We start from the raw sequence: 285,450 nt of genomic DNA, 5'->3' as shown, positions 1-285,450 counted from the left end.
AGGAACTTCACTAAAAGGAGAGGAAGCAGTGCAGGCCCAGGAAAGCCAGATGGGCCTGTGCTTGGCCCTCGAGCCTACCATTCAGCTGGCAATGGGTCCTAAAATGCCAAGTCTCCAAAAGAAAGGCCATTATGTGAGTTACAAGGCAGACGGAATCCTCTGGCCCTTCCTAAAAGAGGATGATGCCAGATTGGGAGTAATGAAAACAAAGTCTGGCCCAGAGGATCATCGGGTCCTGAGAATGGGCTGATGTCATTAGAAAAGAAACACAAAGCTGAACTGGTGTCACTTGCCTGGGATCCCAGCATTTGGGAAGTGGAGGTAGGGAAAAGAGTTCAAAACCATTCTTGGCCACACGGAAGATTCGAGGCCAATCTGGGCTACCTGTGATCCTGACAGAGAGTGAGAGGAAGGAGGAGACAATAGTTGTCTGAGCTCCAGGGGGAAAGTAGGATTTCTTGGGGCCCAAGAACAGGCAGGTTAGAGGTGAAGAACTGTAACCAGCCTTTGGCAGCTGACCTGCATCTGGGGACCAGGGTGATATCTTGATGTGTCCCAGCATCTGTAACATTTGAGCCAGGAATGAGGACAGGAGAGGAGCCTCCTCCTCCTCCTCACCATCCTGCCCCCAGACTACCCTGACTCATGGCGTGATGCCCATTTTAACATCTGCCCCGCCCCACCAACAGCCTCTACCCTCAGAGGCTTCAGGCAGGAAACTTGGAATGTAGGTGTATCACTGACATAAGGATCTCCAAAGGAATAGGAGAGACAGGAGAGGGCCAGGGCCTGGAGCCTGGGAGTTAACTCTGGCCCCCAGAAATACTGTACATCTTAAGCTCCAAATACTGTTTTCCTTTTTTATGAACTCCATGTCTCTGATCCCCAGGTTAGGAAGACCAAACCAAGAGTGTCCCTCCACAACACACAGGTCTGCCTTGCCACTCCCAGGAAGCCAAGGCTGGATCCTCAGGGCCTTGATATCTGGGGCCAGTCTCCACCCAGAGTAACCAGCTCCCTGAAAGTGTAAGCAGAGATGTAGGTGACAGACCTGCCAGGCAGGATCTGCCCTCCTCTCCTATTTCCCCTAGAGGTCTGACAACACCCTCTATTCACCCAGTCTGCCCGGCCCTGCTCTGCCCTGCCCCCAGGCACTGGCGCAGGCTGACACAGCCCGGGCAGGCTGACTCCCAGCCTGGGCTAGGTGGTGAGCTGGTGCCCAGGCACAGTGCCTGCAGCCCGGCTAGGACCTGAGAGATTCTTTCACTACACAGCTGAGCTGAGAACCTAATGCAGCTGGGGGAGGGGCAGTGCTTGACCCTTTTCCAATATACTCCTGAAACCTAAGGGCCGGGGTTCCATCCGCTCCGCTAAATAACTCAGCAAGGCTGGGGTGCAGCCCAGTGGAAGAATGTAGGGCTGGAGAGAGGTCTCCGTGGTTAAGAGCACTGGATGCTCTTCTTAGGGACCAGGTTTTGATTTAGGGACCAGCACTCACATGGTTACTCACAACTAACTTACAGTTCTGGGGGATCCACCACCCTCTTTTTGGCTTCTTTGGGCACCAGGCACACACATGGCACACAAACATACATGCAGGCAAAACACCCATACACTTAAGAAAAATTAAATCTTAACAACAACAAAACCCCAAAACCTTGCCTAGCATAAGGCCCAAAGTTCAATCTTTAGTAAAACTAAGGGACAAGAAGAAGAAAAAAAAAAAAAAAAAAAAAGAAAGAAAAAGAAAAAGAAAAAAACCAACTACACTATCCTTTCCCATCCTTAAGGAGTTTGTTCCTCCCAAGCTATGGAGATAGACAGGAAATAGCCTGTGCACCATGTTTAAGACATTGAAAACTTAAGCCTCTGTTTTGTTCACAAACAACATGGTTATATATTTGAACACGGGTTTTCTCATAACATTTGGACACACAACACAGAGATCAGTACCTGTATACATAATATACAATCCATGAAGGATGCATACAAGCTTTGGAAGCATGTCCCTTTGCCTGTGGCCCTCTCAAATGCCTAGGAGCTAAGGGGGTCAAGACATCCTGCCCATTAAAGGACCTATACCAATATCATTGAAAAGAGAACCCATGGATGTAGGGAGGGTTTGCCACAGGGGCCCAGCTCTCTAGGTCCCCAACCTGGAAAACCTGCCTATTGCCTTCCAGCCTCTTAGGGTGTAAAGAAGGAGGCCTCTAAAAGTTGGCCCTTTAAGTGCGGTTGCCATGCAGTTGTGCGGCTCATTGAGTTGGAACACTCACCTTCCAAAAAGAAGCCACAGAGTGCTTCCTCTAACCCCCACCTAACCTCTGACCAATAGCAACTGCTAGAGCGGCCGGCATCTTCCACACTTCCCCGAATTTACAGCTCTTAAAGGAGTGATGGTCCCAGAGCAGACCTCCAGATTCTCTGGTTGGGTCCTTTCCTGTTCACCACACAGCAGGAGTCCTGGCAAATAGGCAAGACTGGCCTGATGTCCATCTTGCCCTGGGTCCCCTCATGGTAAGTGCTCTATCCTATGCACTTTGCAGTTACCCAAAGACTACTCAAGTCTCGACACAACGAGCTAAAATTGCTGTGGCAGATGCAAATAGGAATCCACCTAGCCAGCCCTTCCTGAAGAGCCCCAGACACTCCAATAAGTAACTAACCATGATGTGTGCCTCAAGCCAGTGGAGCTGGCCAGTCAGAAGTCCAGAATAGGAGGGCTAGCTCGCTCTGTCTGCTCCCTTTTCTCCTGACAGACTTCTGGGCATTTCCATTGAAGAAACAGCACGCAGCCACAGGAACTGAGCATGTTTCCATCCTCAGTGTAATGAATCACAGTCTCTAACTAATGGCTGCTGTCCTCATAAAGGGCGTCACCACCTCAGAGGGCCTCCTGTGGCCACCAAGATAATGAGTGGGTTGAACCGTGTTCCTTTCCACTTCAGATGTGAAGCAACCCTTGGCTAAATCGAGCAGTAATCAAGGAAGGACTTTTCTCCATAAACAGAAGTGTGCCTGGGGCTGGAGTTCTCCTGTCCCCAGACCTCAGCACTGTCAGCCAGAGAATGAAGCTAATCCCCAGATAACTTTCTGATGCCCTGTCGGGGTGGTTTGCAGAGGGCTCCTGTGAGCCAGACTCGGGGTCCTATGGCTCAAATGAAGTGGGTTGTCTTCTTCGCTGCTCCAAGGGCTCGGTGGGCTAGCATCACTTGTTCACTTGTGAGAAATAAAGGACAGGTAAGCCAGGCAGGATGGCCACATGCCTATCACCTCAGCATTCGGAAGGTAGAGACAGAAGGATCAGAAGATCAAGGCCAGCCTCTGCTACACACCAAGTTCCAGTCTGAGGCCAGCCAGGGCTATATGAGGCCCTATCTCAAAAAATAAAGGGAATGAAGAACCAGGTTGGGCTGCCGCGATGTGAAAGAGCACTCACCTAAGCGGGTGTATAAAGCTCTAGGTCCAATCTCTATTGCTGCAAAAAAGGAAACAAAGATTCCCAGGCCTTTCCCCAGATGGCTGAGTGAGATTCTATCCTAACAAGGCTACAGGCGATTGGGATTCACACTATAGTTAAGTTTATGGTGCCCTGAAGACCTCTCCTCAACCTGGAGCTAACTCATTATACTGAGGGGCAGGGACAAGGCAGGTCACAGTCACACAGTTAGCAGCTGGGCTGGAAGGAGTCATACCATCCAAACCGGTCCAAAAGATTTTGACTTTCACTTCATGTCGCCATCTCTTCTTCCTGCACACTTACAGATTGCCCTACAAGCCCTACCTTATGACGGGGTTCAGAAATGTGTGCTAACTCCAGGGCACTCCCCCAAGGTCAAGAGAAGGAAGCTGAGCAGAGATTGCTGGCTGGTAACCAGGTCTGGTCTGGTGGAGGGCCTTAGGGAACAGTCCAGTACCACCCTTGTCTCCCAGAGGCCGGTCCCCGACTCCTGCAGCAGCCCCAGACACACTGGCTTCTACAGCCGGGTTACTCCCGCCTGTCAAGGAAAGGACAGAGAGGTCTGGCCAGAGTCACCAGCCTGTGCTCACCTGGAAAGGCCTCTTTCAGGAAGAACAGCCGTTGCCAGCAGAGGTGGAGGATAAAACTTATCAGGAAGGAGGGGATGGGCCACCTCGAGTTCTCCATCCATACACAGCGGGTAGCCAAGCATAATGGCACATGCTGTAACCCCAGCACTTAGACAAAGGAAGGAGGACCTCAAGTTCCAGGCCAGCCTGGGCTACCCAGTGAGATACCATCTCAAAAATAAACAACAAAAACCAGACAGTGGAACCGAGGCGGTTTCACTGTCCTTTCTGCCCTGAGAGGGAAACCAGGCTATGTGGCTCCCATCCTGTGTGCTATCTGGGTGGGAGTATACCCTGGTGCAGGAGACTTGACCCTCCCCTTTCCTCTCTCCTCCAGATTACTGAGTGACTGGCCTGGGCAGAGGCCCGACCCTTCTAACCTTGTAGTAAACATTGTTTAATTCTGTCCATCCCACCAAGGTAGAGTCCAGCCTGCCCCAGTGACTGGTATGCCCAGTTCTAGGTACATGGTGGTTTGTGGTAAACAGCTATTGCTGGATTATAACACTTGCCTTTCCACAGAGATAACCTCAAGCCACGAGGCCTTTGGCTCCAAGATACCCCAAGCTCCCACTTTGGGAGCAACTTTGGCTCCTCTGACTCCCCCACTCACAGGGGTACTGACTGGGCTCTGTCGCAGCATGGGTGTGTGGATTCTTTTGGAACATGAATGAAAACTCTGAGGCACTTTAAGAGTGAATCTAGTCTTTCCTGACTGCAGGGGGATCTGGCTTTTCAGGACTGAAACGCTTTCCCTTCTCTCCGGGCATTTTTATTTTCCTCTGTATTTACAGTTTAGCTAGTTGATTTCCATATGTTCAAAACAACCTCAATGAAGCTCCCAAAAATACAATGCCAAGTGCAAATTCCTCGATTCATCAGGTTCCACAGTTTTCCAGTTTCCTGAACCAGGTTTTGCATAGGCTTGTGTCCTTGCGAGACTCTCAAACAAGATTCACAGAGGGCAACAAGAGAAACAAAAGGTGTCTGCTAAACAAAAGATGGATTAAGGCTAGGTGCTAGCTAGCACTCCGGAGCCAGAGCAGGTGTAGCCCAGCGGGAATTCTCCCACAGGGCTCCAGCTGCTTCTCTGCTACCAGAGCTCTGCCTGCACCCAGGCAGGAAGAACACCACAGGCCGCGTTTCTCTTCAGAGTTTGCGGCTCATCCCCACTCCCGTACTTACAGTGGATCCCTCCTACCCACTGTCTGTCTTCTCTGAACTCTATGGACAAAACATGTTTACAACTCTTTCCTGGGAGCTCTCCGTGTCGAGACAAAGGCCATAAAGAGATGCAGGCAGCCAGGACCCCTCACACCCCTCCCCTGGTGGGATAGTACTCCTGCAGGGCCTCAAGGTTCCATGAGCAGAGCTCTGTTCCAGCAAGGCTGACCATTCTGAAGGACTCACTGAAGGCAACCTTGGGTGAAGAGCAGATGCAAGGGGCCCTTACCTCTCCTACCCAGAGGGCCTTGTATCCACCCTTCTGCCCAGAGAAGAGTGTCTTGCCCATGTACCCACACAGTGACTCACTGGCAGAGCTGGGCCTCTTCGAGTCTATAAACACTGCCAGGATCACATTTCTTAGCAGTTGACTTCCTGGTGGAGAGGCACCTGGGCAAATTCGACAGACAAGGGACGCACCAGACAGATACCTTCAAAATCCCAAGTACAGTAGAAGAACCCCAAGCCCTTATGATGTGTGTCAGAGAGTGTGGGACACTCTTAGAAGGTAAGACTGGAAGGATCGCTCTTGACTCGGCCTGCGGGCATGCGCAGCAAGGCCTAAACACCCCGAGAAGGCCCGACACCCTCAGAGGGCTTCTGCTTTCTGTTCAAGATTGGCCAGAGAGCAGGATGGCTGCACTGGTAAAGATGCTTGCTACCAAGCCAGACAACCTGAGGTTGACACACACACACACACACACACACACATACATCCACACACACACATCCACATACACACACACATCCACACACACACATCCACACACACATTCACACACACATCCACATACACACACACATCCACACACACACATCCACACACACATTCACACACACATCCACATACACACATACACACACATACACACACACACATACACACACACATACACACACACATACACACACACACATCCACATCCACACACACAAATCCACACACACATCCACATCCACACACACACACACACACACACACACACACACCAAACACCCCCTCAGTTTCATTCCTGGGACCCACATAGTGGAAGCAGAGAACTGACTCCTGCAAGTTGTCCTCTGACCTCACACGCATGAATAAAAGTCATAGTATTTTTTCAAAGATTCCCTCAGTGTCAGGGGACTGAATTCATAAACGGAAAGAGGAAGGGCGTAGACAATGGCTTCTACCTGAAGCGCTTGGACAAGCCCACTCGTCTATTCTAACTCAGGATGCGCTAACTGGGCCCGGAGAATACGGAGCCAGGTCTAGGGGAACTCAGTGCCAGCTTTCCGCCTGGAGTCCACACTTGTTTTCACTCCAGGCCAGTTTCCTGTCTCTACCAGTATCCATGACAAGGGCTCCCACCAGGTCCCACCACCTCCTGAGTTATCCTGGATCTCCTAGGTATGTGCCCTGACCCACATGTCAGACACCCCTGGTCCATTGCATCATGCTGCTGCTTCTCCATGTGCTGGGAAGCCCACGCTGAGAGGCCCACGCTGAGGCTGAGAGGCATATCCTTGGCAGCTGGAAAGGTTTCAAGCATTTAGGCTCTGCCCAGCTCTGTCAATGAGTTTCTGTGTGACTCTAGGTGAGTCCTCCTCCTCTTCCCTGGACCTAAGGCTGAGTCTTAATAGGAACTTTGGAGACCAAACTGAAAATCTGTGAGTAGTTCCTGGTCTGACAGGATATAGACCCTGGAAGACATCTGTGATGAACTGGGTCTTGGCTGTTGCCAAACTCTCAGGAAAACAAACAAACAAACAAACAAACAAAAAAAAAAAAAAAAAAAAAAAAAAAACCTTTAAGATGTAGAACTGAGGCTGGGCATGGTGTCACATGCCTTTAATCCCAGCACTCAGGAGGCAGAGGCAGGCAGATCTCTGAGTTTGAGGCCAGCCTGATCTACAGAGTCAGTTCCAAAACAGCCAGGGCTACCCAGAAAAACCCTGTCTTGGAAAGAAAAAATGCAGACTGGTGTGGTTGGGGTGCGGCTGAGTCCCCAGGGCAGATCTCTGCTCTCAGTGGCTCCTCCTTCAATGCTGTTGCTCAGCTATCCAGCAGCCAGCAGGATGGGACATGGCCATCCTTCCTACAAATAGTCCCTGAATCCCCCTCAGCCGATGCTGGTCCAACTAGGCTGGGCGTCAAGGCTGGAGCAAAGGAAGCTAGAGTTCTGCAGGATGGGTTAGCTGATAACTAAAGAATGATAGGACAGGACAGGAAGGAGCTCCCTGGGCCTCCAGTGGGCTGGGAAAAACCAGGGCACACCCCCCTCCCTCCTCACGCTTGACTAAGAAAGAGGGAAATCCACCCGTGTGAGTCACTGGGGCTTGGAGGTGTGGGAGATGATGTCAGGAAGGAGGCATGTTCTCAGCCGCCAGCTGCAATGACGGCAGCACACACGAGCCCATGCACGCATCCTCACAGGACTGCCACACGCTTCAGTGCGCATGCGTGTGCAGAGTCTTCCCGGTACTGCTGGAGACATGAAAACCACAGCCTACACATGCACTGTCTTGAGAACAGATGACATATCCCTGCAGATGTCCAGGGTCACTTGTTCTGAGCAAGGTGCAGTGTTAAACACAATACAGCAGTGAATGGGCTTATGACAAACCCAGTTGCCACGCATGCCGCTTCCTACCTGGGCAAACAGCTTTTCGCCAGTTATCCTAGCACGTTGGGAGGTAGAGGCAAAGAATTTAAAGCCATCCGTGGCTGCATAGTTAGCGTGAGGCTTGCCTGGGCTATATGTGACCTTGTATCAATAAAATGAAATAAAGACAAGCAGAGAAAATAACCCCTTGCAAGTTGGGCCTCTCGATTCATCCCTTTAATGCCACCATGTTTAGAAAGTTGAAGCAAGGGAAATGGGAGCCCAAAGCCAGCCTGTGCTACACAAACGTAGCCACAGTTTATACTGTAGTTACTTCCCAACTGGCTGCCCTCTTACAGTGTATCAATTTATAACTAGTCTTCCATTTCTGGTCAAAAAAATAACATTTAACACAACAAAGTTGGGTATGGTGGTTCTAGTCTGTAAATAGCACTTGGGAGACTGAAGCAGGATTATCATGAGTTTGAGACCAGCCTGGGCTACATAGTGAATTCCAGACCAGCTTGGGCTGCAGAGAGAGACCTTGACTCAAAAAAATAAATAAATAAAATTAAAGCCTGGTGTCGTGGCTCACGTCCTTAATCACTCAGGAGGCAGAGGCAGGCAGACCTCTGAGTTCAAGCCCAGCCTGGGCTACATAGCCATAGCCAGTTCCAGGACAGCCCAGGCTACATTGAGAGACCCTGTATCAAAATCAAAATAAAAATTAAAAAAAAAAAGAAAAGAAAAAGGAAAGGAAGGAAGGAAGGAAGGAAGGAAGGAAGGAAGGAAGGAAAAAGAAAAAGGGAAAATAAATAAGATGAAGTGATGTCTGTGGGCTGTGTTGTCATTGAAGGCCCATATGGCCATGGTCTGTGCCACTGCCTAAGGCCATGTTGATATCCGTGGCCGGGCGACTGCCAGAGACCATATCGGTGTCCATGGCCCATGTTGATGTCCTTGGCCTGTGCTGCGGCAGGGGGCTGCACAGCGGTCCATAATCTTTACTGACACCAGAGACCATGCTGAGGTCCGTGGCACATGCTGAGAACCGGAGACCATGTGGACGTCCGTGGTCACCAGGAACCACATGGAAGTCCATCATCCATGCTCCTGCTGACTGCAAAGAGCAAGGAAGGTACTTCCGTCGTGGGATCTATGACTGCAGACTCACAGTTGAGAAAGAGGGACATAGAAGAAGGCTCCTGTGACAGCCCTCACCCCCACCCTACCCCCCAGCCTAGACAGCCTAGACAGAAAACCACCCAAGAGAACTCTTAAAAATTGTGATGGGGATGCTGAAGTGTAGCTCTCCACAGCTTTTGGCTTCTGGTGGGGTGGGAAAGGACTCAGTTTCTTTCTTTTTCTTTCTTTCTTTCTTTTTCTTTTTTTCTTTTCTTTTTTTTTTTTTTTTTTTTTTTTTTTTGTTTTTTCGAGACAGGGTTTCTCTGTGTAGCTTTGTGCCTTTCCTGGAACTCAGTTGGTAGACCAGGCTGGCCTCGAACTCACAGAGATCTGCCTGGCTCTGCCTCCCAGGTGCTGGGATTAAAGGCGTGTGCCGCCGCCGCCGCCGCCGCCGCCGCCGCCGCCGCCGCCACCACCACCACCGCCCGGCTAGGACTCAGTTTCTTTAAGGGGCTGGCCACTAGGAGTTTGACCACGCTCCAGTGAGTATATGGGCAACACAAAGTGGACTTTTTTTCTTCTTTTTTGGGTGTGTGTGGGGGGGGAGGTCACAAGGGTGGGGAGGGCAGAGCTGGGAAGTGAGTGTGATGGGGTGCATTATGTGAAATTCCCAAATAATAAAAATAATATGTTGGAAAAAAATTTAAAAGTAAATGAAGATAAGCAATCAATATAAACCTTTGCATAGAAGTGTTTGTGGATAAGATTATAAAATGTATGGAGTTTGCTGGAAAGCAAAGGGTATGGGGAAAGTTAAGACTGGCCTGCTGTTGATCATTATGAAGCGGAGGGATGGTCTCATAGAACCTGCTAGACAAGCTTCTCTATTTTTGTACATGTTTGAAATTGTCCATAATATAAAAAGCTAAATACTATAATTACAAGTGGTAATAAGTGAGTTTTGGTTTTTCGGGGGTTTTGTTTTTGTTTTTTTTCTTTTTCTTTTTTGTTGGTTTTTTGAGACAGGGTTTCTCTGTGTAGCTATGAGTTGGAACTCTCTCTGTGGCCCAGGCTGTCCTCCGAACTCACAGACCCACCTGCCTCTGCCTCCCGAGTGTTTGGATTCAAAGCACCACTGCCCATGAGATAAATTTTTAAAGGCGTGATAAGGGGACAGAAACACTAGGAAGTCTCCTTAGAGTGGATGGCCAAGGAAGGCTTCTCTGAGGAGGTAGCATTTAACCATGCTGATGCACATCTGTAGCCATGATGGTGCACATCTGTAATCCCAGCATTTAGGAGGTGGAGACAGAAGGGTCAGGAGTTCAAGGCCAGCCTTGGTTGTACAGTGAGCTCTATACCAGCTTAGGCTACATGAGACCCCTATCTATAAATGAAACAACGAAAGTGAATTAACAAGTGCAAATCACATACACACATATATATCTTGGGGAAGACCATTCCAGACATGGAAAGCAAATACAGCAAATACAAAGGCCATAAGACGCTAGCAAACTTGGAAGAGGGAACCACAAGATGACTGGTGAATCTGGAGTTGCAAGGATGAAGGGAGGGGACCCAAGGTGAGGTCAGAGGGGACCTGACAGGGAAGCTACCGTCTGTCTGGAGCATGGAGAGACGTGGTTTGAGGTGGACCATGAGTGCAAAGGTCACTCTGGCTCCTGTTAGAGTTGGCAGAGTACCGCATCCCTCCAGGCAAGCCGGTGATGGGGTAGTGAAGAGTGTCAGTGTGGGATTTCTTTTGAGGCTTTGCTCATGGCTGTGGTGTGAAGTATGACGGCAAGAACAGAGCTAAGGACCGTTCCATCTAGACCTGAGCTCCAAGGGAAGACATCGCCTCTTCTAGGCTGGGAAACAAGGAGCTTGGTGGCTATGGATGACAAAGGTCACTAATTCACCATCAGGACATGTGTGCACGGACACAGACCACACATCTGCACACACGTACTCCGAGCGTCTGGAGTCGGCCTTCCTTGCCTCGCTTTTCCCCATGGGTGACTTCCAGAGTCACTTGCTGTCTCTCTAGCTTAGCCCCAGCCCTCACGAGACCGTTTCTCCCTGGCCCTGCCAGCTCTCACTGTCCCTGTATCGTCTCCTGGAGAAAAACTTTTCACAATTACTCTTGTTTGGTTTTTGTTTTGTAGAGACAGGCCGTTGCCACAGAGCCCAGGCTGGTGGCCTGGAACTCACTTATTCAAACTCATAACGATCCTTCTGCCTTAGCCTTCGGTGTACGCTCTGCCTGGGAAATGCCTTTGCCTCCCAGGCTTCACCTGGCTCTGACAGTTCTTGATGGAGTCCTGCCCCCACCTCCAGTTCATCTCCCCTGGCCTCTTCTATCCCCGGACAGACCTCTCTCCCGCACTCCAGCCTGAGGCCCTGTAGAAAACGGTCAACAAATATTTGTCCGGTGCCGTCTGTGTGTCAAGGTCTCTGCCCTTCCACCTGCTGACATGAAGGCAGGGCCTCGGCACACAGTCCAGGGTGCGCAGGGCGGTTACATGCCTCACACAAGGTGACTCAGTGCCCCTAAGCCACTGTCTGCTGGAGCATGTCAGCAGTGTCTAGGTAACTCAGCAGGATTTAGCCTACGGCACACAGCAAGCATAGCACATAGTAATACTACAAAACAAGCCGCTGGTATGCACTCAGGCCTGCCCCAGCTGGCTGGCTGAAACATAGCACACCTGGGATAGTAATAGTAATAGCCCACATTTCTGACTTTGTGGCCCTTATAATCATAGCCGTTGTTGGACTAATGCAGGGGTGGGGGGAGAGCCGAAACTAAGAGGCGACCTTGTGTGTGGTTATCCCATGAATCCATCCATGAAAGACCTAGATATAAGTGAGTCTCCTAACTCCTGGGGAATGTTGTACTCTATGTTCTGATGTACGTGACAGCCAGTGGCCTCCAAGACCCTCCCACCCAGACTGATGGGTTCCATGGTGTTCAGAAACTGCTCACTACAGAGACAATGTAACAACAAGAGTCAGAACCCAAGGCCTGGGGTTGGTGGGAGACTTGGCCACTAGTCCAGCCATGCTATCTACGGCGGCGTGTAGCCCCTACACGGCATGTAGCTGGCCCATTTTTGTCTTCCCACCTAGGAAGCAGGATGCCAGAATTCTTGGCACTGCCCCTCTCCGGGGCTTCTTCGGCTCCACCCAAGGCCACTAATCTCAGCCACTCCTCAAAGAAGGTCTGCTGTGCAGGCTCTGCCCAGCAGATAGGCTGGCTTGTGGGACTCTCCCAGCAGCTACTGCAACTCCATGGCATGGAGGAGCATGGAAAGCCTGGAGCAACCAAGAACATCAGTGCAGCGAGTACACCTGGGTAGGACCTGTACGGCTCATCAGCTCCATAGGCCTGCCCCTGGCGGTAGAGGAAGAGGAGACAGAGCCTGTGGCCACCTGCGGGGCAGCAGGACTGCACGGTGAAGTCTCATATTGCTTCCACTCGGAGCACTTCTGACAAGAAACAGCATAGTGGCTGGGGTCCCTCTGCATCCCAGCGAGCCCCCAGCTACTACCCCAGGCATTGGCCACTTACCTCTTAGCACAGGTGACCCAACTAGCCCCAGTTAGGTCCCATCTCCCTCAGGTCCTGGCTACTCCAGCACTTCCCCTTTCCTCCTCTGTAAAATCATGGTGATCACCATGTAGCTGTGAAATAATGACCTTCCAGTGCTGCACTGGGCAAGGGTAGAGGCCTCGGGGAGGTTGAGATTCAAGGGACTGGGACTTACAGCCCTTTCTCAGGTAGAACACCGAGGAAGTTGCCTGGAGTGTCTCCAGAGCGTTCGGTGCCGTGGAATGATGACCACGAGCTACAAAAGGGGCCACAGGCCACAGGAGGAACCTTTGCTACCTCCTGACACAGGGCAACAGAGCAAGAGACAGGACCAAACCCACGGAGCCTGGGTTGAGGGGACAGGTGGCAGGAGGCACGGGGGAGGACGGGAGCACCCAGTGCCATGGGGCCAGCTGCAAGCGCAATGCCAGGGTCAGCTCTACAGCAAACAACCAACCGCATTGGCATCCAGGGCAGGGGGAAAGAAAAGAGCAACAAGAGGAGGAAAAAAAGATGAAAACAGCTGGGCGATGCTGACGCACACCTTTAATCCCAGCACTCGGGAGGCAGAGGCAGGAGGATCTCTGTGAGTTCCAGGCCAGCCTGGGCTACAAAGCAAGATCCAGGAAAGATGCAAAGCTACACAGAGAAACCGTCTCGGAAAAAAAAAAAAAAAAAAAATCAAAGTGAGTGGATTTGTAAATTAAATCTCTACAGGTGGAAACACTGTCAAATAGTAAACCTAACCCTTTAATGTGCAACAAATTTGAACAGTGGGATTCCCTGCCTTTGAAAGCCAGTCGGCCAGTGGCCTGCCAAAGGTCTTCGAATGTGTCAACCCCAAAACTTATATACAACCCCTGCAAAAGGAGGCTTCCCTCAAGCTACCTGTGATTATTTTTCTACCACGTGGGAGAACAGAGAGAAATCCAAAGCAGGCCAAGTCAGATGCGGTGGTTCACGATTGTAAACCCAACATTCAGAAGGCTGAGAAAGGAGGGGGGCTTGGGTTCGAGGCCAGTTTGAGCTACAGTTTAAGATCCTGTCTCAAGACAAAAACATGAGGTTAGCTTCCTCACGGAGGACTCCCATCTGTAAACAACCCAAGGCACGAAGATGTCACCATGTCTTTAGATTTTTATGGGTGGAGGGTGGGGGAGGGTAAAGAGAGACCACTGGGCCTCCCCACCCACCCTCAGACCCCTCTCGCTTTTCACCAAACCTCCTGTTCCAACCACGTGAAGCAGAGGTCTGTTCCCTGCTTTCTTTAGACCTCGGTGAATTCATCAGCACAACTTCAAGGAATGGAGCCAGAGCTGGGTTCAAGATCAGCCCTGCCTGGGCAAATCCATCTTCCTTCTGGCCAAGTCTCAGCCTCCGGAATGAAACGGATGCTGAGCAGGACAGGGGGTGGACCATGGAGGCCACAGCTATGTGTCAGACACTGCTTTTTAAACAGCCTGGACTGCATCGGGGTTTCACTAACAAAACAACCGAGAGAAAGGAGTTTATGTTGAACGATGCAGATCCCCAGGGCTGGGTTTTGCAATCGGCCTCGGAGCCTTAGCTAGGGGTGATAAGTTTTGACCTACCCCCATAGTCCTCTTGCCAGGACTAATAGTCTCCTCCTGTCCCAGTGGTAGAGAGGGAGCAGGAGGGCAGTGGTAAGGAAGCAGGTTGGGGTGGGTGAGGGAGCAGTCTGTCAGGCTTGGCTCCCAGAGGTCTGAGTCAGCGGGGCAGGCAGGGCGGGCCCAGTCCACACATGCTATGGGAAGACGGACCGGGCACAGGAATGTTCCTCCCGTCCAGGCGAGGGCCCTGCCCACCGCATCCTGGCCCCTTCTCCCTTCTGCCTTAGATGCTGCTGCAACTCAGCTGCACACAGGGGATGCTCCAAAGCCTGGAGCTGTGGCTGGTGGGTTCTGCCAGGGGCCTTCAGAACACCCTGGTCCTCAGGACTGGCTCAGGGTGAACAAGACCTGGCCAGCCTGGCCGGGGCTGGGCTCTGGCCCCAGAGCACCCCCTGCCCTGCTGGGTGAGGCGGCCAGGTACCATCTTCACTGGGACTCAGGGTCACTCTTCTGAACAGTAAGTTGAACTTGGTAGTGTGGGTCCACTCTGCCGAGACACCCAGACCCCTAGAGCACATGCCTGCATGTAGCACCAAAAACTTGCTCTGCATCTGATCTGGGGCACAAACCACTGGATTGCCTGTCCCACAAAGTTCTCTTGAATCTCTAATGAATCTAATGAATCTTCAAGGGACCCACGAAGTGACACTGACATGGTACAAGTGGCATCGGGACACTTTTGTTTCATACTCATGTGATTCTGGCTGTTTAAGGCTGTTACTGTGTGCCGAGGACTTGTTGTGATGAGACATATCTGAACAGATGGAAGCACACATGTGGTCATAGCTGGGAATACGTGACAGAGTATGTGAGTAGCTCACGTGGCCACATGCAGCCTCTGGACAAGTATGTGGCTGTGCCTTTGTGTCTGTGGCAGTACATCTGCCAGCAAGGGACTGTGTCTGAGGCTGCCTTGCCACAGCTACGGCACAGAAGCTCACAGATCTCCTGCATCCTAGCAGAGACAGGATGCAGAATCTCAGGTCTCTCCATCCCCCATCTCTACATAAGCACAAAGCAGACTCCTTTTCCAGGGCTGGGCCAAGACTGGGAACCCAGGGGTCCCAACCCCCATCCCAGGTTCTGGTAGCTGCCCAGGACAGAAAAAGAGGCCTTGTTTTCCAACCCCCTCAGAGCAAAGTGGGGGAGGAAACTAGAGGCAGCTGGGCCCAGCTCCGTCTGGAACATCTGCCCAGCATGGGACTAAGGTCAACAAGCCCTGTCACCACAGCATGCCCCCCCATACTCCCCCAGTCTCCTGCTGGGGGACACTTGGCCCAGCTCAGAACGATCACAAATCCCTCCAGTGCATACAGATAGAAAGAAACCAGAGACAGGGATTGTGACAGCCACATTCTCCACACACCCACTACTAGCCAGAGACCTCAGTGTCACCTGAAGCAGGACTGGTCTATCTCTAGCCTTCACTCTATCTTTTTTTTCTTTCTTCTTTTTCTTGTTGAGACACCAGTTCACTGTGTAGACCAGGCTGGCCTCGAACTCACAGAGATCCACCTGCATCTGCTGGGATTAAAGGACCTGCATCTGCTGGGATTAAAGGTGTGTGCCACTACACCTGGCTTCTAGTTCTCACTTTCTGATTCTTCTCCGAGGCCCACCTAGGGAGAACCCACCATCGTGATTATAGGAATGGGAGGTGGTTCCTTCTCAGCAAAGGGACACAGGAGGGCAATGCTATCCCTTGGGGCAGGAAGTGTCAGCAGGGGGGCTTTCCAGGCACCATGGGTGAAGAGGAACATTCCGGAGGGCCTCGGGAAGGAGCCCTACCCCCACCCATGCTCAGAGTCTTCTCTACAGAAAACCACACGGAGGTCAAAGCTCAGAAGAGGCTGAAAACAAGAAGTTGGTTCCTTTAACAGTAGGAAAATAAAGGCAAGCAGGGAGGGGAGAATTCCTCAGAAAGTCCCAAATCTGACCTAATTTTGACCCAGAGCCAAGGGGCTCCATTCCAAAAGTTCCTGTAAGGACACTATGGCCTAAATGAGGCCCATTCCTCACCCCCTGCCATGGGCTCCTCAGACTCTGACCTGACCCAAACCCTCCCTGGTGAAGCTGACCCTGGAAAATCCCACTGTCTCTGAAAGAGGACCAGCTCCTCAGTGTTCTTTCCATATGTGGAAGAATTATTCCAGGTCACCAGGGCACACCCAAGGGCATGGAGACAGGTCTTCTTTAAGTTCTAAAATGGGAGCCACTGCAGGGGTGGGCACCCAAGACTGACCAAGTGTCTGCCTCCCCTGTGCTGGGCTGGAGCTTTCTACAGACAGCTCGCTAGGACAGGCATCAGCTGGCACAGTCTCATACTCTTCTACAACCTCAGCATAAGACTGTGACACCTGGAACCGATGCACAGGACTTCACCCATTTTGAAGACAGAGGAGGGGCTGGCAATATGGCTCAGTCAGTAAAGTGCTTGTAGCATAAGCGTGAGGACCTGAGTTCAAATCCGAACCATCGACACATGCAAAAAGCCAGAACTTAGGCGTGACCACACATGTCTTTAATCATAGTACTGGAAAGCAAAGGCAGGTGAATCTCTGTGACTTCCAGGCCAGCCAAGACTACATACACACCGATTATCTGTAATCCCAGCTCTAGGGAGGCAGAGACAGAAGGATCCCTAGAGTTCGCTGGCCAGCCAGCCTAGCCCAATTAGTAAATTTCAGACCCACGAGAAGCTCAAAAATAAGGTAGTAAGGCTGAAGACAACCCAGTGTTGATCTCTGGCTTCCTAGAGCACCTCCCTCCAAATACACACACACACACACACACACACACACACACACACACACACACACACACACTGCTGATCTCTGGCCTCCTGGAGCACCTCCCTCCAAATACATACAGACACAGATACACACACACACACACACACACACACACACACACATACACACACACACACACACACTGCTGATCTCTGGCCCCCAGGAGCACCTCCCTCCAAATACACACAGACACAGATACACACACACATATAATGATATAATGTTGATCTCTGGCTTCCTAGAGCACCTCCTCCCAAATACACACAGACACAGACACACAGACACACAGACACACACACACACACACACACACGCACGCACGCACGCACGCACGCACGCACGCACCGAAGCACAGGCAAACAATGAGGAGACCCAGGTCTGAGGAGGCCATGGAGCCAGCTGGGGGGGTGGGGCCTTCTGCTGCCTCTGACCAGCATAGCCTTGCTTGTTCTGAAGTTATGAATTAACTTTAACCCCACCAACATCACTGACTCCAGTCCAGAGGGGCAGTTTGGGTTCCGTTCTTCCCCCAACTCTCCCTGCTCCCGGGATTCCAAAAGAAAAGACCGTGCTTCTGCTACAGTAACTGTAAAAGGTTTATCAAGAGGAAAGAGTGAAGCAGCGGGACCCAGGAGCAGACAGACCATGGCTTCCAGGAAGGCGGCGGCGGGGACAGGGTCACTTCCCAACAACATGCTGCTGGGCCGCATCCTGGCCTGAAGGGTAAGGGAGGGGGCAGTAACTCCTGGAGGATGTAAACATAGGTGGGTGGTAGCACAACCTGTGAGTGAACCTGGCCAGGAGCAGGGGGTCTAAAGTTCCCAGTTTCTTTCTCTCAGACGTCCCACCGTGCAATGAGAAGGGTTTGAGAAGACCAGGCCACAGAAGCAAAGGTGCCTGGGAACTTGGGACCTGGACCTGCTAGATGGGGAGTTCCTGCTGGTCACTTTGGAGAGTTCCTCCCGAAAGGCACCATCAGGGCTCTGTGCTTCCTGGCTTGAGCATCTTGAGCCCAGAGAAGGGAACGTTGCTGCATAGTCCCCTCAATAAGGAAAAATAGAGGGGGGTCCCCCAACCAAAGTAGAGGGGAGTCCAAGACCTCTAGGAGGGAGTTGGCCTGCAGTCTCCCCCTGCAGAAGTGGTACGGCGGGGAAATCCAGGGACCACGGAGCAAGGATGATCCCTCCCTCTGTCAGACTGACCAGAACCCATAGAGAGGATACCAAACTTGTTTGGAAAAGGTGAAGAAGAGGAGAGACAGCATTGGTCCTCTCCCCATGTCCTTCACCCATTTCCTGTCTTGTAGGTCCTTGCAATTCTTCAAGACATTCTGGAATGTCACCTCCTCCATGGAGCGTCCCCCGCCCAGCAGAGTTCTGTGGTCTTTCAAGGAGTTTCCAGGAATCCTTAAATGTCACTGTCACACTGCAGCGTCTGATATCCATCTTGAAAGGTGGCTCTTCTGGGACAGGCACGTTCCAGGCTTGGTCACTAGGGTCTCAGCCATGGCCACAGCAGTCAACGGAGTCCAGGGAATAAACAGGGTGTGGTGGCCAGGTGAGCGTGAACTACAGGCTACAGAGACTCCTGCTCTCTAGGGACTGACCAGCAGCCCAGGCTTTGGCTCAGAGGACTCTGTCTCCATTCACCCATCTCTAAAGTGAGGGAAGACTTCTCCAGGGGTACCAGGACGTCTCCTAAGTCCCTTCTCTCCTAACAGGCCACTCGCCTCTCCCACTCCTGAGCACCTGAGCCACTGCTAGGGGCAGGGAGCCTTGGAGTGGGGTGGGCTGCAGGGACTAGGTCCAGCTGGGAAGGGGACCTGCACGTGTGGTCAGTCAGTCTGTCAGAGATGGTCGTACATGCGCAGGGTCTTCTCCAGCTGCTGGCCCACCCGCTGGTAGAAAAGGATCTGCTGGCGCAGGTAGCTTTGCATCATATGCTTGAAGTCAAGTTCACGGCGCTGGTGGAAGTGGTTCATCTCAGCCTGCAGGGCGAAGCCTACCACACGGCAGCGCCTGCGGATGCCGTCTGCCTCTTCCTGAGCCATGCGGCCCTCGTCACTCATGCGCTGGCTCTCCTTCACCTTGGCAAAGGCACCTGGCGGGAGAGCACAGGACAGGCAGGTCAGGGCTTGGACCTCCCCTACTCACTCACTCCCTGTACATCCCTCTAGTCTCACAAAGGCGAATGACGCCTCAGATGTCTCCACCCAGACTTCCTCCTGAACCCACCTGACGGTCTCGATCAAGACATCACAGGCCTCACTGTCTCCTATTTTAGCTTTGGCCTCTCTCTTCCAAGAAAGCCTTCCGTGTGCCCTATGATCCCTGAGGCTTCCCAACATCTTGCATCTTAGCTATTGCACTCTGGCTGGTTGGCTTCCCCTTCGGAGTTCGGGGGCTGTCGTGTTCCCCAGGTCCCACAAGGTCTGGCCCACACAGATGTGGACACATCTGCTGAACTGACTCTTCTCACCCCCGGGCTGCTAAGACAGGGACATCCCCCTGATTTGAGAGTCTATCTCATAGTACCCAAAGATGTTCCCTAAGCCGGATGCCGAGCTGGCTCTTCATTGCCTGCAGAGGACAGTCCACACCCATTGCCCTGCCCAGGAGGCCTCGGGGAGTTGGCTCTTGCACAGGTGACTTCCACAGTGTCACCGTGTCCATGCAACCCTCCCAGTTCTTTCCTATCTTACCCCTGCCTGCTGGCTCTCTATCCATAATTCAAGGCCTAGATCAGGTTTGACTTCTACAACGAACTCTCCCCAGGGCCCCAGGCAGAATGCCTCCCGATGCACCTGTCCCCAGCCTGCTTTCGCACAGCTGATTCTAACACTGCGATTCAAAGGCCACCTGGTATGGCTCCCTTACATACAAGCCCCGCCCACTCCTCACCCCTGTCCCCATAGAACCAGAGGAGACTGTACTGATAAACAGGTGACAGATGGTAATAGAAAGGGATAAACCTGGGCAGGGGCCTTAATCAGGAAGAACTGGGCTGAATCAACAAACAATTAGTTAATGAGTTCAGTTTTGAAGAAAAGGCAGGTGACTATCTTCACCTTTAAGCCGGTTGTGGAGAAGAGGAGGGCGTGTGTCCGTGGGCACTCACTCTCAAAGGACGAAAGGGAGTCCCCAGGGCAAGGGGGGCCTCACCCCACTTTTCCTCTTGTTGACTGTTTTGTTCTTTTAAGATTTATTTCCTTTTTAATTATTTGTATTTAGGGAGGAGAGTACATGCATGGGAGTGTCAGCGGAGGCCAGAGACTCAGATCCCTCCAGAGAACACACACCCCCCTCCCCGCCCACGCTTGCCCTGGAGTCACCAGTGGTGGTGAGCCACCTGTCGTGGGTGCTGGGAACTGAACTTGGGTCCTCTGGAAGAGCAGCACATGCTTTTAACCACCGAGCCACTTCTCCAGCCCTTCCTTCCTTTTATTAAAATGCATTTTATTATCTTATGTGTATGAATGTTTGCCTAGATGTATGCCTGTGGATCACGTGCATGCCTGGCACTGTGAGAGGCTAGAAGAGGGCGTCAGATGCCCTGGAACTGGAGTTATAGATGGTTGTGAGCCTCTCTGCAGGGGCTGGGAGTTGCACCTGAATCCTCTGGGAGAGCAGCCGGTCCTCTGAACTTCTGAGCGATCTCGCCAGCCCTTCTGTTTTGTTTGCTGTTGTTTTTGCTTGATTTGGAGACAGGGTCTCATGTAGACCAACCTGATCTCAAACACACGTGTTACTATACTCGGTTTATGAAGACTGATCCCAGGGTCTCGTGTATGCCCAGCAAGCACTCCACCAAATAAGACACATTCCCCAGTCCATGCCGCTTCTTCTACATGGTACTCTTTTAATTCTCCCTGAAGTTGTCAGAAGTATTCAAAATGCACTTACTAGGCACTTCCTATATGCCAGGGCTTTACAGACTGGATGGGACTCCAGATACCCTTATCAGAGACAGCATCTCTATCAGAGAGCAAGAGCAGGGTTAAATGGTGACTAGTGGCCTTTCACACAATGCCTCAAGTTTGGAGAGAGATGCTTCCATAGTACCCAAAAGAAATCTGGAGCTCCCAGCTTTCAGCTCACTCAGGCCTTCCGACACCTTCCCTCGATTATCACCTGCCTCCTGCTCCATCCTGATAGTCCAGCACAGTCTTGAGCACAAGAGGAAACACGGTAAGAGAGTTCAGAGCTGAAGAGACTCTTAAGGGCAGCTGTTTGATCCCACCACAACCACTGAAAGAAAAACTAAGATCTTGAGGAGACTGGCCGCAGGGCTCCCAACCCCCTTCCTGTAAGTGGAGGGTGCCTGGCCCTCCACATCTAGGGGATGGACACCATCGCTACTACAAAAACCCTATGTAAGGCCTCCAGACAGTGGGCACAAGTATCCAAGAAGGTCACAGTGGGTAGGAGGGACCCTACGAAGAAATAAGAGATCAAGACAGAGAAAGTTGAAGTTAAGCTTCAACAAATGGAGTCTACCTGAAGCAGAGACCCAGGAGAAGCCTGAACTCCAGTGGCCTGCCTGCTTGAGTCTGGGAGCACTGCTGGCAGATCAACACTCAGAGGAAGGTCTTCTTGGGACCAGAGAGACAGTTCAGCGGTTAAGAACACTTGCCTGCTCTTCCAGAGGATCTGAGTTTGATTCCCAGCACCCACATGGCAGCTCATAACTGTATGTAATTCCAGCCCCAAAGGATTGAATACCCTCTTCTGACCTCCACAGGTACCAGGCATGTATGTGGTACACAGACATACATGCAGGCAAAACACCCATACACATAAAATAAATTAAAACGATTTTTAAAATAAAGATACATATATACATCTCACATAATTAAAAACAAAGCTAGAGGAGGAGGGCAGCAGCAGTCGCTGCTTGGGTGAAGGAAGGATTCCATAAGGCTGGACCTATCTGTCTCCTAGTCAAGAGCTTGCACCCACAGGAACTACCTACCCTCCTCAGGATGCTCTGTAGTCCCAGACCTGCCTTGGGTACACAAAGCCCACAAACTGAGGAGCGCTGGAGTATGAAGCCCAAGCCTCGTTCCTTCCTCCTTTCCCTTCTGCACCATCGACCTCAACTGTCCAGTCCTTGGGAAGTCCCTGCCTCCATCTGCCTGATACAGTAGATTCCAACATACTTGGCCCCATACCTGCTCCGCTATCAAATCACCTCAGGGCTGCTTATCTGTGAAGCTGAAGGGACCATACCAGCTACTTAGCGTGACCGGCTTAAGACTGACCTCTGACCTTGCTGGCTCTCAGGGTCCTGGCTTGCTCTTGGCAGTCAACTGTGGCAGGATAGCTATTACTAGGTTTTTCTTCCCCCAAATGACCAAGTGGGCAGAACAGACCTGGAGAGCTCAGCTTAGCTCCAGATTCCATGTCAAATTAACATGGAGACGGGGGGGGGGGGGGGGGGGGGGGGGGGGGAGAAAATTCTCCAAGGTCACCCTATAGGTCAGGTCACCCTATAGGTCAGGTCCCTCCAAGCCCTGTTTCCTGACTCCCCACCCTCCCCCAACTGTTCCCTCACATGCTCACCGTTTGTTCAAATGTCTAGATGGGACAGACTGAATCATGTGACCCAGAACCAAATGTCCCTGTTACTGTCTCCGAGGAAAGCCTCTATCTACAAGGCTAGTACAGGATGTTCTCCTCCAGCAGCAGGCTCCACTGCCTGCCCAGTTCTGTCTTAGATCAACTCCAATTCCTCCTCTCACACTCACTCTAGACTCAGGCCAGACAGAACTCAGAACCTGGAGTGAGCAGGGCTGGCACTGCAGGAGGCAGACACAGGCAGCATCTGCTTCAGGCTGCAGGGTCCCCCCAGAAGGCAGAAGCCCCTGACTCGAAGAGACGTCTCAAGTGGAGACTGAGACAAGGCCTCTCCTACACGCCTGCCTATCTGAGGTAGAAAGGACAATATAGCTTTCTCCCCCCCCCCCTTCTTCTTCTTCTTCTTCTTCTTCTTCTTCTTCTTCTTCTTCTTCTTCTTCTTCTTCTTCTTCTTCTTCTTCGATGACACACTGGGTGTGCGGACACGTGATTGCCCTCTTGCCCCAACTCTGCTCTAAGTGAGAGTTTCCAGCCACTGCGTCGGGGTAGCTGTTTAATCATTGTGCCCAGCCTCTTGCTGCCCACACAAAAAACATGCCATCCAAGGAGCTGGTTGAACCAGCTTTCCCAGGCCCAGCACGGTGTGTGGCTCCACTTCCTCACAGGAAGGCACCTGCCCCTGCCAGGCTGGGCCCCTGCTCTGAGCGCAAAGCCAGATCTACGGGAGCAGTCAAAGGTCCAGGGCAGGCCTTCCCCAGAAGTCTCTCCCTCAAAGGCCTAAGACACTAAGGCCCAAGAAGGCAAAGGCCCTTCCCACCCAGGGACACAAGGCAAGCTGGGTGCAAAGTCAGGCTAGAACTCAGGCTTTGAATCCCTGGGGCTGAAGGGAGGAGAAAAGTGGGTGGAGATGTGAGGGTTCGGCAAACAAAAGAGGTAAAGGAAAAGGTGAAGGGGGAAGGTGCCTGGCAGGTAGAGTTCTGACAGCCACCTTCGTAATTAGGACAGGGGCCTGAGGGCAGGGGTATCGTGTTTGCTGTTCCCCACACTCAAACCAGAGGGCCACCCAGAATAAAACTCCTTGACCTCAGCCTAGGGCCCGGGGAGCCAGCCCCACACCCTGAATATATTCTTCCTGAGTTACCGCCCCAGGGAGGACCACACCTCTCTAGTGACATCTGCCTTCTCTAAGTCCCCAGACTCAGTCACCTGCTAGGCCAGCCCCTGACTCAACTCTTCCGTAAGAGAAGCCCAACTTAGGAACAGAGCCCTTGTGAACAGAGCCCTGGACCCCAGGTTCTGTTCCCCACTGCCCAGCTTAGTGCCCCATGTGACCCAGGATGAGTCACTTCACTGGCAGTTCCTCAACAGGCAGGGGCTCATCCGGTCCCTCCCCCACACAGGGGGCCATGAGAACTGAAAACATGATGGACCTGGGAGGCGGCCAATATAGATATGTCCTTGGGGAGCTGGAAGGAGGAAGGGGTAGTCCCAGCTGATCCACAACCACTCTGCTGTGGACACAGACTTCATCTGCAAAACAGAGATCCTCCTGCACAGACAGGGGCTAGCAGACAGGGCGGAGGGGGGGTCTGGGCTCAAATGCTTCAAAGGTAGAAAGAAGCTGAGCCTATGAGACGGTAAGACAGCCTGCAGTGTGCCCTTGCCTGTGTCTGTCTGGGTCCTCCTTCAACCCATGGGTTCATACAAGGCAGAATCTGGGATCTGCTTATCTCTGTGTTCCCAGAATCTTAGGGCTCCATGTGTGATAGGGTCAATGAAACACAGAAAAAGCAGATCGGACAGGAGGGTATACACAGAGCTCAGTGAGAACAGAGACCAAACCTGTCCACACTCCCTAGGCCTACAGCAGCACTCTCTAGAAAATCATCTCAGTACATTTGTTGAGCCAGCGATGGAGACCGAGACAGGAAAATGTGATGAGCTGTTCACTGTAGTACAGGCTGTCCTCATATTCCCAGGGACCAGTAGAACGCCACACTCAGGAAGGGCTTACCTTTTTGCAGGTGGATAATGTCAGGGAAGTTGGAGAGCAGGCCCTGGTAGAGAGACAGTGTGTCAAGCATCTGGAAGAGGTCATTTTTGGGCTGTTCAGCAAACATCTCACCAACGGTTTCATAGGTCCGGCCGGTGTGAGAAATGGCATTGTTGAGGGCCTCGGAGCTAAAGGGAGGATCCATCTGGAAGGCATGGCTAATGGCCTGGAAGGCACTTCCCAGCTTCTGGAATTCCTTGCGGAAGCCCCCCACATGCTTCCGCACCAGCTCCGATGCCACGGTGCTCAGCTGCAGGACACTGTCGTCCATCTTCTTACTGAAGGCCTTGAATGTGTCCACGCGGTCCTCTACGTCCTGCAGGTCCTGGTGCTCTGTGGGGATCTGGAAGGTGAGCAGAAAGCTGGCACCCACCATCTCATCCTTCTCTGCCCGGCGTTTACCCATCTTCCACTGTTTGTCATCGAGGCAGCTGAGGAAATGCTGGAAGCCCTCGTACTGCGAGAGCACGGGGTGGCTAGTCATGTGGTCCATCCAGAGGATGAGCCGTCGCTTACGCTTCTCAATGAAGTCCTCCTCGAAGCGGCCAGTGGCCTGCTTCTCAGGCAGGTGGGGCACAGAGATGACAGTGAACTTGTGGAGAAGGCGGTTGTACAGCCAATCGAAGTGTTTGTAGCGCCGGTAAACAGGTGAGCCGGCGTGGGTGGGTGTAAGCTTGTAGGAGATGTAACTCTTGATGCCTTTGAACTTGGTCTGTTTGGTGGGGTCCTCTACGGAGCAGGCAAATGGGTGGGGGTTGGCCTTCCACTGAGGGCCACGGGGGCCCATCTCGATGGAGTAGGTCTCAGCAATCTTGGCCATCATGGGCACATCACCAAGGATAAAGGCCTCCACTCCGGAGCGCACGAAACATGAGAAGCGATTGAGGTTCCGTCCCACCACACTGCCCCGCTTGGCGGACGCTAGACTGTCCTGCCTTTCCAAGGGTGCCTTGGGGCGGAAAGCCATATGCTGGCTGGGATAGGCACCCGGGTAGGAAAGGTTGAGTGGAGGGTGCCCATTGGTACCTAGGCCACCAGCCCTTGGCTCTTCTACCACTGTGCATCCATCATCCCAGTCATCCCAGTCATCGTCATCATCATCCTCAAAGCTTCCTTGGTTTGAGAGAAAGCCGCTGCCCCCACCACTCCTGGCTTGGCTGGCCACACTAGGGCTGTTATACAAACTCACTTGGGTGCCCAGGGAGCCTGCAGGGCTGCTGGGGTAGTCCACGTGGTTGGTGTTGATGCCAGGACGGACGATCTCAACGTAAGAAGCAGGGAAGAGCCCTGTCTCCCCACGGCTGTTCTGCCCCTGCAGCCATCCATCCAGTGAAGTCTCACTGAAGATAACCAGGTCTTCATCCTGCTGGATGTTGATTTCCTCCTTGTTCTCACTGTGGAAATCATAGAGGGCTCGGCCTTTCAGTGCCATGGCTAGGCTACCAGGCAGGTCAATATTGGCAGGAAAATACCTTGCCCGGACTCAGGATGCTCAGCAGGGTGTCCAAAAATGTACTTGCAGCTCCAAGTCTAGTATACCTTACTCAGACCCTCAGGCAGGGGTCTCGGCATGCACAAGATGCGGTCTAGCTGCCTTCTCTTCAAAGAAACGTCCATGGTCCAGAAACAGCCTTATCCAGCCTTGGGGTATCTGCCTGTAAACAGGGAGGGGTTGGTCATGACCACAGTCTTTCTTCCCTCCCTTGGCAGCCCATGAGAGGGAGGGAGTCACTCCCTCCTCTCACACCAAGTAGAAAAGTCAAATGACCTGGAGAAACAAGCTCTGCTAGAACAAGAATGCGACAGACACTTTCCACTAGAACAACGTTGTACAACAGAAAAGAATCCGCTGCGGACCACGGTCCCAGGAACGCAGGCAAGGTTCTGCCTCCCCGGCTCCCAGCTCCTTTGGGAGGCTCTCACATTCCTCTGAAGAGCTGTTCCTTCCTCCTTCCTCTCTCGTCCCTGGCCACCGCGTCTTCAAGAATCCAGAAAATCCAAGAGGGGCGAGGAGAATAACAGCAGAGTCCTGAACCAATTCCAAGGGTGGATGTGTCCGGCCTCCAAACGAGCCAGGCCGGGAAAACAAGGGCCAAAGCTTGCACAACCGGAGGATAACTACACGACCTAGGGGGTGCGACCCTGCCTAGCCCGCTCTGGTGCCCTCTTCCCGCCCTGCAACTGGCTAGCCCCCCACCCCCAGAGAACAAGGGGGCGCGACAAACCGCGCAGAAGACTTCTGCTCTCTCTCTCTCTCTTTCTCTCTCTCTCTCTCTCTCTCTCTCTCTCTCTCTCTCTCTCTCTCTTCTCTCTGCCTCTTTTGTTTGCCTAATTCCTCAGCAGTTTCGGAGTACTAAGCTGACCCTGATCCGAGTCCCAGGACCCCTGTCCAGAGGTAACACTAGTAGAAACTATCACCATCACCACCCCCACCACTGGTGTGCCAGCAAACACTTAACAGTAGTTGGTAGATGGAGTTCCTTCGAATAGATGACGCGGCCGGCTGTTTGTCCGGCCGTCCGGAGGTTCGTTCTCCGCGATGTCCCGGGGGGGGGGGGGGGATGCTGCCCGAGAGGGATGAGCTGAGCCCCAGCCTCCTGCCTCCTTCCCCCACACTTGCAGCCCCTCAGCGCTGCCAGCGGGAAGCCAGATCCAAAACAAAACAAAAATCCAAAAAAAAGAAGGAAAAGAAGTCCAGGAGGTGGCGTCCCGAGGAAGGAGGGGACAGCAGTAGGGGAGGTGAGGGGTGGAGAGAGAGAGAGGGAGGGAGGTATGAGGGAGGGAAAGCAGGCTAGGGAATTGAGCAAACTCCACAGCACTTCTGCGCGTCCAGGCGGAGCAGGGACCGCAAGGCTCCGCCCTCCCGAGGCCAGGGTGCCACCGCCGGCTTTCCGTCCTCTTTCCTTCTGGCGGGCGCCCCCCAAGCCCGGTTCAGTCCGGGTGGCGGGGATCCGGGAAGTGGACTCGGGAGTCGGGGAGCTGCAAGCTCTCAGCCGCCTTGTAGCCGGTGCCGAGAGCCACCTCTCACCCGGGTTGGAGCGCCGCGCGGGGGAGCTCGCCAGCCGCCGCGGGGCCTCGCCTCCTGGACTCGATCACCCGCCTGCCTTTTCCGTGACGCAAGGGCAGGAAAACTCCGAAAAGTTTGCCGAGCGCCGAGTGGCAAGGAGGGAGCTAAGGACTCGGAGAACCGCGCCGGCTGCCAGGGAGCAGCGCTGCGGTGCCGCCTACCCTTTCCCAGCTTCCTCACCCGTCTCTTGCTCCGATCAGTCTAGGAACTAACAGATACCGGATTGTTCTCGGAGGGGGAGGCAGCAAACTGTGCGACCCTGGTGTCCCGCATGGGCTACCCGATGCTGCGGGCCTGATAGGGCCGGGAGCACCCCAGCTTTGGGCAGCTTCCATCGGTGTGTGTGGGGGTGGGAGGCAAGACTATACTTCTGCAGTGGCAAGGAACAAGCTTAGGCACAGGCGGGTTCTGGGTTGCTTTGTCCTTTCGCGGAAACTGGATCTTCCTTTCCGGCCAGCAACACCAAGGAGAGGGCGTAATCTGGTAGATAGCCTCTAGGCTTCCAGGATTTGATCCTCCAGTTTATGCAAAACGCGGTGAACTGATTAGGACAAGAATTGTGCTGAACTCTGGAGCAAATAGCACGACGGTTGGATTCCTGCCGTGCCCCTCCGGTCTTTAATTCAAACAATCTGTCCCATTAAGTTATGTATTCTAAACAACAAATTAACCGAGTACCGATAATTTGCCAACCCCCCGGAAAGACAACAAAGTAAGAAACTTTACAGATAGGCAAAATGCCTAGTGTGGCCAGTGCCGTGGCAAATTCATGGGAGGCACTACCTCAGCTTGAGTGGAACACATATCAGGGACCTTCTCTTTTTCTAGGAGATGTCTGAAGTAACACAAAGACTTTAGCCCAGACCCCTTTCCATGCTGAGCCCTGGAGCATTGTTTACCACCTCCTACCCATTCCACCCCCCCCACTCCCCCACTAGAGCTTCCCATTCCTAGTCTTGCTGGTTGCAAATTTACTGGTATAAATTAGTGCTGCTAAAGATTGGGACCTTTAGCTGTCTTGAGGGACATGAGTCTCAGACCTCTTGATTCCGAAACTCATTTTCATTGGTACTATCTGGATTTGCCTCCCTATAAATATGCACACATTGCTGGTTGGGGCGACACTCTTGGGAGGCTGAAGCAGGAGGGTCCTAAGTTTGTACAGGCCATCATAGTGAGTGCCAGGCCAGCCTGGGCCACAATGCAAGACCTTACCAAAAGTTAAAAACACACTGGGGAGCGGCTGAAACAGAACTACCATGAGTTAGAGGCTGGACTACAGTGTGAAACCCTTTCTGAAACAAAACAACAATTAAAAAAAAAAAAAAAAAAAAAAAAACTAGCCGGGTGTGGTGGTGGACACATTTAATCCCAGAACTTGGGAGACAGAGGCAGGGGGGTGGGGCCCATGCTTCAGAAAGCCTATCAACTGTATTAAGTAAGCTCCTGCAGGGAAGGAGTGTCTACAACAGCACCTAGTACCTAGCAAACACTAAAGAAATGGTTGTTATTGTTAGCCTCAACTAGCAGAAAGGTCTGTGAACAGAGATTATAGGAACAAGAAGAGGCTCTCAAGCAGGTGGGGGAAGGAAGGTCTCCAGCAGAGGTGGTAAGATTTCTACAAGTTTGAGGCCAGCCTGGTCTATCTAGGAGGTTCTAGGAAGGTCCAGCTAGGGCTATATACATGGCTGGACCTTTTCAAAACCAGCTAAAGAAAGCAGCTGAGCGGAAATACAACTGAGCCTTTAAGGTCAAGGCTGTCCATGTAGCAGGGGACAAGGAAGGAGGTGTCAGGCTCGTGGGCTAACCTGGTCACTGGGCTTCCCAAGGAGCAACCCCAGCTCTTAACCTACTGATGTGAAAATTCAGTTTTGCTTCACAGCTGTTTTTACCGGAGTAAAATAACCCAGATTCTAAGTTTTGTGCACTCTTCTTTCCCTCCCTCCCTTCCTCCCTCTCTCCCTCCCTCCTTTCTTCCTTCGTTTCTTTTTGAGGCAAGGTCTCCCTATGAGACAAACTGAGCTAGAACTCGAAATGTTCCCCTGCCTTTCTTTCCAAGTGCTTGGGATACAGGACTGTACCATAACACCCAGTTTTGTGACAGGTTCTCAAGTGGTCCAGTCTGACCCTCCAACTTGCACAAAATAAAGGCTCTGTAACCCAGGCACACCTTTTTGTAGTCCTCCTGCTTCAGTCTCCTGAGCAGCTATAACAGGCTTGCTTCCTGTATTGTCTTTGCATCCAAACAATTTGGACACACACAGCCATGTTGGATTTATATATATGCTCTAGGTATGCTTTTTCTAACTCTTTTTTTTTTTTTAATTTTATTTATGTATTATGTATACAGTCAGTGTTCAGCCTGCAGGCCAGAAGAGGGCACCAGATCTCATTACAGATGGTTGTGAGCCACCATGTGGTTACTGGGAATTGAACTCAGGACCTCTGGAAGAACAGCCAGTGCTCTTAACCTCTGAGCCATCTCTCCAGCCCGCTTTTTCTAACTCTTAAGGGCTACCCTCATTTCCAAATTCCTAGGAAAAACAACAAGTATTTCGGCCTACAGAGATTTCCAGAGCCTCATTAAATTCCAGGGATCCTCTTCAGGTCTATGGGTAACAAGCTATAGACCAGGCTGGCCTCAAACTCAGAGCTCTGTCTGCCTCTATCTCCCAAGTGCTGGGATTAAGGGCATACACCACTATGCTGGGTCCTTTCTTCTCTTTAATTGAACATGTTCTCTTTCCTACTAGGGCCCTATTCATATATAGGAAACAACACCTATCTCTTCTTACCCAGGTGTGAGATGGATTGTCATTGTTGTGGAATGAGCAAGAGCCAGGCAGTGGTGGCACATGACTTTAATCCCAGCACTCCTGAGGCAGTGACAGGCGGTTCTCTGTGAGTTCAAGACCAATCTGGTCTAAAGATCGAGTTCCAGGACAGCCAGGACTACACAAAGAAATCCTGTCTCCAAAATAAATCATCATCAACAACAACAAAAAAAAAAAAAAAGAAAAAAGAAAAAAGAAAGAAAGAAAGAAAAAAAGAAAAAGAGTGAGCAAGGAAGCCTAAGTGGCAGTATAGAATGTGCACTGTTTCTGTTACTTTGTAACATATGAAGCAGTGATAAGGATCTGTAGTGGGACAAAGGCTGGGGTGAAATAAGCCCGGGAGGCCTTTTGGAGGCAGGCTAGGCTAGAATGGTAATCGCATATTTGAAACTATTTTCCCAGAAGCCGGGCATGGTGGTGAATGCCTGCAATCCCAGCATCTGGGAGGCCGAGGCAGCAGTATCAATAGAGTTAAAACGACCAGGCTGGATGGCATGTGCCTTTATTCCCAGCACTCTGGAGGCAGAGGCAGGCAGATCTCTGTGAGTTCGAGGCCAGCCTGATCTGCAGAGTGAGTTTAAGGCCAGCCAGGACTATGGAATGAGAGTCTGTCTACAAACAAACAAGCAGACAGGAGTTAAAAATGACAGAAACTAGCAGGAGGCATGGGGAGGGAAGAGCAGGTCAGCCCAGTGGCCCGACTGCCTCCTCTTAGTTTCAGTCACATACTCAGTCACATGGCAACAGTCCCTACAACCTTTAGGTAGAGGTGCCACTTAGAAGATAGCAAAAATAAAAAGGAGAACTCTTCTGACGTCTGTGGCCTCCAATGAGGACATTCTCTGAACTGCTTGCTGCCTTGGGCTCTTGCCCTACTGAGAACATTTTATCTGCTCTCTCACCTTTTCTGCCTTTGAAGAAGCAACCCTAAGATCATTTAGGATCAGACCAGGGATCAGAGCCCACCAACACTGTTGACATTTCTTTGGCCTCCAGTCAGGACATTTTGGGTTCATGACTGAGGACGTGGATTGAGGTCCTATCTCTAAACTTCCTGCCCCATTTTTATCTCCTAGCCTCATCATTCCTGCCAGAAAAATTAACTCTGAATGCCATTTAGGAAACTGGGGTGGTTTTTATTATGTTTATTTGGTGTGTGTGTGTGTGTGTGTGTGTGTGTGTGTGTGTGTGTGTGTAGGCTAGAGAACAACTTGTGGGAGTCTGTTCTCTCATTCCAACATGGGGTTCCAGAGATGGATGGAACTTAGGTGGTCAGGCTTAGCACCTTTACCAACCAACTTACCTCTTAATTCTGCCAATCCCCCTAGGACCTTAAAAAACAAAACCAAAAACAGTCTCACTATGTAGCCCCAGCTAACCTGCAACTCACTATGTAGACCAGGTTAGCCCCAAACTCAGAGAGATCCACCTGCTTTTGATTACCAAGTATTGGAATTAAAGGTGTAAACCCTCACTACTTAAAGAAACCCAAGCCAGGCAGTAGTGGCACAAGCCTTTAATCCAGTCTGGTCTACAGAGTGAGATCCAGAACAGGCACCAAAACTACACTGAGAAACCCTGTCTCGAAAAAACAAAAAACAAAACAAAAAACAAAACCAAAAAGAAACACACACACACACACAATACAAATCAACAACAAACAAATGAAAAGCCCTGGCTGTCCTGGAACTCCATATACATCAAGCTGGTCTTGAACTCACAGAGATCCACCTGCCCTTGCCTCTCCAGTGCTGGAATTAAAGGCATTCAGCACTATCTGGACTTTTAATGGATGTCTCCAACCTGCCATCTACAAACTGGAATTTCCGATCTTGCTATCCCCAGATCTGTTCTCTACTTGTATCTTCTTTCTCCATCTCAGGTGATGATGTATATATACATAGCTAAGCTGTTGGGATGTAAAAAAATCATCCTCGATTCTTCTCATCGTTGGTCATTCTCCTTTTACAAACATCTCAGTACTGATTTTCTGCCCTCAGGTACCTTCTTTCTGATCTGACCTGGATGCTACAGTAGCCTCCTTATGGTTTCTGCACACACACACACACACACACACACACACACACACACACACACACCACTGTTCCAATACAGCAATCAAGATGATCCTTGGATTTTTATAGACTAAAGTTTTTGTATTACTTTTATTAATTTTGTGTGTGCTGTAGTGCATGTTTTGGAGGTTGGAGGACAACTTGTGAGACTCAGTTTTCTCCTTTCACCATGTACGTCCTAGGGACAAACCTCAGATCATCAGACTTGGCCAGTTTTTGTTGTTGTTTTCCTGGAACAGGATTTCTCTTGTAGCTCTGGCTGTCCTGGATCTCACTCTGTAGACCAGGTTGGCCTGGAACTCACAGAGATCTGCCTACCTCTGCCTCCTGAGTGCTGGGATTAAAGGCAAAGGCCTGCACCACCACTGCCCAGAGTAAGTGGTGTTTTTAACTGCTAAGCCATCTTGCCTCAGCTCCCTTTAGAGTCTATAACAAGCTTGAAGTGTATTTCCTTGTAGCGCTGGGATGACCTTAGATGGAGACAGCTCAGCAGTTAAGAGTGTATGCTGGCTTGGTGTACATGTATGTCTGTACCACATCTGTGCAGTGCTCTTTATTCCAGACCCCGAGGACGACAAAAAGGGAAGGGGGCAGTGAGTGTCTCTCTGGCTACAAGAACAGGGATCTGTGCTATCACTGGAACTTCCTTGCATGGGTCACCTAGACAGACATCAAATGGAGTCCATCCATTGACTGTTTAGATGGCAGCCATAGCAAGTTCAGGGGTTTGGAGAGAGAGGAGAGGAGGGGCAGAGAGAAGAGGAGAGGAGAGAGACCTGGGAAGGGCACCACAGCCCCAATGAAACCCCTTTGAGGTTTCAGTATCAAAGATGTTAGATCTGAGCAGACCTGGAAACAAGAGCACAGCTCTTCTGACCTCAACAGAAGCAGACTGTCCTTAGATAACGACAATGAGGGACAACAACCTCGCCTTGGAAATGAGGACTGTGTGCCAAGCACCAGGAGCTTGAGGTTTGGCCGGGGTTTAAAGGGGGAAGGGCCTATCTGAGTGGAGATTCAATAGAATTTTTTTTATTTAAACCTTAGTTCTGTTTCTATGATTTCAGACAAGAACTATGCTGGAAGGTATTCTTGAGCTTGGGGGATTTCTGGGCAAGAGTTTGCCAAACAAGATATTTTCACCTTTTTCAGACGAAAGGGCTAGGACTTGTATTTATGCTCTGAGTTCCTCATATTCGGTGGGTATCAACTACTGGAGTTTGCGGAAACACAAAACCTCTGGACCGACCTGAGTAACATAGAATTGCTTCTAAAATAGGACCTGACAGTAATGAAGCAAGCCCTTAATTCCAGCATTTGGGAGGCAGAAGTGGGTGGATCTCTGGGTTCAAGGCCAGCTTGGTCTACATAAACAGTACCAGGATCGGCAGGGCTACATAGAGAGGCCCCGTGTCTCAATAAAGTAAAATAAAATAAAATAGGCCGGGCAGTGGTGGCGCACGCCTTTAATCCCAGCACTCGGGAGGCAGAGCCAGGCGGATCTCTGCAAGATCGAGGCCAGCCTGGTCTACAGAGCGAGATTCAGGACAGGCACCAAAACTACACAGAGAAACCCTGTTTTAAAAATAAATAAATAAATAAATAAATAAATAAATAAAAATAAACAAACAAATTAATTAAGTAAAATAAATAAGATGACCGTACTAGCTCATGTTCGGAATCTCAGCATTCTGGAAGACTGAGGCCGGTTGGATTACGGCGAATTCATGGCTGGCTAGGGAGACACAGTCTTAAAAGAGTAAAAGCCAGATGTCAGGCTGCTTCCCACCCTGATTACGTACGTCTAGGAAACGTCCAGGAAACCAGTATGCCAGAGGCTTGGTGCTGCTCAGTACTACTTGGCAAGGAGAATCCCTTTCTCAGCCCAGTGATGGACCGACCTGTTGCAGGCTGAGGGACCACTCTAGGGACCACTGGAGCGAGAAGTTCGAACAGTTCTAACCACATCATCTTTTAGCAGAGTAAATACCCTCAAAAGCAGTCACTCCTCTCCCGAAAGTAACGTCTGCAGCTCTTGAGGGCAGACTCTCTTCAAGGTCACCAAAGACAGAAATCTGAGACAAAATTATTGAGTACTAGATTCGATGACTCCCGGCAGCTAAGAAGCTCACTTTGCAGGATACGCCTCTCCGACCTCCCGCTGGTCTCCCTCCCGCCCCACAACAGGAAGTTCCTAAGTTGGACCAATGAAAAACGGGGGCGTGGTCTTCCGCCTTCTTCTTATTGGCCCAGAAGTGTGGACGGCGGGGTCTTCCCGCGCCGAGGCGGAAGTTGTGCCGCGTTGTCAACGTGCTCTCAGCTTTCTCTGGCGTTCTCCAACATGGTGCGGAAGCTTAAGTTCCACGAGCAGAAGCTGCTGAAGCAGGTGGACTTCCTAAACTGGGAGGTCACCGACCACAACCTTCACGAGCTGCGCGTGCTGCGGCGGTACGGGCTCCAGCGGCGCGAGGAGTACACGCGCTACAACCAGCTGAGCCGCGCCGTGCGCGAGCTGGCGCGGCGCCTGCGCGACCTCCCCGAACGCGACCCGTTTCGCGTGCGCGCCTCGGCGGCGCTGTTGGACAAGCTATACGCTCTCGGCCTGGTGCCCACGCGTGGCTCGCTAGAACTCTGCGACTTCGTCTCAGCCTCGTCCTTCTGCCGCCGCCGCCTGCCTACTTTGCTCCTCAAGCTACGCATGGCGCAGCACCTCCAGGCTGCTGTGGCCTTTGTGGAGCAGGGTCACGTCCGCGTGGGCCCAGACGTGGTCACCGATCCTGCCTTTCTCGTCACTCGCAGCATGGAGGACTTTGTCACTTGGGTGGACTCGTCCAAGATCAAGCGGCACGTGCTGGAGTACAATGAGGAGCGCGATGACTTTGATCTGGATGCCTAACGAGTCTTCTCCCCTTGGCTTCTCAACTACAGGTCACTGAGCCGGGGATGGGGAGAATCGCCCCTTTGTTCCGGGAAATTTTTGTTAGAATTTGGACTGATAATTAAATGACTGTTTTGGGAGTCAGTCGGAATCAGTTTTGTTGGACTGCACTGGGGATTGTTAGCTTCTTGCGCCTTAAACTTTATGGTGTAGAAGCAGGGACGTTACCTCTGTCCTCCTTTGCTCTTGTCATCTTGAAATAGGACTGTACAGATGGAGACTTTGGGTTAGGTTTTTGTTGTTTTTGTTTTATATATAAAACGGTGCAACTTGAATGTTAAAGTGTTCACTCCCCGTTTAAAGAAATCTTTTCCTTATGCCAATAAATGTCCCCACCACCTTGTTAAGTGCAAAATTTTTTCTTCTTACTTAGGCTTCTATCCATCCATATCTGTTGACCTTGCGAGCTCATGAACCCTGAGAATTGGAATAGGATTGCAGGCGTAAGGTCTGCCGCAGGATGTTGTACAAGCTGGACAGATTTATCACTTGACCAGTCCTTTTCTCGGAATGCATGTTTTGGCAGAGCTTTTATCCACAAGGCTTCCTGTTGATATTCCAGCCCCAGGAAATACCATATTAAAGGCCTGGAGTGTTTGCTTGCCTAAGGAAATGATCACCCTGTAGCTTGGCCAGCTAGTGGTTAGAAGTGACCCAGGAGATTCCTGAAAACAGATGTTCTTTGGAGTGGTAAAATGTGTGTTTAGTCTTATGTGCAAAGCCGTGGGTTCAGTGTTAAGTACCACTACTCCAAAAACGAAGCAAAAAGAAAAAAAAAAGTGATAGAAATGGTAAAGAGAGCATCAAGTTTTAGCCCAGACAAAATAGAATACAGAGCCCAGCGTGTTAGGTTCTTTTTTTGGGGAGGTGGTGGTTATTTTTGATTTTTTAATTTTTATTTTATGCACATTTTTTTTTATATTTTGTCTGTGTGAAGGAGTTGGATCCCCTGAAACTAGAGGTATAGGCAGTTATGAGCTGCCATGTGGGTGCTGGGAATTGAACCCAGGTCCTCTGGAAGAATAGCCAGTGCTCTTAACCACTGAGCCATCTCTCCAGCCCGATTTTTTTTTTTTTTTTTGACAGATTTTTGATACATAGCTCAGGCTAGTCTGGAACTTCAAGTGATCCTCTTGTCTTAGCCTCTCCAGTGCTGAGATTACAGTGTGCACTGGTGAAGTTTAGGATATTTGTTTTGTTGTTTTTTGAGACAGGGTTTCACTGTGTATCCCTGGCTGGGATTAAAGGCATGCGTCACCACCACCACCAGGCCAGGCTTAGGTTTTATGTGCTTTCTCCACTTCACTAGGTGGAGGCATTAATGTGCCAGACCAGATTCGAAATGGGGAAGGAGGCACTGGCTGCTCAGCCTGACAACCTGAGTTCAGACCTGCAACTCACACCGTGGTAGGAGAGAGCTGACTCCTCCACATGCATGTAATGTCGTGTGCATTCACACAAGCAAAATAAGTAAAAGTAAAACATGCAAACATAAAGCAGGGAAGGTACTATGAGATGCTTTCAAATATTAGACCCAGTTTTAAGTAGGTAATATGTATTAACCTATTTAACCCTCCCAACAAGCCCATTTAAATATGTAGACTAGTTGCTCTCCACTTTTCAGATGAGAGTGGAAGATGGGTCAGATTGCATGATAAATGGATTAGCATACTCTCTTTTAAGAGACTGCCAATGTCAGCATAGTCAGCCCTTCAGAGTGTGTCAGAGTCTCAGCTTGAATTTCCAAGCCAGTAGCAATACCAGGCAATGATTGGTCTCAGCAAGGTGCTGTATAAAAACTTAGGCGGAGCTAGTGTGATGTACACTAAGTGTTGGGGAGGTAATGACAGGAGGACCTCTGAAAGTTTGGGGTCAGCCAAGGCTACTCAGCTAGAATGTCTCAAAAAGCAAAACAAAAGACTGAAGAGATGACTCAGCAGTCAAGAGTACTAGCTGTTCTTCCAGAAACTACAGTTCCAAGGGATCTAATGTCCTCCAGGCATGCACATAGTGCATAGACATACGTGCAAGCAAAACATACCCCCCCCAAAAAACACACACAGTTGGTGTGAAGGTGCATGCCTGTTCATATATACCTGTGAAGTGGAGACTGAAGGATCAGAAATTTGAGCCCAGACTGGGTTACATGAGACCATTTCAAAACAAAGTGGTAGAGAGAGGTGGTACACATCTGATCCCAGCACTAGAGAGGCAGAGGCAGATCAAGTGTCAAAAAGAGATGAGCCTCTTTTTGAAAGTGGTATAACAAGGTGACACTCAAGGTAAGTGGTGGTAAGAAACAGAACTGGAGCTGTGCAGTGGAGGCTCACACCTTTAATCCCAGCACTCGGGAGGCACAGGCAGGCAGAACTCTGAGTTTGGGGCCAGCCTGGTCTACAGAGTGAGTTCCAGGACAGCCAAGGTTACACAGAGAAACCCTGCTTTAACTCTCCCTGCTCCCACCCCAAAAATTTAAAAAGTAAAACAACCACTGAAAGTGAGGCCAGAGAAACGGCCCAGATACTGGGAGCCTCTTAAAGAGGATCCCAGTTTGTCAGACTTACAGCTGCCTATAACTCTAGCTCCTGGGGCATGAAATACCTCTAGCCTCTTCAGGCATCTGCGCTTATAAGTATATCACCCACCCCCCACATACAATTAATACTTTTTTTTTTTTTTTAAAAGATTTATTTATTATGTATACAGTGTTCTGCATGTATGCCTGCAGGCCAGAAGAGGGCACCAGATCTCATTACAGATGGTTGTGAGCCACCATGTGGTTTCTGGGAATTGAACTCAGGACCTCTGGAAGAGCAGTCAGTGCTCTTAACCTCTGAGCCATCTCTCCAGCCCCACAATTAATACTTTTTAAAGAATACAGAAGAATGACCTAGAGAGATGGTTCAGCTAGGATGTTTGGTTATGAATAACTTGGGTATTCACTAGAGAAGACTGCTCAGACATAGAAAGTATTATCCCACAGATGACTACACTAAGTGTTTGGGATCCCAATGTAGCCTCCTGCCTCTCTCGGTGAGCTTTAAGCACAAAAACCATGTCCTGAGTTGACATACTTAAGTTAACAAGAACAGTTACAGAAGCAGAACTACAGAAGCCAAAATGCAAGATTAGCACATTTAGAGACTTTCCCAGACTATGGACTGTGTGGATTAGGTCTCTGTTTTCATTTCGGCTGGTGGCGCTATGTGCTGCTTTATAGTATGAATGGCACTTCCGCCATGGAGTCAGTTGTGCTAAGGTCTGGCAGCCTGCTAAGGTCTGTGACCCTGTTACATAACTATGGCATAGGGCTAGAGAGAGCTCAGCAGTTCAGAGCACTTGCTTTTCTTGCAGAGAACCAAGGTTTGGTTCCTAGCACCTATACTGTAGCTTATAACCATCTATAACTCCAGTTCCAAGGATCCATTTCCTGCTTCTGACCTCTGTGGGCATCAGCCATGCAGATGGTATACATACATACATTCAGGAAAACACTCATACACATAAAATGAGAATAGCTTTAAAAAAAAAAATAGCTCTGGCAACTTGGCCTAGAGGGGTTTATGGCATCTCCTAGCAGCAATCATTAATTTATTTATATCTTTTTTTATGCATACTATACAAACACTGTGCCACTAAGCTATAGCCTAGTCCTTTTACTTTTGTGTTTATTCGTTTGTTTGTTTTTTGAGACAGGGTTTCTCTGTGTAACAGCCCTGAGTGTCCTGGAACTCACTCTGTAGCCCAGGCTGGCCTCAAACTCACAGAGATCCACCTGTCTCTGACCGAGGTGGTCGTGGTGGCGGTGGCAGCGGCGGCGGCGGCGGCGGCGGCGGCGGCGGCGGCGGCGGCGGCGCACGCCTTTCTTGAATCCAGCACCTGGGAGGCAGAGGCAGGCGAATCTCTGTGAGTTCAAGGCCAGCCTTGTCTACAGAGTGAGTTCCAGGACAGGCACCAAAACTACAAGGAGAAACCCTGTCTCGAAAAACCAAAAAGAAAAAAGAAAAAAAGAAAGAAAGAAAGAAAAGAAGACATGATCTTACTGTTTAGCTCTTCTTTTATCTCTCTTGGAACTTACCAGGCTGGCCTTGAACTCAGAGCTCTGCCTGCCTCTGCCTCCCAAGTACTGAGGTTAAAGGCGTGTGCCACTATCCCTGGCTGACATTTTCTTTCCTTTGGTTACTAATCACTGTCCCAATTCTAAAATCTAAGGCTTGGGTTCATGAGAGGGGTTTTTTTCTTTTTCTTTTTTGGTTTTTGAGACAGGGTTTCTCTGTGTAGCTTTGGAGCCTGTCCTAGAACTCACTCTGTAGCCCAGGCTGGCCTCGAACTCATAGAGATCTGCCTGCCTCTGCCTCCCGAGTGCTGGGATTAAAGGCGTGTGTCACCACCCCCTGGCTTTTTTTTTTTTTAACTTTATTATGTATACAATGTTCTGCCTGCATGTATGCCTGCACACCAGAATAGGGCACCAGATCTCATTACAGATGGTTGTCAGCCACCATGTGGTTGCTGGGAATTGAACTCAGGACCTCAGGAAGAGCAGCCATTGCTCTTAACCTGTGAGCCATCTCTCCAGCCCCAAGTGGGGATTTTTTAAAGAAGGAATTCCGGGTCTACCTCAGAGGTCCTAAGGTAGATTCAAGTGCAGATGTCTGAACTCTGAAAGAGCCTCACATAGGACTTTGACAAGCTGCCAGATGGAAATCATTGACTTAGTTTCTTTGGGGTGGTGGGTGAGGAGGGGGCCATTTGTTGAGTCATCTCAGACAGGCAGGTGATTTTAACTACCTTTAGTCTTCCTTTGCTTCCTTATCCACCAGTGCAAGACCAGGTAGGTCAGGCTCACTTGAAATGCAAAGTATAGAACAGGGAAGGGATCTGACTGTTGTGGTAGGCTCTAAGCTACATATTGTAGATTATCTTCCCATCTTATATATGTCTACAGCAGGCCCTCAGTCTTAGTAAGCCCCAAGACCTTAGCACAACTGCCTCCATGATGGAAGTACCATTCAGGCTATAAACTCAGCACACAGATGGCACTGCCTGCCAAAAGGAAGACAAAGGCTTAACCCATTAGAGTTCATCATTCTGGGAAAGTCTCTAAATGTGCTAACCTTGCTTTTGCCTTTTCTCTTCTGTAGTTCTGCTTCTGGCTAACTGTATGTCAACCCAGAACATGTTTTTTTTTTTTTGTGTGTGTGTGTGTGTGTGTGTGTGTGTGTGTTTAAAAGCTCACCCTGAGAAAGGCTCAGGGCTACACTGAGATTCCCAAACACCTGATGTAGTTGCTGGTGGGCTGATATATACTTTCTATTGGCTTAAACCCATATCCTCAAAGTCCTCTCTGATGAATCCCCACAACAGTGTCAACGTTGAAGCTGAGGCTAGGTGTGGTGGCACATACCTGCAACCCCAGCTTGTGGGTTGTGGAGGCAGGAGAATTTGAGGCCAGCTTGGGCCACACAGGCAATTTTGAGGTCAGTTTAGGCTGCAGAACCAGACCCTATCTCAAAATTAAAACAAAAAGGCTAAGCCTAGTTCCAAGCACTTTGGGTTAGAATTTTTCTTTGTTAGTTTGTTTTGAGACAGGCTCTCATGTGGCCCAGGTTGATCTCAAATTTGCCAAAGAGCCAAGGTTTCCTTGAACTTCTAATCCTCCTGCCTCCACCTCCCAAGTGCTGGGGTTACAGCCAAGGGTCACCACAACTTGGTTCTTGGTTATTTTTATATTTTATACATACATATTTTGTCACTTTGTTTGTTTTGAAACAGGGTTTCTCTGTGTAACCCTGGCTTGTCTTAGAACTAGCTCTGTAGACCAGGCTGACCTCGAACTCTGAAATCCATCTGTCTCTGCTCCCAAATGCTGGGATTAAAGGTGTGTGCCACCATCACCTAGCTGTAATTTGTCACTTCTTTTTTGAGGACAGGGGCCAAGTTCATGTTTTAAACTCTGTAAGTTTCTAATATTGAATGCAGGAGTTTAATATTTATTCATCAAATGTGGAAATTTTTTTTAAAAAACAGGGTCTCAGTGCAATCCTGTGTGCCCAGAGCTCCCATGGGAATGGATGGTATTATATACCTAAGAGACAGGCATCTTGGCATTGCTCCACTCCCCCCACCCCTAATTTTATGAGCACTTTGCCAGCAGTGTGAGCTGCCTTGTAGGTGCTGGGAATTAAACCGAGTCTTTTCTGCAAGAGCAGCAAGTGCTCTTAATAGATGAGTCATCTCTCCAGTCCTCATTTTGAATGATTCCTCTAGACTCAACGTGTACCAACTTTTGATAGCTTGTTTCTACTGTATAGTTATGATAGTAATGGGCAACTTAGTTCTGTGCAGGTCAGACATTCAGCAAATCCAAACTTGATTCAAGAACTGTGTGATTTGGGCCAAGTTACTTTTAAACACTGGACTTCCTGTTTTTTTTTTTTTTTTTTTTTGTTTTTGGAGACAGGGTTTCTCTGTGTAGCTTTGCGCCTTTCCTGGATCTCGCTCTGTAGACCAGGCTGGCCTCGAACTCACAGAGATCCACCTGGCTCTGCCTCCCGAGAGCTGGGATTAAAGGCGTGCGCCACCACCGCCCAGCTTCCTTTTTTTTTTTTTTTTTTTTTTTTAAAGAGTGGGGCTTACTAGGTGTGGTGGCACATGCTTTTAATCCCAGCACTTGGGAGCAAGAGGCAGGTGGATCTCTTGAGTTTGAGGCCAGCCTGGTCTACATAGTAAGTTCTAGGACAGCCAGGACTGTTACACAAAGAAACCCTGTCTTGAAAAACAAAACGAAACGAAAACCCCAAACCAAACAAACAAGAGAGTGGGTCTCATGTAGCCCAGGCTGGCCTCTAGATTGCTGTGTAGTGGAGGATGAACCTAAACTTCTGATTGTCCTGCTTCCACCTCCTGAAGCTGGGATTACAGGGAGGAGCCACTACAAGTTTATGTGGTTTTGGGGGTAGAATGTAGGAGTTAGTGCATGCTAGGAAAACACCCTACTGAGCTGCGTAGCATCCCCAGGCTCCGACTCCTGTTCACTGACGAGTAAATAAAGTAAGTAAAGCGGCTCGTTGTAAGCATTTAGTAAGTAGCAAATCGTGTTTTTTACATCCTAGCAATCTTATGCTGCAAACTCAGTTTATGGGTTTGATTAGGATCTCTCTGAACGTCAACTACCAAGAATCGAGCCGGGTCCCTTTCCGCGCAGTGTTAGAAGGGAGAATGGGGAAAGAACGTTTATTAGTTCGAAACTTGAAAGCTATTCAGAAAACCGCGCAGGCGAGACAAAGCAAGCTGTCGGCGCCGTTCTAGAGCTTGGGCAGACCCGGGGAGGTGACGGCTCGGAAGTCACGGTTTTGTTGGTGAAAGGACCCGGAATAATTTTGTGCTCAGGAATGAGGCCTCTGCATAGCTAACCATCTAGCCAGAGTCCAGAACAAACACTAAGCCAAATCTGAAAGCCCTCCCTGGCAGATGTAATCCAAGCCCCACGCCGGCTCAGGGCGGAAGTAATGGCCTGCCGCGACCCAACTCCCGCGATGCACCGCGGTGGGCGGGGCCGGAAGTTTCGTTGGCGATCCTGAGTGGGGGCGGGCCTAGCTCCACCAGGGCAGCTAATTGGTCAGTGCGTGGAGGCGGCGGCGGCGTGCGCGACTGGCACCTTGGTACGGTAAGTCTTGAGTTGGGCTCTGGCTACCTCTTCCGACATAGCCGTGACTTCTTCCGACGGACCAGGACTCTGGCTTTTCCAGTCGCTACCTGGAGAGGACAACCAGTCTAGGGTGTCGGGTTTGGCCATGTTTCTACCGTTGTACGGCCGCCTGGAGGGAAGAGGCTCCGGTGGGGCTGACACTTGGGAGTTCGTTGCCTTTCTCAGCCTTGCTGCCATTGCCGGCGTGTGCCACCCTCTAGTGTACCGTTAGGGACGGGTTCAGTGGCATACCATTGGGACACGTTGCGAGGGGAGCTCAATAATCATCCTAATACTCCTGGCTGTATTACAAATACCTTAATACACACCGAAAATTCACACTGGTAGAATGTCACTTAACACATTTTCTAAAAAAAATAAAAGCACCCTTAATGTCTTAAGGGTATAGAGATACAGCTTTCTCTCTCTCTCTCTCTCTCTCTCTCTCTCTCTCTCTCTCTCTCTCTCTCTCTCTCTCTCTCTCTCTCTCCCTCCCTCCCTCCCTCCTCCCTCCCTCCCTCCCTCCCTCTCTCTCTCTTTGGTTTTTCTGAGACAGAATTTCTCTGTGTAGCTTTGCGCCTTTCCTGGATCTCGCTCAGTAGACCAAGCTGGCCTCGAACTCACAGAGATCTGCCTGGCTCTACCTCCCAGTGCTGGGATTAAAGGCGTGCGCCACCACCGCCCGGCTCTTTCTCTCTCTCTCTCTCTCTTTCCTCTCCTCTCTCTCTTTCTTTCTTTCTTTTTCTTCTTTTTTCTCCTGGATTTCAAACACAAGGCCTGTGCAGATATGGTGCATGTTAGGTAAATACCAGTTGAGGTATAGTCTCATTCTTTTTTTTTTTGATTTTTATTTATTTATTATGTATACAATGTTCTGCCTGCATGTATGACTGCAGGCCAGAAGAGGGCACCAGATCTCATTACAGATGGCTGTGAGCCACCATGTGGTTGCTGGGAATTGAACTCAGGACCTCTGGAGGAGCAGTCAGTGCTCTTAACCTCTAAGCCATCTCTCCAGCCCCCCCTTTTTTTTTAATGTGTTGTGTATGCACATTTAAAAAGAAGAAAACGTGTATAGATGTTTTGCCTGCATGTCTGTGTACCACATGGGTGCAGTGCTGAGGGGAAAGAGGGCTCCAGTTTTGTGGAACTGCCACCATGTGGAACCCAGGACCTCTGGAAGAGCAGCCAGAACTCCAACCTAAGAGCTGAGCCATGTCTGCAGTACCCTCCCACCCTACATCCTGTCTCCCCCTCCTCTCTTTTAATGAGATAGTTTCATTCTGTAGCTCAGGCTGATTGGAACTTGATGAAATCCTCCTGTCTCAACCTTTCAGGTTTTGGATAACATGGGCATACTTACCACAGCCAGCTAGAAAGTTAATTCCCCCTGCAGAACTGTATACTGAAATGGTTAAAATGGTGAATCCATGTTTATTAACCTTACTCCACTCTCTCTGCCGATCAAAACCAAACACTGATGCGGAGCTACAAAGCCAGCTGCTTAGCCTACATTGATTGACTGGATTGAAGGACTGGGAATTGAACCAGGAGCATTTCACATGCAATGGAAACACTTCTCTATTGAGCTATAATTCCAGCTACCCCCCTTTTAAAAATATTTATGTGTTATTTATGTGACTAACCATATGTATGTGCACCATGTGCTTGTCTGGAGAGGCCAGAAGAGGGCGTCAGATTCATTGTGAGCCACTATATTGGTGCTAGGAATTGAACCCGGTTTCTCAGCAGGAATGGCAAGTGCTCCTAACCCTTGAGCCATCTCTACAGCCTGTTTGTTTTTTTGAGGCAGGGTCTCAATAGGCCATACTTGTCTAGAATTCCCTATGTATTTGAGGCTGGCTTTGAACTACTGATCCTCCTTTCCTGCCTTCATCCTTTAGTGCTGGGATTTTAGGCGTTAGTCAGCCTGGTTCTACCTGGTTTTCTCTTCTTTTCTTTCCTCTCCTTTCTTTTTCCTAAGATAGGGTCTTACCAGGTTACCCAGGCTGGTTATGAGCTTATTCTGTAGCCCAGCCAGGCCTTTAACTTGTCATTCTCCTCCCTTACCCTGTGGAGTAGCTGAAATTATGAGATTACAGGCCTGACTCATCACTGTTTTGTTTTTGTTTTGGAACAGGGCCTCCTTAATGTATTCCTAGCTGGCTTGGAACTCACTGTATAGACTTGCGGTGATCCTCCTGGGTGCTGTGGTTATAGGTGTGCACTTCTGCACCTGGCTACCACCGTTTTATCATTTGCGTATTGATTTACTTGTTATGAACAAAGAACTAGGTGTCATTGTGACATACTCAGACAAAATCTGTCTTTATTGTTTCTCTTCCCTCCCATCTCACCCGTTTTATCTTTCTCCCAGCCTTTTTTCTGCATTCACGTCATATATGTTCTTTTTTTGTCCTCTCCCCCTTTAAAAAGACTAATTTTTATTTTTATTTTTCCGAGGCAGGGTTTCTCTGTGTAGCTTTGCACCCCTCCTGGACTCACTCTGTAGACCAAGCTGGCCTCGAACTCACAGAGATCTGCCTACCTCTGCCTCCCAAGTGCTGGGATTAAAGGCGTGTGCCACCACCTCCTGGCTTGTATGAGTGTTTTGCTTGTATATATCTATGTTTGTTTTTTGAGACAGGGCCTGTCTCTCTTAAAACTCACCTTGTAGACCAGGCTGTCCTTGAACTCTGCCTGCTAAGTGCTGGGATCAAAGGTATGCATCACCATGCTCCACATGCAGCCAGTGCTCTTAACTGCTGAGCCATCTTTGTAGCCTCCCCCAATACCTTTTTCAACGCATCTTGCTTCCCTCTTGTGAGCTCTTATCTAGTTCAATTACCTATACCCACCTTCATACCCTTTTATTTACTTATATACAAACATTGAAAGTTAGGATCCACATATGAGAGAAAACATGCAATTTTTATCTTTCTAAGTCTTCATTGCCTCACTTAAAATTATGCTTTATAGATCCATCCATTTTCCTTCAGTTTTCAACCTTTATAGCTGAATATGTATGAACATGTATGCCTTCTCTCCTCACCTCTCCTCTCCTCTCCTCTCCTCTCTTCCCCTCCCCTCTCCTCCCCTCCCCTCCCCTTCCCTCTCCTCTCCTCTCCTTTCCTCGTTCTTCCCTCCCCATCTCCTTCCCTTTTGAGATAGGGTCTCATGTTAGCCCTGGCTGGACTGGAACTCACAGAGATCTGTCTGTCCTGTTTCCCAAGTGATGGGATTAAAGATGTGCCACACCTGGCTATTCTATGCAATATTTTCATTATCTCTTCTGTTGACTATCTAAGCTGGTTCCATTTCCTTACTCTTGTGACTAATGCAGCAATAAACATGGATGTGCATGTTTCTCTATGGTAGGACATAGAGACCTTTGAATATATACCCAGAAATTGTGTCTTAGTTAGCGTTTTCTTTCTTTCTTTTTTTTTTTTTTTAAGTTTTACTTATTTATTATGCATACAATGTTCTGCCCACATGTATGCCAGCAGAGGGCACCAGATTTCATTATAGATGCTTGTGAGCCACCATGTGGTTGCTAGGAATTGAACTCAGGACCTCTGGAAGAACAGCCAATGAATGCTCTTAACCTCTGAGCCATCTCTCCAGCCCCTAGCTTTTTATTTCTATGATAAAACATTACGACCAAAAGCAACTTAAGGAGAAAAGAGTTTACAATTCCAGGTAATAGTCCATCACTGAGGAAGTCAGGGCAAGAACTCAAGCAGGGCAGGAGGCAGAAACTGATGCCTCCAGGCCATGGAGGAAGTTTCCTTACTGGCTTGCTTTTCATGGCTTACTCAGCTTGCTTTCTTATAGCACCCAGGACCACCTGCCCAGGGGTGGCACTGCCCACAGTGAACTAGGTCTTCCCATATCAATCATCAATCAAGAAAATGTACCACAAGCTGTTTACAGGCCAGTCTGGTGTGGGAATTTTCTTTTCCTTTTTTTGAGATGGTCTCTATGTAGCCCTAGCTGTTCTGGAACTCTCTGTGTAGACTAGGCTGGCCTCCAACTCACAGAGATCTGTAACCAACCAGAGGCTTTTCTCTGTCCTGCCCCATCCCACAGCCATTTCCAAATAATCACTCAGAGGCTTATATTAACTATAAATGTTTGACTGATGGCTCAGGCTTATTACTAGGTAGCTTGTACATTTAAATTACCCCATTTCTATTAATCTATGCATCACCATGTGGGTTGTGGCTACTGGTTCTCTAACATCTTGTTCCTTGGAAGACTGGATTGTATCTGTCCCAACTCCACCCTACTTCATCTCCATTTTCAAAGTACCACCTAAACTTATTCTGCCTCACCATTGGCCAAACAGTTTTATTTATCAACCAGTGAGAGCAACACATATTCACAGCATGCAGAAAGACATCCCACTGCAGAGATCCACCTGCTTCTGCCTCCCAAGTGCTGGAATTAAAGCCATGTGTGTCACCACACCTGGCTTTGGAGGGCATTTTTTCTTTCTTTTTTAAATTTTTATTTATTTACATTTTAAATATTTATATTTGGGGGGGTATGTGTGCCTAAATGTATACTTGTATACCAATTGAGTGCAGGAGCCCTTGGAAGTCATAATGCATCAAACCCTGCAACTGGAGTTACAAGCTGTTGTGAGCTGCCATGTGGGCGCCGGAAATTGAATCCAGGTCCTCTGGAAGAATAGCCAGTGCTCTTAACTGCTGAGCCATCTCTCCAGCTCCATGGGACATTTTCTTAATTGAGGTTCTTTTTTCTAAAATTACTGTAGCTTTTATCATAGTTGACATAAAATTAGGCAGTACAAGTGGTATTGCTAGGTCATATTGTAGTTCTATTTTTAACTTTTTTAGAAACAACCCTATTAATTTCCATAATAGCTGAACTAGTCTATACTCCCACCAGCAGTAAATATAAGTTCATATTTCCCCACATCCTGTCCAGCATTTATTTGTTTTCTTTATGATAGCCATTCTGACTGTGGTGAGATAAAATAGCAATGTTTTTTAAATTAATTTTGTTTAATTTGTATGAGCATTTGCCTGCATGCATTAATGTGCACCACTGAACCTGGGTCCTCTGCAAGAGCAAATGCTCTTAACTGCTGAGCCATATCTCCAGCACCTCAAATGGTTTTAATCTGCACTTCCCTGATGACTATGGATGTTGAACATTTTTTTTAAGTGTAAGTTCCATTTTATTTTTCCAAGGTGTTTTTTCTTCTGTCTTTATGAAGCCACCTCTTCACATGGGCTTTGGTGGAGGTCATGGTGCAGCACCAGCAGGTCTAAATCGTGGTGTGGAAGTTCAGTCCTTGCGGGCTTCACAGGATCGATTCCTGACTACCTTACTATGAATAGCACAGCTCATGCAGTAATGCAGCTTGACATAGAGTTTGGGAAGCACATAAGCGTCGAAGACACTTGCTTCTGATATGTCCCTGACAGCAGCAGCCTCTACAGTGTTCCGAATGACGAACTTCTTAATGGCCTGTCTTTGGGCACGCACCAGGTGCAGTTCGTGCAGCGAATCGGCTGTACATGGCCGAGGCCCTTTTTGGCATGAGTCATCTTGGAGCCAAGACCCGAAAGAGCGATGTTGAACATTTTTTAAAAATTACACGTATTTATTTATTGTGTGTGTGCGTGCATGCCACAATGTGTGTGTGAAGGTAAGAGGACAACGTTTGGGAATTGGTTCTCTCCTTTCACTATGTGGATCCTAGGGATCAGACTCGGGTCCTTAGGCTTGGCAGCAAATGCCTTTACCTTTTGGGCTATCTCACTGGTCCCCATTGAACACTGGAAAAAATACTAATTGGCCATCTGTGTTTCTCCTTTTGAGTACTATCCATTTCATCAACCCATGTATTGATTTGGAGAGGTTTGTCTTTTTGGATTTGGTGGTTATTTTTTTTTTTTTTTTCCGAGACAGGGTTTCTCTGTGTAGTTTTGCGCCTTTCCTGGAACTCACTTGGTAGACCAGGTTGGCCTCGAACTCACAGAGATCCTCCTGCCTCTGCCTCCCGAGTGCTGGGATTAAAGGCGTGCGCCACCACCGCCCTGGTGGTTAATTTTTTTAGTTCTTTTTTGTTTGTTTATTTTTTGAGACAGGGTTTCCTCAGTGTAGCCCTGGCTGTCCTGGAATTTGCTGTGTAGACTAGGCTGACTTCAAACTCAAAGATCCGCCTGTCTCTGCCTCAAATGCTGGGATTAGAGGCGTGGACCATGCCTGGCCTTGGTTTTGTTTCTGAAGCAGGATCTCATGTAGCAGAGGCTGGCTGTAAGCTTCCTCTGTAGCTGAGAATGGCTGAGTCCGAATGCCTGCTTCACCTTCCCAAGCATTGGGGTTATAGGAGTGAGCTATCATTCCTAACTCCCAGGGCATGTCTTCTCCTTTCTTTCTTTTTACTTTTTTTTTAGACTATGTCTTTAATCCCAGGACCTGGGGGCAGAGGTGGGCACAAGGGGTCTTATGTGAATTTGAAGCTAGCCAGGGTTACATGGTGAAAAATAGAACAAACAAACAAACAAACAAACATGTCCTCAGAGTTATATTTGTTATTGAGTGATGGCTTTTTTGAACTATTTAGGAAAAAAGTTAAGATGCTCAGTAATATCACTGGATGTCAGGGATAGCTCACTGTGATGAAAAACAAAAAAGTCAATCAAAGAGTGACTTTATTTAATGATTGGTATTTCTAGGTTTATTCCTTCAGCTATTAAACTTACCATTATTGAAGTGCTGTTAGAAAGTAACATTATTATTAATATATAACTCATTTATCTTTTTGTCTCCTTCCACAGAAATAACTAATTGTGGTTAAGTGAGTTTTTTTTTAATTATATCATAACTGCCTTATTATCATGAGATGAACTACATTAATGAACCATTTCCTTTATGTTTTCCTTTATAGGGAAGATGGAAGAACTGAGTCAAGCCCTAGCTGGTAGCTTTTCTGTGTCTCAAGAACTGAATAGCACAGCTGCCCCACACCCTCGCCTATCCCAATACAAGTCCAAGTACAGTTCCTTGGAGCAAAGTGAACGGCGCCGTCAGTTGCTGGAGCTACAGAAATCGTAAGGGTGCTTTAACTCCTTGGCTGCTTTACGCTGGGAGCTGTGAATCCTCGCAGACGACTAAATTTGTCTCTATAGAACCCCTTCACAGAAGAAGGTTCTTTCCTGTCCACAAGGTTGGGTGGGTAAATTCTGTCACAGGTCATTGATCCATACATTTCAGAAAAATTAAAAAGGAAGGAAAAACTGAACTTTTGAAGCAAAAGCTCAGTTATTTGGTTAAATTATTCTATTTTTCCTGGCAACACTACTGAATTTTGCAGTTTAGACTTCTCCTCCCCACATCCCTGGATTGCTCATGTGTGGCTTCTTACTCACTGCGATGATGGTCTTGGTATGGTCTTCTCATCTACCTTCAGCCCAAATGTTTCTGTAGTGCCCTTGGAAATTCAAGGTAATTCTACAGAGAATCAGTGGAAATGTTTTCTATACACTCAATTCTAAACGCCAAGATGAACAAACAGGAAAGGAGCAGGATAGGTGTGTTTTAGGCTGCCTTCTCTGAAGGCAAGGCCTATCCTTTTGTTCTCGGTGCGTCTTTGGCCTCTTTGGAGTCAGAAATTAAGGAACGGGAATTAGAAGAAACTAACCACAGCTGTAGCACTTGCATAGAGTCTGTATTTTGACAGTACTATGTTAGTAGATGAATAACAGACAGTTCCTGATTGGTTCTGAGTTGTTTGCTGATTATAACCCATTCACTCTTTTCTTTCCCTGTTTTCTTTTTTTGATTTCTCAAGACAGGGTTTCTCTGTGTAGCCTGGCTGTCCTGGAACTCTCTCTGTAGACCAGGCTGGCCTGAATCTCACAGGGATCTACTGCCTCTGCCTCCCGAGTGCTGGAATCAAAGGTGTGTGCCAACACCGCCTGGCTCCTTTCCAGTTTTCAGTTGTGATTTATTATTTTCTTTTCTTTTTTTCTTCATTTTACATACCAAGCACAGTCCCCCTCCCTCCCTTCCTCCTGTTTCCCCTCCAGTAATTTATTATTTTTAAGTAAGTAACACATTCATGTGGCACAACATACATGGATATAGTGGGGTGAAAGAAAGTGGCCCCCAAAGGAAGTGGCACTATTAGGAGGTGTGGCCTTGTGGGAGTGGGTGTGGTCTTGTTGGAGGAAGTCTGTCACTGTGGAGGCATGCTGTGAGGTCTCATATATGCTCAAGCCATGCTCAGTGAGACAGATTACTTTCTGTTGCCTGCACAAGATAAAGAACTCTTAGCTAGCTCTCCAGCACCATGTCAGCCTGTACAGGGTCATGTCATGCCCTGATGATAATGGACTAAACCTCTTAACTGTAAGCTACCTAATTAAATGTTTTCCTTTGTAAGAGTTGCTATAGTCATGGTGTCTCTTCACAGCAATAGAAATACTATCAAAGATGTGTATTACTACACCAGCAGACACCAAGTTTTAGGCCAGGTAGTTTCTTTTGAAAGTCAAACAAGAAAAGCCTGAGTTTTGGGGTGTTTGTTTGATCAGCATGACATCTGAAGTGGAAAGCCCCAGAAGATTCTCTTGTTTTGGACTTCTCACTGCATTTAATGTGTTTCGTCCTTCCCATCTCTGGGGCTTTTGATGAGTCTGCCAGGCAGGAAATGTTATTTCTCATATGGAATGTAATGGGGTAATGTAGGTTCATCTTATTCAGCTAGTGAGTCTTGGAAATTCCTTTAAGAATAAATTTTTTGCTGTGAACTTTTTCTTACTAATGTTTTTATTTTTTTATTTTATGTGCACTCGTGCCCTGTCTGCATGTATGTCTGTGTGAGGGTGTCAGCTGTTGGAGTTACAGACAGCTGTGAGCTGCCATGTGGGCTCTGGGGATTGAACCCGGGTCCTCTGGAATAGCAGTCTCACTCCCAACCACTGAACCATTTCTCTAGCCCCTACTTTGAACATTCTTAAGAAACCAAGGGGCCGGGCGTTGGTGGCGCATGCCTTTAATCCCAGCACTTGGGAGGCAGAGCCAGGCGGATCTCTGTGAGTTCAAGGCCAGCCTGGGCTACCAAGTGAGCTCCAGGAAAGGCGCAAAGCTACACAGAGAAACCCTGTCTCGAAAAACCAAAAAAAAAAAAAAGAAAGAAACCAAGGAACCAAGGAAAGCTGAATGTGTACAGAGTGAGTTCCCTGATTAGGAGCTATGAAGAGACAGTCACTAGTTTAACCTTGTAAAGGAAATTTCATTATTTTTTGCCCTTACCAGAATCCCTTAGTTGCTTCCAAATTTGTCATCCTTGAATTGAATGACATCTGTACATTGTGGGATATCTTTGTATAGATGTGTAGACCTGACCTTATCTTTTTCTCCTCCAGCAAGCGGTTGGATTATGTGAACCATGCCAGAAGACTGGCTGAAGATGACTGGACAGGGATGGAGGGTGGGGAAGAAGATAAGAAAGATGAAGAGGAAATGGACATTGACCCTGGCAAGAAGTTACCAAAACGCTATGCTAATCAAGTAAGTGGTCTAGAGTTTTGCACCCTCCACATGCAGCCAAAACCCACCAAAATAAATGAAATGCTGCTATAAAAAGAGGATGGGTAAAGCTAGTTGCTGTGTATTTGTAGAGAGAATGATGGTAGCAGAGCTGGCTTAGAGCTCTGCTGACTGATTGGAAGCCCTGATGAAGCTGGATGTGGTGGTACACGCCTTTAGTCCAGCACTTGGGAGGTAGAGGCACGTGGATTTCTATGAGTTCGAGGCCAGCCTGATCTACATAGTGAGTTCTAGGATAGCCAGGCTATATAGAAAGACTGTCTCAAAACAAAATCAAAACCAAAACCACCGATGAAGCCTGTGGATAGTGATTTAGAGTTACTAGTCCATCTAGCCCATGCCATTAACCAGAGGCTGCCAGCTCATACAGAAAGCTCCTGAGCTACTACTCTAGTAACAGATCCCACATCTTCATCATCCTCATTCTTCTGGCAGGGACTATAACCCAGGGCTTTGTATATGCTAGGCAAATGTTCTGTCATTATTGAACTAGAACCCCAGCCTCCTTGTTTTTTGTTTTTTTGTTTCGTTTCGTTTTGAGATAAGGCCTTTCTTTGTAGCCCTGGTTAGCCTGGAATTACTATGTAGACCAGGCTGGCCTTGAACTTACAGCAAGTAGTCCCTTCCTTTGCTGTAATTATAGGCATGCTCTATCATTCCTGGCCTTCCTTTTTTTTGAACAGTCATGCACAGTTGGTTTGGATGGCCCTGCTCACACTCCCAGCGTCCTCCTCCCTTCCTCGGTTGGTGGTCTTTCCCAGCTAGAGTGGTAGGAGGCCAGTCTTGGCGGTCTTGGCATTGTACACTGGGGTGACAAAAGGCAGGAGGAAGTACATCGGTCCTTAAATAAAGAGATCCTGTGCAGGACATCCAGTTGACCAAGGTAATGTTGAACAATGAAACAACCAGTCACTTTGTCACACTCAATTAAATGCTGGCAGTGCTACAGGAGTAATGGGAAAGAGGCAGTCCTGTGTTCCAGAAGAAGAAAGGTTGTAGGTCTGAGTTAAAGCCGGGGTCTTCCCCGCTATAATATACTACTTTATAGAATCCTCTTGCCTTTAGGATACACTTCTTGGGAATACCCATCTATCTGTTTCTCCCGGCCAAATATAGTACAGATAATACCTTCTGTGACAATGTATACTTCAGTTTTTGTTTATTTTCGACAAGGTTTGTCTATGTAGCTCAAGTTGGCCTTGAGCCCATGATTCTTCTGCCTCATACAATTTAGTTCTGTTCAAGAAAAATGAAAAACTTGTTATATGTAATCAGGCTTTGCTGTGTGATAGACATGGATCATAAATAGCCCCTATACTGTTATTTTTTATTTTTATTTTTTTTGTTTTTCATAAATAACTCCTGTACTCTTATTTTTTATTTTTATCTTTTTGTTTTTAGAGATAAGGTTGCTCTGTGTAGCCCTAGCTATTCTGGAACTTGCTCTGTAAACCAGGCTTTCCTCAAACTGAGAGATCCACCTACCTCTGTCTCCCAAGCCGCAGGATTAAAGGCATGTAACACCCTTGCCTTGAAAATTCTTTGTATGTTTATTTTTGAAACAGGGTTTTTCTGTGTAGCCTTGGCTGTCTTGGAGCTCAGTATGTAGACCAGGCTGACTTCGAACTCAGAGATCCACTTGCCTCTGTCTCCTGAGTGCTGGGATTAAAGGTGTGTGCCACCATGCCTGGCAACCTCTTTTAGTCTTAATCAGAGAAGCCTCTTTTTGAAGAGAATGATGGTTGGCTGTTTAAGGTGCTGAGAATAAGTGACAGCTGAATGTTCAGTCCTAAAATTGACATTTATACCTTCCCCTCTAAGGCTTAGGGAACATTTTAGAAGAGAAAACAGAAAGAATGGAAGAACAGAAGCGATGGAGAAGGGCTATGTATGAAATGCTGTCTTCCTCATTTTATGGGCATGATATAACCATTACAGTCATGAACTCATGGCAGCTGCAGTTTCTTGCACTGGGCCTATAAAAGACTGGCCTACCCCTCCTTGCTGAAATAGAGGCTGTGGGTAGACTCTGGGAGGAGGGAGTCAGTGTCTCCAGTACATACCCACTAGTGAGCCCTTCGGGCTCAGACGCATAGTCCAAATCTAGACCCTGGTTAAAGGCAGCGGGTCACAAAACAAAAAGACATAAATGTGGAGAAAGGATTTGTAGGGAGGGGAGGAGTTGAAGGGGTGGGAGAGGTATAAGAAAGGGTGGAGGGGAACCGGGCAGTGGTGGCGTACGCCTTTAATCCCAGCACTTGGGAGGCAGAGCCAGGTGGATCTCTGAGTTCGAGGCCAGCCTGGTCTATAGAGTGAGATCCAAAGCTACACAGAGAAATCCCGTCTCAAAACAACAACAACAACAACAAAAATAACTAAATAAGTAAGTAAATAAAAATAAAAACACTTTGCTGGGCGGTGGTGGCACATGCCTTTAATCCCAGCACTCGGGAAGCAGAGCCAGGCAGATCTCTGTGAGTTCAAGGCTAGGCTGGTTTACAGAGTAAGGTCCAAGACAGGCACCAAAACAACACAGAGAAACCCCGTCTTGAAAAAAACAAAATAAAATAAAAAGAATAGTAAGTCCCTTCCCTAGAGCCTATGACTTCTGCAGCCGTTGGTCTTTGACTGAGGTTCACATTTCATATATAGTCTCCCTCCTGTAGACCACACTTCCCATCAGGTTGGTCACTCCCAACAGTCATGCTGCTATTGCACAAAAGGGCAGGTCTCCCTGGCAGGTTGGTATTGCAGGTGTTTGGAAGAAATGAAGAACAGCAGGTTTGGTAGAAGAAGCTGAGACCCTTCAGAAATGAGCTTTATTAGAAAAGAGAGACTGGAGACTCTGGGGGCCATGACTAGACCTTGAGGTTGGAAAGCATCAAAAGGACAGTCTGTCATATCAGAGGCAGCATGACGAGTCCTTACAGGGAAAGAGAGGCTTCCCTTTAAAACCTGGAAAGGAAACAGATATGTAGTACACTCATTTGATCCCAGTATTTGGGAAGCAGAGATGCCAGTGTAGTTTTCATATCTAGTTATAGACCAGCCAGGTTTGCAGAGTGAAACTCTGTCTCAAACAAACAACAAAAAAACTAAATGAACAAAAATCCAAACCTGGAAAGAAAATTCATTAACCAATTAGCTTTAAGTAGAAGAGTAAGATAGATTAGCCATCATGGACAATATGATGGGGATCTGAAGGAGAGAGTTCCTTTAGAAGAGAAATCCCCAAAACAAATAGAATATTTGGGCTTTTATAAATTTTAGAGGGGCGGGGGGATTCCACCCTGTATGATTGAGTTTGGTTTACTCTAGACGACTCCTTGCATGTACTGGGCAGGGCCATAAATTTCTCTTGCACAGCTTGGTGAGACCACTGATGTCTCTTCTCTCCCAGCACTCTGTAAAGCTAGCCAAAAGGGAGGAAGCTTTCAGTTGAGTTCCAAGTTGACTTTTCTATTATCTTACAACCAAGACTGTGTTGTCTTTAGAAGTAGTGTCTCTCTTTTTAAGATTTATTATTTATTTATTTGCATTTGTGTGTCTGTGTGCTTGTACATGCATGCATGCATGCATGTATGTATACATATGGGGAGTGACCACAGATGCCAAAAGAGGGCGTCTGATCATCTGAAGCTGGAGTTACAGGTTGTTGTGAGCTGTTGGGACCTGGACTCTCTTTCTGTGGAAGAGCAACAAGCATTCTTAACTACCAAGCCATCTCTCTAGTCCCAGCAATAAGTTCTTACTATTTTGTTCTGGTAGATCACTTTTTATTTCAGTAGCTCAGGCTGGCCTTTAAGTTGCTGTGTAGCCAAGGATGAGCTTGCATTCCAGATCCTTCAAAACTTCCACTTCCAAGTGTAGAATTACAAGTGTGCATTATCACTTCTAGCTAATTCTAGAACATTTTCTTCATCACACACACACACACACACACACACACACACACACACACACACACACACCTCATATTCTGCCCACCTAGGGCAGCTTTTAATCTGCTTACTAAACATTTATCTATACTCTTTAGAAAAATGTTCTGTCCTTTACCATTTATTTTCTTTCTGCTAAAGAATATTTCATTTATTGTATGTGTGTTTTGTGTGTGTACCTGTGTGTGTGTGTGTGTGTGTATGAGTGTGCATGTGGAGGTGAGAGAACAACTTTTAGAGGCCTTTTCTCCACAGACTTGCACAGCAAGCACTTTATCCCCCCCCCATTTTCCTACCCTTCCCCTTGTCCGTCCTCCCTTCTCCTTCCTGTTTTTTCTATCTTTCTTTTGCAACGTTGAGAATTGAACACAATGCCATGAACATTCACAAGGCAAGCATTCTCCACTATTCTGTACCGCAGCCCCACTCTCTCTGGGGTTTTTTCTTGAGATTTGGGGATGGACCCCGTCAGTGGTGGTGCAGAGAGCTAGATATGGTGCTCCCTGCTGCTGCCCCTGCAGCAGCCTTTTCAGAGCGTCACTCTGGTAAAGCCAGATCATTGACTTTGCCTCCAAAAGGAATTTCAGGATGAGTCAGTATGAAGCAGCATTTTAGTTTTATTTTTTTTAACATTTTATTTATTTATTTGAATGTGTACATGTTTATGCTGGCTAGTTTTTACATCAACTTGACAGAAGCTAGGTCATTTGGGAAGAAAGACTCCTCATTGAGAAAAATGCTTCCATAGGATTGGCCTGTAGGTGAGTCTGTACAGTATTGATGATTGATGTGGGTGATGTGACTCCTGGGCAGGTGGTCTAGGACAGCCAGGGCTGTAACACAGAGAAACCCTGTCTCAGAAAAATAACTAAAAGAAAGCAGCTGAACAAGCTGTGCAGAGCAAGCCAGTAGTCACCGTTCCTCCATGGCTTCTGCATCAGTTCCTGCTCCAGGTTCCTGCTGTGCTTTGGGTTCCTGCCCTGACTTAATGGAATTGCAAGTGAAATAACCCCTTTTCTCCCCAAGTCGCTTTTGGTCACAGTGTTTTATCACAGCAATAGAAACCTTAGATAAGGTGTGTAAGGATGCATCTGCCATGGGATGTGTGTGAAGGTCATGTGATTCCCAGATACTAAACTTGGGTTATCAGCCTTGGTGGCAATTGCCTTTACCCACTGAGTTATCTTGCTAACCCAGAGTGGGCTTTTTATATATATTCATTAGCGCGCACACGTGTGTGTGTGTGTGTGTGTGTGTGTGTGTGTGTGTGTGTGTGTATTTTTATAAAGTTACCAGATTTTTGTTTGTTTGTTTGTTTGTTTGTTTTTCGAGACAAGGTTCTCTGTGTAGTCCTGGATCTCGTTCTGTAGACCAGGCTGGCCTCGAACTCACAGAGATCTGCCTGGCTCTGCCTAAGTGCTGAGATTAAAGGTGTGCACCACCACTGCCTGGCATAAGTTACCAGATTTTTTTACTATTTTATTATTGTTTTGTGTGCATGAGTATTTTGCCAACATGAATGTATGTGTACCACATGCATGTCTGGTGCCTGTGGAGGTCAAAAGAGGGTATCAGATTCCCTGAAACTGGAGTTGGGGATGGTTATGAGCCACTATGTGGGTGCTGGAATCTGAACCTAGGTCCTTTACAAGAGCAACAAGTGTTCTTAACTGCTGAGCCATATCTGTAGCTCTTATAAAAGATATTTTTAACATGGACTTCCTTGTGGGAGTTAACAGAAAGAGAGGAACTAAAGGAAAGAGTGTGGCACACCAAGATCTAGATGTGGACTTCTCAAAGCAGAATTGCCCTTTATTTCCTTTATGATAGCCATACATAGGATTTTGATGTCTTTAAAAAAAATTGCTAAGAGGAACTGGAGAGAATGCTCAGCAGTTAAGAGTACTAGCTCTTCCAGAGAACCTGAATTCAGTTTCTAGCACACACATGATGGTTCACAAGTTTGTAACTCCAGTCTGAAGGATCTGATACTCTTTTCTGGCCTCCTTGAGCACTAGACATGCATGTGGAGCACAAAGATACATGCAAATAAATACCCATACACCTAAATAGAGTAAAAAAAAAAAAAAAAAGTTGCTAGGAAATTTAAGGCATATGGAACAGGATTACACTTACTTTGTAAACAGAACTGTAGATCACATGGATACAGGAAGTTAGGATATTGTCACTGTAAATAAAGCCTAATAGTCTTGTTTATGAGAGTCCTAGAATATATTCAGAAAAAGAATAAGGTCATATCTAAGGTATACACTTAGGTAGTAGCCTGATTTATTGTTAATGTTCTTATGTGAAAACACTTATTTTTTTCCAAAACAGGGTTTCTCTGTGTATATTTCTGGCTGTCCTAGAACTTACTCTGTAGACCAGGCTTGCCTCAAACTCAGAGATCCTCCTGCCTCTGGCTCCCCAGTGCTGGGATTAAAGGCATGCACCACCATACCTGGCTTTTTTTTTTAAGATTTATTCATTTAATGTATGTCTGTGTGAGGGTGTTAGATCCTCTGGAACTGGAGTTACAGACAGTTGTGAACTGCCATGTGGGTGCTGGGTCTTCTGGAAGAGCAGCCAGTGCTCATAACCTCTGTGCTATCTCTCCAGCCCCATACCTGGCTTTTAAAGTGTTTTCAATAGCTCTTACAGCAAATATTGACAATCATGCTCAAATTATTTTTTTAAATGTGACTATGTGTATGCCTATAATGAGTTTCTGTGTACCATATGTGTGTAATGTGCTGGAATTCTCCCTTGTCCCCCAGACTAGGTTTCTCTGTAGCCCTGAATGTCTTGAAACTAGCTCTATAGACCAGAGATCTACTTGCCTCTGCCTCTCAAGTGCTGGGATTAAAGGTGTGAGCCACTGCTGACAGCTCAGGCATGCAGTTTTAACGTTCAGGAGGTAGAATTAGAGGCTCATAAGTTCAGGGTCATTTTCACCTACAGAGTGAGTTAAGGCCAGCTTTAAAAACTTGAAACAGCGTCTCATTAAGTTGTCCAGACAAGCTGTGAACTTGGCAGTCCTCTCATCCGAGCCTCCCAAGTAGCTGAGATTATATGCCTATACCACCAGGCTTGCCTCCTAAAATCTTTTATCATAATGTGCGGCGTATCCATTTGGGAAATGATGATCAAGTCTGAGCATGACTCAGGGTGAGTATTCATTCCTGAGGTGTAAACCCAGAATATGATAGTTATGCTGGTAGGCAGTAGGCAAATAAGGAAAGGAAAAAAAGCCTCTTTAGGCCTTGAGGTAGAGGAGTAAGTAGGATACAGATAGTGATAATAAGGGCAGATGCCAAGTCACCAGTGAATGCCTGTCATCTTTGGTTATGCTGGAGACCAGCTTCTTTCCTTAGAGCACCTGGGGTGGAAGTACCTCTGCCCTCAACTTTTAGCTATATTTGTATTATATATGTGGGGTGTTAATGCTTTGTTCTTGTAACGTTTGAATGATAAACTCCTGCTGATTTTTTTAACACCATTTTTATATTCCCAGTTGATGCTTTCTGAGTGGTTAATTGACGTCCCTTCAGATTTGGGGCAAGAATGGATTGTGGTTGTGTGTCCTGTTGGGAAAAGAGCCCTTATCGTGGCCTCCAGGGTGAGTAACTGCTTCTTGCCTCTGACACCAGCAAGCCTAGTATGTGATAAAAGGGATGTTAGCCTCCATTTTCATCCGCCACACAGCTGTGCCTGGAGCTGGCCTCGAAGTGTTTTCCTGCTGCAAGAGTCTTTGGCTCCTCTCTTTGGGCTAATGACAGCCCTGTAAGATGCAGAAGCAAGAGGCAAGGATGCCTCTGAATGCCTAATGAGAATGGTAGCTCTCTCCTACAGGGCTCAACCAGTGCCTACACCAAGAGCGGCTACTGCGTCAATAGGTTTTCTTCCCTTCTGCCAGGAGGCAACAGGAGAAACTCAACAACAGCCAAAGGTACCTACATATGATATCTATTTACTGTGTTTTTTCGTCTTCCTTCCCCACTATCCCTTCAGTGCTGGGGCTCAATCACAAAGGATCTCTGAGGCTTCAGGGGCCGGCCAGCCAATTCAGTAGGTAAAAGTGCTTTTTGTGAAGTCCTCATGACCTACATTTGAACCCACAGTGAAAGTTAGAGAGTGGTTAACTCTAAGAGTTGTCCTCTGATCTCCACATGTGTACCATAGCACATGCCCATGTGCATGTAACATACATAATAATAAAACTTTAAGTTAAAATGAAACACCATGTCTAAAAGCAAGTTCGAGAGAAAGGGCTTTTTTGCCTTATGCTTCTGCATTGTAGTTCATCATTTATGGAAGCCAGGACAGGAACTCAAACAGGGCAGGAACTTGGAGGCAGGAGCTGATGTAGGGGCCATGGAGGGTGCTGCTTACTGGCTTGCTCAACCTGCTTTCTAATAGAATCTAGGACCTCCAGCCCAGGGGTGGCACCACCTACAGTGGGCTGAGCTCTCTTTGCCAATCAGTAACTAAGAAAATGCTCTAAAGGCTTGCCTATAGCCCAATCTTATGGAAGCATTCTCTCTCTCTCTCTCTCTCTCTCTCTCTCTCTCTCTCTCTCTCTCTCTCTCTCTCTTTCTCTCTCTCTCTCTCTCTCTCTCTCTTATTTTGTATTTTTTGAGACAGTGTTTCCTTGTGTATCCCTGGTTGTCCTGGAACTTCCTCTGTAGACCTGCTGGCCTTGAAGAAATCCACTTACTTCTATCCCCAAGAGCTGGGATTAAAGTGCACCACCACCTCCTGGCAGGAAGCATTTTCTTAATTGAGGTTCCCTCCTCAAAGATAACTCTAGCTTATGTCAAGTTGACATAAAACTGTCCAGCATACCATGTAACCCAGGCTGGCCCGAACCTCCTGATTTTCCTACCTTAGCCTCCCCGTTGCTAGGACTGCAAACTGAGATAATAAGCATGTACCATTATGCCTAGTTATTTACTAAGTTTTTGTCATTTAAGGAAAATAAAAAGTAAGGTCTTATATAGCCAGGCTATCTTCAAACTTGCCATGTAGTCAAGACTTGAAACCATTTGATCTACTTCCCAAGTAGTAGAATTATAAGTATGAGCCATTATGTATGGTTCATTTGCAATTTTTTTTACTAGTACAAGATGGTGCCTTGCTTGGCTAAGAATTTGGGGGGGGGGGTATTTGTTTTTTACGTTTAAATTTTTCTTTATATTTTATTATTTTGTGTGTATGAATATTTTGCCTGCATGTATTTCTGTGTACCTCTTGCATGCAGTGGCCCTGGAAGCCAAAGGGGTTCTTCAGACCGCCCAGCACTAAAGTTATAAACTACTGTGAGTTGCTATGTGAATGCTGGGCATTGAGGGTTCTCTGAAAGATCATTCACTGCTCTTAACTTCTGGGCTATTGCTACAGCACCATGGTTTTGTTTATGAGACAGTCTCATGTTGCACAGGCTGGCCTTCAAATTGTTCTGTGGCTAAGGATGATATTGCTTTATTGAACATTGAATATTGTTGAGTATCGAACCCATGACTTTATGCTTTCCAGACAAGTACTTTAACAATGGAATTACATCCCTTGACTCCATGTTTTACAGTTGTTTGTTTTTAACATCAAGTCTGTTCAATAGGTTCTGGGATAGAACAAAGTTCAAAACTTTGCAAATATTCTCCATAGGAAAAAGCAGAAAGTAAACCAGACGTAGTAATTAGCATTTCAGTTGATGATGGGAAGAGTGGAATATTTCTGATGCTTCAGTGTAGGGGCCTTGAGTGTTGAATGAACCCAGGGAAGTTGGGGGTGGACTTCTAACATGTTTGGGTGGATTCCCAGGTCTACTGGATGCACCCTTGGAGCCTAGAGATGGATTGTAGGAGCAGGTGTGTGCATTTCCAGGGTATGGAGGTCAGGCAATGAAATGAGTGAATGCCTGGGGATGGTAGGTGGATACATGAATCAGGAAATTGGACACCCAGTGTTAAGGTGGGACCCTAGGGGCCAATCAAGCTTGTTGGAGAGGTGGGGGGCATGGGGTTAGAGGTGGACCAAGCAAAGTGAGAGCCAGGGCTGATTCACACTCACTGAGTCTTGTGGAGACATTGGATGGGGCTGGGTGCTCCAGAATCTAATGTGAAATTGGAGTAAAAACTGGTTGTTTTTCAGTTCTAGTGGATCCAAAAACTTGTCTTTGGCCTTGTTAGTCTCTCTGCTCAGCACCTAGAAGATAATGGTCTGTAGGGCTTGACCCATAAGCAGTTACACTGTACTGGTCTAGGGCCTCAATGCTCTAGTTCTAGGCAGAGAGAAAATAGTGGAAGGACATGCTGGCCCTGGTAATCTCCAGGTTGTCCATCTAGAACAGGAGGCTCTGCTGGCCCATCTCTGTGCACCTCTGTTACTTTGTATCCCAGGCTGCAGATAGTCACAAACTTCTTCCTTTTCACCTTAACTCTTTTCTGGAAGTTAACAGGACAGGGCCTCTTTAGCATCATGGATGCTCCCTGTGTCAAGTTGTCTGATGCTTTATTCTTAGATGTAGGCGAGGTAGCTCCCCTTCTTATTGTATGGAATCAGAATCAGGCAGAGTTTACATTTGTAAAAATCCTAGGTGATTTTCTATAAAATATGAACTTTTTTTTTTTTCTTTCAATATTCAAGACAGAGTTTTTCTGTGTCAATTTGGCTGTCCTAGAACTCAATCTGCTGACCAGGTTGTCCTTGAACTCACAGAGATCTGCCTGCCTCTGCCTCCTGAGTGCTGGGATTAAAAGCATGCGCCACCATGTCCCAGCTGTCATTGATTCTGATAGTCTCACGGCCAGCTGCTGCTGGTTTTGTTCTTGTTGATCCCTGTTACTCTCCAAGGACAAGGCCACATCCCCATTCCTAGTCTTGCACCCTGGTTAACGCTAGAAATCCATAGGGGAAGGACTTGGGCTTTAGGAGATAGGGAGCAACGTTCTCCTGAGGCTTCTCCATCAGAGCAACGCCACAGCTTGACTGTGTGCATGTGCAAAACAGACCCTTGGTTAGTTGTTTTAATGACCCACTTTGAAAGCATTCTCCCTCAGGGTCAGGTCTCCTCAGCTGCATGATACATGCATCCTGTGAGGCCCACCAGATAGTACATTTCTGAATGAAATCATCATGCCCTTTATTAGAAAACGACATGCACCATTTTTTCCATAAAGATCCCTGACAGAATGTCAAGTGTAACAACACAGTGAGCTGTTTCTGGGGTTTCCCAGTCCAGTTCCCTTTCTCCTTTGTCATTTTCTGACCTTAGCTTCTTCCTACCTGGCTTCAGTAAATGGATTAGGTTATAAGGATTAAATAATGTATTGTTTTGAGAAGAACTGGCAAGGCTGAGGCCCATACCCTGCTCCTCTGGTCTCGCCTTGCTCAGGCTAATTGACGATTTCTTCTGTGGTTTTTTTTTTTTTTTTTTTTTTTTTGGTTTGTTTGTTTGTTTGTTTTTTGAGACAGGGTTTCTCTGTGTAGCTTTGCATCTTTTCCTGGAACTCACTTGGTAGCCCAGGCTGGCCTCGAATTCACAGAGATCTGCCTGCCTCTGCCTCCCGAGTGCTGGGATTAAAGGCGTGCGCCACCACCTCCTGGCTCTTCTGTGTTTTGTAGTAAGGCTAGCTTTCTCTGTTGGGTTGGTTTTTTGTTTTTTTTTTTTCAGACTGATTCATGTAGGGATCAGGTTGGTCATGTTCTAAGGATGACTTTAAATTCCTGATCCTCACCAGGTGTGGTGGTGCACACCTTAAATCCCAGCAGTCAGGAGGCAGAGGCAGGCAGATCCCTGAGTTGGAGACCAGCTTGATCTACAAAGTGAGTTCCAGGACAGCCAGGGCTACACAGAGAAACCCTGTCTCAAACACTCAAACACACACACACACACACACACACCAAAACAAGAACATCAACAAAACAAACAAACAAAAAATCCAGAAAGAAAGAAAGATTCCTGATTCTCTTGCCTCAGCCTACCAAGTTCAGAGAATACAGGCAAGGGGCACTGTAGCCTGCTCCCTTTACTCCAGTTTTCTTCTAGAACTCCTGTTGTTCATAGTTGATGTTGTGTGACATACATAAACTCTTCCTATGATCATCTTATATCTATTTCCTTGAAGCAAGTGACAAGTTATACTTGATATTCCTCACATGGCACAGCACTTACAGTAAGAACGTAACAGGTAATTTAAAGCCAGATTCGACTGTGTCCAGTCCCGCAGAAGGCTAATGCAAGCTTGGGTAACAGAGCAAAACCTTTCACATACACATAAAATAAAAATAGCCTAGGGATGGTGGCAGGTGCTCATGATCCCAGCATTCAGGAAGTCAAGGACAGTAGGACTGCCCTAAGTTTGAGGCCAGTCTGGGTTACAAAGTCAAGTCCTGTCTTAAAACGATAAAATATTGGTTTGATGGTACCTGCATATAATCTTAGCACTTGGGAGATGGAAGCAAGAAGATAAGGAGTTCAAAGTCATCTTTGAGTCCATAGTGAATTCCAGGCTAGCTTGTCTTAAAAAAACAAAGCAAAACTAAAACCTGAGCTTCTCTAAAAGTAAATAAATGTCCCAACTTGTTTAGAATTCCTACTTGCTAAAGTATGATCTCTCATACTGTCTTACTTCATAACATCCTTCAGCTATGCCAAGTAACTAGAAAGGGCTATGCAGAACTCTCTCCTTGATGAATCCATCATCTTTAGCACTGGCAATTGCCATAAGCCCTACGGATTCTTTGACTTGAGCCTCTTAAGATGAGGCTCCTTTCATCATGGTGGATGGAACTCTGGCTGGAAGTTGAGTTCTGTGTTGACTTTCTTCCTTGTATCTGTAGACTACACCATTCTGGATTGCATTTACAGTGAGGTGAACCAGACCTACTATGTTTTGGATGTGATGTGCTGGAGGGGACACCCTTTTTATGACTGTCAGGTAAGGATTGATAATCTCCTCATGTCTTTACTGTCTTCTTTCCTCCCGGGAAGGTGGTTCAGCATGTGGGTTTGGTACGTGACCAACTTCTTGGTAGATACAGGATGTGGTAATCAAGAACATTATCTAATGCTCCCTGCATCTTTGAGGGTGTTTGAATTAGCTTAGTTTTAAAAATAAGTCTGAGGAACTAAGGGAAATACAGCAGTTCTTAAGGAAGAAGACACAGCAGAGGTGCAGCTGGGGCCACCCCCTCGCATCGCTCCAGAGAATGAGAGGATTGTGGTAGGAATGATTGAAAGGTTAGTGTGCCATCTTATGCAGACAACACCATCAAATAAACTCCTGTACCTTCCCTCCTTCACCCACCACATCCTGACCCCAAAAATGCCAGGTCATCCTTGATATGATACAAAGCCTCAAATCTCAAAGCTTGCTCTAGGAAGAGATTACAAGGCATGAACATTAATGCCTAGCTCCAGATTGACTGACTGTCTGTCTGTCTGTCTCTCTATCTCTGTCTCTTCATCTCTCTGTCTGTCTGTCTCTCTCTTTTGAGACAAGGTCTCACTGTGTAGCCCTGGCTGGCCTGAAACTCAGAGATGTTCCTGCCTCTGCCTCCAGAGTGCTGGGATCAAAAGCATGCATCACCACACTGGGATAGCCTGCTAGACTGTTTCTTTATATCTATTACCTTATGGTGGATTTCAGGAAATGCCAGCTAGTGGTGGTTCATTTTGTTTGATATAGAATCTTTCTATCTAGCCCTGGGTGGCCTGGAGCTCTTTAAGTAGCCTTCACCTAACTTTGTTTTTGAGACAAGAAGTCATTATGTAGCCTAGGCTACCCACAAACCTATGATCCTCCTCCTGACTCAGTCTCCCCAAGAGGTTGGGATTACAGGCTTTTATCATCATTCCTGGTTCATGTTTCCCTTTAGTTTATCTATCTATCTATCTATCTATCTATCTATCTATCTATCTATCTATCTATCTATCTATCTATTTTTGTTGTTTGTTTGTTTGCTTTAGGTTTTTCAAGACAAGATTTCTTTGTGTTGCCCTGGCTGTCCTGGAACTAGCTCTCTAGACCAGGCTGGCTTCAAACTCACAGAGATCCACCTGCCTCTGCCTCCCAAATGTTGGGATTAAAGGCGTGTGCCACTACCGACCAGCCCTCCCTTTAGTTTTGTTAAAGGATACTCACCACATATATTTACAGCTTACAGATTTGGTAATTAAAACCACATATATATTTATTTATGCTATAAGAAAAAGACAAGTTCAGCATGGTAGCTCATGCCTATGGTCCCTTTAGTACAAACTGAAGCAGGAAGAATGTCATGAATTCCAAGCCCAGCCTGAGCTGCATAGCAAGACCATTCCTGTGTCAACAAAACAACAAATCAAGGGGCTGAGGATGCAGCTCAGTTGGTAGAATGCTTACCTACCATACACAGAACTCTCGGCTCAGTCCCCGCCACCTCATACTGGTCCATGCCTATAGCCTTCACAGAGGATCAGAAGTTCAAGGCCATCCTTTGATAGATACCAAGTTTGAGGCCAGCCTGAGCTGTATGATACCCTGTCTCAACAAAAACACAGAAGAAAAAGAAAATTACTTTTATCGTTTCAAATTTCCAGAAGCAAAGTAAAAGAACAAGGAGTGTCTCATAGAAGGATGCACATTAATAATTCAGAGAATCAAGTACTTAGGAAAAGATTCAGCATTGTAGTGTTTTTTAAGAGCCAGATTAAAATGAAGCAAGGGAGTTAGTATTAATGTGCTTTGGAATGAAGGAATCTAGGTCTCACAATACTTTCTTTGTTCAACCAGGCAAGTGACTTCACCTTTCTGATTCTCAGAGTCCGTAACATGTAAAATAGCAATAATGATAATATAGTTCCTAGAGCGTGGGTGAAGTTATTTATTTATTCATACATTCATCTATTTATTTGTTTGTTTTTCCAGACAGGGTTTCTCTGTGTAGCTCTGGTTTGTCCTGGAACTTGCTCTGTAACACCAGGTGTATGACACCATGGCCCATCTATTTATGTATTTTTTTTGTTTGTTTGTTTGTTTAAAGATAGTCTCATTCTGTAGCTGAAGCCGGCTTAGAACTATGTAGCCCAGATTGGCCTAAATTTTGTGGGCAATCTTGCTGTAGCTTTCCAAATGCTGGGGTTACAGTCATGGCCCACTATATCTGAGTGAAGATTGTGGTGTTGTTATTGTTTGACAAGCTACCTCACCCTATGTAAGAGGCTGAAGATTGCTGGATAGTGGGGGTGCACACCTTTGATCCCAGCACTGTGGAGGCAGAAGTAGAATTTCTGAATTTGAGGTTAGCCTGCTCTACAGAGCAAGTTTCAGGATAGTCTTGAAAAATCAAACCAAGGGCTAGAGAGATGGCTCAGCCACTGGCTGCTTTTCCAGAGGTCCTAAGTTCAATTCCTAGCAACCACATGGTGGCTCACAACCATCTATAATAAGATCTGGTGCCCTCTTCTGACATGAAGGTATATATGTAGAGCACTCATACATAAAATATAAATAAGTGAAGACACAAACAAAAATAATTAGATTACAGGTATTGGCTAGGCCTGGTGGCACATGCCTTTGATTCCAGCACCCAGGGAGGCAAGCAGGTCTCTGTGAGTTTATAGAGGCAAGTAAGCAGATCTCTGTTAGGTTGAGGTTAGCCTGGTCTACACAGAAAATCCCAAGACATTTGGATATGTAAATATATATATTGAGAGAGAGACAGAGAGAGATCCTGTTTCAAAGACAAATAAACAAACAAAAACCCCCACCAAACCTAAATAAATAAGTAAATATAAGAACTTGCTATATACTCCAGGATGGCCTCCAACTTGTGGTTCTTCTGTTCAGACTTCTGATTGCTCAGATTGCAGGTGTGAGCCACCATGCCCAGCCACCCTACTTTTGAAGTAGAGTGGAGTCAAGACAGGCCTTACGTATTGTAGGCTGATTTCACTATGTAGCCAAGGATGACCTGCCTCTGTCTCCTAAATGCTGGGATTTATGCAGGTTTGAGCCATTATGACTGGCAGCTTTCCTAAATTTTAAAAGAAAAAAATCTTTACAACATACACTTGTATGAAAATGCTTTTATGTAATATAATACTTTGTATAATATAAACAATGGAAATATATTTTAGAATTGTGTTAATCATTATTGTCTGTCTGTGATGTGTTTGAGTGAAGGCAAGTAAGTTCATGGGCATCAAAGGATATCTCTTGGGTGAAGGTTTTCATCTTCCAAGTATGGGTTATAAAGATCAAATTCAGGTTACAGGTTTGCATGGCAGGCACTCTTAGCCATTGATGCATCTTGTCTGAAACATACTCCACATGCAGTTAAAATCTTGAAAATTTTGATAACTTAATGGTTGAAAATGGAAATGGGAATAGCAACAGCAGGGCTTAGGTCTTTATAAGCCACATGGCTATTAGAATGAGATGTTTCATTCATATAAGAGTTTGAGACGAACAATATTTTATCTTTTTACTCAACCTTCTCTGTGGCAGACTGATTTCCGATTCTACTGGATGCACTCAAAGTTACCAGAAGAAGAAGGACTTGGAGAAAAAACCAAGATTAATCCTGTAAGGCTGTTGTTAAGATTACAGAGTTCTTTCTTCTATTATTGTTTGGTTTTGAGACAAGGTTTCATATGGCCCAAGCTGGCCTTGAATTGGTTATTCAAGTCTAAGCTATGGCCTTAGACTCCTGATCTTCCTGCCTCAGCTTCCCACTTACTAGGATTACAAGCATGAGCCACAATTCCCTTCTCTCTCTCTCTCTCTCTCTCTCTCTCTCTCTCTCTCTCTCTCTCTCTCTCTAATATATATATATATATATATCCCTCCCTCCCTCCTTCCCTCCTTCCCTCCCTCCCTCCCTCCCTCCCTCCCTCCTTCCCTCCCATTTCTTTCTTTCTCCCAGTCCTTTCTTTCTCCCCCTCTCCTCTCTTTTCTTTTTAAACAAGGTTTCTGTACATAGTCCTGGCTGTCTTATAGACCAGGCTGGTCTCAAACTCAGAGATTTGCCTGCTTCTGACTCCTGAGTTCTGGGACTAAAGGTGTGTGCCACCATGCATGGCCTAAAATTATTTTGTAATTTTATGTATATATGTGTTTGCCTACCTATATGTCTACATTGCCTGGCACCCACAGAGACCAGAAGAAGGCATCGGATCTCCTCGAAGTGGTTGGGAACCACCATGTGGCTGCTAGAAATCAAAGCCAGGTCTTTTAGAAGAGCAGCCAGTGCTCTTAACCACTGAGCCATCCCTCCAGCCCCAGAGCTACCACTCTTGATTAATGAGTTTATCTTTCAAGGCAGCATATTATAATAGTACAATGGGAAGACTATGAGTTTAATAGACATTCAGATCTGAATTCTGTTTGTGAGTTTAATAATTACTAGTGTAAGGACTGGAGGTGTGACTCAGTTTACAGAACTTGTTTAGAATGTGTAAAGACCTAGGTTCAATCCCTAGCATCATTAAAAATAATAATGGTAATTAGTAGGATAATAGCCTCACTTGCTTTAGTTTCTTTATCTGCAAATGGCACTAATGAGCCAGGAGAGGTAGTACATACTTGTAATCCTAACACACAGGAGGCCAAGGGAGGAGGAACTCAATTTTGACATTAGCCTGGACAATATACTTATAGACTGAGATCCCATCTCTAAAAATAAAGGATACTATCAAGAGTTATTGTAAGAACCAAATTATACACACACACACACACACACACACACACACACACACAGAGAGAGAGAGAGATGCAGCCCCTCATAGCTTAATCCTTATGTGATGATGTGGGTATAAAATGATGCTTAGTATAAAGTGCTTTGTGTGTGTGTTCAGTTACCCTGGGCCTTATGCATTCTCAGCAAGTATTCTACCACTGAGCTGTACCTAGGTTGTGTGGCAAAACTTTTCTTGGGGAGACACAACACACATTTAGTCACCCCAGATAGAGAACCCACAATAGAACAAAGTACAATACTCCCCTAAAGTCCAACATGGTAAACCAATGAGTTCTTTTGGGGTTAGTTATAGGAATACAGGTAAGGGGTTACTTATAGGAACAGAAAAGATTCAAAGATGACTGTATCACCAAAGCCCACCCCAGCATGGGTGACAGCTCACAAAAGCTGGGAAATCAGCACCCGCAGGCAGCTCAACAGATTGGAGAGTGTCCTATCCAAGTGACTCTTTTCTAAGCCCCTTCCAGGCATCTCAGCTGGTTTCTGCTTCATCAGGCCGCTGTCTGGTCTCAGAGCCTTCTTTGCAGAGTATTTGCACCTTGTTCTGAGGAGATGCTCAGCTTTTATTGTTTACTCTGACAGGGTGATATGGCCTAGTGAATCTGGTCAACTTCAGAGACTTCCTGAAGCTATGTTGTTCCCCTGCTTAAGGAACGTCCCTGCGGGATAGAATGTTTCAATCTTGAGAAAACTATTATCCAACAACCTATTAGCATTTGTGGAGACAGGATCTCATTGTATAGCCCAGGCTGGCCTAGATCCTGCTATGTAAACCAGACTAGCTTAGATCTCTTTGAGTAGTACCTGGGACTTGGTGAAACATATACTTCTAGACAGTTCTTAGAGTGCTGGAAGTGGGGTCTAAGCATTTGAATTTCTTTCTATTTCCTCTCCCAACCCTGCCCCCTTTTTAAAGACAGGGTTGATAGCTTAGGTTGACCATGAACTCCACACTTACCGTGATTTTCCTGCCTCAGTTTCCTGAGTGCTGGGAAGAAAACCTTATTGGATAAAGCTCTTCAATCACTAGAGCCAGTATCATCTGAAACACATACTAACTCTTTGTTCTCATTTATATTTCAGTTTAAATTTGTGGGGCTAAAGAATTTCCCGTGTACTCCTGAGAGCTTGTGTAAGGTGCTGTCTATGGATTTTCCTTTTGAGGTAATGAAACCATTGTCTGTTGCTCTGACATGATTATAGGCTACAAGGAGACTGGGGTACATGAAATCTTAAGAGATCCTCTGATTTTGCTGTGTCTAAGCATCAAAACAGGGCTGAAAATTAATTCTAAGGAAATAATGTACTTGCTGCCCTCCAGAGCCTCAACTTCACCTCTCCTAAAGTCAGAACACCAGAATTCAGTAGTCCCCCATCACCCCCGGGAAACAGGCCTAGAGAAGAGCCGAGGATTCTTCCATCCTAGATCACCATTGTGTGCCTTGTTTGACTGCCATGGCAGGTTGTAAAGTAAAGACACACAGCATATGTGGTTGACTGACCCCAACAGATGCTTGAACCTCTGATCCCTTTTTGGTCAAAGCACAGATGGTTCCTGGGATAACAATGTTTACTAACCAGTGAGTGGCATGGTGGCATGGTAGTAGAGCCCACTCATTTACTTTGTCCAGACTTGCCATGTGTTAGCACTGAAAATCTCCTGTGTCCAGGAACTCCTGAGTCTGGGATAGTCTTTTACCATCTTCAGAACCTACAGTTACTCTCTCTTTTCTCTCTCTTTCTCTCTCTCTCTCTCTCTCTCTCTCTCTCTCTCTCTCTCTTTAGGTTTTTCGAGACAGGGTTTCTCTGTGTAGCTTTGCACCTTTTCCTGGAACTCACTTGGTAGCCCAGGCTGGCCTCGAACTCACAGAGATCCGCCTAGCTCTGCCTCCCAAGTGCTGGGATTGAAGGTGTGCACCACCACTGCCTGGCCACTCTCTCTTCTCTTAAGCAAAGTTTTCTTTGCCCCTGATCCCTTTTAAAATTCTGCCTAGTCAGGTCAAGTTTTGCTTGAAGTGTATTTAATTGTGTAAAGGATCACAGCTTCCTGGATAAGGAAATGACAAAGACTAAGTTGCTTCATTTCTGGGAGTCAATTAAGAAGGTGGTAAGAACACTATCTTTATTTATAACTCTTATATCCCAGTGGCAAGAAATGCTTTTTAAGGGGTGAGTCACTGAATCACAGAAGAGAAAGTATGGGGCTGTAGGAGGTTTTCCCGTTTAGAAAAACCGAGTTTCCCAGAATATGGCTCCAAACAGTCTAGGGGGAGGTTTAGGACTGTTCCTGTGCTCAGTCTGGTTCCTTAGTAGGGCTACCCAGATCTCTTTTTTTTCATCCCATATGAGGAGCTCAGCTTTGCTATTGAGACTTTGTGGTGGTAGAAAGTGCCTAGGATCCGGGGATAGAAGACATAGACTCAGGTTGAATTCCTGCTTCATACTTCGCATCTTTACAGAGGTGCCTAGAACTTTCTATGTTAAAAAAAACCCCATCTCTCAAATACCCTCTGTGTGGGTAAGAAAGTAAAACAATAGGTAGAAAGCATTCTGTAAATGAAACAGTGGGGGTTTTTGTTTTTTTGTTTGTTTTTTTCTTTTTATTATTCTTAGATCTCTCTCTCTTCCTCTTCATTTGGACAAGGTTTCACAATATAGCTCAGTCTGGTTAATCTTGAGATCTTCCCTCTTTCAACCTGCAGAATCTTGGGGTTATAGGTGTATACTACCATCTCTAGCCCCAGCCCTTTCTTTAAGAAACTTCATATGAGAAGCAAGGAATTTTTTCTACTGGCAGGGGCTTAGAATAAAAAAAGAAAAATTGGCTAGGCGTGGTTGCACACTCCTTTAATACCATCACTTAGAAGGCAGAGGCTGATGGATCTCTCTGAGTACAAGGCCAGCCTGGTCTACATAGCAGGATAGATGTGCTACATAATAGAGAGACCTTGTCCCACCCACACCCCCAAAGAAACAACCCACAAGAACTGCCTCTGTATAGCTGTTTTGGAAATATGTGGCCCACAGTCATGGTGATTCCTGGTTTTCCTCCTTTAGGTAGATGGACTTCTCTTCTACCACAGACAGACCCACTATAGCCCTGGGAGTACTCCCTTGGTGGGCTGGCTGCGCCCCTACATGGTGTCAGATATTCTCGGTGTAGCCGTGCCAGCTGGCCCTCTGACCACCAAGCCAGAATATGCCGGGCACCAGCTCCAACAGATTATTGAGCACAAGAAGAGCCAGGAGGACATGAAGGATAAACTCACACACAAGGCTGCTGAGAATGGGCACTATGAGCTGGAGCACCTATCTACTCCGAAGTTGAAGAGTCCTCCCTGCAGCCCCGAGAACCTCATGGACAACTAAAGAGGACAGCCCACAAAAGACTGGGGAAGAGGACAGTGATGATAGCAAGAGGTGACCTTATTTCAGAGTGCACTTTCCAAACCCACCCTACTGGAAACAGCTCGACACCCCTGTCTGGAATGTTGGCTCAGACTTTTGGGGGGTGGGTCCCTATTGGGTGGAGTTGGAATCCAGGTAGATTCGAATATCTCTTTACTGTGTGCATATATCCCAGGTCCACAATGTAAATATATGCGATTCTTAAGAAAAGTTGCTTATGATTATTAAGATTTAGATATCTCTTCCACCTTCCCCTTACTCCCTTACTTATGGCATGGCTGTTCAAATCTTGGCCCAATCACCCCTTTTAGCACTTGAACGTTCTGCTGAGTTTCCAGTTGCTGTTGGTAATGCCATTTTCTGAAAGGTCTTACCAGGAACTGCAGTTCTTGGTATTTGAATATGTTCCTTCTTCTGAGAAAACAAGTGTGATTTTTCTACGGTTTAGACCTTCCCAGAGATAAAATGCTAATGGGTTCATTTACTTCAAGAAATGTTAGAGCCCCTATCAGGAGATAAACCTCATGCTGTGCCTCTGAGATGTGGGTTATAGAAGTAGACAAGACCTTGAGGGTTGTGTTACCCAGTGAGAAATAAACCCCATAGTGTGTAGAGCATGGTGAAATGATTGGTTTAGTGCAGAAAGGTACCTAGAGTTTAGGGGCAAAGGAAGAGCAGATTTCACAGAGGAGGGTGGAGCTGGGCTATGGCAGACCAGGAAGAAAGCAGGCCCTCAGAGTTAGATGTTACTTAGCAGCATTCCCCTAGAGCAGGGTGGGACTTGATTGAGAATCAAGTAGGTTCAGCATGGCTCAAGTACAAAATAGAAGTGGAGAGTTAGGGAGAGGAGGCTGGAAGACAGAGGGAGCTTAGATTGTGTCCTAGTCAGGGAGTTAAGGAAAAGCCCTGGTGTACGATTCCTTCAGAAGCAAAGCTCCTCATCAGCTATGAAGTAGAAGATGGTGTTTAGAATTAAACAGTTAGTTTTCACTCCGTTCAGAAAGTATATTCCAGGTCCTGTGGCTTCAATCTGCAGCCCACTCTGCTTTCCGCTTTGTTAGGACCTCTCTTATTGGACAAACTGACCTTGCTATTCTCTTCAACAAAAAGTCTCCTCATGGAAAAACTTTCAAAGGGATCTAGGTCTGATCTTGAGTGAACTCCCTTTGAGTTCCTTAGTTCTGAGAACAGAGCTGGTGGTTCTGTTCAAAAGTAGTGGTTAAGCAGAGCCTGCTTACACAGGTCAGCACATCCAGAGGAGCTCGTCGAAGCATCTGCTCTTTTGGGTGTGAGCAGCTTTCTGATCAGACAGGAAGAAACTCTGCTTTGACTCTCACCCGGTGAGAGAGCCCACTGACTACATACAGGTTTAGGCATTTGCCTATCTAAGCTCTTTCCTGTATTTAGGTCAGATTTGCTATATAAATACAGTGGTGTTCCTTATGTTAAGGAACTTTTCTGCAGGCTGACCTTGAACTACCTTTTCTGCCCAGGCAAAGCCTTGAATTTTCAATCAAGTCTCAGCCTCCCAAGTCTCTGTGATTATATGCCTTGGCTCCCATCCCTAGCCTGTTTGAGAGTCTTGAATTCTGCAGTTTTCTTTCAGCAGCCAGCTTTATCAGTCTGGGGACTGTGCATGTCAGTGTCCTAGCAATTTGGCCAGACTTGGCTTAGTAATAAGCCTAGGCTTTGGGTATGGTGGCTTATGCCCAACACTTTTAGGAAGCAGAGACAGGAGAATTGCTATGAGTTTGAGGTCAACCTGGGCTATATTCTGAACACTATCTCAAAAAATAAGTAAATAAGTAAGTAAACCCCAAAATAAACCTGGAAGGATTACTTCCTCAAATCACCCATTCGGGAAACAGATGCATGTATAAGTCAAAACATGTTTCAACTAAAGTTAACAAGTACAATTTGATATGTTTAAAATAAATATTTCCTAATATCTTTAAGTGAGGAGCTGGTTTGATTGATCATACATAATAGTATGTCTCCTGGTCATATTTCTTTGGAAATTATAAAGCCACTTCTTACATTTATTTAGAAATGATTTTATGGGTGGTTGAACATGCTATAGATTTTAAGAACAAGTATTCTATTTAGTCCTGTGAATTTGATTAAAGAGAGCCATAGACTATGGTAGAATGCATACCTGTTATCCCAGCATTTGGAAAGTTAAGGCAGGAAAATTAGGGATTGACAGTCAGCCTGGACTGCCTGAGACCCTGTATCACAAAACAAGAGAATCAGGATATCCTGAGGGGGTGGTAGTGGAGAGAGAGCTCAGTGGTTAAGAGCATTTGCTGTTCTGAAGAGTACCAGATTTGACTCCTAGCACTCACATGATAGCTCGTAAGCTCCTGCAACTCCAGTTCTGGAGATTTCAGACTCTCTTTTGACCTCCACAGACATCTGCATGGATATGGTGGACATACCGACATACAGTCACGCATACACATAAAGTTTTAAAAAGTTAGTTGCTAAAGAGATGGTTTGGCAGCTAAGAGTATATTGCTCTTACAGAGGATAGGACTAGCACTCATACTGGGAACCACCTGTAACTCCAGGTGATCCAATGCCCTCTTTTGGACTCCATGAGCATGTATACTCACATGTACTATCCCCAAAGAGACATACATATATGCACATAATTAAAAAAATAAGAGGCCGGGCGGTGGTGGCGCACGTCTTTAATCCCAGCACTCGGGAGGCAGAGCCAGGCGGATCTCTGTGAGTTCGAGGCCAGCCTGGGCTACCAAGTGAGTTCCAGGAAAGGCGCAAAGCTACACAGAGAAACCCTGTCTCGAAAAACCAAAAAAAAAAAAAAAAAAAAAGAACATCTTTAAAACTATAAATAAACCCCCACATATTTTGGAAAGAAACAATTTTCCTATCTACAAATTTCTTTATTAATAAAGTAATGAATCAAGAGCTGATGAGATGGCTCAGTGGCTTAAGGCAATCGCTGCCAAAGTCTGAGGACCTGAGTTCGATCCCCAGAACTCACATGGTAGCAGAGAAACAGCTCCCATAAAGTGTTCTCTGATTTCCACATATGTGCCATTGGCACACATACCCCCCCAATAAATAAGTAATATATATGTAATAAAAGTATGTATGTAATAAAAATATTTAATGAATTGAAGTGCTAGATTTTTTTTAACTTTATTTATCTTTATGTACATTGGTATTTTGCCCCCATGTATGTCAGTGTGAAGGTGCCAGATTCACTGGAATTGTAGTTGCAGACAGTTGTGAGCTGTCATGTTGGTGCTGGGAATTGAACCCCGGTCCTCAGAAAGAGCAGCCAGTGCTCTCAACTGCTGAGCCATCTTTCTGGCCCAAAATGCTAGAATTTTTAAAGCAGATACAATTTTTTTGTTATTGTTTCTTTGGGACAGGATCTCTCTATGTAGCTCTGGCTGTCCTGGAACTCACTATATAGACCACATTGGCCTTGAACTTGCAGAGGTCTGCCTGCCTCTGCTGGGATTGAAGGCTATTGAGACTATACCAGCCTCAACTCTGCTTCAAGGTTTCATGCAGTGCTGGGGATCAAAATCTAACTCTGGGCCACTGTGCATGCTAGGCAAGCACCCTACCCACTGAGGTACACACTTAGCTTTCCTTCCCTACCCTCCTTTTTTGCTGGGGGAATGAGAATCAAACTTGGGTTTATCTTAATTGGGTCTACAGATGTGCACCAATATGTTTGGCACTGGTGACTTTGTGTGTATGTGAAGGTATGCATGCATCTGGAGGCCAAAGGTCAGTGTTGGGTATCTTCCTTAATGGATATCCATCTCATGTTTTAGATACGAGGGCTATATTAGTAATATGGGTCTTGTGTGTGTTTGAGTGTGTGTGTGTGTGTGTGTGTGTGTGTGTGTAGCTATATTGTGTGTATATACACACATAACCATATATATCTTTTGTAAAATGAAATTTATGATTTTCCTTTCTTTTATTATGGTGAGGTCAAATGAATAAATTATTTACTTATTTTAGTTTTTTAGGTTTTTGTGTTTTGAGACAGGGTCTCTTTATGTAGCCCTGGCTGACCTACAACTCACTATGTAGACCAGACTGGCCTTGAACTCACAAAATTCTGCCTGCCTCTGCTTTCTGAAAGCTGATCCCAATGGTATGCTACCACAGCCAGCTGAAAACAACTTAGAACAGTGTCTAAGGGAAATACGGTAAGGACACAACCAATGTCAACTTATTCCAGTGTATGTACGGTATGATTTATCACTAAGTCCATTGAGGGTCATTATGTTGTGCCCAGTCTTTTGCTCTTTAACCTATTCTATACTCTAAGATCTGTCTGAGCAGGATAGCTGTACCATGCTTGATTTTGTTAGTTCAAGATTGTAGTTTGGGCCAGGTTTGGTGACACACACCTTTGATCCTAACACTTCTGAGTCATAGGCATGTGGATCTCTGTGAGCTCAAGGCCCAGCCTGGTCTACATAGAGATTTCTAGACTAGCTAGAGCTACATAGTGAGACCCTACCTCAAAAAAGATGCTAGTTTGGGGCCGGTAGGATGGGTGGCTGCCATCAAACATAGCCACCCGAGTGCCATCCCTAGCACCCACATGTCGCATTAAGCAAACTGACTCCTGAAATTGTTCTCCCACGTGCATGCTATACACAGGCATGTGTGACACACACACACACATTAAATAAATAAATGTAATTTAAAAACCTAAAACTAACCAACCAAAAACAGATTGTAGTTAACTAGGTATGGCAACACATTCATAAACACATATAGTCCCAGCACTGGAGAGGTCAAGCTTGAGAATCAGGAGTTCAAGGTCATCCTCAGCTAAATAGGGAGTTCTGAACTACAGGAGGCCCATCTCAAAAGGACAACAATTAAAAAAAAAAAAAGACTATAAAAGATTATAGTTCAAGGCAATCCTAGTAGTATATGGCGGCCTATGCTTAGAATCCTAGCACTTGGGTAGTTAAGACAGAAGATCTGCCTTGAATTCCAGCCAGCATGGGCTACAGAGTGAGACCCTGGGACAATTACCACCACCCCCAAAATAGGAAAACAAATGAATAAATAAACCCAAGCTAAATGTTGGCATTTGTACTCTGGTTCCAAGATTTTTCTCTAAGAGCAAAGATGGTCACTGAAGCACTTGGGGCTTGGCTTTTGTGTCTCATTCATTTTCGAACACTGACCTGTTGAGCTTGTGATAGGTAATAATTCTAGCAAACTTCCTTTTATTTAACTGCATTGCCCTTGCCTGTGCACACATTTGCACCTCTGAACACCCCCAAGCTTTTTTCATTCAGTTACGTTGCATCCTTTATTACTTTCTTTACCACATCAGTAGATTTAGTTATAAAGCCTGGGTTCAGGTTTCACCTCAGTAGAAACTGTGTGGCAGGCTGAATCACTGACTGCAGGTACCCTAGGATCACTGGGCTAAAGAAGTGCAAAATTGGGGGCTGGAGAGATGGCTCAGAGGTTAAGAGCACTGGCTGCTCTTCCAGAGGTCCTGAGTTCAGTTCCCAGCAACCACCCAGTGGCTCACAACCATCTACAATGAGATCTGGTTCCCTCTTCTGGCCTGCAGGCATACATGCAGGCAGAATACTATATACATAATAAATCTTAAAAAAAAAAAAAGTGCAAAATTAATGTCAGTAGTCAGTGGAGACAGGCTATCTTTCTGTTTCCAGTCGTTTGTAATAAATAGGGCATTTCCATTTCCTTTTTCTTCATTGGTTTATGCAGTGTTACTGAAAAAAATTACTTAGCAGGGCTACTGGTTGATCACTCATCCACTGACAACTTGCCTCATTTATTCACTGCTATTAAATGTCAGGCAGACTGTTTTATAGACCTGTGCACTCTCTGGCACTAAAAGGTCATCTGAGTTTGACTTACATCACAATGGACATATTTATGGATAGAAGAACCTCAGAATGCCAGATGTGGTGGATCATGCCTGTAATCCAGTATTTGGGCAACCAGAAGTTTAAAGATAGTTTTGCATCTTTGGCTACAAAGTAAGTCGAAGGCCGGTCTGGGCTGTTTGAGACCCCCATCTCAAAAAAATCAAAACCAAAAGAAGCTAGGTGTGTTGTCAGATACTTTTCATCTCAGCACCGAGGAGGCAGAGGCAGAAAGATGACTCCAAGTTTGTTGGTGGGAGTTCCAGGTCAGCCAAGACTACAGAGGGAGGCTGTTAAAAATGAAAGCAAAACAAGAAAAAGAATTTCAGATCCCAGCATGGTGGCGCACACCTTTAATCCCAGCACTCAGGAAGCAGAGGCAAGCAGACCTCTTGAGTTTGGGGCCAGCCTGGTCTACAGAGTTTCAGGTAGCCAGGGCTACACAGAGAAACCCTGTCTCAAAAACAAACAAGCTGGGTGGTGGTGGCACACGCTTTTAATCCCAGCACTCGGGAGGCAGAGGCAGGCAGATCTCTGTGAGTTCGAGGCCAGCCTGGTCTCCAAACGAGTTCCAGGAAAGGCGCAAAGCTACACAGAGAAACCCTGTCTGGAAAAACAAACAAACAAACAAACAAAACAAAAACAAAAACAAACAAAAAAACTTTAGAAATAGTTAAAGCAGGAAACTATTATGACTCAATATTGATATAAATGCTACCATTATTGTTAATATTTAGATGATAAATTCTTAGGTTGTTTAAAGAGCAATCTATAGGATAATGAATCAAAAAAAAAAAAAAAAAGTACCACCTTGATTGGGACTGTCATTAGATTCCCATAGTGGCTTGCCAATGAAACATGTCGTCCCCAGTTAGACCTGCAGAACATTGGGCTGGAGGGTCAAAGGACCAAATCATTAAATTTTGTGTTTAATCTGTCTCAGTACCATAGTCTGCTATTTGCCTGACTCCTCACTGTGGCAAAGTGAGCTTAAAGTCCCGGCCACGCACCCTGGCAGCAGCGAAGGATCATCTCTTTATGTTACATTGGCACCCAAGAGCAGGGGCCTCCATCAGTCTGTGGTCTTGGTTGTCTCTCTGTGTCCTGTAGTTTCTTACTCTGCTTTGTTCTGTTGTCTCCTCCTATCTCAGCTTAGTTCTAGAGCATTTCCCTTATTAGGGAGAAAACATGCATTTGTTTAAATGGCTGTTTTATTTATGTATGTATTTATTTTTGGAGACAGGGTTTCACTATGTAACCCTGGCTGGCCTGAGTTGTATAGGCCTGGTTGGACACAAAATCACAGAGGTCCACCTGCCTTTTTCTTCCTCCTGACTGTCCCTCCTAAATGACTGTTTAAACATACACAAGTAAAGCTATACTGTTAGAGCCAAGACAGCGGTTACCTTTTTAAAGCAGAAGTGACTGGAAGGGAACAAAATAGGACTGCATTTTTGGGAAAAGTCTATGTTTTTTAAAAGATTTTATTTATTTAGTTAGTTTCTTTGAGACAGGGCTTCTCTGTATAACCCTGGCTGTCCTGGAGCTCTGTAGACCTGATTGGCCAAGAACTCAGAGATCTGCCTGCCTCTGCCTCCCTAGTGCTGGGATTAAAGATGTGCGCTACCATAGCTACTGCCTAATTTAAGATTTATTTTTATTGTTTTTATTTATGTGTATGTCTGCATACACATATTCACAGGTACCTGAAGAGGCCAGAAGGTGTTGGATACCCTGGAGCTGGAATTAGAGATAGTTGTGAGCTGCCTGATGTGGGTGCTGGGAACCAAAAGCACCTCCTCTGAAGAGCAGCAAATGCGCTCAACTGCTGAACCATCCTCTCTAGCTCCAAGTTCTCAGTCTTTTTTTCGTTTTTTGTAACAAAGTTTCTCTGTGTAGCCCTTGACTGTCCTAGAATTCCCTCTGTAGACCAGGCTAGCCTCAAACTCAGAGATCTGTCTGCCTCTGCTTCCAGAAGGCTGTGATTAAAGGCGTGGGCCACCACTGCTGGGCCCCAAGTTCTATTTCTTGATTTGTTGGTTTTATGAGTATTCAGTTTATAAAAACTCAGATGGCTGTATATTTACATTTTTTATTTTTCTCTTTGTACATTATACATTAAGAAAAAAGTAAGCACAATGCATCCTCCTTTCAGTTCTGCTTCCTAGGTTCCCTGAAGAGAAAACCAGTTACTTTCCTTGTGTATTCTTCCAAAGCTTTCCTGTGGATAAATGAGCTTACAAATATGTTTTTTTTTTATATAAACGAAAGCATGTTATGCATACTAATTGAAGTCTTGCATTTTTTTTTTTTTCCTTTTCCAGACAGGGTTTCTCTGTATAGCATTAGAGCCTGTCCTGGAACTCACTCTGTAGAACTTACAGAGATCTGCTTGCCTCTGCCTCCCAAGCACTGGGATCAAAGGTGTGCACCACCACCTCTTGGTTTTGTTTTATCTTTGTTTTTTATATGTGTGGCTGTTTTTTCCCTGCATGTGTGTCTATTCATCACATGCTCCCTTAGAGGCCAGAAGAAGGTGTTGGATCCCTTGGGACTGGAATAACCTAAAATTATGAGCTACCATGTGAGTACTAGATTGAACCTAGGTCCTAAGGTCAGCCCAGTATTATTCTTTTTTTATTTCTTTGAGACAGGTTTTCTTTGTGTAGCCTTGGCTGTCCAGGAACTAGCTGTGTAGACCAGGGTTACCTTGAACTCACAGAGATCTGCTGGCTTCTGCCTCCCAAATGCTGGATTAAAAGCATTAAGCCAGGCAGTGATGGCACACGCCTTTAATCCCAGCACTCGGGAGGCAGAGGCAGGCGGATCTCTGTGAGTTCCAGGCCAGCCTGGACTACCAAGTGAGTTCCAGGAAAAGGCGCAAAGCTACACAGAGAAACCCTGTCTCCAAAAAACAAAAAAAAACAAAAAACAAAAAAAGCATGCATCACTACCAGCGGGCATCAGCAGCTTCTCAAGCTCTGACCCACCTCTCCAGCCCCTGAGTGTTTCATTTTTTACTTCCTGTTACATCTTCCATAATCTTATAATGTCTTATTTTAACTCCAGTGCATACAGCATACACACAGTGCCTAGTGTACCAGGCCTTTTCTTTTAGGCCACCAACCAGCTCCCAAATTATGACAAAGAGACTTATTAGTTTTGGATGCTCAGCCTAGCTTAGGCTCCTTTCTGGCTAGCTCTTTTACCTTAAATGAACCTGTTTCTCTTTACCCACCTTTTGCTCGGGGCTCACTACCTCTCCTCTGTATGTCTTGCTTCCATGTTTCTCTATGCCTCATTCTTCTCCTTGTTCTTTCTGAGCATAGATTTCTCCTCTGTATCCTCTCTGCCTGCCAGCCTTGCTTATCCTTTCTGTGCCTAGCTATTGGCTGTTCAGCTCTTTCTTAGACCAATCAGGTACCTTAGGCAGGCAAGGTGAAACAGATGCAACACATCTTTAAATAATTAAATGCATATCCTTACAATGCTAAACAATGCAGCATAAACTAAAGTAATACACCTTTACACAGTCTAAGTCATATTCTGCAGCATAAACAAATGCAACACATTTTTGCCCAGTTAAATTAATCCTCCACAACAGCCTGGTGTGTAAATATACTTGTTACACAGCTTGTCTTCTAGTTTCCTATACTGAAACCAGCTCTTGGGTGGGTCCCTGAGTTCAATCTAGAGTCCATCTCACTGATGGCAAAAGACACACCTAGTTGAGGGGGCCAGGAGGGATGGTCATGCTTTTTAATCCCTTTTAAGATGCAGATCTTTTGTGAGTTCAAGGCCAGCCTGATCTACATAGCCAGTCCCAGGACAGCCAGAACTACAATACAGCCAGGGCTATAGAGAGACCATTTCTCAGCCCCACCCCCACCCCCCAGAAAAACCAACCAAACACCCACCTTAGCTCAAGCTCCTACTGCACCGGAGCAAAAATGAGGTGAAGCCTATATTATAAGAAGAAAATTATTTTCAATTAAATATTTAAGGTTAGGTTTGCTGGTGCACAGGAAGGTGGATCTCTGCAAGTATGAATCCAGTCTGGTCGAGTTCTACATTCTATGACAGCTGGCGGGCGGTACATAGAGAAACCCTGTCTTAAAACACACACACACACACACACACACAATTTCTTAAAATCGATGAGGTTGGGCATTACTTTTCAAGTCCTAAAGTCGTTGCAGGGCATGCGCGGGAGTCCCAGTTTCCTAGATCACTTGAACCCAATAGATCAAAACCAGCCAGAGCAAAGAGGGAGGCCAGACTCCACCCTGTTTTTAAAAAGTCCTCCAAGATGAGCACCAAAACCGACTGCATTTTCTCTTCTGAAGACTCTTCCCCTGGTTTATTCTGGGTTAGAGTAAAATAAAGCACTTGCAAAGGCTGTGGGGTTCCTGAATGAATTCTGACATCGGATGTCCTCTTCTTGTACGCGATTAAAATTAGCTACAATGATGCTGGAATACAGGATACATTGAGCAAAGAAATGTGGCCCTTGCTTATCTGTCAGATCCCTGGCATCTGAACTTCTTGGATCTCGCAGGCAACCTTTAAGACCCAAAGATGTGGGTTCCTCACGAATAGAGGTGGTAGCCGCCTGTGAATGCCGGGAAGGGTGCCCGTCATCCCCTAATTTTGGATTCTTTTAAACTCACAATCCGGCCTTCCTCTCCCTCCCCTAGGGGAGTCGCCTCCAGTCCTCCGCAGCCCCTCCCCCGCCACTCCGCGCGGCCTCCCCTCCTCCCAGCTCCTCTCTGTCTCCCCCTCTCGGACAGCGTCCGCCTTCGGCCCGGCCCTCCCCGGCGCCTGTTTGTGAATGAGATGCTCAGTTTCTCAATGGAGCCGCGGGGGGCTCGGGCGGACGCGGCGCAGGCCGCAGCGCTGGCCCTGAGCCGGGAGGGGGACGCCTTTTCCTCGCTCGCTCGCGCCCGCCCTCCCTCTCGCCGCCGCGGCTTTTGAGGAACTGGGCCGCGAGGCCGCCGCGCAGGTCGCAGGGCCCGCATCCCGGAGGACGCCCGGGCTGGGCGGTCCCCCGGCGCCGGCGCTTTCTGGGCCAGCGAGCTTCGCACGGTGCTGAAGACGCTCCGGAGGCCGGCGGCCCTCTGGAAATTAACGCCAGGAGCCTTCGCGGGGGGCTTGGATCAAAGTTGTCGATTTCATTATTTCCTTTAAAAAAAAAAAAAAAAAGCAACCTCCAAAACCCGAACTGCTGTTCGTTCCTCGCCTGCACTTTTTCCCTCCTCTGGAAAGGAGGGGTGGTGTGAGGAAAGGAGTGAAGAAAATAGGAGGCATTTCCTCCCCGGGGGGAGCGACAGCCGAGTCTCCGCAGCCAGCAGGAGCGGCGTTGGCAGCCGCCGCGGGCGTCGGGCCGCCCGGGTCCCACCATGCATGAGCCGGCCGAGAGCTGCTGAGGCGCCGGGCCGCAGAAGCGGAGTTCGAGTGCAGCGGGCTCCGGCGCTCGCGGACCAGTCCTGTCCCCCCGGCGGCGGAGGCGGCGGGATGGAGCCGGCGACCGCGCCCCGGCCGGACATGGCGCCCGAGCTGACCCCCGAGGAGGAGCAGGTAAGCGCGGCCGCTGCGGTGGGTGTGTCCGAGCTTCCGAGGCCTAGGCCGGCCTCGGCTCGCCAGGCTGCGCTCCTCGCCCCGGGCCCTCCGCGCTCCTGCTCACGTTTCAGGCCTGCAGGCTGGCCTCCCCGGCCGGAGACCGCGCCCCAGGCCGCCGCCTGCCCATCCCGGGAGCCGCGGGACCCCTGGCTCTGAGATTCTTATGCCCCGAGGCTTCCGCCTCCCCACCCCCACCCGGCCGCTCTGTTCCAGTGAATATTAAAGTTCCCCGAACTGGGGTAGGCTCCCCACGGGATGATCGCAGAACACCTTGCCCCCCGGCCCTTCTCTCTTACAAAGGTTTTGTTTCTTTCCTTGAGGGTCAGTTGTTTCTCAAGGGCAAGAAAAGCCATTTGGGGGAGGATTCTTAGGTGGTCATCTCCGTTCCCAAGAAGGGGGGAGGTAGCGCTGGTAAATAGGTGCCCTAGTTTCTCAAAGGAGCCCCTTCATGCTTTCCAGACTGCTGTGACGGGCCTGCTTGGACAGATCCTGAAAGATCTGCCTTTTCTATAGCTCCACAATTCCCTGGCCTTGACCTCCGTAGTCTGCTTTCCCAGGCTAGGCTCTTCCCCTCATCCTCACTTCCCTGCCCCCACCCCATCTGACTGTCTCCATCTTTCTGGAGTTCCATTGTCCCTTTTTAAAGCTTATGACCTTAAGTTTCCAGAAAGGAGTGGTTTGCATTATCATTTTGAGGGGATTCGGTAAGAGAGAAGCCTAGCGCTCTTGTAACTTTCCACCCCATTTTTCTGCTGTGGAAACACCAGACTGCTTCTGAGGAAGGTAGGAAAGTCAGCTAGATGAGATCGGAACCCCACCGGCTGGCTTCTTGCTTCTCTCTCCATGGAACTGCTCATTCCCAAACATAGCTGTGCTCAAATATGGCCATAGTCTGGTAGTACCTTAAAAAAAAAAAGTAAGGAAAAGAAAAAAAGAGGAAAAGGTGAGGCATGCTGGAAACCCATTTCACAATCTCTAGCCTTTGTTCACAAGGACCATATTTGCTAGCAGTCTGTAGAGGGGAGACTGTCTCTTTTGATAAACTAATATTGGTTTAATGGGCTTTATTTAAGACCTGATTTTTTTTGGTGGGGGTGGTTAGACAGGGTTCTATGTGTAGCCTTGGCTGTCCTGGAACTTGCTCTGTAGACCAGGCTGGCCTTCAACTCACAGAGATCCGTCTGCCTCTGCCTCCCGAGTGCTGGGATTAAAGTTGTGCACCACCGCGCCCGGCTGACACAGCTGGGTGTTTTCAAAACGCTAAGTGAGACACTGGAGCAAGCCGGTGGCCAAGGAGCCCCCTCTCCCAGAGGGGGGATATGCCTCAGTACTAATGCATTAGGTTGATCTATTTATGTGTTAGGTTGATTTCTTTTTCTTTTTATTTTTTTACTTCCCGAGTGACTTTTTTCCCCCGGTACTTTCGTTGTTTTTCTTTCATTCCCAAAATGGTCTTAAGATGAGTATGTTTCTATCATATGACAGATCCCACTTTAAGTAGTACCCTGCCATCTTCTCTTCAGTTCTGAGGATTGAATCCAGGGCCATATCCCTGCATTCAGAGCAGTTTTTATTTACCATTCTCCTTCACTTACAAGATTGTAGGCTCACTGAGGGTAGGCCCGTGTCTTTCATCTCTCTGACTACCTGTTTATGTATACGGTAGTGAGGGCTAAATATATTGTGTTAGTCACACAGTATACTCAGGATTTTCAAAAGTTGAAAATCCAATACCCATTTTTGTTATTATCTTTCCATTCTTATTTTATTTTATGTGCATTAGTGTTTTGCCATGGGTTTTAGGTCCCCGGGAACTGGCGTTACAGTTTTAAACTGCCGTGTGGGTGCTGGGAACTGAACTCAGGTCCTCTGGAAGAGTAGTCAATGCTCTTAACCACTGAGCCATCTCTCCAGCCCCTATCTTTCCATTCTTGATTAAAAAAAAAAAAATCCTGTTGACCATAGAAGTCTTTTTAAAACTGGATATTGATTATGTCTAAGACATCCAGAGACAACTATTTTTTCCTTTTTAGTTTTTAATTGGCTTTATTATTGATTTTAGAATCAGAAAGTGTTCATTCATAGAATAAAATAAATGTTGCTATGGGCTGAGGAGAGTTTGGTTTTGTAGATAAAGTGGAAGAGAGCAGAAATGAGACCTAGCAGTGGGTTGGCCTTATCAAAGTTAACTTCTTTTAGCTTTTTAAGACAAGTTCTCACTCTGTGTGACCTACAAACTTCTGTCTTCCTATTAGATTTTTTTTTTATTTGATTAGTTTTAGAGGAACAGCTTTTTTTTTTATTTCCTTTGGGGTACATCACATTTGAAGTTTCAAGGCCTCAGTAAGGTGTGGTGGTGTGCACAGAGACCTGTAACCCCAGCACTTGGCCAGAGGAGGCAAGATCAGACGCCCAAGGTCATTCCCAGCTTATTTAGTGATTTGTTTTTAATATTTTATTTTTATATGTATACATGTACGTGTGAGTGCAGTTGCTTACCAAGTTCAGAAGAGGACAGCGGATTCCCCTGGAAATGGAGTTAGAGGAAGTAGTGAGCTGCCTGATGTAGTAGGTGCTGGGAACTGAACTTGGGTCCTCTGAAGAGCAGTATATACTCTAATGCACTGAGCCATCCTCTATGCTTTAGGTAGTGATTTTGAGGCCAGCCTGGTCCTTAGGAGACTCTGCTGGGCTTGGTTGCACATGTATTTAAGCCAGAACTGAGGAGGTCGGCAAGCAGATCTCTGTGCATTTGAGGCCAGCCTGGTCTATATGGTGAGCTCCAGGTTAGCCAAGGCTACATAGTGACACCCTGTCTCCAAAAAAAAAAAAGGCATCAGTGTCATTGGAAAGAAAATTAAAAATATAAAACTAAGAAAAGTAGATACTTAAAGGATTGAATAAGAGCATTCAACTCACAGAATTAGTATTGTAACTAGAGGTTCTTTTCTCTACTTCACAAGAGAAAAAAATAATGAAATTGAGTAACTTGACCTAGAAGAAAACCCCAAACAAAACAAAAACAAACAATTGTGCCTGATTCCCAATGACAAATTTTCTAGTCATTCCAAAATGTTGAAATACAAATGTTTCTTTTTTTTTGGTTTTTCTAGACAGGGTTTCTCTGTATAGCCCTAGCTGTCCTGGAACTCACTCTGTAGACCAGGTTGAATTCAGGGATCCGCTTGCCTCGGCTTCCTAAGTGTTAAGATTAAAGGCATTCGCCACCAACACCCGGCCTAGTCTTTTATTTTATTTCAATAAAACATGAAGTTTTAAAATTAATTAGCTAATTAATTAATTAATTTTGAGGCAAGGTCTCCCTATGTAGCCCTGCCTGGTGTGGACTTGCTGTGTAGAGCAAGCTGGCTTTAATCTCACAGAGATCCATCCACCTGTTTATGCCTCCTATGTGCTGGGATTAAAGATGTGTACTGTCATGCCTAGCCACATCCTACTTTTCTAGAGTGTTGGGATTATAGGCTTGTGCCATTAGCATAAAAGGAAATCTTTTTTGGTTTTTTTGGAGACAGGGTTTCTCTGTGTAGCCCTCTCCTGGAACATGCTCTTTAGACCATATTGACCTTGAACTCGTTTCTCCTGCCTCTGCCTCTTGAGTAATGGGATTGAAAGCATGCACCAGTCGTGGTAAAAAATCGACATTGGGGAGGCATAGACAGAGGCTCTCCTTGAGTTTGAGGCCAGCTTGTTTTTCATAATGACTTCCAGGCCAGCCAGGGCTGCATAGTAAGACCATGTTCTAAAAAATAAAAAGGGATTTTAAAAAAGAAAAAGAAAATTGTTGGGGTTAGTTGGTTCTTATTTTTTATTTCTATTTGTTTTCTTAACTTTTTTTGTGGAAAGGGTAATAGAACCCAGAGCCTTGTGATGAGCTATACTCTGTCATGAAACCCTGTTCTGTAAGGAAATAGATTACACTGGCTTAGCATATACTCAGGGGTGGGTGGGTGGGAGGGAGGGAGGGGGTGGGGGTGGGGTGGGGTGGGGTGGGGTGGGGAGTGTTCATCTTTTTGAAACGTTTCAACTGCTTCCCAGCTACTTGAGGACTACTGCCTCCTGGGTATGTCTTTCTGTAGTCATGCCAGTCGGAATCTTGGACACTTTGTTGCTCTTATCCCTGTATAAAAGGTATCATTGGTTTTCTTTAGTATCTCTTGAATTTATCAGCTTCAATCTGTCACCATCACTGTGATCAAACCCACCTAGTCTAAATTATAGTCGTATCCTAATAAGAGTTTATTTAAAATTTAACATTTATTTTCCTCTTGGATCCATCTATATTTGAGAAGCCAAAGTCAAATTGTAAGTCTGATCGCATTTTCCCCTGCCTGCCTCCCAGATAAGCACTGAAGGGAGTATTTTGTTTTGTTTTGATGGTTCTGGTGATTGAATCCAGGGCCTTGCATGGGAAAAGCATGTTCTATAGCCTTTTAAGAGTTTTTCATTTTTCTTCAGATTTTGGACAGCCTTAGCTACTTCTCACACGTTACTTCTTTTACTTTTTAAAGATGTATTGTTATTTATATGTATGTTTGTATCGTTTGCGCATGCACTCTGGGAGGTTAGAAGAGGGAGTTAGATACCCTGGAGCTGGAGTTTTGCGTGGTTATGAGCTGGACAGTGCAGATGCTGAGAACCGAACTCAGGTCCTTTTCTGCAAGAGCAGAAAGCACTGTTACACGCTGAGCATCTCTCTGGCCCTTCATGCTGTCTGCCTCAGAAATACCAGCCACAGGGCTCTCCATTCTTGCTGTGCTTCCTCCTGCTACCGAGTCCATACACACTGCTTTCCACTTCTGGAAACCGCTCTCATTTGACCTCAGTCCTGGTCATTTACCTTTCAGTTTTTACCTTCCTGTGGTGGATAGTCTTAGCTCTCAATTAGGTTAGACCCCTTAACTTCTCTTACTTACCTCCCTGCCCTTGATGTCGTTTATCATGCATTTGTACTTCCCTGATCTCATGACTATGAACTTCACAAGAGTTGAAACATTTTGCTTTTGTTCACCATCATAACAAATTGCCTAGCAAGGCTAAAAGTTAATGGTCAGGAAATACTTGTGGAAAGAAAGAAAAGTAGCAGTCCTCTTAGACTCTTTGTCCATCAGGGCTGGTGGTTCAGGCCTGCAGTCCCAGCACTGTGGAGTCGGAGGCAGGAAGACTGATTGGAGGCAAGCCTGGGCTAGGTAGTGAAACCCTGTCTCAAAAAACAAACAAGACAATACATTTTTAAAAAGCATTTGATAAAACTTTGTTTTTATAAACTTAAACCTGTTGTGATGGCACATGCCTTTAATTGTAGCACTTGGGAGGCAGAGGCAGGTGGATCCCTGTAAGTTTGAAGCCAGTCTGGTCTACAAAGGGAGTTCCAAGCCAGCCCCCCCCCCATTTCTTTGTTTTTGTTTTTTTTGAGTAAGGGTTTTTCTGTGTAGCCCTGGCTGTCCTGGAATTCTCAGAGATCCGCCTGCCTCTGCCTCCTGAACATTGGGATTAAAAGCTAGAAGCTAGCTAGGGTGTGGTGACTAATGCCTTTAATTCCATCACTTGGGGAACAGAGGTAGGTGGATTTTGAGTTTAAGGCCAGCACTAGAACGGTCATGGCTATGTAGAGAGATCCTATCTCAAAAAAAAAAAAAAAAAATTACTGAGAAAATGCATGTGTGTGTGTGTGTGTGTGTGTGTGTGTGTGTGTGTGTACGTGTACAAGGCCCAAGGATGACCTCTGATGTTATCTTTAGGAATGCCATCTGTCTTACTTGCTGTGACAAAACATTATGACAAAGCAATTCATAAAAGAGTGTTGACGGACAGTGGTAGCACACGCCTTTAATCCCAGCACTTGGGAAGCAGAGGCAGGTGGATCTTTGAGTTTGGTGGAAGCCAGCCTGGTCTGCAGAGTGAGTTCCAGGACAGCCAGGGCTACACAGAGAAACCCTGTCTCGAAAACAAAAACAAAAAACAGTTTAGCTGGGCGGTGGTGGTGGTGGTGGTGGCAGTGGCGGAAAGGAAACAACAACAAAAAAGTGTTTAATTTGTCTTAATGGTTTTAGAGGTCAGAGTGCATGAAGGCAGAGCAGAAGAATGGAGGCCGCAGCATGCGAGCTAGCATCCTGATCCAAAGTGAGGTTCAACAGAAAGCGTTGGAAATTGCAGAACTCTTTTAAAATCTCAGCCCACTCCCATGTCACACTTTCTCTATCAAGGCCACACCTCCTAATTCTTCCCAAACAGTGCCACCAGCTGGGGACCTAATATTCAAATATATGCACCTTTGTGGGCCATTATCATTCAAACCACCACACCATCCTTATTCTTTGAGACAGGTCTCTTGCTGGCATGGAGCTCACCAATTAGACTCACTAGTTGGCCAGTGAGTCCCTAGGGTCTTCTTGTCCCTGCTTTCCTAGCACATGGATTGTAAGTGTGTGCTCCAGGGCCTGGGAGTTTTACATAGGTTCCGAAGATGAAACTGAGGTCCTGTGCTTGCAAGGCAGGCATTGACCAACTGACCCATCTTCCTAGTCCCCTCCCCCTACTTTCTTTTGATTTTGATATTTTTGAAATCAAGTTTCAAGTGGCCTTGTCTGGCCTCTCTGTGAATGCCCTGAGTTTCTGATCTTCCGGCTTGCCTCCACTTACTCAGTGTTGGGATTGCAGTTGTGAGTCACCATGTAGGATTTTATATGTTATGATGCTGGTGATCAAACCCAGGGCTTATGCATGCTAGACAAATACTACTAACTGAGCTACATCCCCTGACCATTAATTGTATTTACTTATTTATATATTCTCTTAAAGATTTATTTTTTAAAGATTTTAAAATATTTTTATTAGATTTACTCATTTTATTTTGTGTGTGGGTTTTTTATCTGCCTGTATGTATGTGCACCATGTGTATGCTTGGTGTCTGCAGAGGTCAGAGGAGGGCATCGGATCCCTTGGAACTGGAGTTACAGACAATTATTAGACACCATATGGGTCCTGGGAATCGAACCTAGGTCCTCTGGAAGAGTAGCCAGTGCTTTTAACCTCCAAGCTACCTCTCCTACCCCCTACTTTTATTTGTGTGTGTGTTTGTGCAGATACTGGAAGAGAACGGAAGCATCAGATCCCCTTAGAGCTGGAGTAACAGGGTTGTGAGCTGTTAAAGTGGGTTTTGGGATCTGAACCTTGGCTAGAAAAATACCTGCTTTTAATTACCAAGCCATTTCTTCAGCCCTGTCATTTTCAGTTTTTAAAATTTTGATAAACTTTTTGATAATAATCATTACAGTTGGGTGTGGTACACAGGCCTGTAATTTCAGCATTTGGGAAACAGGCAGATGGATCAGGAGTTCAACTTTAACCCTAACTATATCTCAAATTTGAGGCTAGCCTGGATAACATGAGACTCTGTGTCAAAAAGCAAAAAAGAAAGCTATTAATATTTTATAGTAGCCGGGTGGTGGTGGCGGCGGCGGCGGCGGCGGCGGCGCACGCCTTTAATCCCAGCACTCGGGAGGCAGAGGCAGGCGGATCTCTGTGAGTTCGAGGCCAGCCTGGGCTACCAAGTGAGCTCCAGGAAAGGCACAAAGCTACACAGAGAAACCCTGTCTCGAAAAATCAAAAAAAAAAAAAAAATTTATAGTTCTATTATCCTTTATAGTCATGTGTTGACTGGATATAAATCCTCATTTGTAATTATGGTATTTTTTTTGCCTTCATTTTATTTTGTTACTTATTTAAAATTTTATTTTGTAGCTGGGCAGTGGTGGTGCACACCTTTAATCCCAGCACTTGGGAGGCAGAGGCAGGAGAATCTCTGAGTTTGAGGCCAGCCTGGTCTACAAAGTGAGTTCCAGGATAGCAGAATGGTTACATAGAGAAACCCTGTCTAGAAAAATTTCATTCTGTGTGTATTTTGTATTGTGTATATTTAGTGTGTGTGTAAGGGCATGCATGTACCGTGGGGTATGTGCCATGGCTTATCTGGAGGCCAGAGACAACCTCAGGTCATCATTCCTCACTCTTTCCCAGTGTGTTTGAGACAGGACTTTTGGCAGCCAACTGCATAGGCCAGGCTGACTGGCCTCCGAACTCCCAAGAGTCTCCTGCCTGCCTTCCATCTTCCCTTTATTGTGCAGCCATTACAGCTTCATCCGCTGCCGTGTCTGGCTTTCATGTGAGTCTGGGAATTTGTACTTAGGTCATCAGGCTCACAGTGAGTGGCTTCCCCTGGCATGCATGCTTCTCCTCAGCACTTTGTGTTTGCTGCCCGCAGGTGGAATTCAGGCCTGTTCCTGAGCTGCTTCCTCCCCTGCCTCTATTTCTTGCTTTCATTTTTCCCGTTCCTCAGTACTGAGCCTACAGCGAGGTTATAAGGAAAACACATCTTTAAGGAGCTTATGTGAAAAACAGCAGAATAATAAGAGTAACTCTTCCTGAGCTTCTGCTCTGGGTCAGACTCTGCTGACTATTTCTCTGTTGATCTTAGCTAGATGGCAGAAAAGCTATGTGTGTTAGGCGTTCCTCATATAGTTAATCCTCCCAGTGGAAACTGGAATTAAATCTTGTCATTTTGCAAACAAAATTCAGACTGAAAGAGGAAAATTGCCCAAGATCAGTTAACTAGCAAATGATGAACTGTAATTTCTACTCATGTCTGTTATTTTGTCTCCACTACCAGTGTTTATTCTGTTTAATTTCATTATTTCTTATGAAGCAAGTGGCTAGTTTATTCAGATACCGCAGTGGGCAACATAGAAAACAGCTATTTTGGGAGTTTATGTATTTATTGATACACTTGTTTGGTTTTGATAATGTGTGTGTGTGTGTGTGTGTGTGTGTGTGTGAGTGTGTGTGATATGTGTTATTTATTATGCGGAGCTGTTTACCATGGGAGAAAAGCCACGAGGTACAACAGAACCCACTATAAGAATTTATTAAGGGAAGGGAACAGAAGGGCCTATTGAAAGATCGTGCAGGAAGAGAGGGGAGGGATAGATGGAACCTGCTTTTTATAGGTTCCCCCTGCACATGCCCATATGAGCTTACGTAGCTATGCCATGCATACGCATACCCTGTGTGTATCATGCTGTGCACAAATTACGTGATCATGCAGCATGTGGATTACTTAGGACTAAGGCCCTGGGATGACTAAGTCTCTTGCTTGACTACTGGATAGTGCATGTGCGGTCATGTAGCTGGGGGAGTGACCAGGAATTCCAATAGTATGTACATATGTGTATGCATGTACATGCTTGAATGCACACATGGGGAAGCTAGAGCATCCTGCTCTATCACTCCTCGTGTTTTCCTTTGAGACAGGATCTCTTCTCGCATCTGGACCTGGTCTGGTATCCAGTAATCCCCAGTGATCCTTATGGCTTCATGCTCCTCCACTTTTCTTTCTTTCTTTCTTTCTTTTTTTTTAAAAGATTTATTTATTTGTATACAGTGTTCTGCCTGTACATACCCCTGCAGGCCAGAAGAGGGCACCAGATCTCATTACAGATGGTTGTGAGCCACCATGTGGTTGCTGGGAATTGAACTCAGGACCTTTGGAAGAACAAGCAGTGTTCTTAACCTCTGAGCCATCTCTCCAGCCCCCTCCTCCACTTTTCATAGTGCCAAGGTTAGAGCCATCTGTGTAGCCATGACCAGAGTTTTATGTGTTAGGATCCAAACTCAGGTTCTCAGGCTTGAGTAACAAGTGTTACTACTCAATTCAGTCATTTCCCATTAATAATGCTTCTTAAGATATGGTCTTATTGCTGGGCGGTGGTGGCACATGCCTTTAATTTCAGCACCCGGGAATCAGGAGGCAGGAGGATCTCTGTGAGTTCAAACCAGCCTGATCTATATAGCAAGCTCCAGGACATCCAGGACTACATAGAGAGACCCTGTCTGGTTTTATTGCAGGCTGTGGTTCTGCATACATTTAATCCCAGTGTTGGAGAAGTAAAACTGGCAGATCTCTGTAAGATAAGGCCAGGTTGGTATACATAGAGTTTTAGGACAGCTAAGGTTATATAGTGAGACCTTGTCTACCAACCCTTCCCCCCCCCCCCCCCCGACAAAAAAATAAAGAAAATTAAGTTTTATAAAATTGATCACAGTAGCACCTGCCTGTGATCTCAGAACTTGGGAGACTGAGGTAGGAGGTCCTGCTATGAGTTCAAGGCCAGCTTAGGCTATATAATAAGACCTTGTTTTAAAACAAAGTTTATAAAGTTTAGACGTTGAACTGGGTATTGTGGTTAATACCTATACCCCTAGTACATGATAGGCTAAGGTAGAAAGATTGCTTGAGACCATCTTGGGCAACATGATGGGAAACTATTTCAAAACAAGAAAAAAAAAGGGAGAGGGGGCTGGAGATATGGCTCAGCAGTTAGGAGCACTGTCTGCCTTTCCAGAGGACCCAGGTTTGATTCCCAGCACCCACATGGCGTCTCACAACTGTCTGCAGCTCCACTTCCAGGGGACCAATGCCCTCCTGGCCTCCTCAGGCACCAGGCTCACTAGGGATATATAGACATACATGCAGGCAAAACACCCATACACATAGATAAATAAAACCTGAAGAAAGACAGAGAGAGAGATGAGAGAGAGAGAGAGAGAGAGAGAGAGAGAGAGAGAGAGAGAGAGAGAGAGAGAGCGCTGTGCATTGCAGCAGAAGCCTGTGCTTGATACTGTTACTTTTTTTTTTTTGTTTTTTTGAGACAGGGTTTCTCTGCGTAGCTTTGCGCCTTTCCTGGAACTCACTTGGTAGCCCAGGCTGGGCTCGAACTCACAGAGATCCACCTGGCTCTGCCTCCAGAGTGCTGGGATTAAAGACGTGCGCCACCACCGCCCGGCTATACTGTTACTCTTGGACAAGCTTGGTCCTTAGGGTGGAGTTGGCGCTCTGTGTGTCAGGTGTGGCCTTGATCACAGCCATGTTTTGTTTTCTTTAACACAATAGAAATAGCTGTTCTTTGAGCCTAATGTAATGAATATTACCTCTTCAAATTAAAAGTCAAGGTGTGTTTTTGTGTTAATAGCCATCTTTTGGATATGCTTATGTATAAATGTATAAGGCTTAATTAATAGGCTTGTAATGTGTTGGTGTGAAAGGATAATTTCTTTTTTCCCTTTTGCTTATTAAAATTATTTATTTATTTTTATTTTATGTGCATTGGGGTATATCTGTGTGAGGATGTTGGCTCCCTTGGGACTAGAGTTATAGACAGGTGTGAACTGCTGTGTGAGCACTGGCAATTGAACCGAGGTCCTTTGGAAGAACAGCTCGTTTTCTTAACCACTGAGCCATCTCTCCAGTGCCCCCCCCCCCCCCCCCCCCCCGCTTCTTTTGAAAGAGGGTCTCACTGACCACCCTAGAGCTTCCTATATCGACCAGGCTGGCTTGGCCAAAGGGTGTCAGATCTGCTGGGACTAGAGTTACAGTCAGCTGTGGTGTAGATGCTAGGAACCTGGGTCCTCTGGAAGAGCAGCCAGTGCTCTTAACTGCTGAGTCATCTCTCCACCACCCTAAATGCTAATTTCTGTACATCTCTGTTAACCTTTATTCTCATTTTGTATAACTGACAGAAGTTAAGTGGCCTTTGTTTAGTTATACTTTTTGTCTGTAAGGACAGTTGTGAGACTGTCTCTGAAATACACTGTGAAAGTCATGGTGGCCCACGAACGAGTTTGAGTCCAACCTGGACTAAATAGTGAGATTCTGTCTCACAAAAAAGGGCTAGGGTTGGGGAGGAAGCTCATTTAGTAAAGTGTTTACCTTGTCAGCATGAGGGCCTGATTTGATCTCCAGAACTCACAAAGAACTGTGAGCTACCATGTCCAGCATGTGATTTAGTTTATTCATTTCATTATTGATTTTAGTGCTAGAGATTGAACCTAGGATCCAGTGGATGCTAAACATGTAATCTAATGTTAATCTACACCTTTTCAAGACAGGGTTTCTCTGTGTAGTCCTGGCTGTCACTCTGTAGCCCAGGCTGGCCTGGAATCAGAGATTCATCCGCCTGCCTCTACCTCCCGAGTGCTGGATTAAAGGCGTGAGCCACCCCAGTTCAGCTCTAGTCTTAGATTTTTGTTGTTTTTTTTTTTTTTTTAATTTTAATTAATTACAGATCTTTAAAAATGAGCCAGTATTCTCCAGTGTTCTCAGTGTGTAGACCATCTTGGCCTAGAACTTGCTGAGTAGATCACACTGGCCTCAAACTCATATTTTTCTGTCTGGGCTTTCCGAGTGCTGGTATTAAAGGTTTGTGCAACCATGCTTATTTTTTGAGACATCTCATTTTGTGGCCCAGATTGGCCTTGAAAAGTCACTGCCACAATTTACCTATTAGTATTTATTTGCAAAGCTTGTAAAGGAAGTCCTTATTTTTGATATCATAGCATTGTAAGGACCAAAAAAGGACTCAACTGGAGCACTTAGTGTGATGCTTGTATAGTAAATAGTCAATCAAGTTAGCCACTGATACATTCATTTGGGGGATTTTGTTATGTAAACCAATCCTAAGGAGGAATAACTGTTTGTATTCACCCTGGGACTTAATATATTTACTGGGTTTTTAAAAAATGTTTAGTTAGTTAAGTTAGTATTTTGAGACAGGGTCTCACTGTGTAGTCTTGGCTAGACCAAGCTGGTCTTCAACCCAAAGATCATTCCTGGTATGTATATATATATATATATCATGTGCATTTGTGTGTGTGTGTGTGTGTATGAGAGAGAGAGAGAGAGAGAGAGGGAGAGGGAGAGGGAGAGGGAGGGTTTGTGTATGTGAGTGGAATGCCCAAAGAGTCCAAAAGAGGATATCAGATCCCCTAGAGCTGGAGTTACAGGCAGTTGTGAATCATCATGAGGTATTGGAATTGGACTCTGCTCCTCTAGAAGAACAGCACTCACTCTTTTTTTTCTTCTTTATTAGCACTCACTCTTAACTGCTGAGCCATCTCTCCAACTCTTTAGTGTTTTGTCTTGTTTTTAACTTGTTTTATGTGTGATGCTATGGATTGAACACCATTATCACAGTTATTAAAACCAATGATTAATAAACCTGAAAAGTTTCTGCACAGCAAAGGACATCATCATTCAGACAAAGCAGCAGTATACAGAATGGAAAAATATTTTTTATGACCTACATATCAGATAAAGGGCTCATATCCAAAATATATGTTACTCAAAAGACTGGATATCTACAAAACTAATAACTTAATTTTTAAGAACAGATACAGATCTAAACAGAATTTTCAATAGAACTTAGATTTGTGTATTCTGGACAGTTTCTCTACCTCTGAAGTACACCCCTAGCCCTAGTGTGGTTTTTTAAAAAAATTATTTATTTATTTTTATTTTATGTGCATTGGTGTTCTGTCTGTATGCATGTGTGTGTGAGGGTGTCAGATCTTGTAGTTACAGAGAGTTTTGGTTGTTAGCTGCCATGTGGGTGCTGGGAATTGAACTCATGACCTCTGGAAGTGCTCTTAACCGCTGAGCCATCTCTCTAGTCCCTAGTGTGGGCTTTTATGAATGTCAGACAGTGGGTACTTTGAATCTTTATAGTTTAGCTTTCAAAAAGCAATTCTAATTTTAAAACTTTGGTTTTTATCTTTATAACAGAATCTTTTAAAATTAAATATTATTATTATTATTGGTTTTTCAAGACAGGGTTTCTTTGTGTAGCCCTGGCTGTCTTGGACCTCATGCTGGCCTCAAACTCGAGAGATCTGCCTGCCTTTGCCTCCTAAATACTGTAATAAAAGGCATGCTCCACTACCAGCCAGCTAAAGTTAAATATTTAACTGCTGTTAAAAGGACTTCAAAGATTTTTGGCCCTTTTCCCAAGGGCAGGGGCTTGTCCTTTCTTGTAGCTAAGAACTTTCCTTTCCCACAGTGTTATATGTCCTCAGCTAAATGTCATATGTCCCTCTGGAAGGAAACAGACTTCAAGGACCAAATGATTCATGATGTTAAGTTGAGGCTTTCCCGAGAAATCTACTATGTAGACCAGAGGAAGGAGAGAAATGGAAGAAATGGAAGAAATGGAAGAAAAGGTGAAAAATTATCAGTGTCATTACTGCAGTTAGTAAATATGTAATTAACAATTAGGTGAGATGGTATTTGCGTATAAGAATAAGAATTTTACTCTTAAATTTCAAAGTGTAAGTTTTGGAATTAGTAGTTTTGTAAATATGAAGTATCCACAGGTTTTTCTCCCAGAATGTGACCTATTATTTACTAATTCCTAGAACTTCAGTAACGTGTGAGCTTCCACACCCGGCGGGACTAGTATATTGGAGTAAACTTTTCTAACTCTGGCTTTATTTTCTTGGAAAAGACATAGGCCTCATTTTATATAAGAAAGGCTGGCTCATTATGGTCTCAGTACTCTGAGCCCTAACTCTGATATTTTATCAGAAATTTACATTTTCTATTTTGACCACCTTGCTCTGAAATTTCATATGATAGCATATTTTATTTTTCTGGATTAGTTAATATATTTTCCCACTGCACACATCCACATAAGAACTCTTCAGAAAAGAATAGGAGGTAGTTCAGTGTGGCAGAGCAATTGCCTTGTGTGAGAAAGGCTGTGTTTGAGGCTCTTGTTTTAAAAAAAAAAAAAAAACATAAGGGACAGGAGGTCCTGGCATACACCTTTAATCCCAGCATTCAGGAGGCAGAGTTTAGAGGCAGGCGTATCTTTGTGAGTTTGAGGCCAGTCTGGTCTACAAAGTAAATTCCAGGACAGCCAGGGCTACACAGAGAAACCCAGTCCCAAAAAACCAAAAACCAACCAACTAAACAAACAAAACCACCTCCTTGGTTGTATCTGTCCTTGTATCCCAGCCTATCTACCCCACACTGGATAATTGCTGGTTTCTGTTCCTGCTCCTTTGAAACGGGGAGACATTCCTGTAATACGTAATTTAGCTTGCATTTTTCAGAGCTGAGGGCTGGGAATCAGCTATTTCTGTTACCTGATACTTGGTAGGTTGGAGATGTAGCTGCAGTGCTGGAGCTGGAGGTCTCCCCATCATAGGCTGTGTCCTAAATTCTATCCCAGCACCAAAATAGAAACCGGAAGTTAGTGTTGGATTTATTTTATTTGAGGGGAGTCTCACAGTGTAGTCCAAGCTATCCTGGAGCTTGCTCGCCTTGAAATCCTGCCACTCCTTTTGTTTGACTTGGCCTTAGGAGTGCTGGGATTACAGGTATGAGCTGCTACACCCCGATGGTCTAGAATTCTTGATTCCCATCCTTCAGCCTCTGAAGTGCTGGGGAGCCTTAGGCACCATGGCTGGCCTTTTAATTTTATTTCTGTTTGTTTAAAAAATAAAACATTTTAGCTGGACAGTGGTGGTGCATGCCTTTAATCCTAGCACTCAAGAGGCAGAGGCAGGCGGATCTTGAGTTCAAGGCTAGCATGGGCTACAGAGCAAGTTCCAGGACAGCTAGCACTACACAGAGAAACCCTGTCTTGAAAAACAAAAACAAATTTTAAAAAATTTTTATGAATGGGTGCTTTGCCGGCCTGTAAGTCTGTTGTACCCCTTACATGTCTAGTGCCCGTGGGAACCAGAAGAGGGTGTTGGAGCTCCTGGACTGAGGTTATAAATGGTTGTGAGCCCGTCTTCTGTAAGAACAGTAAGTGCCCTTCATCACTGAGCTGTCTCTTCACTCCTACTTTACATTTTGTTCTTGTGTGTGCGTATGATAAGTGTGTGAGCATGGGTGGGTATATGTGTGCCATGGCATGTATGTGGAGGTCAGAGGACCACTTTTCAGGCATTTGGTTCTCTGCTGTCACTGTGGGTTCCAGGATTGAACGAGGTCATCAGACTCTTCTGACGAGCTCTTTTACCGCTGAGCCTTCTCTGGCCCTTAATTATTATTATTTTGCAGTGACCATAAGTTTCTCTGAAGAATTGAAAATATTTGATAAAAAGTACTGTGTACTGTATATATGCTTAGAATAGTACTAAATACACTGATCTCAGGATGTAAGACTAGTCCAACTGGACATGGTGATAGGAGCCTATATTTTCAGCACTTGTCAGATGGAGGCAGGCAGGAAGATCAGAAGTTCCGAGTTTTCCTGGGCTACATAGTGAGTTGAAGGCTAGCTTGGGCTGGAGACCCTGTCTTCTTCCTGCCCCACCACCCCTCAAAAGATTCTAACAGTCACTGTGCGGGGGGGGGGGGGGCCTCTAGCTCAGTAGTAGAGTACCTACCTGCCATGAGTGTGGTCCTGGGTTCTTTCTCTAGAACCATGGGAAAGAAATATTTCCATAACGTACCATACATTAGTGATACATATGTAGAAGATGGTCGTGATAGAGGGTCTGCTTGTACCTTGTGTTCTACTCAGTACATTTTCTACTGTCTTATGCTGGCTTTGTACAGTCTTCATACTGGCTTATTTCTTTATTGATTGCCTAGGTATGGTTTTGGTGGCTAATGGTGGTCTCTGCAGTTTATTAGATACAACTGATTTTGACTCAGTCACCGTCTCAGTCCTGGGGATTGAACCCAGGGTTGTTGCACATGATGGGACATGTTTTGCTACTGAGCCCTACCCCCCCACCCCCGCTCATATAAACTTTACAAAGGTCATCTGCTGGCATAAAATTATTCAAATCATATAATTAATGGCAGTTTGTATGCTCTTTCATAGATAATTGAAATAGACTTTGTGAAAATTTTTTATTCCATTTTCTTAGTTATTCCCAACTTGGGTGACTTAACTTTTCAAGCTCTGTTTGTCACTATCTAGAGGTGTTTGATTGTCAGAACTTGAGGGTACTGTTGGCACCTAGTGGGCAGAGGCTTCGACTGTTGCTAAATTACATCATCTTTTGCACAGCCCAGATCCCTCCACAAAGAATTCTGGCTGAAAATGTTAGTAGTCTAATAAACAGTCATGATTTATGACTGAAGAATTTTGTAGTTAGCAACAGTTGTCATTTCTGAATTTAAGCCAAATATAAGTCTTTGCTTAACAGGTTTAGCATTTATTCAGGTAAGTTGCCTCAGCGTTGGCTCTGGCCCTAACATGATCCATTACTCCCAGTTTACTTATCATGGTCTTTAAAAAAAGGCCCCTTGGTGACCATGTTTGTAATTATAGTACTCAAAGTAGACACAGGAGGATCAGAGGAGTTCAGGGTCGTCCTCAGGTACATCTCACGTTCAAAGACAGCCTGGGCAACATGAGACCCTGACCCTGCCTGTAAAAAAATTATTTCTGCTCACATGAACTTGAAAGACTGATTATCACTTCCTTCAGTGGAAGAGCCACTTCATGGCAGCACTCAGGCATCTGAGAGAAGTTCAGTGTGGGCTTGTGCTCAGAATGCTAGCTTTCCGGAGCTTGAGGCAAGGATTGCCTTGAATTTGAGACAGACCTACCTCTATACTGTTACCATGCCAATTTTGGAATCTGAGTCACGAAGATCTATATTCTCAGCAAGGTCTGGTGGCTTGTACATACTTGTAATTCCAACCCTAGAGATATTGAGGGAGGAGCAGCTTGGGCTCCTTAGAAAGTTCTAGGCCATCAGGGGTACATACTGAAACCCTGTCTTAGAAATCCAAAGAAAAGCGGTAAAGACATCCCTTTCTTATTTTTAGTTGTACTTTTTTAGATTCTGTGTGTGTATCTGTCTGTCTGTCTGTGTGTCTGTGTAGGTTAGGAATGTGCACATGAGTGCAGGTGTCTGCAGAGAACAGAGGATTTGGATTTTCCTGGAGCTGGAGTTTTAGATGGTTGTGAGTCACCTGATGTGGGTGCTGGGATTGAACTCAGGTCCTCTGGAGGAGCAGTGTGGGCTCTCCACCACTGAGCCATCTCTCCAGCCCTATTTCTTGTTCTGAGATTTTATTTTTATTTTATGTCTCTGTTTGCTGGAATGTATGTCTGTGTACCATGTGCTTGCATTGTCTATGGACGTCAGAAGAGGACATCAGGTCCCCTGCTACTGGAGGTATAGACTGTTGTGAGCCATTGTGAAAGTGCTGGGAAGCAAGCTTGGGTCTTCTGGAAGAGCAGCTACTAAAGACTGTTGGGGGTCTAGCCTCTAATAGTCTTTTTCCCAGGGTTCCAGAAGGGATGCTACCAGCGTCAAGAATTAATCTGAGGGAATGAATCTAAGTACACTGAGCTCTTTAGTCCATATGCTTTATTCTTCGGAGTAAGTTCTCTCTGTGCACAGCTTCTTTTCTGCTCTCATGCCTAGCTCCTTTCTTGCCGGATTCTCTCTACATTTTTCTGCTGTTCCCTCTAAGTGCTGTGTTAATTCCTTCATCTAGTTCCGCCCCATCTTGGTTCTCATCCATCTAGTTCTTCCCCATTTTAGTTCCTCTTTGTCTTTAGTTCCCCTCTTTATTCTTCTAAGTTCTCTCTCTTGTTCTTCCCCATCTCCTTAGTTCTTCCTATCTTACTCTTTCCCATCTAGTCCTCCTCCATCTGGTTCTTCCTCCTCTAGTCCTTCCCCATCTTCCATCTTTTTCTAGTTCTCAATCTAGTCCTCGTAAGATCTCAGAGGTTTACAGTTATATACCCATACAGACCATCAATTCTCTGGCCAAAGCAAGGTCACACAGTTTGAATTTGTACAGGGCCATAAAAGCAGATAAGCGTTTTTTTCCCTCAGGCAGTGACTGTCAGGCTTTCTTTTACAACCCAAAAGGGGAGTGGTTAAAGGAGGTGGGGTGAACTAAGAGCTAAAATCGGTTAATATATCAGAAAAAGGGAATTTGTGTGCTCAGACTACGTTCCTAGAAGTGGTTAGGTAAAACGTTAGGAGTCTACAATGCTAATATAAATCATGAGTAAAATAAAACTGTCTACTTTTCTTTAGGGTTTTAACTGTCTCAGTATAACTCGGCTGTGCTGTTTTCTGGCAGGGCAGGGGTAGCTAGGCAGCCTGTGTCACAGCTTGATGTACCTGGTGTGTAAAAAGCCCTTTTGTTCCAAGAAGGGTTAAAGCTTAATTTGTACAAGAAACAAAGCTATATACCTAATGTCTACCTGGCCTACGTGGTGTCTCCGTATGGATAGTTACCTTAATTCAGGAGACTACCAGGTGGTCTAGAATGCTTATTCTGTCTGCCATTTGTCCATGGGTTTTTGAGAGGAATTTCAGATTAAAATGCTTTTGTCCTGAGCTGGCCCTGGCCTTGGATGCTAGCTAAAGGAGATATCTGAGTCTAATGCTAAAAAAGAGAAACAAAAATCCTGGAAGAAGGAAGTCTTGCCTGTGTGACTGTTACCCAAATATCTTAATTGTATAGGGGAATACTATGCCCAAAGAATGATCAATCCACACTGTTGATTCTTAGGAAAGAGAATCAATTGGGGAAGCTATAATAGCACACCCAAAGTTCATTGCAGGAGACAGCTGATATATTCAAAAGCCAGTAGCACCAATCCTTTCTTGAATCTTGGCTTCCTTTGGAAAAGCCCTCGACTCCTCCAGGTAAGTGCTCTATCATAATCCGCAGAATTCCTGCTTCATATTTCTGTGGCTCATAGCAAGCAAGCAGTGCTCTTAACTGCTGGGCCATCTCTCCAGCCCCTCAGCCCTATTTAAAAAATAATTGAAAATTGTGTGTGGATATGTGCACACAAGCGCAGATGCACAAGAGGTCAGAGGCATCAGGTCCCCCTGGAGCTGTAGTTTATAAGTGATAGTCAGTTGCCCAATATGGATAACTGGAAACAAATTTGGGTTCTCTGCAAGAGCCCTTTGACCTTAATTTACCATAAGATGGTAAATTCCCTAAAAGAATTCTCTCTGTGTACTCCTTCCCCTTTATCTTTTGATTTCCTTTTTGCTTTAGAGAGAGGGTTTCATATACTCCAGGCTGTTCTCAAACTAGAATTTACTGTATAACAGAAAATGACTTTGGACTCTGGTTTATTTTCTTAAACTTTTTTTTTTTTTTTTGGTTTTTCGAGACAGGGTTTCTCTGTGTAGCTTTGCGCCTTTCCTGGAACTCACTTGGTAGCCCAGGCTGGCCTAGAACTCACAGCGATCCGCCTGCCTCTGCCTCCCAAGTGCTGGGATTAAAGGCGTGCGCCACCACCGCCCGGCTAATTTTCTTAAACTTTTAAAGTATTATACTTATTATGGTGGTGTATGTGTGTTCCTGTTCTTTTTTTCCACGTTATGGTCAGGATTGGTTGCTTCCAGCTTCTTGACCTCTAATCTAAATACTTGAACATACTGGCAAGGAAACTATCCAGAGCAGAGTAATAGAAAATATACGAGTACAGTGCAAGAAAGCAGCAGGGCACATGAGTAGAAAAGTACTTGTCACCGTAATAACTTAAAATTAACTCCAGCTCAATCTCTATAATATTCTTGTGGCCCACAAGAAGCGAGAGAGGTATATGTTTAGTCCCATGCATGTGGATGTCCAAGGGAGTTCTGAGGTTGCTAGGTGTATTGAAGAGGGGCATGTATGCACAGCACAGTCAGACACAGGAACTAGACTGCCAAATGCATTGTTACGGGAGGGAGCGGGAGTTTGCATAACCTAAACCAAAGAGGATCCCACGGCCAAGAGACCATCATCATTTACATGTTACTTATTAGAATAGTGTACACAGACATATATGCAAGCAAAACCTCACATACATGAAATAAGGTAATTTTAAAAATTTAGCCGGGCAGTGGTGGCACATACCTTTGATCCCAGAACCGGGGAGGCAGAGGCAGGTGGATCTCTGAGTTTGTGGTCATCCTGGTCTACAGAGTGAGTTCCAGGACAGCCAGGACTGTTACATAGAGAAAATTGCTACTAAAGGCTCGTCTTACCTCATAGTCTAGCTTTGAGGCTTTTTCTCCTATGAAAATACTTTTGAGGTTTCCTTTGGCTGTGTGGTTCACTCCACCAGCAACAATGTATAGCAGTAGGAAGCCGTCTACAAGTGTTTTCCTTATGTGAAGTGACCAGTGGACTTTGCTCTTGCTGAATGGTCAGGAGCTTCTGTTCTTCAAATGTTTGTTTCTATTCTGTTTCCCTTCTGTATTATAGTTTTTGGCCTCATAACCTCTTGACATGAATTTTCTCTTAAGACAATTGAAAGTTTTTGTTGTTGAATTATTTTTTCTGTTATCTCTTGGAGTTTTTTATTATGCACTTTGACAACCTTTGTTGGAGGGTTTTTTTTTTTCCCCTTATGCTAGGCTAGGGCCTTGTGCCTTCTAGGCAAGCCCTCTGCCTATGGGCTTTCAGCTCCACCACACCACCACTCCCCATCCTGTTTATTTTACTTAAATTTTTTGGAGGCAAGACATTCTCTTAAGTTGCCCAGGTTGGCCTTCCAAGTCCGAGCCTCCTCCTGCCCTAGCCTTCTGAGATCAGGCCTGAGTGAGAGAGCAGTTTAAAGTCTGACAGGAAGGGATGCCACTTGTGTTTAGTAAACATTAGCAAATCCCTCTAGAAGGAAAGTGAGTGTGGCACATGTACAAGCTTCCTGCCTAAGACTAAAGGTTCAAGGTCTTTTGACCTTGCCGCGAAGACCGTCAACTTAGAAAAGGAACAAGAACAAGCTAGGTGTGGTTTCATGTATATCCCAAAGTACTCTAGAGGATCACTTGCACCAAGGTTTTGGAGGCCAGAGAGAAATAAAGGTACAGGAGGAAGGAAGACAGGACTCCTTTGTCTTTAGGTCTCCCAGTCACCAGTTCTCCTCTGACATAACAAATGTTACCAATTTCTTGTGTATGCTTTCAGAGTAACTATGTGCTGAGCCAGACCCCAATATCTACTTACTGATGGATACTGTAGGTCTTGCACTTCTCAAGACTGCTCTATATAGTGGAAAGACTATTATAAAATTTGAAAACATTTGGATTCAAACTTAACCATTTATTAGTTAAGTGACCTTGGACACTTGACCTAGTTCTGTGATTTTTTTTTTCTTCCTCTTTTCCTCCTGTTGTTTTTCTGTTGTTCTGCTAAGGATCAAACCTAGGGCCTGGTATAAGCTAGGGAAGAAGTCTTATCCCTGAGCCTTCATAGTAATACCCAGGTTACCATTCTGTTGAGTGTGCTGCACGTACAGCTCTATGTCTGATGCATAAGCGCTTCACAAATGGTTACTAAAACAGTCCTTGTATATCTTCTTCCTAAGTGCTGGGTTACAGTCTCAAGTCACCATTCCTGGCTTCAAATTGTCTTACTATAATATGTGACCTGAGGCCCACCTTGAACCAAGTCACACAGTCTAGGGGTCTTGATTGAGTTAGTTGTTTTTTGTTTTTTTTTTTTTTTCTAGTTAAATAATTAAAAGGCAGTAAAAATGTAAACTTAAATAGCCTCTGAGTCCTGAAGAGGGGGCAGGACCTGCAGAGGGGAGGAGGACCTGCAGAGGGGAGGAGGACCTGCAGAGGGGAGGAGGACCTGCAGAGGGGAGGAGTACCTGCAGAGGGAGGAGGACCTGCAGAGGGAGGAGGACCTGCAGAGGGAGGAGGACCTGCAGAGGGAGGAGGACCTGTAAAGGGGGAGGATCTGCAGAGGGGAGGAGGACCTGAAGAGGGAGGAGGACCTGCAGAGGGGAGGAGGACCTGCAGAGGGGAGGAGTACCTGCAGAGGGAGGAGGACCTGCAGAGGGAGGAGGACCTGCAGAGGGAGGAGGACCTGCAGAGGGAGGAGGACCTGCAGAGGGAGGAGGACCTGTAAAGGGGGAGGATCTGCAGAGGGGAGGAGGACCTGAAGAGGGAGGAGGACCTGCAGAGGGGAGGAGGACCTGAAGAGGAGACCTGCAGAGGGAGGAGGACCTGCAGAGGGGAGGAGACCTGCAGAGGGAGGAGGACCTGCAGAGGGAGGAGGACCTGTAAAGGGGGAGGACTGCAGGGAGGAGGACCTGAAGAGCGGAGGAGGACCTGCAGAGGGGAGGAGGAGAAGAGGGAGGAGGACTGAGAGGGAGGAGGACTGGAGGGAGGAGGACCTGTAGAGGGAGGAGGACCTGTAGAGGGAGGAGGACCTGCAGAGGGAGGAGGACCTGCAGAGGGAGGAGGACCTGTAGAGGGAGGAGGACCTGCGGAGGGAGGAGGACCTGTAGAGGGAGGAGGACCTGCAGAGGGAGGAGGACCTGCAGAGGGAGGAGGACCTGCAGAGGGGAGGAGGACCTGAAGAGGGAGGAGGATCTGCAGAGGGAGGAGGACCTCCAGAGGGAGCAGGACCTCCGTATATCTTTCAGACAGCAGCCTAAACAAAGAGAGGATTGGTTGTTCTGTTGTCTGCTCCCCTTGATCTCATGTCCATTATTTTTTTATTTTTTTATTTGTTTTGTTTTTATTTTTTTGCATTTCTCATTTTTTATTCGACAGAAAAGTTGCTTTTGCTGTACAGATTTTAAAAAACCAAAAAAAATGCCCTAAGAAACATGAAAGTTGGGGGGAGGGATGTCACAACCTCATGAAAGGGTGTAGAGCAACTCCTTCAAATCAACTTCCTCACCAAGTCCCAAAACATCAATCACCCCCCAGGATGTTTTGTTTTTCAAGACAAAGTTTCGTTGTATATTCCGGACTGTCCTGGAATGCACTCTGTAGCCCAGGCTGGCTTCCTACTCAGAGACCCACCTGCCTCTGCCTCCAGAGTGCTGGGATCAAAGGCGTGCGCCACCACTGCCCAGCCCATTTAAAAAAATGTTCTTAAGCTGTAAACATATTTTTTCAGATAGGAAGCAAGCATGTTAACCACTCTTGATTTTTTTAATTTAAAGAATATTGTCTAAATTAGGAGTCTTTTTACAATTTACCGTATGCAAATTGGGCTTCGAGTCCCTGTGATCTGGGGTAGAAAACAGTCCAAGTGACACTTGAAGGCACTCAGAAGTTCATACTAGGTTATTCATTCTGTTAGCTCTCATTACTCCAGCTGAAAGGCTCAAAGTGAAAGCAGAACATTAAGGAAAAGAAGCCATCTCGGAGGCCTGGTGGTGTTGCCTCCGTAGTTTAATGTGACGCTACTCAGAGGGTCCGGTACAGCAGGACTGAGAAGCTTTATGGTGCCACCATCCTTATTTTGTGTCACATAGTTACACCTTAACCAAGATGGTGGCCAAGTAACATGATGGCCTCCATCTTGAGGAAGTCACCAGCAAAGACAGTGGTAAGCTACATGGTTCCTTTTTCTCAGGGGAGCTCAGCTCCCATCAGGCAGGAGTCCCTGTGGACCCACCCACCTATCCCACAGATGAAATATGGACTTCTGTGCCCCTTCGTTCAAACAGACGCCTTAATTAGTTAGCATGGATAAAGGAGGGAGGCAGCAGTTAGCAAAATAAAGAATCAGGGGAAGCAAGGTTGGAGAGATGGCCCAGTGCTTAAGAGCACTGGCTGCTCTTCCAGAGGACCCAGGTTCAGTTCCCAGCACCCAAAGGGTGTAACTGCCTGTAACTCCATTCCAGGGGATCCAACATCCTCACATCAGTGCACATAAAATAGAATAGATTATTTTTTAAAACAGAAGAAATCAGAGGAAAGAATTTCATAGTTTCAGCTCAGAGTAACTATAATCAGTTTGAAGTCTCTCAGATAGCTTTTAGGGAGGGAGAGAAGAAATTCACCATCATCTAATTTTAGTTTGAAATGGTAATTGGGCTGTCTCACCCTTCTTATCTCCCAAGAGACAGCGGAAGAGATACAAGCACTTTGAAAAATCCAAAGGTCTGTCTGTCTCCAGGTCAAGAGTAACTTCTAAAATTTCCCTAAAAATGTCTTTGTTTCAAACTGGGATCAGGTTACCTCAATAGCGGGCGGCAGCCCCATCAGACCTGGTGCAGTTTAGTGCGTGTTTACAGATTTCTAGTCACCAAATTTTCCTTCCTTCCTTCCTTCCTTCCTTCCTTCCTTCCTTCCTTCCTTCCTTCCTTCCTTCCTTCCTTCCTTCCTTCCTCCTTTCTTTTCTTTCTTCCTCTTTCTTCCTCCCTCCCCCCTCTCTCTTTTCTTTTTTTTCTTTTTTTCTTTTTGAGACAGAGTTTCTCTGAGTAGTCCTGGCTGTTCAGGCTGGCTTCTTACTCAGAGATCCGCCTGCCTCTGCTTCCTGAGTGCTGGGATCAAAGGTGTGCATCATCACTGCCCGGCTCTCACCAAGCATTTCATCTGACTTCTTAGAGTACACAGACAGTAGAGTTCGGTCTGTCTGAGTGGACCTTCTAATTAGAAGGGTGGGGGAGGGTGCCAGCATCTTAGGGGACACACCTTCCTATCATTTTAGAGTTTGGCCTGATTTCTTACCTTGATGAGTCTGCAGTCCTCAAAAGAAATCCCAGATGAACCCCCAAAATGATGTAGTCTAGGGGTCTGGATTGCGTTTGTTTTGTTTGGCTTGGGTTTTTTTGGCTTTTTCGAGGCAGGGTTTCTCTGTGTAGCCCTGGCTATCCTGGAACTGGCTTTGTAGACTACGCTGGCCTCATACTCAGAGACCTGCCTTCCTCTGCCTCCCAAGTGCTGGAATTAAAGGTACGCACTGCCCAGCAGAATCAGGTTCATTTTCTTTGCCAGTTAAAGAATTCAAAGGCAGGAAAATCTGAACTGCAACAGGTTACAGCAGAGAAATCTCAAGCAGTTCTGATGGAGGGCGTTTATAGAGGGTGAGGAAACACTTACGTGTTTCAGAGACACACAGAGAAAAAGACCCTCTGCAAAGCAGAAGGACTTGACAAGCCAAGAAATCCAGTGTCTTCCCTAGGGCTGGGGTTTAAAGCCTCTGAAGAGCTCCCCCACCCTACTTTAGGGTTGGTCAGTTTGAAGAGGGGTGGTTGATTGGTCAGCAGCTCTTGTGTGACCATCCTGAGCAGGCTTTGAACTTGTGGAGCCAGTCCATCAGTCAGGAGAGTGAGGAGGATGCTGGCAGTCCTGGAAACTGACCACCTTTATTACCTGCCAAGGCCCTCTGGCCCCTCTCTGTCTGCCTACCAGGGAGTCTGTCTAGCCCGCCTCTCATAAAGAAGACAAGCCATTTTTGTGTGTTTTGGGGTAGGATAGGTTGGGTAGGGATGAGTGGGATTGGAAAGTAAATCTAGGACTCTGCACATGCCACAGGGCGTCTACCACTGATCTACATCCCCAGCCCAAGTTTAGTGTTTCTAAGGGAATAAAACCTTTTCTGTTTGTCAGTTGTTGGAGAATCACTGGGCCTTGAACACGTGGCTGTTGGAGTGTGATAAGCCTTACTCCTTTCCCTCCACTGGAAGGAAGTCATTGACACTAGAGAGCGTTTCATGTTTAATAGCCTAATTAACTATTAAATTAACTTCCCCTGGAGTCTGGAGCTTTGGAGAGCTTTACTTGTTCAGCCTTGGTTTCCTATTGTTCAGTTCTCAGTGTGATGTAAATCTTTTAATTGTGCTTAGCTTTCTTCCCTTTGGTTCTTGTATAGTGTTGATGTAATAGATGGGAGAGTACTGAGTTTCAGAACCATTCCATTTATTTTCTTTGAGAGGGTGGATGGATATTAAGTTTTTCTTCATAGTTATTTGGCTTTAAGATTTGTAGGGCTTTGAGTTTAAAGTTAATTACTTTTAGTGGGCAGAAGAAAGATCTTTCTATCATACAATCCGTTGATATCAGAATAGAATCTCTGTTAAGTAAGTTACTGCTGTCTTTTTTGTTTGTTTTTATATAGCACAGTATGGCCTTCATTAACTTACTATGTAGCTCAGACTGGCCTTAACTACCTGATCATCCATGTACCTCTACAGGCTGACATCTTCTAAAGAAAGGGAAAAAAAAAGTTTTTGTTTTTGTTTTTTTGGTACTAGGAATTAAACCCAGGGACTCCTGCTAGGCAAAGGAAAAAAAAAAGTAAATACTATGTAAGATTCTGTGCCAGGCGGTGGTGGCGCATGCCTGTAATCCCAGCACTCGGGAGGCAGAGGCAGGTGGATCTCTGTGAGTTCGAGGCTAGCCTGGTCTACAGAGCTCCAGGACAGGCTCCAAAGCTACAGAGAAACCCTGTCTCACCACCCCCCCAAAAAAAAATTCTGTGTGCTAGATGTTTTTATTTATTTATTATGTTTGTGCGTGCGTGCGTGCGTGCGTGAGTGTATCTGTGACTGTGTTGAGTGCAGAGAAATGTGCCATTGTGCCTGTGTGGAAGTCAGAAGAACCCTGATCTCTCCTTCCACCTTGTATCTGAGGCAGATACCTTTTGTTTCTGTAGCTTGTACTTCAAGCTATCTGGCCTCAAGTTACTGGGCAAGTTACTTTGCTTCCCACCTTAGGAGTACTGGGTTTGCTCCCTGTTGCATCTGATTTTTGACATGGGATCCAGGGATTGAACTCGGGTCCTATCAGGCTTGTGAAAGTAAGGCTGTAACTCACCAAGACCTACATGTTGTTTTAAGCAATTGATTCTGAGTTCTAGAAATGTTATTGTCTAGATTGCTGAGAGTAGTCTCATTAATTATTTATAAACCAATTATATTTACCATATCCTTTCTGACAGGACTTGCTGTTTGAACATAGAAGACTTAACTGAAAAGAATATATCCTGTTTGGATAGATGAAATTGTGATAAATTATATGTCCTGCTTTATTTACTATGAATTGTGAAGCATAAAATTTCTTGTAGCTAAGTCCTGCACAAGGCATCATTTAAAAAATAGACACATTGAAATATTGCAGTTTCTCTGCTTTTGAAGAAGAGCATCAGAAATAAAAAAACAACTGAAACTGACTTTTAAAATAGTTTGGTCACCTGTAGAGTACTTGAGAGATCTAGACAAGAGGATGGAACATTCAAAGCCAGCATGAGCTACATAGTTAGACTGATTGAAACAATAACAGCTAAAATAAAAAAACAGTTTGGTCCATGAAAAGAGAGCAAATAAATACCTTGAAGGAAAAGTCTATAGAAATCAGACTATATATTTTCTAAAAAATAGTGTGCCTGCTGTATCTGTTTATATTTTTAAAAATATAATATTTTGTTAATTCTTTGACAATTTTTGTTTGTTTGTTTTTTGAGACAAGGTTTCTCTGTGTAATTTTGGTGCCTGTCCTGGAACTCACTCTGTAGACCAGGCTGGCCTCCAACTCAGAGATCCGCCTAACTCTGCCTCCCGAGTGCTGGGATTAAAGACGTGCGCCACCACCGCCCAGCTAATTTTTTGACAATTTAATACATGTAAACAATGTATTTTGATCATTTCTACCCCTCAGTTCATCCCCTCCTATTTCCTTGGAACCCTCACCATGCCCTGCTTCATATCTTGTCTTTCCTCTGTAACCACCGTGGTCCTGTGCGTGCTGTGCTGCCGTGTGATGCTGACTGATGCTGCCGCAGGTCATGTAGCTGCCGTGAGTTCCAGAGTGCAGTCTCCCTGTCATGCCAGAAGACAGCATTTCACAAAAATCCCCACCATCTTCCAGGATGTTCCCTGGGCCTTTATGGCGTTGATCGAGCCCCATTTAGGGCTCAGCATTCTCTTGCTGACATGCTGCTCAGTTTGGCCTGTTTGCACTAACTGTTGCTGTGGAGAAAAGCGTCTCTGGTCAGGATCGAGGGCAGCACTATGGTTGGAACCACAAATATTCAGGTGCCAGTTTGTCAACACACCTAGTAGATGAGGTAGTAGTAGTAAATTCTCTCTTAGGGTCTAAGACCTCCAGAATAAGGAGTTTTTGATCAGGTAGGTTTGCAGTACCAGGCATGAATTCCCTCTTTGGAAAAGGTCTCAAATCCAATCCAAAAGCAATTTGGTGCCACCATAACCTTTGGGCCACTCTTTTACTACTGGGCACATCTTAACCTTGTAGGTTGCTATTGTAACATTCAGGGTTCACAAGCTGAATAAAAGAAAGAAAAAAAAAGGAAAAAAAAGGACATGAGGGCTCTTAGATATGGAGGAGGAGAAGGTTTATTATAGATATGAGGGGGAGTGTAGCCAGAGCATCTGGAAAGATCCACACTGAACCTGGCCAGCAGACTGAAATGGGCCATGAGAAGATAAAGGGAGAGAGAGTGTGAGAAGAAGAGAAAGGAGAGGGACCCAGGAGCCAAAGAGGTCAGCAGTGAGCCAGGAGACCAAGAGGGCAAGAGAGCCAAAAGACAAGAGGCCATAGAGCCAAAAGGGCAGCGGAAGTTATCTAGGGATCAGAGAAGCTGGGGGTGGGGTATGGAGGTTTAGGGTAGGGGTGGGGTTTGCCAGCCAGGATGACTTAGTAATGGGTACTTGTGATTCTGAGAGCTGCTGGGAGAACCTGGTGGCCAGTATCTGCTTTGATATGTTACAAAAGCACCTCAGTTAGCCATTTGTCCTGAGTTTGAGACCTAACACCGATATCTAATACCACTGATACATTTTCTCCCCCAGCAGGCTCATAGCATCTTCCAGTGTTAGGAGAGCTAGCTCTAGCAAGGAGAAAGTTTTCATGTCAGTTCCAGCTTGGTTTCTCAATGTCCTGTGACAAAGTGTATTGTATCTTCAGCCATAGGGTCTTACCATCTAGTTCTGGTAGGCAGCTGTATTAGTTACTTTTCTGTTGCTGTGGTAAAATACTATGACCAAAAGCAACTTAAGGAAGAGTTTAACTTTCTGTTCTAGAGAGCTAGATGTCCATAATGGCAGGAAGGCATGGTGGCAGGAGCAGGAAGCTGCGAGGTCACATGTCACCCAAACACACAGGATGGTGGGAAGCAGAGAAAGAGAACTGGGTGTGTGGTGCTGCTATTAAACCTTTAAAGCTGGTCCCCAGGGACGTTTCCTCAGCAAGGCTGCACCTCCTGAAGGTTCCTTAGCTCCCCAAGGGGACCAAGTGTTCAAATCCATGAGCCTATGCAGACATTTCTCACTCATTCAACCACATTAGACTGTTGTGGTGGTGTACGCCTTTAATCCCAGCACCCCAGAGGTAGAGGCAGGGGGAATCTCTGCGAGTTTGAGGTCAGCCTGGCCTACAAAGTGAATTATAAGCCATCCAGGGCTACATTGTGAGATCCTGTTTTAAACAAACAAAACAACTCAAAGCAAAACAAAAAACAGGAAGAACAACAAATACCACAGCAACCAAGAACAATGACAATAGTGCGTGTTTGTGGGCCTCTGTCCTCCCTGACCAAGAACTGAAATGGCAGTGTCTTAGTTTTATATCACTGTGATAAAGACCCATGACCAAAAACAACCTGGAGAGGAAAGGGTTTATTTCAGTATATACAGTTGTATTCTGTCATGAAGGGAAGTCAGGATAGGAACTCATGGCAGGAACCTGGAGGCAGGACCTGAAGCAGAGGCCATAGAGGAAGACTGCTTACTGACCTGTTCCTCATTAGCTTGCTCAGCTTGCTTTCTTATGTCACCCAGGACCACCCACAGTGCACTGGGTCCTCATATCAATCATTAACCAAGAAAATGCCCTACAGACTTGGCCTACAGGCAATCTGATGGAGGCATTTTTCTCATTTGAGGGTCCTCTTTCTAGATGTCTAGGTTTGTGTCAGGTTGACAAAAACCAACCAGAACAGGAGATAGCCTGTGTGTGGCACTGAGAGTATTCATTTAATAACCCATATCTTCTGGAAGAAGTGTTGTCCATCCACTGGGTTCAAATTACTTTTTTTTTTAAATTACATTACTCGACTGATAAGTTTTTGCACCCTTAAGGCCTCTCCACTGATGCAGCAGACCGAATCAGACAGAATGGGAAAAGCCCAGGTTTAATGGGTAAAGCATTCCTCAGAGAGGAGGCGGGGCCGAGAGACTGGAAGATGCAGCTTATGTACCCTGTGGGAGTGGTCTTGAGCCTCTCTGGGGGAGGAGCTGGGTTTGGAAGGCTTTGAAGGAGCGCATTTGGGGAAAGACATGGGGGAGGGAGGTTGAGGTAGATCTTCCATCAGAACATTCCAGACTCTTCGGGTATAGGGATGCCAGGGTGCCAGGGGTTGAGGTGGAGCTCCCACCCAAACATTGAGTAGCTTACAAAGTGGTGGGTTCTTATGTAGGTTTTACTTTTATATATATATATCTCCTTATTTTTGGCTAACTCTTCCCATCCTCTGTTCTTGCGTATCCCCCTGATAACCCCAAGTATTTCTCGCATTTGTGTTTTTTAAAGATTTATTTACTTATTATGTATACAGTGTTCTGTTTGCATGTATCCCTGCAGGCCAGAAGAGGGAGCCAGATCTCATTTTAGATGGTTGTGAGCCACCATATGGGTGCTGGGAATTGAACTCAGGACCCCTGGAAGAACAGCCAGTGTTCTTAACCTCTGAGCCATCTTTCCAGCTCCAGCTCTCTGTTTGTGTTTTTAAGCTGCTGTAAGAATCATCCAGTAAGAATTTATACTGTATCAAGCTGATAATAGAAAAATAAATAAATTAATTTTAAAAAAGGACAAATACTATAGAATTGTATTACATGAAATATATAGAATATACAAATTCATAGAGACAGAAAGATTAGATGTTATCTCAAGATGGAAAAGAAAGGAATAGAGAGCAATGATTTTGTAAGTACAGAGTTTCTGTTTTGTGTGATGGAAAAGCCCCACAAATGGACAGTAGTATCAGGACATAATATCATGAATGTAATAAATTGATACAATTAATATAATTAATGAATATCATAAATATAGCTATTGAATGAATACTGCAAATGTAATTAATATCATGAGTGTAATTAAAAAAAATAAAAGCCGAGCGGTGGTGGTGCACACCTTTAATCCCAGCACTTGGGATGCAGAGGCAGGTGGATCTCTGAGTTCGAGGCCAGCCTGGGCGACAGAGTGAGTTCCAGGAAAGGCGCAAAGCTACACAGAGAAACCCTGTCTCGAAAAACCAAAAAAAAAAAAATAAATAAATAAATAAATAAAATAAAATAAAATAAAAATAAAGGGTAGTGGTGAAGATGGAAAAAAAAAAAAGAATTATCTAGGAACTGACCACAGTTGAAGGTAGAGTAGGAATACAGATGATAAATCACTGAAATGTTAACTTTTATTTTCTTGTTTCAAAGAATGTCTTGTTATATAGCCCAACCTGCCTACAGCTCTAAGGCAAGCCTTCTGTTGTCCTTCCTGCTCAACCTCCCAGTTTTGTTATACCACATCTGGCTGCAACAGTATTTTTACCTGGCTAATAAGTCATCAGGTATTTTCTCTCTCTGTCTCTCTCCTTCCTTCCTTCCTTCCTTCCTTCCTTCCTTCCTTCCTTCCTTCCTTCCCTCCCTCCCTCCCTCCCTCCCTCCCTCCCTCCCTCCCTCCCTCCCTTCTTTTCTTCCTTCCTTTCATTTTCTAAGTTTTTGAGACTAAGTTTCTTTATTTAGCCCTGGCTAATCTAGACTTAAGATCCTTGGGATCTGGTGGTTGGCAGTGGCGCACACTTTTGATCCCAGCACTCGGGAGGCAGAGCCAGGTGGATCTCTGTGATTTCGAGGACAGCCTGATCTACAGAGCGAGATCTAGGACAGGAACCAAAACTACATGGAGAAACTCTGTTTCAAAAAACAAAGATCCTTGGGATCCTCCTGCCTCTGCTTCCCAAGTGTTGGGATTTATAGGCATGCATCTGGTGCATGAAAAGTATTATGAAAAAAATTGTTGTTTAAAATCTTTTTGTTGTTTTGGTTTTTCAAGACAGAGTTTCTCTGTGTAACCTTGGCTGTCCTGGAACTCACTCTGTAGACCAGGCTGGCCTCAAACTTACAGACATCTGCTTGCCTCTGCCTCAATATTTATTGGCCTCCTGAAATTCATTTAGCCCCCCCTTTGAAGATACCTTAAAATTCATGAGCCTGAACGTAGCCATTATAAGATCATTAGTTATGCTCCTTGTGAGCTGCCTGTTTTTTCTTTATGGTTCTTAGTTGTTCTTTTGCAGAGCTGCCAGCTTAAGTCGTGCTGAGATCAAGAAAAACAGGCCTTGGTGGTTCATGTTCCTGGAGTTGTATCTATGCTAGTGGATGCCTACACACTCCAGACGAGAATTTGACATTGCTGCTGCTGTTGTTGCTGTCATAGCAGTGGTGGTCACTGCTGCTACTGTTTCTGGGATTACCATTTCATAATTGGTTACTATAGCTAGCACAGTGGAGACCCTGGCAGCAAAAGTAGCTACCACAGTTAATCTTTCATTCTATTGGGCATGATAAATTTAATTCAGTAGTTATATACATTTCGATTGGCTTTGAAAATTATAAATTTATAAACTCAAGTTCCATTTGCTTTTGGGATACCATCTTACAAGGACTCCAATTTGCAGTAAGGCTTGTTAAGGAAGGGTGCCTTTAGCCTACTGACTATGAGTGGGATAGGACCTCTGTTGGTCTTTTCTGTGTCCAACACCCAGATTGCAAGCCCAGCACCATTTTGAGATCTTTGGCAGCAGTTAACTCTGCAGCTCACACACGATTGAGCCTGTCTGATAATGAGTATTCAGAGACTGGTAATGCCTGGGGGGTGCTCACCAACCTAAGACAGAGCACCTGTGTGGCCTGGCCAGGCATCTTCATGACGGGTAAGGTGATGTGCTGACATCCCATGCAACCTAACTCAGAAGCTCATTTATTAATAAAAGGGGGACCTGTAGGGCCCTGGCTCCCATTTTGGGTAACTGTTGCCTTGCTTGCTGACCTTGACCTTAATATCCTCCCTATGCTAATTCCCTGTCGGGTTCCACCCTCCTGAATGCTTAAGGAAAGATCCTTGTCTGTGTATCCTGCATAATGGGTGTTAACAGCTTAGATGCAAGATTGTAAAACATCAGTAGCGAACTTCTGCCCTCCAGTGTTCTCCGATTGTGCTGTAAGCCTGTATTTAAGACCTCCTCCCTCCTTCAATAAATGGCATTGAGGGGTGGGGGAGGAGAAACACCAAAAAACTTTAATTGACTGAATTTGGTGGTACATGGCTCCCAACCTATAATCATAGTTCCTGAGATGTGAAGTCCACAGTGTCAGCCTGGTCTACATAGAGAGATCTTTTCTCAAACAAACAAACAAGTAAGTAAATAACAAACTAAAACAAATGAAAATCCAGAAGCCTGGACCTCCAAAACTTAGTAGGAAGAGGCAATCACTGACCAGGGAGGGGTTCAGGTATTTTGTGGAGTACATTGTGAGATCCAGGATAGCCTGGGTTATGATGCCATCATTTTTCTTAAAAATCCAAAAAAAGAGAAAGAAAAGAAAAGAGGCTGGAGGGATGGCTTAGGGATTCAGAACACTGGCTGATCCTCTAGAGGACCTGGGTTCAATTCCCAGCAACCACATACCAGCTCTCCTAGCTGCCTGTAACTCCAGCTCCAGGGATCCATGGCACCAGGCATGCATGTGGTACACATATCTATGCATGCAAGCAAAATACTCAATCACATAAAGTAATTTAAAAAAATCTAAAAAAAAAAAAAAAAAAAACCCAAACAAGTATAAACCAAAACCAATCCAGAACAAAACCATGCAAAATTTTGATGAAATACTGTTTATTATTATTATTATTTTTTGACACAGGTTTTCTCTATGTAGTTTTGGTGCCTGTCCTGGATCTTGCTCTGTAGACCAGGCTGGCCTCGAACTCACAGAAATCTGCCTGGCTCCGCCTCCCAAGTGCTGGGATGACAGCATGCACCACCGCTGCCCGGCTGGTTTTTTTTTTTCCTTTTACTGACTATGCCATACCCAAGAAGTCACTTTCAAATGCAAATCTGTTTTCATACCTAAGAGATCACTTTTATTTCTGTGTGTGTGTGTGTGTGTGTATGTGTGTGTGTGTGTGTGTTTGTGTGTGTGTTTGTCCACTGGACTATATCCCTGGCCCTGTTTATTCTTGTTTTTTTTTTCTTCCAGACAGGGTTTCTATTTGTAGCCCTGGGTGTCCTGGAACTTGCTCTGTAGAGCAGGGAGGCTTGGAAAGCGGAGATCTGCCTGCCTCTGCATCCTGAGTGCTGGGATTCCCGTGTGCTACCACTGCCTGGTTTCTTGTTGTTTTTGTTTGTTTTTGAGACAGATACTCATGTAGACAAGACTGGCCACAAAATCCATATGAGCTTCTGATCATTCAGCTTTCACCTCTTAAATGCTAGGAATATAGTTCTGTGTTACCATACCCAGCTTGGTACAATGTTAATGGAAAAATGTAGTTTTAGTTTAGAAATTCATTAAACACATTGCTTCAGTGTTCCAAACTTGTGTGTGTTTGTTTAGATCCTGTTTCTTCTGTTCCCTCAAGGATTGATGTGGATTGATGATTAATAGATATAAAAAGGACAATAATTCACACTGAAGGGAAGATGGGGAAACAGGCACAAAGTGAAAGTAGTTTACTACAAGCACGTCACAGGATAACGGGAAGTAGAATGTCACTTGAAATACGAGGTATTGGCTACGTTAGGGTTTTACTGCTGTGAAGAGACCCCATGACCATGGCAACTCTTATAAAGGAAAGCATTTAATTGGGGCTGGCTTACAGTTTCAGAGGTTTTAGTCTTTTATTGTCATGGTGAGAAGCATGGCAGCATGCAGGCAGCCATGGTGCTGGAGAAGGAGCTGAGAGTTCTACATCTTGATCCGCAGGCAGCATAAAGCGACTGCTACACTAGGCCTAGCCTGAACACACGATACTTCAAAGCCCGCCTCCACAGTGACACACTTCCTCCAACAAGGCCACACCTTCTCCAGCAAGGCCTCACCCCCTGGTAGTGCCACTACATATGGGCCAAGCATGTCAACACATGAGTCTCTGGAGGCCATTCCTATTCAAACCACCACAGGTAGCTTACATACATTCAGACATTGAGTTTTGCTGATGTAGGTGTTTAGTCTAAGGTGTCCAGCTACATTTCCCCCCATGTATGTCCTAGATGAAGTAGTTCTTTATTATTATAACAAGTAGACTCTCGGTTGGTGCAGTGTTGTTAAGGTGAACTTGTGCTCAGAAGCTAGTTGTCTAGTCACTGTTCTACTGCTGTGTGGAGACACTATGTCCAAGGCAGCTCTTAGAAAGGAAGCATTTGATTGAGGGCTGGCTTAGTCATTGTCATATTGCTGTGAAGAGACATGGCCGAGACAAATCTTACAAAAGGTAGCATTTGATGCCAGGTGGTGGTGACACACCTTTAACCTCAGCACTCAGAAGGCAGAGGCAGACAGATCTCTCTGAGTTCGAGGACAGCCTGCTCTACAGAGTGAGTTTCAGGACAGCCAGGGCTGTTACAGAGAAACCTTGTCTTGAAAAACCAAAAAAAAAAGAAGAAAAGAAAAGAAAAAAGAAAAAAATAAAGGAAGCATTTAATTGGAGGGTGGTTTACATTTCAGAGGCTTATTCCATTATCATCATGGCAGGGACCATGGTGCCTAGTGGCACACAGACAGGTATTGGAGCAGTAGCCGAGACCTTTACATCCTGATCTGAAGGCAGAGAGAGAACCTGGGCCTGGTATGAGCTTTTGGAATCCCAAAGCCCACCCCCAGTGACATCCTTCCTTCAAAAAGGCCCGGCCTCTTGTTCCTTCTAATCCTGTCAAGAGCTCCTCTCCCTGGCCTAAGGGCGCCATTCTTACTCAAACCACCACTCCAGGCCTGGGCTCCAGCCCCGTAATCTCGGCTTTAGGGAGACCAAGGTAGAAGAACCACAGTTCAGTGCCTGCCTGGGCTACAGAGTGAGTTCAAGGCCAATGTGGGCAGCGTAGAGGGGTTTGTATCTCAAAATAGAAGTAAGAAGTCGCAGCTGGGAATGTAGGCGAAAACAATCTGTGCTCATGATGGCAGTGTTAGTCTTGGTTCTACCACAATAGTCTGGAAGCAGAGAGAAAGGACTTCGGGAAGGAGTAGATGTAAGAATACTATTCTGTGTGGTCACAGAGCCCCAGAGAAGGGATTGCCCTCTTGTAGGCTCCTCCTCCTTCTCCTCTTCCTCCTCCTCCTCCTCCTTTCTTCAGATGAGTACATACTGTAGGTTTCTAATTTGAAGCTGTGCTGTTGGGTAAAATGGATTAGAAAGGTTGAACTGATGTAGGCTGAAGGCACATAACAGGAAACCCAGTTCTAAAGAACTCTGTCTCTATTGAAAGAAATTTTTGTGTGAAACAACTGGATTAAAGAAGAAAGAAGGGGGTTGGGGATTTAGCTCAGTGGTAGAGCACTTGCCTAGCAAGCGCAAGGCCCTGGGTTCGGTCCTCAGCTCTGGAAAAAAAAAAAAAAAAGAGAAAAAAAAAAAAGAAGAAGAAGAAAGAAACAGGCTGGGCGGTGGCATTACACGCCTTTAATCCCAGCACTTGGAGGCAGAGCCAGGCGGATCTCTGTGAGTTCGAGGCCAGCCTTGGCTACACAGCGAGATCCAGGACAGGCAGCAAAACTATACAGAGAAACCCTGTCTCGAAAAACAAACAAACAAACAAAAAAAAAAAAAAAAGAAAGAAAGAAAGAAAGAAAAATAGGAAAGAAAAGAAAAGAAAAAGTAAAAAGACACAATCATGTATTCAGAGATTACCGTGTGCTAGGTATGGCTGTAGGTGCTTTCTCATCCATTGTTCCGTTTAGCCTTATATTTTCAGAGGAGAAAATTGAGACTCAGAGAGTCAATGACTTACTTGTTCAAGTAACACATTGAGTGAATGAGAGAGGATGGACTCTTTACTCCCAAACCCACTCCACATTTGTTCCTTGATGATTATATGGCAGGTGTCGCAACAGACAGGTTGTTGTTGTTGTTGTTACTGTTTTGTATGTTTGTGTATGTGCACTCCTGTAGAGGTCTTCCATCTAGTGTCTCCCGCAGTCACTATCTATCTTCCTTGTTTGAACAGGATCTCTCACTAAACCTGGAGCTTACCAGTTAGCTAGGCTGGCAGTGGTGAGCCCAGTGATCCTCCTGTCTGCACTCCATCCCAAGCTCTGGAATTATGGGCACACATGGTGATACGTGGCTCAGTTTGGGTGTTGAAGTTGCATATTGTGCAGCAGAAATCAATAGCCGTAGAGCTGTCTCCCCAGTTCTGTGGGCTTTAAGATAGAGAGGGTCTCCCACAGGGACTTGGAACTTGCTGTTTAGGGCAGGCTGGCTGCAAGCCTCCCATCTTTGCCTTTCCGGTGGCTTTCTAAGTGGCTGTTTGAGGATCAAACTCAGGTCCTCCTGCTCCATTGCCCCAGACCTAGAAGCAGCTATTGTTCTTTTTATATATTTTATTTTTATGTGTATATGGTTGAGTGCCTAAGGTGGCCAGAAAAGAATGTTGGATCCCTTGGAGCTGGAGTTGTGAGCTGCCTGATGTGGTTTCTAGGAACCAAACTTGGTTCCTCTGCAAGAGCAATAGCACTCTTAATCTCAGTCATCTCTCCAGCCTCTGGTAGCAGCTTTCTTATATGTCTGTTCTTTACTCTTCCAAGTTACTGAGAAATGTGGAAGTCAGGGTATTACCCGTGGAACTGAGAGTACAAACATACTTTTCTTGACTTATTATACCTAGTCTCTTGTCCAAAATCATTTCTAAGTAGCAGCTCTTGGGAGTTTGGTATAATGCGGAGACTTATGTTTTTATGTTTTGCTATCTATCTGTCTGTCTGTCCGTCCGTCCGTCCGTCCGTCCGTCCGTGCATCCATCCATCCATCCATCCATCCATCCATCCATCCATCCATCCATCTATCTATCTAGCCAGCTGTCTATCTATCTATCTAGAGACAAGGCCTTACTGTTTAGTCCTGGCTGTTCTGGAACTCACTATGTAGACCAGGCTGACCATGGAATTCACACAGATCCTTCTGCCTCTGCCTCCCATTCTTCTGACATTAAAGGCATGCACCACCATGCCTAGCTATTTCTTAAAGAAGTATTTAGTTAAAGATTACTAGATAATTAGGGATGTCCAAACGTTGTTAACACCCTGTCCCTTCCCAGAATGTATAAATGGGATACCTACAAGTTGGCAGAATCCTCACATTGGTTTCTCAAACTACATAATAAAGGCTATTATGGTTGGAAAGGACAAAAATGGAAGCCATTGGAGTTGCCTTTACTAGGGAAAACAGTGAGCCTAAAATAGTATCACATCCCTAACACAGTTTTAGAGAAATTAATGCCATTGTTAAAAGCTTTAAAGGCAAGGGTGATGATCCTCACCATATCTCCCTTTAATTCTGTTTGGCCTATGCAGACGATAGATGGATCTTGGAGAATGAATTGACTATCACAGAGTGAACCATGTAGTAACTCCAATCAAATCTGCTGTGCCTGATGTAGTTTCTTTATTTGAGCCGATTAATACATCTCCTTATATCTGGTATACAGCTATTGATCTGACAAGTGCGTTTCTTCTCTATACTTGTTCATAAGGACCACCAGAAATAATTTGCTTTCTTCTGTCAAGACCAGCAGTAGTCCTTGACAGTTTTACCTCAAGGGCATGTTAATTCTCCAGCCCTGTGTCATAACTTGGTTTGAAGGAGTCTTGATTGTCTACCTCTTCTACTGGTCCACTAAATTGAACACATTATGCTAATTGTACCAAATAAGCAGAAGGTAGTGACCAATCTGGACTTGTTGGCAACACGTATACACATTTATTTATTAAAGTGAGAAACAACTCCCAACTCTAGGAGGGGTTGGGTTCCACAGGAGGAATTTTTAGCATTACACCTTTAAAGAATTTTATTATGGGGCTGGAGGGATGGCTCAGCAGTTAAGAGCACGGGCTGCTCTTCCAGAGGACCAGGATTCAATTCTTGGCACCTCATATCAGGTCATAACCGTCTGTAACTGTAGTTTCAGGGGATCTGACATGCTCTTCTCACCTTGAGTACTGCACACATGTGATGAATAGACATGCATGCAGGCAAAACACCTATATACATAAAATAAAAATAGATCTGAAAAATAGTTTTACTTATTTGTTTATGAAACAGGGAGGGCCTCATGTATCATAGTTGGCCTGGAATTCTGTGTTCCTTCAGTCTTCTGAGTGGTAGAATTTTAGGCATGTACTCCCATGTACAACTAGGGGTTGAACCAAGGGCTTTGTGTACTTTAGGCAATCACTCTGCCAACTGAGCTTCCTCGACAGCCTTATTTATGAGATAGGGCCTCACACAGCTTGGGCTGGCTTTGAAATCACTATCCTCCGACTTACCTTGAACTAATGGTAATCCTCCTGCCTTAGCCTCCTGAGTGCTGGGATTATTGGTGTGTGCCACTAAGATTGGATGTTAGTTGGTTTTCTTCTTTCTGATACTATTATTTCGACATCAGTCAATAACGTCCAGAATGTCATCTGCTTAATTTCCAGATTTCATTGCTGTTTTATGGCAGGTTCTCAAATATCTTTGGCCTTGTTGTTATAGTCAGGAACTTTCTTGTTGTTGCTTTTTAATCTAAACATGATTGTGGCCTTTAATACCAGTCCTTGGAAAGAAGAGGCAGGGGGATCTCTAAGAGTTCAAGACCAGCCTGATCTACATAGGTGTTGTAGGACAGTTAGGACTACTCAGTGAAACCCCCAAACAAACAAAAAAACCCACCTCAAAATAAGTCCCAAAACTCAAATAAACATGATTAACTTGATTTTGGAAGTGTAATTATACTCTCAATCTTTTGATTGTACTGGAACAAATCTTACTTTTACTGGAAGAGTCAGCTGAAGGGGATTCTAAGTAATAGTGCTAGTTTTTTGGTACATTAATTCGGATCTTTTCCCAAAGGAATACCAATGCTGTTTGAACTGTGACTCCTTGCAGCTACTTAGAACCCTAGCTATATTCCAGTATTGACCTTGAGCTGAAGTAGTTTCTAAGCTGTGACTCATCTTTTGGCTTTTTTTTTTTTAAAACAGGAAATGCACAGAGTATTAATTTGAAGAATTTCAGTTATCCCTCGTAAACAGTATGTTGCTTGTTAGAGTTGCTAGGACATGCTTTTCTGGTAATCAGCAGGCTACCATTGAGTGTATATGTGCTCATTGGTTGAGCATAATTCACTTGTGAGAAGATATATAAATCTGTCTAAGAAGACTGTGAAGATAAGACCATCCTTTCTGACTTCTTTCAGGGGTTCCATCTATTTCACCAGAGGGATGGAGATGCAGGAGGCTGAGGCTGAACAGAACAGGTGGTGTGTGTGTGTTTGTATCTGTAAATATCACCTCACTGTTTACAGTACATTGGTCTCTCTTCATGCAGGGCCTTGTATAAGCCAAACCAGGAGGAATTGTTCCCGTGCTTAAAGCCAAAAACAACATCCTGACCAGCAGAGGGACAGAGGTCAGCTCAAGGCAAGAGCTATTGGGAGGGAGCTGCAGGACATTAAGAACTTTGGAGGATGTTACAGAGAGAAGCCCTGTCTCAAAAATCCAGGGGGCGGGAGAAAAGAACTTTGGAGGAACTGAGTTGTTTCAAAAGAAGACAAAGTGTAGAAAAGAACACTTGGTCTTAGCCAAAAGGCTGAGAAGTGATTCGAGAAGGGCCAGCACTACATCATGTGTTTCTGGGATTTAAGATATTCACAATCATAGAAGCAGAGAGTAGATGGGGTGGGCACCAGAACCGGGATGTGAAGAGAACAGAGAGATGATGGTAGTCAAAATGTGTGAAGTTTCAGTTACATCTCTGCATAGGGTAGTAATTAGAAATAATAGTAAGGTGTTGTATACTTTTAAATTGCTAAGAACATATTTCAAATGTTTACATCAGGAAAAATAATTATTTCAGTTAATTTATAGGTAATTTGCTTGATTTAATCATTCTATACTGTATGAGTATATGTTTATATGTAGGTATAAAAACATCATGTTGTTCCCCATAAACATATCATTTGTCAGTACACATGAAAACAATACAAATTAAAAACATGAAACATTGTCTATGCAGTGAGTTAAAAAACAAACAAAAACTACACCCTGGGTGTGGCGACCCATGCCTTTAATCTCAGCACTGGGGAGGGTGGGGAGTGAGGGGGAATGGGGCTAGAGGCAGGTGGATCTATATGGATTTAAAGCCAGCCTGGTCTATAAAGAGTTCTAAGCCATAGTGAGATCATGTCTCAAAAAGAAAGGAAGAAAGGTAAGATGTCCTTTGAAGGAAGTATATGAAACCTGTGTGAAACTGACACTCTGGCTGGCCTGTCACTTGTTATGTAGACCAGGCTGCCTTAGAACTTGTGGAGATTCTTCTGCTTCTACCTCTTGAGCACTAGTATTATAGATTTGAGACATTACATCTGGCTTTGTTTTGTAGCAGTTGCCTGGGAGTTCAAACATTTCATTCTAGAGCAGCAGTTCTCAACCTGTGGGTCACAATTCCTTTAGGGTAGCATATCAGATATCCTGCATATCAGATATTACATTACAATTCATAACAGCAAAATTATAGCTATGAAATAGCAAAAATAATTTTGTAGTTGGGGCTTACTGTAACATAAGAAATTGTATTAAAGAATTGCAGCATGGGGCTGGAGAGATGGCTCAGAGGTTAAGAGCACTGACTGCTCTTCCAAAGGACCCAGGTTCAATTCCCAGCTTCCAGATGGCAGCTCACAACTGACTGTAACTCCACTTCCAGGTGATCTGAAACCCTCACACAAAACACCATGTAGGCAAAACACCAATGCACATAAAATAAAAATAAATGTAAAAAAAAAAAAGAAAAAGAAAAAAAATTGCATCATTAGGATGGTTGAGAACAACTGTTCTAGAGGGAGGTTCCTTAAAGCTCAGGAAGTTCCAAGTACTAAATTGAAACATTTCTTCCAGGAAGGAGAAGAGGCTCATGTTACTTAGGAAGTAGACAACTTGCAAGTCTCAAGAAGTTCCTGAAGTTAACAAAATACACAGGACTCACACCACACCCACACCTCCCACACCCATTTCCTCACAGAAGTAGAAACAATTGTTAGAGGTAGGAGAGCAGGCACAGTTGTCTCGAAGGGTCTTTCTGACTCACATGCTGCCTGCAAGTTGTGCAGACAGCTCTAGGAATCCAGCTTTGCAGTGTCATCACTCAGGTTGTGGGTGATGCAGTTGCCTTTGAATTAAGTGTCCTTGCTCCTGTGACTAATCTCAATAAACTCATTGGTTTTCCAAACTGAAGTTTGTGCGATTGTTGTTCTCATCTGTAGTTAGATACTTATCTGGGATGAGTAGACATTTGGTTTTCATCTCCACAGTAAGTTTCTCCTAACAGGCTCCTAGGGCATCATGGCTTATCACAGTGAAGGGTCATCTTAACAACTGGATATGTGTTGAACATACCCCTTCTGATCATTTATATTTCCCCTTTCTACCTATACAATGTTTGATATATGTTCCCACAGCTAAGCAATGAAAAAGGTGTGTTCTCTTACTCTAGTGTTTTATTTACAAACAACATCGGAAATCCATTACAAAAGTGGATTTAAATAGATTTGTTAAAGTAGGCATGGTTGCACACTCCTTTAATCCAGCATTTGGGATACAGACTACGATCTCTGTGAGTTCCATGCCAGTCTGGTCTACATAGTGAGTTCCAGGCCTGCCAGAGCTACACAGTGAAACCCTTTCAAGAAAAGCATAAAAAGTGATATGTTCACCAAAAGCATACCCCATTTGGGTCCTTCCTGACCGACTGGGGCTTTGTTTGTTTGGGCATCTTTGCCTGCGTTTCTTCTTTCTTTCCTTGTTCTGATGTTGGCCGCTCACTCTACGGATGGAACACAAATAGATTTCTTGGGGAGCATTCTAAATTTGTTCTGATGTCTTCTCTGAGACGCAGTTCTGTGGTCTGGCTTCATTTGTGGGACAGTGTGATCTTCTGAAAGTTTTTCTTCATGATCTGTTTAACTCTTTGATGCCCTGTACTGGGTTGTTTTTCTGCTTTTCTCTTCATTGTGGTATAAGTTATAGTACCTCAGTTGCAAGGTCTAAAGCTCACCTGTGCTCCAGGCCTTGGACTTTCCCCTGGTTTATAAAGGTCCTTTGTGCTTTCCTAGAAAATCCGGGATGAATCAGGAGCTATGTTGTAAGGTATGCTGATCCTTCTGGGATTCTCGTTTGATAGTTGTTTAAACAGTGTGTAGCAATTTGGATTGGGTTTGCAAGGGAGGATTGTTGCCAAGTCTCTGAAGTAGGCCATTGCCCTTAGCCTTTATCCCTTCTTTTCTTTTTGTTTGTTTGACAGGGTCTCATATGTCCCAGGCTTGACTTCTGTGGAGCAGAGGATGGCTTCAAACTCCTGATCTTCCTGTCTGCCCTCCCCCAATGCTGTGATATAGATATGTGCCTATAAACCCAAGTCTCCTTTTCTTTCCTTTCTTTCCCCTTTCTCTACCCTATTTCTCTGTGGAGCCCTGAGGCTAGCTGTGTAGACCAGAGTGGCCTAGAACTTTGGGCCAATTCTTCTGACTTTTTTTGCTTCTTGAGTGCTGAAATTACAGGCATGTATAACCCTTATCTTTCTTTCTGTTACACACACACACACACACACACACACACACACACACACACCTTGAGGAAAGGTCTCGATTATATAATATAGTCCTGGCTATACAGAACATTCTATCTTCAAACTCCCAGAGATCTGCCTGTCTCTATGCTGGGTACATTTAAAGGCATGTGCCACCATGCCTAGCCTCTCCCCCCTCCCCCTTATTTTTCAACAGAAAAATTAGTGAAGAGAGATTTCCTTAGTCAGTAGTCACATAGTAGGTTGAGTCTCCTGCCATTGAAGTAGCTACAGTTTAGTATTTTTCCTTGATATTGGTGGTAGCTTAAGAAAGAAGTATGGCTTAGTATGAGTAGATATAATTTTTTTGTATTGTTTTGTTTTGTTTTTTTGAGACAAGGTCTCACTAAACAGCTGTGGTTGTCCTGGAACTAACTTTGTAGACCATGCTGGCCTTGAACTCACAGAGATCCTCCTGCCTCTGCCTCCTGAGTGCTGGGATCAAAGATGTGTGATACTATGCCCAGATGAGTAGATACATCTAACTCTGAGTTGATTGATTGATAATATGCTTGTAGTTAAAGTTCAGAAATTTCATCATTTTCTGAACTAATAGGCAAGAAAAGTTTCTAGATGGATAAAACAGAACCACAATGCAGTAATCTTTTAGCCAGTCAAAATATATATGCACAAAAATCTCAATTTAAATAATTCTAAAATGAAGAAATAGCTGTTTTGGCTAAAGACAGGGGTACTGGCAGAGTGCTCTAATTCCCAGCTCTTAGGAGGAGTTATTTCTCAGTTTTTCTTCATGTATCCCAGACCTGTTTCCTCTCTCTGAACCTACTCTACTTTCTGGCCTAAGATGTAAAGAATAAAATTACACAAATTTTAACCCTTTTAAAATATTTTTCAATTAAAATTTGAAATTCCTGTTATTTGTTTATCTGTGTGTGTGCACATCTGTGCAGTGGAGGTCAGGGCAGTTGCAGGAGTCTGTTCCCTTCCTCCCGCCGTGTGGACCTGACAGTGAACTAGGGACACGTGCCTTTCCCTGCTGAGCCGCCTTTTAGCTGCCCACTCCTCTTGGTTTTGAGACAGGGTCTCATGTGGCCCAGACTGTCCAAAACTTGCTATGTACCCAAGTCTTGTTTGGGGAACAAATAATAATTTTTGCCTGCTTGTTTTTTTTTTTGTTTCCAAAATATGTTCTCTTTTTCCTAATTATTCTCACTTTGTTTGTTAAACAGGCTACTAAGCAGTTTCTTGAGGAGATCAACAAGTGGACAGTTCAGTACAATGTTTCTCCACTCTCTTGGAACGTGGCTGTCAAGTTCCTCATGGCCAGAAAGTTTGATGTGCTCCGGGCCATAGAGCTGTTTCACTCCTACAGAGTAAGTAAACCGGGCAGACAGACTGTAACGGTTGAGCTCAGTATTGCTGTTCTTTCTGCTGTACTTCATACACATTGATTTTTCTAGTTCTCTCCATACCTGTTAAAAATGGATCAATGCCCACCAGCCCTGAGAGCTGAGGTTGGACTGGCCAGTTCCTGGAAACACTGCTTATGCACCCAGAGCTTGCTTGTAGACCAGCATGCTACATGGTCGAGGCCACGGAAGTACTCAGATGGCATCCTGTGACAACTCCTTCTTGGAGTTTGAGGCCTTGCTCTCTTCTCTGCCTTCTGGCTACCCTATTTGGTACACTTCACAGGTATTTAAGGTCCTTTGAAGTTTTAAAAAGCTGCCATTCTGATGAATGTTGAGCTTAGCCATTCAGGAAAGGGGGCGGGGTGAGCACGGAAAAGAAGAACAGCTGCATTAGCTAGGCCCTGTTCTTAGAAGTATCATTTTGTTTGTTTGTTTTGTCTTTTGAGACAAGGTTTCTCTATGCCCTAGAACTCAATTTGTAGGCCAGGCTGGCCTCAAACTCAGAGATTTTCCTACCTTTGCCTCCTTAGTGCCGGGATTCAAGGCGTGTGCCACCACTTCCCAGCCTTAGGAGTGTTTCTGTGCAAACATAGCTATATCAACCTTTTGCAATTTTTAAAAATGTACTTTGTTGTGTAATATGTATGAGTATGTATGTGCACCATGTGCATACCTGGTGCCCATGGAGGTCAGAAGAGAGCACTGGATTCCCAAGTACTAGAGTTACAGAAAATTGTGAGTTGACATTTGGGTTGCTGGAGATGGAGACATGGTCATCTGTCTACAAGAGCATGGGTGCTTTTAACTGCTGAGCCAGCTGTCCAGCCTCTTGATGATTTTTGTGTTTTTGTTTTTTGTTTTTGAGACAGGGTTTCTCTGTGTAGCTTTGTGCCTTTCCTGGAACTTACTTTGTAGACCAGGCTGGCCTAGAACTCACAGAGATCCACCTGCCTCTGCCTCCCGAGTGCTGGGATTAAAGGCATGCGCTGCTGCCGCCACCACCTGGCTTGTTTTTTTTTTTTTTTCCAAGACAGGGTTTCTCTGCATAGCCTTGGCTGTCCTGGAACTCTGTCTGTAGACCAGGCTGGTCTCATAGAGAGCTGCCTGAATCTACCTCCTGAATGCTGAGATTAAAGGCCTGCGCCACCACTGGCTCTAATTTTTTTAAAGATTGATTTTTGTGGTATGTTTGCTTTCTTTGTAGCATCTTGGATAGAAATGCTGTGTTATGCTACTTTGTCATTAGAAAATTCCTTTGAAGAAATATACTTTTTTTGGGGTGGGGCCGGTTTTAAGACAGCCCCAGTTGTCTTGGAATTTGTTGGGTTGGCTTGAAACTCACAGAGATCCGCCTTCCTCTGCCTCCCAAGTGCTGGAACTAGAGACATGCATCACCATGCCTGGCTACATCGCTACAATATTAGCTGTGCCATGATTGCTACTTAGAGAGTAGACAATTACAGACATGTTCTGATAAGATAGTAGTACTAGGGAAGAACATTTCATTAAGCAAAGAAAGCATTTCTAAAGAAGTAACTTCTAGCTGGACATAGTGGCTTAGTCCTTTAATCCTAGCATTCAGGAGGCAGAAGCAGTTGATTCTGTGAGTTCCAGGTCAAGCCTGTTCTATGTAGTGAGGTCTAGGCCAGCCAGGACTACATGGTGGCACTCTGTTTCAAAACAAACAACCACAACCCCTAAGGGATGTGTGGGAATCAAGGACTGGTCAAGTATGGTAAAGAAGGCAGAAAGTATGGGCTGGAGTGCAGCTCAGCTGTTAAAGGTTTACAGCCAAAATACAAGGCACAGTACGTTCAAATGCCCGGTGCTGGAAAGTAAAATTTAGCTGAAGCGGAAGGTTTAGTGGGAGTCAGGGCATGGTAAGAGACTGAGTAAGAGATTGAGAGCACAGATCAATAAAGCCAGATCACTAAGGCCTCAGAAATCCATTCATGATACAAGCAACGTGATAGATTTTCCCATATTTCCTATTCCAGAAAGATTTTGACACAGTAGGTTTTGGAGAGTGTATCTCAACTATTATCCTTGAGCCAGAAGAATCAGTTTGAAGACTGTTATACTTACAGGGAGAGATAATGGCAGTATTGTTAAGCACATAATGTCAGGGGAGATGGAGAAAAGTGAACAAATTCTAGAATTCAAATGGGTAGGAGCTGCTTAAACTGGTGTGTGATGAAAAGGAGTCAGGTATTCTGGGTTGGGACTATCGAGTCAATATCAGTTGCTGGCATTCATTAATTTAGGAGACATTGAAGTGGGGTGGGTTCATGTAGAAAGAAAAACATAATTTTAGTTTGTCTGTGCCTTTGGAATATCCAAATAGATATGTCCTGTAAGCAGCTAGAATCTGGATGTGGGTTAAAGAGAAGAAATCTGCACTAAACTAGAGATTTCTGAATGACCAAACTAAAGCTGACTTTTGGACGCATCAAAACAGATGATCCTGTTAAGGTAGCTTTAGACAGGAATTTTGGTAACAGTAAGCTGCCCTGGAATGTATAAGGCATATTGCTAAGGCAAAGGAATTCACAGTTCATTTAGTTGACTTCTGATGTCGCTTAGCTCTGAGATTTGATGGCTCCATAAAGTTGTTCTGGGAATATTGTATTTTCATATTAATTATCTCTATTGTTTCCGTTTTAGGAAACAAGAAGAAAGGAAGGCATCGTGAAGCTGAAACCTCACGAGGAACCTCTCCGTTCTGAGATCCTCAGTGGGAAATTCACCATCTTGGTGAGTCTTTAGAGCCTGTCTCGGCTTTGTTACTTCCTGTTGTAGTTGTACTATTTGGGTTTTTGTGCATAGGTTCCTATCAATACATTTTGCTACTAAATTATTCTAACAATAATTGAATTATTACTAATTAAAAATTGTTAGTTATTAATAATAGTTGATTTATTGAGTTATGGAGCAGTGGACTTAAAATTTTTCTCCATTGGTACTTTAAAGTTGTTGGTCAGCATCTGGGAAGGGTTAATAATATGTGAGAACATATTCTTACTTAATGGAAACTCTCCATTTATAGAGATCTCTTGGCCTCTCAAATAAATATGTAATAATATGTTTATGGTAGCACGGAAACCATTATCTTGATCTGTTTCTCTCTATCCTGCTGGGAAATTAGTTACAAATCCAGCGCAGAATTATTTTTAGATTGCTCTGCCTCTGCAGTTGTAAAAAAAATGTGATTTTTTTTTTTTTAAGCCACAAGAATATGGTTCAAGGGAATATTAAGAGAGTCAGACATGGGTAATGATAACATTTCTCCCTTTATGGAAGATAGATCCAGATCGAAGAAGTTCTTTTAGTAGCTGCTCTCTTTATTTATCAAGTCTTATCCAGCATAATAAGTCTAAATGCTGTTGTGATTTTTTTATTTTGATTCTAAATATTTCTTGTTTCTTTGCTTTAGAATGTTCGAGACCCAACTGGAGCCTCCATTGCCCTTTTCACTGCCAGGTTACATCATCCTCACAAGTCCGTCCAACATGTGGTACTTCAGGCCTTGTTTTATTTGCTAGACAGAGCTGTGGACAGGTGAGCACTGAGATTGTCTGGTAGGTATCTGCATCATTACCGAAGTGACAGTTTTTTTTTTTAAAAATATTTATTTGTTATGTATACAGAGATCTCATTACAGATGGTTATGAGCCACCATGTGGTTGCTGGGAATTGAACTCAGGACCTCTGGAAGAGCAGTTGGTGCTCTTAACCTCTGAGCCATCTCTCCAGCCCGGAAGTGACAGTTTTAAGGGATGAAATTCACAAGTGCTTTCACCATGTCCCTAGGATCCAGCCTGACAGTCTAGAAGGAGAACACATGCTCTTGGTTTCCATCCCCTTGCCTATTTTTGGATTAACAGAAGCTGGGAAAGACAGTTCATAACAGTTGTTTGTACATTGAGAATGGTTTATTTGAAGAAAGTGAGGAGGAAAGGAACTGTGTTGATTGCTTTTGTGTGTGTTTTAATATAGGGCATTCATATGCTAAGTCATGAGCTCTATCATTAGGTTATATCCTAATCCCTCTTTTTTTTTTATTTTTTATTTTTTGTTATTAACCTTTAACTTTGTGATACGGTCTGACTTGTTGCCCAGGGTGGGCTTGAAATCATTCTATAGCTCAGTCCATGTAATGAATTTACTATCCTCCTACTTCAGCATCTCAAATAGCAAAGATTATAGACCTGTATTACCTGGCCCAGGTCATCTGTTTGTTGGTTTTGTTCATATTAAAACCCTCTTGGGGCTGGAGAAATGGCTCAGAAGTTAAGAACACTGGATGCTCTTTTAGAGGACCCAGGTTCGATTCCCAGCACCCACATGGTGGCTAATAACCATCCATAACTCCAATCCCATACATCAATGGCTTCTTCTACCTTCTGTGACCATCAGGCATGCCTGCAGGCAAAACACTCATACACATAAAATAAAAATAATAATTAAAAAACCACAACCCTCTGGGATAACCTGGCGATATATAAGGTTAGCTACTTGCCTAGCATGTGGAAGACGCCAGGTTCTGTCTCTAGTATGGAAAAACAAAGATAAAATAAGCCAGGCCCTGGTAGATCTCTGATTTCGAGGCCAGCCTGGTCAAAGAGCTAGTTCAAGGACAGCCAGGCTATACAGAGAAACTCTGTCTTGGAAAAAACCAACCAACTAGTCAAACAAACAAAAAACCAAGTGGTACCTGCAGTCTTAGCACTCTGGAATCAGAGGCAGGAGGATCACCACAAATTTGAGGTTTGCCAGGTCTACATAGTAAGTTCCAGCCTAGCCAAGGCTACGTAGAGAAAATCTGTCTTAGTAAAAACTAAACCAAACCAAATAAATCAACCTGGGAGTTGGTGTTATTTGGCTCAATGGTGGAGTGCTTGCCTAGCTTGCCTTGCTTGCCTGCTACCCTGGGTTCCCAGTGCTACAAAAATAAAGAAATAGCCAGGTGTGTTGGTGCACACCTTTAATTCCAGCATTCTGGAGGTAGAGGCTGGTAGGGCTTTGAGTTTGAGGCCAGCTTGGTCTACATAGTGAGATCTAGGCTATCCAGAACTATACGGTGGTTCCTTGCCTGAAAAAAAGAGGGTGGGGAGGTTGGGGTGCTGTGAGATGGCTCAGCAGTTATGAGTGCTGGCTAATCATTCAGAGGACTGGGTTTCTGTTCCCAACACCCACATGGTGGCTCACAACCACTGGTAGCTACAAGTCTAGGAGAAACCGACACCATCTCTGACCTCTGTGGTTACCAGACATGGAGTGCACAGACATACATGGAGGCAAAACACTCATACATATAATGGAAATTAAAAATAACCATTGGCTTGTTGGCCCATTATACCTGTAAGCACTTAGAAAGTGGGGGAAGATTCTACTATGTTGAGGCCAGCTTAGGCTGTGAGAAGAGACTCTGTCTCAAAAAAGGAACAAAAACCAAACAACACAAAATAAAAAAGCCCTGACCACAGCCTGTGGGGATCAGACATGGTAGTACCTTAAAGACTGAGGTGGTAGCAGTGTGAGTTTGTTTTGTTTTTTAAGACAGGAATTCTCTGTATATAGCCTTGGCTGTCCTGGAACTCAGATTTTTTCTTCCTGCCTCGACCTCTCGAGTGCCGGGGGTTAAAGATGCACCAGCCTGTCTTCTTTGTTGTTATTGTTGTTGTTTGTTAGCTTGCTTTTCTTTTTTTGAGACAGGGTTTCTCTGTGTAGTCCTGGCTGTCCTGGAACTCACTCTGTAGCCCAGGCTGACCTCAAACTCAGCGATCCACCTGCCTCTGCCTCCCAAGTGCTGGGATTAAAGGCCTGTGCCCCAGGCCCCAGTGCCAGTGCTTTGTTTTGAGACAGTTTCATACAGCTTTACCTGGCCTAGATTAGGAATTTACAAATTGAGAATAGCCAAGAGACTGTCTGAGGTGGGGCTCTCTGAAGAGTTAACTAGTTGCTGTCTTGTTGGTTACTTTTAAAGCTTTTAGCTTCTGCTCTTGATACTTAGTGGGAGATAACATGCAAAGTCTACACAAGCTGTTATTCTGAAAAGGAGAAGTAGCTGAGGAATGAGGACCAGTAACTTCAATAGACTTGTACTCCCTAAGTAGCAGTTTGGAATTTCTCAGCCCTCAGCCTTTAGGGATACTTTCCAGACTGTGGAGACTTTTGAAATGCTCCGTGAGTTTAGGAGAATGAAGGAAAGCCGCCTTTCTCAGAAAATCTAGTATTGACCTCCTAAGTAGAAAGATAATGCTGCCATGGATATTCACTTACCTATTCTCTGTCTTCCTCAGAGGGGCCCATAACCTGTCTTACTGCTTTGGTTGTCCTTCATGTACTCTATTTCTTTGACACAAATGCCATGGACTATGTTTTAAACTTTTGTATCTCCTGTTGTATGTAGCTCAAGTGTCAAACTTAGGGAAACAGTAGGCTATCATTGTGACCCCTCCTAATGTATACCAAGAAAGCACATTATGTTCTGTATCATTCCACGTGTGTTCACTGGATGAGAAATTTCATACAGACTATAGAACCTGGATCATTATGCCCTGTGGTTTCTTCATATTTCATTTATTTCCCATCACTGACTTGTTTTAGGCCCCTATCTTGAGAAGAAAATCTGTAATTCTTTTAAATGGCCCTAGTTGAGCTTGTGGAGAAATGGAAATTCTCTAGACCTGGATGATCTACTTGGTAATTATGCCTCATTTGACAGCATCTGTGATCTGCTGAATGATAGTCTCTGTGGACTTATAAAAAAGGAATCAAGATTAATATTAATGTAATAGGGGCCAGTAGAAATAAATTCTTCCAGAAAAACTTCCATGCATTTTAGAATGATAAGTGTTTTTTCTTTTTTCTTTTTCTTTTTTTTTTTTTTTGAGCTGAGGACTGAACCCAGGGCCTTGCGCTTGCTAGGCAAGTGCTCTACCACTGAGCTAAATCCCCAACCCTTTTTTTCTTTTTATAAAGTTAATTCATTAATAATGAGGTATATTAGATACACAACAAACTTTAAATTTACATACAGGAACTGAATTTTGAAGTATTTTTATACACACATCATTGGCAGGACTTGAGATTTTTAAATGTTAGCTTTCAGTCAGTAGGTCCTTCTTAGATTTTGTAGAAGTATGATGCAAAGATGCAGTCACAAAAGAATAACCTTGAGGTCGCTCATATCTGCAGCCCTACCAATAAGGAGAGTGAATCAAGAGGATTGCTTTGACTTGGAGGCAAGCGTGAGTTACATAGCGAGTTCAAAGCTGCAAGAAACCGTATAAATGTAAAATTTTGCTATCTAGAAATAGTATGATCAAATAATTTATTTCTGGACTGGCAAGATGGCTTAGTATCTCAAAGCTCTTTCCATACAAACCTGAGGACCTTAGTTTAATCCCTGGATCTCATGGTGGAGGGAAAGGAGGGAGTCAACTCTTGAAAGTTGTCTTCTGACCCCCACACTTACTGCGGCACTCCCCCCCCCATGGATGATGTTAAAAAACATGTAAGGATCTAGTTTAACTTTGAATGAAACATTTGTATTGAATTAAATGTTTGTTTAATTATTGGTTTACAGCTTTGAAACTCAAAGGAATGGATTGGTGTTTATCTATGACATGTGTGGTTCTAATTATGCCAACTTCGAGCTAGATCTTGGCAAGAAAGTCCTAAACCTGCTGAAGGTAAGGTTGTAAAGAGGGAATCCTTAAGTCTCCTTTTCTCTTTTTATTCTTTGGGGAAATATTTAGGGAAAATATAAACTTCAGACACTATGTTCAGTTTTAAAGATCACCTATATATGATAATTAGAACAAGAAGTGGTCTTAAAAGTCAATTTGAAAGATTTGAGATGGCCTAGTGGCTCATCCCAGTAATCCAAGCCCTTGGGAAGCCAACGGCAAGAGTAATGCCGTGGGTTTGAGCTAGCCTGGGCTATACAGTGAATTCTCCTTCAGCCTTGGCTACAAAGTACGATTCAGACCAGCCTGAGCTACATAAGGAGTGAGATCCTTACGTGCGCACATGCACACACACGCACGCGCACGCACACGCGCGCGCGCACACACACACGTACTCTGTCTCTCAAACCAAAACAACAAAAACAAATAAAAAACTAAGATGGAAATAATGAAAATGGAAAATCACAAGCAAATCCTTAGCTACAAAGGTGTGCCTTTTCCAGAATTTTGTGGAATAGGCCTACCTACGGCAACTGAAAAATGCCATCTAGTGACTTTCTAGACATGTGTTGGCTGAATTCAGGATGAAATGTGTTAGGCATTTCACTTTAGTGCATGTAAGTTCATTTGGTCTGTTTATATTCATGTAGAATTATCCACATATAAAGATGTGTAAAAGTCCTATACACCTAGCTTCATAGTTTCTTATCCCTAAATCTTAGGCCTAGTGGCTTGTTTCATAAATATATGTATACATGTATGCGTTTGTGTGTGTACAGGTGCACTTGTGTGCTTGTGTGTATGGTAGAGAGCAGACAACGTTAGGTGTCATCCTCAGTCATCTACTTTTGAGACAAAGTCTGTCTTGGCCTGCAGTTCACCAGTTAAGCTAGACTGGCTCGCTCACATACCCCAGGGGACCTCCTGTTTCTGCTTCACACTTAGCAATTTGGCATTAGTTCTAGAAAATGAATTCAAATCCTTGTGCTTGTGGGGCAAGCACATTACCAACTTAGCTATCTTCCCCAGCCATAAAGGTATTTTTCACTCTTTGTATTTCAAAGATAATGAGGTAAGGCTTAGGATGTAGTTCAGCTGGTAGCATTCAGGAGGCCTTGTATTTGATCCCAAGTACTTAGTATCAGGAGGTGGAAGCAGGAGGATTAGAAGCCCAAGGTCATCCGTGGCTACACAGCAAGTTCTATGCCACCACAGGTTGTTTTTCTATTGCTGTGACAAAACACCATGACCAAAGCATGTATGAAAGGAAGCATTTAATTAGAGTCCATGGTGGTGGAGCAAAGGTATGGTAGTAGTAACAATTGAGAACTCACATCTTGATCCAACAACAGCTGGAGGGAGAGCACACTGGAAATTGTACCAGTGTTTTGAAACTTCAAAGCTTGCTCTCAGCAATACACCTTCTCTAACAAGGCCACACTTCCTCATCCTTCCCACACAGTTCTACCAACATGGGATCAAGTATTCAAATATATGAGCCTATGGGGGCCACTTTCATTTGAACTACTAGAATGGACTACATGAGACCATGTCCCAGACAACAATAACAACCCCCTACTCCCTAATACACAAAACTTTGTTATGATGTAAAACTACTTAATATGACTAGGGAAGATTGAATGACATAAAAATAGCTATGATGCCACATGCCTATAATCTCAGCACTCATGATAGGATGACTACATAACCAGACTACATAACCAGATCCTTTGTCTCAGAAAACAAAAATATGCAAGTGAAATAACATAAATGTTGAGGAGCTAGGAGTGTAGCTCAGCTGGAGACTATGCACTTGGCCGTTGTGAGGTGTGTGGTCATGGGGTTATCATCCTAGCACTTGGGAAGCTAAGGTGGAAAGACTGCCAAAAGTCTCGTGCCAGATTGGGCTCCATATGCATACCAGCCCAGCCCAGGCTGCCTATAGACAAGACCCTGGCTTCACCTAAGGGAAAACAAAACAAAAGAAAAAATATTTGGGTCAGCTTGTCCTAGAACGGGAGAATAGCAGAGGGAGGTGGATCTCTGTGAGTTTAAGGTCAGCCTGCACTACACAGCAAGTTCCAAGGCAGTCAAGACCACATAGTGAGACCCTTTCTAGGGGAAAACAAAAAAGAGCATTTGTGTTTGTAGGATAGTGTTTCAGAAACTGAACTGACTAAAAGGGTGTATGTATAGTTCAAAGTATGTAATGGGGTGCTGGAGACATGACTCAGTGGTTAAGAGCACTGGCTGCTTTTCCAGCACCCACCTGGCAGCTCACAGCTGTCTGTAGATCCCGTTCCTGGGGATGCAACATCCTCACATCCTCACAGCAATGCACATGACATAAATTTTTTTTTGTTTTGTTTCGTTTTTTTTTTTGTTTGTTTTTTCAAGACAGGGTTTCTCTGTGTAGTTTTAGTGCCTGTTCTGGATCTTTCTCTGTAGACCAGGCTGGCCTTGAACTCACAGAGATCCACCTGTCTCTGCCTCCGGAGTGCTGGGATTAAAGGCGTGCGCCACCACCGCCCGGCATAACATAAAATTTTTAAAAATAAAAAAATAATATGTAGTGCTTGCTTCGGCAGCACATATACTAAAATTGGAACGATACAGAGAAGATTAGCATGGCCCCTGCGCAAGGATAACACGCAAAGACACGCAAATTCGTGAAGCGTTCCATATTTAAAAAAAAATAATATGTAATGGAAGATGCGTCCTACAGACACCATCAGTGAACAGGTCTACCAAGACTTTATGAGGTAGCTTCTTTTCTCTGTTTGGTCCTATTGTGACATAGGTCCCTACATAGTATAGGCTTTCCTAGCACTTGCCGTGTGGACCAGGCTCTACACCGCCCAAGTGCTGGTACGGTACAGTTATTTAAGTGGGCTATGCCTGTTCTCTTATCTTTTTGCCCTGATGAAGATGATGTAGTGTAATGGTTTGTGCTATCCATCATTTTATTGAAATCAATGTATTTCTCCAAATTGATTAGGCACTTAAAGGGGCTTTGGGATTTAGGTCCTGAAATAAATTCTTGTGTCCTTGAAGGAAGGGATTTTTTAAGTCTGAATGAAGAAGCCTTTGGAGAACTTTGCTGTGGGTGTTGTGTAGTCTGTGTAAGAAGTGTTTGTAAATTCCTCAAATTTAATAAAACCAAGACTAACTGGAGCTGGAGGTGGTGGTGCCGGCGGTGCATGTCTTTAATCCTAGTACTTGGAAGGCAGAGACAGGTGTATCTCTGTAACTTCAAAGCTAGACTGGTCTTCAGAGAAAGCTCCAGGAAAGCTGGCATTACACTAAGACAGAGAAACCCTGTCTCTAAACAAACAAACAAACAAACAAACGCTAACTGGAAAGACAGAGAGTAACAAGTGAAATTGAGATTGGTTTATTCAAAACGTAAGAAAAATTAGGGTAGAAGATTTTTAAAGCTACAGTTGCCTTTTTAAAAGCCAATTACTAGGATTTATTTATTTATTTATCTATTTATCTATTTATCTGTTTACGTACTTAATTTTCATGTGTGCATTAATGTGTGTATATGTGAAGGTCAGGGATCAACCTTAGATGATATCCCTAGGACTTGTATACCTTGTTCTTTTGAGATCATGTCTTTTCCAGGGACTTGGGGCTCACTGATTATTAGGCTAGGCTGCTGGCCGGTGAGCCTCAGGGATCCATCTTTTCTTTTCACTTGTGCTGGTATTACACACCTGGGTTTTATGTGGGTCCTGGAGATGGAGTTGAGGTCCTCCACACTTGTGTGGTTTGTACTTCCCTGACTGAGCCATCCTGCCAGCCCCCTGGTTCCTTACTACATGGGAACCTTGCTCCCAAGAAAGGCTGGAGTGTGAAAAAGTGTCATGAAACCAAGCACTGCCACTTAGCAGTGATATGCCATCTTTATGTCTTGTATACATGGGATTCTCTTTTTTTCCTCTAAGAGTAGTTCAGGCTGTTTTCTTTTTTGAGACCTCATTTGTACTTGTACACCCTAGATCATATTTATTTATTTATATATTTATTTTGTGGTGTTGGGTATCAAACCTAGGTCATATGTATGCTAAGCACACACTATCACTGAGTTATGCCTCCAACCTAGATTGTATGTATTGGTTTAATAAACAAATGGAGAAAGGATTAAAATTAGAAATATTGTATACACACACAGATATTGAACTAAATGAAGATTATATAAGTAATATGTTTATTTTATCTTCAGTTTATTAAAAACCTATTTTTTTTTAATGGTTTTTCAAGACAGGGTTTCTCTGTGTAGTTTTGGTGCCTTTTCTGGAACTCACAGAGAGATCTGCCTGTCTCTGCCTCCAGAGTGCTGGGATTAAAGCGTGCACCACCACGGCCCAGCTAACAAAACTTAAGTTTTAAGAAGCCGAACTTTTGTAGGATGTGTATTTATATGCTTGTATGTGATATGTGTGTTTTGAAAAGTCAGGGCTGTGAGATGGCTGAGTGGGTAAAGGCACTTGCTGTGAAAGCCTGGTGACCTGTGTTTAATACCTAGAATCCATACAAAGTTGAAAGCAGGGAACTCATCTCCATATGGACATTATGGCACCCATGCACCCACTCACCAGTAATACAAAATAAAATAATAGTTCTTGATCCATAAAGTTTATGGCTAACATAAATGTAACATCATTTAAAGGTAGATCAGCTTCTAATTTCTTCATTTCTTTTAATCACTTTCAACCTACCTATTTGTCCGAATTAAGCTGTCAGGTTACTCTGTTCACTGGGAAGGAAGAAGAGTGAAAAGAAGCCATACTTTGGGCCATACAGTATCCTTGGGTTTTAACTCTTTCTGTTTTCAACACAGGGAGCATTTCCAGCTCGTTTGAACTTTGGGCCATACAGTATCCTTGGGTTTTAACTCTTTCTGTTTTCAACACAGGGAGCATTTCCAGCTCGTTTGAAGAAGGTGCTGATTGTAGGAGCACCCATATGGTTCCGAGTGCCCTATTCTATCATCAGCCTGCTCTTGAAGGACAAAGTCCGGGAGAGGGTAAGGCAGCCTTTTCTTATTGGAGGTAGATAAATAGATTGTATTATCTGCCCGTTAGGCATGTGCTTTCAAAGAATCCTTCTAGCTTATCTCCCAGAATGTTTTTTTTTCTCTTTAAAGATTTATTTATTATGTATACAGTGTTCTTCTTGTATGCCAGAAGAGGGCATCAGATCTCATTACTGATGGCTGTGAGCTACCATGTAGTTGCTGGGAATTGAACTCAGGACCTCTGGAAGAACAGCCAGTGCTCTTAACTGCTGAGCCATCTCTCCAGTCCCTCCCAGAATGTTTTCTGCTCCTGTTGTTGTATTCACTCACATTCTTCATTCAGTCATTAGCTTGGGACAGAACACCTCCTTCACTGTCCACAAATTTGTTTTGAGTTGGAAAATCCAGTTTATCTGACTCTTTCTTCACACCACCTTGAATATAACAGTATTAGAGGGGCTGGAGAGATGGCTCAGTGTTTAAGAGCACTGACTGCTCTTCCAAAGGTCATGAGTTCAGTTCCCAGCAACCACATGGTGGCTCACACGCACCTGTAATGATATCTGGTGCCCTCTCCTGGCCTGCAGGGACACCTGCAGGCAGAATGCTGCATACATAATAAATCTTAAAAACAAAAAACAAAAAAAGAATATTTAAAAAAAAAAACAGTATTGGACCAATGTGTCCCAGGAGTATTTTATTTTTATTTATTCATTTTTCAATAATTTATTTAACTTTATTTTATGTACATTGGTGTGAAGGTATCAGAAACCCTGGAACTAGAGCTACAGATAGTTGTGAGTTGCCATGTGGATGCTGGGAATAGAACCCCGGTCCTCTGGAAGAACAGCCATTGCTAGTGCTCCCAACCGATGAGCCATCTCTCCATCCCCTGAGAAGTATTTTAAGAATTATATGATTTCCAAAGTTAACTTAGTGCTGCATAAGGCACTATAAATATTGAACAGAATTAAAAGGTTTTAAAGATTGGGTGTGTAACTCAGTGTCATGGTGCATTCTCAGCATGCCCAAGGGACTAGATGTAGTCCCCAATACCCCAAACCAAGACCAAGACCAAAAGTCAGCATTTAACATATTTACACTATCTGAGCAGTATTAGAATTGATCTGGGGGCTGAGCATGTAGTTTAATGGTAGAGCACTTGCCTAGCTTTAAAGGCCCCTGGAGTCTGTCTCTAGTATACAGAGAGAGAGAGAAAGGAGAGGGAGGGAAGGAGAGAGGAGAGTAAGCCAAACCCTGGTTTATTTACTGGAAAGTACTATTAAGTTCCTTTGACTTTCAGAGTGATAGGGAGTTCTCTTCCTGGTTTTATTTGTTCCTTTTCTTTTGGTCTTTTTGTTTATTCTTTGAGACAGTTTCATTCTGTAACTGAGGCTGGCCTATAGCTGCTCACTGTATAGTAGGCATCACATTCATGGCTGCCTTCCTGTCTCAACCTTCCAAGTACTGGGATTGTAGGAGTGTACCATTATGCATATCTCTGGGTATTGTGTTTTCTTTCATTGTTTTTTTTTTGGGGCGGGGTGTGGCATCTTTTGAGACAGGGTTTCTCTGTGTAGCTTTTGGAACCTGTTCTGGAACTCACTCTGTAGACCAGGCTGTCTTCAAACTCACAGAGATCCACCTGCCTCTGCTTCCCAAGTGCTGGGATTAAAGGCATGCGCCACCACCATCTGCCTGTGTTTTCTTAGAACAGTTTCTTATTGATTCCATTTTTAAAATGTCCAAAATAATATTTATTATTATTATTATTATTATTATTATTATTATTATTATTATTATTACTTTCCCCAAGACAGGGTTTCTCTGTGTAGTTCTGGCTGTCCTGTAACTTGCTTTGTAGACCAGGCTGGCCTCCAACTCACAGAGATCCACCTGCCTCTGCTTCCCAAGTGCTGGAATGAAAGACATGAGTCACCAGTGCCTGGCTAAGATCTGGTTTTTTTTTTTTTTTTCAATTTTACCTGTATGGGTGTTTTGCCTACATGTATGTCTGTGTACCATGTGTGTGCCTGGTGTCATCAGAAGCCAGAAGAGGGCATTGGATCCCCTGGAACTGTAGTTAAGCTATGTGGATGCTGCAAACTGAACTGGGTCTTAATTACTTAACATTTCTCCAGCTTTTTTGAGCTAGTTCTTTAAGAGGTAGAGGAGGAAAGGGGATAGCTTTTTAAGAAGAGGTTGGGGTTGGGGTGCTGGAGTGGTACCTCAGTGGTTAAGAGCATATACTTCAGTTGGGTTTCCAGCACCCAAGTTGGTTGGCTCCTAACTATAATTGCAATTCCAGGGATTTAGTGCCCTCTTCTGGTCGCTCATCATCTGCATGTGGTATACTCACACAGACAGACAGACAGACAGACAGACAGATACACACATATACACAATTAAAAAAAATAAGAAGAGGCTGCTGGGCGGTGGCTGCGCACACCTTTAATCCCAGCACTTGGGATGCAGAGCCAGGCGGATCTCTGTAAGTTCGAGGCCAGCCTGGTCTACAGAACGAGTTCCAGGAATGGTGCAAAGCTACAGAGAAACCCTGTCTCGAAAAACCAAAAAAAAAAAAAAAATCTTTGGGGCTGGGGATTTAGCTCAGTGGTAGAGTGCTTGCCTAGCAAGCGCAAGGCCCTGGGTTTGGTCCTCAGCTCTGGGAAAAAAAAAAAAGAAGAAGAAGAGGCACCAGCAAGGGGACAGTCTTTTAAGAACAGCATTCCTACGCTACAAAGATTTTGAGAACTAACTAGGCCATCTTGGCCTAGCATGGCTATATTTAAGTGTGTCGCAGAATCAAATATGGTTACTTATTTAGTGTTTTCTGAAATGACCATTTTGAGGTGTCTTTGTCTTTTGTGGAAATCTGTCTTTGAGGACATCCGTACAAAGCTGTGAGTAAAATATAAGCTAAGAGACTTAGAATAGGTTGAGTTAGTATGTGACCGACAGAAGTAGTCATTACCTATGCATTCTTAGCTTCTAGAAAGAAGAGTACCAGCAAGAGATGTTGCCTTAAAGCCTCATTGATAGTAGGAAGCCTTTGTTCACTATCCCTTCATTTCAGAAGAGAAGTAGCTTGGACTCTAATTCCAGGAGTGAATTTGAGAGACAGTCTCAGGATTCAAACTTAGCTATCTGAGAAATTCATAGGATTTTAATCCAAAGGGAATAAAATTCACTCTGCTTCTTTTTAAATATGTGGTTCAAGCAAATTTCCTCTAATTTTCAAATCTAATGTAAGCACATTTGCTTTTTTATCTTGTCTGTATGCTTTCTGACTTATAGCCCCAATGCTCAGTGTAGCTCTTTGTGTCCTTACAGATTCAGATATTAAAGACATCTGAAGTTACCCAGCACCTGCCTAGGGAGTGCCTTCCAGAAAATCTGGGTGGGTACGTCAAAATTGACCTCGCCACTTGGAATTTCCAGTTCCTGCCCCAAGTGAACGGCCACCCAGATCCCTTCGATGAGATCATCCTGTTTTCCCTACCTCCTGCCTTAGACTGGGACTCAGTACATGTTCCAGGTCCCCATGCCATGACCATCCAAGAGTTGGTAGACTATGTTAATACCAGGCAAAAGCGGGGCATATATGAGGAGTATGAAGACATCCGCCGTGAGAACCCTGTTGGCACTTTCCACTGTTCCATGTAAGTAGGAGAGGTTTGTGTCAACAATCAATTCCCAGGGTGCTTCTGGCAAGTGATGACTGTAGCTGTTTCCATACCTCAGTTCCTTTATAGAGGGTTTCCCTGGGGTCAAGAGGCTTCACGTGAAGGCGAAACATGGTAGTGTATGCCTTTAATCCCAGTATTTGGAAGACAGATGAAAGTGAATCTATGAGTTGGAAGCCAGCCTGGTATATATAGTGAGTGACCTGCAGCCAGCCAGGACAACCCTTGAATGAATGAATGAATGAATGAATAGTAAGTAAATAAATAAAATGTTTCATTGGGAGATGGTTAAGTGGGAAAGAGCACTTACTCTGCAACATGAGGATTTTGGTTCAAACCTCCAGCACCCATATAAAAAGGTAGGCATGGCTGCACTTGCATATAATGTCACCATTGTTGGGGCAGACACAGATGGGTCCTTGAGCGCTCCTTGATCCAGGCAATAGGTTAAGAACAACCAATGAAAATGAAGACAGCTGATGTCCTGCCTTGCCCTCTGCATTCACATACACAGGCACGTGCACTTCTACACTCAAGGGCACACAATACATACATACTAATATACACAAAAAGCTTCACAGGCACTTAATAGTTTTGTCTGGAGTTGTTCTCAGGAGCTTTGGGCTTGTTGATGTCTTATGCCTTGAAACTTCTGGTGGTCTTTGGTACCAATAGGGAAACCTTGTAATGATTGTTATGTATTTCTTCCTTGTTCTATTTATTCATTCACTCATTTACTATTTATTTGTTTGTTTGTTTGTTTGCTTGCTTACATATTATTTGAAACAGTGTGGCCCTGGCTGGTCGAAACTTACTTTATAGACCAGACTGGCCTTGACCAGAGGTCCTCCTGTCTCTGCCTCCGGAGTGCTGGTCTTATTATAGGCATGTACCACTATGGCAAGTTTGGTTATTTTCTTGAAATGCAAACGCTGTTTATGAAAGGCCTACAATGTAATAAAATGCTAGATCTTGTCAGGAAGGGGTACTGTGTATTCAAAAGAATTCTATGACAGGAAAAGAGAAGAGTTTCTTCTTAGGAATTTAACCTCTTAGGGCTTTGCTTCTTCCCAAATCCTCCCATAAATTCATCTTGCTAGTTTATCAGTGATTTATAATGGTTTGATTACTACAGCTGCAGCCTGGGGCATTTCTCTCCCTTTTGTTTTGGGGTGTGTTTGTGTTATCTGTGTATCTGTGTATCTGTGGAGGTGGTCTCCTCAGTTGTTCTCTATTCTTATTTTTTAAATAACCAGGATTTTTGTTTTATTTTGAGACAAGATCCTCATATGTAGCCTGGGCTGGCCTGAAACTCACCAAAACAGGGTGGCCAGTGATCCCTTTAACCTCTGCCTCTCTAGTGCTGGGATTAAAGGTGTGCACCAACACACTCACATAGTTTAGCATGGTTTAAATTTTTTTTAATTATTGTATTTTATGTGTCTGAGTGTTTTGCCTGCATGTGTGTCTGTGCATGCATGCATGAAGTGCTCACAGAGGCAAGTAGAGGGCATGGGATCCCCTGGGACTGGAGTTAGAGAAGAATGTGAGCCACCATGTAAGTGCTGTTTGCACCTGGGTTCTCTGGAAAAGCAACTAGTACTCCTGACTGCTCAACCATCTCTCCAGCCCTCTTACAATGTTTTAATTGGCTGCTTTCCTCCTACTAGTGAGCTCTGCAAGGTGAATTCCATCTCTAGCGGATTGACTCACTGTAGCTTAGCAAAGGGCCCTTTTTTTGTTACACAATTCACACCTTTAGCAAGTCATTCCTATACCCAAACCTCTTATCTAAGCCCCCAAAAGGGATAATGCCAAATGTAAATTCTCAGTAAAGGAATACCTCCGTGTTCTGGTCGTTCCTAACACAAGTTTGCACAGGTTTTGAACCCCTAGGGAGCTCAGATAAGACTTAAAACAGGAGGTACTGGAGACAGGAGGTCGGAAGTCACAAAAGGCAGATGAAAGCTATGTGCTAACACTCCTGGATCTGCAGGAATTCTCCCAACATCTTCCTGCTCCATAGGGTCTCATCCCGCCCAGGCTGCCCTAAGACTTGTTCTGTAGCCGAAGATGGCCCTGAACTTCTGATATTACTGCCTCTACTTCCTGTATGCTGGGGTACAGGTGTGCACCACTGTCTTCAGTATTCTTAGTAGGAGTCAAGGAAACAGCGTGGGAGCAGGGAAGAATGATATCCTGTTTGGGGATTTAAGATTTTTATGTAGGTCCCCACCACAGTTATTACTGCCTCAAGTAATTGCCTTGAACGAGTAGGTTTTGTCTACTTGTACCATTCCAACCAGCTGCTATTTTAGAATCTAGTTTGATGAGAGAACTTCATAGGCTTGCCTTTTTATTGAACTCTGGAGCCCCAGTTTGATGATCTCGAACTTATAAACCTCATTAGCTCCTGATCTTACCTTCTTCAACCAGGGTCTAGTAAAACTACCTATACAGAGCAAATGTATCTTTCTTGGAATTCTGGAGTATGAAGTAAATATCAGAATGTTCACAACTGCTCAAAATTTCCATAGCATTTTTAAATTAAAAATACTTTTAATTAAAAAAATTTTTAATTAAAATATTTAATTTGGGGCTGGAGAGATGATGGCTCAGTGCTTAAGAGCTCTGACTGCTCTTCCAGAGGACCTGGGTTATCTTCCAGAGGATATGGCAGCTTACAACTGTTGTAACTTCAGTTCTAGGGGACCTGACACCTTCACACAGACATACATGCAAGCAAAACACTAATGCATGTAAAATAAAAATAAATTAAAAAAAAAAGTGGGAAAGTCAATTTGCTGGTCATTGGTGGCACACACCTTTAATCCCAGCACTCAGGAGGCAGATCTCTGTGAGTTCGAGGCCAGCCTGGTCTACAGAGAGAGAGCCAGGACAGGCACCAAAACTACACAGAGAAACCCTGTCTCGAAAGACAAAACAAAAAAACAAACAAACAAACAAAAAATGTTTTTAATTAGTTAATTTTTTAAAGACAGTTGTCTGATGGAGAATATCCTCTATAGGCTTGTGTTTGAAGACTTAGTGCCCAGTTTGTGGACCTGTTTGGGATGGATTAGGAGATGTGGCCTTGTTTGTGGAGGTTTATCACTGGGGATGGGCTTTGAGGTTTCTTTTTCTTTTTAGATTTATTATGTATATAGTGTTCTGCCTACATGTATGTCTGCCCACCAGAAGAGGGCACCAGATCTTACTATTGACAGTCGTGAGCCACCATGTGGTTGCTGGGAATTGAACTCAGGACCTCTGGAAGAAGAGCCAGTGCCCTTAACCTCTGATTCATCTCTCCAGCCTGGGCTTTGATGTTTCAAAAGACTTTCTGCCATTGCCAGTGTGTCTCTTTGCCTCCTGCTTACCATTTGAGATGTGAGCCCTCAGGTCTTTCTGCCATTTCTACCATTGTTCCACAATCATGGACTCTAACCCTCTAAAAACATAAGCCCAATTAATTAAACTCTTTCGTTTGTAAGTTGTCTTGGTCATAGTGTTTTATCACAGCAATAGACAGGACACTAAAACAGACCGGGTCTCTTTACATAGCCCTAGCTCTCTTGAAATTCACTATGTAAAACAGGCTGGCCTTGAATTTATAAAGATCTACCTGCCTCTGCCTCCTGAGTGCTTGGATTAAAGGTGTGCACCGTCATGCCCAGCTTCTGATTGAATTTTGGAAGAGGAAAAATAATGTGTTAGTAACTAAGAAGTAACTAAGAAGAGGCGATTCTCTGCTTTCGCGCGCGCGTGTGTGTGTGTGTGTGTGTGTGTGTGTGTGTGTGTGTGTGTATTCTCTTGAGATATTTATGTGTGTGTTTGGTTTTATTTATGTATATGTATATTTTGTGTGTATATACATATTATAATATATATTTAATATAATATGTAAATATTAGAGTCCAGGTTTGGAAAAATGAATTACCAATTAAAAGAACTTGCTGCTCTTCCAGAGGATCAGAGTTAGTTTACAGAACCCACACTGGTCAGCTCACACACAACTACTCATCACTCTAGCTCCAGGGGATCTAGTATTCCTTTCTGGTATGTGCCAGTACCCATATACACATGGCATGTAATCACACAGACATATACACATAAAATAAAACAAATCTTTGGGGGCAGTAGAGAATACCACAACAGTTAAAAGGTCTTTCTGCTCTGTAGAGGACCCTAGTTCGGTGTCCAGCACCCACATGGTGGCTCCAGCTTGTGTGTAATTCTAGTTCCAGGGGATTGAATGCACTCTTCTGCCCTTGCTGGGCATCAAACATACATGTGATACAAACACTCATGAACATAGTTTAAAATAATGTTTTTTAGGCAAGGTGATGCTGGTGCCTGCCATTTATCCCAGCACTCGGGAGGCAGAGGCAGATTGATCTCTATGAGTTAAGAGCTAGCCTACTCACCAAAAAACCAAACCAAACTAAACAAAAGAACCTTTAAAATTTTAATTAAGATTTTTATTATGAGACAATTGTATATTCACTGATGCAGATTATATGTAGACTTATCAATTTGCCTATAGTTATATTTTCCAAAACTGATACAATGTAACAGCCAGGATGTTGACATTGATAGGTACTAACCTTATTCATATTTTATCAGTTTTACTTTGTGTGTGTGTGTGTGTGTGTGTTGTTTGTATTCAGTTTTGTCATGTATTGTAGGCCTGTGTGTCTCACCATATTCAAAATCCAGTCAGCCTTATCACCACTCATCTCCTTCTTACTGTCCTTAACGGTTTTTTTTGAGATTTTATTTATTTTTACTATATGTATATGGGTATTTTTGCCTGTGTGTATGTCTGTGTGCCATGTGTGTGCAGTGCCCTTGGAGGCCAGGAGAGGGCAATGGATCCCCAGATCTGGAGTTACAGACAGTGCTGACAGTCAGGTGGGGCCAGGAACGTTGGCCTATGTCCTCTGGAAGAGCAGTCAGTGTGCTTGAGTCCTGAGTCGTCTCCCCAGCTCCCTTTAATTAGTATATATGGGGTTTTGGTGTTTTTGTTTTTTGTTTTTTTTTTAAAGATGGATTTATTTATTTATTTAATGTACATTGGGTTTTTTTGCCTGCATGTATATCTACATGAAAGTTTCAGAGTCCCTAAAACGAGTTACAGACAGTTATGAACTGTCATGTGGGTGCTGGGAATTGAACCCAGGTCCTTTGGAAGAACAGCCAGTGCTCTTAATTGCTGAGCCATCTCTCCAGCCCCTAGTATACCTGGCTTTTAACACCTCCCCATTTCTCTCTCTCTCCTCCTCCTCCAATATTTTGAGCTAGGTTATTACTAGCCCTGGCTGTCTTGGAACTCACTCTCTAGACCAGGCTGGCCTCAAACTCACAGAGATCTGTCTGCCTCTGCCCATAACACAGTCATTGGGCCCTAAATCTAAGAACATTTTACCTTATATTCTGAAGATTCTGGATTCTCTCTTCCTCAAAGTTTTGTGGTTTCAATTTTAGTCTGTGGTCTAGTTTGAATTACGTTTTGTATAAATTGTAAGGGTTAGATAAGTATTCATTTTATTTATTTTGCCATTGGATGCTGTCTTAGGGTTTCTATTCCTTTGAAGAGACACCATGACCACAACCCCCACATAAATTCTTTTTTTTTTTTTTTTTTTTTTTTTTTTTTTTTTTTTTTTTTTTGGTTTTTTGAGACAGGGTTTCTCTGTTTAGTTTTGGTGCCTGTCCTGGATCTCACTCTGTAGACCAGGCTAGCCTTGAATTCACAGAGATCCACCTGCCTCTGCCTCCCAAGTGCTGGAATTAAAGGTGTGCCCCACGACTGCCTGGCCCATGGCCAACTCTTATAAAGGAAAACATTTAATTGAGGTGGTGGCTTATGGTTCAGATATTCAGTCTATTTTCATCATGTTGGGGAACATGGCAGGGAGCAGGCAGACATGGTACTTACCATATCTTTATCAGAAGGCAATAGGAAATGGTCTCAGTGTCACAGCTGTGGGAAAAGCTTGAGCTAAAGAGATTTCAAGCCCACCCCCACAGTGACACACTTCCTCCAATAAGGCCACTCCTATTTCAACAGGCCACATCTCCTAATAGTGCCACTCCCTTTGGGGGGGGCATTTTTTTTAAAACCACTACAGATGCATTGTTAACTACTACATTAATTTGTTGAATAGGGGAATTGTCACATCGAATTATTTTTTTTGTAAAAATAAAAAGTCAACTATACTTATTTGCATGGGATGAGGGGAGGTCTTGCTTTGCTTGTTTTTGGGTTTTATTTTTATTTATGAGTATATGTGTGTCTCTGTGTGTGTATGTTATATGTACAGTACCTGCAGAAATCCGAGGAGTCTTAGAGTCAGAGGTGGTACTAAGTGTTCTTAACGCCAAGCTATCTTTCTGGCCCCAAGGGGGAGTTTTAAGATGTAGGAAAGAACAAGGTCTAGTGGCTTAAAATGTAAACCCAATACATGGGAGTCTGCAGAAGAGTTGCCAGGAGTTTGGGCCAACCCTGGCTGTGCTGTTAGAGCCTATCTTAAAACAAAACAAAACAAAACAAAACAAAAACTAAACACCAATAAAGGGGCCAATGAAATGGCTCTGTGGATAAACACACTTGCTGCTAAGCTAAGGATCTGAGTTTGATCCTTGGAACTCACTTAAGTGGAAGGAGAGAACTAACTTCTGCAATTTTTGCCTCTCTGACTTCTATATGTACCCCCTCACACATACAAGTAAATACAAATTGAAATAAAAAAGATGAAGGAAAAGTATATGTGAAGAAGTACAAAGTATAAAAACCTCCAGTTCCTATGATCAAAACTGATCCTTGTTACTGTTCTGTCATATTTGTCTTCATTACAAGAAAGAATTCATTAGGAAGCTGAAATCACTTCCCATCTTCACCCTCAATTCTTTCCTTTTTACAAGCAGCTACACCTTGTATAAATGTGGTGTATTTCTAGCCCTTTCGATTACACCATTATGTATACATATGTGCCCAATAGTATAGACTACTTTACTCTTTTGAGTCAGGCTTTTGTGTAACTCTGGCTGGTCTCAAACTGTGTGTAGTAAGTTTGACATTGAACTTCTGATCCTCCTGGCTCTAACTCCCAGCTTACTCAGGAACTGAGGATCCACACCAGTGTTTTGTACCTGGTAAGCAAGTGCTATTCCAACTGAGCTATATTCCCTGACCTCCAACAATATAGGTTGTTATTATATGTGGATGGTCTTGGTATGTTTTTAATCAATAATATATCTAAATAATTTTTTCAGAGCCAAATCGTACAAAGCAGAAGGCAGTGAGGGTGGAGGATGTGCGAGCACTCTTACTGAACGATACAGCCCTGTCTTTTTCATTTATTTTTAGAGAAGGAGTCTTGTGTAGTCTTGGTTGTCTTAAAGTTCTCCACGTAGCTAAGAATGACCTGGAACTCCTGATCCTCACACTTCTCCTTATTTTGACTTGCCCCTTGTTCTTCAGGTCTCCAGGAAACCTCGAGAAGAACCGATACGGAGACGTCCCCTGCCTGGACCAAACACGAGTGAAGCTGACGAAGCGCAGTGGCCACACTCAGGTAGGGAGATAGATGCCGTGTCTTCTCAGCACCCTGGAAATCCAGCCCTTCCAAGGTGAAACTTAGTACTGGCTGCAGGTGGGTGAAATGGAGATGAGTTTGGGTTCTGACTTTGTTATGCATTAATTGTGGCTAGAGATAGTCCTTAAATATCCATGTTACCATATTGAAGAGAATAAATGATTTTTTTGTGACTATTGACAGTATGGTATTCCTTTCCTTCTTTCTTTCTTTCTTTCTTTCTTTCTTTCTTTCTTTCTTTCTTTCTTTCTTTCTTTCTTTCTTTCTTTCTTTCTTTCTCTCTTTCTTTCTTTTTTTTTTTTTCATTTTAAGGCAGGATCTTATTATGTAGTCCTGCCTGTCCTGGAACTCATTATATAGACCACGATGTCTTTTAACTCACAAAGATTGGCCTGTTCCTGCCTCCTGTGTGCTGGCATTCAAGTTTTATGCCATCAGCCGATAGTGGTGGCACATACCTTTAATAGCAGCACTTGGGAGGCAGAGGCGGAGGCAGGCAGATAGAGATCTGTGAGTTCTAGAACAGCCAAGGCTATGTAGAGAGATCCTGTCTTAAAAGAAAAAAAAAAAGGTGTATGCCTTCATGCCATGCCGTTATTTATAGTTTGTGTATGTGTAATGGGTACATGGGTGACAGTGCCTATGAGGAGGTCAGAGGACAACTTTTGGGAGTGGATTCTCTGGGTCGAAATCCTCCTCAGGCTTTGTGACAAGCGTAGTTACCTGATGTGCTGTCTTGACAGCCCAATTACAGTTTTTTGGTTTTGTTTCTTTGAGTCAGGGTCTTACTATGTAGCTTTCGCTGCCTGGAACTGCTATGTAGATCAGGCTGGTCTTGAATGTCCAGAGGTCTGTCTGTCTGTCTCTGCCTCTGCCTCTGCCTCTTCAGAGTGCTGGGATTAAAGGCATGTGCCACCATGTGTGGCTAAGTCTTTTTTTTTTTTTTTTAAATACTTATTTAGTTATGTATGTGTATGCACATGAAGGTCAAAGGATAACTTTCAGGAGTTATTTCTCCCACCAGGTGGGTTCTGGGGATCAAACTCAGGTGATCATATTTGGTGTCAAGGGTCTTTAGCTGCTGAGCCATCTTGCTAACCTTTTTTTTTTCTATCTGACCATCATTTTTTTTCCTGTTAACCTCTATAATTATAAATATATAACATTGGTGGTATACTTGGAAGGCTGAGGCAGGAGAATGGCAAGTTCTGTACTAGCTTGAACTAAAGAAAGAGTTTGTAGCCAACTTGGGCTCCATAGCAAGACCCTCTCAAATAAAGTGCAGAGTGAACCAACCAAACCCGGGGCCGGTCGATGGCCCAGCGGTCAGGCATTTGTTCCCAAACCTCCCTTCCATGCCCAGAACCACATGGTAGAAGGAGAAAAAGGACTTCTCTCCGAGTTGTGGTTTAACCTTCATATATGTGCTGTGGCACACAAGTTCGTGCATGTATGTGCACATGCACACACAAACAATAAATAAATGTGAGGAAAAAAAACTTGAGCAAATAACTTCCCCCACCCTCACAAATTAGCATTGATTATAGTTTCTCTTTCAAAGTAATGGAAATTAAGAACATCTATTTAACATGGCTCACATTATACAGGCTTGATATTTTAGCCCTTACTGTGTTTGAGGATAATTTTGGGAGTAATTGTGGATCCTGGGTCCAGACTTTCTTGACCCTTCTCCTTTAGGCATTCATAGTCCTGCCCAGGATTCTTGCATAGTTTTTTTTTTTTTTTTTTTTTTCTTTCAAATTCCTTGACAGTTAGCTAAGCTGCTTGATCATAGTACTGCTGAAATTGTCCTCATACATTGTCTTCAGGAGTGGAGTTTAATGATTGAGTCTTGTGAGTCCAAAATACCTGTTTTTATCTGTTGATTGACTGCTCTGTCACCAGTGTACAGAACAGTACCTCGCAGGTTTTAAGAAATATTTGTGAGTGAATCCCAGTGTACCAGGAGATTATTCTAGTCATGATAAATCTGAGGACCAGTGCCCGGTGTGTGTGTGTGTGTGTGTGTGTGTGTGTGTGTGTGTGTGTGTGTGTGTGTGTGTATAAAAGCAGGTATTGGGAATATATTTTTGAATGGGTATCACAAATATGAGTAAATCCCAGTGTAACAGGAGATGATTCTAATTATCCTGTAGTAATCTGAAGATCATCACCTGACATCACCACTTGACTTTGCTACAAACAATGCCAGCAGCTGTTTACACAGTAAATGGAAACTTATGGCCTTGCCCTTGACTTTTCTTTTTTGAAGTAAGATGCTGTTATATAGCCAGGCTGGCCTCCTGTCTTAGTCTCCAGAATATTGGTTCAGAGATATCTACCACAACACCAGCTTTGATTATTTACTTACTTATTGTTTATTGACAGGGCTTTTTTTTTTTTCCCCCTTTTACTTTATTTTACAATACCATTCAGTTCTACATATCAGCCACGGGTTCCCCTGTTCTCCCCACTCCCACCCCTTACCCTTACCCCCAGCCCTCCCCCCATTCCCACCTCCTCCAGGGCAAAGCCTCCCCCGAGGACTGCGATCAACCTGGTAGACTCAGTCCAGGCAGGTTCAGTCCCTTCCTCCCAGACTGAGCCAAGCATCCCTGCATAAGCCCCAGGTTCCAAACAGCCAACTCATGCAATGAGCACAGGACTAGGTCCCACTGCCTAGATGCCTCCCAAACAGATCAAGCCAATCAACTGTCTCACCTATTCAGAGGGCCTGATCCAGCTGGGGCCCCTCAGCCTATGGTTCATAGTTCATGTGTTTCCATTCCTTTGGCTATTTTTTTTTTTTTTTTTAGTAATTGAGTAAAACTGAAATTTATTATAAGCCACAGTCATCCTAGGGACCTCCATGCTATATATATAGCCTCCATGGTTCTATGGGTTGTGGTCTGATTGTTGTTTATTTTATATCTAGAATCCACTTATGAGTGAGTACATTCCATGACTGTCTTTCTGGGTTTGGGTTACCTCACTCAGGATGATTTTTTCTAGTTCCATCCATTTGCCTGACAGGGCTTTTGTAGGCCAGACTATCCACAAAATTATGATGTTGTCCAAGATGACCTTGAAATCTGATCTTGCCTCTAGCTCCCAAGGGCTAGGATTACATGTGTACACCAGCAGGTGCTGTTTTTTGTTTGTTTGTTTTATGATGCTGAGGACTGAACCTAGGGCTTCATGCCTGCTAGGACGTACTCTAACCCCGAGTCATAGCTGCAGCCTAGACTTAAGTTTCAGCCTAGACTTAAGTTTTTGAAAATTATGTTTTTGTTTTTGTTTTTTTTAAGTTTTAGGGGTATATTAGTTTTTTCTTCTGTTGCTATGATAAACACTGACTTAAAGGAACTTGAGGAAAGAATTTATTTGGCGTATGCTTCCATGTTACAATCCATCATCGGGGGAATCCAAGGCAAGGACCTGGAGGCAGGACCTGAAGCAGAGGCCATGGAGGAGTGGGCCTTACTGGCTTGCCCCTCATGGCTTGCTCAGCCTGCTTTCTTATGAGAGTTTAATCATTTTAACGTCTTTCTTTTGGTCTTTGTTCTATTTTGAGGTGTTTTGGTTTATTATAATTTTTCATTTTATTATTTATTTATTTGTTAGTTTATTTATTTATTTTTGGTTTTTCGAGACAAGGTTTCTCTGTGTAGCTTTGCGCCTTTCCTGGAACTCACTTTGTAGACCAGGCTGGACTCGAACTCACAGAGATCCGCCTGCCTCTGCCTCCCGAGTGAGTGCTGGGATTAAAGGCATGCACCACCACCGTCTAGCAAGTTTTCATTTTAAAGAGAGGATCTCACTGTGTAGCTCTGTTGGCTTAGAATTTACCTGTAGTCAGGAGATTTTCCTGTGTCCAGCCTGGTCCCATAGCTGCTCATACCCAAGTAACCACACAGAGGCTTATGTTAATTATAACTGCTGGGCCATTAGCTCAGACTTATTATTGACCAGCTCTTACATTTAATATAATCCATAATTCTTATCTGTGTTTAGCCATGTGGCTTGGTACCTTTTTTCATTTCTGCCTTGTCATCTTGCTTCCTATGTGTCTGGCTGGCAACTCCTGACTCTACCCTTTCTCTTCCCAGAATTCTTCTCATCTACTTGCGCCTCCTATACTTTCTGCCTGGCTACTGGCCAGTCAGCATTTTATTAAACCAGTGTATGAAAGCATTATCCCGCCGGCGGTGGTGGTGCACACCTTTAATCCCAGCACTCTGGAGGCAGAGGCAGGTGGATCTCTGTGAGTTCGAGGCTAGCCTGGTCTACAGAGCTACATCCAGGAAAGGCACCAAAACAGCACAGAGAAACACTGTCTAGAAAAAGCCAAAAAACAAAAACAAAACAAAACAAAAAACCATTATCCCACAGCACTCATCATTGTAGACAAGGGGTAGCCTTTCACCTTGAAGTGATGCTCTAGCCTCTGCCTCTTGAGTGCTGGGATTACAGACACGGCACTATGTAGGACTTACTTTTTGTCTATGATTTGATGAAAGGGCTGCTATGATCATCTGTGTGTCTGCGCTCTATCTATCTATCTATCTATCTATCTATCTATCTATCGAGTTGTTCTAATACATTTGCTGGAGTGGAACAGTAGCCCACAGAAGCACTCTTCTCCTCACCTATACCCTGACTCCTCTTTACTCCATTTCATTACCAATAAAGGTAATTCACGATTTTCGCCCCCAGTGCTAAATTGGCCTTGTTACTTTTCACTTACTGCTTGACTGGAAGAGACTATCCACATCTTGAATTGAACTTACCCAGCACATACATTATTTTGTGATCCAAATGGTGTGTTCATGCACTTGCAATAATGTCTCCCTTTTATTATTAGACAGATTACATCAATGCCAGTTTCATGGATGGCTACAAGCAGAAGAATGCTTATATTGGTACACAAGGTAAGCTGTTTTAGCATTACGTATTGATTTTGTGCCTCCTGCATATGGTTCCTCATTTCAGGTGATTTTTTTTTTTTTTAATTTTATTTAATTATATGTGTGTGAGTGTTTGGTCTACATGTAAGTCTGTGGACTATGTGTATGCCTGGTGTACACATAGACTACAAGAGGGTGTCAGATCTCCTAGACCTGGATCTGGAATTACACATGGTTGTAAGCTGCCATATGGGTGCTGGGACTCAAACCTGGGTCCTTGGGGAAGGCAGCAAGTGTTCTTCACCACTGAGCTCTCTTTCCAGCCCCCATGTCCAGCTTTTATATAGATACTAAAATCCAAAATCTATTCCTCAGGATTGAGCAGCAAACGTTCTTAGCTGTTGAGCCGTTCTTTCCTGCCTCCAGATGAGTTCTTTTCTTTTTCTTTTTTTTTGGTGTTTCACTGTGTATCCCTAGCTGTCCTGGAACTTGCTCTGTAGATGAGGCTGGCCTTGAACTCAGAGATCTACCTGCTTTTACCTTCTGGGATTAAAGGTGTGTGTCACCACACCCAACTCAGATGGCATCATTTTTAAAGGAAATGTGTTGTGACCACTAATATACTGGTCTTTCATAACGTTTGGTAGTTGAAGAGAACAGATAAGTTTAGAGTTTCAGTTCCAGACATGCATGGAAACTCACAACAAAGAGAAATACTAGAGATTTAAATCTATAATGTCATTGCTTGCCAGCACGCTTTAGGATTGTGTTTTAGTATAGTCATCAGAGTGTAGGGCATCAGAACTCAGCAGTTTGCACTCACATATACCCCTCATGCACACACGAAATAAAAATCTGATCCAGGCTGTTGATGTAATTTAGTGATACAGCACATGCCTAGAAGGTTTGAATTTTATCTCTGCCATCTCAAGAAAATAGTAATATAATCTAAAGAAATGTGAATCTAGTTATAAGTAACAAATCAGTCAAATCCAGATTGTTTAGCACAGTACAAGAAAACATGCTCAGTGTAGGTAGGCATGTTGGTATGTGCGTGTTTGTAATACCATGACTCAGAGAATCCCAAGTTCAAAGCCTGCCTGTTCTGTATAATTGGAGGCAAGCCTGGGTTACACAGAGAGACCCTATGTTAAAAAGAAAAAAAAGTAAGTTGTTCAAATTCTTTTAAAGTTAATGTCATGAAAAAAGGAAGAGAACTGTTCTAGATTTCCAAAGAAAGAAAGAAATAATGTGGGGCTTATGATGTGTCCTCTATGGGGAGAAAGTGGAATTAAGGACAAATTACTGGGGCAGGTGTAGATTTCCTATCAGTTAAGGTTATATCTGTGTTCCATTGGGTGGTACTGTAATGATATATAAAGGGAATGAACAAATAAATAGGTATGCATGTGCATATATAGGTACACTCACACACACACACGCACGCACGCACGCACGCACGCACGCACGCACGTGTTGTGAGCAATGTCTCATCTACCTCAGGCTCTTACATACTTGCTGTGTAGCTAAGGATGACTGAACTCCTGATCCTTCTGCCTCTGCCTTCCAATTTCTGGGATTTTATGCTTCAGCTGCCATACATGACTCTAGTGGTCTGGTTCTTATATACACATATATGCATACTAGTAATAGTTCTAATAGGTCATCCGTTAAGAATCTGTATTATATCTTAGTTATATAATCTCTGGTTATTAAAGTAAATGTGTGAAATTTTTTTTAAAATTTTAGTGTGTGTATGTGTGTATATGTGCGTGCGTGCGTGCATGCGTGCGTGCGTGCGTGCGTGCGTGTGTGTGTGTGTGTGTGTGTGTGTTTAGTTAAGCACACTGAGGCCCAATTGGTTAGCTGACCTTGAAAATGAAGGTAGTAGCAGAACCAGATTTGAATCAATGTCCAGCTCAGTAGTTCTTGGAAGCCATCTTAGTGGAGTGGTTCTTCTCTGTCAAAGTAAACCACTGACTTTGCATCTACCGACGTCCACTCGTATATGTGTGGTATACGGACACTTGTGAGTATGTTTATTTTTGTGTGGGAGCAGATCTAGAGGAGGATGTCAGGTGACCTCTATCTTCCTCCACCTTGTTCCTTTGAGACAGGGTGTCTCACTGAACTTGGAGCTAGGCTGGTGGACCTTAAGCTCTAGAGAGCCTTCCTTTCCTTCCCAGTGCTGGAGTCACAAGCATGTACATCCACACCTGTCTTTTATGTGAGTTCCTGGGATTCGATTTGAAGTCTTCATGCTTGTGTGGCAAGAACTTTTACCCAGTAAGCCATTTCCCCGGCCCCTTTCTTTGTCTTTTGCAGTCAGGGTTTACTGTGAAGCCCTTGTTGGTTAGGAACTTGCTGAATGTGGTGTTACACATCTGTGACTCTAGCAGAGACATGGGCTGCAGAGATGGTGGGTACTAGGAATCAGCTCAGACCCTCACACAGTAAGCACATTACCAACTAAGCAGTTGCTAACTCCTTGGCGTTTTGTTGTTGTTTGTTTCTTTTGAGATAGTACTCAGGCTGGTCTATAACTCACAGTGATCCTCCTGCCCCAATCTCCCAAGTCCTAATTACAATCTCCTCCTGGAAATTATAGGCATGAGCCACCATACCCAGCTTCACTAACATCTTTTATTTTAATTTTGTGGTTGTAAAAGGGTCTTATGTAAGCTAGGCTGGCCTGGAACTCCCTATATAGTTGAGAATGACTTTGAATTCCTTATGTTGCTGCCTCCTCCTTCCAAGTACTGGGATTACAGGCAGGTCCAGCCTGGACTAACATTTTATAATACTAGAATTTCTTCTTTGCAGGGCTGCTGAGATGGTTTAGCAGTTAAGAGCACTGGCTGCTCTTCCAGAGGTCCCAAGTTCAATTCCCAGCAACCACATGGTGGCTCACTACCATCTAAAGTAGGATCTGGTGCCCTCTTCTGGCATGCATGTGTACATGCAGACAGAGCCCTCATACGTAAAAAAATAGATAATTTTTTTTAAAAAGACAAAACAAAAAAGCCTATATGCACTAAATTACAGCATACCCAAAATTCACATACCCAATAAATACAATTATAAAAGCTGTACAGTTTTATGCCGTATGGTGGTGGCACACACCTTTAATTCTAGCACTCAGTAGGCAGAGACAGGTGAATCTTTGTGTTCAAGGCCAGCCTGGTCTGCAGAGTGAATTTCAGTATAGCCAGAGCTGTTACACAGAGAAACCCTGTGTCGGGGGAGGAGGGTTATTTTCGATTTTATTTTACTTGTATGGTTGTATACTTAATAGGTATTTCTGTATGACATTTGCATGTCTGGCGCCAGTGGCAGCCAGATGAGGTATTGGACCCTGAAACGGTAGTTACAGATGGCTGTGAACGCCATGGTCGTGCTGGGACTGAAACTCAGGTCCTGTGGAAGATCACCTAGCACTCCTAACTGTTGAGCCGTCTCTCCAGTCTCAAGAGTTGTAGGTTTTGTCATGGAAAGGTACATAAAAAAGATTTACTATTGCAGGGGCAGGGGTGGCGTGGGGTGAGGAAGGCTTATTTTGTTAACTGTTTTATTTGCCTGTATCTATAAGTTTTCATAGAAAGAGTCTTGGAGATGCTGCAAAATGTTAACAATATCACTTAATCTAGGAGTTAATGAGTTTTATCTTCATTTTCTAAATATATCACAACAGATATACATTATTATAATATGAACATGAAGAAGGCAATAAAAACACTTTTCTGCAGCTCTAAACTCCAGTCTTATCCAAATGCTACTAGTATCTCTCACATATATTGGATCCTTACCCCACCCCACCCCCAGTTCTGGTGATCAAACCCAGGGCTTTACATAGGACAAGCAAGTGTTCTACCACTGACCCACATGTACTCTCATATACTTTATTTTTTAATATTCAAACCATTAGCAATGTCTAAGTAAGGATGATACTACCTGGAGATAGAGGCAATAGAATCATAAGTTCATGACTGGCCTGTGCCACATAGTGAGACTTTGTCACAAATGCCCCCTAAACCCAAAACTATTGTTAGAAATGGGACAGCTTAGCAGTCAGAATATCTGAAAAACCAGATAAAAAATCCAAAGTAGGTAGATACAGAGACTTAGCTTCCTTAAAGGCACAAGAGAAAGATTTAGAAGAAAAAGATAAGTTCCCCAGATTAGGATCTTTCTTCTTACTTTTGCATCTGGTAATTGAACCCAGAGCTCTGGGCATGCTAAGCATAAGCTCTACCACTAAGCTATATTGCCTCCTCTCTGTCCTGATCATTCAAAATTCTTTTCCTTCTTATTTTTATTATATAAATGTATTTTGCCTGAATTTATGTCTGTGTACCACATACATGCCTTGTCTACAGAAGTCAGAGAAGGGCATCAGATCCTCTGGAATTGGAGTGGCTGTGAGCTACTGTGTGGGTGCCAGGAACCAAAGCTGGATCCTCTGAAGGAACAGAGAGTGCTCTTAACCACTGAGCTATCTCTCCAGCTCTGAAATAATACCCTTTTATCCATCTGTCTGTCTGTCAGTCTGTCTGTTTATCTATCTATCTATCTATCTATCTATCTATCTATCTATCTATCTATCTGCCTTTGTTGAGATAGAGTCTGGCTTTGTAGAATAGGCTGGCACTCCTCTCACCTCTTTTCTCAGTTTTTTTGTTTGTTTGTTTTGTTTTGTTTTGTTTTTTGTTTTTTTTTTGTTTTTCCCGAAACAAGGTTTCTCTGCGTAGCTTTGCGCCTTTCCTGGAAATCACTTGGTGGTAGCCCGGGCTGGCCTCGAACTCACAGAGATCCGCTTGACTCTGCCTCCCAAGTGCTGGGATTAAAGGCGTGCGCCACCACCGCCCAGTATTTCTGTGTACTTTTGTTGCCTGTCCTGGATCTCGCTCTGTAGACCAGGCTGGCCTCGAACTCACAGAGACCCGCCTGTCCAGGAGTGCTGGGATTAAAGTTGTATGCTACCACTGCCCGGCTATGTATGAGTGTTTTGCCTGCATGTATGTAAATGCATGCATGCTGTGACCGTGGATTCCAGAAGACAGCACCAGGTCCCTGGAACTGGAGGGACAGATGGTGGTGAGCCACCACGTGGGTGCTGTTGTGAGGCATTTGTTAGCCCAGCACTAACGAGGCAGAGTTAGTAGGATCCCTGGGGCTTGGCTACCCACACTAACCTAACGGGCAGGTCCCGATGAGAGAGCCTGTTTCACAACAACAGTATCACTAAACCCAAACCGGTGTGGACAGCAGTGGATTCAACGAGCATACAGGAGTGGCTATATGAACACATGTACACTCTTTCAATCTTTCACACAAAAAATGTTACTGCTTACAAAAAGACTTTCGCAGAAATAGTGGAACCAGTGGTCTTTCCATTCCAGATTATCCTTGATATTACCCTGCTTCTCGGGAAAATGGAGAGGGAAAACCCTGGGAAGTCCTAAAGAATCATCTTGAGAAGTTGTTGAAGAGTGCTTATCATTGTACAGGTTCTAATTAGAAAAGGACAATTTCACAAATGGCATTTGTCCTTCATACCCTATTTACTAAAGTGGGGATTTTCTTAAATGTCTGATGTAAGATGCTATAATGTAAATGGTTAAAGTATTTAGAACCAGCCATGTCATCCAGAGTTTAGGGGAGAGGAAGTCCCTTGAGTGTCCTGGTCAAAAAGAGCCCGGAGGAAGATTCAGCACTTAAAAATAGATAGAGGGGCTAGAGAGATGGTTCAGCATTTGCTGCTTTCCCAGAGGGCCAGAGTTCAGTTCCCACTAACTATATGGGAAGGCTCATAACTGCCTGTAACTCTAGGTCTAGGGACTCTGACACCCTCTACTGACCTCCACAGGTACCCACACACATTTGGAATGAACTCCTACAGAGAAGCACACATGTACACATAAATAAAAATGTAATAAATCTTAAAAATGGATAAAAATGGAATGGTATTATAGGTGAGGGAGACAGTACAAAGGAATAGACTCAAAGAGATACAGTGCTGTATTACGATGAAGGTTTTTTTTAGTATTAAACTGTGAGGGGAAAGAGATAGTCTTAAAAAAATACATTAGAATGGTATTAATAACTTAGAAAAAAATGATAAAGTCCTCATGTCAGTGAAACTTAGTATAAGGAGCAGGGGAGATGGCAGGTGTTAAAAGATGAAAGCAAAAACATTCCAGGAGCAAAAAATTACCAGAATTCACTTGACACCTTCTGGAAATGATGGGAATGGGTGTGTTAAAGTTGACTTCAACTGTTGAGAAGAATAAATGAGTACCAGTGTTGGAGTGAGTGAAACAGCTCAGACAGTAAAGGTGCTTGTGGTACAGGACTGGTGACCTGAATCAAATCTCCTGGACCCCTATAAGGCGGGAGGAGAAAACAGACTTCAAATACAAGCTCTCTGCATTAGGGTCCTCTGACATCCACATGTGCACTGTGGCACACCCGCTTCCCCTCCCCCACTTACTAACAGAAACAATAGGGGTGATAATAGTTTTAACAAAGAATATTTATTAGAGATAAGAAAATTGAGAAAGAAAGCTGGGCATGGTGGCATGTGCCTAATGTCTGCACACTGGCATCTGAGGCAGAAGGATCCCAAGTTCGAGGCCTGTCTGAGCTATACAGTAGGACCTTGTCTCAAAACAGGAATAGGGAAGGAGGGAGGGTAAGTACGTAAGCAAGTTGAAGGATCATGGCAGTTTTGAAGACTAGGTCCCAGTCAGAAGGGATTGAGACGGTGGTTTAGTAGTTAATGTGTTATGAGGTAGAAACAGACGGACAGAGACACTGTCACTGCGGATGTGCTTGCTGAGGCTCTGCAGGTCGTTAACGATGCCTCCTGCATGGAGCTCACTCAGACATCTTTTAACATGAACATTCCGTTTCCTTTTATTTTTTGTGAATTTTCATTTTATTTATCTTTAAAATTTTATTTTTATGCCGGGTGGTGGTGGCACACGCCTTTAATCAAAGCACTCGGGAGGCAGAGCCAGGCGGATCTCTGTGAGTTCGAGGCCAGCCTGGGCTACAGCATGAGTTCCAGGAAAGGCGCAAAGCTACACAGAGAAACCTTGTCTCAAAAAACCAAAAATAAGTAAATCAATCAATCAATAAATAAATACATTATATTTTATGTGTATACGTATTTTGCCTGCTTGTATGTCTAGCACCACATGCATGAAGTGCCCACAGAGACCAGAAGAGGGCATCAGATCCTCCTGAATTAGTGTTATGAATGCTTTTAGCTGTCCCGTGGTTGCTTGGAATTCAACCCAGTTCCTTTGCAAGATCAAAAAGTGGTCTTTTTTTTTTTTATTACATTTATTTATTTTTAAATTTATTTATTTTTATTTTATGTGCATTGGTGTTTTGCCTGCATGTATGTTTGTGTGAGGGTGTTAGATCTTGGAGTTATAGACAGTTGTAAACTGCCATGTGGGTGCTGGGAATTGAACCCAGGTTCTCTAGAAGAATAGCATGTGCTCTTATCCACTGCACCATGTCTCCAGGCCGCCCCCCCCCACCAAAAGTGGTCTTAACCACTGGTTTCTCTAGCCCTGATTTATTTTATTTTTAATCATGTATATGCATGTTTGTATGTGGGTATGTGCATGTGAGTGCAAGTTCCTGTGGATGTCAGAAGAGGGTGTTGGATCCCATGGAGATGGAGTTGCAGACTGTGAGACACCTCATATGGGTGCTGGGAATTGAATTTCGGTCCACTGCAAAAGCAGTGTGAGTTTTCAACTGCTTAGCCACCTCTCCAGCCAGATCATTCTGTGCTTCTAATACTCACTTATATAGACATGTTATGGTTGGTTTGAGGACCTGTGAATAAGCAGAAACAAGAACAGGGAATCTGTTGTGGCTCATATGAATACTTGTAACTGCAGCACTTGGGAGGTAGAGACCTGAGGAACAGGAGTTCAGGGTCATGCTGGAGTGCATAGTGAGTCTGAGTCTATGAGAGACCCTATCAGAAAAACAGTAACAACAGAAGAAAGAAAGCAGGGAGCTCACATCTGTGCTTTGGAGTTCCTCTTTGGAAGAAAGACAGGTGTGTTTCTGAAGTGCCTGTTCTTTGTCTTCTCCTTTCATTCCAGGCCCTTTGGAGAATACCTATCGTGACTTCTGGCTCATGGTTTGGGAGCAAAAAGTTTTGGTGATTGTAATGACTACCCGGTGAGTTGGTCTTCTTTTTTTCTTTCTTTCTTTCTTTTTTTTTTTTTATTTTTATTTTTATTTTTTTATTTATTTATTTATTTATTTATTTTTGGTTTTTCCGAGACAGGGTTTCTCTGTGTAGCTTTGCGCCTTTCCTGGAACTCACTTGGTAGCCCAGGCTGGCCTCGAACTCACAGAGATCCGCCTGCCTTTGCCTCCTGAGTGCTGGGATTAAAGGCGTGCGCCACCACCGCCTAGCCGGTCTTCTTTTGTCTATAGACTCCCTGCCTCTACCTGACCGTATGCTTGAGTGACTAGGAAAGCCATGGCATCTCTAGTTAACATGCTAGGCCACGGTGGAGAAAGGGCTAGCCTTGAGATACTTCATCCTAGTTCTGGGGACCCAGTGCTAATTAAAGCCTGGCTCCTGGCCCAATTCCCTAATGGAAGTGTTATGAAGCAGAAGCAGCTCACCTTTAAGCTGGCTCTTGTCTCAAGAGGAAAGATGTCTTCCTGGCTGCTGAATTACCAGGTCACTTTGCTTTTCATATCCTGCTTTCTTTGACTGCTTTACTCTTCATATCTACCTGTAAGGGAACAGAGAAAAGAGAGTTGAAACATGAGTCAGGAAGTTCTGAATGAAGGGTTGGTTTTGAAATTTGGCAATTCTGCCAGATTTAAGAAATTGCATTTTTTATTAGTTTCATCATTAATTATAACCTATTTCAGATGTGAAAGAATGAAAAGATGATGGCCGGGCAGTGGTGGTGCACGCCTTTAATCCCAGCACTTGGGAGGCCTAGGCAGGCGAATCTCTACATTTCAGGCCAGCCTGGTCTATAGAGTGAGTTCCAGGATGGCCAGGGCTACACAGACAAACCCTGTCTCAGATATCGAAAGGAAGGTAGGAAAGAAGGAAGACAAAATGTTTGCTCAGTTTCCTTTCTCAGGGCACTGTTAACTGCCATCTGTAGCTAAGTACCTACCTGAGTACCACCTCAGAGTATTCTGAGGCCATGGAGCAATGGTGAGATGAAGTCTATGGACCTCTTAGTCATGTCCATGAGTTGTCTTTCCCTGTCCTGTCTCAGCCAAGCGCCCTTAGTGGAGAAGAAACTGAGCAGTGGCTTAGGTCTGGTCCTCACTATGTTTTTGCTGCTGCATTTATCTCAGTTAAGTGAGAAGATATAGTCAATGCACCATGCATGGCTGCCAGTTGGACCTGTGTAGGAACTTCAGCTGTGTTAACATCTGCTTAGAGTGGGGAGTTCCCCTTCTGGTTTGCGGAGTGTCAGTAGTAGACTCCGGGAGCGGCGTGGATGACATTGCCGCCCCGGAGCTCCGCAGTTGGTGGTGGGAAGAAGCTCATTGCTGGTGAAGAGTGAAGGCTTGATTTGCTCTGTTTGCCTCCAGCTTTGAGGAAGGCGGCAGGAGAAAGTGTGGCCAGTACTGGCCTTTAGAGAAAGACTCACGGGTCCGATTTGGCTGCCTCACGGTCACCAATCTAGGAGTGGAGGACATGAACCATTACAAGAAAACGACACTCGAAATTCACAACACGGAGGTAAGTGGAGCTTCGATTTTCTCAGGGTTTGTAAACTAGGCAAGCTCCTTAAAGAGATTCTCATTGAGCGTGTGATGCATACTGTTAATCTTAGCACTCAGCAAGAACAGGCAGGCGGATATCCGTGAGTTCAACGTCAGCGTGGCCTGTGTAGGAGTTTCAGGCCATCCAGGACTACATATTGAGTTCCTGTTTCAACAAAACAAAAACAGAAAAAGAACATTTCTAGAGAGAATAGGCAGGATTTTATGGAGGCTATAAACTGCTTTTGTTTTTTCTGTAAACAAATTAAAGATACTCATTTAAAAAGCCAGTTATGTGGTTCATGCCTTTAATCCCAGAACTCCAGAGACAGAGGCAGGTTTATCTCTATAATTTCAAGGCCAGCCTGATCTACATAGTGAGTTCCACACCAATGCTACATAGACACACACACACACACACACACACACACACACACACACACACCTTCCAAAAATAGATATTCAACTCAGAACTTATATAGTCATTGTCTCAATACAAGAGTGGCATTAAAGAGAAATAAAACTTTCAACATTGGGAATCTGGGTCTTAAGCCATGCTTGTTATCCTATCATGCAGGAGGCTGAGCCAAGATTACAAGTTTGAAAACAGCCTGGACTACATAATGTGGATCTTGTCTCAGAATCCTCTAATAAGGGCCTAGAGAGATGAGGGCTTAGCTGTTAGAGTCCTATCATGAGATGGAGAGTCAGATCATGGCACCCGTGCATCAGCTGGGAGCCCCATGCATGCTTACCAACAACTCGGATGGAGGTAGAGGCAAGAGGATTCCTGGGCTTTCGGGCTTATAGGCTAGCTGTGGCTACATGAACTCCAGGTTCAGAGAGAGACTCAAAGAAACAGACAGAATGTGTTAGAGGAGGACACCTGATGTCTTCTTCTTACTTGCATGTGTCCATATGCACACATGTACATACACCCATACACATAGCTGTAAATGCACACACAAATGGAGTAAGTCAATAAGTAGATAAATATGTTATTGTTCTATTTTGAGACAATGTCTCTCACTGTAGCCTTGATTGGCCTGGAACTCACTAGCTGGGCTCAAAGTCATAGAAATCTGTCTGCCTGCCTCTGCTTACTGCATTCTGGGATTTAGAGGTGTGTTCCACCATGCCTAGCAATTTTTTTTTGATATTACAATTTAATTACAACACTTCTCCCTTTCCTTTCTTCCCTCTCTAAACCTTCCCTGTTCTTCAAATGCGTAGCTTTTTCCACTAATTATTATTGCATGCATATACATATTCGTGTATGTGTTATTGTATGCATATATATATATATATTTGTATACATATTATATTCCTAAATATAACCTGTTGAGTCCATGTAATTACTTGTATTATGTTTGCAGAACTGACTGTTTGGCACTGGACAACTAGTTGGTATGCACTATCCTGGGGAAGACCAAAAAAAAAACCTTTTTTTTTTAAACTACAAAAATAAACAAGAAATATGGGTCCTACAATATAGTGATCTGTCTTCCCAAAACATTTAGCCCTTCCTCCAGGTTTGAGGTAGAGAAGCAATTGTGATGAGAGCAGAAGACAGGAGCCTTTGTGGTCCAAATGCTAAGGTGTTAAGAACCTGCAAAAACCCAGGGTAGTCACAGTAGATGGAAATGACGGCATTAACTTTTGCTTCTTTTTTTCCTTTTTTTTTTTTTTTTAAATGTAAGGAGCGGCAGAAACGCCAGGTGACCCACTTCCAGTTCCTGAGCTGGCCAGATTATGGTGTCCCTTCCTCAGCAGCTTCTCTCATTGACTTTCTGAGAGTGGTGAGAAACCAGCAGAGCCTGGCGGTCGGCAGCCTGGGAGCACGGTCGAAAGGGCAGTGCCCTGAGCCGCCCATCGTGGTCCACTGCAGCGCGGGCATCGGCAGGACAGGTGCTGTGCCTCTTACCCTGGTGCTGGTGCGAGGAGGGGGGAGATCAATCAATGCCTTGGTGGCAAACTGCTATGATAATCACTCTTTAATGCCCTTTTGTATTCTTTATGCTGGGGATACTACTTGTCAAAATATATAATTAACAAACCACGTCCTTGGAATTGTTTTATACATTCCATCATCATGGTCTTCTGACCTTGTCAACTCTGTCAGCACCATGATTGTGATGCCCAGAGAGATTAGCTGGCCCTCTCCCGGAAGCCTCTTTTCCCTGTGCTGGTCTGGTCTTTCCCTCCCCCTCTCTTCCTTTCCTTTTTGTTCTTGTGGTTTTGGGTTTTTGTTTTGTTTTGTTTTGTTTTTGAGACCAGTCTTACTATGAAGTCTGATCTGACCTGGAATTCACAGCCATCCTTTTGCCTTAACCTCCCAAATCATGGGATTATAAGCTTGTACCATCTTATGTGGCTTCTATGTTCTTCATTATGGAGCTGATTAATAGCTTTGGCTTAATGGGATGTGTGCTGTATGAGCTGCTGGCTCTATGAGTTCAGAGGTCCCTTTGGAGAAAAATCAGGAAAAATTTGTGGTAGACCTGTGGAGAGTACAAGCTCTGGAAACTGGCTGTGGAAGTACTGTTGCTCTGATGGTATTGAAGCCGGAAGTTCCTCTGCATTACTTACCTACTTCCTCGTCTTGTTACCCCCATCTATGTTCTGAGAAACAGGAGACTCTGTCATTTCTCTGGCCTTTAGCACAGCCTGCGATACTTTGAGGCCTAAGTCCTCTTGCTATCAGATCTTTTGCCTTTGAATTCATCCATCCAGTCTTGCAAGGTGATTTGGTAAAAGGAAGAATATGAAGGAGGAACAGTCATGTGACTATTTCCTTTCTTCTTCAGGTACCTTCTGCTCACTGGACATCTGCCTGGCACAGCTGGAGGAGCTTGGCACCCTGAATGTGTTCCAGACAGTGTCACGCATGAGGACACAGAGGGCCTTCAGTATCCAGACCCCTGAGCAGTACTACTTTTGCTACAAGGCCATTCTGGAGTTTGCAGAAAAGGAAGGCATGGTTCCCTCTGGTCACAGCCTGTTGGCCATGGAGGGTCAATAACTGTTCCACGAGTTTCCACCTGCTGGCCAGCCTTCCTTAAACTACCCTGGACACCGCTGAGCCTCTAGGTTGCCATCAGTTACGCTGAAGCCATGGATCAGCCTCTTTCTCGTGTCTCCCAGCGCACATGTGCACGCAAGGCAGCCTTTCCCTTTGGCTAGATAATGTGGTGCAATTGCCACTAGAAAGGGCCAGCAGCAATGTGTTCTTAATTCCTAGCACCTGCTATTGAACTGTGCCTTATTAAAACCAAATTGTGGCTGTTGATTTTTGCCAGGGTCCCTGAGGTAAGTGGGGAAGGAACCCCTATCTCCCAATGCCATTCTTCTTCTAGAAGTCTCCTCCTTCCCTTTGCTAGGATTTGACAGGGAGGTTTGGTGAGCATTCACCTTCCTGCCCAGAGAGCTTGACCAAGTTACATATTCTAGAGAATGTCCCGAGTGCCAAGCACGTTTATACATAGGGCGTGTATTCCAGTCTTTTCTGTCATTCTGTGTGTGTGCGCGTGTACTTACGTGTATGGATCCATATGTATGTGTGTATATAATATATACTGTATGTGATAATATGGTCGTATTCTATAAATACATATACACACAGATACTCTTTGTAGAAGTTCCTGGGGCTTCCTGTTGCAGTTGAGCATTCCTCGCTTCTTGGACCCTGCTGATTAGTCTGGACTAGCTGGGGTTGGGGATCATGCTCGTCGTCAGAGAACAGTGAGAGAAGACCACACATACTTTCCCAGGCCACAGGCCCTCTTCCTTACTGGTACCTTTCCCTCTGGACTCTGCTTGTGGGAGTCAAAAATACTGACTTAGGGTAACACTGGTTCAGTTTCGCATGGGTTGTCCTTCATCTAACAAATTCTGTTTACTTTGCTGATTTGGGGAACAGACCTCCACTGTGATTCCAGACTCTGTCTTATTACCCCAGCATTGGGGGGGTCCAAGGCTAGAGATGAATTTACAGAGCTGCCAGAGCCAAAACTAATCGGTACGAAGTCTTAAAAGAAAGAAGGAGAATCCTGGAGTGAATGAGAGGAACCTACTATGAAATTCCCTTCCTGGGAAGACAAACTGGGGCCCTTTTTCTTTTGTTGGAGACCCCTTTCTTTATGCAACTCTTCCTTGTCTACTGAGATGCCCAGCTCTCCCTGCCTGCTAGCCTGCCAGATCCTAGACCTCAAAGTGGATGGGTTCTATGTCCTTATAAAGCGTACTCCCCTTGGCTGGATGAGGTAGTTCCTGTAATCACTGGTTCGCTGCCCATCCAACTTGTTCTTGTCTTTTCCCAGTCTGATTCACCAGGAATGGAATCAAGAGTTCTCAACACTCAGTGTTCCTACAAAACCCCACTGAACCCCTAAACCTTTCCCTACTCCAGATGATGAGGTTGGCAGCTGGTCAGACCCAATAATTTTATACTGTAAGAAGATCTTTGAATGTGTATATTCTTATTTTTTACAATCATTTCATTTTGTATTTAACATCAATGGACTGAATCAGATTCAGTAAATAATTGTAATGTTCATATTCAGTATCTTATAGTGGTACAGTTTTGTATTTACATATAAATATACCAACATGATTAAACACTTTTAGCTTCATCAATTTAGCAGTCTGTGGTTGGGAAGGTGAGGAGGGAGTCCAGGAGCTGGTTCTGGACAGATGGGGTGGCAAGGAGGGATCCAAAGCTTCAAATGAGATTCAGTTCTGAGAGGCACCTGCCATGTCTGTGGCTAGGGTCTTAGCTTTGGACAAACTGAATCCTTGTTGTATGGCCATCTTAGTGCTAAGTGTTTTGTCTCCTGTGCCACTTCACTGAAACGTCACAGTTCTAGTGGATACCCTCTGTCCTTCCTACACATCCTCCTTCCATTTCTCCAGTGTTGAGATTACAGACATGTGCTGCTTCATCCGGTGTCTTTCACCTAATTATAAAGGAGAAACGTGTATAATGATATAATAATATAATGTATAAATGAGAAAGGTGAGGTCCAGAGGAATACAATCATTTGGTCTAAAACTGTAACCCAAACTGTCTCTTGACATCAGATCTGGAGTGGTACTTGTCTTTAGAGACTGTTAGGATTTTTTGTTGTTGATCTGTTCCTCTTAGAGTATAATTGGTTTGAAAACTCTAGGACAGTTCATGATTTTGTTTTGTTTGTGTGTTTTGTTAGTTTGTTTGAGACAGGATCTTACCACATAGGCTGTGTGTGAACTCAGGCCAATTCTCCTACCTCAGTCACCCCAGGGCTGGGATTATAAGGCATATACTGCTTCGCCCAGCTTAGGTAAATTGACCTTGAGCTCATTGTCTTGTAGTGGACTTGAAAGATCACAGAATTGGTGACATTCTCCCAGATGGGGATGATCTCTTGTCTATCCTCAGATCTGCACAGTACCAAAGGGGTCATGCTTCCAGAGAAACCCCACCAACCCTGTCCTGCTGGTCTTTCTCTTGGAGTGCAATAAGAAGCATTGGCCTTATAGGGACACTCTTCATATCACGTGTTTAGTACCCATTAGCCAGTGACACACTGCCCCATTGGAGCAGCTATGGCCTGCAACATGCAAATATTAGGGTGTTGTAAATAACAATAATAACAAACAACATTCAATGGAAACCAACCATATTCTAGGTCCTGTTCAGAGTACTCTATAGATATTAACACGTTTACTCTCAACAACTACTTGAAAATAGGTACTGACAGAAGAATTGAAATACCATAATGTTAATTTGCTATGCTGTATATCAAAGGCCCCACTTTTACATTAGAAGTTTCTAGGGATCTCTGTTTCTTGATATGCCAGCACATTTTTCTTGATGTTTTTACTTTAACCAAACCTCAACTGTTGGATGTTGTGGAACTCGACTGTGATCTCAGTATTGGAGAGGTAGAGGCAAGTTGATTAGGAGTTCAAGGTCAATGTTGGCTATACTGGTAGTAGGAGCCCAGCCCGGCTACGTGAGACATTTGTCTGAAGAAGATGAAGAAGAAAAAAAAAATGGTAGCAGATTAAGACAGAATCTCTAAAATTTGAAATCAAAGATATGCTGAATTAGAGAGATTATAGAAATATTTAGGGTTTGTAAAATATGCAGGAAACAAGCATTAACAATAAAAAGCCTTGAAGAAATTCAGAACTGTTATTTGTTCACACATGCTGTAACTTTGCCCTGTAAATGCTCAATTCAAAGTTGTGCGCTAGTTTCTAGGTGCCAGTTCCTGGGCCCACCCAGTTGGTGGTTGAGTGACTAGAGGATGCCCTAGGCTTTTGGAGGCTTAATTTGCTCATGTCTCAAGATTCTGGTCACTACCAATGATGTCTCCTGAATATTCAGTAAAAACCCTGAGAGAAAAGGATTCAGTAGTTTTCACCAAACTGCTATTATGAATAGTGTTATCTTTATTAGTATTGAAATTAAAAAAAAATTTGGTGACTTTTAAAATTTTTTTAGAAAATAATTTAGTACATGTATGTACATGGGTACTTGCATCAAGAGGATAATTCTCACCTTGCACCTTGATGAGGTAGGTTGTTTGTCTGCCATTCTGTATATTCCAGGCGAGTTGACTGCGTGGCTTCCGGACCGTTATCCCTTCTCTACCTCTCATCTCTCCCATGAGTTTTGGGATTACAGATGCACACCAGCATTTTATCTAGGTTTCAGGGATCAAATGGAGGTGGTCAGATTTTCTAGGCTCGCTAGTATCTTCTTCCATTGAGGCATCTCCCCTGCTCTAATTTGTTTGAACTTTAAAATTTTTTAAATTTTTATTTTCTGGGAAATCATGAGAATCCTGACTCAGCCTTCTGAGTGCTAAGATCACAGATAAGGGCCACTATGCCTATTTTTTTAGACTGGGTCTCACTGCGTTGCCTACATTGGTCTCAGATTTTTGGGCTTGAGTGCTCCTGTTGCCTGAGTTTCCTATGCAGCTGGGATTACAGCAGATTTGCCCCCACACCCAGCTGTGTGAGCCTACCTGGGGTAGGGTTTTTGTTTTGGGGATTTTGTGTGAGACAGGGTTTCTCTATGTAGACCAGGCTGGCCTGGAACTCAGATCCATCTGCCTGCCTCCCAAATGCTGGGATTAAAGGAGTATGCAACCCACCTGGCTTGGTAGTAGACCTCAGTGAGCCTAAGGAAGAGATGATCAGAATGCTTAGGACCGGAGGGGCATCACACAGTCAGTAAAGTTCGGGAAGTGTGTTCATGGAATGAAGAGCACTGTGGGCCTATGCAGACTTCTGCTTCTGATTGGATTATCTCCCCCTCCTAACATTCCTATGGTTTCTAATTGCTCAGGCACAAAGGATCATCTCTCTGTGCTCTGTATTGCTTCCTTCATGCAGCTAGAACAACGTGTGAAGTGATCCCCCACATCTTCAGCCTAGGAGACTTGCCATTGCTAGTGTCTGTTACAACGTACTGGTCAATGGCAGGAGTATGAGTGTGGAGTAGAAGAGGCTGAGGTGTGTGTGGCTGGTCGACTATGTAGTCTCACGACCCCAGGGAGAATTGGTTTTGCTCATAAAAGGATGCATTCAATCTCTGGGGCAGCTCCAAGTGCAGGAACTTGCAAATTAATGTGACCTGAGGGAGGTGAGCTCTGAGACTAAGGTGGATGAATTGGCTAGACAGAAAGGTTTTCCTAGAATGACTGAGGTCTGTAGTGGTTCTGAGGTTTTAACCTATTCAACCCAGCCAAGTCCTAGCTTCCTTCTTTAAAAGGGGCTACTTTAAACAATCACATACTATAGGTCCACTAAAGGCTAGTTTTTTGGAATTATCAGGTTCTTCCTTAGGCTGGATTAGCTTCCACTTTATCTCCCCAATTTTATCTTATTTTCAAAGGCTCTTCTTTCAAACTCTTGCCATTTCCTTGGATTCCCCCAGTTCTTTTCTGTTTCACCCCCAACTTGGATAGAAAGTAGGTTAAGGCCTAGGTATGGTGGTGTGTATCTTTAATCCTACCATCAGAGGCAGACAAGATCTCTATGAGTTTGAGGCCTGCCTGATTTGCATTACAAGTTCCAAGACAGCCAAAGTTACATACAGAGACCCTGTCTCAAAATGTAAAACAAAACCAGAGGAGGAGGAGGGAATGGAAAGAAAGAGGTACCCTTCACTCTCCAAGTCTTTCTCTTCCCAGTTGCTCTCTGTGGCATGACAGGTATCTGAGAGCCAAAGAATTACCTTGCCAAGCATCCCAGGGTTCCTGCTCTGTGTTAGCTTTGTTTTGGGTCTAGGTCTCAGTCCACTGGTCATGTGGGAGTAGAAGGTCTGCTTGCCAGAGAGTCAGGCTTTTTGCGGGGGCAGCTATCTTTCCCATACTTAACCATCAAACAACTTTTTTTTTTTTTTTTTTTTTTTTTTTAACATTGCACTGTACTTAATTGAACAGAGGAGACAATTCTCTAGATAGGAATCTAGCATTTGGGAAGTTGTTTAATGTCCATCTACTTAGTCATAGCCATCATAGTGCCTTTCCTCCTAGTTCAGTTAAATACTGAAGTGGTTAAGACTCACATTCTTCAGGCTAAGGCCTTGGGAGATGTAGAACTATACTAGAATCTCTCTAGGAAAGATAGGTATAGGGTGGGAGCTACTGTGTCTTTTTTTTTTTTTTTTTTTTTTTTTTTTGGTTTTTTTTTTTTTGGTTTTTTGAGACAGGGTTTCTCTGTGTAGCTTTGCGCCTTTCCTGGAACTCGCTTTGGAGACCAGGCTGGCCTCGAACTCACAGAGATCCGCCTGCCTCTGCCTCCCGAGTGCTGGGATCAAAGGCATGTGCCACCACCGCCCGGCTATACTGTGTCTTCTTAAAGAACAGCTTAAAGTAGTTAATATGTTCCTGATGGTTACTGGGACTCTGATGGCTAGTGTCACTAAAGGCTGATTTCCCTGTAGTTGTATACCACATTAAATTCTTCTCGTTTTCTAAGCTACTGCAGAGTTTTGTCTAAAACCTTCAAGTCTGGCCAGATCCAGAGCAGAGCAAAGGTTAGCCATTTCATCTAGTTGCATCTCTTCATTTACTTCCCAGTTTAAGTGCATACCCTGCAGGGTGCTGTCTGGGAGGAAGCTTGAGGGAATGGGGAAGGAATATGGACAATGCTCAGGCTGCCTTCATGTCTACTCAAACAAGGGATCCCTTTATCTCTTTGATAGTGGGCTTCTCAAGTAGATTTTATTTGAACAGAGGAACCTGTTGTCTTAAAAAAAAAAAAAAAAAAAGTCACCAGCCACCAATCTGTCTATAATACAAGGCCAGATAAACTGGGGGGAATATTCTATTGTTATATTTGCCTTCCTGATTTAGGATTGTAGTGACCCTGGGTAACTAGTGTCAATGAAGAGAAGACATTTCATATATAATAAATATTGCAGCATATGCCACTGGGGTGAGAGAGAGAGAGAGAGAGAGAGAGAGAGAGAGAGAGAGAGAGAGAGAGAGAGAGATAGATAGATAGAGATAGATAGATAGATAGATAGATAGATAGATATGAGAGTTTTTTCTTTGAGGTCTGCAATGCCAGGGACTTTGCACTTAAATGACCAGGAGAGGAGTGTAGTGACTTTGAAAAAGGAAGAAAAAGTGAATGAAGGACTCTTGACTGTTTGCTAGACATACTTATTTTCAATTCCCGAAATTACTACACCTCCTACTGTAGGACAGAATCTAGAGGATAGGCAGAAGGATCAAAAGTTCAAGATTGGTGGCTTAGCGGTTAAGAGCTCTTCCAGGAGACTCGGGTTCAATTCCCAGCATTCACATGGAAGCTCACAACTGTCTGTAACTCCAGTTCCAGGGGACCCTCACACAGACATAAACACAAGCAAAACACCAATGCACATAAAAATAAAAAGTTTAAGGTCATCCTTGTCTATATAGCAAGTTCTAGGTCAGTGTGGGGTAGGAGAGATCTTGTCTCCAAACAAAGCCCTGGAAGCCTAGGAGTTGTGCTATAATTGTCAGAGGTTCTGTCATCAGTAACTGAAACCAAGGCCCTCCCTGACTCTTGAGCAGGAAGATCACAAGCAGAGGGAGTTCAAAGTCCAGGCCAGGCCACTAGCGAGATCTTACCTCAATTTTTTTTAAAAAGTTAAAAAGCTAAACACATTTGTGTTCCATGTGCTCACATTTGTATTACTGGCACTGAGGATTCAGGAGCCTTGGGCAGGATCATCATGAATTCTAGGCCAGCCTGCGTTATGTGAAATCTGTCTTAAAAAGATAAATAAGGTGTGTTGTGCTGGGAGGGTAGCAGCTTGAGAGATAGATAGCTTAGTCAAGTTTTCGTCCCACAAGAATGAGGACCTGAGTTCAATTTCCTGCACCCATGGAAATCAACACAGGGTGGCAGATGATTTTTAATTCCAGTAGTGGGGAAGAAAAGATAGGCCAGACACTCTGGTATGTGAATGAGTTCCTTTTTGTGAATGAGGGTGTGTATACCATGTCCATGAAGTAATAGATGGTGACAGTTTTGAATATATATGTTGTGAATTAAAGACCCATGTCTGTATGTGGCTAGGAGACAAATCTTGCTTCTTTGAGTACAATTTTTCTAGAACTATATGATGACAAAGTGCTGTTGTTAGAATTAGGGAGGTTAGGTTTGTGCCTCAGGGGAAAAGGTAGGGTGTTCTCTCCAAAGGCCCCAGCTTGGATGGTAGCCTGAATGTATGCAGAAATAGCATATGGGGGGGGGGTGAACAGACTCAGGATTTGCACTTAGATAAACTTGCCTTGGCGATTTCATGTAGGCAAGTCCCTCTACTGGCTGAGTTTGCTTATCCATAATTAAGGATAATAGTGTCTAACTCAGAAAAGTTCCAGGGGATTTCACACGAATACATCCCGATGAGGATTTTCCAAGGAGGACACTCACCCAGATCCATTGTACCTACACTACTAGGGGAGTGAGCATCTTTAGTACAGTCAAAGGATAACGTCCACATAATCCTGAGTCAGAAACAGTCATTGGGTCCCTTCCTGGGGCTCCTTGACTGCACTGAATACTGAGATTCCCCAAAGGTGAATTAGATAAAGTGGTTGTTCTTTCAAAGAGCTCAATCTAAGAGGTGTTCAGAAGGGTGTAAGTATCAGCCATTCCTTTCTCTATAATGAAGGTGGAGAGATGGCTCCGTGGGTAAGAGCACTCGCTGCACAAGCAGGAGGACCTGAATTAAACCTCCCGTATGGCCAGGCAGTGGTGGTGCCCACCTTTTATCCCAGCACTTGGGAGGTAGAGGCAGGCAGAGCCCCATGAGTTCAAGGCCACCCCAGTCTACAGAGTGAGTTCCAGGACGGCCAGGGCTACAAACACAGAGAAACCCTGTCTTGAAAAACAAACAAACAAAAACAAAAACAAACAAAAATCAGAGAGAGAGAGAGAAGCCCAATATGGCTTTTTACATGTATACCTGTAACCCAAGAGCTGGGGACTAGGGGATGAGGAGGCAAAAGAGTCACTGGGGCTTACTGGCCACCAGCCTAGACCTTGCCTCAAGGGAATAAGGCAGAGGTTGATAGCAGGACACTTGATACCCTTCAAATATGCACTGGTGTACACACCTGTCTGTGGTCGCATACAGCACACATGCATATGTGTGCATGCTTGGGCAAGTGTACACACACAAATTAAGTAACTGTAAGCCACTTGCTGTCCAGGGTAACAGTCAAATGCCTAGGCTTCTGGTGTCTACTGAGATTCAGAATTTTCTTAGGCAATAATTGTATTGATCTTCACACCAGGGAAAGAATTGTAATCCTTAGAGGAGGCTGACCCACAGATAAAGATGGACTGAATGGGAGCTAACATAAACAGGACTTGTTACTTCTGACTAGTGTTTTCTCTTTACTACCACCACGCTTTAACTCATTAACGTAGCATTTGTTTATGTCTTCAGCTCAAAGTTGATCCTCATCCTAGGGAGAATAAACCTTGACTCCCATGGCTTTGTCAGGGCTCATACTGAACCCATTCTCATCTCCTGGCCTTTCCCTCTACTTGGCTCTTCCAGTTACCATGCACATTCTGGTCCACATATTCCAGGTGGAATGACCACTGCCCTTCCCAAATGACACTTCTTCCTCAGTGACAGCTTCCCACATGGACTCTGAGTAAGGGAAGAATTCTTACATTATCTCCAAGGACTCCTCTGTATACCCACTTTCACCCTCGTTTTCCTGGGAACTGAAGCCCTGAAACTAGGAAGAGGCATCATAACACCACCAGTCACTGGCTATGCTAACGCTCTCTCCTCTAGCAACCACAGAATGCCACTGGCTTGTAGATGACATCTACACTGGCTACCTCTTCTATTACCTACACTGAACCTTTTATCTCCTCTTCCTTGAGATTTTCTCAAATATGGTTCCCTTTAAATGATACCAGGTCTACTATGTAGCCTCAGCTGGCTTTGGACACAAGGTCTTCCTTCTTTGCTTCCCAAATGATGCAATGACAGGCATTTGTCATCATACCAAGCTTGGTAAAGTTCTTGTAAGTATCTCAGATTACTGGAAGTTGTCTAACTGACAGAGGGTCCTTTCCTGTTCATAGCCTACCTGATACCCTAACTAACTCCCTTTCTTCAATGACTTCCAAAACAAGTGTTTCTTGGGGGCTGGGCTGTGACTCAGTTGGAAGAGTACTTGCCTAGCATGCATAAAGCCCTGAGTTTGATTTCCAGTACCACATAAAAAACTATGTGCACAGCTGTAACCCGAGTACTTGGAGGAGGTTGAGGTAGGAGAAGGTAATGTCATCTGCTATGAGTTTGAGATCAGTCTGGGCTCCATGAGATCCTGTCTGCAAAACAAAACAAAAATAGTTTTTCTTTTTTTTCTTTTTTTTTTTTTTTTGAGACAGGGTTTCTCTGTGTTGTTTTCGTACATCTCACTCTGTAGACCATGCTGGCCTCAAACTCACAGAGATCGGCCTGGCTCTGCTTCCCCAGTGGTGGCACCACCGCGCAGCCAAAATTAGTTTCTTGCTCACACTTGTGCCATGGCTCTGCTCAGCTCTTTTGAGCAAATAGTTAATGATAAATAGCAAATGAGGCACGTAAGGAGCTTCAGCTGGGGAGAGTTTTCTGAATTGGGTGGGTAGTGAGTAGGATGATATATATATATATATATATATATATATATTTTCTTCCAAGAAAGGGTTTCTTTGTCTAGCTTTGGTGTGTGCCTGTCCTGGAACTCGCCTTGTAGACCAGGATGGCCTGGAACTCACAGAAATCCACCTGCCCCTGCCTCCGAAGTGCTGGGATTAAAGGTGTGTGTGCAGCCCAGCTGGAGGAGGATAATTCGCCTTTGCTTGCCCCAATCTATTCCTCACCCCAAGATACACCTCTGAAGCCTGTAAACACACATTACAGCCCCTGTGCTTCCCTTGTTGCCTGCTGGCACCCTTTTTGTTCAGCCTACTCTCAGAATCTGTTCAGCTTCTAGCTAAACGTTATTTCCCATGTTGGAGTGACTATGGATCTACACACCCATACACGCCCCTTGCCTTACCTCCTGCAGCAACTATCTGGATCTCAAGTGCTTGGAGGGTATTGTGAACATCTCAGCCAGTTCACAATTGCACTCTGTAGCAGATACAGTGAAATGTCTGATTCACCCCCCAGTAGATATTCAGAGAAGTGCCAGTTTTCCTGGCTTTCAGATTTCACAGCTGAAAGGCATCTAACAATGTAAGCTGGACACAAGGTTAAATCAGGAGTCTAGATGTTGCAGCCAGTAGCTGCCTGCCCCTTATCCAAGTACTAACCAGGCCAGACCCTGCTTCGCTTCTGAGATATGACGCGTCCAGGTGGTAGGATCACAGACTGCTACACGTTTCGCCTGACCCAGCTCCAAATGGATTGTGTGCGTGAAGGAAATTGGGACCGGGTAGTTACGATGCACCTCCTTTAGCTTCCACGCTGCGGAACTCCGAATCCCAAAAGGCCTAGTCTGAAGTCCTCGAAAAATTCCAAGTGGCAGTGTGGGAGATATAAGAGCCTATACTTTGGATGCGACTTCAACTCGTGGCTAGTTTGATTTACTTAATTTTATTTTTGTAGAGGCAGGGGGCGATCAATGAAGGGGAAGGGGCGGGAGAGGGAGTAGGCGTACCCAGGGTGCTGACGTGTGCGCTAGAGAGCCAATGGCTAGTGGGGGGCGTTCCCTCCCATTCAGGACTCCTCGCCTGGTTCCGAAGGTATGTTAAACAGCTGCTTTTAATTTGGTCTCCCCAATTTCGTTCTTTTGGGGGGCTAGTTCCGTGGCTGCTTGCTTTGGCTGGCCTAAGGCTGTGTGGGTGCCGCGGTCCCCAAGACCGTGCTGCGGGGAGGCTCGGAGTCCGGCGGCCGAGGTAGGCTAGGGGCAGGCCAGGAAGAAGAGCGCTTGGCGCCGCCCGCTCATAGTGTGTTTCCAAGCCGGACTGGAGCCGTGGGGAGGGGGTCGGCTTGGCCTGGGGTCGCCCTTCCGCCGACCGCGCCGCTCAGTTCATTTCACCAAACAGTCGGTTTCGGTAGGGCTCGGCAGAGCATTGGTGAATGGGCCGACAGGAGACCAACTGCTCTTGTAATGCTTTCAAAATATTTTAAAAGAAAAATCTCATGAAGAAGAAAAAAGGGGATTTCTGAACGGCGAATGGAACAGGGCCCGGGCTGCGGCGCGCGGGCTCGGCAGGGGGCGGCGGCCGCAGCCTGGTGGGTCAGGCCCACCGAGCTCACGGTGTCCGGAGTTGGTCGACCCCTGGAGTTTAGAGCAAGCCGGGGCCGGCTGTCTTTCTGCGCTAACCACGCTGGGTGAATGCAGCAGCCGCCCCGAGGGTTTGTTTCTGTCGGCAAACTTGGAGGGGTCGCTGGGCGAGCTCTAGGGAGGCGCGGGCACCATGGGCCCGCGGTTGTTAAGGACTCTGGGGGCGGGAGCAATGCTGTATTTGCGGGAGGAGACTGGGGGCGGGAGAGGTTCTGGCCACTAACCCGGGGAACTGCCGGTGTCTCTGAACTCCTGAACCGTGGCAATCTAGCAAGTATTCGCCACCAGAGCCGGATAGGCTGCGATCCGGCAGGGAGCTCTGGCTGAGTGTCGAAAAGCACCAGGAACTCGGCGGATTCGATTCGCGGCCCCAGCTGATCCTCTTGCAAACATGGAGCTGCCTCCTTCCCCGCCCACCTCACGGTGGCGGCGACTGCTCCCCCTCCCCGCGTAGTGCGCTGCCTGGGCTCCCTCTTTCCGCGAGGTGCCGCTGCGTGCCACAGGGCTGCGTGCCACAGGGCCGCGTACGGGGTGGGGGCAGCCGTGCGCGCGCGCGCGCTCACGAGGGGGTGGCCTGAAAGGGGCAGTGAAGGTCGGAAACTGGGAAAACAGACTCCACGCTTGGAATAGGGAAAAGGAAATGCATCAGCGGGCGGGGAGGGGCGCGCCTGTCAGCCGGATGGCGGCTGCGGACCGAGAGGCGGGGCGCCGGCGCAAAGTGCGGGCAGTGGCGGTGTAGCAAGGGGAGGGAGCCTCAGAGACAGTCCTCAGAGTGAGCGGCCACCTCTGCCTCTACTGCCTGACCCAGACTGTTTACTATCTCCTGCGGGGAGCTTGTGCAACCGGCCGAGAGGGGACCCGAGAGGGGCGGGGCCATTTCCTCTTCCACCCACTTCTGGCTCTCCAGAGGCCCCGCCTTCTCTTGTCTTCCACTGGTTGGATGCCAGTCCCTTTTTCCCTTCTTGTGTACGGATTGGATGGCATTCTCTAGAGCTCCGCCTATCGGGAGGCTGGACTGGAGTTTAAGTTGCTAAGATTTTTTTCTTTCGAAGGGCGGAGGGAGGATTCCTGGGGCTTATGAGAGGTGCAAACCCCCGCCCCTGCTTCTGATTGGTGGACTGGCTAGGCCTTCCCCTTCTAGGATAAACTGGGAGGGGACGTCCTCCTGCTCCCTGCCCCCCCTTCTCGTGAGCGCGCTGGGCACATGTTTGCGGCCCGCCTAGCTCCCTGCAACTTCCCTCCCGCCCGGAAGTCTCAGGCTCCGCGCCCTTAGTCAGGGGGGCGGGGAAAGCCTTGGAGGCACACAAAGATTCTTCCCAGTCTAGAGATCTGGTAGCCCTCGAGATGAAGCCTTACAATTGCGCTGTTGCTGTGGGAAGCGTGGCTCCGGGTTTGCCGCATTGAGGGGAGGGAATGAGTTCGGGTCGACCGTGGCTGTTTTTCTCCGTACCCCTTGACTTCCTTAAATTTAAGTTTGAGAAAGCTTGAACACTGGCCGCATCCTTAATTCCCTGGGCAAGACAGTCGTGGTCCTTAGTCGGCGGAATCTGATGATCGTAGCCTATTGATGGAACCTTAGGCAATGTCTACTATACTCGGTTTCTTGCGGTCAAGGGGAGTCCAGGAGGCCGATTTCTAGCAAGGATTCGGGGGGGGGGGGTGTTGCTGATCCCTTGGTGTGGGTGCTGTATGGTAGGTACCCAGTCTAGTGAGTAAGGTGGTCCATTTCAAGGTAGGAATCTGTCAATTCTGGGGTGCTGCTTTCTCAACCTCTGGACGGTTCGGCTCGTGTTTTTCTTATTTTTAGAGCACTGTCCTGGGCCAAGAGTTGGCTTGGTTACCGGTGTGACTGCTCCCACCTGTCGGCCACTCTTGTAGTTCACAACTCACTACTATGGCCTCGCGGCGTGGAGCCGTCCTAGGACTCAGACCCACCTGTTGCCAACACTTATTTATGGCAGTCTCCTCCTGATTACAGGAGGGCAGCGTCGGATTTACGAAACGTTTCCCCATGCAGTATCTCTTGGGGACACACTTAAGTCCAGGTCTCGAGAAGGTGTTGGGTTTTTTGTTTAGTTTTGTTTAACAGTAGAGCCCTGGGAGACTAGTCCCGCCTAACTGTCCCTCAAGGCGCAGCGAAAGCACCCCCAAAGTAACGTTGGCTTTGGGCCCACGCCTTATTGGTGAATAAATAAAAGGAACTAGGTATCTCAAAGCACTTTGTGTGCTTAAGGCATTGTTACCTACCCAGAGGGCTTTGAGACAGCCGTTAATGCACTCTGACAAGGAGGCTATGGGGGCCTCCATTTTTTTTTTCAAAGGCTGGTCTAGAATTCTTAAATTCAAGCAATATTACAGCCTCGTTCTTCTGAATAGTTGGAATTGCAGTCTCTTTCCTTTGAACAGCTATTCTCGAGAGCACCCCCTCACACACACACTGGAATTTTTACTCATCCTCTGAATATGAATGCACCCTCAAGGTTTATTTATACCGTGGTCTGTTTGAGCTTTTCTGCATCTCAGTTCCCCTGGCCTAAAATGTCTCTGGATCTGTCCTGCCAATAGGGAATACATTTTACCTCATGCTCCGCCTTCCGGAGGCTTGCCCAGGCGGTGACATTTAAAGGCCTCCGCTTGGCTGTCTCCGCCCCCTGAGGGCTGCACATTCAGGTTGTCGGAGTGTCACAGTATGCAGCCATCCCTCGCGACTGGCTTGTAATCTCTGGGTTTGTGCATCCGTTTAGAGCTCCAGACCTTAATTTGGGAGTCTACTGCTGAAAGTAGCTGCTGAATAGTCCAGATGGCTGTATTTAGGAGAGTGAAAAGTGTAAAAATAAGTGGGTAGGAAGGACAAGGCTCTCTGTCATTGTTTTGGTGAGTCCTCCATGGTGGTAATACTACTGTCTTTCTCCCCTTCAAATCCCTAAAGCCTCGGCTTTCGACCGCTGAGCTCCGCGCCACCTCCAGTTCGGGCCTTGGAACTCTGAGCTTCGGTCTCTAGTGTAAACATTCCACAAAAGGACTGCTAAGGTTCAGCATCCTCGCGCAGGGCGGAATGGGCTCCTTCCTGGACCGGCGCCGTGTCCAATGGCGGCTCCTACCGGCGCCAAGATAATCCAATCAGATTGTTGGGGGCGGGGCCTGGCCCGGCAGTGTGGTGGGTGGAGTCTGCCTCACTTACGGACATTTTTACCCCACATTGGTTACTTACCTTCCTGGGGCTGTGAGAGAACCAAAGGTAGCCTTCCAATGCGGTGACCGGCGGAGGCGGGAGCCGATTTGTTAGGCCTGTGGCTGGGGCGGCCGTGGGGAGGGATATGCGGGACTCTCCAATGAGGTGTGACGAGGTGCTTTCCTCCCTCCAATAACATTGCAGCCTGGGGGAGGGCTTCGGCAATCAGTCTCCAATAGGCGGGGTTGAGTTAGGGACGCTCCCCGCCAATAGGGGCGTGGAGAAGGTGAGCGGCTCGCCCTCCCCTCCCAGCGAGGGGAGGAGGCGGGAGTAGGGCCTGTGCGGCACGGTGATTGGCTCGGCCTTTGACGGATCGCTAATATACCCCGTGGCGGAGCGAGGTTAAGCCTTCCCTCGGCGGGGCGGGCTGGGAGAGTGGGCGGGATTTCCCGGGTAACAGAGAAGCGGCCGCGGCGGTAGAGGCGGCAGAGACGGTTTCTCCATCTTCCCCCCTCCCCTTCCCCCCTTGGAGTTTCCCTCCCTCCCTCCCTCCTTCCCAGTCTGGGCACTCAGGCCTGTGACCGCTTCGTGAGCGCAAAGGAGGTTGCCAGTCCGCTCTTGCGGGCCTGTGCCCGCGCCGTTCCGGGGCCTCCGTGCTGGGTGCGAGGCTCACGCCGGGAGCGACGCGCAGGCTGAGCGGCTGGAGCTTTTGCGGTGAGAGCACGCCGCGTCCGCGGTCCGTCCGGCAGCTGGGTGGCGGGTAACCTGGGACTGGAGGGCGTGTGTTTTTCGGGGGGGCTGACCTCGGCTTCCCGTGCGTGGCTATGGGGGGCGGAGCGGGGCCGCACTCCGTGCGGGAGGGGGAGGAGAGCGTAGTCCCGGTGCGCACGGAGGGGCGGGCCCTCGTCCCGCCGATCAGAGGCGGGGCCGGCGCGCGTGCGGTGGTGGAGAAAGGGGCGGGACGGGCTCGCGCTAAATACCCGCGGCTGCGGCCCCGCCCCTCCTCTCCGTGTGGGTGGGGCCTTGGGGCTGCCTTGCTTTGGGCCCGCGGGGTGTGCGGGACAGGAAGGGGGGTCTCCCGCGTGCGGCTTTCAGGGCGCGGCGGCGAGGGGGCGTGAAGCCCGGGTTCCCCCGCCTTCGTGGGATCCGGTTGGCCGGAAGGCGCGTTCGGGGCTGCGATGCCACGCCCCTCCCGCCCCGCCCCCGCCGGGGTTTCCGCCTCCTTGGCAGTGAAGCGGCGCTGGGGAAAGCCCGCTGTCGCGTCTGGCCGGGAGTTGGGGCTCTGTGTCTGCCCCTCCCTGCGTCCCTGTGGGTGGGAGGGGCTCTCGCCGAAGGGGAGCGGTGGAGGTGTACTTTATGCTGTGGCTCCTCCATCCATTCTGCCTAGGACATCGGGGCTCGGAGCTGTAGTCTTTTTCTCCTTTGCTCCTAGCATCGTGGATGGTGCCGTCACAGCTAAGAGTGGAAGCGTGGTCAGCTGCTACTCTTAGTAGTAATTATTGGGAGGAGATGCTCGGCGTCCTCTCAGGAGTGCCTGCGGTGGGGTGCGGCTGGTGCTGTGCCCGTGCTTCCGCGGCAGTGGCTGGTGGGGGAGGGGCAGAGTCATCAGGGGCTGGAAATGTGGAGGGCGCCAACCTTCCTTGGAGTTCTCTTGATGTTCAGCTACTGTGGCTTCACAAGGCGCAGCTTCGCATCAGAAGGGTAGTGGGTAAATAGCTAAAATTTACGACCGGTTTTGGTGCCTTAGGACTTTAAAGCCAGTTCTACCCTTTGAGCTGCTCGCAAAACTGAGATTTTATTTTTACAGAAAGGATTGACTTTACATTTTAATCTCAAAACTGGTCTTTGACAAAGGTGATTTTAAAAAGTGCTTGTGCATGTTGTAGTTTATCTAAGTCACATTAGCATTGCTCCACCACTAGGCTATCTCCCAGGCCTGTTTCTTTTTTCTTTTAGAGTTTACATTCTGTATCCCTGTCTGGCTTCGAAGATTTTTTTTTTTTAAGCTAAGTAAAATATTCTGATTTCTTGACTGATATTTACCAAAGGTTTTGTTACATAAGCTTAGCTTCACAGTAAATTAGAATTTAGTATTCTTTTGATTCTATGTAATGGTTAGTCCATAAGCTTAATGCTACCCTTTTTAGATACAAAGTAGGTTGAACTCCTGTATGAAACCTGTGTAGCATAGCATACCAACCTGTGCTGGAGAGTTACTTTGGCCATTGTGGATTTAGTGCATAGGTAACCATGCTAAATCGGATGTTGTTCCATCTTAGAGAAATAACTTTTCATGAAAAGTAAACATTGAATCCTTATTTATGTATTGGTGTCTGAATGAGCATGTTTAAGCCACTTTGTAAAAAAAGATTTGAAGTGTGTGTGTGTACAAGTGCTCGCACCTGCAAGGGTCAGAGTAGGGTGTCAGATCCTCTACAGCTGGAGTTAACAGGTGGTTGTGAGCCACCTGACAAGGGTCTGGGAACCCAACTCAGGTCCTCTGTTACTGAGCCATCTCTCCAACCCATAGTCTGTTTAGTCATAACTGAAGTTAAATTCTAGATTTGTCGTGGAGGCTGAAAACCATGCTCTGTGTAGTATGTAATGAGTTCAAGTCTTCGCTTTTCAGCTAAAGAAGTAACAACAGCAGTAGTAACAGAATTGATGTGGAGGCCAGAAAATAAGAACCTGGATGTTTTACAGATGTATAAACTTAAAAAGATAGAGAATACTTAACCTGAGTTCCATTTTCAGCACCCATGTCAACCTGTAACGGGAACTCCAGGGCCTTTGTGGGCACCTGGATACAGGTGCACACATTCCCCACATCCTTACATATAATTAATAATAGAAATATATCTAAAAATAAAACAGCATTTTTAAAATTCAAGCCTTAAATAGTTCACCTAAAGGAGTTTTTTCTTTTTTAAGAATCAAGATGGGTATTCGACAAGATTTCTGGCAAACAAAGTCCTTTTTGTACTGAGCAGCCAATATACTGAAAAGCTATCCATGAAAGCTTTAGTGTAAGAATTTTACTTAGAGGTTGTGTTCATGACCTTTAGTAATCTAGTATATTGCTTTCCAGTTTCAGATAATCCCCCCAGCTATAAAAGTTTGTTAAATAAAATAAAAAAATGATAGTACATGTATTTTCAAACAATGGCTTTTTCTGTCTTGTAATAAGGGTTTACATTTATTGAACTCTGATTCTGCCCCAGGCACTGTACATTTGCTAATGTGTTTAGGGGTGTGTATGTAGGTGTGTAAATGTATGTATATGTCTGTGTGAGTGGTGTACACATGTAGTCTAATGGCAGCTTTGAATTGTGGAATGGTGAAATGGGCTATTTGTTTATTTAGACTCACTGTTGCCCAGGCTGCTTAGAACTCACAGTGATTTTTCTTGTCTTTGCCCCAGCTAGGATTACATCTTTGGCTTGAAATGCTTGTTTTAAAAGTGAAGCTGTCAGATGAGGTTGCTTCAGTTGGTAAAGACACTTGCCATGCAAACTCTTAAGACTGAATTAGATCCCAGGAACCCACTGTGGAAGGAGAGAACTGACTGCTGAAAGTTGTCCCCTGACCGCCACATCAGTGTCACCTTCCCAACAATAATAAAATATTTCAAAGAAAACAAGGCGTGGGTCTGGGGCAATGTGATGCCATGCAAGCAAAGGGCTTGTTCTATTTCTGGAACATACTTGAAAAACTAGCCTTAGAAGTGTAAGTGTGTGGTAGCCTGGGCTTGAACTCCTAACACTGGAGGAGCAGTAGATTGTAGGGGAATCCTTGGGACTAGCCTACTTGGGCCAACCCCAAGTCAGTAAAGGAAGTTGTTTCAAGAACCAAGATGGACTTCCTGGAGTGATAGCTGAGGTTGACCTCTGGCTTCCATGTGCACACATAAAATAAAAAATACATAGGGGCAGCAGGGTGGCACAGCAGGTAGGTTACAGCAGTTGCTCCTAGGGCTTGAAGACCTGAGCTTTATCCCTGGAATCCCACATAAAGGTGGGCAGAGAAAAACCAGTGACACAAAGCTGTCCTTTGACTTTTGCACAAGTCCACACTTACACATCATATACACGTACAGTAGTGATTTTTTTAAAGTGAAGTATGAGCCAGGAAAGATTACAGTACCTGTAATCCCAGCACTTGGGATTTGCCTACAAGAGGCAGGCAAGTCAGATGTTCAAGGCAGTCTTGGCTACTTAGGGGATTTAAATCAGCCTGGGCTACAGAAGATCCTGCCTCAAAAACACAGAATGAGTGACCGAGGAGAGAGTAGCAGAGAGGCTTAGACTACACCAGTGGTCAGGACAGGGTCTGAATCCAGGTAGCCGGACTCCAGTCCCCTCAACTGTGGAAAGCTGCCTTTGGCTTAATGATCTAGTATGGTGTGTGTGTGTGTGTGTGTGTTTTAATCACAACAAAAGTGTGTACTTAAAAATCTTAGTTGTGTGTGACAGAGTTGTAAGCTCTGTTTATAGAGTGCTTGCTTCATGTGCCTGTATCCCTAGGTTCAGCCTCCACAACTTTATGAGACCAAGTATAGGGACAAGGGACAAGCCTGCAATTCTTGTAGTTGGGAGGTAAGTTGAAGGTCAGTTTCAACTACATAGTGAGTTTGAGGCCAGCCTGGTCTACATGAGAGAGATCCTAACTCATTAAGAAACAAATTGTGGGCCAGCAAGTTGGCTCAGCAGGTAAAAACAGTTGTTGTCAAGTCTGATAGCCTTGAGTTTAATCTCTAAGATTGATGTGGTAGAAGGAGAAAACTCCTGTAAGTAGGCCTCGGACACACACACACACACACCACCCCACCCCACCCCACCTGGTATGCACATACTCCCCCACCCCAATGTAAATACATAGTAAGACCAAAAATGAATTCTAAGATGTACAGGACATAAAGTTGACTGTATTTAAGTTTTTGGTCTTTTTAGTTCCATTCAGTGGCATTAAGTACATTGACAGCCTTGTGCAGCCTTCACCACCATCGACCTTCAGAACTTACTCATCTTCCACCGTTGAAACTTTATACACATGAAACAGTCTTTTTAACATAAATTTTTATTGTTTTAAGTGTACATGTGGATGCAGGTACCTTTGGAGACCAGAGACACCAGTTCCCCTGGAGCTGTGGTTAAGATAGTTATGAACTGCTTGATAATGTTGGTAGGAACCAAACTCTGGTCCTCTGAAAGAACAGCGAGTTCTCTTAACTGCTGAGTTTCTCTGTCTGTCTGTCTCTCGTCCCTACCCCTTAACTTTTATTTTATTTTTTGAGACAGGGTCTCACATATCCCTGGCTGACTTGGAACTCACAGAGCTCTTACCTGCCCCTGCCTCTTGAGTGCTGAAGTTCAAGGCCTATGCCACCATGCCTGCACACTCTTTTATCTCTTGTGATTGGCTTCCTTTCCTAGTTCTGTCCTCCCAGTTCATTGGTGGTGGAGTGTATGTCAGAATCTCCCACCTGTTTAAGGCTCAGTACTGTTCTCTTGTATATGTACATACCACAGTTATTCTTTCAGTTGACATGTTTTTTTCTACCTTGTGGGTTTATTTATTTATAGTCTATTTCATTTTTCTGTGTATGTTTTGCCTACAAGTATATATTGCATCCCTGGTGCCTAAAAAGGCTAGAAGAGAGCATCAGAATTCTTTGGAACTAGAGTTACAGACTATTGTGAACCTCTTATGTAGGTGCTAGGAACTGAACCCTGGTCCTCTGGAAGAGCAGTTAGTGTGCTTAACGACCGAGCCATCTCTCCACCCTGTCTTGTGGCTTTTGTGAATAATTCTCTGGGAATGTGATGTTCAAATATTGTTCAAGTTCTTGCTTTTAGTCCTTGGATCATTATCCAGAGGTGGAATTGTAGTAATTGTGTTATTTATTTTAAGGAGCTATCAGTTTTGGCTTTGAAAAAAAAAAAGATTGGGGGTGGGAGTGGGGGCGGCTGGAGAGATGGTTCGGTGGTTAAGAGCACTGGCTGCTCTTCCAGAGGCCCCAGGGTTGTTGAATTCTTAGCACTGTGGTGGCTCATGACCATCTGTAATTCCAGTTCCAGGTGACCCGATGTCCTCTTCCAGTCTAGTGGGCACCAGGCACAAAAGTGGTGCATAGGCAGACATGCAGGAAAAAGAAATACATCTTACTTGTTTTGTTTCATTTGTTTGTTTTTCAAGACGTAGCTCTGGCTGTTCTGGAACTCACTCTATATAGACCAGACTGGCCTCCAAAGATTTGCCTGCCTCTGCTTCTGCCTCTGCCTCTGCCTCTCGAGTGCTGGGATTATGTACATCACCACCGCCTGGCTAAAATAAATACATCTTTAAAAAAAGGATTGGGACTTGAATTCTGAGAGTGAATTGAGTCAACACCCGTTTAATTGACCACCTGCTTAAATAGCTCTGGGCTGATGAACAGTCTTTGTTACTACAAACTTAACATTCTTGTCAGGAAAGGCAAGTAGATAACGTGATTTTACCACACATCAAGTGTTGAGTGCCTTAAGAATCAACTACAGCATGTTGTAGGAGCTGCAGAGGGGGACATTGCACTTGGAAGTGGAGGAAGAGGAGACACTACAGGAGAGACACAAGAAAACTATATGCCTTCTGAGCTGTTCAGTGGCCTTAGGTATCTTTTTTTTTGGTTTTGGTTTCTCGAGACAGGGTTTGTCTGTTGTAGCTTTGGAGCCTTTCCTGGAACTCGCTTTGTAGGCCAGGTTGGCCTCGAACTCACAGAGATCTGCCTGCCTCTGCCTCCCGATTAAAGGTGTGTGCCACCACCGCCCAGCATCCTTAGGTATCTTAACAGTACTCTTGATAAGGGAGGACAGCATCATCGTGAAATCCAGTTCTCTTGTGCTCTTAGCTGCTGGGCCTGTCTCTCCAGCCCTGTGAGCCCTTTTTGTTTTAGATTTATTTCTAATGGTGTACATATGTGTGTACATGCGTACATACGTGTACATACAGGTGCTCAGGGAGGCCAGAAGAAGTTAGATTCCCTGGAACTGGAGGTACAACTGCATGTGAGCTGCCCACCATGGCTGTTGGGAATTGAACTCAGGTCCTCTGCAAGAGCAGTATGCACTTTTAACCACCAAGCCATTCCTTTAGCCCCTGAAGTCTAATTTCTTGATTTATTTCTCAGTAACACTATAGTATACTTACAAGTACTTGACAACCATGTATATGCCAGTATTTGCTTATAGTAGTTTTTCACTTGACTGTATTTATCTGTTTAGTGTGTTCCATAGTGTGTATGTTCCATAGCACTTTTGTGGAAATTGGACAACTTGAGGTCATCAGTCTCTGCTTCCAGCATGTAGGTTCTAGGGATCAAGCTCAGATTGTTAGGCTCAGCAGCAAATGTCCTACTCACCAAGCTGTCTTGCCAGCCAGCATTTTTCCTTTTGATGTAAAATTTACGTATAATAGAATGTACAAGTACTGAGTGTATGGTGTGTGTGTACATATTCCGGGGCCTATTTTCACTTAGCATGTCCTCAGTTAAGGATGAGCACTGATTTTCATAATGGTTGTTCAGTTTCTCATAATACGGATAGAGCTCAGTTAGCTAATGCCCAGGCACTTTTCTTTTCCTACTCTGCTACCGTAATTAGACTTAGCAGATGTGTAGGACAGAGACCTAGAAGTGAATTGGGTAGGTTAAATAGTGTGCACATTTTACATTTCATAGATTTCTTGACTACTGTATATGGTGTGTGTGTGTGTGTGTGTGTGTGTGTGTGTGTGTGTGTGTGTGTGTGTGTAGACAGGGTTTCTCTGTGTAGCCCTGGATGTTGTAGAACTTGCTCTTTAGACCAGGCTGGCCTCTGCCTGATCACTTGCCTCTGACTCCCAAGTGCTGGCATTAAAGATGTGTGCCCTGCTGCCTGGCTTAGACTCTACTTTTAAAAGCTTCCAAGCCAGTGAGATGGCTCAGCAGTAAAAGCTCTTTCCAACACAGGCCTGACAGCCTGAGTTCAGTCTGAATCCAAGTGAAAAGTAGGACATGGTAGTATGCACCTGCAGTCCTAGATCTCCTACAGGTGGGAGGTGGAGACAGAATAATCTAGAAGCTCATGAACCAGCTATCCTAGAGTAAACTTCAGACAGAAAACAAGAAAAACTCTGTCTCAGCCAGGTGGAAAGTGAGAACTGACTCCTAAAAGTTGTCCTCTGACCTTTGTACGTGACTGTGATGCACTTGTGCAAGCACTCAATCAGATACTCACTGTAATGAACAGTAAGGGGGAGGTCCCTCCCAACAATATTTTCCACAGGACCAACATTATTTTCTTTTAGTTTTGACTTTAAAGTAGATAGCATTTTATTTCATATGTCTTAGATTAACTAGGCTTCCCAGCTACTTTTTGAAGCTTTTGGGGGAGGGGCAAAGCATCATCTTAGGTCTTCCTAATCTTTGTGTTTGAGTTTTCCGCATTTATGAAACAGAATAGAGCAAAGTTCAGTGCTACATGCCTGTTACCCCGGCACTCTGGAGGCACAGGCAGGAGTATGCGGTCGAAGCCAGACTGCTGTTACACATCAACATCTGGCCTCAAAGGCAGAAAGAAGTGAAACAGGAGACTGGCAATACTTACGGTATTGTTAGAAGGATTAAGTTAATGTTTGTAAACTTTGCAAATAGTGTTTTATTCCATGTATATTAACTATTACTGTCATTTTTCTTCTGTGAATTTAGAACATCAAGCCCTCATTTCCATAAGTTCCACATTGATGGATTCAACCAACCTCAGATCAAAAACATTTGGAGAAAAAAAAATACATCTATACTGATCATGTACAGACTTCCTATTTGTCCTCTAGAAAATAGTTTGTTAAGCAAGTGTTTGCAGAGTATGGCAAGTTGCCTAGAGATTAAACTGAATGGAAGAATACTCCGGAAGGTACATAGATTATATGCGAATATTACATCATTTTGTATAAAAGACTTGAATGTTCATGGATTTTAGTATCCATGGAGAGGGTGGTTCGTATCTGAGAACCAGTTTTCTGTAGTATGAGGAGTGTCTACAAAGTTAGTGATAGCTGAGTCTTGTAGCTCAAGCCTGTAATCCCAGCTCCTCAGATGTCAGGGTCTTCCTAAGTAACAGTGAGTTCGAGGCCAGCTTAACTTATTTAAAAAATAAATTGGGATTGGGATCATAGCTTAATGGTAGAGCACTTGCGTCAAATAAAGTTGACCCCAACATTGGTGTTACCCCCTACTGCCCCAGAAATTGCTAGACTAGCTAAAGGAAGGAATGGATTCTGGAAGTAAAGATTCCCTCCCTCTAGACATACCTGACTCAAAGAAGGGGTTTTTGTTTGGTTGTGTTTTTAATTTTGAGTGTATGTGTTTTGTTTGTTTTTGGTGCTGTTTTCTGAAGCAGAGTCATGTAAGCACTAGCTGGTCTAGGACCGCCTATTTAGGCCTTGCTGATCTGATACTTGTAGTGAGTGATGCCTCTGCTTCCTGAGTGCTGGGCTTAGGCATTCTGCCTTCAATGAATAGTTTTGTAGACTAAACTAAGGAATTCTAGGAATTTGGGTTATATTTTTAAAGTAAAACTTAAAATTATTTATGTGTAGTGTATTTGCCTGTGTGTATGTATGTGCATCTTGGAATGCCTGGTGCCTGAGGAGGACAGAAGAGAGTGTTGGATTCCTTGGAGTAGGGTGACAGGTTATGAACTGCCTTGTGGATGCCGGGAATCAAACCCTGGTTCTCTGGAAGAGTAGCCAGTGCTTTTAACTACCAAGCCATTTTTCCAGACCCATGGGTTGTATTTAAAGTATTGGTAAGCTAGTGGTAGATTAGATTTGCATTTGAGGCACATTTTGGAAGCAGTGTGGAGATGGAGAGAAATGATTGGAAAGTATATTGTCACTTGTCTTGATGAGGCCTGCTGAAGGCCCGAAGTAAATGAGTGGTTATACCACTAAAAGGGAAGTGACTAGTTGGGGAGATAGAAATTGGCAAAGGCGCATAGTTAAGAGAAAAATGGCTCTGGACAACATCTCTTCAGTTTTTTTTGTTTTGTTTTGTTTTGTTTTTTAAGATTTATTTATTTATTATGTACACAGTGTTCTGCCTGCACATATGCCTATAGGCCAGAAGAGGGCACCAGATCTCATTATAGATGGTTGTGAGCCACCATGTGGTTGCTGGGAATTGAACTCAGGACCTCTGGGAGAACAGCCAGTGCTCTTAACCTCTGAGCCATCTCTCCAGCCCATCTCTTCAGTTTTACATAAATGGTTTGGGAAATGGAAATTCATTCTGGAAATGAATGTGGTTAAGTATGTCATAAAATTAGTTATTGACTAGGGATGTAACTTAATGGTACTTACTTAGGCTGTACAAGGCCCTGGGTTCGATCCAGCGCAGTACCCCATAAACTACAATTACTGTTTGTTTGTTTGTTTGAGACAGTTTCTCTGTGTAGCACTGGCTGTCTTGGAACTCACTCTGTAAACCAGTCTGGCCTCGAACTCAGGGATCCATCTGCCTCTGCCTCTCAAGTGCTGGGATTAAGGTATGTGCCACCACCTCCTGGCTTGACTTGTCCGTACTACTCAGGCACCAGGCACACATGTTATGCACAGATATACATGCAGATAAAACACCCATACATATAACATTTTAAATAAAGAAAAAACAAAGCAATGGTTAAAAACATGATCTCACAATAAATTAAAGGCCGGGCGGTGGTGGCGCACGCCTTTAATACCAGCACTCGGGAGGCAGAGCCAGGCGGATCTCTGTGAGTTCGAGGCCAGCCTGGGCTACCAAGTGAGTCCCAGGAAAGGCGCAAAGCTACACAGAGAAACCCTGTCTCGGAAAAAAACAAACAAACAAACAATAAATTAAAGTGCTTTTAATACTTAATGAAAAACTCACTATAATCTTTTATTTTTTCATTTTTTTCTATAAACTGGCTCACAGACTAGCATTTGAACATCACAAAAACATAAAATAGGACCAAAGCTACAAAATTTCAAGAGAGTTTGGCTAGAATCTAGTGCCTAGCAAATATTCTATTTTTTTCATAGTCCTGTGCTGTGTTCTTCATACACATTTGGTTTATTTATCATTTGTAAAATACTGGCTTTTTGGTAAGAGATTAATCTCAAAATATTAACATCTAGGTTTTAAACCAATAAAAACTAAAGCCAAACTCTGGTTTCATTTGTGGCTAGAAGTAGCAGCCAAAAATTATAAGGACGTTGTAGTCTGTCCATTTATAAGACTTGGTTTCTCATCCCCAAATAGGTTGAGATTTAGTGACCTGTAACACTTTGGTTGTCAGATAGCATGTGAGCCACCATGTGGGGTGGGTGCTGGTGACTGAACCTGGGTCCTCTGCATGAACAACCAGTATTCTTAACCCTGAGTTATTTCTCTAGCTCTCAAATAGCATGTATAAACGTATGCTTATGACCCTTTAATGTGTATAAGGTTGTCTTTTTTTTAAGTGTTAAACTAAATAAGTTAGTTTTTAGTAGGGAAATATAACCAGCAAAGGTATTTTAGATGATTTCCCCCTCAGAGCTGTCTGTGGTATCTGTTCAACGCTAGTTAACTAAGTTGGACGTATTATCACATACAAACTTGGGGAATTATTCTTGGATCTAAAGTTACAGATCAGAATATATCTGTAGCTTGAAGTTTTTGAAAAGATAATATTAAAAAGAGCTTGCAAGGTAAACCACGGACGGGGTTACTGTCTGAGAGCCCAGCATAGGTTTGTGTGGGATCAGAGAAGCCTGAGGTCTTGTTTCAAAGATGAGTGTAGGGATGCCAGGTTAGGTTGTGAGTGATGGTGGTAACAGAAGAGAAGCGGGCTCGGTGGGCGAGGGTTCTTGGGAGGGCTGCTGCTTTTTGTAGGCTTGTGTGAAAAGGATGAGTAGACTCCGAAATTAGATATAATTCATGACTTATTATTGTATCTATTAAAAGTCTTCAGATATGGGGAATAATTTACTAAATCTTAGCCATTACTGAATTTTCCCTTCCTTTAATTGTGTGTGTGTGTGTGTGTGTGTGTGTGTGTGTGTGTGTGTGTGCACACTCGTGCACACGTGCATGCATACATGGGTGTGTTTATGAATATACACAGATGTGTTCAAGGTCTATTCCAGAACCTGGAGCACTCCAACTTGGCTAGACTAATTGGTCAGCAAGCTCTGGAGATTCTATCTCTGGCCTACCCACCACTTCTGCATCAGGGTTACAGATACCAGCTGCCCAGCCCTTTAAAGAAATTCTGAAACACAGTAAGTTGTCTGACTAAGGCTGGCCTTGAACTTTGAAATTGCAATTCTGCAGGCTGCCCCCCAGTATCATGCCATAACTATAATTTTTATCTTTTTGCAATAGGGTTGATGTCTTTAGGTTTTTTTATACATTAAAATTTTTTGTGTGTATGGGTAGTTTTTACCTGAATGCATGTCTATGCACTATTTGCATGCTTGCTGCCCTTGGGGGCCCTAAGAGGGTGTCAGATCCCCTGGAACCGGAGTAACTGAGTTACTGTTGTGAGCTGGTGTGTGGGTGCTGGAACTCAAATCTGGGTCCTTCGAAAGGACCAGTGCTCTTAACCAGTGAGCCATCTCTCCTGCCCCCAGGTTGGTTTGTTTTATGAATTCTGGAAGTTCCACTTAGATCCTCCTGTTTGCATAGTAAGCGCACACTGCTTGACCTTTCACACCAGCCAAGTAGACAGTCTGTCTGCCTGTCTGTCCATTTGTTTTCAATTGTGTGGGTGTGGGTGGGTGGGTGTGGGGGGAGGGGGCTGTTAGTGGTGGAGAAGGGGGGCTGTGTCTGCACATACATGCTGCAGAGGCTAGATCCCGTTTAGGAGAGGTTACAGAGAACTGTGATCTAAGAGGTGTGGGTGTTGGGATTGGAACTTTGGTCCTCATGATTGAGCAGTAAGCTCTCTCAACCACTGGAGCATCTCTCTCCAGCCCCTTTCATTTGTGTAGTTATCTCTTCTGTGTACACTGTGTGTGTGTGTGTGTGTGTGTGTGTGTGTGTGTGTGTGTGTGCGCGCGCGCGCGCAGGTCAGAGGACAATTGCAGTTGCCTTTTCTCTGCCATGATGTTGGTTCCAGGGATTGGATTCAGACTCTCAGTCTTGGCAGCAAGCACCTTTCTTCTCTGAGCCATCTTGCTGGCTTCCAAGTGTTCCGTCTTAACTGTACTATATTATGTTTGTGTTAATGATAGGATGTCAGAAACGCTCAGGAAAAAAACGTAAGCATTTAGACTTTGTATACTCATTGATGAGATTGCCCCTACAAAGGTATTATTAAATTGAAGAAATTTCTTGTATGTAAAGAATGTGAGAAAAAGCCTGAAGAAAACTTGGAAGTCATCTTTTCTATCATTCTTAATTTTTTTTTAGTTTGAGGTGCTAAAAATGACTTAAACAGGAACTTTTAAAAATGTACATTATTTTTTAAGGTAACCTTTGCCCTCATGCTCCTGGCATGTCATCACTCCATGATAGCTTTAGTTGTAACAGTTGATATTTACGAAACTAAATCCATCCACTACTTGTCCCCCCTCCCCCCCCACTCCCTGTAGCAAGCATCCTCCCTCCTAGTACTAAGTTTTGAGAGTTATATTTGCAGCATGTGAATATGTAACTAGTATTAGCTATGATAGTATTTTAGGAGCTACCTTAGCTACTGTTCTATTGCTGTGAAGAAACACCATGAGCAGAACAATTTAGAGGAAAAGCGTTTTAATTGGGGGCTTGCTTACAGCTCAGGGTTGTCATGGCCTGGCAGGCAGGCAGGCATGGGGCTGGAGCAGTAGCTGAGAGCTGATGTGTTGAGACAGCTAGGAGGCAGAGAGAGAGTGGGTAACTGGGAATGATGGGGGCTTTTGAAACCCCTGGTGACACACCTCCTCCTACAAGGCCACACCTCCTAATTCTTCTAAACAGTCCATCAACTAGAAACCAGACATTCAAATGTATGACCTAGAGGACCACTGTCATTGAAACCACCACAGAGGAGTGACTAGAAAAGGAAATTTTAAAAGTGTTTGCGTTTTTGAATTGTAGGATTATTTTCAACTTAGTGTTACCAAATTGATTAAAATTCTGTCCTTTTCACCTTCTGTCTTCCGGTTCTAATTTGCTCCCTGTACGTGGTATGTGAACTATTTAGTGTTGGTCTCTAAGATGAGGTAGATCAGTTCTGAAAGTCAGGCTTACATTCAGCTTTTGGGAAGCTGTGTCATTCTAGAGGGAGATTTTAACTCTGTGTCACTGTTTGATTTTTACAGGTTTTGTAGTGCATCCCTGAGCATGAGTGCAGAATGAAGCGACGTTTGGATGACCAGGAGTCACCGGTGTATGCAGCCCAGCAGCGAAGGATTCCTGGAAGCACAGAGACCTTTCCTCACCAGCACCGGGTGCTTGCCCCCGCCCCTCCTGTGTATGAAGCAGTGTCTGAAACCATGCAGTCAGCTACAGGAATTCAATACTCAGTGACACCTAACTACCAGGTAAGCTGCAGCCAGCTGAGGGAGTAGGAATAAGAGGTGAAGGTGGTGGTTTCATTCATTGAAAGTGATTTTTCTAAGTCCTAGAACTACCTAAGAAAAACTTCACGTGAAATATGTATGGAGATGTTTTAAAATGTATGCATATGGTAGTGTAAAAACCACCAGATAAGTTAAAAACAATAACAAAAGTTACATCATGACCTCTGAGGTCCTCTGTGTATTGCCTGCTGGCCCCTTTTGTCCCCTCTATAGGTAACCCTTAATCTTTCCTCTTTTTCTTGCTCACTCCTTAAGGCTTTCTCTCTCTCTTTTTTTTTATGAACTAGGCTCTCATTATATAGCCCAGACTAGCCTTGTACTTCGCTGTCTTGCTCTAGCCTTCCAGTTGTGGGATTACAGGGTTGTGCCACCTTGCCTCACTTCTTTGTGTTAGTTGAGGTTCATCCCAGGACCTTGTGCGTGTCAGGCAAGTGTTCTACCACTGATCCACACCCCTAGCCCATCTTGTTACTACCTTTTCTCTTCTCTTTTTCTTTTCTTTTTCTTTTTCTTTTTTTCTGTCTTGAGGCAGGGTCTCACTGTGTAGCCCTGCCTGGCCTGGAAGTCTTGGTACAGACCAGGCTGCCTGTCTCTGCCTCCAAGTGCTGGGATTAAAGGCATATACTAGCACACCTGGCTTGGTTTTTTTATTTTAATTTAATTTTTCAGTGATAGAGATTGAACTCAGGCCCTCATGTGTGCCAGTAAGCACTTGAGTGTCAGTTTCCCAGAAGTCTCCTGTGAAGCAAACATGAGGCTAGTGTGGCAGTAAGTAACAGATGATTATTACATTAGAACTAGAAGAAAAAGGTGTTTGGCTGGTGGGATTGTTTTTATTTTAGATTTACAGTTAGGTCCTGTATTAGATATAGTTGTATATATCCTCAATGGTACATGCTTATAGTCAAAGCAGCTGTCTAAAACATTTATAAAGAATAATTAATACTGCTGTGTCGTTCCTTCCCAAGTTCTAGGAACCCAGTCCCTAGCGCTTGCTTGCTGGGCAAGAACTGTGTCAGTGAGCTCAAATCATCAACCCATATAATTAAGTTTTATGAAAACCCCTAAAACGTTTATTTTGAAATAGAAAAGCTCAGACTGATACCCCTTCTGAAAGATGTATGTATTAGAATTCATTTAATATATTTTTTTCTTTCTTTCTTTATTCCCCTTCTTTCTTTTTTTGAGATAAGGTCTCTTATAGCCCAGACTGCCCTTGAACTTGCTGTGTAGCTGAGGATGTCTTAAACTTCTGGTCCTCCTGCCTCTGTCTTCCAGTTGTGATTGCAGGCAAGCTCTGGCACATCAAGTCTGAGTGCTGGAGATGGAGCCCAAGGCCTCCTGAGTCCTAGACAAGCATTCTGTCAGTTGAGCCACATCTCCAGCCCCTTAGATATTTTCTTGTTCATTCTCTTAATAAATTTTATATCTGTAATATTACATAGTTGCTTTAGTTTTCTGTCTCCCCTACTCAGGGTCATTTTTATAAATTTATGAGTATTTGTGAAAAGCCTTGTTTACTAAGTTGAGGTGTACAATTTATACTGCTTAGAGAAAGTAAATTTTACATTGCTTAATCTCCTTATTTGGAAATGAAGCAGTCAGCTCTGCTGACACTAAAACTGCCCCCCAACCCCCCATTATTTGCTTGTTCTTGGTTTAGAGACAGGATCTTCCTCTGTAGCTCAAGTTGACCTGGAATTCACTATATAGCCCCAGTAAACCTCAAACTTGGAACAGTGACTCCTTCTTTAGCTTTTTAAGTGCTAGGTTTATAGACATGAGCTCCCACTTTTGGCTTTGATTAATAGTTTTGAAATAGGAGAAGTGCTCAGGAAATTTATTATTACATTTTGAGGCAGGCTCTCACTATATATATAGCCATGGCTGTTCTAGAACTCACTACATAGGTCAGGCTGGCCTCAAACTCAGAGATCCGCCTGCCTCTGCCTCCCTGGTGCTGGGATTAAAGACATGTGCCACCATGCTCTGCTGAAATTGGATGATTTTTAACATCTGTAAAACATGAAGTATAGGTAGGCTTATAAAATCAGTATTTCCCCTTTTTTTCTGGGACATTTCGTTTTCTTAGTATCTTTGTGTAGGCAGAAGAAATACACAGGCATGCTTTGTGGATTTGTGTTATTTCTCTAAATGCATTTGAGGAAGAATGCATAGGCCTTAATTTGTCTGCATTTTGTTCACCCCAGGTTTCAGCTGTGCCACAAAGTTCTGGCAGTCACGGACCCGCCATAGCAGCAGTTCATAGCAGTCATCATCACCCAGCAGCTGTCCAGCCTCATGGAGGCCAGGTGGTCCAGAGCCATGCCCATCCAGCCCCGCCAGTTGCACCAGTGCAGGGGCAGCAGCAGTTTCAGAGGCTAAAGGTGGTATTGTGTTTCTTTCTGGGGTCACTGTATCTTTAGTGGGAAAAAATGCCTTAAGAGAGCAGGGTTTGAATTACAGGAAATTTTGCTTTGTTTTTGTTTTGAAACCTGTGTGTATTTCCTTTTTGTCAGCAGTGCCTGATCAGAGAAACATGCACTCAGAAAGTGTTGGCATATATGAATACATGATACTCAGACACACCCGAATTAAGGGTTATTGTCATAGAAAATGAAGTGTGACTTTGAAGTGCTTTCTTTTAGACTCAGAGTTCTTAGTGGATATGATTTATATTGAGTACACACAGATCTGGGAGCAGCCCAATTTGGGAAGAGCAAATTAGCACCTTAATATAGTTTGGATTTAATCTTCTTATTCTTGCTCTAAACAGCTGAAATTGTGGGCATCTTTAAATCTGTGCTTAGTAAAACATGCTACTTTTGAGGCATCTTTTATAATAAAGTTTGGGGAAAATAGTTGTGAATGAAATGTCAGTATTTTCCTGTCCTGCTGAATACATTGTGGCGCTTTGAAATGCATGAGGTATTTGTGGAGAGCTGGTGGAAGCCTGTGTCCCCAGCTAACCGTTTGTCCTTGTCTACTTTTGGGTGTTTTGTGCTTGATTTTTGTAGCAATTGCTTAGTTTCCAGCTTTACTCATTTATACTTAGGTAAATTAGTTTGAAACCAAGTGCAAAAAATTAAATTAAAACTGAAGTGATGAGATGTTTTATCTTCATTTGGTTGTAATAGCCTAATTCTATCTGGTGGCTTACATGTGGGAGTGAACATGCCCCAGAGTGCATCTGTGTGTCAAAATGTCTGGTCTTTGTTTTTGCTAATTTAGTATTCTCCCTCTTACCTGAAAACTTGCTTTCTGGTATTTCAGTTACCCACAGTTAACTGCTTGAAAATTTGAAATAAAAAATTTCCAGAATAAGCAATATATAAATTTTAAATTCTGTGTCATCATGAATAATATTTTGATGAAAGTTCATACTGTCCCTCCATCCCAAGTGGGATATAAATGATCCTTTTTACCCAGCATACTCATTATGTATCCTGCCTGTTAGTGACTTAAAAAATCAGCTCATAGGCCCCCAAGTACAAGAATAATGATACTTACAATTGGGGTATCCAGAAGAGAAGCCATAAAGTGCTTCCTTTAAAGTGAAAATGTGATGGTTCTCAGCTTGGTAAGGGAGGAAAAGTTATGCTGAGGATGGTAAGATGGAAGAAAAGTTATCATTACTAATTTATAAGTCAGATTTTATCATAAATATGTATGTGGAGGAAAAAACAATTTAGTATGATAGGATTCAGATTATGCAAATAGCATGATGAAGACCAAAGGTTAACAATATAGAGGAATTTTATGAAATTTGATGACTATCTTGGTTTAAGTAATTTCAGAGTTTACTAAGGAATAGTCTCTGAAGAGTACAAGTTATTTGTGCCATTTGGGAAAATTTGGTGTTCTTCAAATATTTTCACATTCTGTAGCAGGCTTTCTTTGGGCCACCAACCAGTTCCTAAGTCATGATACAGGGACTTATTATTAGTTATGGATGTTTGGCCTTAGTTTAGGTTTCTCCTACCAACTCTTATAACTTATTTTAACCTGTTACTCTTCATCTATGTGTTGTCCCTGGGCTTTTTACCTTTCATTCTGTATGTCCTACTTCCCTGCTTCCTCCATGTCTGGCTGCCTGTCTGGCTGCTGCCTGGCCCCAGATCTCTCTCTCTCTTTCTCCCTCCTCTCTTCAGCCTAGATTTCTCCTCCTACTTACTCTGTGTGCCCTCCAGCCCCACCTATCCCTCCACTGCCTCGCTATTGGCTGTTCAGCTTTTTATTAGACCAATCAGGTGCCTTAGGCAGGCACAGTGAAATGGTGACACATCTTTACATAATTAAATGCAACATAAACAAATGCAACACATCTTTACATAGTTAAAGTAATATTCCACAACATTCTGTTTACAGAGTGGTGGCTGTGTTGGAAAATGAGGAACTACTGTGAGTTTAGCATTTTACTGAGTTCTGGGAACAAAAATTTAAGGACTCTGTTCTGTAAAGGATATCTTAATAGTCTTAAAAAAATATATAGATTGGTCCTTTAACAAAAAACACTTCTAGAACCCTTTTTGGGTAGAAGTGGGAGCTTTGAGATAGTCTCACTATGTAGGTGAGAGCGCCCTTGAATTTGAGATTCTCTTGGCTCCTGTTGGGATTATAGGTGTGTGTCTCAATGCTGAGCTTATTGCTGTAGCCTTTTCCAGTTAGCCCTTCACTTTCCTTCTTCTAGGAAGTTGTGCATAAAAGCGGATGAAATATGCTTTGTTTTTGTTTTTTTCTTAAGAAAACTAGCAGAATAGAGTCTTGGGTTGGAATTATACAGTAAATTTTGGGTAGAGTTGGGATTTTCTTTTTTTTTTTAATAGTTAAAAGATCTAGATTGAAGCCGGGCGGTGGTGGCGCACGCCTTTAATCCCAGCACTCGGGAGGCAGAGCCAGGCGGATCTCTGTGAGTTCGAGGCCAGCCTGGGCTACCAAGTGAGTTCCAGGAAAGGCGCAAAGCTACACAGAGAAACCCTGTCTCGAAAAACCAAAAAAAAAAAAAAAAAAAGATCTAGATTGATAGGATTTCTTTTTTCTTTTCTTTCTTTCTTTTTCCTTTTTTTTTTTTTTTTTTGATTAATAGGATTTCTAAATATAATTTGTTGACTTTTTTGGGCGGAAGTGTGAGTTGAGGCAGAGTCTTGACTCGGGCTGGCCTGGAAACTGGTTGAGGGTTACTCTGACTTGTCTGCTGTCTGCGTCTGTTTCCCTGGAGGTGGGGGTCTTCTGTGTACCAGTTCTCCGCGTGAGAGTGTGCGTGTGTTTGTGTGTAAACTAGCACTCTGTACCTTCATCTTGAAAGTCAGAGAACAACTTTTGGGAGTTGGTTCTCTTTTTATACCGTGTGGGTTCCAGGAATTGAACTCAGGTTGTCAGACTTGGTGACAAGTGCCTTTACCTGCTGAATCATCTCAACACCCTTGAATATTCTTTTTAATGAGAAGGGAATGGTTTTTGTGTCTTCATATAATTTAACTACTTATTCTCACTTTGCTTGCCTTTTTTTAAAAATTAATTTAAATAAAAATATATATTTAGGTTTTTCCAGACAGGGTTTCTCTGTGTAGCGCTGGCTGTCCCAGAACTCACTCTGTAGACCAGGCTGGCCTCACACTTGCAGAGATCTGCCTGCTTCTCTGCCCCGAGTGCTGGGATTAAAGATGTGTGCTCCCACCACCCAGCTTGTTTCTTGCCTTTTTTTCCTGGCAGTACTGGACCCTAGGGCCTCACACATGTTCAGGCAAGTCCTCTGCCAGTGAACTATAGTCCCAGCCCTTACCTGCCATTTTTGGGGGTCAGTATTTGTATTTATATGTGTCTTACTTAGTTACAGTTCTGTTGCTGTGAAGAGATACTGATCAAGGCAATTTATAGAGAAAAAGCATTTAATTGGGGGCTTGCTTAAAGTTTCAGAGGGTTAGTCAGTGATTATCATGGTGGCGGGCAGGAATGGTGCTGGAGAAGTAGCTAAGAGCTCACATCTGATTCACAGATGTGAGTGGGGGAGATGACGATAACAGGCTGGGCCTTACCTGGGCCTTTGAAACCTCAGTTTACCCCTAATGACACACCTACTCCAACAAGGCCACACCTTCTAATGCTTCCCAAACTGTCAGTCCCTTATCTGGGGACCCAGCATTCAAACATGAGCCTATGGAGGTCATTCTCATTTAGACAGCCACAGAGAGACAGAGACAAACACAAAGACAGAGGGTATTTAGACGCAGAAATTGGTTGTGATGCCTTTAATCCCAGCACGGGGAGGCAGAGGCAGGTGGATGTCTGAGTTCAAAGCCAACCACTACATCCAGGCCAGCCAGGGTTACATAGTAAAACCTTGATTTAAAAAAAAAAAAAAAAATTACAACAACAAAAATACCCATAACAAAACATTGTCCTCTTATGGCAGAAAGTACAGGCCCCAAACATCAACATAAGTCTCCAGTTCTGCCAAGTCACTGTCCTCGTTATGTATCTGTCTTCTAAGGGCCCAGTTAATTCCTCCGGAAGTGAGCTGAGGGTATAGCCCACCTGATGAAGTGAGTTGGAGCCAGAGAGTCCACCTTCAAAAGCTAGGTGTGCTGGTGTGTGCTTGTGAGTCCTGGGAAGTCAGACCTAGGCAAGTCCTTGAGGTTCAGTAGCCAGCCAGCCAGCCTAGCCTCATTGGGGACTACCCGGATGGTAAGAGACCCTGACTCAAGAAGATGAATGGTACCTGAGGAATGACCCTAGGTTGTCTTCTGGTCCTACACGTATGTACATAAACACACAAATGAATATTGTCAGAAAGAGAAGAGTTCAGTTAGCTTTTGTCTTAGATTCTGGGGGTGTAACTCAGTGGTAGAGCTCTTGCTTAGTATGTTCAAATTCCTGGCTTCAATTGCTAGCACAGCACGGGGGAAAAAAACCCTGATTTTTAATTTGGTGCTAGGAAGTGTATAGGTAAGTGACAGAGTGCTTAGGATCCTTAGTATGAAACCTCCACCCGCTAAAAGAGGGTATGAACTATGGCCATGGCTTAGTGGTAGAGCACTTACATAGCATACAGGAGCCCATAGATTCCCAGTAATACAAAATGAAAACTAAAAAGATTAGACATTCGAACTTTAGAGGACATTCATACTATAACATCACTTAATGGTTTATTTGAACATAAACATTTTGTTTCATGGTACATCAAAAATTTTAGCTTATACCAAATCAGATATTATTTCCTAAACTTGCCTAAATCCTGAATTTTTGTACAATTTAAAATACTATCTTAGAGTAATTATAACATTATCCTGAGATACACTCATCTGTTTCTAGCCCTTGAGACTTCTTCCTGTTAGTGGTAGGTCACTTTTGGGTGCTCACTTTCCCTTGTCTCTTACTCGGTCAGTCCTCAGATCCACACTGTAACTCAAGCCATTCTCATCAGTTACAATTTTCCTCAGAGCACAACTGTATTCCCTTCCCTTCCCCCTTTTCTCGTTCCCCTTTCCTTTCCTGATGTGTGTGTGTGTCGGGTAGAGGGTATGCACCTATTTGTGTGTGTAGACCTAAGGTTGATTATTGGGTATCTTCTATATTTCTTTCCATCTTGTTTTTTGAGGCAGTCTCTCACTGAACCAGGATCTCCTCATTGCCGCCAGAGTGCCAGCGAGCTCCTGAGATGTACCTGTGTCCAAGTACTGCCTATGACCCTTGTGCTGGGCTTACAGACATATGCTAATGTGGCCAACTTTTGTGTATGTTCTGGGGATTCAGTCTCGGGTCCTCGTGCTTACACGGAGAACATTTTTTCCATTGTGCCATCTTTACAGCTCCATTCATACCTTCTTTTACAATCTGTACTGTGGTCATGTCAACTGAAATACATGAAAATGAAGAAGATAAATATCAAAGTTGATTTTTGCAAGATTAGGTTCCTTCAAGATCCGGATCCTGTTTCTTTTTCAAGTTTATTCTTCCTACCAATGCTTAGCTTTTAGCCAGACTGAACTGGATTTTGCAGATGGACTGCATGAGATTATACCCTTGCTGCTGCTTCTGCATTCTTTACAGGACCTCACATTGCTAACATGTACTTGTCTTTAGGTTTCATTTTATAAATCACCTCTTGGATTTCCCTCCCTTTGAAGGAGAAAGTGATGCTGTTTCCGTGTGCTATTATGGCTTTTAGTAATTACTTTACACCCACTGTGTTAGGATTTACACTAGATATGAGCAAATTTCTATGGAGTTATGGTTTTAACTTGTGATTGACTCTTTCAAACCTGCATTGGTTCTGCTGTGTTCTATCTTAGCAAGTACTTATGAAATGGCTAAGTGAATAGTATGGTAATATAATTATTAGTCACTGATCACTCCCTACAGAATTATCTAAGGCAAGGGTATAGATTTTGAGTTGATCTTTGTTTTAAATTTGAATCATATTTTAAGTGTTCATACTAATTTCTGGTACTTGGTGTGTAATTCACTTATTGTCTTGATTTGAGTATGGATGATCTGTTGTTAAAAGTTTTGACTTCTCATATCTTTGAAATGTATCCCTGCCTCAGGTGGAGGATGCCCTGTCCTATCTTGACCAGGTGAAGCTGCAGTTTGGTAGTCAGCCTCAGGTCTACAATGATTTCCTTGATATCATGAAGGAATTTAAATCGCAGAGGTAAAAGATTTCTGTGACTGCATTTAAGTTTATGCTTGGCATGTTTTTAGAGGGAATATATATGTATATATATATATATACACACACACAATTACTTCCTTTTTATAGATTATTATTTTTATTGGGGGAAGGCTTTTGAGACTAGAGTCTTGCTATACATAGCTCAGAGTGGCTTTGAACTTTGAGCAGTCCTGTTGCCTCAGCCTACAGCTATGCATCACTGTATTTTGGTTTTATGATGGAAATTATAGAGCACTTAGGCTTTTTTTTTTTTTTAATCTGTACCAGTAAATTTTAACTAAAATCTATCTTGATGCTTATTTCAGTCAGGGAAGTAACACTGGTATATTTTTAGGATGCTTGATTTTTATTGTAATTGTTGTAAGATGCACTGATTCTCTGGCATGGCTCACAGGACACAAGCCCATTACAATTCATACTGGTATATTAAAGGTTGGGTCTGGCTTGGGAATTACAGTTTTAGGTGTACTGTTGTCTGTACAACTGCTTGATAGACTTGTTGCCATGAATAAAAAACAGTGACCAAGCCTGTAGCTCTAAAGCTAAATGGCTTTGGAATTTGAATTCTTTGGCCTTGGTTATTAGGCTTTCTGTTTTGAGGAAACATAGTGAGAAGTTAGTTTTCCTCTAGATTTTTTTGTCACGCTTGCCTTTCATCATTTTCTTCTTTGTTTTTGTCAGTATTGATACTCCAGGTGTGATTAGCCGTGTATCCCAGTTATTTAAAGGCCATCCTGATCTGATCATGGGCTTCAATACCTTCTTGCCTCCTGGCTACAAAATTGAGGTGCAGACTAATGACATGGTGAACGTGACAACTCCTGGGCAGGTTCATCAGATCCCCACCCATGGCATCCAGCCCCAGCCTCAGCCACCACCTCCACATCCTTCCCAACCTTCAGCCCAGTCAGCTCCAGCTCCTGCTCAGCCAGCTCCTCAGCCCACACCTGCCAAAGTCAGCAAGGTGAGTTGTGGGCAGACACTGAATCCCCTAGAAAGTACTTCTCAGACGTTCCCCTATATGAGACTCAGATGTATAAGTTGCAACCACGATGTCATCAGAGAAGATGTTTACATCTCACCCAATCCATGGTTCATGTTTATATACTGCATTATTTAGATACTCACCTAAGTCGTCATGCCAACAGATTGTAGGACCCTGTCCTCAGCTTCTGTTTAGCTAGCCTCTGACCTGGCTTTGTAGTAGTCCTTTGACACCACAAGTAGGAAAAGGGTGTGTGTGTGTGTGTGTGTGTGTGTGGTTTGCTTTGTTTTGTGACTTGGGTTTTCTATGTTGCTCAGGCTGGTCTAATAATCCTGGGCTTTGATGGTCCTGAGTAACTGGCACTGTAGGTGCTGCCAACACACATAGCTCAGAAGTGATTGTTTTTCTCATGGTCAGATTAGACTCTTACTCACATGATTGCCATTTACATCTTTGCAGAACTGGGCATGATGACATAAATTTAAGTACGTGGAAGGTGGAGGCAGGAGGATAAGGAATTTGAGGATATCCCAAGTTGTATAAAATACTGTCTAAAAAAAACACAATCAAGTTACTCCGTTTGCCAGATCACCTGATAACTACAATAAGTGGAAGATATTCTTGATCTAGATGTGTTAGAATAGTTGCTAACTGCATAGGATTGAATTTTAGTTCAAGCAAATTCAACGTTTTAGTTGTACTAACCAAATTTCATGTTCTCAAGAATCACCATGTAGCTGGTGGCTCTTGTATCTAATGGCACAAAGAAAGAAGATTCTAAAAAAAAAAAAGAAAGAAGATTCTATCATTTCTGTCCTATTGAACAGAGCTGGTCTAGAAACATCATTTTGGATTACAGGAAAAATGGAGTTGTTGTTATTGACATTAAAAAACTGTAGGATGAGCCTGGCTGTGGTGGCACATGCCTTTAATCCCAGCACTCGGGAGGCAGAGGCAGGTGGATCTCTGTGAGTTCGAGGCCAGCCTGGTCTACAAAGCAAGTTCCAAGACAGGCTCCAAAGCTACACAGAGAAAAACCCCTGTCTCGAAAAACCAAAAAAAAAGAAAAAGTAGGATGAGGTTTTTTGTTTTTTGTTTTTTTTTTTTAAATTTGCACCTGTTAAGCCAGTGAGCTTAAAAAATGCATATGAAGGGGGGAGGGGGAGGGGGGGCGAGAGAGGGAGAACAGGGGAATCTGTGGCTATTATGTTGAACTGAATGGTGTTGTAAAATAAATAAAAAAATTTAAAAAATTTAAAAAATTTAAAAAAATAAAAATAGCTACAAATAAAAAAAATGCATATGAAAAATTTATCCCTATAATTAGAATGGCTCCTTTTTTGAAGTTGTATTTAGGAAATTTGATGTTGAGATAGTGTAAGAATGTGAGAACTTTTTCCTATCCTGTTGTATATATATGATTTGAATTGAACCAAAATGACTTGACTTGAAAGTAGTACTTAATGGCTTAAATGAGTAAATAAAGGATATGGGTTGATCATATACTTTGGGTTTTTGTTTTGGTTTTTTGGGTTTGAATTTTCTTCTCCAGTGTCATACCACCTGTGCTCTTGAGGAAAATAAAGACTTGTTTCTTTTTAGCCTTCCCAACTACAAGCACATACTCCAACCAGTCAGCAGACTCCCCCACTCCCACCGTATGCGTCCCCACGTTCTCCACCGGTCCAGCCTCACACACCAGTGACAATCTCCTTGGGAACGGCCCCGTCTTTGCAGAACAATCAGCCCGTGGAGTTCAATCATGCCATCAACTACGTTAATAAGATCAAGAACAGGTTCCAGGGCCAACCAGACATCTACAAAGCATTTTTGGAGATTTTACACACATACCAGGTAAGAGGGTTACTCGTTTATTCCCTTTTTTTTTTTTATAATTTTTTTTTTTTTTTTTTTTTTTTTTTCCGAGACAGGGTTTCTCTGTGTAGCTTTGCGCCTTTCCTGGAACTCACTTGGTAGCCCAGGCTGGCCTCGAACTCACAGAGATCCACCTGGCTCTGCCTCCCGAGTGCTGGGATTAAAGGCGTGAGCCACCACCGCCCGGCTCGTTTATCCCTTTTTAAGCAGGTCTTATGATCCTGGGCTCTGGTGATCCTCTTGCCTCAGCCTCCTGAGTAAATGGGGTGCCAGTTGCCAGCACACCAAGCTCAAAAATGTTTGTTTTTGTTGTGGTCAAATTAGACTCTGCTTACATAACTACCAGCCTCAGAGGGTATCTAATCTGAGAAAAGCTACAGTATCCATTGTGCCCAGGAGTCCTTACTGAGAATATTAACTGGTTAGAATGTAATGTGTGTTTGTGAAGCCGGGTTTACTTGCCTGCTTGGCTTGCCCTGTAACATCTTGTCAGGAGATTTTAAGTTCACTAGCTTGTTAAGAGGATGCTTGTTTCATAATGGAAGTTTCTGAGGGTAATTTGTGTATCATGATTTACAAGAGAACATGCACAAAGTTTTCTAATGTTTTGTGTTTTATCACTTTAATTAAAGGAGCATTCACATGTTCTTAGTTTTATAAATACCTGTCATTCAGCCTCGTCTTCTTCTCAAAAGACTCTCAAAACAGTAATTAAATACTTCCTTTAATGTATTTTAAGTAGATAACATACTTTAGCCATACCAAACATTTCAGAAAATAATTGTTGTGTGTGTGTTGTAGGATTCAGAAGAGTAGCTCCCTTAGTGTGTATCATCTGTCCCCTTCTGTCATTCTCCAGAAAGAACAGCGGAATGCCAAGGAAGCTGGAGGAAACTATACTCCAGCCTTGACGGAGCAGGAAGTGTATGCCCAGGTGGCTCGTCTCTTCAAAAACCAGGAGGATCTGTTATCTGAGTTTGGACAGTTCTTGCCGGACGCCAACAGCTCGGTGGTAAGTTTCAGTTAGACAAACTACATTATTTAAGATTGTCACCCTAAGTTTGAAAGCTACAGTTACAGGGGACTTTTTAGATGACACTTTGATTAGAGTACTGATATCTTGTATGTCTTAATCAGCTTTTAAGCAAAACAACTGCTGAGAAGGTTGATTCTGTGAGAAATGATCATGGAGGCACTGTGAAGAAGCCCCAGCTGAACAACAAGCCACAGAGGCCCAGCCAGAATGGTTGCCAGATCCGCAGACACTCTGGAACAGGAGCCACACCACCAGTGAAGGTGAGAGTAGACAGATAGATGGTAAGGGGGTTGGAACCTGTATATCCAGAGCAAGTTAGCATAGGTCACAGAAGCCCCTACAAAGGCAGGCGGGAAGAGCACTCACTGTGTGTTTGTGTGTGTGTTTTCCTGTGTCCTTTCTGCGCTCACCGTGTGGGTCAGTGTGTGTTTGTGTGTGTGTTTTCCTGGGTTCTCTCCTCTTTGCTCTATGAGCTTTGGCTCTTCATTACCGAGACTTCTGAATTTTTCTCATGATTTGATATGTTAAACTTACCTTGTGTTACAGGAAGAATATTTTTAAACTGATACATCATAAATAAATGAATGCTCTCTGAGGAAACTCAACTCTTGTGAGCGTAGTGCCCCTGTGATGCAGAGGCTTTGTTCAGTCACTTTGGCTAGAGGTCTCTCCTACCCCTGGTTCTTTTTGGGTTGACAGATCTTCCTTATATTACCTTAGTCTTCAAGGAAAGCAATCTGGGCTGTACCAGCGGGCAGTCTTAAGCTCCTGTTCGTAACTCACATTAAGTAGACACTGATGGTCTGTCAGTAGAAAGCCCGCTTGCTCTCTTTGAGTATGTCTGTGATAAGAAGGAAGCTGAATGTATTCAGGGTTGAATGTCTCTGGGAATGTGGAGTATAGGTGTCTATTGAACTTGGTTAAAGAAGGAAAGACAGTGGGAGGGGTGGGTGTCCAGTGGCTCCAAGGGCTGACGCATTCTGAAAGGTTGGTTTGGTGCTTGCAGTGGTTTTTCTTCAGTTCTGGAGTCAGGTTGAGTGGAGTAATGGCGTGGTGCTTGTTTTTTAACTTCAAAAAGTACCGTGGATTGCAAGAGTCAGCAAATAGCTAAGAGCTCTCTGAGGTCTGTTTCCTTTACACCTGGTAATCCACAGGTAGAAACAGTATGTTAATGCTTAGTTCTGACACCCCAGAGGGACAGGAGCTGCTCAGAGTTGGTGTAGTTTCCTCACAGGTAGGTAGGTAGTGGAGAAGTTGTAAAAGTCAATTTTTCGATAAAAGATTTTTCTGTATAGCCTTGGCTTTGGAGACCAGGCTGGCTTTGAACTCAAAGAGATCCGCCTGCCTCTTACCTCCCAAGCACTGTGATTTAAAGGTGTTTGTCGCCGGGCGTTGGTGGCACACGCCTTTAATTCCAGCACTCAGGAGGCAGAGCCAGGCGGATCTCTGTGAGTTCGAGGCCAGCCTGGGCTACCAAGTGAGCTCCAGGAAAGGAGCAAAGCTACACAGAGAAACCCTGTCTCGAAAAAACCAAAAAAAAAAAAAAAAAAAAAGGTGTTTGTCACCACGGCCTGGCTTTCAATTTGAAATTAGTCTGATTAGTGTTGCAGCGACACCTGTACTGTCAGCACTGAGGTGGGCCGGGCAGCAAAGGAGCAGCCGGGCCTCTTGAGTTTGAGGTCAGCCAGGGCAACAGAGTAACACTCAAAAACCACAGAGTAACAGTATTAGTGGGAATGGCTATGCTGTCTACTAGACAATGAACTAATTACTTTTTTTCCTATGAATCTTTAAGTTGAAGTAGTAGTGTGGGTTAAAAAAATTTTTTTAAACTCCAGATAGTTTATGCCAGCCTGAAAGCCGTTAGTGTGGTATTAGATCTTAATAAAGATACTTCTGGCTCTGGGAAAGTGTCTTGGTTAGTGTGATTATTGCCGTGATAAAATACTGGCCAGAAGTAGCTTGGGGAGAAAGGCTTTATTTTGTTTACATTTCCACATCATTGTTCATGATGGAAGGAAGTGAGCAGGAACCTGGAAAATAGGAGCTGATGCAGAGGTCAGGAGTAGTCTTTACAGGTTCTCATGACTTGCTAAGCCTGCTTGATGGAGCCCACAAGGTATGGGCTGCACCCTCCCACTTCACTAATCAAGAAATGCCCTACACCTGCCTACAGCCTGATCCTAGAGGTCCCTCCTCTAACATGACTCCAGCTTGTGTCAAGTTGACATGAAACTGGCTAGCACAACTGACCCTTTGTCACTTTGACACAAAAAACATCATTTTTCAAGTAGAACCTTTTCTTTTTCATTTGTCCCCAAAATGCTTTATTAATATTAGTATCAGAATATAATAAAACAAATAACTTTGAAAGTCCCATAGTCGCTACAAATTCAAACATATCAAAAGTTCAGTCTTTTTAAAATATTCAGTCTCTTAAAAACCTGAAATCTCCTTAAAAGTTCAGAGTCTCTCCATTATGGGCTCCTGTAAAATCAAAAATGAGCTAAATCCTTTCTTTAAGAGGGAACGGCCAGGGCACAGTGGCAGTCTGAATAAAGGAAACCAAACTAGCTGCTTAAATAAGTGTGTCCAATGTCTGAGATCCACTTACAGTCTTCTGGCTCCGACCACTGCTGCTGCGCACACGGGTTGTCCTCTAGACTCAGGCTGGCTCCACTCCACTGCTGCTGGTCTTAGCAGTCCTCCCATGGCCCTCGCACCTCCAGAGTGCTTGGGTCTTGTAATGAAACCAGGCTGCCCTTTCACCAATAGCCTCTCCGGGGCTCTTCATGCTGCCAACCTCAACTTTCCCTGCTTGACTCCTTTCTTGGGGCTTCAGTTGCTACTCAGCTGCACCTTCACCAGTGGTTTCTCCTTGCCTTGTCCAGTACCAAGCCTCAGCTGCTCTCTATGGCTCTTTCATGCCTTCAAAACTAGTAACACCTGGGAGACTTACACATGACCAAGTTTGACTGCCACTTCGAGGTATGACCTTGGCCACCTCTGGCAGGTTTTGTGTGCTCTCAGAGAACACTTCCCAGAAGATGCCACCTCAGTGATGGTCTCTTCTTAATTGCCACTCATTTCTCAGCTCAGCTGTGCCCGCGATGCAGAGGTTTCACTTTAACAGTGCTGGGGGCTCTCTTCTCTCCCTCTTTCCCTTTCTCCCTCTCCCTCTTTCCCTCTTTCTCTCCCCCCCCCTCCTTTTTTTTTTTTCTAGACAGTTTCTCTCTATAGCCCTGGCTATCCTGGAACTTTCTTTGTAGACCAGGCTGGCCTCAAACTTGCAGAGATCCACCTGCCTCTGCTTCACAAGTGCTGGGATTAAAGGCGTGCACCACCATGCCTGGCTGGTGCTGATCTTTTAATCACCGCTGATTCTTCAGCCTCAGCCGTCCAGAACCACAAAGTCTTACTTAGAACAGCAGATGGCTTCAATAGAATCTTTAAACTTACCTCTGACCTTCACAAGCCAGGCTTAAGTTATGCTCGTAAATGCCAGTAGGATTTTCTGAAAGGAGCAGACGCAGGAATATCATGAGATTAAAGGCAGCATAAAAAGGGAAGGAAGCTAATTCTAAACCTGGGTCACAGGAGGGGACATCTGTGAGTAGAGTGATCTGTAAGCCTTGGATGAAGAAAGAAATTGTCAAGGAAACTAAAGTAGAAGAAAAGGTTGTGATAGAAATTTGTGACTGAATTCTCCTTTGTTCTAAGTTATTAGCAGTAGTAGAACCATTTTAGCAAAATTAAATTCATTCTGTGCTGTTTGTTTTTGTTTTCTTTATTTCTTTTTTTAATTCCAGAAAAAACCCAAACTGCTTAGTCTAAAGGAGTCTTCAATGGCAGATGCCAGCAAGCATGGTGTTGGGACTGAGTCGTTATTTTTTGATAAGGTGAGTAATGGGTAACATTTGATGTTAGTTAAGGATAATCATCTAATCCCCAAGGTTTTGTTTCAAAAGTGTCAACTGATTAAGATTTTTTGGCATTGTTTTTATTTAATCCTTTGGGTTTGTTTTGTTTGAGGGCAGAATCTTTCTGTATGTAACTAGGTTGGTCTTGAACTCATCTTGTAGCCTAGGTTGGCCTTCAGTTCCTGATCCTTCTTTGGCCACCCAAGTGCCACTACATGTAGCCCACCTATAGTTCTTTATTTCTTTTATCTTTTTTTTGGGAGGCATCTTACTACATCTCTCTATGTAGCCTTAGCTGGCCTGGGACTTACTGTGTAAAACAGGATGACCTCAAATTCATAGAATTATGGCTGCCTTTGCCTCCCTAGTGCTAAGAATAAGGGCATATGCTCCCATGCCCTTGTTTTCTTTTATTAGTGGTACTAGTCATGGAGCTCAGTACCTTAGACACTAGGCATCTTCTCTGCATTGGATCTGCAGTGCCTTAGGTGACTTGTAATCCAGTTGTTCTGACACTTCCGGGTGGTTATAGGAGTGAGAATTCCATTTTGCATGTTTTGAGACAGGCTCTTGTCACCCAGATTTGCCTCAATCTTGCTCTGAAACCAAGGATGACTTTTAACTACTACTGTTCTTCCTCTACTTCCCAGATAGGCTGTAGACATACACTACCATGCCTAGATTGAGAATTCTTGACTATTTGAATGTTTTCGAAGATCTGTAGGTATTTTTATGCAAAAGCTAAGAATTGAAATCATACACTACCATGCCTAGATTGAGAATTCTTGACTATTTGAATGTTTTCGAAGATCTGTAGGTGTTTTTATGCAAAAGCTAAGAATTGAAATTTCTGGTGGACACCATGAATGCTATTTTAGTTTGACTGTACTTGTGTTTTGGATTCTGTCTTTGGAGCCAAGTTGATGATTAGCAAGCAGTTTCCATCAGTCAAGTGGACAGCTGATTGGCCTCTCCCAGGATCCTATCTTGTATCTCTGGGTGTTTACAGAAAACAAATTATTTAATGGCTGCATTAATGATAGCTCCAGATATCTGTCTGTCTCTCTGCCTTGAGGAGCTCTCCTTATGAAGGATAATGGTATTAGGAGTACATTTTTGTAGATATGTGTATGAATATGTACATATATATAATTAAAAGTATGTATATGACGACTATCTTGACGTTGCTTTTCAATTCATTGGAAGAAAAAAAATGGTTAATGGATGACACAAAATTTACAATGTGTTTATCATCTAGGTGGAGTGACTATGATTAGGGTCCGTTAGACGTCTTTCTACTTTTTCATAGGTTTTAAAGCTGATAAATTTAAAGCAAACAACTGGCATATAGTACAAAAAGTATAATCTTCTTTAATCTAGCATTAAAAGTTCCTATTTCAGAAGTTAATTGTAATGGTGTACACTTGTAATCCCAGCACGTGAGAGACAGAGGCAGGAGACTTACCACACGTTATCAGCCAGCCTAGGCTATACAGTGAAATCCTGCCTCAAACATTTTTTTTTTTTTAATAAAAAGCCTTTCATATCAGAGCATTATACATCTGTGAATTCCAGTCTAATCTGTGTAGAGCATGTTCTGTGCCTCCTTCTACATAGGAGGAGGCAATCTGAACATACAGTCAGGCCTCTTGATACGTCCTGGGCCTGCAGATCCGCAGTGCTAACAGCTGCCTTAGCTTTCTGTCAGCTGCTAAATGGTTTACATTTTTGAGACTTTAAAATGTTAGTTTTCAATTCTATAATAGGATAATAGCCTGTGTGTGTGTGTGTGTGTGTGAGAGAGAGAGACAGAGAGACAGAGAGAATATATGAATGTGAATGTTGGTATGTGTACATCAAAACATAGGTGTCTGTCCTAATCTTTCACCTTACTTGAGGCAGGGTTTTTTTTGTTGCGCACCACTGACAGCTTAAGGTAGCTGGCCCTGGAGTTCTTGGGAATCTCCTCTCTCTGCCTCCTGTCTCACTGTAGGTGTGCTGGAATTACAGCTTTATGTGGTCAGCAGATCCCAACTCTGTCCTCAAAGTTGCATGGCAAGTGCTTTATTTATTGAACCATCTCTCAGCCCCTTGTTTGGGGTGTGTGTGTGTGTGTCTCTGTCTGTCTGTCTGTCTAGGTCTAGGTGTGTGCATATTTATGTGTGGAGGTCAGAGGTCAATGCTGGATATCATCTTCAGTTGCTTCTCTACCTTATTTTTGGAGAAAAGGACTCATTGAACCTAGAGCTCACTGATTGGCTACACTGGCTTGTCTGTAAGCCTCAGGGGTCTTCCTTTCTCGACTTCTTGGGAGCTGGGATTACAGTTTGTACTGCTGTGCCTTAGTGTTTTATGTGGGTGCTGGGAATCCAAACTCTATTTGAGCCATGTCCTCAGGCTGTTGTTGGTTTAAGATTTAATTATTAGGTATATGTATGAGTGCCTTTATGAACTCCTATATGCCATATGTATGTAGGTGTGGTTATGAACTACTTCATGTTTGTTGGCACCCAACCCTGGGTCCTCTGCAATAATGGGAAGCACTTTTAACCACTAAGCCATCTTTCTAGCCCCTTCTCAGCCCGTTTTGTTTTTTGGTGTGATGCCTGCTGCCTCTGCCTCAAGAATGCTGCGATTCCAAACATTCAGGAGGAAGATCCAGAGTTTAAAGACTATCCTTAGTTACATATAGCAAGTTTAAGGTCTGCCTTTGCTACGTGACATCATGCCTGACACAAAACAACCAAGGGTTTAGGAAGAAGGATATACAAACAGTGTTGACAAAGATTCCTGTAAATATCTATTAAGATGGGCTTAGGTAACTGACAGTCTGGAGTAGCAAGCATATGAGAAGGTGTAATGCATGATCCATGTTTTATAGAAAATTTTAAACGCATGTAAAACGAAAGAGACTGGTAAAATGATCCTTTGTGCTTTACCATCCAGCATCTGTAGTTCCATCACCTGCAGGGTCTGTGTATTTGTTCCACCCTGAGACAGGTTTTCTCTGTGTAGCTTTGGTGCCTATCCTAGATCTTGCTCTGTAGCCCAGGCTGGCCTCAACTCACAGAGATCCACCTGGCTCTGCCTCCCAGTGCTGTGATTAAAGGCTTGCGCCACCACCGCCCGGCTATTAGTTTTTCTTTTTAAGGTGGTTTCTTTGATCGTATTTAAATGAAATAACAATGATCCTTAGTAAATATCAGATTAAATTTACCCTATTAAACAATATTGGGCTGGGTGGTGGTGGCACGGGCCTTTAATCCCAGCACTTGGGAGGTAGAGCCAGCCCAGGCTACAGAGTGAGTTCTAGAAAAGGTGCCAAAGCTACATAGAGAAAGCCTGTCTCAAAAAACAAAACAAAACAAATTAATGACCCTGAGTCTCCTTGTAACCGTTTTTTCTTCTCTTGTTTCCATAAGGTCCGAAAGGCTCTTCGGAGTGCCGAGGCCTATGAAAACTTTCTGCGCTGTCTTGTTATCTTTAACCAGGAGGTGATCTCTCGAGCTGAGCTTGTACAACTAGTCTCTCCTTTTCTGGGGTAAGTGAAGTGAGGAGTGTAGCCCTAGTACTTGGGCTGTGACGATGCAGAGATTGTAGGGTAAGTTATAGACAAAGGTAGTGGAGTAGTTGTCACAGGTGACAATGTCAGGAGGGCCTTGTGAGTCTTCTCGTATAGCTTCAGGATGGGAAAACAGGTAGAACTTGGTGTGGTCGAACATGCCTTTAATCCCAGTACCAGGGAGACAGGCAGGTGAGTTCAGAATGGCCTGGGTTACATAGAGAGCACCTGTCTCAAAAAAAAAAGTGTTCACAATGTATCAGCTATGATGGTGCACTCATGGTCTCTTGACTGACCAGCACTAATATTTATAGACACTGATCTCCCAGGGCTGTGGAATCTTGATTGCATTTCCATCCTGAGGATTATATGAATAATGAAACAATATTCTTGAGCCAAAGAATGGCTTCTTAGTTTCTTATTGTCTTGTTGGAGAGCATTATATAAGGAAAATGGAACCTAACTGGTTAAAGGATGCCTCTCAGGTAGAAAATAATTGTGGTAGCCGAGTTGTGACCCAACCATGAATTGTAATGTTGTTCCTCATAATAACTGCATCTTGCCTTGAATTGCTTACCAGCTTTTGGTTTGATTCTTAGGAAATTTCCTGAATTGTTTAATTGGTTTAAAAACTTCCTGGGTTATAAGGAGTCTGTACATCTGGAAAGCTTTCCAAAGGAACGAGCTACAGAAGGCATTGCCATGGAGATAGACTATGCTTCTTGTAAACGACTGGGCTCTAGCTACCGAGCCCTACCAAAAAGTTACCAGCAGCCCAAATGTACAGGACGGACTCCTCTGTGTAAAGAGGTAAGAGTCAGCCTTGGTTCTTCAGCTTCTTCCAAAGAGGGTAGTAGTGATAGGACCAGGGCCAGGATTTTTTTTTAAAGTTTTCGTTTATTTATGTGATACGTGTATATGCATATAAGCTGTGGTCTGCTTGTAGAGATAGGAGACAACTTGTCAGTTGCTTCTCTCCTGCTACCACGTGGGTTCCAAGGATCAAACTCAGGTGCTCGGGTTTGGTGGCAAGTGTCCTTATTTATATGCTCAATCCTCTTATAAGAAAGGCCAGAATTTCCCTTACTCTATGCTGTATAAACTGTCTTAGTTTGGCTTTCTATTGCTCTGCTGTAACACCATGACCAAAGCAACTTGGTGGGGGTGGGAAGAGTCTATTTGGCTTATGCTTCCATATCATTGTTCATCACTGAAAGAAGTCAGGTTAGGAACTCACACAGAGCTGGAATTTGGAGGCAGGAGCTGATGCAGAGGCCATGGAGGAGTGCTGCTTACTGGCTTGTTCCTCATGGCTTGCTCAGCCTGCTTTCTTATAGAACCCAGGACCAGCATCCCAGGGATGGAACCATCCACAATGACCTGGGCCCTCTCCATCAATAACTAATTAAGAAGATGCCCCACAGCCAGACTTTATGGAGGCAATATCTCAACTGAGGGTCCCTCCTTTCAGATAACTCTAGCTTTTGTCAAGTTGACATAAAACTAGCCAGGACACTTACCAAATGTTTTTTCCTCTTTGTAGCATTGTCTGTTTATTGAGAATACTTAATTACCAGTAAGTTTTTACAAGCTTTTCTTCCTCCTCTTTTACTACCCAAAGGTTTTAAATGATACCTGGGTTTCCTTCCCATCATGGTCTGAAGACTCCACTTTTGTTAGTTCCAAGAAGACTCAGTATGAAGAACATATTTATCGTTGTGAAGATGAACGATTTGAGGTATCCTTCTTTGTGATTTGAAGTTTGGGGCACAAGGACGATGTGAAATTAAGGGGTATTTAAATACTATGTATGAGTTAGCTTAAAAAAATAAAAATAAAAAAGAGAGCTGACCCTAGTAGTACATGCCTGTAAGACTTACATTGTAAAGGTGGTTGCTGGGATGAGAAATCTAGAATGGATGAATCAGCTGGTAGAGATCCCCTATTGTAGGAAGGGAAGTTCTGAAACTAAGATCAGAAATCTCCACTATTTCGATGACATTTACACCAAAGGGAGTCAGTTGTATTTTGCATGTATGTATCTGACTTAGCTTATTGAGTACACTGAGTTGACTGGGTCTGCTGCTTCAATCAGTGGGAGAGATCTCCTGCCAACGTAACTCTGCCAGAATTCCGTCTTCAGAAGAATCATATGCAGTCTCCCCACTGCCTGGTGATTGCTGTCTTTTCTCCATCTTAGTTAGGTTCTATCACTGTGATAAAATGCTATGACCAAGACAACTTAGAGTTTAACTTGGTTTAAAGTTGCAGAGTGTGAGAGTCCATGTAGTAGAGGGAAGGAATAGCTAGGAGCTCACATCTTAGTCCATAACCAGGAGGCAGAGAGAAGACATTGAGAATCATACTAGTCTTTTGAAACCTAGAGGTCCACCCCCTAGTGATACACCTCGAATAAAACCATGCCTCCTTACCTTTCCCTCACAGTTTCACAACCAGGGATTAAGTATTAAATATATGAGCCTATTGGGGCCATCCTCATTTGAACCACCACACCCCTAGAATTAATGGCCTGGTCAGTCATTACAGAAAAATAAATTGTATTAAGTGTTAATTTCTATAGGAAGATTTTTTTCTTAATTTATTACTATTTTTTATTTTTATTTATTTATATAGCGAGAAAGGGTTTCTCTGGATATTTCTGGCTGTCCTAGAACTCTCTGTAGACTAGGCTGGCCTTGAACTCAGAGATCCACCTGCCTCTGCCTCCTGAGTGCTGGGATGAACGTGTGCACCATCACATCTGGCTTCTATGGGAAGTTTTTAATCAAGCTGAAGAACATTTTTAGCCGAAGGCAATGGAGTATACCTATAATCCCTGGGGTGGGGAAGGCAGAAGGATTTAGGAATTTATGGTCATTGTCAGCTGCATCATCAGTTGGATACCAGTCTGGGCTACATGGTTCGATGTTTCAAAAGTAAAGGATAATCCTGAATTTGTTGCCATTGGGTGTGAAGCACTAACTTAATATTTAAATGTTTCAGACCTATTTAAGTTAGTACCCTCCTAAACCCTATAATCTCACAACTGTCTTTTTGGATTGTATTCTTACTGTAGGTAATGGGTTTCTGCAATTGAAGAGAAGTTCACAGGCCAGACATAGTGGCTCACATTTGTAATCCCAGCCTTTAGGTAGCAGAGGCAAGAACTTGCCACAAATTGAAGGTCAGTCGGGTCCATATAGCAAATTCCAGGTCACCCATAGTAAGACTTTGTCTCAGTATAAACAAAAGTGTAAGGAAATGGATCAGTATAATAGCCTCCTCTTAGGCCCCTGTGGTCAGCAGTGCTGAACAGTATGTGGTAGGAGTTTTGATAGGAGTGATGACTGCTAATCAATTTATGTGCTTTATGACTTATGTCTATGGCATTTCTTCCAGAAACCAACCTTATGAAAGTAGTAGAGTACCATTGTTGATATTTTACAGAGAGTCTTACATGGCACTCCCCCTTATTCTCCCAGCTCTGCTGTGTTCTGGTTTCGGGCCTGAGCACCCTCTTTTGTTCTTTTTTTGTTTTAAGCTTGATGTAGTTTTAGAGACCAATCTGGCAACAATCCGGGTTCTGGAAGCAATACAGAAAAAACTTTCCCGCTTGTCTGCTGAGGAACAAGCCAAATTTCGCTTGGATAACACCCTTGGGGGCACATCAGAAGTTATTCATCGAAAAGCACTCCAGAGGATATATGCTGATAAAGCAGCTGATATCATCGATGGTCTGAGGAAGAATCCCTCCATTGCTGTTCCAATTGTCCTCAAAAGGTCTGTATCTTCTGGCTTTTACATGCTTTGTGACAGGTTCAGTGTCTGATTAAATAGGGCTTTGATTTTCCACATGGTTATCTTATCAGAACTCCAGTTCTCTCTTTTCTTGTTGGTTAGCCTTTGGGGACAGAGTAGAATGGGGGAACTTAAATAGGGTTTTATATACCAAATAGAACAAATTTTGACAGGAAATGGTTGAAGGACTAGAGATGTACTTCAGTAGTAGAGTGCTTGTGTAACATGCGTAAGTCCCTGAGTTCAATTCCCTGTGCCTTAGAGAAAAGTGAGTGTATGATAGGGTGCTTTGAATTTATATTTGAGGGTTGGGTTTTAGTTTTTGTTTCTCAGTAGATTGCACTTTGGACCATTTGTATAACATGCTTGGTAGGCAAATGCTTTACCATATCCCAACGTGTGTGTGTGTGTGTGTGTGTGTGTGTGTGTGTGTGTGTGTGTGTGTGTTTTGTGTGTCTTTGTGTACACTTTGTTTTGGAATAAGTTTTCATATTGTCCAGACTGGCTTTGAACTTGCGATCTTCCCCGTCACTAAATGCCCTCTTTTGGATTTTGCATTTCCATTAGCTCAGTAAACATTTTAAGTCATGACATAGAAGCAAGTTCAGTGTTACTTTAGTTGGCCAAGGAGAACTCACTTTTGAAGAATACTCATCAAAGCCAGATGTAGTGGCTCATGCTTATTATAGTCTTCACACTAGGGAGGCAGAGGCAGGAAGATTGCTGTAAATTTGATGTTAGCCTGGTCTCCAAGTCATCCAATGCTTCAAAGTGAGGCCTTGTCTCAGAAACAGCTCCATGCTCCTTCATAAAAACCTCTTTTTTTTTTTTTTTTTTTTTCTTTTTTCCTTCCAAGACAGGCTTTCTCTGTGTAGCCCTGGTTGTCCTGGAACTGTTTCGAGACCAGGCTGGCCTTGATTTCACAAAGATCCACCTGCCTCTGTTTCCCAATGGCTGGGATTAAAGGTGTGCACCACCAAACCTGCCTTTTCAATTTCCAGAATTTTCACAGAAGGAAGCCAGATGTGGTTACTCATGCCTATAATGTCAGCATTGGGGAGGTGGAAAGCAGAATTGCTCTAAGTTTGAGACTTGTGTGGTCTGTGTACCAGGCCAAGGCTTCACTGCAAGACGTGTCTAGAAAAACAAGCCCCCTTGTTTGAGGGGGAAAAAAACCTCATTTAGATAATATCAAGGTTATTATCTCAAGTACCAACAATTGACCAGATTTTGCATAGGTTCGCGTTTTCATCAAATCAAATAAGCCTGGCATATTTCTCATTTCTAAACCCTCTGAATTCTCACATTGTTATTCACACCTCTTCCCACCCTGCTAAGGTTGAAGATGAAAGAGGAAGAATGGCGAGAAGCTCAGAGAGGCTTTAACAAGGTGTGGCGGGAGCAAAATGAGAAGTACTACTTAAAGTCTTTGGATCACCAGGGCATCAACTTCAAACAGAATGACACCAAGGTCCTGAGGTCTAAGAGCTTACTCAATGAGATTGAAAGCATCTATGATGAGGTGAGCTGGGTGATTCTACATCTCTGTCAACTTTGCTCTCTGTGTTCAGCCTGGCTTTGACTCTGCAGTCACTGAGAGCTGCTGGTTCTTGCTTCATGATTAGAGTCCATCATAGCTTTTGATTCCTGGTCTACCACTTTAAACCTAAGACTCATTGTTACACTTAGTTCTTCCTCTAGTTTCCCAACTTACCATTCTACTTTCTGTTCACACCTTCTGCCCCCCACTTCTCCCAACAAATGTCTTGTGTTTGTGGAGACCTTCTTACCTACCTCATCTTCAAGAGTTTCAGTAATCCCTGTCACTCCGCACACTCACTGAGAGTGTAAATAGTAATAGGAGCCAAGAATCAGAGGGAATATGACCTGTACTAGGAGGTAGGGAGCTTTCTAAAAGTGGTCCTGAGTTTTGAAGAATAAAAATACTAAGTGAACTTTTCACTTAAGTGTCTATGTTTGATCATGTTAACCTCCATGTGACAAACTCCACCCTAATATTTTATATCTTCCGTAAATGATAATCTAGAATTTTAAAGTCAATTCTCTGAAGTCCTCAGTATCTAGAAGTACTAATCTTTAGTACCTATGAATATTTGGAAGAGAGACAAAAATTGTTAGGTCAGTTCCTATATTTTGGATTGGGTATCCATTATCATGTCTCTGTCTGTTTTGAGAAAGGATCTCATTACATAAGCCCAAACTGGTTTAGAACTTTCACCTTTTCTGGCTTAGCCTCCCAAAGGCTGGGATTATAGATAGGTACCACTGTGCCTAATTTCCACTATGATTAATAATAAAATGCACTGCTGGTATAGTTTTTTTGTTTGTTTTTGTTTTCCAAGACAGGGTTTCTTTGTATAGCCCTGGCTATCCTAGAACTTGGTACTTGGCTTTGTAGACCAGGCTGGTCTCACTCAAAGATCTGCCTGCCTTTGTCTCCCGAGTGCTGGGATTAAAGGTGTGCTGCACCACCACCACCACCACCACCACTACCACCACCATCACCACCACCACCACTACCTGGCATTGCTGATGTAGTCTTGTGGGCTTGTTGCTGTATACATGTCACACAATGCTTTTTTGTCTGTTCCATCAGAGACAAGAACAGGCTACAGAAGAGAATTCTGGTGTACCTGTTGGCCCACACCTCTCACTTGCCTATGAAGACAAACAGATCCTAGAAGATGCTGCTGCTCTGATTATCCATCATGTGAAGAGGCAAACAGGCATTCAAAAAGAGGACAAGTACAAAATCAAGCAAATCATGCATCATTTCATTCCTGATCTACTGTTTGCTCAGAGAGGTGATCTCTCAGATGTGGAAGAAGAAGAGGAGGAAGAAATGGATGTGGACGAAGCCACAGGGGCACCTAAGAAGCACAATGGTGTCGGGGGTAGTCCCCCTAAGTCCAAGTTGTTATTTAGTAACACAGCAGCTCAAAAGTTAAGAGGGATGGATGAAGTATATAACCTCTTCTATGTCAATAACAACTGGTATATATTTATGCGACTGCATCAGATTCTCTGCTTGAGGCTGCTACGGATTTGTTCCCAAGCTGAGCGGCAAATTGAAGAAGAAAACCGCGAGAGAGAGTGGGAACGGGAGGTGCTAGGCATAAAGCGAGACAAGAGTGATAGCCCTGCCATACAGCTACGTCTCAAAGAGCCTAGTGAGTGCTTAGACTGTTGGCTTTCAGAACATATGGAGGGTGGATGACTGGCTTTGGGGTTTCATGAAATTTGCAGCTGCCTTAGATTGGAACTAGGGTTCATATCCTACCTCTGCAATTTAATTGGTTGTGTAACCCTCCTTAAATCCATGAACCCACAGATGAACCAATAAAATGGAGGCAGTAATTGTTACTTTATGGGGTTGCTTGAGGGCTTAGGGAAAGATATATATATAGCACCTTGTACAGTACCCAGTTTATGGACACATGGGATCCATCGTTAGCACTGTGGACATGTGAGGGATGGGAGATTCATTGGCTAGGTTAATGAGCAGTGTTTCAGATGAGAAGAGATGTCAGTTCATTCCATCCCATAACAACATATAAATTCCTCGTTATTCATGCTTATGACAAATAGGAATGTTCTTAGATGTGTGTTAGCAAGCTTCTCTTTAATGGGCTTCATGGCTCATCCTGATATTTTCTGAAAAGGGATTGGGACTCAAAGTGGTGTGAGACACAGCAAAGGGGTAAAGAGAATTCAAGAAAAGGAAAGCCAAGGGCTCATTAAAGAAGCTGCCCTATGCTTGACGCTGTGCTGTGCTGCCTACTTCCGTTAACGGTTTCATTCTTTAGGTATTTAACCTGAGAGCTGGACGCTTCCTTGCAGACTTCCTTTCTGTGCTCTTGATGAAGTAGTAATAACTGTTGTGGGAATCCTGTGCACAACTGTAGCTTCTTATCTGTTGAACTGATGGCTCCAGGAATCCCTTTGAAAGGCCTTTATCTGTATTAGACCTAGCACGAAAGAAACAACTTTGGGGCTTAAGTGTGATAATTTCTTATGTTTAGTAGAAATTACAAATACAGTAGCAAATCTGGGCTTGATTACTGTCTTAACCTGGACTTAGGCTGCAATAGTTTGTTCTTGGGTGATCATGCCAGTCATAGCTTTGGCGACAGATCTGTGGTTTGGACTCCGCTTTATCCTAGCATATTTCAGAGGCTACCTGCTTCTTTCATGGGCTTAGACAAGGTGATATTCTGTGACAAAACTCCAGCCAGTAGCGTGTTTTAAACAGTAATTGTTTGTTTTGCCTGTCTGTGACATCCACCTAGTTTGGCTTAGGTGGATCTTTTTTTTGTTTTCCCTTACAAATAGGTGGCCAGTTAAATCAGTGAGAAGAGTTCCTTTTGTAATTAACATTTTTAATGAATTTTCTATCGAAATGCAACCAGTATGCACAAAGGGACAAAAATATGAATTTTTCCGTGTGTGTGTGGGGGGGGGGGTTGCAGAGGCCTATGTACAGGGAGGCTAGAGGAAAGCATGGAGTATCCACTAGTATGTTGTAGCTTACGCCTTGAGGCAGGGTCTCACTGAACCTGTAGCTAGGTTGGTGGTCAGCATACCTTAGTGCTTCTCTCTCTTCCCACCTCAGTGCTGAGGGTCAGGTGGTGACAGCCAGGCTTTCATAGGCGTGCTGGGGCCCCTTCTGTGTATGAAGTGTCCTTACCCACTGAACCATTTCCCCTGCCCCACAAGTAGAATTTTATAGTTCGATACATTTTTCTATAGTGATCATACTTTAGTCAAAAAAGAGAATAAGGAAAATAATAAAGTGAAGGCTCAGTAACCTCCTTGCACCACTGTTTTGATTTCCAGCCTTTTTTGGCATTTGAGAGAGGGTCTCCTGCTACAAAGTGTTCACTGACCAGGAACTTGTTATGTAGTCTAGGGTGGTTTCAAACTCTCAGAAATCCTCTTGTCTTAACCTCCCCAGGGTATAGGCTTGTGCCACACTGGCCAAGATGAGGTTAGTTTTGAGCTCTGTATATATGGGTGCTATTTTGGTGGGTGCTATTTCGGTGAGTTGAGGAGTCCCCACTCCTAGTACCCTGTCCTAATTGCTGTCTCTACTAGTCCGACTTGTCCCAGCTGTCGGGTGAAGTGCTCCATGTGCGACAAGGACAAGTCATTTCATATAATTTGTGGGGTACAGTGTTGCAGATTCATTTTAAAGAAAAGACATGATAAAATCAGATATTTTGATGTTGTGCTTACCAAGAGTTCTCCAAGTGCTACTAGCATCTAACTATGCCTGCCTTTTCTTGTCTCTGCTCACTCTTCATTGAAATAGCTTCATGAGCTTATGTCCCCCTTGCAAATGGTTTTGTGTGAGTGGAGGAGGCAGCAACTTGAATGGGATGTTTTGGGATATTTTGCTCTCAGATGACAGAGAACTCAGCAGTGCTGTAAAATATCTTTCCCGTGTAGTCTCTCTGTGTTGGAAGCTGTTGTAGAAGTTGCAGTCACTGTTCTGGGACGGACGGTGCTGGTGATTACAGCCTCCTATAGATTTCACCTTTGCTGGAATTGGGTCCAGTCCGACATGTTTTGCATATCTGGTGTGTGTTCTTTCAAAGGCTGTATAGGCCAGCTCTGGGATTCCCTGCTCTCTGTCCTTGAGCTTGTCTTAGCAGAGTACGGTCTTATCTCTCTCATCTTTCCCATAGTGGATGTTGATGTAGAAGATTATTACCCAGCTTTCCTGGACATGGTGCGGAGCCTGCTTGATGGCAACATAGACTCATCACAGTATGAAGATTCACTGAGAGAGATGTTCACCATTCACGCCTACATTGCCTTTACTATGGACAAGCTAATCCAGAGCATCGTCAGACAGGTGAGAGGGTATGCTAGAGGCTAGGACTGCCAAGGGAAGGTGTCCTAACCTAAAAGTAGGTTAGGCAAAGAAAAAACAAGATTTCTATGGGAAAAGGAAAGCAACTTAACCATATACAGTGTTTATAAATGTGTGTCTCTGAAATGGAAAGGACCAAGTTAAAATGAAGTCTGTTGTGTGGCTTTTCCAGGAGAGACCATGAACAAGCATTTCTTTACCCTTTATGATGCACTGACAACAAACCAAAGAAATATTTCTAACCAAATCTAGCTCAGTGAACCATTACGTTTATTGGGGTTATTTAAAGAACATGGGTAACCCAAAGTTAGCGCTTCATTGAAAAGTCTACCATACATTGCCTGGCTGGCAATTCACAGAAGCTGAATCCTTGGAGCTCCTGCACAACCAGAAGGCAGCTTGATCTATTAGAGGGTGTCTTCTCCCCAGATGTTGTTACTGCTTTTACAGGAGGATAAGAAATTCAGCATCCTCCTCAGTTACATTCTAGGCCAGCCTGGGATACATGAGACCCCCGTTGTGTGTCAGGGGGTGTCAATTCTAAGTCAAGTTTTCAGAAGCTTTCGAAACTGTTTCCTTTACTTACTGATTCTTGTACGCTTTTACTTCCTGAGTCTGATGTTTCTGTTCAGAGGAGACAGCTGTACAACATCTGTTTCTCCTGTCAACAAAGCATGACTCTTCCAGCCTTGGAATGGATCTTAAGTTGTTCTCAGTGTACCTTTGCAGTAGTGTGACCCTCCTCAGAGCCTGTCCTAATGGCCACTTAAAGAAAACATAGAGGTTCACCTCTTAACGTTTTCTGAGAAGGAAACATAGATGTAACATTGCCTTTTCTGTAGATGATGGTGATTCTGTCTATTTGCCTTATTTAATATTAGAAGTCCTTTAAAATGTTCTGCCCCCCTCATTTATCTGAGACTCACTGTGTTAAGTTTGTGGTTGCTTTTATGTTTTATTTCTGGAATTTTTCAATATGTTGAGTTGTTTGTGACAGGATCTCACTATATAGCATTGACTGACCTTGAACGTGTTATTCTGTGTCACACGTGTTATTCTGTGTCAGCTTCCTGAGTACTGAGATTACAGGTGTGAGCCAATGTGATTCTTTCTAACTGTGTTATCCTTCTGATAGGAAGGTTGTCACAGGTTTTCTGCTACCTCGATAGACTTCCTACCAGTATTCTGAACTCCCTAGGGGATCAGAGTACACGAATTCTGTGAGCTAAGAAGATAGAAAAAGCAAATTTTTCCCTGGAGTCCACATTGCTTCTGTATTGTAGAGAAAGGCTTAGAGTTCCCTTGAGGAAAATACTGACTCTTGCAAAGGACCATTGCTTTTCCCTTGGCTTTGGAAGGATATATGCCTCTGTATGCTCATAGAATGTAGTCAGGATTGGTAAAGAAAGCTGAATGTAACTGAATCTTGTGTCTTACCCAAAGTTGTTAGTGAGGCAACTCTAAAAGTTGAAAGCTACTTAAGCCTTCCCATAAGGGGTCTGGATGATGACTGACAGTCAGCTATACTCATAATTTGAAATACAAATCCCTATTGATTCCCTAAATGTATATAAATTACCAGCTCCATTTCCCCCATGTCTGTTTCTGCTTCTAATCTTACTATTGGCTATAGCTAGGAACAAAGTCTTTCATAGTACCAAGCCAATAAAATTAGCTTTCATAAGCCTTAGGTTAGTTTTTTAAATAGAATTTATTTACTTAAAAGAATCTGGTTATGAATTTGTGTGGTTAATGCTATCAACATACTTTTAAAAACTGGAAAACAGGAGTTTCCTCCAGAAAACCCAAATCCATGTGTTTTTAAGACATTCAAATTTCTTGTCTTACGGTTTTATTGCTGGGAAGAGATACCGTGACCACAGCAACTCTTACAAAAAGAAACATTTAGGCTGGGCGGTGGTGGCGCACGCCTTTAATCCCAGCACTCGGGAGGCAGAGCCAGACGGGTCTCTGTGAGTTTGAGGCCAGCCTGGGCTACCAAGTGAGTTCCAGGAAAGGCGCAAAGCTACACAGAGAAACCAGTCTCGAAAAAACAAAAGAAAAGAAAAGAAACATTTAATTGGGGCTGGCTTACATTTTCAAATGTTTTTAGTCCATTATCATCATGGCGGGAAGCATGGCAGCATGCAGGCAGGCATGGTACTGGAGAAGGAGCTGAGAGATCTACATCTTGGTCAGCAGGCAGCAGGAGAAGACTTCCACACTGGATGTAGCTTGAGAATATGAGACCTCAAAGCCTTCTTTTTGTTAAAAGACACACTTCTTTTAACAAGGCTCCACCTATTCCAATAAGGCCACACCTCCTAACAGTGCCATTCCCTATGAGCCAAGCATTCACACACATGAGTCTGTGGGGGCCATTCCTGTTCAAACCACCACACTTCTCATAACTTTAAAGTGAGCTGGCTCTAATCATCTTTTCTTTTCTTTTTACTTGGTGGTCCCCTGAAGTTCAATTCTGGTTGAACAAGTTTCAAGGTCAAGCCATACATTTGTCTTAACTTTTTCAGGCTGGGGCTTTCTGTAGCTCAATTGATAGTTAATTGCCAAGCATACATGAAGGCCTGGGTTGGATCTCCAACCCTCCATAAAATGGGTGTGGCGATATACATATAATCTCAGCATTTTGGAGGAGGAGGTCAAAAGTTGAAGGTCATCTTCAACTACATAGGAAGTTCAAGGACAGCCTCTGATACATAAGACCTTGTCTCAAAAAGATGGGTTAACTCTTAAGTAGGCAGTCTCAGATATCTTAGTAACAGAGCTCAAATATGATGTCATCATGTGAGGACCTGACAAGGGAAGCATCCCTTCTTCCTGGCCATCTCCATTCTCGTGCTTCTCTGCACTGGACACTCAGCATATACTTCCGCCTTTGCCAGCCCTTCTGAGACTTCAACACCTCTGACCTTGGTATTACCCAGCTTTTCAATGCAGGTGCTTCTCTATTTAAAAAAATAAATTAATTAATAAATAAATAAATCCCCAAAACCATCCCTACATCATTCCAGGTTACCAGATGAAAGGCTAAACGTGGCTGTGAGTGTACATGTCCCCTAGACATTTCTGGATGTATAGTGCTGCCTTTTCCAAGGATTTTGAGAGAGGCCGGATACTTAAGAGGATGTGAATAGGGAGTAAGTGGTACTTAGTCCTCTTTAACAAGGTAAAAGCCAGGAGGAGAATCTTCATGGTGCAGAGAGTTCATGTCTTGGCTAGACTTTTACCTTGCTCTTTCTCCCCCACTTAAAACTTGGTGAAGCTTTTATTGTGTTACCAAGTCATAATAAGCCTTATTTTTTTTTTTTTTTTTTTTTTTTTTTTTTTGGTTTTTCGAGACAGGGTTTCTCTGTGTAGCTTTGTGCCTTTCCTGGAACTCACTTGGTAGCCCAGGCTGGCCTCGAACTCACAGAGATCCGCCTGGCTCTGCCTCCCGAGTGCTGGGATTAAAGGCGTGCGCCACCACCGCCCGGCATAAGCCTTATTTTAATGGTGATGTCCAAATCGTTTTTACTTCACAAAGACTGTATCCTCCTAAAAGTAGAATGGCTAAATAAAATAGATGAATTAGTATTGAAATTAACATTTTTCTTCTCTGATTTTAGGGATTGGTTGGTTTGGTGTCAGGGACTAAACTCAAGACCTTGTCTGGCTAGGCAAGCTCTCTACCGCTAAGCTATATATACCCCAATCCTAAATTTTATTTTTTTCTGATATTTTTATGGGTAGGGTTTCATTTTACTTGTGAGAGTTATTATTTTGACATTTATTTATATATTTTGTGTATGTGTGTGCCATGTATCTATGTGAAGGTAAGGAGGAGAGCTTATGGGTGTGTGTTCTCTCCTTCTACCATGTGAATTTCAGGGGTTAAACTCAGGTCATCAGGCTTGAGGTCAGTCAACTTTCCCCTCTGAGTCATCTAGAATTTTAATTTTAGTAAGAATAGTGAGGGAAATCAAAACACAACTAGTGGGATGGGGATGGGGATATGGATGTTGCCCGTGGTTGTAGCACTTGCCTAACATATGTCATGGCCTGGGGTTGCCCTAGCAACAAGTGCATACAAGGTTCAACTTTCTACGGGTGTTAATATAAGTCACTAAGTCTAGCAAGTCTGCTGCAAGCCCTCCAAAAAAAGGGTAACAATTTTCAACCACATTTAGCTTGTATTGAAAATGAATGGTTGAGGTGAAGGATGTAACTTTATATGGTCCTGGGTTTAATCTAACCCAGCCTTAGGAAAAAATTAAAAGAATTAATGTGCACAATTTAAGGACTATACTTATGCCAAATATGGAATAATCATTGGCCTGCTAGTGAGGAAGTTGCCCCTGGGTTAAGAACTTGACTTCTAGTTCCAAGTCTGCTCATTAATTGAGCTCCTGGGGGCAGGTAATGAGGAGACAAGTTTCTGTATAGCCCTGGCTGTCCTGGAACTCACTATGTACACCAGACTGGCCTTGAACGCAAAGTGATCCATGTACTTCTGCCTCTTGAATGCTGGGATTAAAGGCGTGAGCTACCACAGCCGGTTTATGCAGCAACTTTTTTAAGTTTCAGGTTTTGTACAAGGATTAGGAACCCTAGAAATGAACTTAGAAAGTGGCTCAGCAGTTAGGAGCAGTTGCTATTCTTCTCAGCACCCACATGGTGGCTCACACTCTCCTGTAACTGCAGTTCTGTGATATCCAGTGTTCCTTCCAGACTCTGGGCACCCAAACACATATAACTGACACACCACAGGCTCACAGAGTACATATAAATATTTTTTTCAAAGTCACATGGATCTTGTTTTTAGAGTTCTCTGATGTGCCTCTCCACACCCCATGTCCCATAAGTTTTATTATTTAACACACAAAAAAATTTTTTACAATAGGGGATTTCTTCCATTCTAGCCTGTTTTCCAAAGTACTTGTGGATTGGATAAGAAATATATGTGAAAACAAAATTGTAAACAATTTAAAATTACATGGAGGTGGCATGGAATACACACTATGGAACTTGGCGTGGTGGTACACATAATCCCTAAAACTAGGAGGTGGAGACAGGAAGATTAGGACTTCAAGGCTATCCTCAGCTACATACTAAATTTGAAGCTAGCCTAGAGTACATTAGACCCCATCACAAACAAAAACAAAAGCCAGTTAACTGCAAAGCATTGTTTTTAAGATACTTGGAATGACATTTTATTTACTTTGCTAGGAAACATGAGCAGAAATCATTATCCCACTGAGACTTGGTTTTGCTTTTAAATATATGTGAGTTTTCTTTATGAAGTGTTCATAAAGGCAGAGGATCCTGACTTGGTTATTTTCCGTGAAAACAATAGTGCTTAACTTTCTAAATTAAAAACAAAAAACAAAAAAAAACCAAAACCAACGTTTTAAGTGGAATGACCAGAGGATAGGAGAGATGCTTTCCTGGCTCACCGGCTGGCCTGTGCTTTGTTCTAGCTGCAGCACATTGTCAGCGATGAGGTCTGTGTGCAGGTTACTGACCTGTACTTGGCAGAAAACAATAACGGAGCCACCGGAGGCCAGCTGAACACTCAGACATCAAGGAGCCTTCTGGAGTCAACGTACCAGCGGAAAGCAGAGCAACTTATGTCAGATGAGAACTGCTTTAAGGTAGGAGTTACTCATGTAGCCAGCTGCTGCCACCGTTAATCTCCAAAAACAAGTCTGTGTTGGACAGTCTACTTCTGATCCTTTCCTGCCGTTCACTCCTTCATTCACTCGTTTGTTATGTGTATGTGTTTTGAGTACAGGTTTGAGTGTGTATGCATGTGTGTGCACATGGTCTGCTGCAGGAGGTGTACACCTTACAGGTTTTGTGTCTCCACCCCCCCCCCACCTTCCTTTTCTTTCTTTTTTTAATAGTCTGTCTCATTGTCCTGGAGCTCACTGAATTTTCCCTGGTGGGCTGGCTTTCTCTCCAGTGCTGTGATTACGAGCCAGAGTTGTATATGAGTACTGGGAATCAAACCAGAGCCCCGTGCTTATTTGGCAGCAAGCACTTTACCAACTGAGCTTCTGCCCAGTTACTTTGGTTGCATTAAAAAAAAAAAAAGCAAAAACCAAACTTTGTTGGTCTTAGAGCTTTTAAAAAACTACAATGCTAGCTGGGTGGCTAGCATTAAAATCACACATGGAGGCTTATTCTTACTTATGAATGCTTGGCCTTCCTTAGTTTGGCTTGTTTCTAGCAAGCTTTCCTTTTCTTAAATTATCCCATCTACCTTTTACTTCTGGGCTTTTCACATTCTCTTACTCCTGTAAATCTTACTCTTCCTTACTCTCTCTCGACTTGCTGTGTAGCTGGTGGCTGGCCGCTGGTGTCCTCCGCCTTCTTTGGCTACTCCTTTTTCTCTCCCAGATTCTCCTTCTATTTATTCTCTCTACCTGCCAGCCCTGCCTATTTCTTTCTCCTGCCTCACTATTGGCTGTTCAGCTCTTTATTAGACCATCAGGTGTTTTAGACAGAGGAACACAGCTTCACAGAGTTAAACAAAAGTAACACACCTTAAAATACTATTTTACAACATGTTCCCAGCCGCTGAGCTGTCTGTTTAGCCCCTTGAAAATGCACATTTTAAAAGAGCTGGTTTAATTATTCATTCCCCAGGATCATCAACACAGTTTTTACATCTACTTTTTTCTCCCTTCCCCTCATCTTCCCTTCTGTTTTTGTTTGTTTGTTTGTTTTGTTTTGTTTTTTTTATGAGACAGGGTCTAGCTATGTAACACAGGCTATTCTTAAATTATAGATCCTCCTTCCTCAACCTCCAGAATGATGGCATTACATTGTAGATATGACCACTGTGTCCGGCTGTATTTCATTGGCATGTAGATTAGTTATAGAATACTTGGACTGCATTTGTGAAGCCCTGAGCTATTCCTACCTCACTTCTGGAATCCTAGCACTCAAGAGGTTAGGAAGATCAGAAATTCAAGGTCACCCTCCTTACTCACCTCACCCATAAAAGAAATGCCTATAATTGGGTATATCAGGTAGCTTTTTTTGTAATAGGTAACTATAAAAACAAGTAATCAGAAAACAAACCCACATGTCTAACACACTGTGGAATTAAATTGCAGCCTCTTGTGAATACTGCATGGCATTTATATTACAATTCCTCAAAATTAAATACAGCTAAGCCAACAATCGTGTTTAAAGAAAACTTTTTACCCCAACAACTCAGGAGGCAGAGGCAGGTGGATCTCTGTGAGCTCCAGGCCAACCTGCTCTGCATAGTGAGTTCCAGGACAACCAGGGCTACATAAGAGAACCCTGTCTCAAAAAATAAATAAATAAGCACAGCCTGCTGTGGTCCTCTGGGAGCTGAGAGGAGGGTGAAGTGTTGAATCAGTTGCACAGTGTATAATGTAACATGTTTTATTGCTCTTACCGTTTTGTTTGTCTCAGATTTGTTTTAGGTTAACTATATTATTTTTTGCTAGATTTTAAGTTTTAGGAACAGATTAGGGTTTTTGTGTTTTTTTTTTAAATAGCCTCTCTAAAAGGCATACTGCAAGCCAGTCATCTTCCATCTTGCTGCATCTACCAGAATTGTAACATGGCCTTTCACAATCCTCGAATTCTAGTTTCTTTCTGTGTCAATGAAGAAGGTTGAAATTAAGTTTGCTTTTTTATTTTTACTTTTTGAGATAGAGTTATCAAGCTGTCCTTAAACTGCCACGTCACAGGTGACCATATTTTAGCCTTTGAGCATCTTGCCTCCACATTCTTGGTTCTAGAATTAAAGCAGTGTCCTCCTGTGGCCAACTTACCACAAATTTACTCGTGAGAAATGGAATTGCCCGTGGGAATTTTATTTTTTTATTTTATGTGGGTGTTTTGCCTGCGTGTATGTATAATTTTCTTATCTTCAGTAAACTGAGTCAGGACATTGAGAAAGCCAAGGTTCCAGAAAAGGACAGCTGTTGACAGGTTTCTATAAAATATGGCATATAACTGCCCTTATCAGTGTTTTGATTTATAAATGAATGTTTTTAAAATCATACACATTATTAGCAAAGTATTAGAATCCAGAATTTCAAATATGATTGGTGCCATTGTAAGAACACTTGGTTTGTTTGTGGCTCTGTATTTAGCACAGGTTTGTCTGAAACTGACTCTGGAGGCCATTCTGTTGGCAGTTTTCTTGCCTGGCCTCCTCTGTGCTGGAATTACAGGCATGCACCACCACACCCAGCTTAACAGAACCTTCTAAAGACTGTGTGTGTGACAGGAGCCAGGTCTGTCCTCCCACTGTGTGGACTTCAGGGTTTAAGCTCAGGTTGTCAGCTTGTCAGTAAGTACCTTTACCCACTGAGCCATCCTGCTAGTCCAACAGAACATTCTTTGTAATTTCTTTCAATTTTTCATTTTTGAAAATTTCACACATGAATACTATGTTTATGTCGTTTCTACCCCTTTCTTTCCCCCTTCCAGTTTCTCCTGTGTTCTTCCCACTTCTCTCTTTAATTTTCACTGTCATGTGTGACTCCAACCCATGGAATCCATGTGGTGTTACTTAGATGTGTGCATATATTTAGGACTGACCACCTGGGGTAACCTATCAGGGGGCTTGTTACTGGAGAAAATAGGTTCTCCCTCTCTCAACAGCCATTGACTACCCATATGTAGCTCTTCCATCTAATGATGGGCCTTTGTGAAATTTTCCCCTCTACCGTGGAATACCAGCTGACGTCATTATGCAGGTCTTGTGTAGGTAACCCTATTTTTGAGATTTCATGGATGTGGCTTCCCTGTTATGTCTAGAAGACACTATCTCAAAACTCATCCCCTGGTCTTCTGGCTCTTACATTCTTTTCGACTCGTCTTTCTTCATCTTTCCTGAATGAACCTTACATGTAGGGCTTGCATTGCAGATCTATCAGCTGGGGTCAGGCACACCGTGGTCAGTCATGTTCTGCATTTTGACCAGTTGTGGCTCTTTGTAGTAGCCCTACCTGCTGCAGGAGGAGGCTTCTCTGATAAGGGCTGAGAGCTCCACTTTGACCTAGATTGGATTGGGGTGTGAGCTGTGTAACCTGAACAAATGAACAGTTACTAATTTAAAAATTGTTTTTAAGATGTATTTTTATGTGTAAGGATGCTTTGACTTCATGTATGTTTCTATACCATCTGCATGCAATGCCCTCAGAGGCCAAAAGAGGACATTGTATCCTCTGGAACTGGAGTTACCACCATGTGTCAAACCCAGGTACTCTAGAAGAACAGCCAGGGCTCTTAACTTCTGAGCCATCTCTGCAGTCCCACTTTATCTTTTTTTAATCAGCAGCTTTTCAATATCCCCAATTTTGTTGGAACAAAATTTTATTTGTTTTTTTTAAATAATTTATTTTTATTTTCTGTGCATTGATGTTTTGCCTGCATGTATGTCTATGTGAGGCAGTTGTTAGCTGCCATATGGGTGCTGGGAATTGACCCCGGGTCCTCTGGAAGAGCAGTCAGTGCTCTTAACAACTGAGCCATCTCTCCAGCCCTGGAACAAAATTTTAGAATTTTAATACCTTTCTACCTACAGTATGACAATCTAGGTTTATAGCCCTAGAAATTTTGTTTTGTTTGTTTATGCTCTGCTTCTGTTTTCAGCTAATGTTCATTCAAAGTCAAGGCCAGGTTCAGCTGACCATTGAGCTTCTGGACACAGAAGAGGAGAATTCAGATGACCCTGTGGAAGCAGAGGTATGGACAAGTACATTGCACATAGAGCTTGCCAAGTCCCTGAATTCTGGGGGGTTCTGAAGCTCCTTAGGGTTCCTGTGATTGTGTTTTTAGGATTTACTTTTATGTTATTGTATTTATTTGTTTGTTTATTTATTTATTTTTGAAACAGGGTCTCTCTGTATAGGCCTGGCTGTCCTGGAACTTCCTCTGTAGACCAGGCTGGCTTAGAACTCAGATATCCACTTGCCTTTGCCTCCCGAGTGCTGAGGTTAAAGGCCTGTGCTACCACCACTGATGTAGGACGTGTGTGTGTGTGTGTGTGTGTGTGTGTGTGTGTGTGTGTGTGTGTGTGTGTTATGGATGCTGAGAACAGAACTTGGAGCCTCTAAAGAGTACCAAGTAGGCCTGTGCTACCACCACTGATCTAGGACGGGTGTGTGTGTGTGTGTGTGTGTGTGTGTGTGTGTGTGTGTGTGTGTGTGTGTGTGTGTGTTATGGATGCTGGGAACAGAACTTGGAGCCTCTAAAGAGTACCAAGTACTCTTAACCACTCAGGCATCTCAAGCCCTCCAGAAGTTGTTTTCACGGTTATTTAGAGTGTAGGTTATTCCAACTAAGTCTATCCATATTCACTTTGGAGGCTGTAGTGGTAGTAGCTGTTTAGGGTCAATGCCTCCCCTTTCTTCCTCAGTAAATACAGTTGGCAGCTTAACTTTTCCTTTTGTTTTTGTTTTCCTCTAAATGACTATAAACAGTAAATGAGATGCTTTTGTTTGTTTTGTGGTATCATTTGATATAGTATCATGTTTACTTACTTTTTAAAAAAGATTTACTTATTTATTGTGTATACAGTGTATCCCCTACAGGCCAGAAGAGGGCAACAGATCTCATTACAGATGGTTGTGAGCCACCATGTGGTTGCTGGGAATTGAATTTAGGACCTCTTGAAGGGCAGCCAGTGCTCTTAGCCTCTGAGCCATCTCTTCAGCCCTCATATTTACTTTTTTGTTTTGTTTTTTGAGACAAGGTTTCTCTGTGTAGTCCTGGCTGTCCTGGAACTGGTTTTATAGACCAGTTTGGCCTTGAACACACAGAGAGCCACCGGTCTTTGCCTCCCAAGTGCTGGGATTAAAGATGTGAGCTACCACCACACTGTGAACCCAGGAGTTTTTGACTCGGGTAATATATTGTCATTGGTCTGCAATAATAATATAAAAAGGGGCCAGGCCACATAGATGATGTTCTGAAGAATAAGAAGAGACCATTTGGCTTATGTTTGCCAAAACTTTACATTTTTTTTCAAGAGTTGCCAGAATTCTACATATTAATGTGGAAGGTTATCGGTGATACTGTTCTGCAGTTGTGGGTGCAACCCCCGGGCAAGGCCACCATAGAGCAAAACACAGGGGTTTATTGATGACAAGCAAGCCTGGGCTTGGTCTGTGTCCAGCTGACACAGTGGGTGAAGGAGGATGGCCCTGAGCTCTCAGGGTGAGGAGTTTTTAAAGGGAAAAATCACAAGCAGGGTGCTACAAGCCTTCGCATCATATAACCTTTGAATTTACTAGTTGGGGGTTACAGTTATCATTTTTGGGCAGGCCTGGACAAGTCCTAGGCTTTGTTCTTGAGCTACCATGGATGCTAGCTGGGCAAGCATGTGTACTGACTGTGGGGGCTGACTCAGTGGCCCAGACTCTGTCCTTGTGCTGCCATGGAGGCTGGCCTCACACGTTCACATTGACTCATGCATGTAGCTCTTAAGTTGGTGAGGGGTTCCAAGCAGTCGGAGTACGTACAGAAAAGGAACCTACTGCAAGGACAATGTCTTTTGTTCATGGCCCTCCCAGAAACTGCTTGCTCAAATCTCAGGAAACTTAAATTGAGGCCTGATCTCTGAGAGAAGACTGAGCAGCCTGTCATGGCATCTGCTTGGTCCTTTCACAGTTTCTACCAATTTAGTTTTGATATCCACCTCAAATGTACTATCTTGCCTGGCTAACAGTTTAAATATGTATTTTAATACCAAGTAACAAGCATGTTCTTGAAAGGGCATTATTTTTTAGTTTTATAGTTCTGGGGTTCAAAGGCAATCACTTTACCACTGAGCTATAACCTGAGTGACCCCCCTTTTTTGGATAGGCTCTTTCCATATGGCCTTCACTGGCCTCAAGTTTGCACACATCCTGTCTGAGTCTCCCAGGCGCTGGAATGATTTTTGTATACTACCACACTAGGCTGTTTTGTTCTTGAAATCTGTAGTCTGTATATTTTGTGGCAAGATTAGACTCCTGATGTAGCTCTTTTTATGATCTTTCTCTTATGTTTCTCTTCCTAGCGTTGGTCAGACTATGTGGAACGATATATGAGTTCTGATACTACATCTCCTGAACTTCGAGAACATCTGGCACAGAAACCAGTATTTCTCCCAAGGCAAGTCTGCAAAGTCACTGCTGGTGGTAATATATATTGTTCACAGCTTGGGGCGGGGCGGGGAGGAGCTTCAGACTCTTGGTTTCCTATATTCATCTGTTCTCTCTTGAGGATGGCATTAGAGCATTTGCTGGCTTACCTGTAAAATCCCCAGCATTCAAGAGGTGAAAGCATTAGAGAACCTGTAATACTCACTCCATCAGACGGAGTGTGTGTCCATGGAGTAGTAGTCATTCACTAGCAGGACTCGGCATACAGCCATACTCAGAACTACAGTGGTCACAAGAAAATACAGAGCAGAATCAGGAAATGAAAGAATTCAAGGGAGCTACATATAAGCTTTTAAGAGTCCTCTTCCAGCACAGTCATTTAAGTCATACAATTCCTCAAAACCAGAACTGTGTTTGGAGAACTGCCTCCCAGAGAAGCTCATTAAACTGAATGCCAAAAAAGGCTTTTTATTGAGGTTGACATGAAGTCACCTTCTCCAGCCAAGTGGTGATGGCACATACTGTTGATCCCAGCACTGAGGAGGCAGAGGCAGGCAGATCTCTGGGTTCGAGGCCAGCCTGGTCTACAGAGTAAATTCTAAGACAGCCAAGGCTACACATAGAAACTCTGTCTTCCTATCTTGAAGGGGAAAAAAGAGAGAAGTAGAGACCTTCTTCATGGCATGTACCAAAATTGCAGATGGAAGAATAAAAAGTTTGAGTTCAGTGAACCACTTTTGTGGTTTTGTGGATAGTAGAAAGGGCCCCAAATCTCTTGTAGCTACTGTGTAATTGTTTTCTGTATAGAACTTTAAAGTTTTCCTCATATACAGGCAAGTTTAATGCTAATCCTCTAATTTTGAAAAGTATTTTAGAAGTAGAAATTGGGTAGAAGAACCAGGTATGTAATTTATACCTGTAATCATGGTACTCAGGAAGTTCCGGCACAAGGATTGCTGGGACTTCAACACTATCCTGGGCTACAGTATACAATCCTTCTGTGTTAATCAGGGTTCTCTAGAGGAACAGAATTTACAGAATGAGCCTCTCTATATATATATATATAAAAAGGGATTTATTGCAATAGCTTTCAGGCTGCAGTCCAGTTAATATAACAATGGCTGCCGATCAATGGAAGGTCCAAGAACCCAGTAGTTGTTTGATCCACAAGGCTGGATGTCTCAGCTGGTGTTCAGTACACGCCAGCGTTTCAAAGAAGTGGCTCTAATGCTAGTGAAGGAATAGACTTGATACAGCAAGGCCAGAGCAAGCAGGCCAGGAGCAAAAGCTTCCTTCCTTATATAGGCGTCCATCAGAAGTGTGGCCCAGATCAGAGATGGGTCTTCTCAGCTCAAAAGATCTGGATTAAAGGGGTGTCTTCCTACCTCAAAGACCCGGATTAGAAGTAGATCTTCCCCCTTTAAATTAAGCAAAAGTCCCTTGCAGGTGTGTCCTCCTCCATGTTGTAGGTTTTAGTTAATTTCAGATAGTCTAGTTGAGAAGCACATCATACCCTCTAAAAACAAAAGGAGTAGGGGTGGATTTTCCTTTTAAAACTTGGAGATTAAAATCTATTTTAGAGCCAGGCATGGTAGCACACACTTTTTTAATCCCAGCACTTGGGAGGCAGAGCCTTTCTGTGAGTTAGAAGCCAGCCTTGTGAATTAGAGCAAGTTCTAAGACAGCCAGGACTACACAGAGAAACTCTGTCTTGAAAAACCAAAGAAAAAAAAAGAAAGAAAGAAAGAAAACCTTCAATTCCTAAAAGTTGTATTCAAGGATTACTGGGCTTAGTCCCAGTCCCAATGAGAGCATTGAAAGTGTACACCTAGAGAAAAAGTCTTTCCAGGTTCTCCACTCAACAGTCCATTTAGTAGACTCGAGCTGTTGCCAAGCTCTTCTCAGCAAAATGGACATGGACTCTGTATCATCTCATCATGTCACGTTTTGAGATTTATTTGGTTGGTTGGTTTGTGTGATTTTCAGACAGGGTCTCATTATATAGTCCTGGTTGTCCTGGAACTCAGTAGGTTAACCAGACCGGTCCTGAACTCAGAGAGATCACTTGCCTCTGCTTTCCAGATGCTGGGATTAGAGCCGTGTGTCACCACACCCAGCAAAGCATGACTTTTAAAAGAGCCATATTTTGGTTTTCAATGATTTGTCTGTCAGCTGAGGAGGTGGATAGGTATATACAGGTATGTGCATGTGTTATTGAGCACATGTTGAAGTCAGAGGACAACTAACTTGTGGGAGGTGGTTCTTTACTTCCACCCCAGAGAGTGGGTCCCAGAGATTGAACTCCATTTGATGTGCCTGTCAGCAAGTGCTGAGCCAACTCAGCAGCCCTGACTCCTTGTCTTTGGGGCCTTTATGCATTCTTAGGGCTTAAGTTCTCAAGAAAATTTTTATTCATTGTTAATCATGCTAGTTGTGTTTGCCATATTAGAGATTAAAACTGAAAAACGGCTGGGCAGGGTGTCACATGCCTTTAATTCCAGCATTTGGGAGGAAGAGGCAAGTGGATCTCAGTGAGGTTGAAGCCAGCCTGGTCTACAAAGTGAGTTGCAGAATAGCCAGGATTGTTACACAGAGAAACCCTGTCTTGAAAAAACAAAAATAAACAAAACAAAACCTGGGGGGCTGGAGAGATGGCTCAGAGGTTAAGAGCACTGACTGTTCTTCCAGAAGTCCTGAGTTCAATTCCCAGCAACCACATGGTGGTTCACAACCATCTGTAATGAGATCTGGTGCCCTCTTCTGGCCTGCAGGCAGAACATGACTGTTCTTCCAGAAGTCCTGAGTTCAATTCCCAGCAACCACATGGTGGTTCACAACCATCTGTAATGAGATCTGGTGCCCTCTTCTGGCCTGCAGGCAGAACACTGTATACATAATAAATCAATCAGTCAATCAATCAATCAATAAATCTTAAAAAAAAAAAAGAAAAAAAAAACGAAACCTGAAAAAAAAAAAAAGTAGCATGCTTGCTTAGTAGGCACAAAGCTCTGTTTGACCCCTAGGCTGTATCAAGTAGGCGTGGTGGTGAATGGCTGAATTCCAGCACTCATACAGGAAGATGAGAAATGAACATCATCCTTAGAGGTCAGACCCTGTCTCAAACAAACAAAAAGCTAAGATACAAAGCCCACTGTGTTTTCATAAATGATCTTACTGCAAAGCTAATTTAAAACAAATCTTTTTAATATAAATGAAGAAATTGTAGCCTTACTTGTGTATAGAGCTGTAGAGTATTTTCAGATGTTTGTGGGTCCTGTTCTTTGACAGGCATTCTGCAAGTGGGTGGGCCAGATGGTAGAAAATGCTTGTTGAGCATGCCTGATAGACCTGAATTCCACACAGAGTCCATGGGCGGAGATCACAGATTCCCAAAGGTCATCCATCCTCTTGAGTCCACAAATACATGTGCACACACATGCTATTAAGTTTTTCAAAAGTCTTTACAAGTGGTAGTAGGCAGTGTCTATGAGCTTCGTATAGCACTGGCAAACACAGTCCTTGAGTAAATGGTTTTCATAGACAACGTTGTAACTTCTTAGTTACATGTAAGATGATTAGTTGAGGAGGCATTAACCTTGTTGAGTATACTAAATAAATATCCATGTGTTTTACATTATCCCTCCAAAAGTCACCTTTGTTTCTGCCAGTGCTATTAGGCTCATCACAGACAAGTTTCAAGTACTGGAAAGCCATAGAGCTTATGGTAGTTATTGTTAATTTATCAAAAGCTCAAGTTTATTCAAAAGTTCCAATCTTATTGGCAATAAATAGGTTGTTTTCCTTGAAGTAATGTGTACTTTGCAGAAAATAGCTTGCATGTTCCCAGGGCTAAATTTTGATTCCGTTGTCTTTCATTCGTAAGTCTGGTAATCGCTCACATACCTTTCAAGAATATTTTCTTCCTTCAATACACAAAGGGGCCACATGAGTGATTCCCATTTTACCACAGGACACACTAAAAAGATGGAGATGGAGGAATGGAGAGATGGCTCAGTGGTTAAGATCACTGGTTGCGGGGCTGGAGAGATGGCTCAGTCATTAAGAGCACCTGCTGCTCTTCCAGAGGTCCTGAGTTCGATTCCCAGCAACCACATGGTGGCTCACAACCACCTATAATGAGATCTGGTGCCCTCTTCTGGCTGCATGCATATATTCAGACAGAACATTGTATACATAATAAATAAATAAATAAATCTTTAAAAAAAAAAAAAAAAAAGATCACTGGTTGCTCTTCCAGAGGACCTGGGTTCAATTCTCAGCACCCACATGATGCTTCAAAATCATTTGTAACTGGGGAATCTTCCCACTGCAGTGTATGAAGACAGTGAACAGACCAACCACTCATAAAAATAAACTCCCCCGTCCCCCAGCTGAAGACTGAACCCAGGGCCTTGTGTTTGCTAGACAAGCACTCTACCACTGAGCTAAATCCCCAACCCCAAAATAAACATTTTTTAAAAAGACAAAAGGTTTTATAAACAATGTAACTACTGTATTATGTCCATTTTTTAAAAAGTAAAATCAGCTTTGTTTGGTGTCCATCTGTGATCAGAAAACACAAAGGTTTCTGAGTATGATTTGTAGTCCCCAGAAAAATTTCTCTCTCTCTCTCTCCCTCTCCCTCTCCCTCTCCCTCTCCCTCTCCCTCCCTCCCTCCCTCTCCCTCTCCCTCTCCCTCTCCCCCTCTCCCTCTCCCTCTCTCTCCCCCTCTCCCTCTCCCTCTCTCTCCCCTCCCTCTCTCTCCCCCTCTCCCTCTCCCTCTCTCTCCCCCTCTCTCCCTCCTTCCCTCCCTCTCTCTCCCTCCCTCTCTCTCCCTCCCTCCCTCTCTCTCCCTCCCCCCTCTCTCCCCCCTCTTTCCCCCCATCTCTCCCTCCTCTCCCCCTCTCTCCCTCTCTTTCCCTCTCTGTCTCTCTCTTTTCTAGACAAGGTTTCTTTGTGTATCAGCCCTGGCTGTCCTAGAACTCACCCTGTAGACCAGGCTGGCCTCAGACTCACCGAGATCATCCTACCTCTGCCTCCCGAGTGCTGGGACTAAAGGCGTGTGCACCCCCACAAAGACAGGCTATTTATACTGCCAAGGCTGGCCTCCAGCTCTTAACCCTGAGTGCTGAGATTACAGTTAGCCCTACTGTGCTCAGTCTTTTCACCATTACACTGCCAATCTAGATGTAGTGGAAGGGACAAGTAATATTTGCTATTTGGAAAATAGTTTTGATTGCATACTGCTCTTAGAAGAATCTTAAGAATTGCTATCACGGGCCAGTACACACAACTGCTCACTTACTTAGGGAATGGTTTTTGTATTTTTAATATTTTAAGGTAAGGTCTTCTTTCCTTGTAGCCCAGGCTGACCTGGAACTCAGTCCTCCTGCCTCTGCCTCCTGAGGTACTGGGATTATAGGCTGAACCACTACACTCAGGTTTGTGTTTTTAGTAGCAAAGTATGAGGCATAGTGTAATTGTCTAGCTGACTATTTTTCTCCAGTAGAGACTAGAAAGAGGTTCTAAGCACCATCCTCAACCCTTCCTGGATCCATTGATTGGAACAATCATCTTTACTTTGTATATAGATACTAATAGGACATCTGGAAAAGATGTAAAATAGCCCTTCAAGTAATTTTCTGTTACCTAGTTTAGATGAGGAACTCCAGTTTAGAGGCAATGAAGGAATAAATTGGGATATTGCTCTGTAGCTGGTAAAGAGAACAAGACAGATTTGTGTACTGAAATGGAGAAAGGGTAAGTGAAAATTTGAGACTAACACATAGCGTGATCAAGGTTGGGGTTTCAAGTAAGTGTACATGTAAATTAAGTGAAACCATTGCACATTTTTTTATACATGTGTAACTAACATCATCACAAGTATTCTTGAGGCACATCAGAAAGAACATTTGGTAGGAGTTGTGGGGATCTAATCTATATATAGATGGTCTCTCAACCTGAAGGGCTTTCTGCTTTGTAGAAATTTGCGGCGTATCCGAAAGTGTCAGCGTGGTCGAGAGCAACAGGAGAAAGAAGGGAAAGAAGGGAACAGCAAGAAGACCATGGAGAACGTAGAGAGCCTGGATAAGCTGGAGTGTAGGTTCAAGCTGAACTCGTATAAAATGGTCTATGTGATCAAGTCGGAGGACTACATGTACCGGAGAACCGCTTTACTCAGAGCTCATCAGGTAAGAACTGGTGGTTGCAATTTCTCTGCATTTCCCCCAGTCCTACTACAATGGTGTGATGTATTTCCCTTTTATAAAAACCTGTTCCCGGAACAAACAGTTGTTATGTAAACAGGTGTATTTGTTTGCTAAGGATCTTGTAACAGAGTAGCACAGACTTCATGGCTTAAAGGGTAGAAATTGTTGGGGATCTATAGTTTGTGGTAGGATACTTCCCGGCACACCCAAGGTCTTCTTGGCATGAGCCCCAAATACCTGCTTCCCACACATAACATACAATATCTTGAGGTCCTGAGACCTAACCCCCCCCCCCCAAGACTTATCTGTCAGAAAGCGTTGGACTCTTGAGGTCCTTAAGGGGAGAATAGCCATTGGTGCTGTGCTGTTTTAGAGTTCTTGGGTCATTCATGGTTTTTCTCTCGTATGTCTGAATAAATGTCATTTTGAAGGATGGGTGTGTAGGGTCAAGGCTTCAGAGTGTGGGCTACAGTTTAACCTACAAGAGATGGTTAAACACCTGATGTCACTTTCTAAAAAAGTTTCTCCCAGGGTTTACATTTCAGATGGTTTCTCATCTTTTGTTTGTGTGAACCCTGTTTTCAAGGGCTGTCTTACTTGTGATGTAGCATGTTATATAGCAGGTTCTGGGATACAGCCACAAACTAGGGCAAGTGAGGAGTGTTTCTGTGCATCACTAAGGAAGTAAAAGGGGCAAGGGAACCAACATGGAGGATTTCATTGGTAACTTCTCAAATACAGAATACTTGAGACCTGAATAACAAACAAGGTGTAGAGTTAAGGGAGACGTGTTTCCTATACAACAGAAGTGTTAAATGTAAGGCTGGAAAGAAAGAAAGGCACTGGCATATTAGTGAGAATAAAAACAGTGGTTCAGGGGAGAGCTATAGAGAAAGGAGACATTGTACAGTTGTGAGGGTAGGCAAGGTCACATTAGTCTCAGTGGGCCATACGTTAGATTTTGTTTCAAATATATGGGACCCTTTTGTTTACATTTATTTATTTTGTGTATTCATTCATGTTTATGTGGCCTTGTGTTTATGTGAGTATGCATGCCACAGTGTGAGCATGGAGGTCAGAGGACGAGCTGTAGGAGTCAGGTCTCTCCATACAGGTTCAGGGATGGAGTATACGTCATTATGTTTAGTGTTGGGTACATTTACCCACTGAGCTATTTTGCCAACATGACTTTTTTTTCTTTCAAAGAGCATTCTGCAGGGCTGGGGAGATGGCTCAGTGCTTAAAAACACTGGCTGTTCTTCCATAGGTCCCAGGTTCAATTCCCAACACCCATATGGCAGCTCACAATGGTCTGTAACTCCAATTCTAGGAGATCCAGTGCTCTCTTGGGGCTTCCACAAACACCAGGCACATACATTGTATACATACACAGGCAGGCAGAATGTCCACTGTACACATAATAAAGTAATAAAATTAGCCAGGGGTGGTGGCATGTTTCTTTAATCCCAGCACTCAGGAGGTATGGGCAGGCAGACCTTGAGTTTCAGGGCAGCCAGAGATAACACAGTGAGACTCTGTCCCAAATAAATAAATAAATAAATAAATACTGACTTTTGTATTTTGAAGAATCTGTTTTGCCTATTTTATCCTTTCTCTTTCTCTCTCTTTTACCTTTAGTCCCATGAGCGTGTAAGCAAGCGTCTCCATCAGCGGTTCCAGGCCTGGGTAGATAAATGGACCAAGGAGCATGTGCCTCGTGAAATGGCAGCAGAGACCAGCAAGTGGCTAATGGGTGAGGGGCTAGAGGGCCTGGTGCCCTGCACCACCACCTGTGACACAGAGACTCTGCACTTCGTGAGCATTAACAAGTATCGTGTCAAATACGGCACAGTATTCAAAGCCCCTTAACTGCAGAGCCAGAGCAGGTAGCTCGGAGGTGTGTGTCTGCGTGTGTGTGTGTGTGTGTCTGTGTGCCTGTGTGTGTGTGTCTGTGTGGGCATGTGTACTCACACACCAAGAATCAAGGAAGATGCCATTCAAGCCACCAGTGCGACCTGGCACCAAGCAGGATACACACAAGGAATGTGGACGGATACTTTTGAGAGCTGGAACTGGCACTTCCCAAGGGTACTAGCCTGCCCAACAGGGAATGAAGTCCATGCAAGCAGAGAGACAGGCAGCTTGCTTGCACACACCAGCAGAGATCAAATTAGAACTTGTATGACCTGACTTTAGACAAGCAACCATAGACGAGCAACCAGATGCTGTCACCTTTGGACAGATGGAGGTGCATATACAAAACAGTTGGACTGTAACTGATGGTCACTGCTCCTCTCCCTTCTCCCAAAAGGCATCGATCGTGAAGACTGGATTTGACGACATCCCCACTTGACCATATCTAAGATCCTGTTAGATTTTATCTGAGGCCTGCTGTTTGGCTTTGGGATTGATACGTTGTGGATTTGGTTTCTGAGTCCTCGCAGCCCACCTTCCTCCCTCTGCTGATTCTCAGCCTCAACAAATTCCAATCCGTCCTCCTTTTTAGCTCCTGTGGGACTGTTTTGTACCTGCTTCTTTACTAGTCTACCCTAGTGCCATCCACCAGCTTTACTCACAGACACACACACACACACACACACACACAAACACACACACACAGTTTTAACTTGGATTTTCTTTTTTGTAAATAATGTACATACTGTCAATTTTTTATTAAAGGAAATATGCTTTGATGTGCTAGCATAAGTGCTCTAGCTTCTTGTGTACCATAGTACTATGTGGCTTCAGATTTAGTACCTATAAAGAGATGTACAAGACATTTATTACACTTTTTACCAAAGGGAGATACCATTGTAGTACTTTTGTGTAAAACTTGCTGCCCCCCCCTCAACTTTTTTTTAAAAAATGTAAATAAAGCTTGGTTCCTAAGGAAATAACCCAAGTCCCTTGTCCTCACCAGAGAGCTATTGTAAAGTAGGGATTGGCTTTAGTTTCTTTTCCAGGTTACAAATATGGTGTTGCTTTAAATAAATAGGTACTTGGACTTGTCACATCAACATATATCAAAAGATGGCTCCATACAAGCCACACAAACCTGCCAACCTGAGTTTGATCTCTGAATCCCACAGTGGAAGGAATGACTACCAAAGTGGTCCTTTGGCCTCCACAAGTGACCTCTGGTACATGAGTGCCTGAATTCCTGTGCACTCATACACAGGTACACCCTGGTCTTTTGTTTTCCCCTCAGATTTTTAATTTTACTTACTGGGAATGAGGCACCAATTCAAGATACCAAGCAAAAGTAATTGTCAAGTGTCTAGTTGGAAGTTGGAAGGGAATGAATTTGATATATTGCTTAGCAACAGCAAATGACATAAGACTTTTAAAAATATAGTAACACAAGCCTTTAATCTCAGCACTCAGAGGAAGAAGCAAAGAGGTCACTGTGAGTTCAAGGACAGCTTGGTCTACATAATTCCGGGATTGCCAGGGCTACAGAGAGACCCTGTCTCAAAATATGAAATTTAAAAAATTTGACATTTATTTGTGTGTGTACTCTTGCATGTGTGTACATACACACCACGGTGCAAGTGTGGAAGTCAGTTCTAGGGATCGGACTCAGGCTGTCAGGCTTGGTTATCGGTGTCTTTATCTGTGCTGTTTATTACCTTCACCCATCTAACTAGCCCCCACTTTTTAAAAGTTTCATCAATTCAAACATGAACATTAGGGATCTTCAAATATGGTTGACCTGGACTTGCTGAACAACAAAATAGCCCTCATAGTTATAATTGGTATCATGTTGTTTTCCAATTAAAAATCCCTGGTTACCTTGGCCAAAAAGATGGCTCAGCTGGTTAAGGTTCTTGCCACTAAGCCTGAAGACCTAAGTTTGAGCCCTGGCCCCCACTTGGTAAAAGGAGGGAACTGTGTTGTCGTCATTGTCCCCCTCAATAAAATACAATTTTTTTTAATCTCTTAACACCAATATAAAATTGACTCCCGAGTTTTCAAAATACAAAGTGAGCTTTTTATTCATCTGACACAGGGTCATATATAGCCCAGGCTACTTCAAATCTCTTGACTCCCAAGTTCTGGGAATACAGGTGTTTTTGTCACAGGAGGGCAAGACACTCTTGAAGCAATAAAAAGCCTAATGGCAAAGCACTGTAGAACAGTGGCTGAGGCAGAATGCTAGGGAGACAGAATCTGATTTCCTCAGCCATCGTTCACCTCTTCCTCTCTGCTCGCTCAAAGCCATGATGGCCTGGAAGAAAATGGGTCTGAGTAGAGGCAGCCTTGGCTGTTGGTACCCATGTTTGTAGTCTTACTGTGTGCAGCACCTTCCTTGCAGGTCAGGATAGAATTTCAGGTCCAGTTCAGGAGAAAAAGTTCTTGTTACCAATATAACAGGTAACTTTGGTCAAGATTTCACATAGAAAGTTCTATTTAAATGACATTTGCTGTTCCATTTTTCTTCGAGACAGGGTTTCTCTTTGTACAGTCCTGGCTGTCCTGGAACTCACACCCACCCCCCACGCCCCCAGTGCCGGGATTAAAGGTGTGCACCAACCACTTGGTCAGTTTGAATTTGAAATGCAAACTCAGTTATTCTCATTAAAACAGGCTAGTTAGATTTTTCCTAGTGGTTTTACACGTACTCTGGCAAACGTTAAAGCTGGAGGTCGGTTTTTGGCATTAAAGCTTCCTGGCACTTGTTGACCTACTGCATCAGGTCAAAAATCCAGACATTTTGGTGATGAGCAACAGTGATGTATATAATGTATGTAATGGAGGGTTACTATCTCTTGATGCACTGCCGATTAGTTTGAACACACACCCGAGACTGCCAGCCTTGCGCTTTTCATATCATGCAGGAAATAGTGCTCATGTAAGTGCAGCGACTAGAAAGCAAATTAACTCTTGCTTGGCCCTAAGTCTTTTCCAGGACCTTCCAGAGGTTCCATCCATATTCCTCGCCCTTCTGAGTCTTAAGTAGCCCAGGCTGTCCTCAAATCGCTATGTTGCTGCAGATATCCTTCAATTTACACTCCCGCCTCCACGCACCCAGGGCTTCGTGCATCCTAGGCAAGCACTCTCCGTACCGAACCACATCACCAGCTCAAACCTACCATTTTATTTAAGGATAATTTACCCAGCTGTCTTGACAGCTAGGATGAGATGAAAACCGCAGCTTCCGGGTCTTACCAGGATGGCTCCCCAAAACCAGCATCTTGCAAAAGCCGCTGGGTGTCCCAAGAAAAGCTGCCCGGGTTAGGAACGCGCCGGAACTTTTGGTTCCAGGCAGTGCAGCGAGCAGGCAGCACCAAGGATCTTCCGGGGAGAGAAGTGGGTGCATCGCCATGGCCGCGGTGCCGTTCTTGAAGCATTGGCGGACTACTTTTGAGCGGGTGGAGAAGTTCATGTCTCCGATCTACTTCACCGACTGTAACCTCCGCGGCAGGTGTGGCCCCTGGGCTGCGTAGCCGCAATCCGCATCCGCGCGCTCATCCCTTCCCTTCCGGAGGGAAACCCAGGCTTGTGGCCACCCGGGCCGCGGAACAAAGTGCCCGCCGCGGACAAGGCAGGGGCTGGGGAGCAGTGGGTAGAGGGCGGTTTGTGCTGCTGAGCTGCCAGGCAATCCTCAAGGTGTTAAGCTGAGAAGAGAGTTTTCCGACCCGTCGGCTGGCTCACGGGTGAACTTCAAGCACGCGCCCATTGGCTCTTCCTGCCCAGGCTCTTCGGGGACAGCTGCCCGGTGACACTGTCCAGCTTCCTAACGCGGGAGAGGCTTCCCTATGAGGAGGCGGTGCAGAAGAACTTCAGCCCTGCGCAGGTCGGCGACAGCTTCGGACCCACGTGGGTAACACCCAGCTTGGAGAAGCCCCGCCCCTCTCATGCCTCCTCACCAAAGCCACGCCTCATTGTCTTGAGCCCTGGACTGCTGTATGGCAGAGAGTAGCGCCCTCTGCCGGGAGAATCGCCTTCATCCTTTCATGTCTTCACCTGAGTATTTTCATCCCTGCCGCCTCTGTCCCTTTCCCTCTCTAGGTGAATGATCTTTCCCTTGGGTCTTTGTTCTTCCCCAATTCTCCGTTCCCGTGGCTCAAAGCTGAGTACCTTTTGATGCTGCAGATGCATGGAGAAAGTCTTAAGGCCCTGCTGACATTTAATTCAAGAACAGGGCTTCCACTCCTAGGCCCATCACAATAGCTCTCTTACAGATGGTGGACCTGCTGGTTCCGGGTAGAACTGGTCATCCCCGAAGCATGGGTGGGCCAGGAAGTCCATCTTTGCTGGGAAAGTGATGGAGAAAGCCTTGTCTGGCGTGATGGAGAACCTGTCCAGGTGAGGTACAACCCCTAAACCCAGCCACAGCCGCAGATTAGTCCTGGTTTTTGGAGAAGCCACAACTGAATGACTGGCCCTCCAGAGTGGTTTCATGATTTCAGGACTGAGAGAATTGCCTTTTGGATGCCAGTATTATAAGCCCCCAGTTTTCATAAACTGTTTTTATTGTATTTAGTACACACTTAATGGAGAAACTTCAGATCACTCTAGAATAGTATTAAGTAAGGCATTAAATTATCTTCCCATGAGTAATGAATCTCTTATCTCCACATCTCATTTCCCAGATCTATAACCGCTTCTGTATGTTAAATGTCATACCAAGTTTAATCTTTGTAGTCCTGTATGATAGGACTTTAGGTCCATTTATTCTATGGTTCATACAACTTCCATTCCAAATTCCAGGATCTGGGGTGAGAATCGTCCTAAAGGGAGGCAGAGGCCTACTCAACCTTCCTCCCTTCACTGGCTAAACAGATGCTCCCTGGGACCCACCTTATTGAACACTGGGGATGAGCAAATCTGTCTCCAACTCCTTGGGCTTTTCATTTAATTAACTGAACCCAGGATCTCAAAATGCTAGGCAAGCGTTCTTACCACTTTGTTAATCCACCCCTTACCCCCACTCCCACCATGTAATTTGAGAAATTTCCAAACAACTAGCCTTGGCCTTGTTATCCTCCTGCATCAACCTCCCAAGTAGCTAGAAGTATGGACCTGTATCACCATATCTGGCTCATTCCATGGGATTTCCTTTTATATATTCATGGGAGAGAGGCCATCAGAAGCCACTCCAGGCCTCCTAACCCCTGCCCAGGATCCTTCCCGTTAGATCATCTGCTAGCAAACATGCTGTAGGCTGGGCATCAGTTGGTAGGGCACTTGCTACCAGGTGTCCCTGATTAGTTTATCCTAGCCTTTCCTGGTGGAGAAGACTCAGGGTTGGGCCACTAGGTGGCAGAGCCTGGCCTCCTTTGGCTTTACACCTCCTCTGAATTTTCCAAAGTCCTCAGGCCCTGTCTTTTCTTTACCAGGGTTTGACCAAAGAGGGTGAAAAGACCAGTTATGTCCTGACCTGAGAGGAGACCCCCGGAGGTGAGCAAGTCCCCGGGGACTAATAGACCAGGAGGAGCAGAGACCTGAGTGACCTCGGAAGTACCTCCTAGCACATCTACCCTCACATACTTTGGTTATAGGAAGCTTGATTTTTTTTTTCCTGAATATAAAAACATTTACTGTCTAGGGCTAGAGACAGACAGGGCTCAACAGTTAGAAGCACTTGCTACTCTTCTAGAGGACCTGAGTTTGGTTCTCAGAATCCACATTGGGCAGCTCATAACTGCTTATAGCTCCAGCTGAATTCTGAGGGTACCTGCATGCATGTGGCATTTATTTACACAGATATAAATTAAATCTTAAAATAGCTTTTCCTTTCTTGTGACACATATAAAAGAACACAAAGAAATAAGTCACTCCTATTATCCTTCCACCCTGGGATGGCCATTCTTCACATCTCATCATTCATAGTCTCAAAATTTCTGTTAGTAAAACTCCTTGCCGGGCGGTGGTGGCGCACACCTTTAATCCCAGCACTCGGGAGGCAGAGGCGGGCGGATCTCTGTGAGTTCGAGGCCAGCATGGGCTACCAAGTGAGTCCCAGGAAAGGCGCAAAGCTATACAGAGAAACCCTGTCTCGAAAAACCAAAAAAAAAAAAAAAACAACTCCTTTTACTAGTTGAGAATCTACCTCTTTGATAGGTTGCACACCTTTTACATTCTTTTTTTTATATATATATATATATATATTGAGGGGGCATCTATGATGCCATCAAAAGATAAGGCATTATTAATTTGGATTTTCTTTTTTTTTTTTTTTTTTTTTTCTTTTTCTTTTTGGTTTTCGAGACAGGATTTTCTCTGTGTAACTTTGGAGCCTGTCCTGGAACTCACTCTGTAGACCAGGCTGGTCTTGAACTCACAGAGATCCACCCAAGTGCTGGGATCAAAGGTGTGCGCCTCCACACCCAGCGTTGCTTTTTGTGTTGAGACAGGGTCCCGCTGTGTAGTCCTGGCTGTCTTGGAACTCACTATGTAGACCAGGTTGGCCTTGAACTCATATAGATCTACACGCTTCTTGCCTCCCAGGTGCTGAGATTAAAATTGGATGCCACCATGCGTGATGGCATTATTGCTTTTTATATTTAACTGTACACGGTTTCAGATTATTCCAAACACTGGGAATATGGTAAAGTGCCCTCGACAACAAGGGGAGACAGAAATGTTCACAGAATTATGACACTGCTGAAGAGTCTGGAGGAGCATACTGAGAACTCCGTAGGAGAATCGCCAGACTAGGAAGGGCCGGAAGAAGCGGCAGAAGGGCCTCCCCCGTGCCGCTGAGTTTAGCCCCGGCAGAGCACTCTGCTGCCCAGGTGCTGCTTCCAGGAACAGCTGTGCTGTGCTGGCTGTGGAGCTTGATGCTGAAAGTCAGCCTGGGAAGGGCCGAACTTGTCTCCTGTGCACCGAGGGCTCTGAGACCAAGAATACGTTAGACAGCTTCCGACATATGAAGCTAAAGGGCAGTGCAGCCCGTAGGAATCCAGACTTAGCCACTCTCCTCTCTGCCCATAGCAGGACACGCCTCAGGAGGACATGGGTTTGAACTGGAGTTTACTGTGGTTCTCCCACAAACACACCTGATATCCCATGGGTTCCCCGGGAAGTAGATCCTGGAAGTAAATGGGGAGGAGTCACCTGAATGCCTCCGACGTGCCCTCTTCTCAAGCTCCCTGGATCTCTGCCCGTCCATTGACCTGAGACTGCCTCTCTGCATTATAGCTTGACCCTCTACGTGGAAGTAGCCTGCAGTGGGCTTCTGGGGGCCGGGAAGGGAAGCATGATTGCAGCCCCTGACCCCGAGAAGATGTTCCAACTGAGCAAAGCTGAGCTGGCTGTGTTCCATTGTGATGTCCACGAGCTCCTGGTGGACCTGGAGCTGCTGCTGGGTGTGGCCAAGGTACTGGAGCGCCCCCACCCTCCAGCCCCCACCCCCATCTCGAGCCCTGTTCCAGGTAGATTGTTTCTTGGGTCAAATCACTAGAACTCTGGGAATCCAGAGTCAGAGTTGAGTGTTCTGTGTAAACAGGAATGGTATTGAGTTGGGGCACCAATGGGAATACAGGACTAGAAATGGGGGAGCTTTGCGGAGAACCCGAGAGACCAGCTGGAACCTAGTTCTGTAGTCACACTTGAGGAGGCATTGAAGTACAGAACCCTGCCACAGGGCCTCGGGGAGGACAACCAGCGCAGTTTCCAGGCCTTGTATACAGCCAATCAGATCGTGAATGTGTGTGACCCCGCCCAGCCTGAGACCTACTTAGCAGCCAAGGCCCTGGCCTCCAAGTTCTTTGGCCAACATGGAGGTGAAAGTCAACATACCATCCATGCCATGGGTCACTGCCACATTGATACAGGTAGGACACCAACCACTGGTTGTTAGGGTGTCAGGGGTACCCCTTTAAGCCCTGGCTGTGCCTGAAAAGCACATGATCCTTGGTAATTTTTTTGCTGCCTTTGGACCTTATTTTTTCCCATGTGTATAATGAGTTAGGGATCTTGGATCATGGGCTCTTCTAGCGATGGCTTGCTTATTCTTCCAACAAAAGCTGATGCCTTGAGAGGCCTGTGACAGACACTGGGTGGGTTGTGGGGACTGATGACCCCAGAGTGGCCAGGCACGGTGATGTTGCATATGGAACTTGGGGCCCGAAGAGGTATTTAACCTAGCTAGATTAGGAAGTCCAGAGAGGGTTCCTGGGCAACGTGACTTTTGAATTAGTGAGGATGAAAAACCCAGATTGAGACAGGGACCCCCAAGCACGGGGTGGGTTTCCAGGAAAGGTCAAGTGTTCGGCTTTGAACCTGATGAGTTTGGAGTATCTCAGAGCTTTGGGCTTTTGTTTTTTTGCCCATTGTTACTGTGTTTAAGTTCAGGTGTTTGCTGTGTATCATGGGCAGGTTTTGGTAGCAGTCCTCCGGCCTCCGCCCCCTGAATGCTGGATTACAGGGCCTACTCTGGGATGCGCCTTGGTCTTGACCCAGGTGCTGGGGTGATGCGCAGTTTTAAGAGGGTTGGGCTGGGGGTGGGGAGCACAGCTAACTCAGCTTAAGGACTCGCCCACCCAAGGCTGATGGTTCTGTGACTCTGGACAACGGCATCATCCGGGTGAGACTGGATCCAACCGGCTGCCTTACTTCCCTGGTCCTGGTGGCTTCTGGCAGGTGCCAACCCTTCATTGTTCTTAACTCCAGTCTGGCAAGTAGATCCCGAACTCTGCCCTCTTCCCTCTGGGCCCTGGCCACCACGCTGTCCAAGTAGTCTACAAGTTTGTCTAGGCTGGGACCCACACATGGGCAGGGCAGCCTGGGCTAGCAGTCCCTTAGCCCCTGGCCCTGTTTAACCTGTCCCCACCAAGTACGACCGGAGAGAGCAAGGTCATATTCTTGTGACGCAGCCGTCCCTATGTCCTTCCAGGGAGGCCATTGCTGAGGGTGCCCTGGGGAACCAGTTTGTGCTGTTCGATGATGTACCACTGTACTGGGATGCGTGGGATGTCATGGATTATCATCTAGAGACACGGTACATGCTGGGCAGGTCCTGGGGGTGCTTGTGGTTGTGGATACATGCTGCTCTGGCTCAGTGCTTCCCACCTTCATCCCACAGGAAGCCTGTGCGGGGCCAGGCAGGGACCCTGGCGGTAGGCACTGAAGGTGGCCTTCGGGGCAGTGCCTGGTTTCTGCTGCAGATCAGCCCCATGAGTCGGCTCAGCCAGGAGGTTGTGCTGGACATTGGTTGTCCCTATGTCCGCTTCCACAGTGAGGTAGAAGGGGCAGGGTAGTGGCCTTCTTTCCCAGATGGGGCTGGTGAGGAGACCTAATGGCCTTCCCTTGTCCCCATGCTCCATTCCACTCCCAGGTGCACTGGCATGAGCCCCCCCACACACACACACGTACACACACACACACATACACATACACACACACACATACACACACACACACACACACATACACACACATACACACATACACATACACACATATACACACACACATACACACACACACACATACACATACATACACACATACACACACACACACATACACACATACATACACACATACATACACACACATACACACACACACATACACACACACACACACACACACACACACACACACACACACACACATGCTTGTACACCGTCCTCACCAGCTGGGACTGCTGCAGGGCCTCTAGAACTGTCCGGGCCTTCTCGAAAGGGGGGATCTTCAGCCTGGGATGGTAGAACGGGCCCAGGCTAAGTAGTGGATGTGATCACCCATGCCCCACCCCAGCCATTGTGCCCACAGCCTGTCTGCTGACTGGTACAAGATCTCTGCCCGAAGATAGTTGCCAATGCCATTGAAGAATCTCTGGTCCAACAAGGCCTCACAGATGGGCCGGTCAAAGGCTTTGTTTGACAGGTTCCGAAGTACGTTGTCCCTGGAAGGACACAGGCTGGATGCATGAGACTCATCCCACACCCCGGGGTAGGGATGAAGGGCTGGGGAAGCAGTTCTGAGTGCAAGGAGAAATGGTCCCAGCTTCCTCTGGTCTCGGTACTACATGGGAACAACACGGGGTTGTTTATTGTTGAAGAATCAAAAACATTCCGCTAGGCCTGGTGGTTCACACCTGAAATCCCAATACTTGGGGGGCCGAGACAGAGGGACGGAGGCAGTTTGGGGCCAGCCTTACCGACACAGCTGATCCCAGGCCAAGGAGGGCTATAAAATGAGACCATGTCTGTGTCTGTCTGTGTGCGTGCGTGCGTGCGTGTGTGCGTGCGTGTGTGCACCAAGGTGTGAAGGATCTGCCTGCAATCACAACCCTGAGGCAGTAACCCTGCTGCCTTGAGTATGTAGCAAATACCAGGCCATCCTGGTATACAGAGTGAAATCCTGTCTCGACTTGTCCCTACTCCCTTAAAATATAAAGGAATGGCTGGGTGGTGGGTGACAAGAAGTTCTAAGAAAAAGAGCAGACGCTTCTGTGGGGTGCTGACACCCCCCAACCCCAGGCACCTGGAGGACTATGGAAAAAGCTCTGAGGTCATCAAGAGATGAAACAGAACCTGTTGGCAAAGCAGCCTGTGGCCCCAACTCCCCAGGAAAGATGAAGCAGAGATAACCCAGGGCTATGGACAGTGGTTTTCCTGGGCCAGCCAGGAGTCAACTGTTGCTGTGACACCAGAGATGTGACCAAGTCTAGGGCTCAACAGAGGCACAAAATCTGTTCCCAGGAAGAAAAATGAAAATGTGCCAGGTCCACCCCAGGCCTGCACACCTGCATTTCTTGCCAAGACTCTCCTCCAAGATTTACACAGCTGGTTCCCTCCGCACTGGCCAGAAGATGATCTCAGCTCAAAGGTCACTCCCTCAGGTGGCCATTCCTGATGTGCTCCCCACCATTGGGCAAAGGTCTGTGAATTTGTGTGTCCTGACCACTGCCTTACCTGCACATCATCAGTGCAGTGAACGAAGGGACCACACTCACCCTGTCCACTGCTGCTCCCTACAGGGCCTGCCTTGGAGCAGTGGCTTTAGAGGAAAGTACTGATAACAGGGGCAGTCAGAGGAGACCCCAGGACAGAGACGGGTGGGCAGGCAGAATGTGAGGACCACCAAGACCTGACTTACGGTCACTAGACCACCCTCTCCACTGTGCAGGCTTGTCTCGTAAGGTCCCTCTACTGTCCTTGATGGCCTGGGGCCACCAGGAAGCAAAGTGGGGTGCTGGGCCCCAGCCCAACTCTAGCGCTGTTTCGTGTCTGGGACCTCTGACTGTCCTCCTCCTCTGGACTGCCCTCTCTCACACTTTTGCCGCCCTGACACCCCTCAATCCACAGATGGGGGACTGAGGCTCAGGAGGTTTAGGATCTGCTGTGGATATCGCTCTATATAAATAAAACACTGATGGCCAGTGACCAGATAGGAAGTATAGATGGGACAAGGAGAGAGGAGAATTGGGGAAACAGGAAGAAGGGGGAGAGACACTGCAGCCACCGCCAGGACAAGCAGCATGTAAAGATGCTGGTAAGCCACCAGCCACTTGGCAAGGTATAGATTTATAAAACTGGGTTAATTTAAGATATAAGAACAGTTAGCAAGAAGCCTGCTGTAGCGGTAACGCCCGCGTTACCAATAACCGTTCACCATGTCCGAGCGAAGGGCTGCGGATTAAAAAATAGAGACAAGAGACAGCGAGTCATTCGTACGATTGGATGTCGAATGCCGTTTATTGAAAGAGGGAAGAAACCTTAAATACGTACAGGCTTACAGCACAAATGGAGGAACCCCCGGAGGGCAGAAGTTCGCTGTCAATGGTCCACATTCCAGACTCAATGTTCTATATTCTTGCATCTAAGTAGTTAACGCCCAAAATGCAGGATACACAACAAGGAACTTCCCTTAAGCATTCAGAAGGGTGGATACCGGCAGGGAATCTGAATAGGGAGGACATCTGATCAAGGTCAAGCAAGCAAGGCTGCAGCCACTCCCAGTCGGGGGCCAGGGCCCATGGCGCCCACAGCCTGCCACGGCCATACAGTTTATAAGTAATATAAGCGTCTGAGTGATTATTTTATAAGTGGATTGTGGGACTGCGGGGCTTGGGGAACCTGGAGAGAAGCCCTCCAGCAACAAGGATCTGTTTCTTGAGAGCCTGGATGGTACTATACATACCCAGTCCTACCTGAACCGTTCATACTCCAGCAAGACACAGGGTCCACGGCCTGGCTGCCATTCACCCCCAGGGTCCCAGTGGCCAAAACGTCGGATGTCCACGAAGCAAAGGGTAAGCCGGGGGGCGGGTGGGGCCGTGTAAAAACGGAGATGGGCATGAGGCAGCAGGGCATCTGCAGGTGCCAGCTGGAAGGACCCAGACATACCAAAGCGGAAGACAAGGGACAGTGGCTTCTGAGGGGGCTGGGCACCAGGCAGGGGGTTCAAGGTCAGGCGCAGCTCCTTGCCTCGGGCTAAGGCTGAGATATGGTAGGCACTGCTCTCGAAGGGCACCTCAGGGTTGCGGCTGACAGAGGACTTCTCCACACACCCGCCAAACACCAGCCCCTTACACATCTCATTTACAAAACAGCTGGCAAGGTGCAGCTCTGGGCCCTCGGGCATTCTGAAGGAGGAATGGCGGCCCCTGTAGAGGGAAGAGGACCACAGGTTGTGCCAGAAGATACCTGTTAAGTAGAAATTGTCACCAAAGCTTTACAGAGTAAAAGGCAGAGAGGCACGCGGCCGTCTAGGATAGGCAGGAAAATGCTGACCTAGACACGGCCCCCGTTTCCCATCCAAAGTGCTGGCAAGGACAGGGGACCAGGAGGCTGAAGCTGGAAGGCAGGGCGGCTGTCTTGCTCACTAATGCCTTCCCTCCATGGGCTCCCACACCTGGTTGTAGAACACAGTTCAGATCTTTGCTGGAGCCTGATACCCTGAGCTCCCCCACCCACCCACCATCCTGTTCCTCCCATCTCCAGGCCTTTGCCCCTCCCTACTATCCCCACACCACACACAGTAGGACGTTTGAGGGTGTCAGCAGAAGAAAAGTGACCCCCTTGACCCTCACTTGATAGCTGGTTTAGAATGGCCTGGAGCCCGGGTCACTGCAGCCTCTCACCACTCTGGTTGTCCAGAAGCAGTCCCTGATGACTGTATGTCCCATAGCTGACAGTATGAAGGCAGTGCCAGAGGCACGCCACACACCTCCACTCACCAAAGTCCGTTATGGCCCTTCTTTTGGAAAAATTAGTCTCTTTTAGTGTCAGGGACTTAAAGGTGCAACATCCATCCTTATTTGGGGGGCTGGGGCTGGTAATTTGGTCACAGGAACATGAGGATAACTAATACAGTGCCCTTAGATTAAAACGATTAGGTACAGAAAGCCCCTTACCAGCCCCCCTCACTGAAGGTGATATTACTTGCTGTATATGAGTTACACAACATCATTATATTGTGTTATGTTACCTAAACAATGAAAAGGAACAACCACTGACCACTGTTCTGAGGCCATGCAAGCATGATCTACTGATGCAGTCATTGCTTCCTGATTCTTCTAGAGTTCACCAAACACCACAGAGCACTTGTGTAGACCTCAAGTGTGATTAGTGTGATTCTTTAAGGGTCTACATTCATTTCCATTTTTAGATTCATTAATCTTAATCTGAGTGCTTAGAAATTGCAGTGTCATATTGGTAATAATGCAGAATTGAGGAATTGCACATTTTTTCACTGTGTTCACATGGCTTTTAAAAGTGTTTTGTGTGCTGACCATTCTGCCACACTACCCTTCTGTGGACACAATCTTATGCACATGAATTGAGATCTTACCTATGTAAGTGTTCATTGATGTCTGTAATCTTCAAGGATTCTGAATCAGATAATTTGGTAAATGTTTAAACACTACTGTTATTAGTTTTTCTGTTTTAAAATGCAGTTCAGCTGACATAATTGGTTTTATTGTATTACAGTTTCAAAATTCATGAAGAGACTGGGTTTTCAAGTTGTCAAATCCCAGTAGAACATTAAAGAACCTAGGATAATTGTCCTGTACATCCGTGAAAAAGCCTGCACCACTACGGTGGCATGGAAATTCAATCATTAGTATGAGTTATTCATAGTAGTTGTAGCTTATACTGCATCTCTCTGTGAAGAGAATGGAGATGTCTTGCAGTATTTTTAATGTGGCATGTTCATTTCCCTCACTCATTTGTAGAACTGCAATCACAGAACTTAAACGTGCTTTTCCACATCGATTGTGGTTCTCACTGCATAATGTGGACCAAAGGAAAAGTACTTGTTCTTGTGTGAGGCTGTGTGGTTTCCCTTACTGCAGGCACCAATGTGTGAGCTGCTCTTTCCGATGACTTTCTTCCAGGTATTGATAGTGTATGTGAGAACGCTGAGAGGTATATGACTAATAAAGAGAAATAAGTAATGCATTAATGATAAGCAATGGCATTTCTGGTCAGACCCAATGAAGTCAGGTTATTGCTTCTGCTTGGGAGGCAGATGAAAAGAGAAAGCCAATTGAAGAGACTTCCCAATGGGCAGAAGCCATTATGAGACTTTACCACTCAATCATTCTATTTCAGTGTTTTTTCTTATTGTTTGAAGTAATAACCGGACAGAAAGCATTTTAGTGCAGGGAAGGTTTACCTGGCTTGTGATTCTAGAGGATCATTCTGTCATGGTAAGAAAGATATGGAAGCTAGCAGGGAAGGTATCTCAGCAGGTGCAGGGACAGGGTGGTCACCTGAAATCCACAATAATTAAAAATCATTGAGACCAGGCTCCAGTGCCTAAAGACCTGTCTGTCCCCAGTGATTCACATCCTCCAGGGAGACTCCACCTCCTAAAGGTTCCAAACCTTCTCCAATGGTATGAACAACCTGTCACCAAATGTTGAAATACATGAGGCCACAGCGGACATTTCATATCCATAGCAGGGCACATATCTTAGGGCCTTGTATAGGTTGGCTATCTCATGGCACAGAATGTAGTCTCTGGAACTCTCAGGGCTCAGCTTTTCAATTTTGGCCTCACCTCTACCCATCTTCCATGAAGGAAATTAGTGTATTCCATGTTCAAAGACACAGCTGTGTCATGTGGTCAAGAGTTTTAGATGGTTACCAGCTTGCAACCAAGCCAAAGCCCATTTCCTGCCAGTGTTCCTGTCCTCCTGGTGCTTCCATTGGCCATTAGTTTAGTTATTTCTTTTGTGTAACTTTCTTTGAAGACATAGATGATAATGGGAAACTATCGTGACAGCAGAGGAGTCCAGCAGAATGAATGTACATCACACAGATAGTCTGTGGAGACCTCAAACACAAAAACTAGACTTTTGTAGAAAGGGTAGGATTTCACAAAAAAAAAAAAAAAAAAAAAAAAAAAAAAAAAAAAACAGGCATTGTCCCTATCCCTGTTTATATTCATCTTGATAGCGTGGATTTCTCAGGTGATGGGGTGCTTGCCTCGATAACATCACAATCTGGCCATGCATTGGTACATCACCACACTGGGCTCCAGCCCTGACTAGGGGTGTTGGGGGGTGACGAAAGGACAGACACATGTACAGAAAAACGGGGTCGGAGTGTAGGGTTGAGGTGTAAGCTCTGATGCAGGGCAGCTACTGACTCTAGCAACCTGAGAGGTCAGTATATTTGTTAGGTACATCACAGGGGGAGTGACTGGCGGCTCGCTGGCAGGAAGTCTCCGTGGGCAAGCAGTCTCAGGCCTAACCTTCCAGAGCAGGAAGATGCAGCTGCTGGTTTTTGCACACACTGATCAGGCACCAGTAAACACTCGGACTTGAACCAGAAGAAGGCTGTGCCAACTTCCAGCCTGGCCCACATGGGAGAAAGGCTTTGCCCATTTCCCGTGGGCTGTGCCCATGTCAATAATACACAGTTACCCAGGACTTCACTCCCTCAGGGCTTCTGCTCCTACAGACTGGCCAGTGGCTCAAAGCGGGAGTTCCTCATCCTTGTGAGGCATTAATTGTAACAGGAATCTTATAATAAAAAACGCAGAGCCAGATATTGGGGTGAAAGCTGAAAGATCAGAGAAGCAGAACAGCCAGCCACTAGCTTATGTCTATAAAATCCTCAGCCCCAAGAGAGTGGGTTCCTGTTTCCTCATGCCTTATATACCTTTCTGTGTCTTGTGGTGATATTTTATCTGTGTCCCCCAATAAAATTTATCTGAGGATCAGAGGGAAAAGCCAGCCACTATATTAAACACAGAAGTCAGGCAATGGTAGCACACACCTTTATCCTATTACTCGGGAGGCAAGGATCTATCTGGATCTCTGTGAATTCAAGGCCACCCTGGGAACAGAGCTAGTCATGGTGGCACGCGCCTTAAATTCCAACACTAGTTAACCATGGAGATCTGAAGGTCTGTACAGACAGACAGAAAGTGACAGAGCTGGGCAGGAAGAGGAATTGATGTAGCTGGACAGAGAGAGCAAATGATAAAGCAGAACAGAAAGGCATACAGGCTTGGGTAGACAGGAAGTAGGTCTTTTTGGAAGCTGCAGAGTTGGTGAGGTGAGGTTAGCTGTGGCTTTTCCTATTCCTCTGATCTCTCAGGTTTCAACCCTAATATCTGGCTCCGGATTTTTATTTAATAAAACCATTTAGCAATTTGTCTACAGTATCCTGCCATATTACTTCCTGGGATTAAAGGCGTGTGTTATCACTGCTTGGGTCTGTTTATTTCATGTAACCCAGAGTGGCCTTGAAATCACAGAGATCCAGATGGATCTCTGCCTTCTGAGTGATAGGATTAAAGGTGTGTGCCACCATGCCTGATACCTATGTCTAATTTAGTGGCTACCTCTGTCCTCTGATACCCAGGTAAGCTTTATTGGGGTACACAATATATCACCACATTAATAATGTAAGATATTGTGTTTTCCAGGCCTAACAACACGAAACATTTTCATAGATAGTGCTAATCTTCCCAGAGTTCTGAGCTCATGTCATTCAGAGAGGCTCTGTTCACCATGGTTGTTCAATTGTAGCACAGAACTTACAACTTCACCTCACTTCTTCACTCTCAAGAAATGTGAAGGGTTTCAGGCAAGGGAGTTAGAGGTCTGCCTGTCCATCTGGGAGCCTCAGACTTGTGAGTGATGAGAGATATGGCCTTGTGATCGGGTTTTGTGCTCCTTTTCAAATATTCTAGTACGAGTATTCGAGATGCAGGGGTGAGCCTGGCAGTCCTCCCTATGACTGTGGTAGACATTCACAGGGCTAAAAGGCCGGGACACTTGGACATCACCTCTCCTTGGAACTCTTGGGCCACAGACTCACACATGTCCAAGCCTCATTTCCCTACCCCATCTTGTACTATTACATTGTTATGACTGCTCGGGAAGTCTGTCCTCCGAGGTCTGTGTGTTCTACTCAAGAGAGTTCTGAGCTCTTTCTCCCCTTCTGTAAGCACTAGTTTGTAGGCTAAGTATTCTTTCCTCCAGTTGTCTTCCCAGGAGCCTCTTCAGTAACGTCACAGCTTTTGCTCATCACCAGATGAGATGACCACATTCTCTCATTGTCCATGCATTGAGTCTGTCCTGTGTGTCCTGCCTAGAGCATCAAGAGCCCACCTGCCTGGCCACATCCTTCAGTCACACTTTTGCTAATTACCTCTTACCTAGAGCCCTGCCCCCTCATTTTGGCACTGAGTTCTATGCCTTGCAGTCCAGGGAGGCTTTGAAATCTTTTTCACCTGCTACTTGCTCCTGACTTGTGTCCCTGGCCTCATTGCCCACATGACCTGACCTAAACCTCTGTTATGATTCCCCGGCCTCAGAACTGTTTTATTAATAGCTCTTCATTTATCTGCTATGTCTCTGTCCGAGTACCTTGTCCCTTTCTCATGAGTCCCTCACAGAGCTGCTCCCACAGACGTAAGCCCAGTGGTGAGAAGAAATAACTGAGCACTTCTTAGGAACAGTCTTAGAAAGACAGTCATGTGAGACTCAGAACACCATCTGATTTGGTCCTTTTACTGGGGAGCAGATGTGAAGGCTGCAGTGACCAGCTATTCAAGCAGGAGAACTGCCCCAAGAGGGAAGAGCTCAGTGCCCTAAGAAGTGTTGTTCCCAGCCTGAGACAAGACACAGAAAAAGAATAAAACCGGCAGAAACTTTCCCCGAACACAGGAGAAGCCCCTGATGGACCCCCTCATGGTGTATGGGAGGACAAGAAGTAACTGTTCCTCATGCCTTCCCCAAAATTCTGGAGGTGGCACCAAAACTTTTTTTTCTTTTTCTTCCTGCTGTGGGATGTTCTGTATGTCCTGTGGGAGCCCGTTTTCAGGTTCCTCATGGCTTTACCCAGCAGGTCCGCATAGAGGATGATTAGGACCACGGGCCTGAGTGCAGGTGTCTGAGATGGTCTGCACTTGGCTGTGCTGGGGGATGGTCTGTATGGCAAATGTGTTGCTCTGATTGGTCAATAAATAAAACCTGATTGGCTGTGGCTAGGCAGGAAGTATAGGCGGGACTAACAGAGAGGAGAAATAAAAGAACAGGAAGGCAGAAGGAGTCACTGCCTGCAGCAGCCGCTAGGACAAGGAAGATGTAAAGTATCCGTAAGCCACGAGCCTCGTGGCAGGGTATAGATTTATAGAAATGGGCTAACTTAAGCTATAAGAACAGTTAGCAAGAAGCCTGCCATGGCCATACAGTTTGTAAGCAATATAAGTCTCTGTGTTTACTTGGTTGGGTGTGAGCGTCTGTGGGACTGGCAGGTGACAGAGATTTGTCCTGACTGTGGGTAAGGCAGGAAAACTCTAGCTACATCTTCCTTTTTTGTTGTTGTTGTTGTTGTTTTTCAAGACAGGGTTTCTCTGTGTAGCTTTGGTGCCTTTCCTGGAACTCACTCTGTAGCCCAGGCTGGCCTCGAACTCACAGAGATCAGCCTGGCTCTGCCTCCCGAGTGCTGGGGATTAAAGGCATGCACCACCACCGCCCAGCAGCACCAAAACTTTTAATATCAAGTGTCACTTGCATCCTCTTCTCTCCTGGCCCCTCAGTGCCCTTGATGTGGTGATGCTGTGTTGGGCACTACTGGGAGATGCGCCCATCCTTCTCTAATTCCAGCTGTGGCTCACTGTCGACAGAGACGTTGCAGCAGGGCTTGACACAGTGAGCTATAGAACCAGTCTGTACATCCAGACGGCCAGCGTGCGGGACTACCTGGCAAACTGCTGCCCAGCTGCACTGGTTCGTGTGCACCAGAGAGTGCATCTCTCCCACATACGGATGTGGTGTGAGTGCCCGTTCACCTGGTGCAAGAGCAGCTCCTTACGAGACTGCCAACAGTTTCTGCACAGGCAGGCACCCTGTGGAGCTTGTCCACCATTCTACGGAAGGTACGAGCTTCGGAAATGCGCTCTGCATGACTGCATCTCCCACGTGGTGAAACTGCTGTCACCATGTCAGCTGCTGAACAGCCACCTGGACCTGCTGGGCCGCAGTGCTATCATGGGTTTGCCACCAGCTTGGTGAGCATGGGGCAGCCCTATAGACACTAGAGCTATTTGTGAAATGATAACAGGTGTTCGGATTAGGTGACTGGATAAAGGAAGGGCTGAGTGATTCTGAGATCCTAAACTGGACAAGGGTTAGGTTTCCTGGACATGTCAGCTCCTTTCACCCTCCTGACTCTAGGCATCTGTGTCTTGGGTAGGCTTCTTCCTGGGCCTTTGGCAGGGCTGTCGGGTCCATCTGAGCTTTTCTCTTCCCTGCTTCCCTGCGTCTTAGCGCCAGCCCCAAATAACCCACTGCACTCTGCCTGGTGGTCCCAGAGTCTCCCACTGTGTCCTCATCACTGTCCACAGGGCTCAGGTTTGCTCTCCGCTTCCTTCCTGCCTGCAGGCTCTCCAGGCCTGGGAGAGCATCCCTGTTCACCTGCTCAGGATGTGACAGGGCCACATCCTCCTTCCCACAAACACTGTTGTCTGAATGCATGCCTCTCCTGTCTCCTGGCCGTGTATGCAAGGGAATGTTGTCCTGACTTAGAGGATTCTTTGGGTTCCTTTTCCTTACAAGGATGCATTGTTCTGGCTCTCCATCTGCACTTTCTACCTTCTCCACTTTTCTACAGAGTCTCACTAAATAACGCAGACTAGCATCAGACTTACGGTGTTGCTGCATCTCTAAGACTGGGAATATACATATGTGCCACCAAACCTAGCCTTCCAGTTGGTTTTAAATTTTATTTGTTGCTTTAATGTCCTAGAGGACACACAAATGCTGCAATACTCTGTGGTGGGGAAACTCAAACTTACTCAGCCAGGAGTTGCTGAGGTGGCATGGCCTTTTCAGTGCTGGTGAATTGGCTCAGGGACCCTCAGCCCTTTCTGCAGTCTTTGCTGCCTGCAGCCCCACATTCCAACCACCTAGCCTCTGCCTAACCTTTTCTGGGGTGCCATAATCTGGTATCCCCCTACCCCCAGGGTGATTTGCCATGGGGTTGGTTCTCCTAGTTCATAATGGAGAAGCTCACAGGTAAAGTACTGCCAGGAAACTTGGGGTCTGGCTGACCCATATTCCTGACCCCACATTTTCCTTTGGTTAAGCTGAAATGCCAGTGTTAGTGTCCTACTGAGTGTGGGTAGCCCAGGGTCACTCAGGGCCTCAGCCAATCCCCTCTTTATGCCCCCTTTACCCTGTCTTGGGGCCCAGAGAGATCAGGTCCCTTTCCTTGGGATATCTGCTGCTGGGAATCTGAGCCCCAGAGTTAAGCTGCCTGCTTAACTAGACTGGAAGACCACATTCCCTCCCAGGCTTGTGGGTGCTCCTAGAGACTGCCCCCTCCTCTCTTCTGGGTTTCCACGCTTCCCTTGCAGTCTTCTGACTCCTCCCCCTTCTAGAGCAGTTTCCAGGTAACCCTGCAGCGTTCTGTCCCCTTGACCCCGGGTTTCCTGGCAGAAGGATGAGGGCTTCCTGGTATATGATCCACCCTTCTTTCTCCATGCCTCAGTTCACCCTCTGGGGGGAAGGACTTTGGACTGAACCATTGCTTCTTGATCTGAAGGGCTCCATTCCTCTTGCTGGTGTTCCCAAGCAGCTTCTCTAGAGCTGCCTACTCCTCAAAGGGAGCTCTGCTATCCCTCGGGAAGGAATGAGTCTTTTTAGCAAGCTCCATGGGTCTGGACAGTGGACCCATGTGAAGAAGGGCTGTCTGTGATGGCTCTGACACTGTGGATGTCATCTGCTGTCCCAGAGCTAGCAGAGCTACTCTTCTGGGTGGCTTTGAGGTGGGACTTTGATGTATAGAGATTCTGATGTCTCTGTACCTTTTCTAGGTGACTTTGACACTGAGGCCAGAATTCTGTCCTTGTCAGAAGACATGAATGACATGGAAGAGCCAGGAAGCCCAGCTCTTGCTCAGAAGGCAGGAGGAAGCCACTAACCCCTGTCCTGGAGAAAATAGAGATACCCTCTGGGGAGTGGGTCCCATGTTCCCTCATCCTCCTCTTTCAGTGAAAGCCCAACTGGTCCCAACCTGAGGGTCCAATGGCATGACCTGTTAGAACATTTTGGGCCAGGGCTTCAGCACTGTTGTTGGGGGCCAGTAGGCTTCAGGACCACACTGGCCTTCGGCTCACTTTCAAGCTCCTGGACAGCAGAGCCACCTTTACCGTGGTAGCCCAGAGACAGGAGTGGATACTGAATGGGGCCCATGAGACTGGACTGAGATTCTTGAACTTTCAGCTTGAAGGCATTTGTTGCAAAGGATTCCCTTCCCTGAGGAAACCTGCAGGCACTGGCACCAGAAGTCCTTGGTTCCAATGCTGTTGACTTGATCTCTAGTCAAGAACAAGACATCACAGTCTTTCACAAAGGTTGTTGCAGTTTAAGTCCATTGGATAAATGTCCATTATTATTTAGTCTGTTCTTAGGACAGGACCTTGACCTCAGCCAGTGTCTGGGATACAAGGTGGAGGTCAGCAGAACTTCCTTTTTGAAGTCTTATAGCTTGGGACCTGGTCCCCATAGAGCGGTCCATTCTAAGGTACGTATGGCTCATGTATACATTTTGCTCCCCTCCCCTGCACCCTGCTGTTGATTCAGGAACACTTCCTCTGACTGACACCCACATCCCAGCTCTATTGCCCCCCCTCAAGACAGGGTTTATTTCTTTTTTTTTTTTTTTTTTTTTTTTTTTAAGACAGGGTTTCTCTGTGTAGCTTTGCAGCCTGTCCTGGAACTCGCTCTGTATAAACTAGGCTGGCCTCGAACTCACAGAGATCCAACTTCCTCTGCCTCCCAAGTGCTGAGATTAAAGCTGTGTGCTGCCACCACCTAGTGTCCCAGCTCTGTTTTTGAGAAAATAAGCTACTTCACTGAGCACCATCCTACAAGGAGAAGAGACTGCTAATGGGCACAGGGTTTCTTTTGGGTTCATATGAAGTTCTCAGCTTGATGGTGGTTGGGGTAGATGGTAGTTTACATTAAGACAAAACTCCAATCGTACTTTGAATTGACTGCAGTCATTTGGGGACCTTCCAAGCCCTCGGGCTGGCTCCCTGTCTTGCACTTTTGTACACTTGCTCCCTCAACCTCTCCAGAGGGGCCAGGACAGCCTGCTTCCTGAACCTATGTCCTACCCCACCCCAGGATCTTGCTCTGCTCTGCCCTCTGCTCAGAGCATCCTACTGCCCTGTGCCCAAATGACCCCTCCTCATTTCCCTCAGGCCTTTCTGCAAACACCATGAATCCTGGGAGGCTTTCTCTGGCCATACTAGACTCTCTAAAACACCATGCCCCTCATTGCATTCTCTTTCTGTATTTTAATTGTTCTGTCTAGAATGTATCCAACCATCTTCTAGGAGTTTCATTTGCCGATCTTACCAGTGCCTGCCTCTCTCACTAGCTGTCAGCTGATGAGTGGAAGGATTTTGTGTTTTGACCATGAGAGTTTTCCAAGTGGTACCCTAAGTGTTTGTGGAGTGACTGAGTGGTGGCAAGGTGATGGGAGTGTGTGAAACAGTGCCCCCAGAGGAGCATCTGGATCTGGAAGTCTCCCTGGGGCCTCCTAGCTACTCACTGCTGCTTTCTTGAAGCCATGGAAGGCTCTTGTGTGGCCTTTGGCCCCTTTGATTAGGGTCTGAGTCATGGAAATAACTCCTGTCCAAGGCAGTGACCTGGGTGGGTGGGTGGTGGGTACAGTCGACAGGGCCCTTGGCAGATTTCTAGGATCCAGACTCAGCTGTTCGGCAGTCAATGGACTTCTCAGTGATTCAGTCTGAATCACAGATACTCAGGCTTCATGGGGAATGGGACTGTGATCCTTAATTGACCTGGGGACAGGTGTCACCTGTCCTCTAGTGACAGAGGCAGGTATGAAGACTGAGAGAAGGCCGTCCAGGTGTGCTGATTTGGGAAAGCATGGGAAGGGCAGGGAGGGAAGGCAGATAGTCTCACTTGTAGCAGCATTTCTGAGCAGTGTAGCCTCAGGGCTGTGGGGCACAGCACTGGGATCTATCATTGACCCTTACCTGCCCCTGGATGTCTGGAGGATGACGCTGGTGTCTGATGGAGGACTGCGGGCAGCAGACATCTGAGACGTTCTCTAGACTCACACAATGCAGCCCAGTCCTGGAATATTTCCTGATGCACACTTTATTCAGGACCATAGTGACCTTTAGGATGGTTCTCTCCTCAGTCATGGAGACTTAGGAGCGATGTGATTCCCTGTGTCTCTCCAGGCTCATCTGCCTGTTCTCCTTACATACAGCACAGAGTCCAGAGTGGGAGCGGGAAAGTAGTCAGGGTCACACAGCCAGTTAACTGGAGGGTGAAGACCCTGCTTTCTCCTGAAGGCCAGCGTGTGCAAACACTGCAGTGTGGCCTCCATGTATTTGGCAGCCCCTGGTTCCCGGGACCCTGTAGATTTCTAGGATCCAGGCCAGTGCTTAACATTTTGTCTCATTCAATCCCAAGAGCCACAGAGGTTACCAGCTCTGTGTTATTCAAGGTGAACTGACACACAGAGACAAGGAGTCTTACACCACTGCCACAAAGTAAAAGTGAGGCTAGGATTTGAACTCAGATGTGCTCAGTTGACCTGCACGGCCTCAGGGCCCACCATGTGGATGCTGGCCTTTGGGATGGTCACCTCTTTCCCATGCCCAGCCCTTAGTCTCAGCAAGGCATAATCACTTTGAGACAACATCCTTCCCTGTCCACAGTCTAGTGCAAAATGTGTCCTTGAGAGCATGTGGGAATACAGTGAGGGCTCAGGGAAGAGGGGGCACCCACCCCTAATACCCCATGGGACTCTCATCTCCCCCATAACAGGTCCCCTGCGGAAGAGACGGACACGGGATACCCAAGGGTGGGTGAACTTAGACAGAGGAAGATGGGAAAGGGTGCTGGAGCCTACCTAAGACTAGGAATCAGAATGCTCACTCCCTACCCTGGACTGACTACTAAGTCAGTGTGTGTCTCCAAGTAGTTACTCATTGAGCCTCAGTTCTCTAATGTAGACCTAGGGATGGAATGAGGGTATCCACAGCCCCTTCCTTAGGATTTGTCTGCCTCTGTCACCCCCACCCTGTCCAGGGCCCTCCCTCTGCTCACCCAGTATATCTCAACTGGTTGGAGTGTGGAAAGTGGGACTTTGCAGCCTAGAGGACATGCTTTGTGGCCATGGGCCCAATACAATGCAGGTCAACAGTCTGGTCGGTGACTCAGGCCAGCCTGGAGGGTATGGGCATCCCTGGCCAGGGAGATTGGATAGAGGCAGGATCACAGGCTGTGGGGGAGACAGGTAGATCCCTCAGGCTGACATGGGTTTGGTCAGTAGATTGTCCAAGACAACACACACGTGCTTGTGGTGGTTGTTACCATTCTCCACTACTTCTGTCTCCTTGTCCCCATCAGAGGACAGAAAGATGTCCTTTGCTGGCCAGCCTATTCCTTAATGGTCATCTCTTTATCAGTTGACTGGAGGTGACATGGGTGGGTAGAAAAGACAAGTATCCACCAACTCTCCCGTCTCCTTCCAACCCTGGGTAGGGTTCCTGTGGTTCTGCAGTGACCTCCTACCAGTCCTTGAACCTACGCCTTATACAGGATCAGGTGGAGTGCCCAGGTGGTCTGGCTGTCCCATGCCAGTCTGGCTGTCCCATGCCAGTCATGCTTCCTGAAGCCAAGGTCTTCCTTTTCCTAGGGTAGCCTGGTCTGAGGACTAGTCCTGGGAATTGGGAACTGAGGGCAGTCGTCTGTAAGAACAGCCTGTAAATAGGACACATGTTTCTCTGTCCCGTTTCCTGTATGCTTGCCCTTCAGAGACTGTCTTCCATGGGTCCCTAGCAGATCCCAGGGACCCTCCTGTGACCCTTCCCCTTGTCCTGCTCCTCCCCCTCCTACACATGTTCTGTTTCTCCTCTCAGGCACCCTCCCCTTCATCCTTCCTGGCCGTCTGTGCTCACTGCCTCCCTGGCAGTGCGTCAGGAGGGGGAACTCCAGCAGGGTGGGGTGGGCACACCATCCTCCCTCCCTCCATTGCAGGTGCCCTGAACTAGGTTCCCTGAGCCAGGATCCCTGTCTCAAGCCAGCTGTGTGGCAGACTGAATGGGCTTCCGTGGGAAGCTGCTGTGCTCTGAGGTGCTGGAGCCCGTACTTTCCTGTGGCCTGCAGCCCCTTCTTGCTCCCAGGCCCAGTGTGGGCAAGACTTGGAGCCCGTGTGGTGTGGCTCTTGAAGAGAGGAGGCCACTGCTGCTTCACCCAACAGCTCTATGGGCTGGGTCCAGCAGCCCAGATGGCAGGCACAGCCTGGGCTACCTGGGACAGAAGTGTTCCCGGGGAGGTGCTGGTCACAGAGTTGGCTGTGGCTGGGTGACTGCTTCGGGGGAGGTTAGATCTTGCTGCCTCCGTCCTTGGGAGTAGATGCCTCAGAAAAGCAAAAGGCTGGAGAGTATTGTTGGTAGGTCTGCGACCCTGCCCTGGAAAGCCTGAAGCAGCAGGGCTGCTGCCCTGGGCAAGCCTGGGGTACACAGTGAGCCCTCGTCTCCAGGAGAAAACCAAAAGGATGCCAAATCCACTCAGCTTCTACCCGAGCTGAAATCAGTCCACAAAGAAGGAAGGAAAGGGGAGGAAGGAAGGAAGGAAGAAAGAAAGGAAAGAGGGAGGAAGGAAGGAGGGAAGGAAGGAAGGAAGGAAGGAAGGAAGGAAGGAAGGAAGGGCCAGAGGAAGGAGAAGGAAACAGCTTAGATGAGATCTAAATCAGCCAGTTCGTTTACAAACACAAGACAAGGAAACGTTGATCTCTCTTCAGCTCTGGGTCCGGTGTGTGGGGTGTGGAGGAGGTGGGGTGGCTGTGGCAGGGACCCGAGTGGTGACGAACATGGCTGAAGGAAATTCTGTGGACGAGTGCTGAGTGGCTGCTCAGATGGCAGAAGACCCTCCCTGCAAACGTTCCCAGGTCTTTTGATACTAGACTATTCACTATCCCGTCTTAATCTACCCAGTGTTCTGGGGTTTGTCTCTTTTAAACAGGACCTAAGGATCATGGTCAGGATATGGAGCAGTCTTGAGAATAATGCTGACCTTACTTTAGAAGTGGACACTGAGTATGCACACAAACTAACCAGACATCATTTAAATCCCTTTGTCTGACTCTATTGGACCCGAATCTGGAGAGCAGATTTATATCATAAAAGAACAATGGCCTGAGAGTTTCAAACCAGGGTGTTTATGAGTCTGTGAAGAATGCTAAGCTCTGAGGTCTATGGCAGGACCATCTGCCAATGGCTTAACCTCCTGAACATTTACAACACATGCCTTATATTCATTAAGCCACTAAGGAACAGCACAATCACGTGTCCTTTACTTGTGATGCACATTTCCTGGCTGTCATCAGATAGACACAGCACCTTCATGGTGCTCAGGTAAAATGGCCACATCAGGCATCAGATGTGTGGATAGTGATTCTGAGGTCCTAAGCTGTTGACCTCTGCTCATTTTTCAGCCACGAGGTCATGATCTATATATGGAGGTCCATCTTCCATGTAAATACCTGGTTTTCTGAAGCCCACTGAATTCAATGTGATGAGGGAGAATCCTAGTTACCATAGCTCGGGGGAGCTACTGCTGCTGGGATGTTTTCATCACAGTACCAATGTAGACAGCCCATAGATAGAACCCGTGCTGATCATAGTGTCGATGCTCACTATTTGGGATGCCCATACCCTGTGGCTTCTGGATCATCCTTGAAACCTGCCTCAAAGCTTTTCAGAAATAACTGAGATCTGTTACTGACATTAGGAGCCAAGACAAGTGTATCCAAGAAGTTTTGAAACTGAGCTATCCAACCTAGGCTTCTGACCCACAAGTGCCTAGAATAGCACTCCTGGGTTCACATGATGCCTTGTTCCTGTGGAAACTCACGTGAAGCTGTGGTGCAGAACCCTAGTCGTCAGCAGGGCAAAGATGGTCAGTATATTGACATTCATGCCAGGATTGTTGAAGAAGGTACTTAAAAACCCAATGCTTGTAGCTGGCACTTGGGAGGCAGGGGCAGGCAGATCTGTGTGAGTTCAAGGTCAGACTGATCTACAGAGCGAGTTCCAGAATAGCTGAGGCTACACAAAGAAACCTTGTCTCGGGGCTGGTGATGTGGCTCAGAGGTTAAGAGCAGTGGCTGTTCTTCCAGAGGTCCTTAGTTCAATTCCCAGCAACCACATGGTGGCCCACAACCATGGATAATGAGATCTGGTGCTCTCTTCTGGCCTGCAGGCAACATGCAGGAGGAATATAGTATACATAATAAATAAACAAATAAGTCTTTAAAAAAAGAAACCTTGTCTCAAAAATAAATAAATGAATGAATAAATAAATAAATAAAATCAAACACAACAACAAAGTCCAATGATCAACTGAATCAATATATCTGTATATGATACTGCATATCACATCTAAAAGGGATATTGTCTAACACCCCTTTTACTGTATGATAACTTGTGACTTTACTTAGATCATTAGTACAATGACAAGAAAGACTTTTAAAAAGCATTTACATGCTCACTTAGCTTTTCTGTGAGCGCTACAGAGCAGAGGAAAACCGAGGTGTTCTCATAGGAGGCAGTGTGGTTTCACTTGCTGTAGACAGCAACATGTGTGAGTCATTCTCTGTACCGACTCTCTTCCAGACCTTGAGGAGTTGGATGACTATGAGAAGGAGGGAGAGAATAAGTCTCATGAGGATTCCACTGGTGTGTGGAGCCTCCAAAGGGAGGAAGGGGTCATCTGTAGTTACTGGCATTCCTAGACGGATTAGTGGGACAGAGTGCAGCAGGAGTTGGGTGTCCCCTCCCACCAGAGAGGCAGAGGAAGTGGGAAAGTAAATCACATGGACTCCCTGGTCGGGGTAGAATAATGGAGAGAGTCTATGACCAAAAGCCCAGCAAGAGACAATTTGAGGTAGATGGGGTTTGTTCTGGATTGTGCTTCATGTTGTCCCAGCAGAGAAGACAGGGCAGTGGACAGAGAAGGTGTGGGCAGAGGTCCAGGGAGCAGACTGGTCACATCGCATCCCGACTCAGGAAGCAGAGAGCAAACAGAACAGGGCTTCACTCTTGAACCTCTGGTCTTCCTACACTCACTTAGTTCCAAAGGTTTCAAGTTCTTCCAACGGAACATCTTTCCAGTTCCTTACGTTATTAAAGTAACTTTACACATCATTTACTTCTCCATAATTCTTATGTATCAAATCTCCTTATTTAAAAGACACCTCTTCCAAATAAGAGCATGTTCATGTATAACATGTTAATTTTAGTAATAAAACTAGGTCTAATTCCAGTTCACTTTTGAAAGGAGATGTAACCAAGGACTCTGGTAACATGCCAGAGAACTCCATCAGTTTCTATTCTGTTTAACTATTCTCCTCAGTTATCCAGTATTAATTTCCTGACTCACATTCTATGAACTATCTCAACATTTCCAACTGTATACATGTAAATACAACTACATTTTCCTCTCATCAATGATATCACTTACCTCTAATAATCTTAATCATACTGATACCCTTTCTGTTAGAAGTCTAACCACTTAACAGGATTTTTTTTTTTTTTTTTTGGTTTTTCGAGACTTAACAGGATTTTAATAAAATTAATCTTTCATTCAAGAATTAACTAAAAATCAGGGCCAGTGAGACAGCTTGGCTGGTAAAGACACTTGCTGCCAAGTCTGTCTGAGTTTCAGCCCCAGGCTTCACATGATGTAAGGAATGCACAGACTCCTTAGTTCATCCTCTAACTTCTACCCCCATATCATGGACATGTGCACACACGAACACACACACACACTGAAGTGACCAAGATAATGTCTTCTTGTCCTGATCTTCATTTTGTGTCTGTTCAGGCACTTTTTGCAAGCCCCTAACCCCTGAACAATCATGTCTGCCTTAGCAACTTATCTGAGACTTTTATAAATGTATAACCCCAACAACCGATGTCTTCATCCAAAATAAATGCACCAGGTTCCCTGAGCTACATCTGACAACATTGCCATCTTGGTTTTTATGGGGTTTTCCTTTATAAATGCTGTACCCCAGAGCTTCAGTGCTGAGGGTTCTTTGTGTCGAGAGCCTGTTCTCAGTTGCTGGATAATAAAAGACTCTTCAGCTTTATGCATGTGGTGATCTGAACCCTTTCCCCCTGAACTATAACATATGGAGGTTCCCAGTGTTATTACCCCATGCATACAGGACTCAGTCTTCCTTCAGGCCTGCCTGGACAATTTTGAGGTTACAGTGGAGGTACCCCAGAACACTTTCCAGGATCACATGCCTCCCCCTGAGCCCAGAGAGGTCTAGAGTGAATGCCACATTCTCTGACATAAAGTGGATCAGGTCCTTCTGATACTCCTAGGAGGGAAGGCTGTATACTAAATTCAGTTCTGGTTAAGAGGGATAAGCTTCTTTTTTTTATTTTCATTTTTTTTCATTTTACATACCAACCACAGTTCCCACTCCTCCCCTCTCCCCCACCCCACACCTCAGAGAGAGTAAGGCCTCCCATGGGGAGTCAACAAAGTCTGGCACAATGAGGTTGAGGCAGGCCCAAGCCCCTCCCCTCTTCATCAAGGCTGAGCAAGGCATCCCAGCATAGGGAATGGGCTCCAAAAAGCCAGTTCATGCACCAGGGATAAATCCCGGTCCTCCTGCCAGGGCCCCCACAAACACCACGCCACACAACTGTCACTCACATTCAGAGGTCCTAGTTCAGTGCCCTGCAGGTCCCCCAGCTGTCAGTCCAGAGTCCCTGAGTTCCCACTAGCTCCGGTCAGCTGTCTCTGTGGGTGTCCCCATCATGATCTTGACCTCCCCACCCCCATACAATCCCTCCTTCCTCTCTTTGACTGGACTCCAGGTGCTCAGCCCAGTGTCTAGCTGTGGATCTCTGCATCTGCTTCGTAAGCCTCTTGAGGAGCCTTCCCTTGTCCTCTCTTATTAAAGTGGGACTCCAGTAGCAGAGAACCTGGTTTTCTGATTCTTCTTTCCATGACTATATGGGAGACCTGGGTTTTGAGTGCATGGCTAGCAAAATCGTTGGGTGAGTGACTGAAGGAATTCTGTGCAGGTCCTGCCTGGAGAGTCATTTTTGTTGGTGGTATCTGGAGGTTGAAAGGGTCCAAGGAAAAACACCCTGACCCTGACTTGACCTCCAGACCAGGGCTTGAAATCACACCAATCGCCAAGCTTGACACAGAGTCAGGCTGCAGAATCCCACCAATCCCTGAGCACAGAATCCCACCAATCCCTGAGGTTCCCGAGCTCGGAAATGCTACCAACCTCTGAGCACAAAATGTCACCCATCCCTGAGCTTGCCCACAGTCAAACCACCAAAATCCACCAATCCCAAGCCACCCTAGAAAGCTCTGCCCCCACCCCCAAGAAACCCTATATAAGGTCTGTACCCTGTTCAGTTTGCTGCTGTTTCTCACCCGAGGCAGCCACCGTCCTGGATTCTTCCTTCCCAGTAAATCTCTTGAGTGAGGTTTGTTGTGCAGTGTGACATTTTGCCAGAATGAAGCCCAGCTGTAACAACTTTTGCTGGAGCAGGAGGCGAGCAGAGCAGAATTGTCAATGCTTTTGCTGGGGAAAACTTCCCCCAATGGAGCCAAGTTGTTAAACTCCAGGGAAACTGAACAGAGCTTTTGCCACTTTGGCTGGGGAAACATTTTCCTAGAGGAGCAGAGCTGTAACAGCTTTGCCGGGGAAACCCTCCTCTGCCTGGGTAGAGTTGTTACATTGGGGAAATCTTTCCCTGGAGCAGGGCTGTAAGCAGCTAAGCTTACAGGGACTTTGCAGTATTCCTTGGCTCCCGACTAGCAGGATACCTTCCCATCTGAACTGCAATTGTTATGGTCCTGGAGAAGTCCCACAAAAAAAACCACCATCCATGTATGCAATCAACAAGAACGTTTATGATACCAGCATGCTGGGGCCACCCATCCTACACAAAGACAAAATGGTGATGACCCCAAGAGAAGCTCAAGGGTTCCTTTTAAGCACAGCTAAGAGGAGTTCCTAGGGCAGTTAGGTCATCTCAGATGTGATTGGCTTCAGCAAGAGGAAATCCTATTAGTAGGTTCTAATGGCTAGGGCTAGTCAGAGGCTGGTGAGGGCTACAGCTTTTCCATTTTGGGGCAGGCCTGGACAAGTCCCAGGCTTTGTCCTCATTTGATTATCACCTGTCACCTTGAACTGCTGTGGCTCAGGCCTGGTACATGCAGTTAGTTCCCTGTCAAGTCCAGCTCAACCTGCTGAATGTGTTCTGAAAAGGGGAGTGTGGAGTTGGGAAGTGCTAGTTATAAAATATAAACATAGATGAAGAAAAAGACAGAGACACAGCTTAGCTTCAGGAGGTTCTGGGTCAATACACAGACATGAGTTTTATTACTCACAGTCTTTATATACCCAAAAGCAAGTGGGTAAAAAGCTGGGGTCTCTGTGGGCCCCCACAGTTCCCCTTGTCCTTGCTGTCACAGGTGTTGAAGATTGATTGTCCTTTGTTTGTGGCTTCCTCAGAAACTGCCTGCTCAGTTTCAAGAAGCAGGGACTGAGGCTTAGTTCTTAACTGAGTTATTAGTGCAGGCTGTCATGATATTTGCCTGGCCCTCTCACAGTGCTTACTGTCTCATCTTGTCTCATTTGGGTGTCTGTCTGAGGACAGGAGGGCTGGTCTATTCTCCGAACTCACTTAGACTTAGTGGCAATCAGAAGCCAGCCTAGGACATGCACCTCACTCTTGAGGAAGGGACCCCCTGCCCCTTCTGCCTGTGCTAATGCTGCTAACCTCTTTCTGGGGTTCCAGTAAATCCCATCCTCTGATCCTGTCTGTCTTCTGCTTCTGTCTTTCATCCTCAGCTTCCCCAGCTCTCCCTCCCTTTTCCTTCCTAGGGCCCCCTTCCTCTCCCCTCATTTCCCTCTCATCCCGGCAGCTCATCTCCCATTTGATAGGTGACAGGCAGTCCATATATCCAGAAATAAGCCAACCTGGACTATAGGGGGACTTCTGGCAGTTAGAGAAAACGCAGCATTCCCCCGGGAGTTTATGAAACTGGTTCTCATCTGCCAAAAGGAATCATTTTCCTCGCCACTGGCAGAAGGGACATGTGGCCCTGTTGACACACCCGTGGTTGCATGCCAAACCCCATGCCCTGCCTCCAGGATCCCTCAGTCCCTACTCACAGGCACCGTTTATCCTCTTTGCCACAGTAAGATTTCCAGTCCCCCGACCTGCTGTTCTTCCGCTCTCACAGAGAGCCCTGGCTGTCATACAGTCTGCTTTCTTGTCTCTTCTCAGGACTCCTCTTGAGGCCACTGGATATTTTCTCTCTCATACACAATAAAAACATTTCC

The 285,450-nt window shown here is 44.8% G+C and overlaps 8 protein-coding genes and 1 pseudogene across 11 annotated transcripts; 6 read left to right on the top strand and 3 right to left on the bottom strand.

Annotated features, from left to right (window-relative positions):
* Window positions 1-17,610: 17,610 nt before the first annotated feature.
* On the bottom strand, window positions 17,611-27,362 carry Snx33 (sorting nexin 33). 2 transcript variants are annotated; one of them, XM_028865051.2, is made up of 3 exons: window positions 26,436-27,362; window positions 24,629-26,322; window positions 17,611-19,138 (listed from the first exon to the last, which is right to left on the bottom strand). In XM_028865051.2, exons 2-3 carry the CDS (start codon window positions 26,097-26,099, stop codon window positions 18,885-18,887), a joined length of 1,725 nt encoding a protein of 574 aa, XP_028720884.1. In that variant the 5' UTR covers window positions 26,100-26,322; window positions 26,436-27,362; the 3' UTR covers window positions 17,611-18,884. The 2 variants fall into 2 exon arrangements, with proteins under 2 accessions (XP_028720884.1, XP_028720885.1); XM_028865052.2 differs by having other exon boundaries at window positions 27,127-27,362.
* Window positions 27,363-34,912: 7,550 nt separating this feature from the next.
* Imp3 (IMP U3 small nucleolar ribonucleoprotein 3) lies at window positions 34,913-35,936 on the top strand. Its single transcript, XM_028865053.2, has one exon. The coding sequence runs from the start codon at window positions 34,985-34,987 to the stop codon at window positions 35,537-35,539; it is 555 nt and encodes a 184-aa protein (XP_028720886.1). The 5' UTR covers window positions 34,913-34,984; the 3' UTR covers window positions 35,540-35,936.
* Window positions 35,937-43,142: 7,206 nt separating this feature from the next.
* On the top strand, window positions 43,143-75,913 carry Snupn (snurportin 1). Of its 2 annotated transcripts, none has more exons than XM_028865055.2 (9): window positions 43,143-43,245; window positions 50,200-50,362; window positions 52,682-52,826; window positions 60,318-60,422; window positions 60,656-60,752; window positions 65,645-65,742; window positions 69,295-69,372; window positions 71,630-71,710; window positions 73,604-75,913. In XM_028865055.2, exons 2-9 carry the CDS (start codon window positions 50,205-50,207, stop codon window positions 73,913-73,915), a joined length of 1,074 nt encoding a protein of 357 aa, XP_028720888.1. In that variant the 5' UTR covers window positions 43,143-43,245; window positions 50,200-50,204; the 3' UTR covers window positions 73,916-75,913. The 2 variants fall into 2 exon arrangements, with proteins under 2 accessions (XP_028720888.1, XP_028720887.1); XM_028865054.2 differs by having other exon boundaries at window positions 43,145-43,250.
* A 9,184-nt stretch (window positions 75,914-85,097) lies between these two features.
* On the top strand, window positions 85,098-174,623 carry Ptpn9 (protein tyrosine phosphatase non-receptor type 9). Its single transcript, XM_028865056.2, has 13 exons — window positions 85,098-85,452; window positions 131,118-131,261; window positions 133,965-134,054; window positions 134,734-134,858; window positions 138,892-138,997; window positions 143,916-144,026; window positions 147,351-147,679; window positions 155,190-155,283; window positions 160,169-160,235; window positions 168,341-168,419; window positions 169,815-169,965; window positions 171,689-171,896; window positions 172,796-174,623. Exons 1-13 carry the CDS (start codon window positions 85,279-85,281, stop codon window positions 173,008-173,010), a joined length of 1,893 nt encoding a protein of 630 aa, XP_028720889.1. The 5' UTR covers window positions 85,098-85,278; the 3' UTR covers window positions 173,011-174,623.
* On the top strand, window positions 141,567-141,683 carry LOC114690387 (annotated as a pseudogene).
* A 9,572-nt stretch (window positions 174,624-184,195) lies between the features above and the next one.
* Sin3a (SIN3 transcription regulator family member A) lies at window positions 184,196-253,536 on the top strand. Of its 2 annotated transcripts, none has more exons than XM_028865060.1 (21): window positions 184,196-184,244; window positions 202,284-202,505; window positions 204,755-204,931; window positions 211,091-211,197; window positions 211,900-212,182; window positions 213,806-214,057; window positions 214,938-215,090; window positions 215,216-215,374; window positions 218,924-219,013; window positions 222,457-222,575; window positions 223,196-223,406; window positions 224,218-224,334; window positions 226,138-226,376; window positions 227,733-227,916; window positions 229,012-229,585; window positions 232,103-232,272; window positions 237,768-237,941; window positions 241,936-242,028; window positions 244,346-244,440; window positions 250,414-250,621; window positions 252,278-253,536. In XM_028865060.1, exons 2-21 carry the CDS (start codon window positions 202,317-202,319, stop codon window positions 252,506-252,508), a joined length of 3,825 nt encoding a protein of 1,274 aa, XP_028720893.1. In that variant the 5' UTR covers window positions 184,196-184,244; window positions 202,284-202,316; the 3' UTR covers window positions 252,509-253,536. The 2 variants fall into 2 exon arrangements, with proteins under 2 accessions (XP_028720893.1, XP_028720892.1); XM_028865059.2 differs by lacking the exon at window positions 184,196-184,244 and adding an exon at window positions 188,589-188,675.
* Window positions 187,248-190,187, bottom strand: LOC119088389 (vegetative cell wall protein gp1-like). Its single transcript, XM_037208197.1, has 3 exons — window positions 190,179-190,187; window positions 188,001-189,267; window positions 187,248-187,593 (listed from the first exon to the last, which is right to left on the bottom strand). Exons 1-2 carry the CDS (start codon window positions 190,185-190,187, stop codon window positions 188,338-188,340), a joined length of 939 nt encoding a protein of 312 aa, XP_037064092.1. The 3' UTR covers window positions 187,248-187,593; window positions 188,001-188,337.
* A 625-nt stretch (window positions 253,537-254,161) lies between the features above and the next one.
* On the top strand, window positions 254,162-262,013 carry LOC114690381 (alpha-mannosidase 2C1-like). Its single transcript, XM_028865138.2, is given in 9 exon segments — window positions 254,162-256,064; window positions 256,337-256,459; window positions 256,825-256,948; window positions 257,983-258,022; window positions 258,025-258,043; window positions 259,787-259,964; window positions 260,232-261,229; window positions 261,483-261,587; window positions 261,672-262,013. Coding segments are annotated over 7 exon segments (801 nt in total). The 5' UTR covers window positions 254,162-255,963; the 3' UTR covers window positions 260,448-261,229; window positions 261,483-261,587; window positions 261,672-262,013.
* A 145-nt stretch (window positions 262,014-262,158) lies between these two features.
* LOC114690376 (endonuclease 8-like 1) lies at window positions 262,159-265,488 on the bottom strand. Its single transcript, XM_037207479.1, has 2 exons — window positions 264,750-265,488; window positions 262,159-262,499 (listed from the first exon to the last, which is right to left on the bottom strand). Exons 1-2 carry the CDS (start codon window positions 265,181-265,183, stop codon window positions 262,286-262,288), a joined length of 648 nt encoding a protein of 215 aa, XP_037063374.1. The 5' UTR covers window positions 265,184-265,488; the 3' UTR covers window positions 262,159-262,285.
* Between the last annotated feature and the right edge of the window lie 19,962 nt (window positions 265,489-285,450).

This window comes from Peromyscus leucopus, chromosome 7 (genome assembly GCF_004664715.2).
Source record: "Peromyscus leucopus breed LL Stock chromosome 7, UCI_PerLeu_2.1, whole genome shotgun sequence".
Lineage (NCBI taxonomy): Eukaryota > Metazoa > Chordata > Mammalia > Rodentia > Cricetidae > Peromyscus > Peromyscus leucopus.
The sequence above is the reverse complement of the archived record's forward strand: the minus strand, read 5'-3'. Positions and strand labels throughout refer to the sequence as shown.

Coding starts and splice junctions, on each gene's coding strand:
- Snx33 (XM_028865051.2), bottom strand. CDS start 26,099: ATGGCACTGAAAGGCCGAGCCCTCTATGATTTCCACAGTGAGAACAAG. Junction 19,139..24,628: donor CATTATCCACCTGCAAAAAG/GTAAGCCCTTCC, acceptor CTCTCCCGCCAG/GTGCCTTTGCCAAGGTGAAG.
- Imp3 (XM_028865053.2), top strand. CDS start 34,985: ATGGTGCGGAAGCTTAAGTTCCACGAGCAGAAGCTGCTGAAGCAGGTG.
- Snupn (XM_028865055.2), top strand. CDS start 50,205: ATGGAAGAACTGAGTCAAGCCCTAGCTGGTAGCTTTTCTGTGTCTCAA. Junction 60,753..65,644: donor AAACTCAACAACAGCCAAAG/GTACCTACATAT, acceptor TTGTATCTGTAG/ACTACACCATTCTGGATTGC. Junction 65,743..69,294: donor ACCCTTTTTATGACTGTCAG/GTAAGGATTGAT, acceptor TCTCTGTGGCAG/ACTGATTTCCGATTCTACTG.
- Ptpn9 (XM_028865056.2), top strand. CDS start 85,279: ATGAGCCGGCCGAGAGCTGCTGAGGCGCCGGGCCGCAGAAGCGGAGTT. Junction 131,262..133,964: donor AGCTGTTTCACTCCTACAGA/GTAAGTAAACCG, acceptor TTTCCGTTTTAG/GAAACAAGAAGAAAGGAAGG. Junction 134,859..138,891: donor CTAGACAGAGCTGTGGACAG/GTGAGCACTGAG, acceptor ATTGGTTTACAG/CTTTGAAACTCAAAGGAATG.
- Sin3a (XM_028865060.1), top strand. CDS start 202,317: ATGAAGCGACGTTTGGATGACCAGGAGTCACCGGTGTATGCAGCCCAG. Junction 227,917..229,011: donor TTGAAAGCATCTATGATGAG/GTGAGCTGGGTG, acceptor CTGTTCCATCAG/AGACAAGAACAGGCTACAGA. Junction 232,273..237,767: donor TCCAGAGCATCGTCAGACAG/GTGAGAGGGTAT, acceptor GCTTTGTTCTAG/CTGCAGCACATTGTCAGCGA.
- LOC114690376 (XM_037207479.1), bottom strand. CDS start 265,183: ATGCCCGAGGGCCCAGAGCTGCACCTTGCCAGCTGTTTTGTAAATGAG. Junction 262,500..264,749: donor CTGGAGTATGAACGGTTCAG/GTAGGACTGGGT, acceptor GTGTCCTTCCAG/GGACAACGTACTTCGGAACC.